The sequence below is a fragment of the Acartia tonsa genome, chromosome 1, assembly GCF_053477335.1.
Source record: "Acartia tonsa isolate MP-2025a chromosome 1, ASM5347733v1, whole genome shotgun sequence".
In the NCBI taxonomy this organism is placed as follows: domain Eukaryota; kingdom Metazoa; phylum Arthropoda; class Copepoda; order Calanoida; family Acartiidae; genus Acartia; species Acartia tonsa.
Window position 1 is genome coordinate 47595524 of NC_137260.1, and position 288358 is coordinate 47883881.

Here is a 288358-nt window from a genome sequence, read left to right on the forward strand (position 1 = left end):
ATACTTTTCTGCTGCACTAAGACCGTCCACGGCTGTTTGTTTTTTAAGATTCTAAATCAAATTGTATTTTAAATATTTTCTTTAATTTTTTTTAAAAACATAATAAATTACAGAAAAATAATAATAATTAATAAGATAAAAATTTTTATATTTTTTTTACATATATAGAATAGGTTATGATTAAGATGCAAAAAGCCGCGGACGGTTTAGATAAATAGCAGACAAATTATTTTAGTAGGGGGGAAGTAATATTTTACAATGAAATTGGGGTGAGTATTCATCCTCTTATCCTTTTTCCTTATGCTGCACTTTCATGTCCCTTCTAATATCCCTAGATACTAGGGACGCAGCCGCTAGTTTAATAAAAAGTAAGATATGTTTCTCTCTCTCTCTCTCTCTCTCTCTCTCTCTCTCTCGCTCGCTTTTTTAATTTATGCTACTATTGTGCTACTTACTACGATATCGATAGCAAACTCGCATGCTACCTTTTGCTTGAAAGACCGATTTTTTAATGTTTATCGCCAAAAAATTAGGTTGTAATTCATAAGGTACCATTTGAGAAATCGAACAACGTAGCATGCTACCTTTTTTTAAGTTTCGCTGGGGATCTACAAATTTCACGTAATACCAGAAATTGATAATTGAATATAAAACTTTAAAAATATGTAAAAACAAAAAAAAAGATTGAGCTGAGGTGGGTTCTTTAAAAACAAGCTATACTAGCTGATAAAAATAAAAGATTTATGTGAAAAATTTTAAAATATAGATATCCATCTGATAGAAGAAAAAATTTGGACAACCCTAATAAATAAGAATTTTATTAAAATATATTTTATTTTTACGAAACGTATAGGATCCGAATAAATTTTTTTGTATTTTACTTTTGAAAAAAATATTCATTACTGAGATTTTTTAAAAGATGGTATTTTTAAAATTGTCACAAAAAAAAGTTGCTAACTCTGTTATCTCCTTTCCCCACTTGCATTTCTTACGGAGGAAGAGAGAAAGAGCTAAAAAGGGGGTAAAGAGCCGGCTGTAAAATAAAAGGGAAAGGCTGTCTGGGACTTACGAGTTTACAAGGTTGCCGCATTGTTTATGGTAAATTTGTCCTTCATAATAATAATTTTTAAAACACCATTAGATAATCAGAAAAATCCGTGAAATTCGCATAAAATAGGGTTTTAAATGATTCAATGCATTTTATGATTTAGTTTTATTTTAACAAATATTTGATATTATTGATATTTTGTGAATAAAATACGGTACCCATGTTCATTACTTTGCATTCATATTCCAACATCATGGCGGCTCCGGGCTCGCTCTCGCCGGTGAAACAACGATCAAACAAATTGTTATTACTTATTAGTACCTAATTAGGGAATATTTTTATTAATTTGTACTTGTATTTACATATTATTTATTTGTTTTTTAATTGTGTTTAGTGAATTTTAAATTTCGATGTGTTGTCATTTCTTAAAAGTATCGAAAATTACTGATTTTAGAACATGTGTGATAAAAAAGTATTTTTTTATCTTTGAAAACTTCGAGGTCCTCGAAATCACTTGAATTTTTAAGACTTTTTCATTAATAATATCTTATTTGTATACTGTTTTCATTTTCTTTGCTCCCTGTCCAGTGTTTTACATTGAAATTATTTAAGAAGTAATTTAGAAGAACAAATTCTAAATGTACTTTACCTTTAGAGAGAGGACAGGTTAAGACTCCGCCCCTTTTATAAAACGCTTGTTTAGTTTGCTTTGGTCATCTTTAAGGGATAGTTATATTTCTTTTTATCTTATGGATATTATCCGGCCAATACACACTGGGACCTGGTAAACATGCACCGTATTGTAATAACATTTTAATAAATTTCAGACTACTTACCTCACCTAACCAACCAAAATGTCCGGAGCTATGCCAACCAACCCCAAGCCCTTCCTCAGCGGGCTTGTGGGCAAAGCTGTCCTTGTCAAGCTCAAGTGGGGTCATGAATACAAAGTAAGATGTTTGGTTATTTTAAAAAACAACAAATAAATTTTAATAAATATTTTTTAGATAGGTATTAATCTTACATAGACCATTAAAAGTAAAACAATACAGTGTAAAGGGGTAGGTAACTGTATGTCTCTTCCCCATGGACTCTTTGCTGTCTTTTAATGGTACTTAGAATATCTATCAGCCAATAGCGTCGTAAATATTAACACAGCCTCCACAAAAGAGCATTAAGCAAATTGGTAGTAGATAATAAAGGACCCTAACACTAGATCTAGGTAGATATCTGGATATTACATTTATACTTGTACATTAATTTATTGACCAAAAATACAGCTTTTTATTTTTTTACCTATACTATTGTGGTTGAATGTCCTCTAAATTTTTGATATCCAGGGATTCTTGGTCGCTTCTGACGGTTACATGAACCTGCAGTTGGCTAGCACAGAGGAATACATTGATGGATCTCTCACTGGCAACCTCGGAGAGGTTCTGGTCAGGTAAGCTAAGGCCACTTAGGAGTATCAATTTATTCTTATGTTTACGTACAAGGGCATCTTCTATGTTCATAATAGAATGAAAAGAAAAGTCTTGCCTAACATACTATGCTTCAATATTAAAAAGACGTCCAAATGAAATTGAATTAACATTTGTATTTGTTTAGCTTGGAATTATTAATCAGGGAACAAGATTTTTCTTTTTTTATGTTTAAAAAAATTCAGTTATTTGTCCAGTACAAGAATTCTATTATCTACCCAATTAAGTATAATCCTATTATTTTTTTTAGATGTAACAACGTGCTGTACATTCGCGCCGCAGAGGACGATGAAATGATGTAAGCTGACCATGACATTGCTTGTACCTGTTTACAATAAACAAACCAACATTCAGCCTTTAAACAACCTTAATCAAAACTGGCATTTTTTGTTTGTCAGTTGCTAAAATTGATTATTATCTAATAACTTATGTTTTGTACAATTTATGATCAAATTTTGTTAAAAAATTATCATTTTGCAAGGTTGAATGTTTCAATATCTGTATATTACAATTGATTTTTTCCATCATGATCTCGTAATTCTATCATGACTCATTTTGTGTGTTTTTTTGCATTACATGTTTTGAATTTCTTTCAGAAGTGTAAACCCAGTAGGATGGGGATACAGGAGTTTCAAAATTTTATCGAAACAGACCCGGAATTGAGTAAGAATGGAGTGAAAGGCGTGGATTTGGTGAAAACAGCATGGAAGCTAAACAAATCTCAGGGCCAGGTACTGCAAGATTTTACCGTATCAATTTATAACAGTTCTTGTCTAGTGCATTTTGTATTTTTGACGATTTTCTGCCAAAGTGTCTTGTCGAATGTCAAACATAGAATTACCGCCCCTTTTCATTTTGAAATATGGGGGGAGTGGTAGTTTTTTTCTTTTATTTATGTATTACTTTATGTGAAGCTAGGTTAGGTTATATTTTATACAGGACAGACCCACAAGGATAGTATTAGTAGTACAGAATAGAATTTATTAACCTCCTCTTGATTTGCAAAAATGAGGGAGTGGGGGGTCTATAGGCTCGCTTTGCACTATAAGGGAGAGCACAGTTTTTTCTTCATAGAGAGAACAATCTTTTGAAGAGAAAGCTGCGTATTCCCTTTTTTAATAGAGAAATTATTAGTGTTAAGTTTTGTCGTAAGGGGAATTGATTTTGTAGGTAATAAATAAATAAAAAAAAAACATTTAAGGTGAGGGGAACTATTAATTTTTAAATGAAGAGGGAAAAATATTAAGTTTTCAGAATATTATATTGTGCCTAGATGTAAAATTCTCAACTAGTTTGTACAGTAATCTAAGCTTGAAACTATTTATAAGTAATGTTGTCCTATATTTTAAGGTTGGAGGAATGCCACCCAACCGCTTGCCACTAGTTGTTGACGCTGAGAATTGTCTAGACAGACTTTACGGAGGATTTTATTCAGGTTACTATCTTCTCTTCAATCTTTTGTAAACAATGAAATGTCAAATATATGTTATATTTGATTCGGATTGCTATCCCTGGGATCTCATAGTGGCGTGCATAGACATATTTTCCTTATCAAATTATTATTTTTCTTTGAGTAAAAACTAAGTATTTCTTGTTCTTTCACGATATCTTTTTTTTAAGCAAGAACTTTAAAATAAATATTTTTCAAGATTATTAAAGAACATCACTATGTTAGGCTCAGTGACTTGCACACTCCCCTTGGCTGTTAAAGGGGGTATAGACCCTTGTCACGGGGGGTGTATCCATCCCTTTAATTTGGCAAGGGGTTGGATACGATCCCTTATGCACGCCTCTGGTAGGCTTATAACTTAAAACTAATATTCTCTAAGTAATAATATTTTTAGATTGGTGTTGTGGTGGAGAATGGAATCACATGTTAGAATTTCTCTCAGTTTTCTTTAGCACTCTTCAACAGGCAAATGTACATATGGCTATCTTTGTTAATGGCGCTCTTGAACCTTCCAGGTAAATATTTGTTCCATTTATGTCATGACAATTTAAAAATATAAATCTGCAAAATAAAAATTCAGCGTTCTCGTCTCATTGGATTATATTTCTTTTTAATCGTTAATTGCATATATCCAGTAATATAATCTGACCATCTCACTCCAAAAAAAATCCACTTATGCTTAAGAAAGTAAATTATTCATAAATAGATAGCAAGCATCTATAAAATAATGGGGGAGAAATAAACCCCATAAAAACAATTAAGGGTGTGGGGGGATGTCTAATTTAAACTGTGAGTGATATTCTATAATGATAAAAATATGTTATTTAGATTTGATGATTGGGTTACTGAACAGATGAAAACTCGTCAGAATGTGAGGAATATTTTGAAGCATTTAAACAAGCGTGGGACTCCGCCTCCCAAGGTTTGGTGGGTCCCGCCTACTGGGGTCAGAAGCGTTCTCAGACTTGCTCTCAGGTATTTAATAGCTGTATTAAAAGATATTTAAACGCAGAGAACGGACATTGGCTGTAAATTACCCCAGGACCCAAAGTTTTTCAACTAATTTCGTTTGCTCAACAAATTAGGATACTTTAATAGAATTTTGATTGGTTCGTTTCAAACATAATGTCAAGGATCTATTCCTTTTCTAATTATCTTATCATATATGATCTCAACATTGCATATTAATTGGCTTAACCTTTTAAATAACTGCTACAATTGAATAAGGAATAAGGTAGGGTTGGGGCGGATTCTTTTTCGGCCGGATACCGGATATCTGGCTGATTTCAAACGCCGGATATCCGGTAACCGGCCGGATATCCGGCAAATATCCGGTTATCCGGCCAAATTACCGGATATTAAAGTAGTAAAAAAAAATTTCTTCAGAAATCTTATATAAATTTACATAAAGTTAAACTTATTCAGAAAAATGTTCTTCTAGCTTCAATTATAAGAAAATTATAGCCATTTAAGATTTTAAAAAGCAGAGATTTTTGGTGTAAAGTATAAAAAATTATAGAGCTGGATATCCGGCCGGATAGTTTCAATATCCGGTATCCGGCCGGATATCCGGCCCAACCCTAGAATAAGGTACCTATAGCAATTAATGGAAATTGATATATAAAAAATATTTGGGGGCAGATAAAAATCCTCTTTACTAATAAAGCATTGCCCCCCCCCCCCAAAAAAAAAAAAGAGAAAAAAAAGCTGCAATAGAATATACCTAATCGTTCTTTTTTTAAGACATTTGAACGTAACTGTAATGAGCAGCATGGAATCTCACAAACAGGAGGTGGTTGGTTTCCTCAGAGAGAATGGATACCTGGGAATTGTGGCTGACAGTGCTGAATATTGTATTTTTGATCCTCCAAGGTATGTTTTTCATTTGGAAGAGTATGCAGATAGTTACTGTGATACTATTTTTGGCAAAATGAGCATCGCCTCCAGCCTCACATTTTTTGCTTGTTAAATCAAAACCAGCATATATGTATCCTATTAAATAAAAATTAAATACTTAAGTTTTTTGTCTGAAGATTAAGATTTCAAAAACTTCCAGGGGTGTATATATTTTTAAATTTGATCCGGCTAAGGGGGGGTAAAAAAAAATAAAAAATATGTGGTTGGGTGAAAAAATGTAGAAATTAAGGTAACTGAAAGCATTTCTTTTCCATTTGTCTCCCCTCTTTGGTAAAAAAAACTGAAAGAATATGTAGGAGGGGGGATAATATGAATAAAAAAAGAGTTTTGAAAATATTTTTCCATTTTATCCCCTTCACTGCTGGAAAAAAACTAGGAGGGGATAAAAAAATTTAAAAATTTGCTGCAGGGGAAAAAAAATTTATCTTGTGCAGTGCAGAATATACACCCCTGAAAACTACTGAACTAATTTTTAGCTCTCCTTTATATGGAAGCTATTAGGCTATTTTTATGTCCATTATCTACCTCTTCGAATACAGATCATCTTGATGCTAGCGGCGCAGCCGCTAGTGTACCTATATACTTTGTGTCACTTTTTCCCATTTAAATACGAATGTCCGTACATCCGTTCTGCATGAATGGAAAGTTAGCTTTTGTCATATCACAAGACATAAGTTTTCAATTTTCATGTAAACTTACCTATCTTGTTTTATGAAGATCTAACCCTCCTAATTGTTTCATATTTCCATATCAAGGAAATAGTTTTTACATTTCCCGTCAATACAAAAAGATATATGCGTACTCGTCATTAACCTATTTTGATGTAGACCTATTTGTTCAGTAAGTTTTCATGAAAATGGATCTTGTTTTAGATATTTTTCTGCCAAATCGTTGAAGTTGACCCTGAAGATGACCGTGGAGTCTAAGGAAATCGTTATGGATGAAGTCGCCAGAACCTTGGATCTCAACCCTAACAGATTTAGGTACAGGTTTTAAATGATTTTTTTCAGATTTTTAATTTTTGAAGCATAATGCATCAAGCTAATTATTTAAAGGGACGTGACAATTGTTTCATGGTTGTTGAATGACAAGCATTATTATATTCTGTACATAAGGTTTATATGACGATTTAAACTTGCAGGATGTACCTAATAACAATTTTAGAATTGTTTTGTGGAATTTTTATAGCTCTTTAACAGGGGTGTATATTCTGCACAAGATTCATTTTTTCCCTGCTGCAAATAATTTTCCTTTCCTGGTTTTTTTTCAAGCAAGCAAGGGGGAAAATGGGGAAAAAATTCAGAACTCTTTATTTTATCATTCTTCCCCCCCCCCCCCCTATTTTATTTTTTTTCACTAAGGAGAAAAGAAAAAATGAACATAAATGTTTTAATTTCTCCTAATTTTCAAAACTTTTTTACCCCCCAATTTAGCAGGGTCAATTTTGCAGAATATGAACCCCTGCTCTCTAAAAATAGACAGCTGGGTTATTTTATTTACGACAAATAGCCCAAGTATCATTTTCTCTTATTGTTGTTTGATATTTTTAGTTTGCTTGCCGCTCTGATTGGAAACCATGTGCTAACAACAGCTGACTTGGCTGCCTTCCACACTAAACTCATTCCCGATCTTGAAACAGACAAGGTAACATTCAAATTGAAGAAGAGAAGGGTACTTTGTGACTTTTATGCTGCTTAGCCAAGGCTCCTACATCGTTAGAACCGATAAAGCCTGGCCTAAAAATAAGAATTTCCAGTAGGTACATTATACATACCTATTAATTGAACCAAACATTGTTCTGAAAATTTAACAAAAAACTTAGTTTTAACACCTTTTTTTTCTTATGTAATATTTTTTGTAGGATGGACGTACTGTCAGAATAATCCGCGCAGTTGTGGACTACGTTCGTTCCTTGCAGACAGTCGATGATATTCCTTCTCTGGGAGCTGATATATTTGGCAACAGGGAGGACCCCAGAGTCAGGAAGCTGAAGGAGGTGGTGGATTATTACAACAGCGGCACAGAGGAGGGGTATCGCAAGTTTATCCCCTCCAGAAGGAAGAAGAGAGAAGGTAGGTTATTAATTTTTAGTGTCTAAGCAACTCTGTAGTTAAACATGTTCCTTTGTCTGTCGGCAAATATTCAATATGGACGACTGATTTTTTGTTAAGAATCTCTATACAGCATTCATTAAATTATTCTCTTACAGTCATTTATGATTTGTGTAAGAGCAGGTATTTGATTATTTTGGCTGCTGCTGTTATAGTTGGACGACTGATTTTTTTCTTTTAGACTAATAAGCATAAGATTTATAGTTAAAATATTTGTTTTATCTAATATATTAACTGCAGAGTCATTGTTTGAACATTTATTTCACTAAATTGTCTGTTATGCACTGTCCACTTTTTCTTCCATTTTCTTGGCGGTTCTTTTATATTTAATAATTTAATGCTAATATTTTTAATTATTCTTAAAAGCACTGTTCTCATTTATTTATTTCAGGTATAAAGTTGGCAAGTGAGACACCAGAACAGGAGGGGGAAAGCAGGCAAGCATACAAAAATCTCATGGCAGAAAAGAGGAAGGCTAAGGTAAAAATTTCTTATATCCATAAGAAAAGAATAAATAGTTTTTTTTTATACATGCTAAAGAGAGTTACTTAAATTATTGAATAATAAGGTACCTTTTTATTTTTCTTACAATATATTTGAATCGAGGCATTTTGGATTTTAGAGTTTGGATATTAAATGCTGCCGTGCCGAGTATCATTTGACATGACCTCTTTTATGGAAGATTCATTTTAGGTTATTGGTGAACCCTCCGAAGACAAGGATACAGACGATGCCACTGATAAACTTGACAGTCTTACCATTGAAGATAAACATGAGGTACTATTAAATATACTAAACCTTTTACAATTTTAGTTCTTAAAATGTGTTAGGATCATTATTTCTATTTTTCACTAAAGATAGATTAAACCTTAACTGAAACTATAAAAAAAAGAGTTCGTTGTAAAACAGAACCACATCGATCTAGCGGTTAAGTGCTTAAAAATGTGTAAGTAAAGTGTAAAAATAATAATTTTAAGTGTAATATATTTAAAATTTTCTCCTATATAATAAATATTTTAGGAGGGGAAAGTATCTCCAGCCCTGGAATCCGGAGACATGATGAAGGACGAGGGCAAGAACAATTCCTCCAGCAAACCTGATGGAGGGTATCCAAGGTCCAAGAATGTGATGAGACCAACCATACCATCACCACATCCAGAGGTAATAATAAAAGTTATTTAAATATACACCTTTCCACGGATAGAAAAAATATAAATTTTAAGATGAAACAAGACGGAATAACTTAATGATTTGTATTTTAATATTCGTAAACACGTCTTCAATACATTATCATAAATAATTTTTCCGAACGAATCGGTTCTAATCCAACTTAAATTGATTGTTATCGAAGCCTTATGGGAAAAAGAAATTTAGATTAACGTTACAACGTGTTTGCTGGTATGATTGTTGACTAGAGTGTTCAAACCATATGTACGATAGGATATTTTGTTTGGTTTTATATCAGATCCACATTTCCAACTGGGAAAAACCTATTATCTAATTTCTTTCTGATAATTGAGTAGAAACCGGCTATTTTGGGAACTAGCCTATTGGTAAATCATATATTAACGACACCGAACTTTTCCGCCATTCTTATTAAGCATTGCTATTATACTGAAATATAAACATACATTTTAAGACCAAAACTTAAACCTCATCTGGAAAGAATAATACAAATGATATAAATGCAGTGTGACATTATCTTATTTTATTATCAGCGGACATATGATCAATATCAAAATAAAACACAAAATAACATGATAACATAATAATCAAATAGCAATATATAAAACGGTGGTGGGAGATAGGTAGGTAATTGATGGTCCCGGACTCGAACCTGCAACATCAAATGTTTAACACTTTCCCTAATATGGCAGGTGTTCTATTTTATACATACCTAACAATTTTATATAACATGGACAGTGGACACAGGGTCAACCGTTTGATAACGTGCTTTAACAAGTAAACTTTCTGAAGTAGTTTTTTAATATAAAAAAAGCATAATTTTTCTTGGTATTTTAATGACTTAGTTTTAATGAATTTAGGTTTTAAAAACCGCATCAGACCGTCACAGACAAGCATGCATGTCACCTGCTCTTTACAGTCTTCTTACTACAGGTATACTTTAACTTACATGTGTAGTTCAGCTATTCAATTACTACAATTTTTCACTCTTCCAATAGTAAATAGTAGGGTTTTACTTCTGAAGCTAAAGTACTCAGGAAATTTCTAGTCTGAATGGGTTGTTCTTTTTAGGTAAGCTTTATATTTGTATTCGAGGGTTAGACTTTTTTCTGAACTCAACCGTCCTGCGTAAGGGCTAGTGGAATGGCACCTAGTTTTTAATAAACAAGATATCTCTAATTCACCTATTTTTCGTTCCGTAAAAATTTTAAAGAATTCTTTTCATTTTTTAGGTGATCTGAAGCTGCCCCAATTGCTGGAGGACGAGACCCACTCTGAGCTGCCCCCCATCCACACTGTGTACAGAGAACTCAGACAGAGGGTGTATGGCATCGTTTTCAACCAGCATCATCTCACATTTACTAAGTAAGTTGAATCATTGAATAAAAAGTTTGTTTTGAAAGTTGATATTTAAAATTCTGAATGTTCTTCTCATTCAATAAGATAAGATCTGAAGGACCAAAAAACTGCTGATTTCATACCTAAATATATTTCTAAGGCGAGATGAAAGTATGGCATGTGTCCTATTTTGACTAAGGAAGCAACTTCCCGCACTGACACAGTAAACACAAAACAGATGAAAACATTTTAAAGTTGTTATTAACGAAATATTGGATAGTTAATGATTCAAATTGATTACCTAATATTTTTATCGCTTAATTTTAATTAAAAGCGAAAGACTGTAAATATTAAATAACTCCTCAGGGGTGTTTATTTTACATAGGAGCCCCTGCTCAGGGGGGGGGGGGAATAAAAAATAAGTGGTTGGAGGGGAAAAAATGTAAAATTAAGAAAACTGAAAACATTTTTCCATTTCCCCCCCCCCCCCCCCCTCCTTGGTGAAAAAAACTTTTAAAAATGTGTGGTAGGAGGGATAAAATAAATAAAATATAGAGTTCTTTAAATATTTTTCCATTTTCCCCCTACTTGGTGAGAAAAAACTAGGGGAAAAAAAAATAATAAATTTTGTAGCAGGGGAAAAAATAAATCTTGTGCAGAATATACACCCCTGTAACTCCTAAATATTTAGGAACAAATATGAAGACGAAGTGAATACCATCAAGAAGAACATCAAGGCTATAAAGACAGCCCAGAAGAAGGCGGGTGGTGGCTCATCTTCCGGCGTCACCCTACACAACGGAGAGCCCAGAAACGAGCTGGAGGTTCTGGAGGAGAAACTGGAAGTTGCCACCAAGAAGTTGGATAACATGGAAAAGAATGCTCCTGATTTAATGGATATTAAGGTACTGTAATAGGTTTTTACGTAGGTAACTTTTATGCAAACCAAAAAAAGGCTTTGAGTAGCTCTACTTTTTTTGATAGTTCTTGCCAAGTGGACCATGACTGACCATTTGTTTTGATTTTGCTTCTCGATCATCTTTCAGGGGTGTATATTTTTCCTCTAAAGATTGGTGAAGGAAATTCAACTAGGGCGGAAAATAAAATTGTACATACAGTACACTCCTGAATAAGTTCATAGTAATTATGATTAATTGAAATCCTTCATTTTAGATTCGTGAATGGGTGCCGTACAACTGCTACGCCACACCTGAGATGGTGTCCCCGAAGACTTGCCAGTGGTCAGTGCCCACAGTGAAGAGGCTCTGGTTCGGCACCAACCTCGAGGATAAACAGAGGCGGCTCAGAGCCTTCTTGTCCTGTCTTAATTCAGGTAAATACTATTTTGATTGAGTACTTATCAGCTATACGAACGGAAGCATTTTTATTTAAATGAATTTAAAACTAGCGTCTACTATTTACTGTTTTCTATCCTATTATATAAAGAAGTAAGCGTTTTTTGTCTGTCCCGAAGGATCTCGCAAAGTGCTAAACCTATATTGTTCTCCTTTACAGTGAAGCTTCTTATAGGTCCTGGGAGGGTTTTAAGCTATTTTTTGAGAGGGTGTCTTCACCCCCCTCCCCCCCAAAAAATATTGTTTTACTCGTTTGAAACTCAAATTTAAAATGGGATGAGGTCAATTTTTCCCTCTCCTACCTTAAGTGCCCCTAGAGGCTTCTAGGGGCGTAGCCGCTAGTAATAAATATTACAATAATTATAATATTTTTGTTTAGATATTCCTCTAATGATGAACACTGGCAATGTTCCCCAACACCTTCTTCTCATGTGCTGCGTTCTCAGGTTGGAAAAAATATATTATAATTTCTTGTAGCTGTTATTAAGGGGGGGGTTTTTAATGCAACCATCTCGTAATCAGTGAGCAAATGACACTTAGAATTCGAATTTTGATCTGAACTTTTGCATGAGTAATCCTTGGTAGGTCTATTTTCCCTAAATTGAACAAAAAGTTGGAAAAGTAACGGCTAGCGGCTCAGCCGTTCAGCCGTTTTTTGCCTATTTTCAGGGTAAATCCATCATCAATTACGTAGGAATCAACATTTTAAAACATATTTTTGGTTTAATTCATGTTAAATGATAGCAATAACCAATTTTAAATCTTTTAGTACCAACAGCTACCGTCTAGAACCGTTTGATAGCGTTGTGGAGTAGAAAAGAGTATTATGTTGAGAGAGGTTTCGTGACTAATTTGCAATATAGATATCAAACAAATGGCAAAACAGATGAGCCGCCAGCCGTTAGCCGTTACTTTTCCAACTTTTGGTTCGATTTAGGGAAAATAGATCTACCAAGGATTACTCATGCAAAATTATAGATGGAAATTCGAATTCTAAGTGCCATTTGCTCACTGATTACGAGATGGTTGCATTAAAAACCCCCCCCTTTTTACTCAACGATTTGACAATTTTTGTAGAAGAACCTTAATCTTGTAATAAAATTCTCATGAGATTATTTATTCAGATACATTATGACCCAGAAAAGTATCCTTCGTAAACCAGAGCTGGATGCTTTCCTTGTCACTGCCTGTTCTTCAGGTAAATTTACTAGTGTTACATATTATTAATAATATCCTGTGTAAACCTGGATATTTTCTTGTCACTGCCTGTTCTTCAGATAAATATACTAGTGTCACCTGTAGATAATATCTTGTTTTTTTATTAAGGGGCAGATAGATTATTAAGGTGAAAGTTTTCATTAAAACTGATGTATTATTTTAGAACTAATGGATGCGGAGAGCTTAAGCAGGATCAAGCTCGACCTTGTAACTGCCAGGGGTGTCCAGCTGGCCACCCTGTTTATGCAGGGAGTTGAGATGGCCCTGCTGGCCAACGACGCGTGCGGCGCCCCTGTTCCCTTCTTGATGTGCGCCCCCTGGCTCTTCTTTGATGGAAAGTTGTTCCATAGTAAGTTGAGACGTGCTGTGGTCGCTCAGAATCTGCTCGAGATGTGTAACCACGATATTCAGATGGTCGTCAAGGTAAAGACAAACTTTTTTTTGAAAATTTATTATTAATTTGAATACCTACTTGCCTTGTCGAACACAGAATCCCCCTCTATTTAAATAAAAAATGAAAATATTGGCTTTGGGATAGTTCTCATTTTGTTTCTTCCTTTAGATGAGGTTAATTTATAACTTAGTTATGTTATGTTTGTCATTGCTGGATAGCCCCACAGGGTTGGTGCTTACTATCTCTAGTAATCCAAATCCATTAAAATAACCAACACAAAAGAATAGGCGCATAGATCAAATTATAAATTATAATCATCTAATAGCCACTTGTATGGTTATTCTTTATTTAGGTAGAACAAATGAGGAAGGCCATCCTTGATGGTCTGGTGCCAGAATTTTCCAATGTTCCCTTCCCAGGCATGCTAGGAGCTCCAGGTGGACAGTTCCCACCTGCCAAACAGAATTATATGCTCCAACAGAACAAGGTACGTTAACATTAATTAAAAAATAAATATTTTTTTTATTTTTGTAAGATTAATAGAAATCCTAGGTATTATATAAAGAAGTAAGATTTTTTCTGTCGCGAGGGATCTAGCTAACCATTGAACTGATATGGGTCTTCTTTACAGTGAAGCCACTTATAGGTCCAGGGAAGGTTTTAAAATATTTTGGGGTGGGTTCCTCAACCCTCCAAATCTCCAATAGAAAAGAATGACTCTTAAAAATTTTTTACTTTTATTTTTAAAAATGAAAATGGGGGTTGGGTGGGGTCGACTTACCTACCTCTCCCCCTCCTATCAATTGCTTCTAGAGACCTCTAGGGATGTAGCCGTCAGTAGATATATGACAAGATACGAAAATTACCAATATGTATTTTTCCTAGGTTAACATGATGATGAACATGGCTGGCAATATGAGCCGTGGGGGAGCCGGGGGACCTCCTTTCATGGGAGGCCCAGGCAGTGGACCACCCCATCCTCAATCAGCCGCAGGCATGATGGCCCGTGGCGGCGGTGGCGGTAAACTTGTAGTGGCCGGTAGCGTGGTGGGCCAGTGGGGCGCTAATTATGGCAACAGAAATGGAAACGGGGCGGGAATAGGACCAGCAGGCGGGGGGAGACCTGGTGGTATGGGTAATGGCATGAGAGGCGGGGGGCCCTCGCCAGGTGGTATCGGAGCTGGTGGTAAACGGTGGTAATCAGTCTTTTTTAAAATCACCCTTACCTTGAAAATACAGCTGTTTTTCAGTACCAAACTAAAAAATAGTTTCAAAGTCAACATTTTAGTACAGGCCTTTTCCTGTTAAGTCTCAAAAATGTTGGTTTTGAAACAAAATGAAAAAAAAAGAGAATGAAACCAGTTGATACTTTTATTATTCGATGATGATGATTTATATATATGATTGTTATTTATTGTTAAAATATTGTCTAGTATGTAAGGAATAATCCTCAGTGCTGTGAATCAAAGTCAGCCACAAGCTGCATAACCATTAGAGCAGAGCATTCTTACAGCTTCCCAAATTTTTTGTTGGCTAGGCAAAATTGCTAGAGTTTAGTCAAAATTAGAGAAAATAATCTTAATATAGGCAAATTTGTATAGATTATATTTTAAAGAAACCAAAAAAAACGCAGCGAAAATATAAAAAAGTCCTATATTTACAAAGCAGTCTGCTGCTTGAAATTCATAACTTAACCTAGCCTAAAGAATACATGTTACAACAGGCCTAAGGAAGCTGTGTAAAAATGCGTGTGTATGGGTTGTACCTTGTGGCTGACTGAACTAACTGTGATGAAAACCCTATTGTATTGTGCTTGCTCTCTAAAAAAACAAAACAAATATGGTGTCCTGGTGGCTGATTAGACACATAAAATGATACAATTTTTACAATAAAACTTTTTTAAAAATTAAAAATTAGAAAGTACTTTTTTGGTTACCTTTGCTAATGCTCTAATCAGACAACAAAATACCTAAAAACTCTATTAGAACAAAAACATCCAGACTTTGTATAAAAAAAAATACTAGAAAACCATGCACAGTTATTATAAAATCTTTAGTCAGAATCAATACCAAATCAAGTCATCAGTAGGTTTCTTACTTTTATACATCTTTTCAAGAAACTTTTGTTGATTCTGTCATCATACAAACAAACAGCACATGTGGGGCCAGACTATCTTGAAAACCAATCCTAAGATAGAAAAGAAACAACACTAAAAAAAAACCAACAACAACATTGAAATATTAAATATATGATTAATATGCCTGGGGGACTAAACAGTTGAATATTATTATTATTATTAGCTTATAATAATCCCGTTTTAATTGTCAATGAAAATTAGTTTTAACTATCTACAGTTGATTAAGCGTATTTGATAGTAAATATAATATTTGAAAATGATAAAAAAAAATTATAAGTTTTACAGCAAATTCTGTTTTAGTTATGCACTAATTAAATTTAATGGCTTAATTTTTAGAAATTTTGCCTTTTTTTAATATCTAGGAACTTTTATGTTTCAAGTAAATTGTAAGTGAAAAGTAAACCTTAATTATTAACTATGTAATGTTTAATTCTTTAGTTGTATTTTATATATGTATACAGTATTTTAACTTTTTGTGGAATTACTTTTCATTACGGCTGCTACAACCTTAAAGCAGCTAAAAAAGATCAAATCAAAAAAGAATGGTTTCATAATTAAGTTATTATACTGTATCGAGATAGGAATTTATTCTAGTTAGTAAAAAAATTTGGTAAATGGCTTGTAATTGAAAATCTTGTGGCGACACTATTGTAGGATAACATTGAGTAGGATTATCTCAATAATTTGAGACAGAGTAGTTAAAGGCTAGGGGCGCAGGACATTTGTCAATATAATATTATACCAGTAAATCCTATTTCGCTCTCTTAATAATTAAATAATAATTAGATGATGTAATATTAATTCTTAATACACACACACATACACACACTAGATATATCCGTTTTAATTTTAAAATAACCTAAAAAAATACAAAAAAAAAATATTTGAATGCATGTCAAAATAATATTAAATTGTGTTGCTAAATATGTAGAATATCAAGATTTTTAGTCTTGGTTATTTGTTTTTTTTAAGCAAAATTAATAAGTAATTTTATGATTTCCAAATAAATATTTGGATTTTTTAATCACCTTTATTAAAGATTGTATTATTGATGATTGCGTAGCTTTTTAACCCTTTAGCTTTTATGATAAAGATTGAAAAAAAATGAGTGAAAATTTCACGTTTTAGTATCTACCTTTATTAACAACAGTTTAATTAATAGTTTTAAGATATGTCTAAATAAAATGTAATAATAAACCTTAGGGTGTATATGGATAAATATATATTAGTATATGGATTTTGTAAGATTAATCATGTTTATTTAAAATATTCATGATTATGAAACATTACTACTACATATAAAACTGTCTGTAAGAATGTCCTTTAATTAAAATTATGCTAAGAATATTATATATGTTAATTGTTTGTATTCTTGAAGGATCAGAGAAAAAAGTCCTGAAATGTCTTATCGCTAAGACATTTCACATTAGGAACAACTATTTTACCGGCAACTTTATTAAAAAAAATCTTTTTTCTCTGATGCTGTAAATCTTTTTTGTATCCTGTTAATGGAGAAACCTAGAGAATTTAAGTGGATTTATTGACTTTTTATTGCGCTAAAGTATTATGATACAAGCAAAGTTAACGTTCCAGGGAATTAAATTGAAGCAACCACGTTGCTATGCAACTTTATGATACAACAGAAACCAGTGAACTATTTTTCAATTTGATTCCCTGTGCCGCCTAGCAATGCTGTGTGTTCATAAATATTTTGAAAATTCCAATTATTGGGGTGTTGGCTGAAAACACACAAATATATCACACACTGTGTCTGGTTTCATGTGCTAATAAATTTTTATTGTTATTCAAAAGTTTTATTTTATTTTAGTTTTAGTTAGATATGTACGAAAAGCTATTTTACATCTGGGTTCAGATAGTTTCATTAAATTTCAATTTTAGGTGATTTAGGAAATCCTTATACTAAAGTAACAAGATGTCTTATCTGTGTGCATGTTTGTACCGAATGACCTCGCTAACAGCTAAACCGATCGCGTTCTCCTTAACAGGGTAACTTCTCACAGGTCCCGGGAAGGTTTATAACTAATTTGGGGGAGGGTACAACCACCCTCCGAGAGAAATCACAAAAAATCGAAAGAAAGAAAAAATTTACTTATCGATTTTAACGAAACAGAAATAATTACATATTTGAAAAATAAAAACATTTCAAGTATCACTACAGGCCTCTAGAGACGTAGCCGCTAGGATAAATATAGTAAGATGTAAAAAATTACTCAGTATTTTGGACTAATAATTACACAGTGAAGGGACAATCTGGCCATATAATTGGTTAGAACGTGGAATACTTTGGTTCGGAAGGGTATTTATAATTTTCATATCATCCATTCATAAGACGACTCAATTACATACATATACAATGATAAACAAAATTAACCCTGCACTCTTATAAGTTTGGAACCAACGAAGTAACCAAAGATTTTAAGCCAACGAATAGGGATAGTATGGTTTTTAACTGTTTTTAAAGCGAAGCTTTTCTATAATTAGGATCGGTCCGTCCGTACGTACGTCTGCAACGGATAGCTTTCTTCGTTAATTTAGGCATGTTAGAATTGTCCTATCGATTTTAAACTTTGCATGGTGATTCTTGTAGTAGTTAGGTACGATTTAGAAAGCGTAGCAACTCTATAATCGTTACTAAAATGTCCGTACGTCCATTTTAAACGTGTTGACTTTCAACTTTTTTAACAACAAAATTTGTATCAGATAAAATTATCTGATTTTTTAATACTGATTCCTAAGACAACAAAGTACAATATTATAAGCGAAGCATCTCTATAATCAAGTCCTAAAAATGTAAGTATGTCCATTAGACCTTTTCTTGAAAATACACTTTTTTGTATTTTAGTCTTCTGCTTACCTAAAAAGTTACTTTAGGGGCCTAGAATTACATGTACAAAATTTCAGCTCTCTATATCTACTGGCGACCTAGCGCCAGGCATGTAAAATATCAACAGATAACGGTAGCTCGGCGGTTTTAACAATATCTCAGCAATGTGCAGGTTTTAAGCTCTTTTGCATATTTCAATTTAAACACATAAGGACAAAGGTATATATTATCCCAAAAATCTTTTGTCAAAGTCTACTCTACACCTAGCGCCAGTCAATTTTCTAAAATCATGCATTTTATACCTGTGAAAATAGAAATCGCCAGCGCTAGGTGTAGAGTAGACTTTGAAAAAAATATTTTTAGGATATTATATCTTTAGCCTTATGTGTTTAAATTGAAATATGCAGAACACCTAAATTCATCTTCCAAGCCATTCTCTAAGCATCTTAATTTTTTTATGAAATAACGGGATTTCGAAACTGCCCTTTGAAAAGGCCTAAAAAATATCTTTATTTGTCACTTTTTTCACTGCTTATAGTTACAACTTATTAAGATATTATGCTCAGTTAAAAAAAATCGGCGCCTCCAGCACCAAAAAACTGACAGTTAAACTTCTGTGCCCCTACTTGCCCCCCTCTTCGGCCAACAGTAGTTATCTCAAGAAGTAAAAGAGATATCACATAGAAAGAAAACTTTTTAAATAAAACTGAACTAAGTAACCATTACAGATTTCATTTTGGGACTTTCCTTCTAGGGGCTTGTGGAGCAAAAGACCCCCCAAAACACTAAAAATATGAGTTCTGAGCTTATTTTTAAAGATTTCAACCTGATTTTTTTTAAAAACTTTGTTAACATATTGGAACTCGGTAACATTTACAGATTTCATTTTTGGACTTTCCTTCTAGGGGCTTGTTTGGCAAAAGACCCCAATAAACACAAAAAATATGAGATCTGAGCTGATATTTAAAGATATCAACCTGATTTTTTTAAAGAAAACTTTTTTAACATAACCAAACTCAGTAACATTTACAGATTTCATTTTGGGACTTTCCTTCTAGGGGCTTGTTTGGCAAAAGAACCCAATAAACACAAACAATATGAGTTCTGAGCTGATCTTTAAAAATACCAACCTAATTTTTTTTGAGCAAACTTTTTTCACATAACCGAACTTAGTAACCTTTACAGATTTCATTTTGGGACTTTCCTTCTAGGGGCTAGTGGAGCTAAAGACCCCCCAAAACACAAAAAATATGAGTTCTGAGCTTTTTTTAAAAGATATCAACCTGATTTTTTTAAAGAAAATTTTTAAATAAAACTGAACTAAGTAACCATTACACATTTCATTTTGGACTTTCCTTTGAGGGGCTTGTGGAGCACAAGACCCCCAAAGACACAAAAAATATGAGTTCTGAGCTTATATTTAAAAATATCAACCTGATTTTTTTACAGAAAACTTTTTTAACATAACCGATTGTTGTGGAGCAAAAGACCCCTCCATATTTTAGTGTTTTGGAGGGTCTTTTGCTCCACAAGCCCCTAGAAGGAAAGTCCCAAAATTAAATATGTAATGGGTACTTAGTACAGTTATGTTCAAAAAGTTTTCATAAAAAATTAGCTCAATATCTCTAAAAATTAGCACAGAACTAATATTTTTTTTGGTTTAGAGGTCTTTTGTCCCACCTGCCCTTAGAAGGAATAAAAGTGTTGGGGGGATCTTTTGCTCCACAAGCCCCTAGAGGGAAAGTTCCAAAATTAAATCTATAATGGTTACTGAGTTCAGTTTTGTTCAAAAAGTTTTCATTAAAAAATCAGCTCAATATCTCTAAAAATAAGCTCAGAACTCATATCTTTATTGTTTTGGGGGTCTTTTGTGATGCTGTGAGTATTGGTGCAAAAAATGGGGACAAATTTCAAATTGTTTTGGCGTGTGACGTCATATCCCCACCTCTTTTCTAGGGGGTTTATTTCCTCCTTCCCTTTTCTTTCCCATCACTTGTGACGTAAATAATCAGCCCCGTCAAATCAATTTAAAATTTGTCCCCATTTTTTGCACCAATACTCACAGCATCTCTTTTGTCCCACTAGCCCCTAGAAGGAAAGTCCAATAATGAAATCTGTAAATGTTACTGAGGTTGTTTATGTTAACAAAATTTTCAACAAAAAAATCAAGTTGATATCTTTAAAAATAAGCTCAGAACTCATATTTTTAGTTTTGGGAGTCTTTTGCCCAACTAGCCCCTAGAAGGAAAGTCCTAAAATGAAATCTGTAAACATAACTGAGTTTGGTTATGTTAAAAAAGTTTTCTTTAAAAAAATCAGGTTGAAATCTTTGTATATCAGCTCAGAACTCATATTTTTTGTGCTTTTGGGGTCTTTTGCTCCACAAGCCCCTCAAAGCAAAATCCCAAAATGAAATGTGTAAACATTACTGAGTTTAGTTTTATTTAAAAAGTTTTCTTTAAAAAAATCAGGTTGATATCTTTAAAAATAAGCTCAGAACTCATATTTTTTGTGTTTTTGGGGGTCTTTTGCTCCACTAGCTCCTGGAAGGAAAGTCCCAAACTGAAATCTGTATAGATTGCTGAGTTTGGTTATGTGAAATAAGTTTTCTCAAAAAAATTAGGTTGATATCTTTAAAAATAAGTCCAGAACTCATATTTTTAGTTTTTGGGGGTCTTTTGCCAAACAAGCCCCTAGAAGGAAAGTCCCAAAATGAAATCTGAAATGGTTACTTAGTTCAGTTTTATTTAAAAAGTTTTCTTTCTGTGTAATATCTCTTTTACTTCTTGAGATAACTACTGTTGGCCGAAGAGGGGGGCAAGTAGGGGCACAGAAGTTTGTTAACAAAGTTTTACAAAAAAAAATCAGGTTGATATCTTTAAAAATAAGCTCAGAACTCATATTTTTAGTGTTTTGGGGGGTCTTTTGCTCCACAAGCCCCTAGAAGGAAAGTCCCAAAATGAAATCTGAAATGGTTACTTAGTTCAGTTTTATTTAAAAAGTTTTCTTTCTGTGTAATATCTCTTTTACTTCTTGAGATAACTACTGTTGGCCGAAGAGGGGGGCAAGTAGGGGCACAGAAGTTTAACTGCCAGTTTTTGCCGGTTTTGGTGCTGGAGGCGCCGATTTTTCTTTAACTGAGCATAATATCTTAATAAGTTGTAACTATAAGCAGTGAAAAAAGTGACAAAAAAAAAATATTTTTTAGGCCTTTTCAAAGGGCAGTTTCAAAATCCCGTTATTTCATAAAAAAAATTTAAATGCTTAGAGAATGGCTTGGAAGATGAATTTAGGTGTTCTGCATATTTCAACTTAAACACATAAGGCCAAAGATATAATATCCCAAAAATCTTTTGTCAAAGTCTACTCTACACCTAGCGCTGGCGATTTATATTTTCACAGGTATAAAATGCATGATTTTAGAAAACTGACTGGCGCTAGGTGTAGAGTAGACTTTGACAAAAGATTTTGGGAATAAAATATCTTTGTCCTTATGTGTTTAAATTGAAATATGCAGAAGAGCTTAAAACCTGCACATTGCTGAGATATTGTTAAAACCGCCGTGCTACCGTTATCTGTTGATATTTTACATGCCTGGCGCTAGGTCGCCAGTAGAGATAGAGAGCTGAAATTTTGTACATGTATTTCTAGGCTCCTAATGTAACTTTTTAGGTTAGCAGAAGACTAAAATTCGAAAAAGTGTATTTTCATGAAAAGGTCTAATGTCCATAAACATTATCGTGTATCTAGCGGTTTTTTAATAAATTTACTTATAATTTTGCTTCGACTCTTATATATTTATATTCTGATTATTCAGTTCTGACACTATACAAGTTTAAATTTCCGTTTGTCCTACCGATTCAGTGCTTAGCTTTTATGGATGTTGTCATCCTTGTTTTATCTGTAAATAAGATGCTGTCAGTGGCGTGCGAACCGAAGGGGGCATTTGGGGCAATCGCCCCACCCTAGCGACCAAAACGCCCCCCCCCCCTGCCCCCCCCTAGCAACCGCCCCCCCTGCCCCCCCCCCCCTAAATGTTAAAAAATGCCTCATTTTGCCCCCCCCTGGTCAACAAAAATGCCCCTTTTTGCCCCCTACCCTACAAAAAGCAAAACTATCCCAGTTTCAAAAAAAAAAGATCAAGAAATACTTCCAAAAAAAAATTTTGGCGCTTCGCGCCAAACAGACAGTAAGTGTTAGTTAAATTTGTGTAGAAATTAGGTTATAATCTTTTTTCACTGAATATAACAAACCAGGTTATAGGAAGTATTTTTTTTTTGTATAATATAAACTTTTTACCAAAGAAATTTTGTACATCCCCAATGATGATACACAAAATTACCCCTTATATAGATTACACTTAGTGGATGAAATGTATGGAAACTCGACTTAATTAACCAACCAATTAAAATTTCATTAAAGTCCCCAAAGTTGTTGAGCCAACAAATAAGAAAATTTTATATGAAATATTGGGGACTAGTGTAATAAATAGCCCAAAAACCCCTCCCTCCCTGCATATTTAAAGAAAAAAATTTGCGCTTCGCGCCCTTCCAAATGGTTTCTGCTATGAAAATTGGGGACTAGTGTAATAAATAGCCCAAAACCCCTCCCTCCCTGCATATTTAAAGAAAAAAATTTGCGCTTCGCGCCCTTCCAAATGGTTTCTGCTATGAAATATTGGGGACTAGTGTAATAAATAGCCCAAAAACCCCTCCCTCCTTGCATATTTGAAGAAAAAAATTTGAGCTTTGCGCCCTTCCAAATGGTTTCTACTATGAAATATTGGGGACTAGTGTAATAAATAGCCCAAAAACCCCTATCTCCCTGCATATTTGAAGAAAATAATTTGCGCTTCGTGCCCTTCCAAATGGTTTCTGCTTTTTATAACAATGAAAGGACAAGTAACTTTTTACATAGTTCATTATATCTTTGGTTTTTATGGTACGATAAATTTTTTTGTGGATTATAATATAAAAAAAATAAAATTTCTCGCTGTTTCGAGCATCCAGTATGTAATTTACTTTGACTGTCATCACACAACATACAGGAAAAAGGATTTGTGACTTTTTCTACCTAAAATATATATTTATTTCAACAGATGCTCTTTAAATCTACTTGTCTGTATTCTTATTAATGATTTTTTGTGCTTTGCTTCTTAAAGATGTTGTCATCCTTGTTGTCATACAATAAAGAAATATTTTATATCATTTTTTCATATTAGGTTAATTTTTGGTAAATTATTTCCAAAATGAGTGTTTTTATCACCCCCCCCCCCAATTTTTTTTTAATGGGGTTATTCATCCTTCCCGCTGAGATTTTATAACATCCCCTTCCACCCATTAAAAATTTTTTGTGGTGGAGGGGGGGGGGGGGAAAGGTTAATTTATCTTCTGTACTATTTTTTCGAAGATGCTTTCTAGCTCCCTTCCCTTCGGTCATTGCAGGGTGGGGAGAAGGGATGGGGGAGAGAGAGATGGGGGGGGAAGAAGTGGGGGATATAAATGGGAAATAGGGATGGGGGAAGGGATGGGGAAGAAGGGATAAGGACTAGGAGGCCCATAATCAAATAATCCCACCCCTTAAAACGCCCTTATTTAAAATTAGTATATATAATCAAAATGCCCCCCCGGGGCACTTTGATTTAGGGGGGGGCAAAATTTTACAAAATCTTCAAAATGCCCCCCCCTAGACAAAGTGCTCCGCACGCCACTGGATGCTGTAATTATTTTTTAGTATTGCTTTAATACAGATAAATATCTTCCGGATTAGAATCTGTTCTCAGCAATACTGTGATATCATGTAAAGCATTGTATTTCAGACAATGTTCCATGAATATTAAAATAAAATTTATACCCGTTATGTTAGCCTGGGCAATTGGCTCCGAGATGCTAACAAAATTGGTTTTAAATCATGTAATTGTGCATTTTTATATCCGTGGAAAGCTGTCTATAATACGATGCTCTAATAACTATTCTCACTTTGAAGTAAAATTTTGAGAACATTCTTTAAGTTAAAATAATTCTTACATTTTGTATTTACAGTCTTCTAATGGACAATGTAAATACTTGAAATAATAACAAACAAAATTAATTTATCTAAATTCGAGTAGAAAAAGCGCAAATTTTGCTGAATGACCTTAACTTAAAAAGTGACCTTCACCCTCAAATTTTAAATGTAGGCAAAAAAGTTTCATTATTCATATAAGAAAAAAATAACCTTGTCAAAACTAACTAAATAACAAGAAAAAAGTTAGGAGCATATTCCGATTATTTCTTCTCTGTAAAGTAGTAAGATGTGTGTGTGTGCTTATGTCCGTAAATGGCTGAACCGATTGTTACACAATTTTCATTGGAAGTCGGGTAATGGTCCACTGAATATTTAGGGGGTATTTCCCACTTGAATTTAATTGTTTAAAATCAAGATGCCTAAGGAAATATTTACATTTCAAGGACATAGATGCCTGGTTATTAAAAAGTACCCTATTTTCCTGGGACTCAACAATTTTAAACATTTGAAAAGATATAAATATATATATGTATATCATATAAAAAGTAAAAAAATAGTTTCTCATATATATTTTATTTATTTCAAATAGCTACATTGAAACCTTATTTTTTACAATAAAGGTTTCAAAGAAATCCTCTAAATAATAAATGTATAACCCAGAAAACTACCTGGTTCCAGTGGTGGGGATTTATTTCGTCTGCTTTCAAATTCCTCTCTGACCATTTGTAGCGACTTGGCTGTGTTAATATTTCCGACACTATTGACAGATATTTAAAGGCCCACTTGAAAGTCGACACAGGGTCCCTACCCCGTGAACCTACAGTTATTTAACACCTGCCCCCTCTATTTACTTTGATCTCTAAATAGCTTGTACAAAAATTTAAAAAGCGTACATTTTATTTTTAATCAACTTTTTCTTTCCTTAACATGTACAGAAATATGAGAAATGTTAAAAGGGAGTATACTAGCCTTGAATTTGAATTTTTAAGTGCATTATAAATTCATGCATGTCCCTTAATTCAATGTTAAAGTATTTTTTTATTAAAATGCTGGACAGTATGACAAGTATGAGTTATTCATGAAAACTATGAAAGCAAAGGGTTTTGAATATACGTGGATATTATGACAAGGGGGAAATGGTTAGTTCGTTCATCCAGTAGTAGGGTATGGGGTTGTTAATTTGGCCCGATTCAAGTTTAACTTTATTAGAGAACATGGAAAGCTGGTATAAGATCCAAGTAGTAATAAATCCATTACAAAAGCTTACTACTGAATCAAGGATGATAAAATATAGTGCGGGAAATAAGATAGATATTCAAGAAATGAGCATTTGCCAAGCCCTGCCCAATACATAACAATACACATAAGATTTTTAAAAGCGAAGCTTTTCTATAATTAGGGTCGGTCCGTCCGTCCGTACGTCCGTCCGTCCGAGATAGATAGCTTTTATTCGTTAATTTAGGCATGTTAGAATTGTCCTATCGATTTCAAACTTTGCATGATGATTCCTGTAGTAGTTGGGTACGATTTAGAAAGCGTAGCAACTCTATAATCATTACCAGAATGTCCGTAAGTCCATTTTAAACATGTTGATTTTTCTACTTTTTTAACAACAAATTTTCAAGTGTTCTAATTATCCGTTTGATCTGATTTTTGGTATATTGATTCCTGGGACAACAAAGAACAATATTATAAGCGAAGCAACTCTATAATCAAGTCCAAAAATGTAAGTACGTCCATAAACATTATCCTGCTTCAAGCAGTTTTTCAACATATTTACTGACAATTTTGCTTCGACTCTTATACTTTTAAATTCTGATTATTCAGTTCAGATACTATACAAGTGTTAATGTCCGTTTGTCCTACCGTTTCAGTGCTTCGCTTTTATGGATGTTGTCATCCTTGTTTATCTTTGACCTAGAACTTCAATAAATAAAACCTTGTTAAAAAAAATACATGCTATGAAGCAGGAAATTTGTTCAAAAAATACTTTTTTAGTGGTGAAATTACTCTATAACTTTAATTTGTGTTTTTTATCAAGATTCTGCTGACTAACGATAATCAACTCTTTTCTCCCTTGGTCCCTAGTTTCTTCCCTATTTTTAGATAATTTATGTTAACTTTATTTAATTGCTGTGGGTCGCTACCTATAGATGTTATCATCCTTGTTCTAAGTTACTCCTTCCTTTGTCACTTTCAAATATGGAATAAATCCTTATAAAATAAAACTTCATTTATATATTGATTTATGGAAAATAGTATAAATTTTTGGACAATACCTGATAAGTGACAAAATGATTCATACATTTTATAAAGAGAGGGGTAGGTTTCTGGTAGAAAGATGTGTGTTTTAAGGCTTAAAAATAGTAGTAGAACGATAATATTCACTAATTATGTGTATTTCTTATTGATATATAGACAAAAAAATTTTAAAAGTTAACTTAAATTTGTATCGTTCTACTACTGTTTTTTACTTATAACACATAATCTTTACGGATTTTACCAGAAACCTACCCCTCTCTTTATTATCCTGTCATTTAATATCGAGAGCCCTCTAGGGGCACTTGAGGGTTGGTGGCGGTTGTTAAACTCTTCACAATTTCAACTTTAGTTTCATAAAAAAGTAAATAAGATTTTTTGTGGGGTGGGGGACTTTTTTAATAGGGGTAAATTTCTCTTTGAATATTGTTAAATAGTTAGGAAACTTCACTGGACCTATGAGAAGCTACATTGTAAAGTAGAACCATATCGGCCCAGCTATTAGCGAATTACTGACAAAAACCCTACTATTTTAATTAACAGATTGTTCTTGTTCATTTATGCTTGCTTTATTTGTGTTTCCGTTGGACAAATAACAATCATTATTTACAGTTTTTGTCGTCTGCTGAAAAATTTGCACAAAAAGCGAAGAATTTTACCATTTTCAAGGTGAAATTTTAATCGCTTATGTCTGATATAGCCGTTTTTAAGCAGGGAGATAGGAGTAGGTCATCCGAAGATTAACGGATTCTAGAAAGGTCTATACGGTTTTTATTCACTTGGGATAAACTCCCTTAAAAGAGCCAAGGTTAAATTAGTTGGAGGGGGAATGATAAAAAAATTGTCATTTAACAACCCAATTAAAGCAGATTTGACGTTATCTTATTTGTTTTTAGTCTTAGGTCTTACAACCTAAGAAACATTCCCCGCCTAATGTCTATACTATACCCCCTCGATTTTGGAATCAAAATTTTTGGGTGCACTGATGGTGCACCTCTATGACAAAACCATGTGCAGTGCACGCAATTGACAGAAACGTACAATTCTTAATCAAAACGGATTTAGAGCCGTATTGGAAATCTTATTATATTAATGCCAAAACATTAACTTATGCCTCTATACCTATTTCGTGAGTATTTGGCATTCACAATAATGCGGATTACATATATTTTAAAGATATCTGTCCCACTATCTATCTGTCTGTCTATTTATCTGTCTCTACAAAGAAAAGTATTTTATTTGAACTTGAGAGTTTGTTGACTTTTGATACACTTTATTATTGAAAGAGAGAGTGATTTATACCGAATTACATCTATTTCATTCAATAACAGAATGTATAAATAATAAGCATTATTAAAAGCAGAAAATCTTTTGTTATTGATTATTTTTTAGTAGTGAAGCTACTGTATGATACATTTTCTCTGTGTATACGTTCGTTTTCAACTCAAAGGGGGGAAGTGTGATTCTTAAGGAAAGACTGCTAATTTTTTGCGTGAAGATCTTTCAAAAGAGCTTCTAGTATAAAAACTTTCTTGGTCCGTCGGTCTGTTTGTTATTCTGCACAAAAGACATTTATGCATACAAATGTTTTGTGATCTTCATAATATATCCTTTTCCCTACTTCTGCTACTCTATAACCCACTTTGTCCGTTTATCCATTCATGATTGTTTGTGTTTTGCTACTTATTAATGTTGTCGCCCTTGTTGAAAGTAGCATAAGAAAAATAAAAGGGGAATTTTATAAATTAAAACAAACACTAAAAATTTCACTTTTTACATACCTATTTTATATACAATATTTTCTTAATATATACTTTTGATATATGTCTACTATTGGCAGCTTCTTCCTTCTGTAAAAATCATAAATTAATACTATCTTTGTAAGCTGGGGCCTTCGGTGTCTCGGGACTAACAAAACTGGCTTTAATCTTATAATTTTTTATTTCAATGTCCGTGGAAACCTGTCTATAACATGATGTGATAAATAAACATTCTTTCATCTCCTAATTTAGGTAAAGTGCCTAGAGAGCTACAAGTTAATAAAAAAAAGTTAAAATTTATTAGTAATGTGTATCAAATTGAAATTCTTTTCAATTAAAGTCTCTTTTTCCTAGCAGACAGAAAAATTAATATGAAATATCAAAGCATTTGGATTTTCCTAGTTAACAAGATTTTTATATGAAACTTGTGTTCTATAAAGCTTATATTTGTCAAGTTAAAAATATATAAAATTTCAGCTTTGAATCTACTTTGTAGTTTCCCTTGTCTGTCTGTAATACAATCTCTAAAACCCCTCCTCTTTAAACTATAATGAACTTTGTCCGTCCGTCCGTCCGTAACGCTATGTGGGAAACGTGATTTTCTCGGCTCTTATTCAAGATAGACAACTGATATTTCTAGTGAAGATTCCTATGACATATGCCCATGAAAAGCTTTGCAATTTCAAATAATTTTTTATTGCCTCATTTGATTTCCGTGTTTTCATAAAAGTGTAAGTTAAAAATAGACCTGTATTGTAAAGGGGCTGAAAAAATATTTTTTTATTTGTTTGTAAATTAAGGTATTATGGAAGTATGCATTCTTGTTGTATTTGTTTTTCTATCCCTTAAATATATTATATTTACGTAATAATATTTTGTATTACATGATTCATCATCTAAATTATCACAGGTAACCTTGAAATGTCCAGTCTAGTCCTAAAAATCAAACAGGGATAAAGTGATATGTGATCTCTAGAAAATATCCAATGATCCAACTTCTTTTACATTTATCCCAATCTTGCCAAATTGATTGTGATTTACTTCATTTTTCGGATCATGGAAAGAAAACGAAGTAGTGGATTTCGTCGTATTTTCACAGTGGCTATAATCCTTTTCAAGCCCCTGAGGGGAATTTTAACAACCCTGCGGAGCCAATTTTCTAAACATGCGGGGCAATCATAAAAAAAATTACCTAACCTATCAAAAACTACTGTAATGATACGACGAAACCCGCTACTTTGTTTTTTTTCCATGATCCCATATTTCTTTATTTGAATTTTCAAGGGAAATAGCCCTAAAAACACTCCTCCCACAATATTTTACATTTCAAAATTCTTCTTCCACCTTTTCCTTATTTAGATTATTTCACATCCCTGGAAATAACAACATTGAATTTTGAAAAGTTGTACAGAAATATTTTATTTCAACTGAAATAAAAAAAATCAAGATTAAGGAAAAATATTAAATCATCAATATATTGAGAAAATTTAATAGATATTTTTGGACCTTAATTTAAAGCATATAAAAGAAAATGTACTCATTGCTATTTGTGTCAAAAAATCTATTAATCTAAACTCTAATGGATTTTAATTTTTGGATAGTTCTTTGTCTTTATAATTAAGTTTTTTTTTTGAATAAATAGTGCTTTCAGATGACAAATAAAACAATTTGTTATTTAATTGCATATTGGTAAATAATATAACTTAGCCATTTTTTACGCTTTAAAAGGAAGCTGAATATGATTTATTTTAATTAAATGATAAAGCATGCATTTACAATTTAGTTTCTTGCAAGTTTTCTTCTAACAATCTAATAGGTTTTTTTATGCTGTTATCTTTATCCTATTTAAAGAAACATGATGTCTAGGTGTATTTGTATCTTAAAATCTTGCTAGTCACTGGACATTCATGATACTCCTTCACAGTAAAGCTTCTTATTAGTCAAGATAAGGTTTATAATTATATAACTACTCTCCCAAGAAATAATGCCCAAATAACCACCCATCACCCCCCCCCCCCCGTCTGTCTGTGTAGCTAAGGATCTCAATAACTACTAAACCAATTTGGTATCCTATCTCTGGGAATCATCTCATAGATCAAGGAAGATTTTAGTTTATAACTCCCTCCCAAGAGAAATCGCCACTAGAAAAAAAGACAACCCCATTATAAAAAATTACTTCTATCTTAAAAATTATATTGAAATTTTAGGGTCGATTCTCTCTCCGCCCCCCCCCCCCTTAATCAAGGGCCCCTAGAGGCCTCTAGAAGAGTAGCCGCTTGTTATGAATAAAGAATTGACGAATATTATATAGGTCAAATAAACTATTATATAAAAAAGGCGCATTTAAAGTTTTATTCATGGTATTTAAGATTGAATTTCTAACATGTACAAGGAGAATGTTCACGCTTCATGGAGTCTTTTCTAAAAGGTTAAGACTTTGTATATATTAAACTACTTTCTTAGACAGCAAAATTCAGTTACTTCAGATTTATCATTGGTATTGGATATTTTACCAATGAATTTTAGACATTGTTTATAGCAACCTTATTAAGAAGATTATACATCTTATGGCATAGTACGAAGATGATTAAAGTCCCTCCACAGATCATGACGTCTTACGATAGAATAGCCAATGAGAGGCCAGCATTAATTTTACCATTGGTCAATTACAGTGTATACTCGCCTCTCATTGGCTATTATATCGTATGACCTCATAATCTGTGGAGGGACTTTAATCATCTTTCATTATACTCATTTGTTTTATAAATCTAAACATGAAATTTCAGCCGTTTTTTTTTCAAATTGCAGCAAAGAAAATAAATTTCATTTCTTATATTAAAAATTTATAGTTTAAAATGATATTTTTTTATTTTCAAGGAATTTTATTTTTCAAGTCTTAGGAAAAAGAACCGTGTTATTAAGTCGCATAATTTTAAAATTGGGTCAATATCATAAAATCTATCCATCAAATTAAATATTGTAAAGAATTCATATGTTGTAAGAAGACCGTATCATATTCGATTAGTCTACAATTAATGAGATACAAGCATGGAATAATATAGAATATAGTTAATGTTTAATTTAAATATGTTTAATTTGAGAAGGGTCGGTGATATATTTGAAAATAGGTAATGCCTTTGAAGCAGCTTAAAGTGCCTAATAGAAATGACGTCATACAATACAAATGACCAATGATAGGCCAGTGCACATTGTAATTGACCATTGGAAAAATTTACACTTACCTATCATTGGTCATTTGGGGTATAGTCCTTTTCGTGGCAACGCACCTTAAGGGGCGATTCTTCGTATTTTTTACAGTAGCTTTTCTCCTATTTCTAGCCACTGCGGGGGGCTCTAACCCTGCGGGGCCAATTGCCTAACCCTGTGGGGCAATTATCTAACCCAATATAACCTAACCCAACCTATAAAAAGCCATTTTAAAAATACGACGGATCGCCCCTTAAGGGACGTTGCCACGAAAGAGACTATTCCCGTCATTTGTATTGTATGTCGTAATTTTTTATTACGCACTACAAGCTGCTTCAATGCCTTTTTAATTTATTTCAGGATGAAATTATTTCCCCTACCCCCTATTTTCGTGACTTTGAAGGTTATTGGGTAATGAAAGAATTGTTTACAATCTTTATTTTTAATTTCGACCCTTATTTGCTAACATTCGCTCCATAAGCTACCTTAATATTCTTCTATTTATTATTCCATTTATGTCAGTCAAATCGAATATTTCTAGGTATCAAAATGTTACAACATTTATAAGAATTTTGAAATTTATAACTTTTTATTCAAGGTTGCCTACTTTTTTGTATATTGGTGTTTAGATGTCGTGAAAAGGACTATACCCCAGGTTTCTTCAATTATTAGCTTTTAGATTTTATTTCACTGAAAATACTGTGTAGAGTGTCAATTATTACAAAATTTTGTGCTCATCTTGATTCTTATCGATGTCCATTAAAGGTAAAAGCATTCCTCAGGAGAAAAAAATTGTATTGTGAAAAATGCAGTTGCAATTAAAAAGTGCTAGGAAAGTTTTTTTTAGCTATCCCGACTTTTATAATACATTGTTAATAGTGAAGCTAACAAATGAAATTCAACCTGTTCTAGTCCCAACATTTTTTTTATAGAAAAACATTGAGTGCCAAAATTAACTTTTATTAATGAGTTGTTTTTTACTCCTAATGTATATAATTAGATTTTTAACTTTAAAGACTGTATTATCTTATACAAAAACTCATGATTAATGATTGGTTTGTATATATATTTGTCTCTTTTCTTTAAGTCCTTAAATAGATATCATAACCTATTCAATTAAGTTTTTTATTATAATGTAGTATGTCCTTATTTAGAATTGTAAATTTGTCCATTTCTTATTTGTTTAGAATTTATTGTTTTACTTTAATATGGATCGAAGAAGTATCTGTTAGGCAGGATGCAAATAAAGGATAAATCTATAAGATTTTGCAAAAATTCAGACAGTCACAATAAGCTTTATACACAGTATTACCTTTAAAAAATCAGCTGAAAATTGTTTTTGAGTATTAGTCACAGTAAAGTAATAAATGATTTACAAGGAAATTTCTTTTATTACATTGCAGTGATTGTTTGTCCATAAATCCATAAATTATAACCATGAAATCCAGATTTACCTAGAAAATTTGAAGGAAATTGTAAAGGGTGTATTAATAAAATTTTGAAAACTATGACATAAAAAAAAAGTTCTAAGAAAAATTGCATTCATTTGATAATTAAATTACCAGAACATCAGACTGACATAACCATTCTGTAATTAATTACTAGGAAATCGTCCCTGGAACCTGTTCAACCCATAGCCCTAAATTTAAGGGTTCTTAGATTCTTTATTACACAAATATCACAATAAAGTTTTTATCTATAATATTATATTTTCTGGAGAAAAAAATTCTTAAAACCAGCCATATCATAGCAAATTAAGTTTATTGGGCGTCTGCTATATTCAAAACTAACTCAGCGAGTTAGCGGCATTTGAGGCGCTAGTACCCAAAGTCAGTCAGAACTTGCTAAATTCTTGCACATTCCCTTTAAGCCAGTACCCAAAGTCTGAGACTCCTAAAATTTGAATATTCGATCCATAGTCCCCTCCCTTACTCCCTGCATAAACTACATAATTTTGTTGGTGATTATATAATAATACTGTTTTCATTAGCACAATGGTTTTTCCAGACTAAAATTTGTGCAGTGCAAATTCAAAATTCCTTTAAAAACTTTATTCTTGTTTTTAACAACCGTAATTTTAAGGACAGCACGACAGCACGACAGCAGATGGTATAAGTTAAAATAAAGTTTAAAATAGTAGACTAATATTTCGTAATAAAGAAACCAAAATTAGCTAAAATTAAATACACTTTGACTTATGAATAGCATTTAACTATCATTATCATTAATTCGTATGATACTTTTGGTTTGCAAAATGACAAAGCCTCATTAGTAACATATATTGTATAGTCTAAACTCCTATCTAATGGAAGTTTGATATCATTGCTATAAAACAAGGATGACAACATTCATAAAAGCGAAGCTCTAAAACGATAGGACAAACAAACATCAACACTTGTATAGTGTCAGAACTGAATAATCATAATATAAATGAATAAAAGTCGAACGAAACAAAATTGTAAGTAAATCTGCTGAAAAACTGTTTAAATTGTTTAAGGACATACTTACATTTTTAGGACTTGATTATAGAGATGCTTCGCTTACAGCAATGTACTTTGTTGTCCTAGGAATCAGTATTCCAAAAATCAGACCAATCGGATAATTTTATCACATAAAAATTTGATGTTAAAAAAGTTAAAAAGCAACATGTTTTAAATGGACATACGGACTTTCTGGTAACGATTATAGAGTTGCTTTGCTTTCTAACTCGGACCTAACTACTACAGGAATCATCATGCAAAGTTTGAAATCGATAGGACAATTCTAACATGCCTAAATTAACGAAAAGAGTTATCCCTTACGTACGGATTGACCCTAATTATAGAAAAGCTTCGCTTTTAAAAATATTAAATTTTATCAAACATGCACAATGCAGGTATATAACACCATTCAAATACTTAACTCATTCTTTCAATAGCTAGAACGAATATGTGCTATAAGTAAGTAGCTTGTCAATTGATCAATTGATTCAAAGAAGGAGAAAATATTGAAAAAGGGTTCAAAAGAATTTAGAAATGTTTGTTCACAATTTGCATTTTTACTTTTTTCTTAATGAAACAGCATAACTTATAATAAATAAGAATAAATTGCAGGAGATACGGTAAGTGTCTTGTGTGACGTCATAAAAGTACGTCCTTTTTAGGGGTTTCCTTTCCCACATCTCCTCTCATCTTTCCTATTTAGACGTTTTATTATGGCGTAAAACATGAAATTGAAAGAAGTTAAAGTCTGACCAAATGACTTGTACGACTTGTAGAGCAGCCTCGCTAAAAAACAAGGATGACAACATCCATAAAAGCGAAGCACTGAAACGGTAGGACAAACGGACATTAACACTTGTATAGTGTTAGAACTTAATTATCATAATATAAATTTATAAGAGTCAAAGCAAAATTGTAAGTAAATTTGTTGTAAAACTGCTTGATACAGGATAATTTTTATGAACATACTTACATTTTTAGGACTTGATTATAGAGTTGCTTCGCTTATTACATTATACTTTGTTGTCCCAGGAATCAAAATACCAAAAATCAGATCAATCCGATGATTTGATCACATAAAAATTTGTTGTTAAAAAAGTAAAAAAATCAACATGTTTAAAATGGACGTACAGACATTTTGGTAATGATTATAGAGCTGTTACGCTTTCTAAATCGTACCTAACTACTAAAGGAATCACCATGCAAAATTTGAAATCGATAGGACAATTCTAACATGCCTAAATTAACGGAAAAAGCTATCCGTTACGGACGGAACGACCCTAATAATAGAAAAGCTTTGCTTTTAAAAATATTGAATTTTATCGAACATGCACAATGCAGGTATATAACACCATTCAAATACTTAACTCATTCTTTCAATAGCTAGAACGAATATGTGCTATAAGTAAGTAGCTTGTCAATTGATCAATTGATTCAAAGAAGGAGAAAATATTGAAAAAGAGTTAAAAAGAATTTAGAAATGTTTTTTCACAATTTGCATTTTTACTTTTTTCTTAATGAAACAGCATAATTTATAATAAATAAGAATAAATTGCAGGAGATACGGTAAGCGTCTTGTGTGACGTCATAAAAGTATGTCCTTTTTAGGGGTTTCCTTTTCCACATCTCCTCTCATCCTTCCTATTTAGAAGTATTTTTATGGCGTAAAACATAAAATTGAAAGAAGTTAAAGTCTGATCAAATGACTTGTGCGACTTGTAAAGCAGCCTCGCTCAAAAAAAAACAATATATATCTCTGTATTGAATTCCTCACTAGTTACAACTGATTATGTAAACCGGAAATTTCCTGTTAAAAATGACCACCGAAAAAAGGTTTCTTCCTTTCAAAGGATTAAAAAATGTATTCATTTCATAAGAATTTTTTTTACAATTTGTAAACTTTTTTGTTATTTTCAAATATTGAGGAATAAGATTTATACACGGACTTTAAAAAGTCATAGTTAATGTTTTGTAGCAAATTCCTAAGTAATTAAATAAAATTTGTCCTAAATAAGATATACATTAATTGCATTTACTTTCTTGTATTTAACATTAAATTCAACGCTAAATTCAAACTCTTTCTGAATTTGATTCACTTAGAAAGAACAATGTTGTATAAAAAAGGATTCCAATATCTTTCATATTAATTTTGAACCTCTTTCTATATCACCCTCTTACGTTTCAAGAGTAAAAAAAGGCTGAAAAAATATATTGTAAGTAAATCTTTAAATATTTATGATAAATGTTTAATGTTAAACAAGCCATACACACCTAAGCAAATTAGGTGTCATGCGTCTTACACAGCAGCAGTAAGAGCCATAATTAACAAAAAATACCTACCATTAAAATCGAAGCTTATGAAAGTGATTACAGAAATAACGTCATACTGGCCTACCATTGGTCAATTAAAATGTATATGGCCAGCTATTGGTAATTCAGTTTGTGTATCGAAGCCTATCATTGCGCACTATAAAGAGCTTCTCAAAATTTTGGTATCTGGTAAGGGGTTGGAAAAAGAGGCCAAACAGACTTGAAAGAACATTTTGTTGTACTAAAGACGGACTAAGTATCATTATGACTCAATTTGGCACCGTCCCAACATTTGTTTTCACTTTTTTTTAAAAAAAAATAGAGAGTGTGGCAATTAAAAGAAACATTTTGGATAAAATTAATTCTAGATTTTCAGATATTTTTTCAGCTAACAATAATACTCAATAAATTTCTTAAAAGAATGAATTAAAAATCAAAATTTACTGTTTATTAAAAGCTGTTATTTTTTGCGCGCCTGCCTTCGAGGCAGTTTTTTTTTGGCGAAATAAGAATGAAAAGATGGGGGAGTGAGTTTCTTTGACCTGCAAAGGGAAGGTCAGGTGAAATTAAAAAGTTGAGGGGGGTGGTGGAAGGGAAGTTAGCGAAGAGTTCAGGCGGCAACACGCACACATTCACACCTACACACATACAAACACTACCACACATACATTAGCGAACTCTCGCATCTACCCCCTAACCCAGGCAACTGAAAGAGATAGGCGGTAGTTTAGGCTAGATCATGATAGACAGCGGTCAAACTAAACAGAATCATTACACAGCTGGTTTACTTTCCCATACACACCACATTCCTAATCTGTATGTAGACTCAGAGACTCTTTACTTTCTATCCTCTTGTCTCTCGGAGTTCTAACTACAATTGGGTCAGTTTATACATTGGATATAAGGCTGCAGTTTTCATAAGTTTTAACATCTGCTCGTACATTACGTTTAACAAACTGAATGTGATTAATTCTATTTAAAGTAGTGATAATTAATAATTTACATAAAATATAGATTTGAAATACTGTGAAGTTAAGAAATTTAACTAAAGTAAAACATTTTAAGAAAAATAATTGTTTAAATACATATTACAGTGAAGATAATCACAAATTCCATCTTATCCTAGTCTAATTGGAGAAGATAGGATTTTTTTATTTTAAAACTTTATTTAATAGATTTTTAATTATTTAATAATTTTAGAAATTTCTATCTTCTTAACCTAGCAATTAAACTTTAATATAAAAACCTATAACTTAGAAAAAAAATACTTTGTTTTATTTTGCCATTAGGATTAAAATTTAAATCATTTATTGTAGAAACTATTTAAAAACTTTCCTAGAAGTTTTTTTTTATAACTTTATGGTCCTGGCATTTACACCAACACGTACTATCTATGTAGCAAGCATTTGAAACAAATTTAAAACTAAAATTTATATTTTTTCAGGAAGAAAAAAAATTGTTAATTTATTTTTGTTGTGTGTGTTTGAAAGTGCTCAAATGTGTATACATCCAATGCAAAAATATGAACGACGTAGGTTGTTTGCTGAAAAATGCTTGTGAAAGAAAAACAATAACCTAAGTATTTAAAGGTGCGAAAAATTTGAACACAGAGCATATTTGTTTTTCCATCTAAAAATTTTAAGCTTTAACCCAACAATAGTTAATACTTTGCCTTTCTAAGACTGCATCAAGTATATAAAGTAGTCAGCTTTTTTGTCTGTAGCGAAGGATCTCGCTAACCGCTGAACTGATAAGGTTCTCTTTTACAGTGAAGCTTATTAAATGTTATGAAATGGTTTTAGACTATTTTATTTTCATAAATAAGTTGGGTATGGTTTTAGGCTATTTTTTGTTTTTTCTTATCCCTTCCCAAGATGCTAGGCACAGTTATTGTATATTGTAACGAATATGCTGTATTATATTTTATTGTTGGTTTACACGCTGTGTCTGTTGTAGAAAAAAATAATACAACTAATTAGTTTTCATTGTTCCAAATCTATCTTGCTGATTGATTTTTAAATATTTCGATGCTTTAACACAAAGTATCGGATGAGAACTGTAAATCCTCCCACTTATTTAAAAACAATAAAAATAAAGGAGAGGGGGGTATTTGTTTTCCCATACTTAGTCCCTAAAGGGTCATTAACCCTACGGTGCTACCAAGCACCCAATATAACCTAATTGTTAGAAGAAAATATTAACAGCTTTGAAAATAATGATCCTAAAAGGTTTTTCAAATTTTTTAAAACTCTTAGGTAAGGCGAAAATTTTTTCTTCTGATTTTTTTTCAATAGAATTTTGACAATTTTTTGTTGTTGTAAAGATTATAAAACAATTTTGCAAAATCTCGAAAATTGATTAAAAAACAGTAGAATCCTTAAAAGCCAACTAAATATCAGCTAATGTACGACTATGCAATCTTGTCTAGCTATTTTCAAAGTACATTGTGTGGATATGGATTTATTTTAAGCATTTAATGTTCTTTTGATTTTAACAAAGCGTTTGTTGTTTCATATTAAACAAAGTTTGTACTATCCTTGTACAATAAAGGCAGAAGAGCAGGGATCTAAAGGGATAAGACAATGGCCGATAAATTAAGTACCTCCTTAATTATAATACAAAAAAATACCTCTTATGCAAATTAAATTAGTGGTTGAAACTTTTGGACACTCAATAAAGCAACCATCAAAATTCAATAAAAGTTCCTAAAGTTTTAAGTAGACGAATAAGAAAGCGGCATTATAAAACTGTGGGGACTAGTGTAATAAACAGCCCAATGTCCCTTCGCTCCCTGCAGAAGAGTTAGATTTACAATTCAAGGTTGACCGACATATATCCTTTTATGATAGTAACAAGATGTTTGTCTGTCTACCTGTATGTTTATCTCTTCTTACTGATAGATCTAATTAACCGCTCTGAACCTATATTGCTCTCCTTTTTAGGGAAGCTCAATACAGGTCAGGAAAGTGCTTTTTATTTGTTTAATATATCCTAATCCTCACCCCTACCCGATAACCCCCCCCCCCCCCCAAAAAAAAGACAATCTACTTCTAAAACGGAAAATAAGGCAGTGATACACTTTTGTATTTCTTACCCTCATTTTTACTTGATTAAAGGGCCAGCAATGTTCTTACATATCTAACAAAACAAATAATGAATGTCCTTTGTATATTAAATAATCATTGAAAAAAACTTCAAAACTTCATCATGCAACATCACTAGAAATGAACATAAATCTATCAACAAAAATCTTTTTGCGATTTTTTTCTTCTGACAATTGACTGTTGTGATTAATTCTTTTCCTTAACATTTCTCACAGTTAATGTCTAATTCGCGGATTTTTATAGTGTTTTGGCTGTTACATAAACCTTACTTTGAAGTCTGATTTTGTTTTTAACTTGTATCCGATTCTGTAATGATGTAATATACGCGGGGGAGAGAGATTTTATATTACACACACTAATCTAATTTAAGACAAACGTTCAGGTTTATTTTAAAAGAATTTAAAATAGTTCCTATTCTTATTTTACCTCTTGCGAGCATTTGATATGAATGTGTGTTAAATTGTTTAGTTATTTTGAACTTAAATAGTTTGAAAATTCAATATTTACCCTTATTTCAGTTATATTCTGATATTAAAAAAAAATTTTAAAGACCATTAGAATTGCAGTGTTCAGTTGTATAAACCAGACAATAAATAAGAACACCTAAAATATAATATGCTTTGATAAAAGCATAATGCTTAACTTTCGGACATTAAGTTTAAGATATTTTATATGATTGATTAAGATTACGGATTATTGGTCTGTTTTATATACTCAAACATAACCAAATTCTATGGTACCCTACAAAATACAAAGACTTTATTACTTATTTATTTTTCAGATTAAAAAACTTTAGAAAATGCTAACAAACGAACAGAGAATAGTAGGAAAGGAGAACAAAAACGAATAACAAATAAACAAAGTGCTCAAAATTATCTTTGCTATCTCCTTCTCATAGGTACTTAGCAGATCAATGAAATTATGTGTATATTTATAGAATTTTTCTTCATGTATAAAAGTTACTTTTAAAATAATTCAATACTATAGACATTAAAAGGTAATTGTCGTGTGTTTATAATTTACTAACAAAAATGTATGAAATTAGTTAGTTACGCTCTAACCTTAAAGCTTTGTTGATATCAAACCCATTTTTAAAAGCAAGACTTTTTTTATAATTAGGATCGTTTGTCCGTTCGTAAGTCTGTAACGGATAGCTCTTATCGCGAATTAAGGTTAGAATTGTCATATCGATTTCAAACTTTGCATGAAGGTTCCTGTAGTAGCTAGGTATGATTTATGAAGCATAACAACCCTATAATCGTTACCAGAAAGTCCATATAGATTATTGATTATAAACATTTTTGAAACGTTTCCTTTCGCATATATGTGTCAATGGCAATTTAAATCAAAGTTCTTTGTCGAGCCCAGAACCCCCACTCCTTAGTTTGATATGAGTTTTAGGCCCCACAGGGTTAGGCATATATGATCTTTTTGGTTATTATCAAATAACACCAGTAGATGAATATTTTCATATTTAAAATCAAATCAAAATGTTACATAAGCAAGTCTCATACTCTAGATATTTCGTACAGGTATTTTTTTTATGCAAAATCTGCGTAAAAATGTCAAAAGTCATTCATCAATTTTCTGCCAATAAATCCTGAATTCTGGCACGCGTGTCAAGCAACAGGTTCTGTGATTGAGTGTACTGTGCGTTTTTAAATTCATGATAAATGTCTTTGCATACATTCCTAACATCCTTCTCTTTTTTCTTTGTCTTTCAATCTACCTATATTTTTTTCTATCTCTCTTATTCTTCTTTTGCTTTTTGCCCTACTAGACAGGGATAAGGGATGGGAAACCTGACCGAAAATTAGGTCTCAGCCTCCTTTTTAAAGTGATGGGGCAACTTTTCTTTTTTGCCTATAAAATCAACTCATTTTCGCCAGTTCATTATTGGCTGTAGGCTAATATCCAATAGCCTGAAACTTGCTTTTAGCATTAACCAATTAATTATTAACCAACGCTTCCCCCAGTTCCTAATTGGCTAAATTAATTCAAGCAAACATAAATTTCTGCTATTAGAAGGACAACAATGGAAATTTTATGCTATCAGAATGACAACAATATATATGATGTTCAATCACATCAACTTATTATTAAATCTACACATTAATAAATGTCCATATAGCAAAACATAAACAGAGAGATCGTTTTTTGAAGACTGCGTAGGATTCAACATTTTATACTTCAGAACAATGTGAAAAACTCATGTCTTTAGACAATTTAAAAGTTATATTTCATGTGGAATTGATAACCCACCTAAATAATTACAAATACAAAACTAGTTCAATATGTAAATAAAAAGTGTACTGTGTTTTGTTAAAAAAAATTTTCATTAATTTTGGTAAAAATTATTGCACACTTAATTAAACTTTTCTGTTAATTTTTAACGAAAAAATTTTTTTTTTTTAATTCTTAATTTATATGTATGCTATGGAACAATTAGTTGATAGAATGTTACCCATGTACTTATTCAATTCTACTTAATTTATTTATTAATGCTGGGGGGCTAAAGCGGTGTTTATTTCTATATACAAATTTTGGGGTGAAGTAGATCCCCCCTTAAAATGTTTGAAAATAAATCAGATTTAACCATCTCAAAAAAAACTTCTTTTTACATGGGGGGGGGGGGGGGGTGGCGAAGTAATGACAATCTTAACGGGATTCTACTTAAACCCACTAACCTATTGGTTCTTTGAAAAGTTTTTATTATATTTTATGCTAGGTGGAATCAACTACCTGAATTCTATTCTATACTTTTTTTCTTTGCATTCATATAATAGCTATTTCATCATTGTTCATAGTTTTCAAATCTAACTACTGCGTCATCCCAAAACTAGTTTTTTAGGCCTAGTTGGAAAATAGGCTTGGAATAATTTTTTCTTACGTTTCCCATCCCTTATCCCTGCTACTAGAGAATGCGCCCGAAAAATCGCTGGTTCGAGGAGGGTGGGGAAATAAAATAAGCTAAAACCATCCAATTACATATTTGAAGGTTCCCAATCCATTAATGGTTAGCAAGATCTTAAGGCACAAACATAAAAACCTTAGTACTTTAGTAGTTTTTTTTCATAATATTTTTCAGTAGTTTCATCTTTGACATTGACATTTTTCGAATTATTTTTCTATCTATCTAAATAATCTTGCACCTTTCTATCTATCCTTCTATCTATCTACTCATTTATAATTTTTACATGAGACGCATAAATTGTTGTCTCTAGGAAATTTTGCACACAGCTTTCTCACCGCGCAAGAGGTGTTTGACAGGGATACAGGGATTAGTCAATTCAAGATAAATTATTATGCCTCCATATTACATACTAGCGGCTATGCCCATAGAAGCTTCTAGGGACACTTAAGGGAGGAGTGGGAAAAGTCGACCTCATCCCATTTTAAATTTGAGTTTTAAAAGAGTAAAAAAATATTTTTTGAGAGGGAGGGGGTGAAGACACCCTCCCCAAAAATAGTTTGAAACCTTCCCAGAACCTATAATAAGCTTCACTGCAAAGGAAAACAATATCGTTTCAGCGGTTAGCGAGATCCTTCGGGACAGACAAAAAACGCTAACTACTTTATATAATAGGATTACTCGATGATGATACACAAATTTTACAATTAGTGGTTGAAATGTTTGGACACTCAACTAAAGAATCCAACCAATCAAAATTAAATAAAAAGTGCCCACGGTTGTTCAGCCAACGAATTATCAAAAGAGTTTGGGGACTATCTTAATAAACAGCCCAATGTTCCCTTCCTCCCTAGATAAATCATATGTTGAGTAGCTTGGAAAAAATTAGATAAGATTGAAAGAAAATAATCTTCAATTTAAGCATCCCTGTAAGCCTAAGTGCTAGTGCATATGTGACGTCAATCTTTGCTATTTTTGAGGGGAAAGATTTTTTTGCAAAATTGGGAGAAATGGGGAAAAGCCTTATAGGGGAAGGGGAGGCAGAAAGACATTGTTTAAGTTTCAATTGTTAGGTGAGAAAGATTAACTTTGGAGCATTTATATACCTATGTATGTATAATGTAGTCAGATACTAAATCCTATTTTGCAATATAACAAATTTGCCATCATTAATATTTACAAATATCAAGAGTCCAGCCAAATATTTGGCAAATGCAATAAATATCAACAAAACTGACTTAGATAATTTAAATAATGCACTTCTGTGTGACCTATATTAACCTCAACAGCTATTTTGTTTAATTCCTTTATAAGCTTTTGCACATTTTATGGAATTTGAAAAAGCCGATAAGATTCATATTAAGGTGAAAAAATGTGAAAATTTACAATATTTGGGCCTAATTGGAGATTTGAATGTAGGTCAAAGATAATAATAAACAAGGACACTCACGTCCAAAACAATTTTGAATTAAAATGTTGTAGTAAATAATTTAATAAGTATATTTTCATTTTAAGTAAATGTAAGAAAATTTTTATATATATATTTTATTGAAAAAGACTTTAAAGTGCTATTTTAAAGTAAAAAATAATATTATAGATATAGGCTTATTCGTTTTCTTTTTTTGAGATGCAAGCCCCTTAAATATGAATTATTTTTGTAGTTCTTTAAGATAAAACAATAAGCAAAGATTTTAGTAATGAAATAGTGTACTTTTATTAATTCAATATAGATTGGAGGAACCTAAGCTTTAAAGAACTTGATTCAATAAGGTTTTAAATAGGCTGAATTGAATATACATATTTGGCTTTTGTAAACATGTATTTCTGTATGTTTATGTACTATGCAGACACTGAACAGTCTACCTAGAGCCATTATTTTTTGCAAATGTATTTTTGTTATTTCAAGGTGACATATCTGAGGCGCAATTACCGTTGTATAATACTGTAAAAAATGATTTTCACATCAAAATTAGGTTTTTAATTCACTTGAATTTGCCTAAAACTTGCAACTTTTATCTTCTATAAATACTGTTTAAAATTGATTCTGAGCTTTTTTAAATTTGCCTCACACCAAATAAAAGTGTATTTATATGTAGAAGAAGAAAAAATGTCATAACTGTTTTGCAGTTTTTAAAAATATACTAAACATACAATTGAGACATAAGTAAATAATTGGAAGTACAAAGAATAAACACAGTTTTTTTAAGTACACATTTTTAAGATTACATACTTAATCAATACACATTTTTAAGTGATACTAAGTGGCAATAACTATTGAACTTGAATGCTGTTTAACGTGATTATTGCTTCAATACAATATTCTATTCTGTAAAATTACCCAAAGTACTTTTTGTCGGATATCTTTAATATTACAAAGAAGTTTCTTGAAATGAATATTATTATACAAATAGCCTTTTTTCTCTCCTCCGCTTTGATCTATTTACAGAAAAAGGTTTTTTTCGTCTCAAATAGTTTGAAACTGAAAGACAGTTATCTAAAATATATTACCTATTTGAATTTACTTAACGGTTTTAATTGTTTCTTTGGATGTAATAAAATGTAAACCTGCAAAGACTTGTATTTAAAATGTTCCCTCTGTCCTGGAATGTTTAAATTCTATATCCTAAACAGGGATGAATGGAGGGCTAAATTGTAATATAAATCTTCCTTTTTAACAAAAATATGAGCTAGCTTATGATTATACTACTTTCTTATATTTTATTTAATCAATTCTAAATTGTGTTTTAATAGATTTTCTTAATTAAGTACTTGGTGGATTTTTAAAACTTTTTACCTGACCTTATATCCCTAATCCTGTTAAACCCCCGTGGACAAACATATTTCAAGTCACCTGGGTTCACATTTATTTGCAAATTTCCAGCCTAAATACCCACAAAATCCGACAATATGTCAATTTAATGAATGAAAAATTATCTTTTGTTTACACAAATAAGGTATATTATAAAAGATTTGTTAAAGTACTTTTTGGGGTAGTAGAAAAAGAGGCCTTTTGGCTGCATTCTTTAAAGCTATTTAATTTTTTGAGGATTTGATGATAGTTTTATGCAAAACCCTTTAAAGTTTAATAAAATTAAATTCTAAAATCTGCGCCTTTATTTTAAAACCCTCTAATATACATGCACAGACTTATGAAATTTGAATTTTTAGACATTTGGTAAAGCCTCTGCTTGCTACATTGAAAGACACAAACAAAGAAACCACAAAGCTGCCCCTGAAGTGTTGAGGTTTGAGCCCTGGTTTTGTTTTTGTTCTCCTACAGCCCTCTGAGTAGAGACAAGGCTCAGTGAAATTACAGAAGTTTGTGACGACTCAGCCACTTATCTCAGCAAGGTTAGTTTTTATATCTAATTTTTTTCTGAAACCCATTTTTTCGGGCTAATCTAATATGAAAATACTATAGGCTGGGCCCCTAGCATCAAAAGGCTCTGTATTCAAGTAAAGAGGGAGCAAAAAAATAGTTTAAAACCATCCTAAGCCTAAAACTATACTAAGATCTATGTGAAGCTTCCCTAATCAGGATAATCCAATCAGTTCTTTAGATATCGAAATCATAAGACAAAGGAAACCTTACTACTTTGTATAATAGGATAAGAATTGAAATCACACAATTAATAATTAAATTCAATGTTAACAATGTTTTACAGATGCCAGCTGGGTGTAGAAATTTATTAGATGAAGTTTATCCTGGCATATTCGTAGGTGACAGGTGAGAAAATCTTACATTCATCAATATGGGCGTGGGTTCGAATCCTTTTTAGAATTTCAATGATAGATCCTACTGCTTCTAGGTAATATAACACAAGGGATAAATGTACAAGTCTCATTTATTGTCAACCAATATTTGGCCCTAAATGTTTCAATCAGTGGCGTGCACAGCGATTTACATAGAGTTGTGAAACCATCATGGGGAGAGAAGGGGGAAGGTAGGCCTTCCCAATATCAATTTTAAGGGGGGGTGGAGACTCCCCTACTAAACGCCGTTGGTTTCATTTTGGAGCTAGGCTTTTAAAACTTTTAGATAGATGCTTTAAATGAAACTGTTTAAAATCCTAAACTTAACCCTTATCTACTTTATTACATTGTTGATTATGCAATAGAAAGTACTGAAAACTTTTATCATAATAAATTTTATTTTAATGAATATACAATGTGTGGACAATCGCGAAAAGTGTAAAGATTTTAACTTTCTTTGTCTAAAATTGAAAAATCCAATGTCTTAATTTTTACCTTAACTTCGCAATTAAGAAAAGAAAAAAAATTTACAATTTAGAAATTCTTAGAATTTTCGGGCAAAAATTTGTCATTTTATGCATGATTCAAGATTGGATTTTTTCTTTTCTGTAAGCAAAGCAAAATAAAAAGTCTTACAAATTAGGTAGTTATTGAATATAGATTAATGGGCAGGTAGCTGTATCTTTGCCATAGCCAACAATCATAAAATATAAGGCAATATTGATAAACATTCTCAATGATGTTGAAAAAATTACCTCCTTTTAGATCAAAATTATTGGTTGATAGTTTGAACACTACTAGTTAGTTACAAACCAATCAAAATTCAATAAATGTACCCAAAGTTTTTTAATGATTTCTAAATTTCAATTAGTACATCTGCCAATTTTCTTTTTCAGAATTAAAATACTTTCCTTAATGACTGTAAAAATATTTGTGAACATATCTGGCCAAAAATTCTTACATTTTGCTAACAAACAAAAAATACAATAAAATAAAATAAATTGAATAAGATATATAGCTTATATTTTTTTCTAATAAATATCTTTATTTCTTAAAAGTTGAATAAATTTTAAAGATAGATTGAAAGAGATGGAATTCGGGATGACCTTGTAATGTAGGGAAAAAAACTTACATGAGCTGAACTATTCTCTAAGGAGAAATTAACCTAATTCTTTCCAAGGGCTTATATATCTTAATAAAGACAAAAAAATCTTCAAAATAGATTAAGTTACGCCCTTTGATTTTATAATTAATGTTAGCGGTTTCCGTAATATACAATATGGACATAAACTTATAAATTATTTTGTATTAAAACGTATTGTTTTATGATTAATCTGGGTTAGGTTAGGTTATATAAGGTATTGAAACCTGTAGAGAGTGATAGAGGGGAAAGTACCGTTTTACCGTATAAATTAGCCGATACGTCCCTAGCCTCTAGGGGCTCTGTATTCCATTAAGCAGAGATGGGCTAACAAATTAACTTTAAACCATCCCAAGATTTCATCTTAAAATATAATGGCCTAAAACCATCACAGGAGCTATGTGAAGCTTACCTTAAAAAGAGAACTCAATCAGTTCAGTAGATTTTTTGATCTTAAACTTCAGATAGAAAATACTTACTACTTTATATAATGAGATAGGATAATGTTATAATGCACTTGTTACTTAATCATATTTACATGTAATACAACCCCTTTAATTCAAGCATCAAATCAAATCCTGTACATTTACGTAAATCTAAATTGCAAAATAAGTTCTTTTAGACTAAACATCCATCAACATGATATGAAATACACGTTTCAGATTAGATTTATGACCTGAACTTTTATTATGAATGATCTTCATTCATAGTTCTTGTTAGTCATAACATATTCGTGATAAATACATACATAGCTCTTTTTGAAAAGAAACAGACTCGAGTCATACTAACAGCGATAGGTAGAGATATTTCGAAAAGAAGAAGAAGAAAAAAAACTTGGAGTATGGTATCCTTAGCCTTTTATAGACATTAAGGAATATGTAATCAGTGTAGGGAATGTCAACATCCGCTTTAAAATTTAAATTGGAAAGGCCTACCTTCCTTTTTTTTCATCCCCTAATTGTTTAACACCCTTCAGGTAAAATCCTGTGCACGCGACTGTTGGTAATACTTAGGAAACCGTAACTACTGGGCTAGCCTAAAAAAATTTAGAATTGAGTTTTGGCCCAATATTAAAAACCACTATTTAAATTCATTAAGCTTAAAACCTACCTTATAAATTCCTTTTCAATTGTATATATTTTATATTAAAATCAAATTAGAATAATCTTTAAAAGTACATATGTACTTGACGTAATCCTTATACTAAAGTAACAGGATGTCTGTGTGTCTGTGTGTCTGTGTATCTGTGTATCTGTGTGTCTGTACCGAAGGATCTCGCTAACCGCTGAACCGATCGGGTTCTCCTTAACAGGGTAGCTTCTCATAGGTCCCGGAAAGGTTTATAACTATTTTTTGGGGGGGTGGGACACCCCAGACCCCCCCAAAAAATGAAAAATCCCCCCCCCCCAAAAAAAAAATTTTAAAACTTTTTTTAACTAAAATTTAAAATGAGGGGGGGTACCCCCCCCCCACAAAAAAAGTATGACTTATCATATTGTCTTTTATATGCAAAACTGAGTACAAAGAGATATATAAGATGTATCCATATAGATTTTCATTTGTTTTTCAGAATACAACACCGTGTACATTTTTCACATAGTTATCTAGAATTTCTGTTTTTATGCTTTGAAATCTAATATTGCCTGAAAAGCATTCAGAAAAAAATTTCTTTATTGAATAAGTTTGTTTTCATAGGAATGACGAATTTTATTTCATATTTTCTTTTAATTTCGATATGAATCACATCTATATATTTATCATACAAAATCATGTGATTTTTTACTGGAAAAAAATTAAAGTTTGATAAAAAAAAAGAATTCATATCGTTTTAAAAAAATTCTACAGGAAAGTGATAATATTTTCACTTAGAATTGATCAATAAATCGATCCTAAGCAGATGCTCTAGCATTACCACGCCATAAAAATATAAGCTCAAATATTTCCACACCGCAATCGAATCGCTGATGTTTACTTCATGCTTGATGTCAAAATAAGCTAGCGACGCAGGAATTTGAGGGATTAGATATCAAGTTGAAAACATCTTAATAATATGATGTCTTACCGTCTGTTTTTAACTACGATATTGGAACTCTCACACAATAAGTAGAGTTAGCCCAGATGGATAAAATAATTTTCTCTTTTAAAAATTTTTCGGGATTTCCCAATGATACCAAATGCAAAGGAGCATTTTTTTCTTTATAAAAAATAATTGATTTCTATCAAGATAACTTTCCCCTGACAATCATGGATAGTGAGACCCTGTGCAGTTACGGGGATATTAAGTTACTAGTCAGACTCGTCATTCAATGTCATTGGACATTGAAAAGCTTTTGCGTAGCTAAACATTTGATTTTATATTTTATTAATTTTAGACAATATAACTGCAAAATGTAAAATTGCGATACATAAATGTCATATAACAACAATTTGCATGTACATGACAATGTTTCCACTACTAAGTATAAACATTGATAATTATTTTTTGTTACAGCAAGGATATCCAAGATCATTCTATTTTTTTAAGATGGGGGAAGGTATATTTTTACTTCTCTCTCATGGCAGCAAACAAATTTCAAATATTTCGGAGGGGGTAACATACCCCAATGTAAATTTATAAAGGCAAGGGGGAGGGGATAAATTTATTTTGGGTGAGTTATGAAATCCCTTCCATAGACGTACATAATTATTAGAATATTTATTATTATTAATTAAAGAATCTATTTAATGAAAGCTATATTTTGCATTTCATTCCTTCTATGATTATAATTTAATCTAGATCTTTCAATTGGTACTTCTTATTCAGAGCTGACATGTTCTTAAATTTTCGATGCATATCTCCCCTCAGATCAGAGCTGACCGCTGATGCACACGCTACCACACACACCACACACACACCAACCTCATAAATACATCTCTCACTGTGCGCCCGAGAAAAATCATAAAAGTAATGAAAGCAGATAAATTTTATTCACCGTTTTGTCTATGTAGCTTTGCAGTTTCTTGTTTTTTTGTTTTTTTTTTGTAGGAAAGCTACTTTTTAACTCGAAATTCTCCCTCAGAAATGTTTTAAATATTTGATTTTTTTGAGCAACTAATTAAAATGCAGTGTTGATCTGTTGGTGGTGCTACTAAAGACTTATATATACATAATATATTAAGGCTTCTTAATTTTCTATTAATTTAGATGTTTCCATTCTAGTTGAAATGCACATCATATGCTGATCAGAGGTTACAGGCAGGGATCTAAAAGGATAAGACAGTGACAAATAAATTGATAACACACAAAATTAGAATAAAATTAGTGATTAGTGACATTTGAATACTAAGCTTAACAAAAAAACCAATCAAAATTCAGTAAAAGTCCCCAATGTTGTTAAGCCAACGAATAAGAAAACTTTATTGTAAAACTATGGGGATAAGTGTAATAAACAAGCCTTTGCCCTCTCTCTCTCTTAGTTACAGGAGAATGATTATAGATTATTTGAAACAAACGATAAACACTCTCTCATATTTAGAATTACATCCAATTGCTTACATCTCATTTTAGGTCAATTCAATGATTTTTAGTAAGTTAGATGATAAGCAAAAACAATTTGCTTCTTACTTATATAGAATTAGACATATTTCTGAACTTGTTTTTATTGAAAAGATAAAATCATTTTTTCATCCCATTTACGTTTTCATGCCTGACGCTATAATAATTGGAGCAAAACAAAATATGTTTTCATGGAATATTAAAGGGTGTAAATTAAAGGGTAAATGCCTAATATTTATGTTTAAGTTGCATCTTCAGATAGAATAAAAATAAAGGGGAAATTCTTAAAATATATTATCTAAAATCATACCTAAAAATGAAAGTATTTTACGGTATCCTGTATTTTTTACAAAAAATGTATGTATAATTTTGTTTAGATTTACAAGTTAATGTTTTGCTTATTAAGTTTTGACACTCAACAAGAGTCATTGCTCGTTTTTCCTTTCTTAGCTTCTGATTTCAGACCTCGCTTTTATGAATGTTGTCATCCTTGTCTGAATGTGCATGGGTTTTGTGACTGTTTAAGGGCCAAAACATTTCCTCAACTTTAACTATAAGTTCCACTTGCCATTGAAGCAGTACCTTTTTCAATGTCTCTAACATGACGCTGTTGCTTTATAAGCCACTTTTGAATTTATATTATTTTCAGGAAGATACTTCTAATTTCGAAAGTTAAAAAAATATTTCAATTAAAATAAAATATTTTGTTTAAAAATGGATTTCCAATCAATGGGTAAAAAGCTAGATACCCAAAATTGCTACGGTATAAGACAATAAACTTTATTTCTCAAGAAAATAATCACTAAACCTCTTGAAATACTTTAACACCACAACCCGTGATATTTTGTGCTTTAGCTTAACAAAAAAAGTAATATTTATTTTACGGGCTGAAAATTATCTTGAAATAACAGCACATATCTTAAATCTGTTTTCCTCTTTATGTAAGCAAAAAAAATAGTTTTTAACAAATGCAACATGATGTTAATTTTATATTTTTAAATGTTTTAAAATGCTTGCTTAAGGTTGATGTTAGGTGGCTGTGTTATGTCCTTTGTATTTTAATATACAAGAACAAATTACAAAATTGAGGTCTAAAAATATTCAAGTTTGCCTAATTTACATTTTGCCAAAGAATCATTAAAAATTACAAAAATATACATTATGAAAAAAAATTTTTACGTCAGGATGATGAAGAGGGAGAGGGGGGGGGAAGAATGGGCTGTTTATTTCAATAGTCCCCAAAGTTTTACAATAAGTTTTCTTTTTCGTTGGCAAAACAACTTTGGGGACTTTTACTGAATTTTAAGTGGTTGATTTATTTAGTTGAGTAATTAAACGTTTCAACCACTAATTTTAATCTACAGAAGGGGAGTAATCATTGAGGATGTTCATGAATTTATCGGCCATTGTCTTATCCCTTTTGATTCCTGGGATGATGAATAAAATAATAAAAATCTTCAAACACATCTAATGTAATCAATGTAATTCTTTTTATATTTCCATGCCTCCAACCTCAATGTAAAATTGGTATTCATTTTTTCCAATACATTTGCAAAGACATATTTGGGGACTCTCAAATCCCTAAAACTCATCTTACTCTAAATAATCAATTATTCAATAATAGTATTCATTTAGCATACAAAGGTAGATTTCTATGCTAATTTAAAGTAAAATAAAAATTACTATGAAAAGACCAATAAGGGAAGTATAAAGTTTATCTAGAGTTATATTAAAAGAATGTAAACTTTTTACATGTTTTTACTAAATGATCAGTTTTTTAAGGGCAAAAGCTATGAATAAAATTCGTGTATTTTTTGAAATGATATGTATAGAAAGAACTTGACCCAAATTCTTTCCATCTTTTGCAATTTTACTAAATGATTTTAGATGCTTAGTTATGCTGTATTATTGACCTGGGCATGTTCTAGGGATACAGGAATAAGTCAATGTGTCACATATTATTTTGAAACCAATTTAATTTTTACTGAAAAATTCTTGAGGTATAGATTTTTCTATTGCAGAAAGAGAGAGATGACAATGGGCTGTTTACACTAGTCCCCGAAGTTTAATAATAACATTTTCTTATTCGTTGGTTTAACAGCTTTAGGACTTAAGTGAATTTGATTGTTGTTTTGATTCATTTAGTTGAGTGCTTAGGAAGGGATTGGACACCTGAATGTTAATTACCGTGGTTTTCAAAGTTTTATATCAATTTTTCCCCCTTTAAGATCTATGGGAAAGCTTAAACTTTTACCATAGGAGTGTCAATTTATCTCTAAGTACCTTACCCTCCTTAAGTTAAGTGTACATTTTATGTCAACTTTTGGCCTGGGAAGAAAAACAATGGACTTATGTACAGCAATTTAAGAAGTTTAACTATTAAATCATCGTCTTATAAACTTCATAATATTTTGTCATCTTAATTTTCACAATGCACGTCTATGAAATTCCTTACTTTTTATTGTTTGTCATTTGATTTTTAAATGTTGCATCCCTAATATTATAGAACTATTATCCATCCTAATGTATGTTTGTCTCGGGCAGACTTTAAGCAGAGAGATTAGACAGTGTCCACCATGGCTTAATTAAAAAGTACATCACTAAGCACATTAAAAACGCAGCTACTCTATAAATGTGTTCTTCCTTTATTCATCAAATAAATTTTAAAGAAAGGTTTGGTGACCTTTTTTTTCAAATATTAACATTTTTTGAGATTATCATTCTTATTGCCTTATTTTTAAACTATTTTAAAAATGAAAGGTATGGAGATGTTTTGTTATCAATGCTTAACAGTTTACTTCGTTTGATAGCGCCGATAATTGAAACATTCTATAAATTGTCCTTTTTTGGACTTTATTTTCCTAGTTTGTAAATGAACCAAATAGTTTTTGGAAAAAAATAGCTAATGAATATTTTCTTATACATTTAAAACGTGAAAATTGTTATGAAATGATCTTTTAATTACTAAACTTGTACTTTTTGCACTTATTATATTATAGTTTTTACTTTTGGAGGTAGGTTAGTTATCTAAAAAAGCAAAGTCAATGGTTTATTGGCCATTTTCGCCTGCCACGGATTTTGGATAGAGTTATTTTCTACTAGATTCTAATACCTACAGTTTTAAATAAGCTTTCAATCCACAGACAATGACCCGTTGATTGGACGATCATTGTGCAAAAATACTTACTGTGCAAATCAAAGAATTGCGCTTTTTAGTAAAAAGTACCAGACTTTCGTTTTAACTTCTCTATTATGAATTGGTATGGTTAAATTCGAACCTGGCATCGACAGAGAAAGCGGCTAAACACTATCTACACTAATTCATTTTACTTCTCTTTTGCGGTTGGCAAAAAAGATTGAAAATAGACCCAATTCTCAAAAAGACTTACTTTTCAGACACGCTGCACAGAAGACCGAATTCCTGAAAAGACTGGGCATTACTCACATCCTGAATGCTGCTGAAGGCACCCGGGCTAGAACTGTCAACACTGGCAAGGTGATTCTTATTCTAGCTTAATCGCAAAATTATTCCTGATTAAAAGTTTAGTTATTTATCGCATCGCATTATAGACAGCTCTCCGTTGATATTAAACTGTAAATTTTAAATTTTAATTATTAGCCGAAGGCTCGGGCTAATAAAACTGGTATTAGTTTTATTTAATTTTTTATTATTCGTGGAAAATTGTCTTTAATACAATGCTATAAACGATTTTTCAGTATTACTTAGAACCAGTTATAATCCAGCGGATATTAATTGGTTTCGAAGCCATACTGGAAATACGATTGCGGATTTTAAAATTTAAACTAAATAATTTATTATAATGTTTCTTGATTAATTTTAAAGGGCATGGCGTGGAAGTCAGAATAACGCCCTAAAATAAAACCTAAATAATGTAAAAAGCTTTCCTAAAAAGTAGAAACTATTCGGACGGACCAGCATTTTCCAAAGTCTTTGCCTTCAGACAAAACACCTTACTACTTTATATCGTTAGATTTATTTATATATGAAACAAATGTTTTGAAAATCACGAAACCTTTTTTAAATTTCCAATTTTCAGGACTACTACACCTCCTCTAACATTGAGTATCTTGGTCTGGAGTTGTTAGATAATGAGAGCGAGGTCATATCAGAATATTTACATCCTGCCATACAGTTCATCTGTAAAGCACTTGACCAAGGTAAACTTCAATTAAAGCTAAAGCTGTAGCTGCAGCCACGCTGCTAAGAAAAGATGAATTTACTCTCAGCCTAAGATATCCTTAGCGGCAGCCAACGCGATATATTAAAGGTGTAACTCCACTAAAATGAGCGGCAAAGACAAAACTGCAGCCGACTTGAGAGCAGTCTTTATATTTAGAAAAACCGTTGTAACCTTCAGGGCGATAAAATAAGTCAAATTCTTTCTTACTATTCATATGCCACCGTCAGCGACAGCCACTCTTCAGCCTTAGCAACCCTCAGTCGCTGTCACAATATTTAAATGCAGCCATCCTTAGCCTTGCTAAACATAAGCCAACCTTTACCGCAGCTACTCTCAGGCGCTCAGATTTAGCAATGAAATTTGATTTCCACTCCAGCTGCGCGACTGGATTTGCGGCTATCGAGACCTAAATATTATGAAACTTTATGAAGAATGTATAAATCCTTTCCATGAACAAAAAGGCTGCGGTTGAAAAACATGCTTTTTATTCATTAGAAAAAAGAAAGATTTGTTTATCAAATAATTCATTTTCTAGCTTCCAAATAAACGATACAATATCAAAAAACTTTTTATTTTAGGAAAAGTTTTGGTTCACTGTGAAATGGGCATTTCTCGTAGCTCCACCTTCGTAATTGCTTACCTCATGTGGAAAGAAAAAATGAACTTGATAGAGGCTGTTAAAAAGGTAATTAAAAAGTTTTATTAAATTTTCAGTTTTTATTCAATTTTCAATAGAAGTTTGCCAATGAAAATTTCTATCCCTATTTATTTTTAACTAGTGATTGCGACCATATCATCTAAGGGCTCCGTATTCGAATAGAAATGTAAAAGCAGAAATATAAACAAAAACCCTGTCAAGACTTGAATCTAAAAATAAAACCATCTCAGGACCCTGTAAAGGAGAACCCGATCGGTTTAGCGGTTAGAGAGATCCTTTGGTACAAACAAACAGACAGACAGACAGCGTTCTACTTTGTATTGTAGATGACAGAAAAAATTATGATACATTTTTAAGAATTAGATAAGTTTCATACATAAAAATCATAAAATATGAACAAATTTACTGACAGTGTTGGTAAGAAATATTTTGACTAATCTAGTTATGCAATGAGAAATATTTTTATGCACAATTTTTGCTTTTACGAAAGTCTAATCTTTGCAAAATTGTTTCATGTTATTATAATTTTTAAAAGTGATTAGCTACGTGTTAGGATTTTTAAAATGATTAAAGTGATTAAAATTAAACCTTATCTAAATCTAAAAAAGATAAAACAAATTTAAGGAATTCCATATTTTGCTTCGAACCCCCCCCCCCCTCCCCTTAAAAAAACTACTTAATAGTAATGTATCGCATCGTATTATAGACAGCTTTCATGGAATATCAAAATAAAAAAAATAAAGGATTAGAACCAGTTTTATTAGCCCTGAGGGTCCGAATGTCCGGACTAACAAACTGGTTTTAATTTTATGATTTATATTTTAATATTCGTGTAAAATTGTTCGTAATACGATGCTATACATGATTTTTTAATATGGCTGATAATAGGTTCTAATTCAGCGTGTATGATAATCATTTATTATGTATTCCTCTTATAAAATCAACAACAGAAATAATTTCTCCTTTAATTTTGTTTTTCTTGAAGCATTCTTAATGTTGCAAAATTTTAACAAATAAACAATTGGCTCCGCGATAAAAGATGGCTTTCTAATGCGCTTCAGTCTAGCTACCTTACTATCTACCTATTGAAATAGCTACACAATCTATCTATCTAGGTATCTTTATGCAATTAAACAGCAAAACGTGTGATAAAAATAGTTATGATATCTAAAGACTTAAAAAAGAAAATTTTAAAGAATTTAAAAAGGTTTGTGAATAAGTCAGCAGTCTAAGTTTTGAACAATTTTAAAAATCAGAGAGACAAACTCTATTTAGATAAAATGTATCATTTTAAGGCTTTCAAAGTCCTAACCAAAAATCACGCGAGATCTTTGATTTCCATTTTATTGCAAAAAAATCTTCCAAAAATTTGAGCAATCAAAATATTTGAGACTTGGAGAGATATAAAAATATTGATTAAATCGTTGCTAGGTAATTTTATTCATTTTGTAAGAATAATTTTTTTGTTGATACTTACAATTTTCAAGTAAAAAAGTGAAACTAGCTTCATTTTGACTGGTAAAGCCCCCCACTCCCTAATGACAGTATTATTTTTAACTAGCATTCCTTCTTTATAATTAGGATGTTGTTCAAACCTATAATTAAATATATGTCCCTCTGTATGTCACCAAAGATATCGAAAACGGCTGGAACGATAGTGTTCTACTATTCAAGAAAGCTTTAAATATTCTAAAAGTGGTATTTTAGGTTACCCACAATCCCCCCCCATCCCACTTCTTCTTTTAATAACAAAATTTTATCAAAAGTTTAAGGGTCTGCATTTTATTTATGCTAATAATTTAGGGACCTCATTGGTCGATAAATTGATGTACATCCCCAATGATGACTCACAAAATTACCACTTATGTAGATTAAACTTCGTTGTTGAAAAGTTTGAAATCTCAACTTATTGAATCAATCAATCAAAATTCACTAAATTCCCCAAAGTTGTTAAGCCAACGAATATGAAAATGTTATTATGACAAGTGTATTAAACAGTCCATTGTCCCCTCTCTCTCTGTTAATTACTTATCTTTATTGTGCCACCTATGTACAAATTGGTCCTTGTACCATCATGAAAGCAACGATTTTTGTACATTTTTTGCTTTTTTCCCTACAAAATTATGAAAGGTTTGAATTAAATAACCAGAAATGTTAAATCTTTGCAACAATTTTTGAATAACTTGACCTTCAACTTTGGGGAAAATATCATTTCATCATTTTTTACAATTTTCCATTTTAAATGGTTTAAGGAAAATCTGAACATTAATAGGTGTTTGACAAAAATTACACTAACTAGGATTGCACGCATTTTCAAAAATAACGATTGCGTATTTTGGTTAGGAAAGTTATTTTGTAGTTAGGTTAGTTTTTGAAGGGATAGGCTCCCTCTATAGTGACAATGGGGCTTTTGGAAGAAGTTGAAATCCCGTCTGGGTGAAAAAAATGTAATCATTGGAAAAATTACACAAAATATAATGTCAATGTTCTATTTGGTCTTGAAAGTAACTAAATGTTTATTACTGAAAGTCTTTTAAAGAATTAAAAATTATACCATTTATGGACCAACAACCCCCTCTCCATCTTATTTTCAATAATGTTTAAAGAAGAAACAAATATTCCTAAAACTTCACCACTCTGAGGGAATCTCCTTAATTAACCTAACCTAAAAAAATAAGAACACAAAAAAGCACTTTTAAAATAACTTTGTTTGTTGTCCATATGCGACAGAGGAAAACCACCGAATATTAAGCTTACTATATCAGGGTTGGGTCAATAGTTTTGTTTTGACGGCCCCTCTTTCCATAATTCTTGTGTAATTCATCCAGCCATGGTACCAGAGATAATGGCTTACTTATAATGACAAAATCATTTAAAATTAGAAAATAAATTCTAACTTAACATTTAAAATAAAAATTAGATTTGTTTGTTTTTGAGGGGATGAGGACTTTTTCATTTCGTTCCATCCGTTTACGTGATCTTTCAGGACACACTTATTGATAACCTTATAAGATTTTTAGAATAATAATTTGTATTCCAATAACATATCTCTCCACCTCTGTAAAGCTATACATCAATGCCTCAGAGCTAAAGTGATTTTGTTGTTGTAATTTATGTAAATTAAAACTTAATTTATTTGATAAAATCTCCCCATTTCGGTCCAAAATTTGAACAAAGAAAATAAATTAAAAACTTAGACATAAGATTTTTCTATTTATAACTTTTTTCTTTAAATTGTTTGTTGAAATATCTTCCAAAAATGGTTTTCATTCTGATTTGACAAAGTTTTTAGAAGTAATGTGTGAGATAACTCATTTTCATTTACTTCTCATCACTTCTCTTTCCTTAACCTCTCTTCCCTTCCCTTCCCCTTTCCTTTCTTATCTTTCATTACTATTTACTTTAAAACATTATAACAAACTATATACATATATCTGTTCTTATAAAAAATCCATATATAGAATATAGATGCATAACCAGTTAACTAATTGAATCCCCCTGTTGGGGACCTTTTTCATCTGCTAGCAAATAGTTTTCTCTTATTTTGTAACGACTTGGCTGTGTTAATAATGCCAACGCTATTGGTTGATTCTCAAAGACCCAATTGAAAGTCGACACAGGGTCCACGGGGTGGGGACATACAGTTATTCAACCCCTTTCCCTCTATTGTTTTAATCTAATGTTTTTACTTAAAGCTCAAGCTTTCAACTTTTGTTAAAATTTTGCTTTTAACTAGCTTCATTTTTTAGGTGCGAGAGAAAAGAGATGTAAGACCCAATAGCGGTTTCCTCAAGCAACTTGTGCTTCTGGAGATGAACCTGAACAAGCTGGGCGGATGCCTGGTGTAAAGAGTAGTTGCGCTACCAAAAAAAACTAATTGCTCCATATATGTCCAAACTCAAGCTCAATACTTACATTTCTAATTAGTTTCATAGTGATAAAAATAATTGCTCAATTTTGTCTATTTTTTATTTGAGTATCTACTTCATAAAAAACTAACCAATTATTTAGAAAAATATTAAAAGGACATTTTAGCAAAAAAAATCTAGCAAAGCTAGCCCTGGTTATCTCATAAGATTTATCTCACATTTATATTTATTGTTTTCAAGTCTATAATCGGAATAAAGATAACTTTAGAATTTTTTGTAAATATTAGTTTTAATTTTGTTTCTACCCGAGGATTAATAAAGACTTGGTCTCAAACATATTCATGATTATATTATTAATTGTTATTAGCTCTGTATTTTTACTATTATGCTTCTTATAAAATTAATATATTGTACATAGATTAGAATAAATAAAAGTATTAAAAATATTTCTCGTATTCATTCGAAATCGATTAATTAAGGTAGATTTGAACCGGTTCTCATCCATACGAAAACTATGTCTAACATTGTATTATATCCATTTTTTACGAATATAAAAATGTACAATCATAAGATTAAAACCAGTTTTTTAGCCCGTGCCTTTGGCAACTCGGGGCTAAAAAAACTGGCTGTAATCTTATAATTGTACATTTTATATTCGCGGAAAGCTTTTTATAATACGATGCGAGAAATAACTATTCTTCCATATTTATTCTGATATTAATGATAACAGTGACAGATAAAGGACTGTAATATATATTGTTCTCCAAAGTTTTATAGACGCACTCTCCCATTCGTTGGATTAAAAAATTGGGGAGGTTTTTTAAACTTGAAAAGGTTGTACAAGTAAGCCATGAACAAACTTTTTCAACAATGAAAACAGCGACAAACAAAGATCAAAAACTGTACTCTGAAACAGTAAAATATTTATTATGCCCTAGCGGCAGCATTTAAAGCCTCTAATGTTATTTACTTGGTTAGAAAAATAATACAACTTACCAAGAAACCAAAGTGAAGAATCGATTCAGTCATTAGTGTTAGTCTCAACAGACAGACAATCGTTATTTTACTACCGGTTGGGCCCCTAGCATTGAAGGATCCTTAATAGAAAGGGTAGAAAATACTTAAATCTAAAAGTAAATTGCCTAAAACCATTCCTGGATGTATGTGAAGCTTCCCTAAAATTGAGAATCTGTTTAGAAATTATGGAAATCTTAAGCTTCAGACACAAAAAAACGTACTACTTTAAATAATAGGATAGACAAATGATCAACGCATTATCTTTTAAATATTACATTTACTGAATACATCAAAAAAATTATTCTTTTAATGTATCGCAGTTTACGCTTATTTATCAAGAAGCCACTGCTGTGTTACTTAAGCAAAAGAATTTCCTTGTTACAGTACAATAAGTTTGAATTTAAAGAACCAAAGTTTTTTTACAGCTTTGGTTTTAAATATAAATACCAAATTTCTAATATTTCCTGAAAGGAAGCGACGTGGTTTTGGTACCTACCAACAAGCAAAATAACCTTTTTGAAATTTTGACTTTCTAGCACCAAAAAAATTAATTTATCAGATTCTTCTTATATAAAATAGATTTGTGAGGTAAAAAATCTATTGTAATTAAAAACTATCATCATAGATTTTTTCCGAATCTACTGCAGTAAAATGTTCCTGGTAACGATTATCTAACAAAATCTATTAAGTTCGAAGACTGCTAGCTGCCTAATGGCTAAACATACTATTACATGCCCGAACACCGTGTTAAGCGATATGAGAAAGCCTATATATAATCTATTGACCAAGATCTAATGATGTACAGGGAGATCTCTACTGAAGAAAAACGCGCATTTATGTGCACCGAGACAGCTGTGCACTATTGAGTAATGACTATTCCAGATAATCGGTCAGTTAAAATTTTGTGCAAGCATAATTTATGCGTTCCATCGTTTAACCCTTAGCAGCCTTTATATTTCTGGAGATATTCGTTACCAGGATAATTTCACCCTAAATTGCACTAGATCCTCTTTTTTTCTTCAAGAAGTATTCTCCTTTTGTACCATATTCTAGAATAGTAAAGAATGTACCGTCGATAATAACCAAAATGCTCACATACACCCATTTAAACATCTTAGTTAATATTCATTATTCACGCAACTAAACACAAATATTACACACACACACACACACACACACACACACAAACAGACCAATGGCATGGAATTGAAGGTCATAGTTCTGTTTTTTTTTGTAGCGAAGATACCCTATAGCACATTTATAGTTCGTCTGTCCGCACATTGTTTATTCGGCTGCTAATAGAGATAGATTGCTGATCTTTGTGTAAATATTCCACTGACAAAACAATGATATTCCACGTAAAACACTTAGTATGTCGGTTAATCTGTAATTTCTTCAATTTGACGGACTGTTTATCGATTAGTTTTGGTCTGTATTATATTTGGATTTTAATAACTAAACTACTCTTCAATAATGTTTAGATGCCTGTCTATCAGGAATGAAAGACTGGAGACAATAGTAATATTGTTCCATTAAATCTTATTATTGCAAGTTTATTTAATATTTTGAAGTAAAAAATGTTATTATTATTTTCATACGCGTAATCTTCACAGAAATTCCGCCATCTATCATAAATGGCAGTCGATAAAATTTTTAAAAATCATGGTAAGACCTTTGGATTTATTAAATCATAGAGAAGATCCTCATAGTTTAGAAGCATACTCACCAAAAAATTGAGCAGAGTACCTAACAGAAGCCGAATATATCACTATTTCCCTAATGACAGATGGACAAAGTGAGTTATCAAGTAGCTTTACTACTAAGAAACAAATATGAAATATTATAAAACTTAGAATTTTGTGTTTGTAAGAAGGAAGAAGGTTAATAGAGGGCAATCATTGACTACAGTTTACCACTAATACCAGTAATTATTAAGGATATAATGAGCTACAGACCTAACATGCTAGATATACCTACAGTTGGGCAGATGGTAAACAGTTGATTTCATACAGGAAAAGGGAACAGTAAAATATTATACATTGTTTAATGGCAATATGTTGAATTTCTGAATATATAACTTTTTATTTAACAATAAAGCTTTTTGAAAAAGAAATTGTTATTTTCTTAATTTAAATCAGCCAGCATTTTATTTATTTAAAAAAATAAGGGTGATTTTTTTTTTATCTGCATTACCTTTAGTCTCACTAAACTTTTTTTTCTCACAAAATAATTACATATTTTTAAATAGGTTTACGTTATTTCAAACTATTAATGTAATATTCATCTGTTTTTAATAATAATCTTAATATTTAGTCTTAAGCGCGAAGCTTTTAGAGTAAACCTTTTTTCAATAAAAAATTATTATGTAAATTATTCTTTAGGAGTGAAGCTACTCTACAAACGTTCGTTTTGTCTCTCTGTCTGTAACGCTATGGTGGCCCCTGAAATTATAAAGATATGTAAAGGAAGGGGAAAATTGCCTGCCTCCTATAAAAGTCTAGTATATTATTAAAAGCAGCACACAAAAACTAGAAAAAATACTTAAACAAGGATGACAACATCCATAAAAGCGAAGCACTGAAACGGTAGGACAAACGGACATTATCACGTGTATAGTGTCAGAACTGAATAATCAGAATATAAATGTATAAGAGTCAAAGCAAAACTATAAGTAAATTTGTTGAAAAACTGCTTGATACAGGATAATGTTTATGGACATACTTACATTTTAAGGACTTGATTATAGAGTTGCTTCGCTTATTACATTATACTTTGATGTCCCAGAAATCAATATACCAAAAATCAGATCAATCGGATGATTAGATCACGTAAAAATTTGTTGTTGAAAAAGTAAAAAAATCAACATGTTTAAGATGGACGTACGGACATTTTGGTAATGATTATAGAGTTGCTACGCTTTCTAAATCGTACCTAACTACTAAAGGAATCACCATGCAAAATTTGAAATCGATAGGACAATTCTAACATGCCTAAATTAACGAAAAAAGCTATCCGTTACGGACGTACGGACGGACCGGCCCTAATTATAGAAAAGTTTCGCTTTTAATAATGGATTTTGCAGATGATATTAATTTCTTTAATTTATAGAATATAAGTTTAAATACTTACTGTATCTTATATTCTTACAAATTTACAAATTTTTAGTTCTTCTGTTTAAGTTACGCTAGCTAGATGTTTATGTACTTGATTATTTTCCAGGTCTTTAAGGTTCAGACAATAGTCGATAAATTGCTGTACATCCCAAATGATGATACACAAAATTATCCCTTTTGTAGATTACAACTAATGGTTGAAACTGTTGGACACTCATTTAAATGAACTAAATGAACCACTAAAAAGTACTCAAGGTTGTTAAACCAACGAATTAGAAAACTCTATTATAATACTCTGGGGACTAGTGTAATAAACAGCGCATTGTCTCCTCCGTCCTTGTTATTTTCGCCAACATAAAGGGCCCTAACAGCAATACCATTTAGTATAATTTATTCATATCTAATTGCTTGTTCAACAAAGGTCCTCAACAATTTAGCGTCAACGCAATTGAATTAAAGATGTAATAAAATGAAATATTGTCCACTCTAACTCACAGAAATAAAGGGATAGTAAAACTATCTAAAACAAGTTAGTTCCAAAAGCTTGAGTTTCCATAGAGATTTATGGTTGGTTGATTGGTAGTCTATGCTTTTCTAACATCCCATCACATCTATTATATTAGGCAATTAATTGTAAGAAATTAGCGCAAAAAGAACATAATATCAAATTAATAGAAAAATCAATGAGATTATTTTTAGGGTAGGTCCGTTCATCCGTCCGTACGTCCGTCCAGAACGGATAGCTTTTTTCGTTAATTTAGGCATGTTAGAATTGTCCCATTTTAAACTTTGCATGGTGATTCCAGTAGTAGTAAGGTACGATTTAGAAATAGTAGCAATAATTATAACTAGAATGTCCGTACATCCATTTTAAACATATTGATTTTTTTACTTTTTTAACAACAAATTTATCTATTTATCCGATTGATCTGAGTTTTGGTATACTGATTCCTGGGACAACAAAGTACAATAATATAAGCGAAGCAACTCTATAGCCAACTCCTAAAATGTAAGTATGTCAATAAACATTATCCTGTATCAAGCAGTTTTTCAACAAATTTACTTACAATTTTGCTTCGACTCTTATACATTTATATTCTGATTATTCAGTTCTGACACTATACAAGTGTTAATGTCCGTTTGTCCTACCGTTTCAGTGCTTCGCTTTTATGGATGTTGTCATCCTTGATTGAATGTTTGTTTGTTCAAGGGGCTTTGATTTATAAATCATTTTAGTACGTTAAATTGTTTTAACTAAATTTACTTGATACAATAATTATTTAGTACAGCTATAAACCTTATATGCCTATATCCATGCGGACAACCTAACCCTGTGGCCCTACCCTTAATTCTCTGTGTAATTTTGTTCAAAGCTATTGCATCAAAGTTTTTCAATTCGAAGAATACAATTATTTACTCTTTAAATTTTTATTTAGTGACGAATTATTTTAGTAAATAGTAGCCTCGCCCCTAGAGGCTTTATCCAAAGTTAAAAGTATAGTTTCCTCTGAAATTAAAACACAAATAACGACTAAACCATAAAACAACTTTCTCATTTATAATAAAAATGGTTATTATTTGAAATTTATGATTTTGACTTTTTAACACTGTTTTAACATTTATTTTATTATTTAGATTAAATTTATATGAAAATCAAACTTATCAGTCTTAAAGGCTTTAAATCTAACAAATATTCTCAAAAATATATATTTAAATCACAACCACTTTGTTTATTTTATCTATAAGGAATGCTAAAAAATTCCTAAAACACTTTTATCAACCCCATATAGTCAGAAATAGTTACAGAAATTCTTTAATTTAAGTTGTAATACTTGTGTCAAGGGATTTTTTACTAATTGGATCTGTTACCAAATTATCATGTACTCTAAGAAAGTGAATCTTGTAGCTGGCTAAAATAACGGTCCCCCCTTGAACCCCTTTACCTCATCTATTTCCCTCCTACTGGATGAACGAACTGTCCAACTAGTCTTGTCCATGCTAGCAACCTATATTTCTGCTGTCAAAATATCCACGTATATTCATTCTCGTCTTATTTTGACGTAACTCTAAACCAAATCTTACAAATGGAGTGCATGATTATGCGGCCAAAACGTTCTATAGATACCAACCTTCAGCTGGAAGTACCGACTGTGCATGAGACTGCGCGTTACGGTAGTTTCGTGCCAAGGCAAGCCCCATACTCTATTCATGTCTCACGTTTGACATAGCACTAGTAGGAATAAATTTTATGTCTTAATTAGTATGCGATATTGGACCGTTATTTCAATCCGACAATGAGCGGTTCTTTTTAAGGGAGCATAATAGCAACAAACCTGCCGTCTAACCCCTTCTTAACCCATTGTTATCAAACTTGACCTAAAGAAATAAACAAACAAACGAAAACCAAACATCTATATTTTCAATTCGAATGGTTAGGAAGGCATAAATTAGGATATCCCCTAATGATTAAACACAAAAAAATATTTCAGTATGATTAAAATTGGTAAATGTTTGTCCCTTTCTCTGCCTATAGTTAACAACCCTTCTACAATATTTATGTTAGATTTATATGGTGTAAAATTTGCCAAATTCCTTTAGATTTTTATTTTGGTACATAGTAACTCTACAAATGTTATATTTTCTCACTGACATGTTGAAATACCTTTTTATTCTTTTTTTCTTTCAGGTACAACAATTATACAGATCATACCAAAAAATTGTACTGGACAAAGTGTCTAAATAAAAAGTGACATCATAAAAATGAGGGAGATAAGAGGAGAAGTGGAAACGAAAACCAGTAAAAAAGAGAAGGAAAAATCACTCATTTTTAGAACGTCACATGGCTAATTTTCGAGACACTTTGTAAAGTTACTAAAAAATTAAGATTTTTACCATTATTACTAAAATCCCTATAATAAAGTAAAAGGATATCTGTCTGTTTATCTGTCTGTGTGTGTGTACCGAAGGATCTCGCTAACAACTGAACTGATATGGTTCTTCTTTATAGGGTAGGTCCTGGGAAGGTTTATAACTATTTTGGGGGAGGATACCACAACCCTCTCAAGTGAAATCGCCCCTGGAAAAAAATAACCTCCCAAAAATTTTGTTTTTAACTTTTTCTTTTTAAAACTACAAATGAAAGTGGAAGGAGTTGACTTCCCTCCAGTTTCAAGGACTCCAGGAGCCTCTAGGGACGTAGTCGCTAGTTACATATAAAGTTGATGAAAATTTTCATTCTTGTATGAAGAAAATGTACTGTAAGAATGCATTTATCTTAATCCTTAAGCATCAAATGAACAAAATAGATTTTTAAGTTTGTCAGAATTTGATCAACGTACTGAAGAAAAGCATTATTGTGAATGATAACTTATCGACTTGCTGTCCGAGTCCAAAACATATTAGAGATGTTAATATGGCATTTTCTGAGTTGGGGGAAGCCTTGGTCAATAAACAGGCGAACTTATTTCCATGCAAACTCAATGTTATAATGAGAATACAAATGTCGCGTTGTCTGTTGAGTGTTACTTTACGTGCAAATGTCATGCAAAATAGCCACCGACCCCCCCCCCCCTAGAATAGGATTTATTATTAATTCAAATAACTAATCAATTGTGTTTTAAAGAAAGTACACCAAAGTAGCTATACAAATCTTTAAATAATTTTGGCGGATTTAAATTTTTACACAACACAAGTATATGATATAGACTGATTGATGATTTATAAACAATACATCTTTAATACGTTATTTCAATGAAACGGTACAATTAGCACTATGCAATTAATCTAATGATTTATTGCAATGTTTTCTTCATAGCTTTCAACTGTCAATTATTAGTAAAGAATTAATAAAAAATTTCGAATTTCAATTATTTAGCAAATTTTCTTTATTTTCTCATTAAAGTCTTGAACCATAATTCAAATAATTTTTTTAGAAGTGGCTTTCTCCCTTTGTTCTTTGGGCGAAGCTTTCAAGATAGGGTTAGGGCATCTCCTCGCTTTGATTTTAATTTACTGGTTAAACAAACAAAACAGATTTTGGAGATTCTAAATTATCTCAGAGCTACTTTTATTTATGGTGGGTTGAGAAATGCTCCAACCCAAATCATACAGCCTGTTCAGTACCAAAACAAAAATTAAATGCAGCCGTTAATGAGATCTTACTAGACATATACACATAGACACACTTTTTATTTTTTAGTATCGGAAAAAGTGGCGTGGACACAGCGATTCATCAGGAGGTGTAAATCCTTTTGAGGATAAAGAGAGAGGGGATGGCAGGACTTCCTAATTTCAAATTTAGAGGGGGAGGGGGGTAGATTTTAATACACCACCCTTTGGCACGATAATAATAAGATATGATTTTCTTTTATGGATTAGCCAATCAATTTGATAACCATTTTCCTACCACTTAGTATGAACTAGAGCAGTAAAAACATAAATCTTTATTATAGTTATAAATCAAAAGAATTAAAATAACATTGAGCTAAATAAATAGTTACATAACATATAAATTAACCTATTTTTAGATTTTTGAATCCATCATTTTGGATAATGTTTTTTAGAAAATAAAATAATGTAAGGCTGAAACCTGCAAAAAAAGTTGCTCTTTCGTAAAAAAAAACTACTGTTTAAAATATTTATGCTAGCAACATCCATAAGTAGCGAAGCACCAAAAAAAAACTACGGTTGGACAAAAAGACAAAGTAAGTTATGTTTTATGTTGGGTTGTCAAATAATAATAATATAAACTAGGCCAAAGGAATTTTTACTAAAAATTGTCTGTCTCTCTTAAAAAACAGCCGATAAAATTATATTTTCCCCATAGCGTTACGGACTGACTGGCGGACAGACAGACATTGTTTCTTATAAGGTAGCTTCGCAACTAAATATGTGTGACTGAACGAGTGGCAAAATGCTTTTGTTGTACACTCATAATATAAATTGATTTATCCCTTTTTATCATGAATAAGGAGATAAGTACATTAGCTTTAGGGTATACTCAAAAAAGACTTTAAAAATACTAGTGGCTGCAAAGATTTTAAAAGGCTTAAATATAAAAACGAAATAGCCTAAAACCACTATAGAAGCTTTTCTAAATTGGATATGTCAGTAGGTTCAGCTCGAAATCTTATGCTGAAGACAATAAAAAACTTAATGCTTTATATTATAGATAGTAATATAAACAAAATCACAATAATTTTTTTCTGTAATATATATCACATAAAAAAAATAAACAAAGAAAACTACTAAAAAAACTGGAGAAATGAACTTAAAAGATGGGACAATACAATTTTGATTTCTATTAAAAATGAAGAAATCAAAAGATTGGAAAGGAGAATTCTTAAATATAGGTAATTTACTTGCTTAATTGCTTTCTTTCTTTCATTCCAATTCAAATTTTGTATATCTGAGAAAATTGCTCGCTTCGAATATTCAGCCAATAAGTTTTTCCCTAAATTCTTGACTTGCACAAAACGCTTTGAAAAATTAACCTTTTTTTGCCACGGCCCCATAGCACGAAGTGACTTGAAATGAATGGTATGTGAAGTTTAATTTTGCTAAATCTATTTTTTCCAATGTGGCCATCTGTTAAAATGTTTTTGTTGTGTTGGGCGACAAAAACTAAGTATGTCCTTATATAGGAAGCAATATATTTTGCGATAAATTTCATGTCATAATTGAGTTTTAGATTCTAGTTCTTATTTTTATGTATCTTCACCAAATTTTTTCTTTTTCTCTATTTACTTAATATTTTTTTTATATTCAAATAATTAGTTATTAGAAATTCTTACCCGTAAATAATGTGATTATAATTGAAGCTGTATATGGATTCTGTAATGGTTTTAGTATTTTTTGATCGTTTTTCCTTTGAGACCAAGAGCGTAGTCGCTCTTTCATGTTGTAAGATTGTTTTGTCCAAAAGAAAATATATTAGAAATGTATGTTTTTCTTTCAGGAGTTCCTCCTCTGTACAGCCCCTCAGGGTAGGGGAGATGTATGTAGTAATTGTCAAATGTTACCTGATTTGGATCGTAAGACAGAATCTGAAACCAAAATGCTGAATCTCATCCGAAGTCAAAGCCACCAAACGTAGCTAGGCTTCCAAAGTCACCCAAAAACCCTCAGCTCTAACCACAGATTTGAAACCAAACAACCGTGTGGCTTTATAAGGTACCCAAAAAGCCTCACTTTCAAACGCAGCCACCATTAGTAATGCGGCTTTTTAGATGCTGTTGCCGAAGCCAATTCATCCATGTAGCTTAGACAAATCCGCAGCAGACCTCTTAAAACAAACTTTTGATCTTACAAACAATTTTTTTTTGCAGACACCCTGCATGTGCATATTTGAATGGACTCTCTCCATCTGTGATAGGGAAAACAAAAAAACCGGCCCTCTATGTATGAAAGCAGATTGACCCAGAGACACCTTTGAAAACACCCAGGGATCAAAGGGATAAGACAATGGCCTGTTAATAATATACATCCCCAATGATGATACACAAACTTACCTCTTTTGTTGAATAAAATTAGCTGTTGAAAAGTTTGAACACTCGACTTAATGAACCTGCTAATTAAAATTCATGAAAGTCCCCAAAGTTGTGGAGCCAACGTTATTAAAATACTTTGGGGACTAGTGTAAGAAACAGCTCCCCTTCATTCCTGGGAAACACCAAACTCTGCAAGATAAACACAAGAAAAATGAATTCCAACACCAAGATTAATTACCCTAAAGGACTGAAAATAAACAATTAGTATTATGGCATGCGATATCATATACTTCTATCTATCAAATTTTATATTTTTTCCTTTCTATCCTTCCTCCCCTTTCTTGAATTGTTTATAAAATCTTTTTATTGCAATCTTTCACCAAAGGCTAAGTAAGGAAAGGCATTCAAATATTCTTACTTTCCATGTTCCACAACTTTCCTTTTTATTGTATTTCTTTTGTTTCAAGTCTTTTCAGAAAATCAAAAGTTCTTAGAATTTAAAACTCAATATCATTGCCGAGCTTAAATCGAAAAAAAACGCCAAATACATACTTTTTAGTATATAATCCTGGCATGAACCCTATCCCTAAAAGTGCACTTTAGGCCTTGTTTTGTTTGGTTTGTATCATCTTCTTTTCTTTCTCTTCTCATTCATGTACACTCGAGTAATCTCTCTCTCTCTCTCTCTCTCTCTCTCTCTCTCTCTCTCTCTCTCTCTCTCTCTCTCTCTCTCTCTCTATCTCTATCTCTCTCTCTCTCTCTCTCTCTCTCTCTCTCTCTCTCTCTTTCTCTCCCTCTTTCTCATCCTCTGTTTCTCTGTGTGTGGCTTTTTAAATACAAGAGGATATGTAAAGTGGATAAAAATTATTTCTGTACAAAAGTTTAAACAAAAACCATGTCTCCTTAAACATCAGTGTTTGAAAAATCCAATCTAATTAAGAATTAATAGTCCAGTATGGCCTCAATACCATTTCATTTCGACTAGATCGAAATCGATTTTGAGCTGAAAAATCGTATTATAGTATCGTATTATAGGCCATTTTCAATGAAAAACATAATAACGTTTAAAGAATTTATCCTTCCACTCCTCGGAGCCAAAAAAGAGAATTAATTACAGAAAAACTGAAAAAAAGATGCTATAAAAAAAATTTTAGACTAGATAATTTCTAACTCTCTACTCAATTTGACATCCCAATGTCAGTCGACGAAGGAAAGAACTCGGTTTTAATTTTATTAACTTAATTTAATGGGTATAATTGTCCCTGTCAAGTATAAAATTTGTACCAATTACCCATCCCTTTATTCATCAGGGCTCTCTAAATCTCTCTTTCTTTGACTCCTTGGTAAGTTTGAATTTTGCATAACAAAATCTGACAGCCAAGTTCTACAATCAAGAAAAAGGGAGTGGAAAAGTGTTGTTCTCATGGAATAATAAATAGATGGAAGGATAGGTAGCTTATTATGCCATGTTTGTTTAGTCGCAGCAATAATACAACCACTAGTCCCCAACGTTTTTTAATAACGTTTTCTTATTCGTTAGCTTAACAACTTTGGGGACTTTAATTGAATTTTAATTGGATGGCTCATTAAGTTGAGTATCCAAACGTTTCAACCACTTATTATAATATATAGAGGGGAAATTTTGTGCATCATCATTAGGAATGTACATCAATTTATCGGCCATTGTGTTATTCCTTTAGATCCCTGGGAGAAATCTGTTTTTCTTTAAATTCTAGGTACAGAGATGCTGTGCTTTTATATTTTACCTAATCATTTCATGAATCTTGATATGTAGGAAAATTATGTGTATTTCTATGAGCCTACAAATGAAACAGTCATATATATAGAAAAGCTTTTTGTGTTTGCTGAAACATTTTTTATTTAATTTTTCGTTTTAACTTAATTTACTAATTTAGTGTTTTTTTCTAAACTTGACTTGAATCCCAGGGAGTGAGTGTACTTTGGGCTGTTTATTACACTAGCCCCCAAAGATTTCTCATTCGTTGGCTTAACAAATCTTAGGACTTTTATTGAATTTTGATTGGTTGGTTCATTAATTTGAGTGTCTAAAACTTCAACCACTAACTGTTATATACTGAAAATGTAATTTTATGCAACATTATTGGGGATTTATATCAATCTATCGGCCATTGACATCTAACTTTAGATCCATTCTTGCTCCTGTCGATTTTACTTTTTTTTAATAAACATATTTTTACAATTTTAATATTTTGTAATTATTCTATGGTTGTTGTTAAGTAACTTTGTTAAGGGCAAAACAAGGGAGTGAGGGAGTGAGTAGTGAAACCAAAAACTTTTAAACCCCTTTTTTTTTAATCCATTGAAGAAATAATATTTAGTAGAGGGGGTGTTTAAAGATGGGTGGGTTGTTTGTTGGGTAACAAGGATGACAACATCCATAAAAGCGAAGCACTGAAACGGAAGGACAAACGGACATTAACATTTGTATAGTGTCTGAAACTGAATAATCAGAATATAAAAGTATCGAATGAGTCGAAGCAAAATTGTAAGTAAATTTGTTGAAAAACTGCTTGATACAGGATAATGTTTATGGACATACTTACATTTTTAGGACTTGATTATAGAGTTGCTTCGTTTATACTATTGTTCCAGGAATCAATATACAAAAAATCAGATCAAACGGAAAATTAGATCACATAAAAATTTGTTTTTAAAAAAGTAAAAGAAATCAACATGTTTAAAATGGACGTACGGACATTCTGGTAATGATTATAGAGTTGCTACGCTTTCTAACTCGTACCTAACTACTACAGGAATCATCATGCAAAGTTTGAAATCGATAGGACAATTCTAACCTGCCTAAATTAACGAATAAAAGCTATCTATCTCGGACGGACGGACGGACGGACGTACGGACCGACCCTAATTATAGAAAAGCTTCGCTTTTAAAAATACTGGGTAGGGCAAAAGGAAAACGTATTGACCATTGCATAACACAGTAACAACAAGGAGAGGTGAAAAAAATATGTAAAAATGCTGAAATGTAAAATTTCAATATTTAAAATGTGAAATAAAAAGAGGGGATGGGTTGAAAAATTGTTGTTGAGGGGGTTGGGGAGGGGAGAAAGGGAATGTGTGAGCAACAGCAAATTGAAGAAGATGTGCTGCGCTCCGCTTAACAATATCATACCAACAACAATTTTAACAACCAGAGAAACAGATTTAAATGAGGGGTGAAATAACAAAAGGGCCGAGGAGAGAGAGAGAGATAGAAACGACACATACAGAGAGAGAGAGAGAGAGAGAAAGAGGGGTGCGGCGCGCCGTAAACTTTGGTTCATTCACGGCTGTTGGAACACAAAAGCCAAGCAGTTGTTGTTACTCAGAGGTTGAAGCAAGATATACACTGTACAAAAATGTTGAGACGACTGGTGAGTTCAAGTGAATAATACCAATAATAATAATAAAAAGACTCACATAGATATATTTATGTAGACATTTAAGGATATGGAAATTGGCTTCTAAATAGTTTTGTCTAAAATTTAAATTTTTTCATAAATAGTGACTTCGTTTATTTAAAAAAAGATATGGGAAAATTTAAGCCAAGATGAAATCAACATTTAACTCATTTTTAAATTTTTCATTACTCCATATTTTCAATAACTCTCTTTCACTGAAAAAAAATCCTAAAAGTGAACCAAAATAACAAAAAAAACATTACATTTTCAAAAAGGATAATATATGTAGTTCATGTTTGAAATTTAAAGAAAAAACGTTCTACATTTATTGGACGAAGGTTCGAACTTGCAGATTAATATAAATAAGTTAAATGTACATAATAATAAACCAAATTAAACCCAAAAAGTTTAACATTAATATCAATGTTATTTAAAAACGCAATTTTACTCGAAAATAATTTCAAATATCTTAAATGTTAAGTGAAGCATATTTGTATAAAGAAAATTTATCAAAAATCTTGGAGGATTTTTAAAATTATTTATATTTTTCTTTATCTGTGCATATGTGTGAGTGTGTGTCTATGTATGTGTGTGTGTGTGTGTGTGTGTGTGTGTGTGTGTGTGTGTGTGGTAATAATTGATGATAAAATACTGAATCTTCAAAACTTCTCTCCTCTCTTTATATCTTTGTCCATTCACATTGTATTATCCCCCCTTGCATAGCTTTGGTGGTAACGGTAAAGAATAAATTTGATTTGGAAAACCAATTCTACAATTATTTTTTTATATATATTATAATAGGATGAGATTACAATTTTAGTAAAATTAATGTTCCATCTTGTTATCTTGGATAACAAAGTATCGTATGTCGTGATTTGGTGATTACTGATTTTATTTAAAATCATAAATTATCTTACCAAGTTACCCAAAAATGATGACAATTTTTTTCATTCATTGAAAGTTGTTATAAAATTTTATTTCATAAATTTCTTTTTAAAGATAAAAATGGAGAAAACTATATTAAGGTTGTTGCCCTCAAAGTGCTTAGACCGAGCACAGAATCCCCCTCCCTTTATTTTAAAGTGAAAATAAAGGGGATAGGGATATCTTTTTTTTATGTGCTTTTGTTTTACTTTAGGTACTATTGGGTACAGGGTAGCTCCGAAGGGTTAGGGCATAGACCACCCGCAGGGGTTAGGTATAAAGAACGCTCCACTTATTTTAAAAATAATTAGGGGGGGGGGGGAGTTCTGTGCGCGCTAGGTATTTGGAAGGAAAGGTCTGACATTATTTAAAATATTAAAATACCAGAAAATTATTTTATATACATGTGTGTGTTTCTGCAAGTACGATAAGTCATACAACAGCTTGCTATTATTGATAATAGGAGTTCAATAAATGCGCCATTAAAAAATCAGCACAAGAGAAACTGTGAGTGAATGTGTGTGTGTACATATGCAAAGTCATACTACAGCCCTAACAAAAAGGACGTTAGCAGACAAACCTTCAGATTTGTAGAATAGCTTCTCAAGTCAGCTAGAACCAAACAAATCTATTGAATAAAAAGTACATTATGGTTAAAATGCAGCTAAAAAATTTCTACACCAATTAAAAAAGGATAATTACTACAATTTTGGTTTAGTAATTTAATAAAATAACAGTAGTCAACCAAAAGTTAGAAGATTAAGCTAGATTTTAAGAAGATTTTTGTGTAATGATGCAAAAAAAGACAAAATTTTAATATAAACTTATACTTGCTTTAAAATAGGAATATTTGTTGACAATTTACATTTTTTGAATATTAGATTAAACCTTGATTTAAAATTCAATAACTATGATAAAATTAAAGTTAAAAGTAAAAAATCAAGACTCTATTAAAGATCTTCTTAAAATTAATATCGCAACTTCTAAGCAATTATCTTTGACCTTCAAGAACCGACTTTACCCATTCATTGTTTCTAAAATGTTTTCATTCATGTTATTATCTAGATTTGCATACCCACATGTTCATAAAAACTAGATTCTAACAAGAACGACAATGTTCTTATCAGCGACAGAAATGTCCCTGAAGTGAACCAAAACTCCTTCCCCTACTTACTCCAGTCATAGCTTTTACCATAAAAAAAATTATCCACTTTTAAAGTTGGGGGAAATTACCTGAAAAGATGGAATTAAATTAAATTTATTAAGATTATCACAAGTTATATGCAAAATGCTTGTATTATTTATATTTATTTGATATACGAATTTGAAAGTTTACGACCTGAAATTTTAGAGAAGCTTTGCTACAAAAAATTTGCACTAAATGGACTAAATGAATCCTTCATACGAGACATTACAAAAGATATAAAGTATAGAGTAACAATAATGGATTTGAAATTAGTTTCGTAGAGCCCTGAAGAACTCATTAAAACAATTAAATAGCATTGGAAAAAATATCTACAAAAAATGCATAAATTTTATTTCTTTTGTATATATGTCTTTTAGGCTAAAATTTTCGCTCTAAATTTTTTGTCTATTTGCATGATGGAAAGTAGTAGTTTGGTAGTGTATGTCTGTTGGATTAAGGTCAAGGCAGTGAATATTTATTTGTTAGGTTGTATGTTTTAAGATCTGTATGACTCTAAGTAACGTCCATCATAAAGAAAGACAGTAAATCTATATCAGTATGGATGTGTGGAAAACATACTCTAGATTATACGTCTATTGTCTAGACGGTCAGTAGTTTTATATAAGGGACATTCAACAATGTTAAGAACCTTTTTTTTCTAAAAAGGCAGCGGTAGATCACTCTAGAATGCATCTAAAGGGTTTGACATAAGTTTTATGTAGTATTAATGAATTTGAAAGGACCTGACTAATCTAAAATGTACGTCTATTGTCAAGACGGTCAGTAGTGGTTTCCAGGAAGGGCCAAAGTTTTATAATAACGAATTCTTATTCGTTGGCTTAACAACTTTGGGGACTGTAAATAATTTCACTTGGTTTGTCATTATTGGTCAAAACATTTTAACCGCTAATTGTAAACTACTGAAGGGGTAATTTGGTGTATCATCAGTGGGGATTTACATCAATTTACCGAACGTTGTCTTATCCCTAAGATCCCTGAGTTGTTTGGTAGTTATGTGTACTACGTGCGTGTAGGACATAAAACATTTAGTCCAATACATTTATTCTGGTTTCCTACAGTCACAATAGTCAAGATTATTTATGTCCGGTTGACATATTTTTAAAAAATTCACTATTAATGTTAAAAGATATAATGTTTTAAAAAATCATTCAAACTATGGATGAAGATTCATTATTATCCATAGAATTTATTGAAATTATTGCCAATAAGTTGCACCTGTTTTTTTCCTACTCTTACTATTAATGTTACGCATATGACACAGCAGCAGTAGGTATTACTTTAAAGGTGATAAGTTATGACGCGGATTTACTAGAAAATCCAGGAGCTGCTATTCAGCCAATTAATTCCAATTAAAAATGCCGCAAAATTGTTTGTCCATGTTAATGAAGGGGAGAAAAAAGGGAAGGAGGTTGTCAGAAAATTTTCCTTTAGAATTGTTTGTCATAATCACATTCCCTTTTCTCTAGCTGAATAAATCTATGTATATATTTAAAGTAACTATAATGTATAATGTGCAACCTAATATTAAAAACCTTGAAGAAATACTTGCATTAGTTGTCCTTACCTCCTCCCTCCAATATAAATACACTGATCCTATCTTTAACAATTGATACAAATTTGGCTACAACTTATATATACTAATCAGGAAGTTAGGGATGGGTTGATATGACTAAAACTTATTATTTCTAAAATTCTAAACATTAAAAAAAAAAAAGAATAAAATATTAAAATATAGTAATATTTTTTTCAGTATTGCAATGAATTGGCATTTTATTTTTTCCTGTAATTTGGTGCGATTTAGGTTATTTTTTTTCTGTTGCTGACCTACCCTTCCTACAAATTAAATAAACCTACCATGGAATGGACCAAATGATTATCTTAAGGACCGACCGATCACGAGATCTTATATGACATAAATATTCACAGAAATATATACATACAGTCATTTTATTTGTTTCAATACTTATTCCTTCATCCCTGATACTAATAAATAAACAAATACACATACACACACACACACACACACACAATAACTTTGGCCAATAATTAGTCAATAGTCAAACAAATCTTTTATTTCCTCTTGAGTCCGGTTTCGGTCAGTGGTTCAGTGATAGGTCAAATTAAGAAAAAGGAATCGTTACCCAATGGAAATTTCTCCCATTAAGCATAAAAAAAAGGAAAAATTGAATAATGGGGAATTATAATTCATACTCATGACCTATTCCTGTAACCCTATAGTTTTTCAGTAATGGTATTATGATCAATCCTTAAAAGGAGAAGGAATTTCAATCTTAAGAAACAAATTGTGTTCGCATACAGGGAAGGATAATACAATGGAAGGTACAATTTATGTACACCTATAATTATATTAAACAAAATCAACCCTTCTTCAGATTAATAATATTGATAAAAAAGTTTGAATACTGCATGTTTTGACCAACCAATTCAGATTTATTGAAAAAACCTAAAGTGTTTAAGCCAACAAATGCAAACTTTAGGAAAAGTTTGAACAATGTTTGTACCAACCAATCAAGGTTTTATAGAAGCCCACGGGTAAGAGAACGTTTTAATGCATTTTTTTCCAATTGTAAGTTACAGTCCAAACCTCTTTCCTCCCTAGTTCGCATATATGTGATTACTAATGGTATGATTTAATAAATGTAAAATACAGAAAACTTTACTAAACAAGGTTTACAATTTATACATTATTTAATATAATGACATTTTTTTCTTCAAAATTCTTTCCAAATAGACAAACGGACATACCATTATTTGGAGACAATAAATTTATTTGGTCTAAGGACAAACGCAGGAATGACAAACGTCAGAGAGGACACTTAACCTAACCTATTTTGAATTATCTTATAGGTTTTTTATACGCGTAACCCCTACTGGGGGCCTATTTTCATATTCACGTCTTAACCTTACCTAACCTGTGTAGAAATACTTAATTGTCAACTTACACGTTTGTCCATTGTAACGTATGTCAATTCCAACGTTTGTCCACTTAAACGTTTGTCACTCCTGCGTTTCTCCTGCGTTTTTTACAAGGAAATGTAACATCTCAATATATGAAAGATAATAAAAGTTTACAAAGATGTTTTGAAGAATGGATATAGAATATACGTGGATATTATTAAAGGGGGAAAATTTAGGTTGCTAACATGCAACTCTTTTATTGGCCAGTTGTTTCACCAAGTAGGAAGGGAGAGGGTGGGGGTTATCGTTATCTTAGCACGCTTTGAGTTTCACTTTATTGAGAACATGAAAATCTGGTGTAAGATCCAAGTAATAATACATCCATTTTTGTAAGTGACCTGAAGCCCAAACTTAATTAACCTTCGCCATGAAAAAATACACAACATAAACTTATTTGGACAAAGTGATTAAGAATCAACAAAAACTAAGCCATACAAAATATGTAAGGGTGTTTATAAAATAATATAAAAGTCTCCAAATCAACTTTAAGTCCTGTTTTTTGAGTGTACTATCACAGAGAGTTTTTAAATAACGCTTTTCTATTTGTTGGCTTTGCAACTTTGGGGACCTTAGTGAATTTTGATTGGTTGGTTTATTAAGTTGAGTATTCAAACGTTCCTACCACTAATTTTACGATACAGAAGGGGAAATTTTGTGTATCATCAGTGGCTATGTACTCCAATTAATTGGCCATTGTCTTATCCCTTTAGATCCATGGTATTATAAGCATCCTAATATTATAAATAAGTTCGCATTTTTTAGTTAAATTCCCGTTACTTCTTAAGAAATCTTTAAAAAATCTGGTATTTTTAAAGGCGCCGCGAACAGTATGCTTTTAATGGTTGTATCAGGAAAACGGGCATCGGTCAATAGACCTTATTTTGTTATAACAACACATTTTGTTAAATTAATTAAGCAAACTCCATCTGTTTTATTTTCATTTTTTATTTGACAAAGAAAAAATATAAAAGGTTTATTCTAAAAAAAAACAGAATTGATACTGAATTTAAAAGAATACATTTAAATACATTAGCCTATCCCTCAACCCCTGAATGATATGGGGCCACACAATCTTAATCCTATTACATACAATAAAATATCTATTATTCAAGAATAAGGGGTTACAGAAAACAATTTTACTCTTGCATTTTTGGTATAGTTTAAAAAACAAGATATCTTGTTTAGTATGAAAGTTATTTAGCTATCTTGGTCTGTTAGTCTGTTTATATTTCTAACTAAAAAAGTTTGGAATAGTTCCTTTCGTAACATCGCCCCATAAAAGGCGATTCGTCGTATTTTTAAAAAGGCTTTTTATAGGTTATTTTAGGTTAGGTTATATTGGGTTAGGTGATTGCCCCACAAGGTTAGGTAATTGGCCCCGCAGGGTTAGAGCCCCCCGCAGGGGCTAGAAATAGAAGAAAAGCTACTGTGAAAAATACGATGAATCGCCCCATAAGGTGCGATGTTACAAAAGGGACTATACCCAAAAAGTTTTCACTGTACATGATATCAACAATGCTGTGTAAAAAGCTTTTTTGTTTTTTAAAACTATTTTCACAGATCCTATATTCCCGAAAACATACATCTAAGTATTCATCAACGACACAAAAGCTTAAGCCATTAAAATAGGGTAGCTTAAAAGTAACTTCAACTTATTGGATTTGTAAGTATAAGGACATAAACGCTTAAAAGGGCACTCAAATTAGTTACAGACTATTCATAAAAAATTATGAAAAGGCTAACTTAATTAAACATGTATGTAACTGATTTTTCCTAGAAAATGAACCAGCAAAATCCAGTAATTTTACATACATACACATACACAAATAAAGAAACTAAACCGGCTTCCTTGAAACTGCCTAAACTGCACAGAACCTCCAATCCTTATTTTGAAACAAATTAAAAATGTGGGTGGGGAGTATTTGGTTTATATATTTATTACTTTAGGTAATGTTCGGTTAGGTTAAATTTGATACTGGGTAGTCCCGCAGGGCTAGGGCCTTCCTCAGGGATAATGCGTAAGGGAAAAATTACCATAAACATTTTGTAAGGAAGTCAGAAAAGTTGTAGCCGCGCAACTGAACATAAAACCTCTAAAAATCAACCAACCACTATGAAAATGACAAATATACTTTTTGTATTATTATATAATATTTTTTTGTTGAACATATATGGTTATTATATAACAATATCCGGCGCGTGTCAAACACATGTCTATTCTGTCTATTCACAAATTAAAATATACATACTACATTAGTTTTACAGACAAAGCTACTTTATAATTCACTGCACAATAATACAAGGTTGATGTGCGTTGGTGAAAAAAATTACTATTTTCATATTTGTTTTTTACTTAAAATTAAGCCAAACCTAGAATAAAAGTTATATTAAAGCAGTGATTTCTAATTATATTTTTTTTCATTTGCAGAACATTTTCAGTAATAATTGAATTTATTAATAGTTGAAATTGATTTTTGATAAAATATACCGGCCACTGTTCATTTATTAAGGTATGCTCCTAATATTTTGTCATCCTTGTTTATTCAATTTTGTCAAACTGTAAAGGTCTTCCCCCGTTAAGTATGTACGTCTAAACATGGATAATGATATCCATAAAAGCAACGCTCATACTAATATTTTTGTAGATGGTTTTTGATTTTGGTTTTAAATTGTTATTTTGATATTATTTTAAAATATTTCAAACATATATTACAATTATAGAAAAGCCTGGCTTAAAATAGGCTTAACAGAATAACATGATGGTTGGCAGATGGATATAAAAATATGACAATAGTCATAAAAAATTATATAATTCTTCATTCGACTATCTTTAACTTATCTTTAACATACAGCAAAAATATAAAAATATGATGGCGGTTACTCTAAAAGTGCCTAGTTTACCACATAAAACCCCTCTTTTCTTTTTAAAAAATTAAAAATAGGGGGTAGGGGTTATTTTTCGTGTATTTATTTAATACTTTAAGTCAGTTTAGGTTAGGTTATGGGTAACCCCGGTTGTGCTTTGTTTCAACAATAAGAATTAGTGGTTCAGTGCTTGACAGATACTTCAAGAGAAATCACCGATTTAATTCAGATATATTTCAATTAATATTTTCTCAAAAATTAAACCTTTACTGCTGGATCTTTACTACAATTGAGAGTAAACTTTTCCAGAAGAAAGTCAGAACAAAAACTATCTGCTATGGCTGTTAATTTCCTCTCCCCCACTATCGATTGCATTTACAGCTAATCATAAATAGATATCACGAGCCTTCAATCAATCAAGAAAAAATTTCAGTTGCAGTTTATTAAGGAAGCGTCTATATAACTATCATTTTCAATTTCGATCAATCCATTTAACTAATGTCAAAAAGTCTACCTTTTTAAAATGTCTAAAATAAAAAATGATTTTTAATACTGTTTAAATACATTGGGGTGCTAAAAGGATGTAGGGAGTTGTATACACCCCCCCCCCCCCCGCCTAAAAAAAATAATGGATCCCACTTGTCAACCATATTTTTAGGTATCTTCTCTATGTACCCAAAAACGAAGATACTGACAAACCTACCTTTAAGACTTATAGAAGGTGCTTCGTTTCAAACTATACAAAATGGGGATATTTTTGGCATCATATTAAAAATAAAATTTTTATTGTGTTCTCATAACAAGCAATTTCCTTTCTTTGTAGTTAAAACTGTCATCAACCTAATTCTAGATTAAACTGTAATTTGATTAAATTTTAAATTGTAAAATATAATTTTTTGTAGCGAAGTTGTTTTCAAAATATAAGTCTGTGCGTAAGTCATAATTAAGAACAATAAATCAAATTAAATTTTGGTAATTTTTTTTCTTGTATTCATTCGAATCCGGTGGATAGGAACCGGTTCTCATCCATACGAATAAACCATGTCTAGCATCGTATTATATCCAGCTTTCTACGAATATAGAAATGTACAATCATAAGATTAAAACTAGTTTTTTTTAGCCGGTGACTTCGTCACCTCGGAGCTAAAAAACTAGTTTTAATCTCATAATTGTACATTCTATATCCGCGGAAAGCCGTTTATAATACGATGCGAGAAATAACTATTCTTTTTGAAATTTTATTTCTAAAGTTTTAACAATACAATAGGTTCAATGTTTTTATATATTTATCCTCTATATACTAAAGTAATTCAGGATATTTTTGATATATTCTTTCTTGTTTTAAATTGACAACGGCATCAAATATTTAGAGATATGATTGTTTAAATCTGTTTCCTTTTTTGTCATGGATATCTTTGCCACTTCAAGTTCAGAACAGATACAGATATTCTGAGATTTTATTTGTTTAAGTCGTGCAAGTTTTCCTTGACTACCCATTTTAGAAACTTAATTGATATTATATATGGTTGATATTATGTTGCTAATATGTCAGCCACGATCACCTTTATTTAATACCTTATAGTCGACATGAATAATATTTAGGAAAAAATCATAGGGAATCATGTGATAATACCTCTTTTATTTTATGCAATTTAGTCGACAAAAAACATCGACAAAATGTCAGAAAATATTTGTAGTAAATGATATAACATGGATTGATATTATTGAAATACTCTTTCTGTTTTAAGCTTTGATCTGCATGTAATAAATCATGATAGAGAGTTTGAAGGTTTTATTTCAAGATATGGTATGGTTTGCTTTCTATTTTTTTTAAAAGGGAAACTTTTCTTTATTAGGAACCTTTGATATTCTAACAATTTCATGAAAGACTTCTGAATAATATTTTAAAGTAATGTAAACAATATCATTCTATATCTTATTGTGTTTATCAAACTGTCTACTTTGTTGTGCTTCGCTTTTATAGATTTGGTCATCCTTGTTAATTGTAAAATTGTTTTCACGGTAAATTTTAGGAACGAGAATATTTCTCTTTTATAGTATGTTTTAAAAGTTTTTCTGTTCAAAATAGTTTCTAATTTTACATTTAAAATCGCATCATAATAAAAGCAAAAAGTGAATAATCTAGAAATGACAAAACGACCATGATAAGAAATGACAACAAAGCATGTTGAAAGGTGCCAATACATGCGTAATAAAACTAATTATATTTCTCATTGATTTGTGCACGCAAGTGTGTCTGAGGGATGGGGCATCTCAAAACAATTAATTTTTCCTCCAATTTATTGGACATAAATCAAATCACAAAAGCCTTTAAACTTAAGTAACAAGATATATCTATTTATCAACAAGTCTAATAAATAAAGATATAATAAATGGAAAAATAAAGCGCTAAATTTTTAGAAAATTTGTTATTAGTTATATGTAAGTTTTAAGATTATAATGAGGGGTTGGAAACTCCAATAAAATTTATATTTTTTATTTGAAACAAATTATTTTATGATATCAAACATCTTGCAAAAAAGGACTGGGTAATTTTATTTTCAGATACACTATCCCTGTGGCTCTCCCGTGGTTTTATAATTATAGATTTCTTGCATTGATAATTTCTTTGTCTGACTGATCTAATTTCACATTATGACAATTTGTCATACTAAAGCTTTTATATATTTAAGTAATGCCTGTCTCTTTGTGCAGTTATACATGGAAAGAAAGCGAAGTAGCGGGTTTCGTCGTATTTTTACAGTAGCTTTTGACAGGTTATTTTAAGTTAGTTTAGGTTAGGTAAATGTTAATGATTACCAAATTGCCCCCGAAGGGTTAGAGCCCTCTGCAGGGGCTATAAATAGGAGAAAGGTTACTGTGAAAATACGACAAAACCCCTTACTTCGTTTTCTTTCCATGATCCAAGTATTGAATTCACTATAATGAACAAATAGTTTTTAATATTGTTTTATAAAATGTTAATGATGTAATTTATATAATCAAAGAATATTAATTTTATACTTGTTATGAAGAAATTAAACATCAACGAATTAACAAACTGCTGTTTATTTTCCTCTAATTAAGCAATGAGAATAATGTGTATGGACGCATGAAACCACATTTCCACAAACATGGTTTGTTTACTCTTCTTAGTTTTATTATCTATAAGAAGTAAAGTCAGTCAATGTCTATTACAAGTGGATCTTTTTAATTTAGTCAATACAATCTATTAAAAATCTTTGACTATAGAGGTTTTTGTCAATATAATTTTCAACGTAAAGAAAACGCCTAACGTAAAATAAATAGTGCCTTAGCGACTAATAAACGGATCAAATTTATTTGTATGTAGTATATTATATTTTACTCTTTTTTATCAATACTTGTGATGTGTTATTTTATGAAACAGTTAATTTCTAACACAGACTATATAATTAAATTCTAATTTCAAAAAGTAAAATTTTATAGCAATTTGAAATATGTTATTTTAAAGAAATTGAAATAAACAAAAACCGTCTAAACTTTATATGTTATAGAAATTTTTTTGAGTTTTTTTTATTTGATATTTTTGTTGTGTACAAAAAAAACAATAAAACGTACTTGATAAAAAAATCTTTTAAAATTCTCCGCTTTTATGTTGCAATACGATGTTCCAGGAATAAAAGGATAGGGCCATAGGAAGTGAATTAGTTTTTACCCCAAAAATTTGTAAAAATGAGACTTATGTTCTTTTAGAGATAGTAGCAAGAATTGTTTATCATTTAAAAAAAGACAAATATTTGATATGAATTTAACTTTATAAAACAAGTACAAGACTTACAATATCCCACCAATCCCTTTATTCGTGCCGCCAATTGTAGTCAAATTAATTTTACCGTAACGTATAATTGAATTTAAGTTCGTGGAATTAAATGAAAAATCTGTGTACGATCGTCTGGGAAAGGCTAATGTTATTTAAACATATCATTTTAAAAATTAAATTTTAGATGCAATGATAAAATAAATTTTAAATTCTTAGTACTTCTTAATAAGGCATTCTGCAAGAAAATTTTATTTGAATTATTTTATCTATTTGATTTTAAACGAAATGTCCTTAAAGTTATTGTTACAATTTAAACTTTCTAAATTTATTATGCTTAAAATATTTCCTAACTTTTGCTGTAAATAAATTCACAAACATAGGCTTGAAGAGTAGCTTTGCATCCTAAATCATCTCCCTCAGTTTAATTAGCATCCTAACTTAATAATATCTTCTATCTTTAAACCGATGTTTAAGTCATGCACAATATCAAATTAGCAGCCATTAAATATGTATACTATGAAATATCATATACTGTAAAGTAACGTCTATTTTAGGCCATGACATTCCCACTGTGTTCTAATCAGGGTTCTAATAATAAATGATGTGCTTAGTGTAGTTCGTGAATCGAAACCATTACCTCCCTAAAGATGAGTGGATTGTTGGAAACATGTATTATTAAAATTATGGGAGTGAGGTGACATTGGGCTGTTTATTACACTAGTTCCCAAAGTTTTATAATAAAGTTTTTGTTGGCTTAACAACTTTTGGGACTTCTTTTTTGAATTTTAATTGGTTAGTTTATTAAGTTGTGTGTCTAAACATTTCAACGAATCGTTGTAATATACAGAAGTCGTAATTTAGGGTATTATCAATGAAGATGTACATCAATTATCGGTTATTGTCTTATCTCTTTAGATCCCTATATTAAAATAGTTTTTTTTTACAGTGAGTGTTTACTTAAATGGCTATTATTAGATAAATATACGTTTTTTAAACAATGACCGGAAATTTTTCCTATGAAAATTAGTTGGCAGTGCAGTCATTATATATATGCATTAATATAGTTGGGAAGCTATAAATATATATCCTTGCTTAAAATATTACTGGTATAGTATGCGCTTTATTTACCCATAACCTATTTACAATTTTTACGCTGCATATTTATAAGTGTAACGTTATATTGCAAATAATGGGCACTAAAAATAAGGGGAAAAAAACAAAGTAATAGAGGAGAACTTTTTTATTTCTCTTAAAAGCTTTTAGCAATTTTGAAAAAAAGCATACAATCGAATAAAAGTTAGAAGCTCTAAAACGTATCTAATTAGGTCATCAAAAAATTTGCTAATATCTATAAAATATTAACATAAAAATAAATTGTTTACTCTTCCATCGAAGCATTGTATTACCAATTTTTCAAAGATTTAAGTATGTTGTGAAAAATCTCTTAAACGGCAGCACCGATCGTTCCACAATATTAAAGACAAGTTTAGAAGTGTTCTATTTTTATCGGGCGGGAGTTATAACCCCCTTCTCCAATTAAAAAACATAACAAATAGAGCCAAGAGCGAAACCTTTAGTAAAGAACTAAAAAATAAATTAAATTGTGTGTATGTAATTTTATTGTAGTATTTCTATAATTTTTCATGGTTACCATAATAATTATAATTATTTGCCTATTTTCCTTGTTTAATAATTATAGATTTAATAGCAATAAAACATACAAAAATAGTTTTAAAGAAAAATACAGGTATCTAAATGGTTATATTATAGTCCAGTGTCTCCCACCTTCCATCCCTGTGTGTTCAATGATAATAAACAAAATTACCCCTTGTTTAGATTAAAAGTGCAAAAACGGCTATAATTTACGATCCAATGTCCTATTTCTGATTTAAAAAATGGAATATTTTAGCAAATACACAATTTCATTACTTTTCAATTTGTCTGACCATCAATCAGTATTGCTAAATTCAAGTCACGAGGTTTTATATTACTTACTTCCAATTTTTATTCTTATTTAAAAGTAACAAGATCTTAGTCTGTCGGTCTGAAATGAAGGATCTCGCTAATCGCTGATCCGATATGGTTTTCCTTTACAGTGTAGTGTTTCTTATAGAACCTGGGAAGGTTCATAGCTCTTTTGGGGTAAGGACTACCACCCCACCAAGATAAATTTGAAATTACAATTAAAAGTGGGAGTTGAGGGTTAACTTAAGGTCCTCTAGGAGTCTTCAGGGTCGTAGCCGCTAGCAACACAATAAACTTGTTTTTAATGTATTAATTTTTTTATTTTATTTTAGGTTGTCGTCTGTACTGTGTTGATATTCTGTTCTCAGATATCTCAAGCTCAGAGGTAATATTTACATATCGTAGCTACTCTATTACTAGGGTCTATACGTCTGTACTGTGTTGATATTCTGTTCTCGGATATCTCAAGCTCAGAGGTAATATTTACATAGCGTAGCCACTCTATAACTAGGGTCTGTACGTCTGTACTGTGTTGATATTCTGTTCTCGGATATCTCAAGCTCAGAGGTAATATTTACATAGCGTAGCCACGCTATAACTAGGGTCTGTACGTCTGTACTGTGTTGATATTCTGTTCTCAGATATCTCAAGCTCAGAGGTAATATTTACATAGCGTAGCCACTCTATAACTAGGGTCTGTACGTCTGTACTGTGTTGATAATCTGTTCTCAGATATCTCAAGCTCAGAGGTAATATTTACATAGTGTAGTTACGCTATAACTAGGGTCTGTACGTCCTTACTGTTTCGATATTCTGTTCTTTTTCTTTTAAATCCCGAGCTCAAATATAATTTTCAGAGGTTTATTATCAAATGTTAAAATTCAAAGGAAACAATCTGAAAAAAACGATGGCTTTTTAGTGTTCGTTAAAGTCACTTTTGTTATAGCCTTTACTTTACTTTAAATTGCAAACCGCCGTTCTTATTTAAAACAAAAATAAGCTATTATTATGATTAATTCTTTTTCAATTATGGCTTCGAAACCGATTAATATCTGCAGGATTAGAACCGGTTCTCCACCACCCTAAAAATCATGTATGTCATCGCATTACAGACGAATATTAAAATGTAAAATCATTAAATTAATAACAGTTTTAATATATTTCATTTTAATATTCGAGGAAAGCTGTTTATTATACAATAACTATTCCAAAAAGATCTGGATTTAGTCACCCTTGAAATGAACTAATGACCTGGCCACACTGTAACTTGAGATATACATATCCCTGTATCCCTGATAAAACCTGATGACCTGGCCACACTGTAACTTGAGATATACATATCCCTGTATCCCTGATAAAACCTGATGACCTGGCCACACTGTAACTTGAGATATACATATCCCTGTATCCCTGATATGACCTGATGACCTGGCCACACTGTAACTTGAGATATACATATCGCTGTATCCCTGATATGACCTGATGACCTGGCCACACTGTAACTTGAGATATACATATCCCTGTATCCCTGATATGACCTGGCCACACTGTAACTTGAGATATACATATCCCTGTATCCCTGATATGACCTGGCCACACTGTAACTTGAGATATACATATCCCTGTATCCCTGATATGACCTGATGACCTGGCCACACTGTAACTTGACATTGAATTCCCACCCTACAACGTTTTTACCCATCTACTGAAAATAAATTAGTAACTTCTTTCACTTTTAAATACTTGTATAAAGTTAACATACCGGATACGGTCATAGCGTACATAATAAGACTTACAAACAGACAGAAATACTTGTGAGTGTTGAAAATTAAAAAAAAACATATAATAACAATAACTCTTTCAGCTGCTTATATTTCAAACTGTTTTAAAGAAACATGAAAAAAGCACATTTAATTCTATAATCTCAACTCTCCCGTTTCACAATAGGTTTAATTGTGCATTATTCCTAAAAAACATTATTTGATTTTTCTAAAAAAGATTTCATTTAAGTGTAAATGAAATAGTTGTTTTGAGTAAAATGTAACATTTAAAGTTTTTTTCATCATAAAAATATACTACATACATATATTGTGAAAAATATTGTTTAAAGCTTTTTAACCTATTACAGATAATTGTGAATATTTTGTTCAATTGTCATTTCAAATTTGAGGAGTGGAAAAAACAAGCACGCTAGGTTTTTACATTTCACAAAAAAATGAGTCTCAAACACTTAGAGGGTTTTTAAAAGTGTTTTTTAGTAGCGAAGCTACTCTGTCTGTTTGTCAATCCATGATTTTGTTTTGTTTCGGTATAAATTATGACCTTCTTTGTTTTAACATTTTTGAACTTTTGCTCATCATAAAACAGTGTTTAAGTGGTTTTAGGAAAATTTCTTAAGTTGTTTAACTGAAGAAGTCTCTAAGATGAAATCATTTGTCCATCAATTTATCTTTCTATATATCCTTTCTATTATCTGTTTTTCTATCTCACCCTAACCTTCTGCCCAGTTTTCTTTGTCTAATAGACATTGGGTATAGTCACTTTCGTGGCAACTCACCTTTAGGGGCTATTCTTATTTTTTTTTTACAGTAGCTTTTCTCCTATTTATAGCCCCTGCGGGGGGCTCTAACTCTGCGGGACCAATTGTCAAACCCTGTGGGGCAATCACCTAACCCAATATAACCTAAAATAACCTATCAAGAGCCATTTTAAAAATACGACGAATCGCCCCTTTAGGGGCGTTGCCACGAAAGGGACTATACCCGACATTTTCAAAATAAAAATATGTAAAATAAGATGCCTTAAGTTTTAAAAGGTTTGGTCATGTTTAGATGAGTAGAATTCTAAAAGTATTCGCTTCTCTTACTGACTGACTCACTCCTTCCAGGGTTTTATTTTTATAGTCCAGTACAATTATTTTCTATTCTACCTTGTCCTTTTGACTTTGACTTTAAGTTTTAAAAAAATCTTTTTAATTACTAAAATTTGCAAATCAAAGAGCTTTTTATAACTTTGAGTTAATTTATCTTGTTACTTTTACATATTAAATGTTTACAGTACAAATTATACAAACAGCTATAAAAGTTGTAAAACAGTATGAATAAATATAAACATAACAATAGAAACAAAAAAGGCTACAAACATTCGCAGAAATGTATTAAAATAACAGGGATCTTAAGGGATAAGATAAAATGACATACAAACCCAATGATGAAAAACAAATTTCCCCTTCTGAAGGTTAGAATTATTGGTTAAAAAGGGAGGACACTGATAATTTGGTAAAAGTACCCAAAGTTGTTGAGCCAACGAATAGGATTAAGTGTTTATAAAACTATGGATAACAGTGTCAATTAAAGTCCCCTATCCCCTTCCTCCCTGTAAAAAAACCTGAGCTAATATTGAAATGAGGGGCCTGGTAATTCAGAGATCTATAAGGATAGGACAATGGCCGATAAATTGATATACATCCCAAATGATGATACACAATATTAACCCTTGTATAGAGTACAATTAGTGGTTTAAAGCAATCAAAAAAAGTCCCTAAAGTTGTTAAGCCAACATATAAGAAAAGTTATAATAAAACTTAGTGTATTAGTCTAATAAACAGCCCAATGTCCCCTCACTCCCTACTGGTAATTAGTAGTTGCCCAATTTGGTGTATTTTATATGCAGAGCTCGTAATATCATTGGTTGATGGTATAGCTAATTATAACCTTAGTTATTATTTGGTTATTTGTACTTTGCTTTACATAATGGATATATTATTAATTTGATCTTACATAAAATTTTTTATTCTCTAATGAAGTGAAAGTTGCAGCGGGCAAAAAGAACCACCCTCTTTAACCAATACCCTTCCCTCCTACTGATGTACGAATTGACCAATAAACGAGTTCCATGTTATAAACCTAAATTGAATTTGTCATAAGTTTATAAAGGCAATAAAAACTTTTCTATCAGAAACAGATGCATATATTTGAAATGCCTTGAGTCAAATAACCACTCACAGACGTTGATAACTAATTATAACAGTTAATTCTTCTTTAATTATCAAATTAGATTTGCCTAAAAATAACTGCTTTTTCAAAAAAAAATTTAAAATAAATTGACCAATAAACGAGTTCCATGTTATAAACCTAAATTGAATTTGTCATAAGTTTATAAAGGCAATAAAAACTTTTCTATCAGAAACAGATGAATGTATTTGAAATGACCTGAGTCAAATAACCACTCACAGGCGTTGATAACTAATTATAACAGTTATTTTTTCTTTAATTAGCAAATTCGATATGCCTAAAAATAACTGCTTTTTCAAAAAAAAATTAAAATAAAGACTTGAATATTTGAATTTCATGTAAAGTGAAGGTTTAGAGCAGGGGCAAGAAATAGTAGAAAAAAATACTGTCAAAATACGACGATTAACGCCTCTTAAGAAGCGATGTCACGAGAGAGACCCTACCCAAACTTAACATGGAATCAAAAAATTATTGACTTTTTTTATTTTAGAAATAGACAGAATGGAAGAACGAGAAACAACAGACAGAGTCCGTTCAGAGCCAATGGAGTTACTAGGTAGGCATTTTAGAGTAATCACAAACAATAGACAGAGCTCGTTCAGAGCCAATGAAGTTACTAGGTAGGCATTATAGATTAATCAGAAACATCAGACAAAGTCCGTTCAGAGCCAATGGAGTTACTAGGTAGGCATTTTAGAGTAATCAGAAACAACTGACAAAGCCCGTTCAGAGCCAATGAAGTTACTAGGTAGGCATTTTAGCGTAATCATAAACAACAGACAGAGACCATTCAAATCCAATGGAGTTACAAGGTAGGCATTTTAGAGTAATCAGAAACAACTGACAAAGCCCGTTCAGAGCCAATGGAGTTAAAAGGTAGGCATTTTAGAGTAATCAGAAATCACTGACAAAATCCCGTTCAAAGCCAATGGAGTTACTAGGTAGGCATTTTAGAGTAATCAGGAACAATAGACAGAGCTCGTTCAGAGCCAATGGAGTTACTAGGTAGGCATTTTAGAGTAATCAGACAGAGCCCACCGTTAAGCATTGATAACCCAACCCTCTTTTTATAAATAAATTAAAAATTACGAGGAAAATATAGTTTTTTACTCTCGTTCACCTATTCCCTAAAGGGAAGCTTATATCGGCGGGAACCTAACCCAGCGGGGCTACCTAGTATTTAGTATAACCTAACCCAGCGGGGCTACCTAGTATTTAGTATAACCTAACCTAACATGACATTAAGTAATAAAAGAAACAAACAAAAAAGTACCCTCCATTATGTTACATTTATTTTAAAAATAATGGGGAGTGTATAATCTTAAACCAACAAACTTTCTTAAAAGTACAAATTACAAAATCAAATTACCTAATTCATTCATTGGAAAAATTATAACGTTTCTGAACAGAAAATTTAGAACGTGTCGACAGCAAATTTAACCCCTTGTTCTAAATGCGTGTTCACACACACACACACACACACACACACACACACACACACTTGCCTCTTTCAGTTGGATCGCTGAATAATAGTATCTTCTCTTTAAAAATGTCTATGTTAAAAGTTTTTCCAGTATGGCTTCGAAACCGATTAATATCCGGTGGATTAGAACCGGTTCTCAGTCATACTGAAAAATATGTATAGCAACGAATTAGAAACAATTTTCCACGAATATTCAAATAAAAATCATAAAATTAAGACCCTTTGGAACTCGGGGTTAATAAAACTGGATTTAAGCTAATTATTTTTCATTTTAATATCCGCGGAAATCTGTCTATAATACGATGCAATAAATAATTATTCCATCCAAAAAATAATAGTTTAAATAGAGGTGTATTTATGATATCCTTTGTAAGAGTCCTCTTTCCTCACTGACTGACTGTCTCCTTCACTGCTTCACTCAGAAAATTAGTGTAAATACTTTTTATATCCCCCCCCCCTTGATTTCTTAAGTTGTTCTAGCTCATTGTTTCCTTTTTAATTAGTTTCTGTGGCAAAAATTTTTTTTCGTATGATCTTCAGACAGGATACAGTAATCAAAATTCTAAAGTTTTAAATGTAGTTTCAACATTTTTAAAAGTAAAGAGAAACATATTCAATCTTCAAAATTAAATATACTAAATTTTTGCATCGTCGAATGCGCAAAACTCCATGTAATGAATGCAATAATATATGCATGAGTAATTAAAGACTAAAGAACAAATCTGCACATTAATTAGCTCATGTCTTATGCTTATACCACCCCCTTACCCCCTCCATGGGAGATTCTTCGCTTCTTAAATTAAAATGGATATGGTATTTAAGGCAAAGTTTTTTTTGAAAATATCTTTTAAAAAGACAAACCTAGAATGTTTTAATAAAAAACTTGGCTTCGCACCTAGCATCTATGGGTTAGGGAGGTTATAGAAAAAAAACTTTAGAGTTTAGACCAACCCAAAACTTCGAGTAAAAATTAAATAGTCTTAAAATAGAGAACTCAATCTGTAATGTGATTGTTGAGGTCCTAACGGACAAACAAAACCTTACTGCTTTGTACAATTGGATAAATGAAAGCCCTTGAATTTTTTTCGTCCATGGAATTTAAAGCCAACAATAACTTTTTAACTAGAAATCCTTTTTATTCGTGATAATATGCTCCAGTTATAGCTGTACTTTTTCTCTTTTCTGTGAATAAAATGATTAATTGTAAGGAGAGGAGCAATTTTTATTTGAACAAGGCATAATTTATAATTTCTACTTTGTTTGTGCTTCATATTTGAATACGGTTAACCTTATTATATTTTACTCAAGATGCATATTTAAATTTAGATTTACTACAATTATTTTTCAAATTTTTTTCTTTTCTTCAGTTTTTTATGATATTATATAGTAATATCTAAGATTAGATTATCAATAGCAATTCTTTTCTATATTAGTGTAAGTTAGGCATATCAGAATTGCCCTATCGATTTAAAACTTTACGTGATAATGATGCCAAAGTTAGAAACAAATTAGAAAGCATAGCTACTCCATAATCATTAGCGGAAAGTCCAGTCTGTATCACCATTTTTAACATGAATATTTTTTTTTCTTTATTAAAACAATATTTTTTACATTCATGCTAGTTATTAAAATGTATCATGTACTGTATTTTTGCATTTTTGAATAGATTTTCGGAATCTTTGTGCAGACTTATAAATAAAGTTTAATACCAAATGCGTTGTTAGTGTTCCTATATTTCCAGAACCTATGAAAAGCTACACTGTAAAGGAGATCCCGATTGGTTCAGCGGTTAGCGAGATCCTTCGGTACAGACAGTCAAATAGACAGACAAACACCCTGTTACTTTATTATAAGGATTTTTATGTTCTCTTTTATGAATGTTATCCTTGTTATTTTGATATTAATGAATAAATTGTGAGGTATATGGCTGGATAATGTAATATTTTTGTTTGTTCAGGAACGGTTCTCGAGATCAGAAAGGAACAGAGGTTTACCCCGGCTGTGATGGAAAGGTTTGCCTGCCAGAGGCTCAGCTTTGTGCCACCAGAAAGGAGAAGGTAGCATATTATGTTTTAGGATATTCCTATTTTAATTTGAAAAAAAGTGTTTACTATTTTTATTCTACAAGCGGTTGCGTCTTTGGACTTTGTCTTCAGCAAGATAGGGGCAGAAAAAAATAGCTTTAAACCATCAGGATACCGCAGGCTTAAATCTAAAAATAAAATATTCTATAATCTTCCTAATAACTATTAGAAGCTTACCTAAAAGGGAGAACTCAATCAGTTTTGTAGTTATCGAAATCCTAAGCTTCAGACAAAAAAGGATTATAGTATATGATTTGCTCAGGTTGGAGAGAGAGAATTCCAAGGGAAGTCGTACTGGTTCTCTTGGGACAGCGATGAGGCCGTCCTCAGGAATGCCAGATGGAATTGGTTCACCGCCAGAAACTACTGCAGGTACCAATAATTGATTCATTGATTAGTTATTTAGTGTTTAGACCTTTAATAAAGAGTAGGTTGTGACACTTTCGTATAGCCAGCCTAAGCTCAACGTTTCAACACAGTATAACTTGACCTGCTATCTCATGAAAGCTCCAATATTATTACCTCGCCCTCGCCAAAGTTAGAACTGCTATATTATGCTGCTATACTAAATACAGTAATTTTTCATCTAAAGAAAAGACTTTTTCGACTACAACTAAATCATCAAATGTTTTGCTTAGCCACTAGGGCCAGCTAAAACTCCACGCTTTCACACAGAATAACTTGACCGGCTATATCATGAGACTTTCAAATTAATACCTCACTCTTGGCAAATTAGAACTAATTCTTTGTACTTTTTCGACTTAAACTTTCTGGATCAAAGAGTGACGGTTTCACAAACATATTCTATTTTTTTTTTTACTAAATTTCTTAAAATCAATGCATTTTTTTCTTATTTATAATTCATCTATTTTACATAGTTTAGTAACAAAAACAATTTGCTGTTAATAATTTGTAAACGATATTTTAAGATGAAAAGTAACTAAATGTATTAAAATCTTATTTAAAGAAGAACGCAAATAAATAAACAATTAAGCTTTAGATTTCTTGGTTTTGTAAATTACTATTTTAGTACCTCCTTACTATGTGGTTTAGTCATTACTCTTAACAATACTTTTGGATAGCCTGATATCTAGTTGCCGAATGTGTACGCAGTTTCCTGGGTGTTTCCTCATCCTCGCTCAATATTTACTACTAGCTACAAATCTTCAAACTTCCCTTAAAAAAATCAAAATTTGAATGTGTAAACGATTTATACAATATACATTATAAATTTGAATTTTTTAAATTTTGATTTTTTTTTTTTGAAGTTTGAAGCTTTTTTAGCTAGTAGTAAATATTGAGCTAGGATGAGGAAACACTCAGGAAACTGCGTACACATTCGGCAACTAGATATCAGGCTATCTACTTTTGTATTTATTTCATAGCGTATCTACTATAAAATTTACAAATAAACAATCGACTTACATTATTTTGTGTGAAAAGAAATAAGTAAATTTGTGCAGTGCTATTTGAATTTATTCACCCTTAATAAGCTATATTTATACTGTTTAAGTGCTATGCAACTCGGCAACGTAATTATACTTGTTAAATTTTATGTTTCCAAACTTATTAGTAAATTTGTTGAATTATTTTAGGAAATATTTAACAATTTTGTTAATTATGCAAAGCTATTATCAGTTATCACATTGAATTTAGACTTACTTCCTTCATTTTTAGAAAATAATAAGAAACTTTTGAAATGTTTACTTCTATAATACTCAGTAACTTTTGATTTGAGTTATTTTTAACCTACTAAGTTGTAGACTTGAAGTTTCTGAACTAAGCCACTTTATGGACGTATTAAGCAACTCTGAATCAAAATAGTTAGATAACAGGGCTAGCTTTGCTACGAAAAATACCTAACATACTCAGACATAAAAAAAATAACTGCTCATTCATTCCCCTAACTGGTAAATTCCAGAATCTTTGTATCAAACGAATGCTGAATTATGATAACTTAAAGGATATTAACAAAGATAGACCCTAAGCTAGTTCTAAAAGCTGTCTGATAACTTTCATTTACAGCAGAATTTTTGCTTTGTTTGGCAGACTTTCTGCTGTTATAGTATATTTTTCTTGAAAACAACATAAGTTATGACAAGTCAACTATTCTGGGCATATTTAATAGATACCTAATAGACAAATTAGATCAATATTGACCATCAATTACTAGCTTGTAATGTTTCTCTGTTAGTTAAGGTTGTCACTTGCTCACTAAATATCATTAACAGTTTTGGCACTTTAAATTAATTTAGAGGTTTTCATAACGTTTTGTAGGTTTTCTATTATATAAAGTAGTCTATTGCTTAAGATTTTAATAACTAATGAACCGATTAAGTTCTCCATTTTAGGCAAGCTTCACACAAGTCCTGGGATGGTTTAGGGCTGTTTTATGTTTAGATATAAGTTTTAGGCTATCATTTACCAATCCTTTCCCAACGAATTCGGAGCCGCTAGATGCTAGGGTCGCAGCCACTAGTTCTTCATGATGTAGAAGAATAACATTTGAGATTTTGGATGATTTATTTTTTAGTTTGTTATATGTTAGCTCTAATGGAGGGTTATAAGAGCTACCATGGGCATATTAACATATATTACAATAGACATCATAGTTTTCTTAAATTTTGAAACATATGAAATTTTAAAAGATTTTTTTATGTGTAAAGAATTCTACACTTTTTTATTTGAAAAGCTTTGTGATCAATTATATGAAAAAGTTATCTTGGTGATTGCCTTTTCTTACAAAGTTACTATTCCTTTTTGTAACCAGCCATCTATCTAAATTCGGCTGTCAGTTTATCTATTTTTAAATGTAATGTCTTGTGTTATAGTAAAGAGATAATCGCTGAACATAACTAAGAAATAACCATCAGATAAGATTTTAGGCAAACAACAATAATTCAAGTATGACTAAAACCGATTAATATTCTCTGGATTAGAACCGGTATAGGCCATACAATAAATCATGTTTCTTATCATATTACAGAAATGTTCTACCTTCCTCGGAGCAAATAAAACTGGAATTATTCTTATATTTTTTCAGTTGCTATTCGCAGAAAGCTGTCTATAATACGATGCGATAAACAACTATTATTTTGCTTGATAAAGCAATAATTTGTAATATGTATAAATGGGGTTGATTCTAGGTAGTCTATTGGTATGGCCTAAAGCTACACATATAGTCAATGGAGTTACACAAACCGTAGGTCAGGGGGAAAGAGACAAGTATATGGAGAAGAAGAAAAATTTTGCATTAATTTTCGTTTACTCATTGCTTGAATTAAAACTAAAAAAGTATTCTATTATATTTTTAAAACAAAATTTGATATTATAATAATTTTTGCTTTGAAACTAAACATAGGTATTAGGTATCTCTTATAATGGAAGTAGACTTATTTTTTATTTAAAAAATTAAATTCATATCATTCACAGAGTTTTGAACATATTTATTGATATAGTTTTGACGCTAAAAATAAAATCTAACCTTCAAAAATATGTAATGTAGTGCTCTTCATATTTTAGGCTGTTATATGCATTTATTGCTTTAATTTTGTCTTTCCCTTGAACTCAAGTTTGAAAGGACCCTGAATCCAATTACCATCTTTTTTCTTCCATAATAATCAATGTTTTTGGTAGCTATTATGGGGGTGTCAATACATTATAACCAACTTATTTTGGTAGCTATTATGGGGGTGTCAATGCATTATAACCAACTTATTTTGGTAGCTATTATGAGGGTGTCATTCAACTAGCTAGACAAAAACTAATTCAAGTTTTGTCTCACAGGCGATTGACTACAATTGTAGCAAAGTTTATTGATAAAAATCTTTAAGAATTAACAATGAAAAAAAGAAGTTTTTAAAGAAAAATTTGATAAAGTTTTTTCAATTAACAAAAATATCCAGAGTTGCTTTGCTGGTTAAAAATACGAAATAGCAAACATTTATTACTAAAAAAAACTACTATTGACATTATTTGCATGTTTGTTAAGACAACCTGTTTAGGTAGTTCTCATGCTTGTATGTTGGTTTTATATATATCATGACACCCCTAATATATTGTGGTCTTTTAACCTTATCTGAATACACCAAAAGAATATTTAGCGGTTTTTTCATTTTGTTTCCTATTTCATTCATAAAGAATCATTGAAACTCTATTTTTAAATCCATTTACACTTTAAAGATAGAATATTTTTCAACCTAATTTTCATAAAATCGCAATATTGTAAGACTTGAAGATATATTTTTATTTTAACTATCAATTTGAATTATTTTTGTGTCTTGTAGAAGTGAAATAAGCAATATTATCATTGTAAATCAACCCTCCCCCTTTTCATCTAAAAAAGTTATACGATTCTAAAATACTATCAGCATACCTAACACAATTAAATCACAGTCTGTCAAAATAAAAATCGTATCTGCTTCTTTGATTTTTTTCTGTTTGCTCTAACTAAATAATTTGGTTCAGAAAACGTTGCATGGACCTTATCAGTGTGGAGAGCAGCGCCGAGCAGGACTTTATTGGCAGAGAGATGAAGAGAGCCGGTGTCAGGGAGATCTGGACCAGTGGCAGGCTCTGTGACAAGGAGGTAACATCCACTTTAATATATAAATTTCTTGGCGACAGGTAAATTCAGTGTCTGAATTTGTACATACTCATACAAATATATCTATCGCCGTAGTCTTATATTTAAAGTGTACCTCTTTCTTAAGTCAAATGAAGGGTTTGCAAAAATTAAACTTAAAAAAGATCTGTCAATTTAATCACAAGATTTCTTATAACAATTTAAATTGTGTACTTTTTGGTCAAAATCATGAAAAGTCCTGGTCTATTACTTTAAGTGTAGTATTATTTAGAAATTAAATAGACAAAACAAAGTATATTAAAATTATAGAAAAAAATATGTTCAAAGTCGACCACTGCACTGAGATGATTACAAAGTTTAGTTAAATAATAGAAGTTAGGGGTTATATATTAATGAACCGAAAAGAGTTCAGATTTTTGTTTTTAACTTGGGCTTACCTTTTTAATATAAAGATTATCATAGAAATATGAAAACTATGAAAGAGTATAAGAAATACTGGTGATAAAAGCGAGTATAATATTTCATCATTTAACGCTATTTAATCAAATTTGACCCATTGTTCAAAATTGTTAAGGGGCTTGGCCATGCTTTGTACACAAAAATATTTAAATCAAACAGTTCAAACAAAAAAAGATGAAAAAGGCATAAAAATAAGAAATTTGATTATCTAAACTCTTTAGAAAAGTTTGTACAACATATTGAGAATAATAACCATTCAAACTGATAAAAAAGTTAAAGTTATTAAATTATTTAAGTAATATAGTTTCCTTTTTACTTAATTTCAAACCATTGTTTGACTGCTAAACAACACAGACAAGGATTTAAAAATACTGTTGTACTGTTTGTACAGTACATGCTAGACAAATACTAAATATAAATCCTGACTGTTAAAATCTGCTCATCTTCACCAACTTTTTTTCCAGGAACAAGTTTTAAATTATAATTTTGAGGAAAATGTCATTATATCAGAAGTTGGACTTTTTACCATGAAATTTTGAATATTGGCAACACCAGTTTTCATTTCACCAACACGGGCTCATGCAAAATTTTGGCGGTTTCCTTCATAGTGCCTGTTTAGCACTTACCCCCCCCCCCCCACTTTTTTGAAAATTTGAAATAAGGTTTCATTTGTTTATTACTTTTAGGCAAGTTAGGTTATAATGTGTACTAGGTAGCTCTGCAGTTAAGGGCCCCCGCAGGAAGCTTTTATGTGCCTATAAAAAATGATGTCATACTGGCCTACCATTGGTCAATTTGGCCTGCATTGGTAATTTGGTCTGTGTATTGGCCTATAATTTGTATTGTATGACGTCATTTTTATAGGCAATATAAATAGCTTCCCCCGCAGGAGTTAGACCTACAAAAATAACTCCTCTTTGTCATTTTCAATTCATTTTAAAAATGAGGAGGGGGGTTGTGGGGGGTTGAGTGTCCAACAGGCACTTTAAAGGAAAACATGTAAATTTTTATGCTAATCTTGTTTTAATAATTTTCATGCAAAAAATTGACATGAAATTTAGTTTCTTGACAACAAATTTTCTATAATTTTTTGCGCCTTTTTGAAAATGCCTTCAAGCAATATTTCTTCCCTTTCCGATATTTTACTCCTTTTAATAATTTCAAGTTTTTTGTATTTAATAACCTAGCAACAAATCAAATATAAAATTTTGAAAAATTTTTCTTCATTTTTTTTTATTTTAAACGTTTGAGTAAAATGCTTCATAGAAATTTCTATAGATATATAGATTTTTTTTAACAAATTGATAGGTAGTTTGAGATTAGTTTTAAAAAACATTGTATGACAAAAAATTTTACCTTAGTTACATACGTTTCTTAAAATAAAATTAGATGCTTAAGAACGGTTATAATTTATTACAAACAGCTAAAAATAATTCAAAACTTTACTAACATGATATAAAAATCAATTCTTTCTTCTGAACATTGCATTTGTTACGGATTATGAATTTGCAATATCATTAGTTACCAAAGTTGTTAAGATATTTCAAACTTATCTAATTTTAATTAACAAATATTTTCTTAGCTGAAGATCAAACCATTTTCTTTAAAACTCTGACTTAAAAAAAGTTTTAATTTATATTTGATGGAAATTTTCTGAAATTAAAACAGAATTCAGAATTGTAATTTTGTATGATCTTTTTTAACTTGACATACCCCTTGGATGTCTGAGGGTGTGTGTCCGAAAGTTGTACCCCCCCCCCCCCTTTATTTTGTCAGGGAGGTGGAAACGCTCCCCTACACCTTGCTTGAACTTTACTGAAAAAAGCCCTTCCGATTGAAGGATTACTTACTAAAGATGTCAGAAAATAGAACCCACGAAATGATGTTATAATATAAATGATGTTTATTTAACAAATTGATATTATTCTAAGCATTTTTTCTAGTTGCTTTTCTCCCAATCAGTTTGCAATGCATCCATAAAGTCGATCAACCCTTAAAATAAGGAAACAAAAAAGCAGGATTCACCAGCCGCCTCCAAAACGCCAAACAGCCACCTAAAAAACACCAAAGTATCTGCTAAATAGCTGCTATAAGACATAAACTTGAGTTGAGTTAAACTAAAACATTATTTTATCGTTATTTGTTGCGGCTTGTTATCGACTTTACTGCGGTTATAATACCTTGCAAAAATCAATAATTTTTGCATTCTTATGATGGATTTATGGTAGCATTTTAAATTTTACAAAGAGAACATTAAGTTGGTGTTTTTGTGCTTTATATTTAATTCATAGAAAATGAAGTATTATTTACTTTTAAATATTTCATACAGTAGTACTTGTTTCAATTATACTTTTAAAATATTTTTGTTAGAAAGTTTTTGCTTTAAAGCTTTTTAGAATTCTTTATGGATAACTTTATCTAAATTTTTTTTATAGTTTACTTAACTCTGAAAGTAAACATTTAGGGGTGTCTTGTACTAAATGACACATTTAATGACAAACAGCCTCTGGAAAATGACAAGGATCTTAAGTGATAAGACAATTGATACATATAATTCCTCAATAATGATAAAATTAATTTTTAAATTTAGGCTTAAATTATTTGTTTAAAAGGACACTTTCAGTTTGAACCGCCCAATCATGATTTAATAAAAGTCCCTAAACTTTTTAATCTAACGAATGAGGGAACAAGTTCATATTACTTTGGGTACCCGTATAGTTTGGAGTCAAAAGTCTTCCCTCTATGGTATATTAATAGTAAAATAATCATAGGGTAGCAATGCTATTAAGAAAAAAACTGTTGATTGCCTTGAATGAATTGAAACGTGTAATAATGTTGCAAATGATAACATGAATTATCTCAATAAGTACGAGGAACAGGATCATGTATTTACAGATTTTATTCACATGTTTTTTTTGTTTATTTACAGATTGTTTATTTACAGATTTAGGTTTTTAGTTTTTAACAAAATAGCCTATGCCTAAGTGGGGAGTGGGGTGGGCGATTTCTCTTGGGAAAGTGAAATAGATAAAACCATCACTGTAAGCGGTTAGCGAGATCTTTTGATAAACACACAAAGGCACACACACAACCTGGCTCTTTTGAATAAGTTGTCATTGTCATTTTAAAGGGATTTTAATATACACTATAAATAAGATAATCTACATTTTATTTTCCACAAAACTTAAATAATAAAATGAATACATATCAATGTCACTGCTATATAAATGTACATAAATCATACATTTACTTAATTCCATAGATGATTCTTTATATGCTTCGAAGATTTTTCATGAAAAAAATTTAGGAAATTTTAATTAAAAGTATAATTGAAGACCACAAACATTTTGCTTGCACGACACTTAGTAAAATCTAAGGGTGCTTGGTATAGTTAAGTCCACTTAATGGCTAAATCATCTACATTTAAAATATTAAGGTACCTGACCAAGCAGCAGCAGTTATTATTTCATATAACTTGTATATAATATCGATCATAGGAACCTATTTTAAAAAAATAAGGGAGGTGGGTGTTCCCTAAAAGGAAGTCCTTAATCCTTTAGGGTTTCCCTGTACCCAGTATGACCCTAAGTAAAACACAAAATTACCCTCCCCACCCCCCCTTTAAAAAAATTATTTTGAAACTAGAAGAAAGGGGAGTTCCTGTGTACTTGGAGCGAAATTGTGTACCTAGATTTAGTAAAATTTGAAATGCCAATTCTTAATGTATTTCATTTTTAGGTTGATGGATGTGAGCAGGCAAGATTCCAGCCCTACAACATCAACGGATGGTTCTGGGCCGCCACTCTCCAGAGCATGGGACAGACAAACGTTTTCAACGGTAGAAAGGTAAGAAACACAACACCATCTTACGGTCATAAAGTGAACTAACATTATTAGCTAGTGTAAAGGATTGACCATTTATTTCTTTTGCAAGAGAAAATCTAAAAAATTGTATGTGTTATTGTCGTACAATTTAGGGCATAACCATCTAATGTATTTGATATTGAGTGAAAAATAGACTAATGCGGTCTAAAATCATTGTTTTCATTTATTAAAAGAGTATTTTTTGGGCTTAATGTTAACATCTATTGATAAAATTTTATTCCTATGAATAGATTAGATATCGGTGAAAAGATTACAGACAAAAATCCAGTTAAAATTAGTTAACAGTATAAAAGCAACCCCGACTGAGCTTTAGAAGAAAATAATACTTTTTGGATTTCTTTGTAGTTTAAAAAAAGAATGAGTAACTTTTAATTCTTTTTGTGTATAAACCTGCTATGTCTAGAAATAGAAACCCTTTATTTGAAAAAACAGTTATTGAACACAATAATGTTTCACTTGATTAACATTATGTAACATAATTTTCATCATTACATGGATTTATCATTCATATAAACAACTATAAAGTCAATAAAAAAAATGTATTGACAATTTACTTTGATTAACTATCATATATTATCAAAAAGTATTATTTTTCATTTATAAAAAAGGCATGTAAAACAAAATTATTATCAGATGTAAATTTTGGCTAAATTTTTTAATTTGTCCTCATGGTGGTATATAAATAACTTACATAAAACTATTTATAAAAAAAAGAAGGGATTGTAGAATAGCATTGCACATTAAAAAAGATTTAGTAGATCTAGATGGTCAATCTGGCACAATAATCCGTCAAACTTAAAAAAGGATTCTAATCAGACGCGACGGACACTTTTGTTTATTTACAATACCTATAATACGAGCGACGAAATAGTTCGATGATGTAATTAATGAAAGCTAGCTTTATCTTAAGAAATTCAACTTTTTATAGGTGACTTATTATATATGATTTTTCATATGCCTCACATTTATACAAGAGTGAAGAAATATTTATTTGATATAATTTATTATATCTTCCCTTCTTAGTAAAATCTGTACGTTTTTTAGCCAATAATGTGGCCGGATTGACTCTTTTATGTTTTTCAAATGACAGATTGAGAGATTAAGTATCTAGATTACATAAAATATCACAAAAAAAAACATCCCTGACAGCCAAAAATGTGCAAACGAGATAATCGATTGGAGAAAATAAAATCCTTACGCTCAGTGAATCTAAACAAAACCTAAATGAAATCTTTGTTCATGATATCTCATCTTTGCATTTCGAACACAGTAATAGTGTCTGACTGATTATGACGTAACAAAAAAAAATTAGCCAATGAGAGGCCACTATAAATTTTACCTGCATTGGTCAATAACGGCCTCTCATTGGCTAATTTTTTTTTGTTACGTCATAATCAGTCAGACACTATTACTGTGTTCTTGCATTTCTATAGTTATCTACAGGGATGGAGGAGACATTGGGCTAATTATTAAACTAGTCACCAAAGTTTTTAAATAATGTTTTCGTATCCGTTTGGCTTAACAACTTTGGGGGCATTAAATTTTGATTGCTTGGAACATTAAGTTAAGTGTCAAAACGTCTCAACCACTAATTGGAATCTACAAAATGGTCATTTTGTGTATCATCATTGGGGATGCACATTAATTTATAGGCCATTGTCTTATCCCTTTAGATCCCTGAGTTATCTATCATATCAAATTTTATCAATTTCCTTTATTATCTCTTTTTTTCAAACAACATAATTCGACCCCACCCCAAACACAAGAACAATTACTGTTGCTTTAAAGGTAAAAAGAAGATAACTATAATATAAATATGAAACCTTCTTACAATATTATTTGATACTTTATATTGATTAAATTAGCAATAAGAATATTGCCGACAATCGTTGGACCAATTAGCATTTAAAACAAGGTGCATTATTTGCCAAATGTACCACTTTTCTGCACTACCTCTCCGATTTTGTTAATACTCTATATTTTGGTCCGTTGGGTCATTCAAGGATGCTGGATGGCCAAAAAAAAGTTTCAGAGTCCCTGGATGTCTAGATATCTAGCTATCTATGAAGGTAGGTAACAAAAATGTAAAAAACACCCATTTTTTCACAATTTTAAAAATTAATTTTTTCATCAATCTTACATCCAATCTATACATTTTATACACCAAAATGATCGTTTATTCATGTAAAAAGCGCACATAATGCTATTTTGGCCAAAACTCTAATTTTACAGGGTGTCCAACAAAAAGTGTATTTTGGATATCTAGCGTAATACCCAAAATACCTGTCCGAAAAAAATCATTTTTTTTGGCTTAAATCCTGTGTTTTATCTGTGTGCATATGTGGTATATAACGGTTCGGACCACCCGGGACTATAAGGTTGTCAAATTTCACTTTGGGACACCCTGTAAATGTGATTTTTGCGTCTGTAGAGCTAAAACTTGGTCCAAATTGGCTATTTTTTTCAAATTACTCTAATATGAGTCTTAGTATGTTTGGCCATAGTGTTTTCTGACCAGATCAATATTTTCAGATTTTTTTGGACACCCTGTATTTTCAAAAAAAGAGAAAAAATTTTTTTGTTTTTTTTTAAATTTTTTTTCTATTTTTAAGTTACTTAAAACTGTCATATAGATACAGATTTTGACTAATAACAATAATATTTGCCTATTTTACAATTTTTTACACTTTTGGGACACCCTGTGCATGTTTTTGAAAAATGATGGTTTTTGCCCATTTTTGGGGGGAAGGAGTCGTTTTAGGGCCATAGACTATTTCTTCATTTTTGTAGAACTTTTCAAGACACATCATTTGTTATTTATGCAAAAACCGCAAAAACCGAACCGTTTTGCCGTTATTCACCGCCAAAGGCAGAATTTTTTACGTTTTTTGCCGTTCCCGAGGTTGTAATGGGCATTTGTGGTAAGAAGACGTTGATTTATCAAGATAACTGTGAAATACTTTTATTTAGGCATTTTAATTTACTAAATTTCATGTGAAGTAAATTTTTTTGTATATCCAACCGATTTTTGTCAAAAGGAATTTCAAATGCACATGATTTATGTTTCTTTAATCACTTATGTTATAGCAATTATTTATGTTATATTCACTTAATTTTCTTGTTTTAACAATTGAAATCCATCTTGACGAAAAACGGTTAGCTGCACAAAAAATTTTACTTAATATGAAATTTAGTAAATTAAATTACCTAAATAAAAGTATTTCAAAGGGATTTTGATAAATCAACGTTTTCTTACCACAAATGCCCATTACAACCTCCGGAACGGCAAAAACGTAAAAAAATTCCGCCTTTAGCGGTGAATAACGGCAAAACGGTTCGGTTTTTGCGGTTTTTGCATAAATAACAAATGATGTGTCTTGAAAAGTTCTACAAAAATGAAGAAATAGTCTATGGCCCTAAAACGACTCCTTCCCCCCAAAAATGGGCAAAAACCATCATTTTTCAAAAACATGCACAGGGTGTCCCAAAAGTGTAAAAAATTGTAAAATAGGCAAATATTATTGTTATTAGTCAAAATCTGTATCTATATGACAGTTTTAAGTAACTTAAAAATAGAAAAAAAATTTAAAAAAAAACAAAAAAATTTTTTCTCTTTTTTTGAAAATACAGGGTGTCCAAAAAATCTGAAAATATTGATCTGGTCAGAAAACACTATGGCCAAACATACTAAGACTCATATTAGAGTAATTTGAAAAAAATAGCCAATTTGGACCAAGTTTTAGCTCTACAGACGCAAAAATAACATTTACAGGGTGTCCCAAAGTGAAATTTGACAACCTTATAGTCCCGGGTGGTCCGAACCGTTATATACCACATATGCACACAGATAAAACACAGGATTTAAGCCAAAAAAAATGATTTTTTTCGGACAGGTATTTTGGGTATTACGCTAGATATCCAAAATACACTTTTTGTTGGACACCCTGTAAAATTAGAGTTTTGGCCAAAATAGCATTATGTGCGCTTTTTACATGAATAAACGATCATTTTGGTGTATAAAATGTATAGATTGGATGTAAGATTGATGAAAAAATTAATTTTTAAAATTGTGAAAAAATGGGTGTTTTTTACATTTTTGTTACCTACCTTCATAGATAGCTAGATATCTAGACATCCAGGGACTCTGAAACTTTTTTTTGGCCATCCAGCATCCTTGAATGACCCAACGGACCAAAATATAGAGTATTAACAAAATCGGAGAGGTAGTGCAGAAAAGTGGTACATTTGGCAAATAATGCACCACAAGGAAGAGAACAGTCGTAAGTAGCGAAGCCCATAAATTTAAAACAATTTGCTAAAGTAACAGGGAAATAAACAGACATATGGACAAAGAGAGTAATTGAGTAAGTGTCCAATAGTCAGCAGATTTAGCATTAATATTCAGCCAATTAATTTTTATAATATCCGAGCAAATTTATGTTACAGATATACCGTCAGACAAAGTAAAACTATAAAATAGATGGTCAAAATTATACGACTATGAAACAGTCGAGTGAATTACATTTTTTCTTTTGTGTATTAATACTATTTAGAGCATGACCGACGGACCAACAGATTAATTGGGTTGTAAACTGGGTGCGCATTTGTGAAGTGGAATCCGCAAACAAAAATTCAGCCGCGTATCTAGATATATCTTAAATAGCAATCGAGTAAATCACATATCCCAAATGACTTTACGGATTGACAGCCTGACGGACTAACTAACAGATTGAATTATAGAGTAGCTTAATCAAGAGGGCAAGGGAATAAATGACACAGCCAAGCCAAATTTTGAAGGATTCCAAAATTTCATCTATAACATTATCTAATGTATATCAATTCATCTTATTTTTGTTATTTGTTTGTTTATGCTGATCATTACAATTAGTTACGCTTTCTTTAACATTATTCAGTTAGGGAGTTGAATCCATTTTTATAGAAGCAGAAATATAATCTATGATTATGGTTTGGACCCTCTAAAACTGTAATCTACCTTTCCACTTTCCCCTCTCTTGGTGAAGATATCTTCAACGCCGATACGATTTTTGAAATATAAGATTCCACTTTCCCCTCTCTTGGTGAAGATATCTTCAACGCCGATACGATTTTTGAAATGTAAGATTCCACTTTCCCCTCTCTTGGTGAAGATATCTTCAACGCCGATACGATTTTTGAAATGTAAGATTCCACTTTCCCCTCTCTTGGTGAAGATATCTTCAACGCCGATACGATTTTTGAAATTTAAGATTCCACTTTTGCCTCTCTTGGTGAAGATATCTTCAACAAGAGAGACAAAAGTGGAATCTTATATTTCAAAAATCGTATCGGCGTTGAAGATATCTTTACCAAGAGAGGGGAAAGTGGAAGGGTAGATTACAGTTTTAGAGGGTCCAAACCATAATCATAGATTATATTTCTGCTTCTATAAAAATGGATTCAACTCCCTAACTGTTATTATTGTAAATAATACAAATTATATTTAGTATAAATAATGATGATGATTAAAGTCTCTCAACAGATTATGACGTCATACGATAGAATAGCCAATGAGAGGCCAGTATACACTGTAATTGACCAATGGTAAAATTTATGCTGGCCTCTCATTAGTTATTTTAACGTATGACGTCATAATCTGTTGAGGGACTTTAATCATCTTCTAAATAATTCATTGCAAATAGGGACAATAAAATGCTGTTCTTAAATATAATTTTATAATTTGTCTATTTCGAAGAATTTCCTTTCAGTGAGACCAATGAATTTTTTTTGTTAGTAAGTCCGTCCTATAGTTCGTAAAGCTGTTGATTATAAGAGAGAAGACTGGATAGTTTTTAAGATTCCCTATTCCAATTAGCTTATATTTTGCTTAAGACGTCTGTCTGTTTTCATTCTACAAATATCTTTATTTTCATTAAAACATTAAAAAAAACATATACAAGATTTCCTGATTATTTTCTATAGCATAATTCTTTATTTTTACTTAATAGCCATCTGCTCTTTCCATCTAAAAATTTGTTTGTGCTTTTTATTCTTTTTTTTCAAACGTTGAAAGTTTACTTATCATTTATTCTAAAAATGATTATAATAATGCATGTTAGTAAACCACAAAAACATGTCTTTTTGTGCATCAATTATAACAATGAAAACTTTGCAAAATTTATTATCAATGATAATTTGAAATTTTTTATTATGCTTATTTGATTCAATTTATAAAAGTAATCAATGATTGGTATCTAGTCCTATTCTCTTTATGAGAGTTATTTTGTTGTTGAAATTAAAATTTATAACCAAATCACATCAACATCAAGTATTTTTAAACAAAATTAAAGGCTTTCTCATCATTTGTAATGCCCAAGGGCATTAAAGCTTTAGAAAATTATTTCTAGTCGTTCTATGCAATAATTGGATGTATATCTGTCAAAGTAGTAGTATATATGAGAGTCTGTCTGTCAGTATAAAACTTTACGTACCTTGGCCATTTTTTTCGGATCATACAATTTTTCATCTTACAGAATCAGAAAATATTTTTAAAACTTTTTATGGAGTTTTTTTCTTTACAAGAAAGGGCAAACATTTTTTTAGATTTCACAAAGGCATAAACTAATTTTGTTAGAAATTACATTAAATATAATAAACTAATCAATCTATTTTGCAATTGTTGCTAGGTTAGGCTTTTTGTATCCTAAAATTAATGTTGTCGTTTTTCAGTTCAACGGGTGGTCTGGCACTGGACCTATCGGCAAGTCTCAACCTGACGGTCTCCTGAAGGCTGATGGCTTCGGCGAGCAGGCCTGCATGGCTCTCCTTGACAACTTCTTCGGAGATGGTCTGTCTTGGCACGACACCAAGTGTAATGACAGACGCCTAATTGTCTGCGAGGATCTGCCAGCCGGAAATATCAACTTTGTCCGTCAAAATAATCCTGGAATCAGAATTCCTTAAGTTAGGAAACATACATAAGAATATATATTATATTTAGATTATTCTTAAAAACGGTTTAGAAGTTTATTAAAATTATTTTTAAGCTGACAAAACTGCCATTAATATCTATTCTGCCGTTAATTATTATTTAGAAATGGTGCTTTTTAAGCAATTATTATTATCTAATAAGTTAAGATGTATTTTTGTCAATAAATTATATAACATATAGTCAAAATTATGCGACTAGTCAACGTGTCATTGATAATATTATTATAATTCTAAATGTAATAATATACATTTTTATTTTTTCTGTTCCTTGATAGTTCAATTTTACTGAATATTGTATATTTTTATACAAACTACTCCATATCATTATAATAATTATATTTCATATTTGTGCATTAAATGTCACATTTTATATTCTCTAATTCAATAATATACATACAAGGAATAATTGTGTTTGTAATTTTTAAATTACCCTAGGATACCGTAAAGAGAGAAGGGTAGGATCGTCAACTTACATTTTAATTTGAAAAAATGGGAGGAGGAGGTAACAAGGGGGGATTTCTTACTGAACAAAATGAAATTAAAAAACATTCCCTGGACATGTAAGAAACCGTTAGTTAAAGTCCAGAGTTGAGCGAGATCTTTTGGTACAAACAAACACCAGAAAGGCAGGTAAACAGACAGGCATCCTTCCATTATGATACAAAACAATGCTATAAAAAAACAAAAATTCAAATGATGACTCTAATTTTATTCAACTCCTGAATTATTAGGAAAGTTACAGAGTAGCCTTGCTATTTAAAAAAGACATTCTGTTTTCGTAGAGCTAATGGAATTTAGATTAAATCTTAGATGGCAGACAACCTAACTTACAAAGCAAAATACAGTTATTCTTAAAAATTAATGCTTTTTTATTTTGAGCCAGTTTATATCTTATAACAAGGGCAATTATGGTCAAAAGTAGCGCAGCATAAACTGCTAACAATATTATTGATTTAAGAAGAACAGTAGGGAAAAAAGGACATTTTTCTCCTTTTTCTACAGTTATTGTTAGTTAGTATGATATTTTCTTACTAGCGGCTACGCCCCTAGAGGCCTCTAGTGGCACTTTTTTTTGTTTGTTAACGTCTCTACGATAATTCTTTATGCTACGGATACCTCTTTATGTTACGTTGAAGTCTCCCAGATTTTTTTAAAAATTTAAATTTTTTTGTCATTTCTCTTGGGAGGGTGGTGGTACCCTCCCCCAAAATAGTTATAAACCTTCCCAAACAAACATCCTGTTACTTTAGTATAAGGATTATATTTTTAAAAGCCTTTCTGTAAGAAAAAAAACACCGTTTTTAATGGGACTTTAATGTTTACTTAACCTAGTTATAAAGTATTCGCGGTATAATTATACCACAAAAAAAAAACAATACTGAGTATGAATAATTTGGTCAATGACATGTGTAAAGATAATTATAATTATGGTATCAATCATTATATTTTGTTTTAATGTTGTAACCTACTGTTGCTAATTACATGATTTCCAGTCATAGTCTGGTCATGGTGTTTTGAAAAAATCAGTAAATATTACGTTGTCGATAATATTTCTATTTTATTTTATTTTCTATCCTATAATATGAAGTAATACAGTTTTTTGTCTGTTGCTTATAATTTCGATAATTGCTGAACCGATTGGGCTCTCCATTTCCGGGAAGATCTTTTGGGTGGTTTTAGACTACTACTTTTTTAGGTTTACATCATGGTTTATGTTATTTTTATCCCCTTTCTCTATCCCTTCCAATACAAACTCTCTAGATGCCAGTTTTTGTTTATATGAAAACAAATTTTAGAAGAGTAGAAGCTTCTATACTTGTAATATTGTGGTAAATAAAAGAATCTTCTATACTTGTAATATTGTGGTAAATAAAAGAATCTTCTATACTTGTAATATTGTGGTAAATAAAAGAACCATATAAAAAAGTCAAAAGATGTACGATCTATTTCAAGTCGAAGAGGATAAGGAATGTATTTAAAAGTAGCACAACTTTAGCATAAAGCTTTTGAAATATTTATTACTACATTTAACAATCTCTTAATAATACATAAAAATAATTTAACTGAACTAATTTTAATCATTTTTTGATGATTTACAGACAAAATTTAATTTTGGTAAATTTGGCAACACTCAAAATGAAAACCTGTGCACAAAGAAATCTTCAAATGCCAAATAAAATTTGCAAAAAAAAATGGCGCAAAGTTAAAAAGAAGCTCTGTTCAAAAATGATTTGCAAGTTTTATGCATTTTCACAACTTAAGTTTTATTCTTGTTTTTGCATATTGTTTGGGTTTACTAATTACTCATAAAGTTCAGCAAAAAGTTTTTTCGTTTGCATTTTTCAAGAATATGTTTTATGAAGAAACTTCAGTTGTCAAAAGAGATGCTTTTTTACTAGTAATAAGGTATAGCCAACAAGCGGAAGAAATCTAAAACAATATTTGAGGGGCAGATAAAAAGGTAGTAAATTCTAATAAATGTTGACCCCCAATGACAGCTGAAAATCACATATAGGTTTCGTGATTATTTCGAATTAATTTCATTTCTGGTATAAAGCTGCTATTTTACACTTAAGAGTCTATCTTTGAATAAGAAAAACTAGTCATTGAAAGCGAGAAAAGAAAGGATAAATATTTTTCATGATATAAATGAAAAGTCCTTCTTTTATGGTTGGACGTCATCGTATTTGTTTCCAATAATTTTTTCAAACACTCTTTTTAATGACATGCATAACCGATTACGTGGACATGACATAGTCCACAAAAATAATATGTCATTAAGTTGCTAAAATGATCCCTAGTACGTAATTGTATATTGACCATTTGTACAAGTGACGACGCCCCCAGCATATATGAATTTCCCTCTTTTTTTTCTTTTCATTGAAGAAAACTTTTGGGGTTGGGTGTCCCACACCCTGCAACACCTACAGGACCATTAGGCATATTCCCTAAGAAGCATAACATTGTCGGTTCAGCTGTTACCGATATCTTAATCTTAAGACAGACATCTTATTACTTTGTATTATACACTAGAGGCAAAGGGGCTAAAAAAATAGCATTATACCATCCAAAGACCTAAATTTTAAGATAAATAGCCTAAAACCATCACAGGACCTAAGTGAAGCTTACCTAAAATAGAGAACCCAATTGGTTCAGTAGATAATGAGATCTTAAGCTTCAAACAAAAAACCTTACTACTTTATATTATAGGATATGAAAAAAGGGTTCCGAAAATATAAGCGAAGCTTATCTATAAATGTTTGTTTCTACTTGTCGGTTAACAAATTTTATATACTCAACTATCCAATCTTATTTTAGCTGCAAAAGACAAATCACTCAAATTAAGCAAAGAAGACTGTATTTCAAATTGGAATAAAAACAACCTGCATGCCCATACAATTCTCCTAACCCAATTTTCCTTCAAACTGTTACAAAATGCAGGGCAAGAAACTAATTTTATCTCTGATTTTCTTGAGTTTTTAATAACACAGTGATTCCTGTTTTTCTGATTAATTTCTAGCTACTAAGCTATGTTGATGTAAATAAAAGTCTCGTACTATAATATGTAATTCTGTATGTATATGTCTTTTCTTTATGAAATACATATCTTTAAAACAAAAACAAATTTGTGTGCAGATAATTCACTTTCCCTTCTTCCCTTTCCATAATTGGCGGTTCCTCTCTTATTGCACCTAGACCAGAAACCATTTCTTTGATAATGATTTATCTTTTATGCTTACTTAAGGTTAGGTTAGGGTACGTATTGAGTTCGAGCCCCATGCTAGGGGGTAGAAATTAGTTTTTTTTTCAAAAATAGAAAAGGTAGGGGTTCATTCAGAGGTCAATGAACAGATGTGAGTGAAATTAGAGGATAAAATACGGGATTTAAAGGGATAAGACAATGGCCGATAAGTTTATGTACACACTATAGATGATAAACAACATATCCCTCCTATAAATTATAATTAGTGGTTGAAACCAGGTATAGGGAATAAATCTTAAATAATTTTATTGGGGGGGGGGGGGTACAAATGGAGTGATCGTCAATTTTACTTTATGCCCCCCCCCCCTCAACGACAGCTGAAAACCACGTATAGGTTTCGTGATTTTTTCCCGACTGAATTTCATTATTAGTACAATCTGGTGAAACGTTTCTACACTCTACAGAAAAAATCAACCAATCAAATATGAATAAAAGTCTCCAAAGTTGTTATGCCAACGTGAACGAATAAGAAATCGGTATTATAAAATTTTTGGGGACTATTGTAATAAACAGCCCAATGTTCCCTACCTCCCTAGGATGGACTTTACATACAAACTAACTCTCACAAAAGACTGCAAAATAGCTTTGCTAATAAATAAATAACAAGTATAATATGATCAAGGTAAACTTTGTACTTTCATACAATAATAATAATCAATCATCATAAAATTAGGAAAAATTAACAAATTTTAACAATTTATAGTAAAAATTATAAATAATTATACATATTTTACTTACAATAATGACTAAATTTAAACAAGGAAGACAGCATGCCAAGATGCAAGACGAATTTGAATTGTGCAAAAAAATTTAATAAAAAATCTACAAAAACATGCTACAAATTCATGCAAATGTGTTTTGTTTATTTTTTTATATATGTCATTTAATTTTCAAAACCTACTACTATTTCATTCAACAGAGCTGGATTCTTAAAAAAAGTTTTAGATCGCTAAATCGGCGAGGGTCGCCAGATCACCAAAATTGTTTTTGCAAAAAAAAATCCTCCAAAATCAGACAAAAAATCTACAAAAATTAAATAAAATATTATTTATGATAATAACCTACTATGATTTTAAACACTTTTCTTTAAATTTAAGGATAAATGTGTACAAAATAAAATTTTGTGATCTGGCAACCCTCGCCGATTTATCCTAATTTTCTTTTAAGAATCCACCTCAGTTCTATAAAAATCTTAACTATGTAAGCTAATGATAACATTTGAATTGCATAAATGTGAATATTATTACAAAAAGATTAGATTAAAAAATTAAACTTGACATAAATTACATAATTACCCTCGAACCCCTTTCAACAACAAAAAAAGTACAGTCAAGTAGATTAAAAATTTCCATTATATCTAATAAATTATACATCTATTCTGATAGTTTTTACTTTGAATTTCAAATGTTTTTGGTACTATTCTACATGTTTGTTAACTTGTTTTTATATATAGTTTAATTTCTCTTTTAAATTAAACAAGTCATAATGTGTCTCATCTTAAAAAAGTACGAAACTCGAAACTATTCATGTCGGCCATTTAATTAATTACAAGGGAATCTTCAAAAAAAAATCTCACAAAAACAGATCTGCTATTTAATAATCAACATTAAAGTGAAAGAGTCAGGAGGTTGAAAATATTTCTCTTCACTTAAAAAGGCTACAATATACTTTTTTTTAAATATGAAGTAGAAAGATGGTTGTACATCTATTGGAAAGTAAAAGAAAAAAAAACCCAATATAGTACATTCTATTTTGTCTCATATTATCCTTATACTAAAGTAACAGGATGTTTGTTTGTGTGTCTGTGTGTCTGTACCGAAGGATCTCGCTAACCGCTGAACCGATCGGGTTCTCCTTAACAGGGTATATTCTCATGAGTCTCGGGAAGGTTTATAACTATTTTGGGGGAGGGTACCACCACCCTCCCAAGAGAAATGCGAAAAAATCGAAATTTTTAAAAATATATGGGAGACTTCAACGTAAAATAAAGAGGTATGGTACGTAAAGAATTATCGTATAGACTTTAACAAACAAAAACATTTAAAGTGCCACTAGAGGCCTCTCGGGGGCGTAGCCGCTAGTATCACATATGGGACTATTACAATTCGTGCTATTTTCTGTATGGAAAATCTACGAAAATCTTGTTAAGAGAGTACATATATTTCAACCACCTGACTGGAAAATAAATCTATATGTTGCTGGTATAAAATTACAAAATTTTGCTTTGTTTCATTTTCATACCGTAATGGTATGTTTGCGTAAAATAAAGTAAACAATAGATACAAAATTGCCAGATGTTAAAATTTAACAAACAAACAGTTTTTGGGCTTGCTGTTAATTAAGTAAAATTAAGTAACAAACACGTTCACAAAAGATAAAAATTATACAAATAATAAAGAAATATGAAGGGTCGGGGAGGGTTTGCATTTTACTTAAACATACAAAATATTTTAAATCAATTTTAAACTTGACAATGAATAATTTAAAGTTAAAGTAGAATTAAAGATTTAAAATATCTAAAAAGAAAGCCAAAGCGATTAAATGTCATTTTAAAAATTCTAAAAAAATTAAGTTTGAAAAAATATAAACATCAACAAAATTAAGAAATTGTCTATGATAAAAGAGCAAATTCAAAGAGTATGACAAAAGATAAATTTATATTTGTTTTAACTTTAGCTAGTTAAGTAAGTCCAGTCTAATGGGCTAAGACAATTGCCGATAAATTTATTACATCCCCAATGATTATACACTAAAACAATCCCTTCTATAGATTTCAATTAGTTGTTGAAACGTTTGGACACTCAACTTAATAAACCAACCATTCAAAATATAATAAAAGTGCCCAAAGTTGTTAAACCAACGAATAAATACGTTATTATAAAACTTTGGGGACGTCTATAAAAAACAGCCCATTGTCCCCTTTCACTCTGTAGATAGGTCACTCTTCTAACCTAAATAATAAGTAGCTGGTCATCGATAAAAAATAAAGAGGCGAAGAGAAAAGAAATTTAGATTCATAGTAAATCCAAAATACATAGATAACACATGTATATCTTCGCTACTTTTCAACATAATAGTCCTTGTTTTCTCTTTTGTAACACTCTTTCATCGCTTGAACATACCTTACTAAATTTGAATCTTAACAGCAATATAACTTGAATCTAACAACTCGTTAAATATGGTTTCCAGTTGATCTGAAAGTTTGGACACAATTCTTCAATGTCTAAACACTTTTTTATGTTTTTCTAAATAGAAAACTTTTTGGTCAGAGTTTAAAAAAATTTCTTTCGTAGATTTTTCGTTTGGAGTAATTTCTAAGATTTAGATGAAAGGTCTATACTTAAGTTGTTCTACATTATTATTGGTTTATAACTATCAAAAAGGTGGTCCAATAGTAGCAATAGCTGATTTTTTAGATTGAAGAATATTTGTAAAAAAAAGATTATTTGGTCATACCAATGTCTTCACCCCTAACCTCTATGGGCTTTGAGTTATTTAATTTTTTGTTTATAAAAAGGAGCACAAATTTATTGGGGTGGGTTTCAGCCAAATAACTTTTAACCTGCCTGGACTATTAAAAAGTTTGAGAACGGCTGGTCCAGTCGTTTAACAGGGTCTTAATGAACATATATACAAACAGACACACGCACATTTCGATGCTTCGATATTCCATACTTTAGTATTTGTTTGATTAATGGGGTAAAATTGAATTACTTTCAATTACAGTGATTCTTTTACATCATTTTGAATTAACTCCTAAAATTGTATCTTGTATCGTATTATATGCAACACAGACCGACATACAAAACTTTTCGAGTAGCGTCACTACCAAAAATGCTCTTATGAATAAATTTTGTTCAGCTCAAAAGAAATTGAAAAAGGGAAAGGGGGGTGGGAGATTTAATTGATTAACCCAGGGGTAAGATTGAGTAATTATCTAACTTATATCAGCTGAGCAGGTAAAAAAGTTCTATATTCTTAAAACTATTAATCTTAAAATGTCATCGCCTATTATTTAATTTTGTTCTTTAAACTCATATAAAGAATTGAATAAATGATTTTGTTCCATGTATTAAATCTGCTAAGAATAAAAATGTAATGCAGTATTGCCTGTTTAAGGATACAAAATATTTTTAGCTGCACAACTACTTATTGAACTAGCTTCTAAAAGTTCATTTTTTAAGTTTGGACCAACATCACTTTAGTATTATGCACTAAAAAATCATAAATCTTTTTTTATAATTGATTTTTCAGCTTCGAGTGTTGCTTTATGTTGGTTGCTTTTTGGTGCAAAGAAAAAAATTTTAGCTTGTGTGATATAAAAAAGGCATTAGGATTAGCCAGGAATCGGGTATAAGGTATAACCAACAATTGAAATAAATCTTTAATAATATTTGTGGGGGAAATGGAGATGTCGTCAATTTTACTATATGTTGCCCCTCAACAACAGCTAAAACCACGTATAGATTTTGTGATTTTTTCCGAATTAATTTCGTTATTGGTATAAGCTGGCCAGGAATAAAAGGAGGGGTCAATGACGATTAGTTAATCTTCCCCAATAATGCTAGACAAATGTCTCTATTGATAAATAAAAAACACTAGGAAGTTTTGTAATATATAGCTCTTTCCCCCCTCATCAAATTTGAGCTTTCCAAGGCAGAGGCTGGTTTAAAGGAGATAATATAAGATAACACCCAAATATACATTCACAAATTGATAAAATCATTCAGACATATTTTTTCGTTAATTCAATAATCTGTGCCAAATAATAGGAGTGGGGACAAAACACCTAATTTAAAAATACCTAATTGAAAAATGCCTAATTTTATAAATGTCTAATGTGACAAAACACCTAATTTATAAATACCTAATTTAAAAATGTCTAATTTAAAAATACCTAATTCTAAAAATGCCTAATGTGACAAAACACCTAATTTTAAAAATGCCTAATTTTATAAACACCTAACTATAAATACCTAAGTTTAAAAATACCTAATTTTAAAATACCTAATTTAAAAAAACCTAATTTTAAGCATATCTTAAAACTGTTGTTGAATATATTATACTGGCGGCTTCGCCCCCTAGAGTCCTTAAGGGGTGATTGCAGTGCGAAGGGGAATTTAATTAGTCTGGGGGGGGGGGGGGTTACGACCCCCCTCCAAAATTTCAAAATATATTTTGAAATAGAAAAATTAAGTAGAAAATTCTATTAGGAAGGTGGTGTTAATCTTTCCAAAAATAGTTATAAACCTTACCAAGACCTATGATCTTTCAAAGTTATACATTATTAGTTAGGTAATAAGTGTCCTTTTTTTATCATTAATTAATCATTAAGTTTCTTTACATATTAAAATAAAAAAAGAGAGTTCTTTATATCATTTATTGTCATAGACAAAAAATTTGACAATAATTACATTTTATTTTATGTTTTAAATATTTAATAAATGTACTATCAGATATAACTACATCTCTTTCAATGTTTACGCTGACTAAAAGGAATAAATAGTGATTATAAAACAAGTTTGACAACATCCATAAAAGCGTAGCACTGAAACGGTAGGACAAAATGGACATTAACACTTGTATAGTGTCTGAACTGAATAATCAGAATATTTTATGTTTTAAATATTTACTAAATGTACTATCAGATATAACTACATCTCTTTCAATGTTTACAGGGACTAAAAGGAATAAAGAGTGATTATAAAACAAGTTTGACAACATCCATAAAAGCGTAGCACTGAAATGGTAGGACAAATGGACATTTACACTTGTATAGTGTCTGAACTGAATAATCAGAATATAGAAGTATAAGAGTCGAAGCAAAATTGTAAGTAAATTTGTTGAACAACTGATGAATAAAGGATAATGTTTATGGACATACTTACATTTTTAGGACTTGATTATAAAGTTGCTTTGCTTATAATATTGTTCTTTGTTGTCCCAGGAATCAATATACCAAAAATCAGATCAAATGGATAATAAGGTCATATAAAAATTTGTTGTTAAAAAAGTAGAAAAATCAACATGTTTAAAATGGACGTATGGACATTCTGGTAATATTATAGATTTGCTACGCTTTCTAAATCGTACCTTACTATTACAGGAATCATCATGCAAAGTTTAGAATCGATGGGACAATTCTAACATGCCTAAATTAACAAATAAAAGCTATCTATCTCGGACGGACGTACAGATGGACTGACCCTAATTATAGAAAAGCTTTGCTTTTAAAAATATATAATTTTATCTTTCAAAGGGCGATTTCTCATTGGAAGGTGCTGGTAACCTCCCCAAAAGCGTTATAAACCTTCCCATGAACTACGGGAAGCTTCATTGTAAAGATGAACAATATTGGTTCATCGACTAGCGAGATCCTTCAGCAAGAACAATCAGCCAATTGGATTAATGTTATCAAAATTTTAAGTATTTTAGTGAAAAAATAAATATTTTAGAATTAGGCATTGTTAAATTAGGCGTTTAGATAGTTTAGAATTAGGTATTTTTGGATTAGGTGTTTTTAAAATTAGACATTTTTAAAATTAGGTATTTTTAGTTAGGCATTTTTAGTTAGGCGTTTTTAAATTAGGCATTTATAAATTAGGTATTTATAAATTAGGTGTTTTTAACGTAGGTGTTTTTAACATTAGGTATTTTTAAACTTAGGTGTTTTTAGTTAGGCATTTTTAGTTAGGCATTTTTAAATTAGGTGTTTTGTCCCCACTCCAAATAATAGACAGTTATCTTAAAGGTGGTTAATTTTGTTTTCCTATGAATAAAAATAAGAATATGAAAAATTGCGACCAAAACCTGACACTAGGACGTGTTTGTGCATTGAAGAATGTTTGTATCAGACTCTGGCAATGATACCTGTGTTGCTGGTTGGTGGGGGGTACAGGTGGGCTGGCAGCACGTCGGGGATTTCATGACCTTTCAACTGAAAAAGAAAATATTTATATTTTTTTTGTATTAAGCTCAAGGACTGGAACCCTCTACCGCCCTTATTTTTAGAAAAAAATAAGGGGGGTGGGGTAATTTTCTAGTTAATTTTTAAAATATTTGTAAGTATTTATTTCTACTTATTAAATTTTTAAATGATTGTAATTCTATTTTACCTTAATATTGATCAAATGCATGGCCAAGGCAAATTCATTTCTAGTTAACATTCCATCCTCATCTATATCTGATAATTTCCAGATCTAAATAAAACAGAAATTAATTCTAATTTGTGATGTCAATAGACTATTAGACATATTTGGGACCTTATAATAGCAAATAAGCAATCAGGGCTCAGCAGCTGGTGCAGAGCTTAGCAGTAACTACTGTAAGCCACTGTCAGAACGCAACAGCATTTAGGATCCTGAAAAGCCAAAGCCACCAAGTTTGCAGCCATAACCAGTAGATGCGACTTAGTTTAAGCATCAGCGGTGCAAATTAAGTCACAGCTGTGGAGCCTTTATGTTATTTTCATAATGTTTTCTCTAATTGAACCTAAAATTCTTATTATACAACCTATTTGCAAAAAAAGCGTATTATAAACACTAAAAGTTTTATTACAAAGGTTTGGTGATTATTTAGTAAAATAAATAAGTTACCATTTAAATCTTGAAGATGCTTTACCTTTGCTAAACTTGAGTTAGGAAGATTTGATTTTACCATTTCTCTCTTTGCTTCTGCCCCTGTGATTTTATCCTGCATAAACAAAACAAACAATATTTAGAATATAACAAATTAATTATGAAGTTGTATTTTTTTCAACTTTAGCTTTTTGCATTTACAGTTGAACAAGAAGAGAACATCAATAAACGATAAAGTAATCTTTTCCAATTTTGATTAACAAAAATTTAAATCCATATTTGTGTTTTGCTGTATTTTTATGATAATAAAAAATTGTTTTCATAAAATCTTTAATTAAACTGTAAATCACATTGTTCTCTCATTTTTTGGCTTGATTGGTTGGTATAAATCTAAAAGTCTAAATAGTGTACATAGCTAGGTATAGTTGTCTATGAGTTTAATATATTATATTATTTTTAAACATAAATAAAAGACCTGATGGGGATTTAAAGAATCAAAAATTTTGTCCCATTTTGGTCTTTCTTTAGACACTATCCATCCGGGCTCTCCGTTTCCATAATCTGTGCCTAAAATTAATTTGATAATTTCTAGAGGTTTCGTGAAGTTTCTTCATATATGGCTGGATAATTTCATAATGAAAAGCATTCAAGTCTTTATCTTCCCCCCCCCCCCCAATCATTCCTCACCTCCACTGCACTGTAAGCATATTTTGTTTTTAATAGACAGTATATAATTTTTTATTAATTTGTTTTTATTAAAGTATCATGTCTTTTATTTATAAACCAACTGAAGATTGTTTTAAAATGAAACACTGTGTATTGGACGACTTATCAAATAAAAATAACATGTTTAATTAAACTGTGTTTTACTCTGAAGCTTAAGATCTTTATAACAACTGAATCGATTGAGTTCTCTTGCTAAGCTAGCTAAGCCTGTGCTGGTTTTAGGCTATTATTATCAGATTTAAGACTTGGAATGGTTTTGTGCTATTCTCTGCCCCTTTGAATTAAGGGGCTAGAGGCTTTGTATGAGGGATAAAGAGGGAACCATTTTTTGTAGTCTTGCAACTATTTCTACACTCCAATAAGGGCCTAAAAAGACCACATGAAAAAGCCTTCCAAAAATCAAACTTCGTCAAGCCCTTTATATAATAAAGAAATGAAGAAATTATTCTATTTCTTCTATTTATAACATATGTATATAGATTAAAATACATTAAATTTGAAAATGAGGAAACAGGAAGTATAGTAATCATGTAAACTCATAATGAACACATGAAATATATTCAAATTAATATATCAACACTTTATCTTAACACACAGGAAAGGAAGGGAAATAACATCGGCTGAAAAAATATTTTTTCATGAATTAGGTTGTATAAACAGTGTTAAAATTTGTCTCAATAACTTTTTCCCGTAGTTAATGGGGAATTTGATAAATATAAATTAAGGTATACACTTTACATTCATCGTCCATTTTCTTATCGTTTCTTATTCATTTCTGAATATAATTATGTTCATTATTGAGGACCAATGGACTTATTTAACGCCTATTTTCATAACCCTGTATAATTAGTATCCAACATTTAGAAGAAACGTAATATTTTAATTCTGATATTGTAATGTCAGACCTAACATTGAGCTCTTTATTACACTAGTGATATACTGGTGCTATGTATTATAATAACGTTTTCTTATTCGTTGGCTTAACAACTATAGGGGCTTATATTAAATTTTATTAGTTGATTTTTTAAGTTCCAACAACTTATTGTAATCAACAGAAAGGGTAAATTTGTAAATCATCATGGGGATTGTCTTATCCCTTTAAATTTCTGCGTCAAACTAACTTTCTTTAAATCTATCCCTCACCTAAGTACCTTTATCCCTGAGTAAAACTCCGCCTACCTTCACATCTCTGATAGCCGAAGGGTGTGTTTTGATCCTGGGTGTTCTTGAACACGCCCCCCTTCACACATAATTCGTCGTCGGAGTTCGGCAGAACGTTCATCAGCTGTGAGATATCGTTGTCTAACATTTTGTTTACCTAGAAAAACTATGTTACAAAAATCTTAAAACTGCGATAAAGATATTAGTTTTGATTGATACAGTTAAAGTTTAAAGTATTTTTAGGTTAGGTAATTAAAGAGAACCCCGTGACTGGCTCTCATGAGGGTTCTCTGATGGTTGTTTTGGGCATTTTGAAATCGCTCTTTCGATTTAAAACTTTGTATGATAATTCCTGTAACAATTTAGAAACCGTAGTACTTATTTTTATTGCTTTTGCAATAGTGAAACATTAAACAAAGTATTGTAGGCAAAGCTGTAATTAAGCAAGTGATAAAATGTTAGCATTTCCATATAAGGCATTCAGTCATTTACATCAAAGTCTGTATTAAATTTTTGTTCAAAGTTCAAAATAATATTCCTTTTCTTGGCTTTAAAAGCGCATTTTCTCTATATTTCTTAATGTTCGTTTGTCTGTATTATCTTATTAGCTTATCGCTTAGTTTTAAGGACTTTTTATTTATGTTTAGTTTTTATTTTCTTAATAAATAAAATTATAATTATGTTTTTTTTCTACATCTTTTATGAAAATTTAAATAAAACTATTTTATACTAGCTTCGTATATATGTCTGCTTAAAAAAAAAGATTTTTTGTTCAACTTTTGAAATGTTAAATGCGTTAATTACAGAAAAAAGAAAAACAAACATCAGGTTATATATTACACCGAAAAGAATTTGAGATTATTATTTTTTTGAATTTAAGATTATTATTTTTTTTGAATTTGAGATTATTATTTTTTTTGAATTTGAGATTATTATTTTTTTGAATTTGAGATTAGTATTTTTTTTTTTATATTTTCGATGGAAATTAAGCTTTACAAAGAAAAACCTTCCTTCTATTAATTGCAAATGTCTTTGTCTTTTTTTTAAAAATATTTAGATATCTAAAAGGTTTCATAATTTTGCTGTAGGAATGGTCTATAATTAGCAGACATAAAAAACTTCCAAGACAATTTTACGTGATATTTTTAATTGTTAACTTTAATTCAGGTTATTTTTTGACATTTCACATCTAAATTGTGGGGTTTACCCTCCACCCCCCTCCACTCCCCTAGAAAAAAAGGGGTAATTCATTTAGCCCCAGGTTTAATTATAGAGTAGTAGGAATGTAATTCGGTGCGCTTCGCCTTCCAAAATAAATTAATTACTTAACCCTATGAAAAGTCATGTAACGAATCGGCACAACGGGGCAAAAAAAATGGTACTAATCTCACAATTTTTTCACAGTATCTGCAGAAAGCTGTCTTTAAAAAAAATACGATAAATAACTACTAACAAAATATACCTGGTTTAATAATTTCTCATTTAATTTAGGAAACTTTCTAAAATTTGCAGTCTTTAGTTTGTCCTGCATCCTGTTGACCTCAGGTAAATCCAGGAGGGTCAGCTTGTGTTTAGTCTGCAGATCTTCTATGATACTTGGAAGATTTTTAATTAGTCTAGCTTTCTGTTTTTCCTTGTTGAATAATTTTGGCATTTGGTCGCGTAGCGTGGTGATTAGGAAGGAGTGTAGCTTTGCCATTCTGCAGTTTTTAAGGTTAACTTTTTATTTAATGTTTTAACTAATTTTGTACACATACATATGAATGACAATTTCGAATAGAAAACTAGGAGATACGGAAAGTGTCATGTGTGACTTCATAAAAAGGAAGGATGAAAGAAGAAGTAGGAAAGGAAACCCCTTAAATAGATGGATTTAGACGTATTTTTATGACGTCATACATGACACTTGCCGTATCTCCAGAAAATTCTAGTCAAATGAAGAAAATAATATTTATGATTGATTTCTGTTAGGGGTAAGTTAACTAAGCCCTTTTAAACATAGTTAACATTTTGAGTTGCTACATTTGTAACATCTTGCTAAAAATTAAGATTACAAATATGAATTCTAATTCTTATGATTATAGCGCTCATAGACGTCAAAGGGGGGGGGGTTAATGGGGCGATTACCCCCCCCCCCAAACGAATTTGGGGGTGCCGTATGCTCCCCCCAAAAATTTTTCATTTTACCCCCCCCCCCCATTTAAAATTTACCCCTACCATGGGGGTGCCGTAGGCACCCCCAACCATTTAGGAGGGGGTATTTACCCCCCCCCCAAAATAAAAAATCTCTAACAAATTTTTTTGGGGGGGGAGTAACAAATTTTACCCCTGCCAACAGATTTCAGGGGGGGTAATTACCCCCCCCCCCCCAAGCAAATTTTACCCCCGGGGTAAACATTTTTTGGGGGGGGTAAAAAAAACTCGCGGCGCCATTTTACCCCCCCCCCAAAACCGAATTACCCCCCCCTTAAAAAAATTTAACCCCTCCCCCAAAAAAAAAGCTTGGACGCCCCTGATAGCGCTAATAAGTTTATTCAAAATATTACATATATACATACATTTAAATGTTTTTATTATAATCTCCATAGGTAAAAAGATGTTGATTACAGTAAAACATTATCAGATACTTAAAAACGAATCAAACTAATTGTTTATTTGTAAGATAATGAAGACAAAAAGAAAATCTAGACTTAGAAAAATGCTGAGAACGTTTTTCATTCAAAATAGATTAATGATTAGACAAATTTAGTCAAATAAAGTAAATACATAAAGTTAAAGCATAAAAAAAAACATTTAATGATTATCAGATTAACTTTCAAATCTATCAACAAAACTAAAGACGGTCATAGATGCATGTATTTAGATTCTATTTGAGATTTGACTCTAAGGACACTCTAATACTGGATGAACTTACTGACCAATAAATGGTGTCCATGTTAGCAACCTAAATTGACGACAATTTTTCCCCTGTCATAATATCCACGGATATTCTATATCCATTCATATTGCAACAATTTCACAGTCCTACTCCAAGATTACTTAGAAATCCAAACACTAAGAAACTATGGCTACACACACACATTCGTTTATTCGTAAAAAGTTATATTTTACTTCTAAAACAAACCTTGAACAATGATACAATAAAAGTTTACACTATTCCTTGCGCGCTTGATAAAATCATTTAATTTTCTAAGGGCGGCGTTTCTGGGCAAATCTTGGAGATCATCAAACAGTTTCTACAGTTCATAATAATCCCTCATTTTAATCTGTTTGAAAGCGAAGCTTTTATGTAATTAGGGTCGGTCCGTTAATATGTCCATAACATATTGTTCTTATCGTGAATATTAGATAGTTAGAATTGTTCTATCCATTCGCATGAGGATTTCTGTAACAGCCAGAAACGATTTAGAAAGCGTAGCAAGTCTATAATTGTTACCAGAAAGTTGGAGAGTCCACATGATGATTTTTAACAATGTAAATATGAATAATGATTCCTAGGACAACAATGTAAAATATCAAAGCACCTCTATAATTAAGTCATAAAAATGCAGCACCTTTAGCAGAACCCAGTATCTAAGCAAATTTGCAACAAAATACACAATTTTGTAAATTAATAATATTCTTATTTCGTTCTGACACTCTACAAAGGTTAATTTAACAGTATAATTTAAAGCTTCGCTATTATAGATGATGTACTCCTAGTTGAATATAAATCTCCCTCTAAAAATATAACCTAAAGATAATTACAAAAATTAATTAAGAATGCCTTGTGAAACAGATAACAGAATACAATTTAGACAAATGCTTTTTTCAATGATAAAATTTGGGCTTAAGGGTTATAATTGCAGTACACTAACAAAATTAGAGATTATGCCTTTAATTCTTCTTCAAACAGCCCCCTGTACATGTCATACTTGAGGGGCTGGTCATGGAAAGTTCCTGTGTACACCTTCGGACATTCTGGTACGTTGATCACCTGAAGTTAGTAATTTTTGTAAAAAGAATTTTTTTTCTTCTCTTGAGCAAAATTAAAAAGAGGCCTTTTAAGGTAAAGGCGAAACCGGTAGTGCTTGTATTGCTCTTTAACACAGACATATATTTTATAAAGACCACATAAGAGCTCCATAAACACTCATTAGTTCTTAATAATTATTTATATATTGCTACACACACATACAGACACCCTAATATTGTAAATCAAATATTTCACCTTTGATATAGACCACATAAGAGCTCCATAACACTCATTAGTACTTGTTTATTATTTAGTAAGCGCTACACACACATACAGACACCCTAATACTGGATATCCAATATTTCACCTTTGATATAGACCACATAAGAGCTCCATAAACCCTCATTAGTTCTTGATTGTTTACTTGATCTGCTTTGTTTAAAACTATTCGAACCTGGAAAAGAAAATGGTGATTATCAAACGTTTTGGTAAAGTCTGAAAGACATAAACATGAACTCTGAATATAAACTCTAATTATTTTTTTTAGATTAGGCCACGAGTTTTACAACTTACTTTTTTTCAACTAATTAAATTTTGATTTTATATAGTATGTTAGTATGTGATTAAGTATATTTTTTAGACAATTCATTACAGAACAAGAATAACAACATCCAAAAGTAGTAATATACACAAAATAAAGAAGAACAAACAGACAAAGTGAGTCAAAAAGCAAACAAATTGAATTAATTAAATGTCATAATATAGAATGTTCCACTATTTATTATACAAAACAACTTATTACTCACTAGCCGCTTCGCCCCTAACCTCTAGGGGCTTTGTCCCAAGAGGTAATTCAAAATAAAATAAGTGCCTCGGGAGCTGCCACCACTACTTTTTAATAATTAACTGCCAAAAAAAATGAGAGAGGATTCTTTTGTTTATTGGGGGGGGGGGGTGTCCCACCCCCCAAGAAAATAGCCTTAAACCACCACAGAACCTGTGGGTATATTCCCTAAAGAGTAGAATCCAATCGGTTCAGTTGTTACCGAGATCTTAAGAGACGGACGGACGGACAGACAGAAAGACAGACATCAAGCTACTTTGTATTATAGATAATGAGAACCGAGTGAATGCAAGAGATAAAAGCAATCTGTGTCAATTATTATGAAAAGTTTACCTTATCTTCATACCCATGAATAGCCTTGATAGCTCTCCTAAACTCATCAGAAATATCCAACTTATTCGCATCAAACAGCAGGATAATCATGTCCGACCTCTCAGCAAACCATTGGAGCACACCGATAAAGTCGTATCCGCGGTCAATCCTCTGTTTCTCTCCCGCCAGGATACCCGGGGTATCCACTAGGGTCACGTACTTCAGTACCTCGTTTCTCATCACCGCTGCCTGCTTGAATTCAGTTGTTTTAATGGAATTTACTTATTTGCAAATTGGTTGAAATAGAAATAATACCATTAACATCATCATATAATATTAACAGGATGTCTGTGTAATTTTGTGTAACGAAGGATCTCTCTAACTGCTTGACCGATATTGTTCTCCTTTTTAGTGAAATTCTCATAGATTCTGGTATGGTTCAATATGTATGTTAGAGGAGGGTACAAGAGATATTGCCCGGCCCTAGAAAACCCAAATCTCCAAAAATTCTACTTTTTCTTTTTTTTAGAGTCGACTTCACACTGACCTATGGATGAAAAGACGATGGATATTTGGAATACTAGAGTTGATTTGCTATTAGCTAAATATGAATTAATCTATATGCTGTATAGGCAATTTAAGACAAACGTAATGCATAGAAATGAAAAATGATATTTACTAGATTTGAAATTTAATCTAATAATGACGAAAGATTGAAATTAGAAACTATCAATTAGATTAGATATACAATTTCTAAAATGCTAAAAGTCTCTACAAGTCCTCAATGTTCGTTTGTCAAAAAATAAACTACAAAACAATTTTTTAATATGCAACAATGGATAAAGAATATACGTGGATAATATGTCAGTTGCTAACATGGACATAACATATCGGTCACATTGTTCATTTAGTAGGAGGGGACGAGATGGTGTAAATGGTGGATGGGGGTTATTTTAGCCAGCTACAAGTTTCAATTTATTAGAGTAAATAATAATATGGTGTAAGATCCAATTAAGAATTAATCCATTCCTGCAAATGTAACACATAGCGAATTTAAGTTTTGTCAGGAAGGGGGGAGGGGTAATGGGTTTGAATTTTAGCCCAACACTATGTAATAACTAAAGAAGTTAAAAATAGTTACTATAGCTGCTTGTGATGCAAGACAAAAATAAATACAGGGGTAATGCCTCGGCCCATGAGAGGCGTATCTAATCACTATGCACAGTTGGGCTTCCAGAAAAAGGTAGGCCGTGCAATAAAAACACTTCATTAGCAAGATTTAGTTCAGAGAAAAAAAAGACATAATGGTGTAACCTATCTTCTAAAGGTTATTCAGATTTGCTTTAATCATATCAATAGAATATCATTATTGTATACGGTAGAAATATAAAGGATTCTAAATTTGACAAACAAAACAATGACAAAACTTGCTTACTATGAACTACTCATCTAAAATTTTACCAAAATAAGGGTCTTCAATTATTTCCAGCCTTCAAAAATATTTTATTGTATTACTACCAGTTTCGTCCGTAGTATCCTGGGAAGAGAGCAGTAGAGTAGGCTAAAACCAGACTTAGATTTAATAATAGAATATAAAAATCTATAACAGGACCTTTGTAAAGCTTCCCTAAAATGTAGAACTCAATCGGTCCAAACAATTAACAACTTTATTACTAAAATATCATAGGATTTAAAACAAGACAATTTTCTGAAAAAATAAAGAAAGTTAAATTAGCGAAAAATATTTGAGAAACACATAATGAGCAAAACTTAAATTTGTTAATTGTGTTTAAAAATTGGCTACATTTTTGTTGTTAATAAGTTGTAAGGTATTTCAATTTGTAAAATATTTATTAAAACAGTTTTTCTGTAAATTCATAAATTACGTTTTGACCGAAAATATAAAAATAAACAATAAAGTTGACAAATTTGATGCCCTATAAATGTAAATACATAAATTTTCGGATTATGGAAAGAAAACGAAGTAGCGGGGTTTGTCATATTTTAGGTAATTGTTAATGATTGCACTGCAGGATTAGGAAATTGGCCCCGCAGGTTTGCTGCTGGAAGTAAGAGAAAATAGTCCTACTTGTTAGCAAACATTTGTTTTCCCTGGCAATTGTATAACGATCGGTTCAGCCGTTTGCGACATATTTTGGGACAAACATAAACTCAAACGCAAGCAACTTTATACTTTATGAATAGAATGTGACCGCTATCACTGCCTGGTAAGTTCAGACGATAGACTCCAAAATCCATTCAACCTTTCAATACAAAATGTTAAACAAGGAGCCTATCTAAAGACAATGTGACGCCGTGGCTGTCAACAGTGCATCTTATTGTAGTTGCATCCAAAATTTCAAACAACCGTGAAAACTTAATATATATATAAAAAACATAATTTAAGATAGCTTGTTCTCGTGGGGTTATGGACGCAGCCAATAGTAATTTGTGATTTATCATATAAACAACTCAATCCTGAAATCTGTTCAGAAATGCGCCGCCAAAATCTGACAGCGGCTTGAACTGCCGATTTCTGTCGATCGTCAGCGCGTTTCCAGGTATAATCTGATTCTGTTCGCCGTGCATGATGACCGTGAAGGAATCCGTGGTGGGCTCCGGACCAATCCGCATGCCAGGATAGTCCTGCTCCAGCAGGTACCGGATAAAGGTTGTCTTTCCCGTCGAGTACTGGCCCAGCATCAGCACCATCGGCTTCGAGTCAAAGTCGGCATCGCTAAGGGCAGGCGAGACAAATCCGTGAAATTCATACTCTTTCTCCAGCGGAATTAGGTTAGATTTATACATGGACTTTAGACCCTCGGATATGGTGGCATAATAATGCGAGTCTGATTCGCATTTTTGCCTAAAGAATTTCTTCATTATTTATCACTTTAACAATAACTGTATAAAAAAACTTTCCTTTTTTTCTCAAAAAACTGATCCCTCTCTCACTAATGTTATTAAAGGTAAGTTGCACTAACTAATATGAACACATAACATTGGGAAAGCTCTCACAAAATAAGATAAAATGTCCTATCACCTCTAACATAGCCGCACACTGACTGTGGCCCATATCTGTGTAGTTTGTGTGTATGTGTGTGTGTGTGTGTGTGTGTGTGTGTGTGTGTGTGTGTGTCTGTGTTACTTTCTGACCGGCGCGCTTTGGCCCACAGATGAGCGTTTGTGCATTTTGTAGGTGTAGGTGTGTTTTTTAAAAGTAAGGCTTTTCTACAATCACTGATTTTTGTCGATATTATAGACATACTTTTGTCAATATATTAAAAATATATCATTGATTTTATTTGGTTTTGGGTGTTTTTGACAATGAGTAACACCATAATATTTTAAGCATAGCTTCAAATGTCAAATGTCAATGGTTATTTTCATCCTTGTGTGAGAGAGAGAATATATATGTGTGTGAGTGTGTGTGAAATATATATGTGTTTGTGTGTGTGTGTATGTACTATTTCAGTGTATTTTTGTGTATTTATGTTATGATCTGCACATATATTAAAATGTGTGTGAATGTGTATGTGAGTGTGTGTGTGTGTGTGCGGGTGTAGGTGGGTGTATGTGTGGGTGTGAAAAGGGAATACATAAATATGTGTAATATGCATTTGACACATCGAATAAAATTTCTAAATTCTGTCCTTTCTTGCGCAAGATACATCAAATTCAAATGTTATTTCGAATCTAAATCAGTTTAAGATTGATTGATTTGTCTGATTAAAATGTATAAAACGGCAAATTTATTATCTTATACTTAAATCTTCGCCAATAGACTTGATGGCCTTTGCTTCTTTAATTGGTGGAAGGAAGGGGATTAGGATGAATAATGGCTTGAAACCATCCAAGATAAATATGATTAACTTATATCCTAAATGCAAAGTAGTAGGACTAAGGTTGTTAAGTCTAAAGCTTATGATCTCGGAAATTACTGGTCCCTATTTGTTGTACTTTTCAGGTAAGCTTTATTGTTATCTTGGGGCGGTTTTAACCTATTTTCTTGACCTCCCCCTTCCTCCTCTAGAGACTAGACCCTAAAGTAATGTCTCAATAAGTAGTTTGCGCCAATTGATTTTGTGGATTTTGACACCCTTGTGTAAAATTGTTTTTATTGCAAATCAAAGAGAAGTATTGCATTGTCAAAAACATGTATAAATTGCAAGGTTAATATCTTTTTCAGACAATGGCTCCAAATCAACTGTATAAGATATCATACGATAACTGTACATTACTTTATTTCGTTGATAAAGTAAAGTAAAGTAATAAAAATATTATTTTATATTTTAAAGTGGATAAAAAGCTTCGTTGCGAATGCATTGTTTTTTTTTACCTGTAAGTAATTACCTAAAGATATAATCCATAATATAGACAAGTAATGTATTTTAACACCCTAAATTATGTTGAACATAGAACTCAATCGAATCAGTGGAGAGCGAGATCTTAACGAACAAACAAAAACCCGTACGACTTTAATATAATAGGATTTATAGTTATTGTTTTTGTCTCTAGTATAGTGGATTGGGAACAATGATGACTTCAACAACACATAACACATGAGACGGACAAAACTAGTTGCTAAATAAGGTAGATGCACAAGAAGCTTCAGAAGCAACTCTCATGTAAATCTTTATAATTAAAGGAAAGACAAAGTAAATTATAAAGTAGATGCCCCTGTGTGAAAAGTATTTTAGCCATAATAGCCGGAAATATAACTTTATCCCAATATCTGATAATGATTATAATGTAGATTTGCTACAAATTATATGGTGACAATAAATATTGTTTTTAAATCCTGATTTTTTTATTTTACTATTCTAGTGATCTTAGAGGGAAAAGTGCAAAGTTATCTATAAATATGTCAATAAAAGCTATTTAATAACTAAATTCCCCCTCCGGAAATGATATATGTAATGTGTTCGGGGTATTTGGGGTTAATAGAAAAATAACAAAAACAAGAATATTACGCCAAGTTACTGTAAAGCTTTATGAATTAAGACTTATTTTAAAGACTTTTTAAACCCAGTATTTTGTATTACAAAAAAATTCTATTGATTATTATTTTAGATTTAAAACGTCTCCTAAGATCGTAATTTTAGCCAGCTCAAATGTAAGATCGAAGTGATAATAATCCATTTATAGATATAAACTGATAAAAATTAAGCTTAATGAAGGGATTCTAAGCTGCCAAGAACATAATTGAGTAAAAGATATATAAACAAAATTATGAAATAAGTAGTTGTTAAATGTTAAACAGTGCAGATAATGTGTGAAATACAATAAGAGTTTTGTTTTCTTAACCTTTTCAAATTTACACCAAAGATAAGATTTGCAATAAACAGGGATCTATATGGAAAAGGCAATGGCCTATACATTGATGTACATCTTAAAAGATGCACTAATCCTTCTGTAGATTAATATTATTAATTGAAACGCTTGATTCAATAAAAGTCCCCAAAGTTGTTAACCCAACGAATAAGTAAACTTTTACGTACGCAGTCTTTTTATGTCGAATCCTCAATCAGCTGCCTAATATACAGCGTTTAAAACCCATGCCGCAAGCATTCATTATTAGATTGGTCAATGCAATGTTTTGACTTAGCTGCTATTGTAATTAATCTATCCGAGCCGAAAGTTTTTATTAACAGACAGTTTTTGAGCAAGGCTTAAATATTTTCTTTTGTCTATATTAGGTGCTGATTATATTTTAAAGGTCGTCCTGCTCTAATTCTGTACTTTAGAAATATTTTTATTAATATAAAATATATTCTATATATATGTGGATATTATGACAGGGGTAAAATTTTCGTCAATTTAGGTTTCTAACATGGACATAACTTATTTGTCAGTTAATTTATCTTGTATGAGGGGAGGAAATTAGGTAAAGGTGTTGATGGGAGGGATCGTTATTTTAGCCAGCTACATGCTTTTATTTTTATTATAGTACATGATAATCTGGTGTAAGATCCAAGTAATAATAAATCCCTTTATAGTCCATATAAAGCTATTTCTTTATTAAAGTCTTGTAATGGGTTTGGGATATTTTTTGTCGCTTTATGTTCCCACTGAAAATTAAGCTCCTAGAGATAGGGTCAAAGTCACTAATTTAGTACATATTCTATTAGAGTCAAAGTACTCAAAAGTACGTGATATTATCAATTACTCTATAACTTTTCCCCCTATATTATAAATCGATTTTGACTGGGGTAATGGTAGGACATTAACCAGTTACCAGAGACTCTATAGACTTATATTTGTTCTACATTAATTACAAAAAAAATTGAAAGAATAGGTGAATGAGTTTGAAAAAAGAATGCAGTATAATGTATTTTAAAATCCTATTAGCATAGATTCTCTTCAAGTGTCAATGTGTAACGTCAGTCAAGAGTATTCTTGAGATGATAAAAGAAAGATAAAGTTTATAATCTGAGCTATTATTACATGCTACGAGGGTAGTTTCTCTTAAAATGCATAGCAAGCATAGAACCTACCCCCTTGTAATGAAAAAGAAAATTAGGGGAGCGCTGAGGTTGGTTCCGCAGGGTAGGGCTCCCCGCAGGTGTTAGGCAAAAAAAAACATTCCACTTATTTTCAATTTGGTTAATAAATAAAGGGAGGATGGGTTTCTGTGCTCGCTAATGAAAGCACTGAACAAATTTCAAACATTTTTTGGTTTATACAGCATGACCCTCGAAAAAGTATTTTTAAGCATCTGCAGCCTATATTTCTCAATAAAATATTAAAAGATTCATATGTACTTGTTCTCTATAATTTTCTACATCAAAGGATATCAAAATATTTTTTTTACATCAATTAACAGCCGAGATTTTTAAAGCCAAAGTTTGGAAAAAGTGCTTGAGAAACTGGATATTGCTAAATATTTTTTAGTTTTTTTATTAGTATATTACTTTTTATCAACCAGTTAAAAAACAAATAAGAAAGAAGAGCAAGTTTACAATTGATACATTTTTTATTGCATTAAAAAACGTTACTTTAACATATAAAAAACTACTTTTCAAATTTTACTGAATACATTTTTCTTATAACCATTTTCCCTCAAATCTTATAATATCTCCCACTTATTAATATGACCTTAAATAAACCCCTCCCCAATTTATGCTCATTACCGGAAGTATTAGCGCAACCTTTACCAATAAATTCACGCCCACTCATCAAATTAATCTAAGACACATAAAAATCATTTAAATTGTTAAATGTTCAATAAAAGTTTGTAGCTGTAACTTTTTGTTTTTTTTAACTTATTTTGATAAAATAAAAAGTGTTTGATTTCTGTTTATGTAAACTTTCAATTTGCTACTATTTTTTATAGGATTTCTTTCTGTAAGGGTGTTTTTGCAATTTGCACTAATCTAAAAATGCCTTTTAGAGCAAGTGAAAAAAAGTGCTTTCAGCATGAAATAAATTTCTTGGAAACATCTTTATATAAGTTTTATAAAAAGTATTGAAATAATGAGGAAAACACGTCATTTCACTTTAAAATAACATTTTTCTTGAAAAGTTACATTTTCCTCAGCCACTTTTTCAAAACTTTGGCTCTAAAAATCTCAGCTGTTAATTGATGTAAAAAAAATATTTTCATATCTACTTATGTGGAAATCTACAGAGAACAAGGACATATACATTTTTTGATAATTCATTGAGAAATATGGGCTGCAGATGCTTAAAAATACTTTTTCGAGGGTCATGCTGTATATATTGGAAGAAAATTTATTCATTTTTTATAATTGTATGAAATATATTATTATTAACTTAACTATTTCTTTGTCCATGTAAATATTACCAATGTTCAATATAAAGAGCGCTGAACATTGAACAATTATGTATAAATTACATACACATATATACCTAGATATTAATGAGTATTAAACATTAGTTAGTTAAACACTGTTCGGTTTGCTGAGAACATATCAACAAATGAAGGTTTGGACAGATGATTGGTTTTGGGTAATTTTTTTTTGTAAGGATGATAACATCCTAAAGTGAAGCTAAATTATTGAGAAAAAGCAATTGAAACAAAAATTTAAAGTCTTAGGAAGGCAGAACATTTGTATTTCTATATTCAAAAAGTTCATCTATTAATGTATGAATTTTAAAAAATACAAGATATTTCTAAAAAGTATACTTATGATCCAATTTTAGAAATTCCACGCTTTAAACATTGAGCTTAATCATCATAAGAATCACCAATTGAAAAATTGAGCAAATAGTATCTTTTCAACAACGGTAGGTTTAAAAATGACACACAGAAAACTGTCCCGAATTTGTATTAATTTTGAGGAACAAGACTCCAGTTACGTCATATTTTTCTTTCCCGAAAAATGGAAGGGGGAAAGAAAAAAAAGGGAAGAGGGGAAGAAAAAAGAGATGGGAGGAAAGGGGGTTTTCCCCATCTCTTTTGAAGAGATTTTCTTCCCCCCTTCCCTTTTTCGGGGAAGAAAAATATGACGTCACTGGAGTCTTGTTCCTCAAAATTAATACAAATTCGGGACAGTTTTCTGTGTGTCTTTAAAAATGTAAGAGTTAACTAGTTGATACAGATTGGACTGGCTTAATTTGATATTGACTATGGAGTTCCTATGCTTGCAAAATCATACAATTTTCCTGTAAGGTTTTAAATCAATAATAAAAATTCTAAAATTCTTAAATAACCAATAAGAGGAATCATTTTTATTTTGAAGTTTTTCATCATTAAATATTTTACTTAAGTCATAATTACTTTTTCTGTAATAATAATTCATATTTGTAAAATTAATAAATACATACTTAAATATATATCACCTTTTACCTCATGAAGGCAAAGTGATCTTTAATTTCAAGCGATCGTCTAAGGACCTTAGGCTTAAGTTCAATAATCAACATCCAACGTTTTGATTGAGCGACCTTTTTTTTGTGCAAATAAACGAGTTGCGATTGTTTATGCGTCAAGGCTTTCCTCTTTACTTTAACTATTAGTGTCACTTGTCGGACATAAACAGCAGTTGGTGCATTTTTAAAATCTCTAGTACTATACAGTTTGGTCCAGACCAAAACCCGACAACGCTACACGCCTCTATTTACGCTAATGCCACAGTTGAAACCTCAAGTATTGAAATCAAAACACTTTTTACAAATCTAATTACTATAATAATAATATAATACATGTCCCAACTACTACTAACCCCAGAAAAAAACTCAAGCTACTTCATTTTTATATTGAATATTTATCTATACTGACTATACATCTTTAGTCATCCAGGCATTGAAATATTTTAACACGATCTCACAACAACAACAAAAATTAATTTTTATATTGCAGTGCATGTCTACACATTGTCAAAATATTAACAAACTCAAACAAACAAATCTAATTACCAAAGTTAATCATATTTTAGCTCTGCTTCTTCTGCTTCTTTATAGTTTATTGGCCAAATATTTTTTCCATATACTTTTGAAATATATACATTGAAATTATGTGCTAAAAAGAAATTGTAATTTTAAGGTAAAGTCCCTTTCGTGGCAACGCTCCTTAAGGGGCGAGTCTTCGTTTTTTTTACAGTAGCTTTTCTCCTATTTCTAGCACCTGCGGGGGGCTCTAACCCTGCGGGGCCAATTGCCTAACCCTGTGGGACAATCACCTAACCCAATATAACCTAAAATAACCTATCAAAAGCCATTCTAAAAATACGACGAATCGCCCCTTAAGGGGCATTGCCACGAAAGGGACCTATTAAGGTTATTGATAAATAGTATATGTATAATTATAGTCTAATTACCTTTGGTCAATGTGTTCTTTTTTATGAGCAATACACAAGGATGAAAATATTCTAAAGTAGAAAGTTAAAACAACATTCTGCAGGTTAATACAACAAATTAATAAATTCATTAAAGTAAAATATGTAATTTATATATTTAAAGGATAAATGCATTTTGTCTTCATAAGCCTAAAATAACTTTTTAAAAGTATTTAGATAGCCTACTTCTACATAAATCTAATTTTCTTAAACTATTCCTTTTCCCTTAAGAAAGGACAGACAAACGGACGGTATTATTTATAGAAAAGCATCTGCCAATGAAAAACTGCCAAAAATTATTATTAATGAGCAAACGGCAAAGGTTAGACATTTTAAATAATTATTAAAAGCGAAGCTTTTCTATAATTAGGGTCGGTCCGTCCCTCCGTCCCTCCGTACGTCCGTCCGTAACGGATAGCTTTTTCGCTAATTTAGGCATGTTAGAATTGTCCTATTGATTTCAAACTTTGCATGGTGATTCCTGTAGTAGTTAGGTACGATTTAGAAAGCGTAGCAACTCTATAATCATTACCAGAATGTCCATACGTCCATTTTAAACATGTTGATTTTTTACTTTTTTAACAACAATTTTTTATGTGATTAAATCATCCGATTGATCTGATTTTTTGATTACTGATTCCTATTACTATAAGGTACAATATTATGAGCGAAGCATCTCTATAATCAAGTATTAAAAATGTCAGTATGTCCTTAAACAGAATTCTGTATTTAAGAAGTTTTGCAACAAATTTACGTATAATTTTGTCAAACCTTATATTTTCATATTTTGTATATTCAGTTCTGACACTCAACAAAAGTTAATGTTCGTCTGTCATATCTTTTTAGAGCTTCGCTTTTATGGATGTTGTCATCCTTGTTAAAAAGTATTTAGATAGCCTACTTCTACATAAATATAATTTTCTTAAACTATTCCTTTTCCCTCAAGAAAGGACAGACAAACGGACGGTATTATTTATAGAAAAGCATCTGCCAATGAAAAACTGCCAAAAAAAATATTATTAATGAGCAAAGGGCAAAGGTTAGACATTTTAAATAATTATTAGCAGATCATTAATTTTTAATGTGTATATGGATTTATCGTAGTTAGTAGTTAGAACTACTCATTGTTCTGGCTTTTTCGTTTATTTGTTTATTTATTTTTTATAAACAAATAAAATAAAATGTGACAAACAAATTTAAATTCAAAGAATTCAGCGCACGCCTTATTGTGAAAGTAAAAAGATGTTTTATGCAAATTGTTTAAGAAGCGCAGAGCTAGTCAATTGTTGTTTATTGCCACATATGCTATCATCATCAAAATTTGATTGTTTCAAAATCAAACTTGTTGTTTCTTTGTGATTTGAATATTGGACAATGAAGGTTCGGCGAATTAAAGTTACAAGTCTAAGAAAGGTAAGGATCTGTTTTTAATTACAAAAAATTATTTGGTTAAGTTTTCAAATGTCAATTATTCTGCTGGTTAGGTTTTTAAAAGGGGTGGCGGCTGCAGTTTCGGTAATTGCTACTTGCAGATCAATCAGCCGCGGCAAAAGATTTTCAAAATTAATGCTGCGCGGTTAATCCAACATAAAACTTTATAAGATTTTAGATATTTTGATTATGTGTTATGATAAATTAGATTGCAATAACAAAAAAATTGGGATCATGGAAAGAAAACGAAGTAGCGGGTTTTGTCGTATTTTCACAGAAGCTTTTCTCCTACTTCTGCGGGGGGCTCTAATCCTGCAGGACAATCATTAACATTTAATACACCTAACCTAAAATAACATATCAAAAGCTACTGTGAAAATATTACGAAACACTCTACTTCGTTTTCAATTTCTATGATCCAAAATTTGCAACAAATGCCTAATAAAATTAGAGAGATAATGCTAATCCTTAATCAAAATGTAATATTAAATATAAACTCGATTTGTTAATTATCATATTAGTCAAATTTAAACTATAGAGATGAGATTAGAGACAAAGGTGAAAATTTTGAAGTTTCTATGTGAGATTTTATAAAATTCATATTAAAATGATTTTACTGACTTATAACACATGTATTTTTTAATAAAATTATTGTACAACATTAATCCTCTAAATATCCGTTCTTAGAAAAATCAGGAATAGTCCCTTTCGTAACATCGCCCCATAAGGGGCGTTTCGTCGTATTTTTAAAATGGCTTTTTATAGGTTATTTTAGGTTATATTTGGTTAGGTTATTGCCCCACAGGGTTAGGTATTGGCCCCGCAGGGGCTAGAAATAGGAGAAAAGCTACTGTGAAAAATACGAAGAATCGCCCCATAAGGTGCGATGTTACGAAAGGGACTATACCCGAAAAATCTTTGATTTATAACAACATTTAATTTACATTAATTAATTACTTAAATCTTTTAAATGATACGCAGTAGATAAAAAATATACTTTTAATATGAAGATCTTTATGCTTTGTCAGATGCATAGTGTCTAATTTTTGGAAGGTTATTATTTTAAATTATCTTTCATATTTTAATTTCATTATTTTCTTGCACCCGGTCCATATAGTGCATTTGCTCGTGGGTGAGGGTTAAGAATCTTGGCCCTACTTCGCGTCATAACTTAAGACGTTAACAATGGTTTTCTGAAGCTGCTATGTTAGATTCACCATATAAATTATCAGATTTTTGGGAAATGCAAAAAGTAACCATTGACTGTTTTTTTACTAATGAAAAGGGCCTAATTTATAGCTCCGCCAACTAAACGTACTAAAGATGCCGCTAAAAGGACTCCGATATCGAAAACAAAATTTGTTTGTTCTAAGAAAATTTGTTCAATGCAAGGATATTATACTTAAAGTTTGAAAACTCAACAATTTTTAGAAAACTAATCCGAAACCCGTATTTAGCTCCCCTAAAAAGCACAAATTAAGTAGTTGGCGCTTCTACTCAAATTTATTTCTTAACCACCGCTCCCCCCTGCCTCCATTTTTTTCTAATTTAAAAGAAAACAATATTTCTAGTCACGTCACTGTGAGGGGGGCTCTAATATTCGACTAATAACTCTGCAGGGCTATTCTAACCTAACATAATCTTTCCATGTAATTTAAGGATCCCACCTATAAACCCAAAACACAAAAATAAACTAAAAATTAACTAACATTTGTTTCTACCTATTTATTCATATTGAGCAGTGTGCAAGAGTTTGCTTAACATTTTTCTTGCCAGCACTAATTATTTGTTTTATACCTCTTTAATTACTTCTTATGAAAAATAGTTATTAATTCTAAGGTTTTTAATAAAAAATAATTAATTAATTTATGTAAATGTTTACTTAACAAGAAATTAGAACTAAAAACTGGTAAAGAATTAATGGTCATCATAGATTTGCTTAAAAGAGAAGCTAAATTCTAATTACTTTTTAAAGCAAGGATGATAACATTCATAAGTAGCGAAACACACACAAAAAAAACCTGGGAATGGACATTAGGGAAAATATTCAGTTGTCATAACAAAGAAAATAAAAAGCAAGATATTCTAAAACTCTAAGAAAATCACAAAACCTTTAAAAATAAGATTTATGTCGTTTGACGCATAACCGACAAACAGAAAAACAAGGTATATACTAGTTGCGTACATGTCATAGGAATCTTCAATAAAATTTTATTTGCCAAAAAAATCCAAATTTTTCAATAGCGTTACAGACTGACTGACTGACGGACAGACAAAGTTATTTGTAGAGTAACTTCACTACTAAACTAATCCTCTTTAGTAATGTCTTTGATGTCTTTAGTAATGTGTATTTGATTGTTGCAAATACAAAATTTTGATACCATATTGTTACCATGGCGCTTTGGTATTTTGCACAAGGTGCTTATTTAAAACTACCAAAATAAATATTCTAGAAATCAAATATAGTATCACATAAAAATGGCCACGACTGAAATGTAATTTTTATTCTTGATACCAAGCTTGTCGACTATTTGGTATTATAGAAAGAAGTTTTGATACATTATCTGCATAATAATATTTTAGTGTCATTATGACTGCTTTTGTTGATATAATTACTACACGAAACTTTGTCAGATAATGTTCAAAAATACGTCATCTAAACTAATACAGACTGACTGACAAGGTTACTTTTAGAAAATAGCTTATAGTAAACAAATAAGATTTTTTGTGCAATTATTCAATATAAATAAATTTTGCAAAATTGTATGAAGCACTGTACAAATTATTTAGAATAATTCCTACAATATTTTATGCTCTGATCAAGCGTTTATAAATTCCAAAAAAAATCAGCATTGTCCCTTAAATCTAACTATGGAGCAATCATAACCCCCTCGACAGTGTCTGTCCGTAACGCTATGGGGAAATTTTCTCAGCTGTTATTTAAGTTATACAGCTGAATATTTTCTCTCTGTTTTTATGACAACCACGATTTTTGTGAATTTTTTTCTTCATGTTTTAATAAAATGTACGTATGGTTACATGTGGTCTACTAAATATCTGATGATTTTTGCAAAGTATTCTAGACTATTCATTAACGGAATGTCTGTACATTCTTAGCTAAAAAATTCTAAGTGTGTTTAGCTTAAAGCTTTTGGATTTAGGATAAATAACAAAATGTGCCTCCCAAACAGATCTACTGTCTTAACCTCTTTTCGAGGAAGCTTTGTGTTTATCAAGTTCGAAATTAATTCCTTACCATTGTCCTAAAACTAAGCGCAAATGTCGTCTTTTTTGACTTTCCCTTCATAAAGTGACGCAGCATGGATTGTTTATATGCGCCCACGTTTTTCACTTTTGAATGAGACATGAGTGTGTGAAGATTTCGGAGAACAAAATTGGGCCTATCATTGGTCTCATAGTGTGTGAACGACCCTAGTATATCAGGGATTTGAAACCATAAGAGCTTCAGGTAGAATTTGTTAATTTGATTAAGAAGAATGGTGTATAGGATGATTATATGTAGTTTTAAAAAGGCTTTAGCCAGCTAAGCATGAAACTTAATTATGTTTAATATATGTTTTAGTAATTTTTATGTGCCTTATTGTTGCATTTAACAATGATTTATTAAACCAAATAATTTTCCTTTAAAGCCAAAGTTTCCAAAGATTTTTACCGTAGAGAAAAATGATTTTTAAAAAGCAAATAAGATTACGTGGTTATAAATAACTGGAATTATGAACTAATTGATATTGTAATTTCAGGTCTTTGAAATAATTTCATCAATAAATCTATATTCAAACCTGCTGTTGAAACTTGATGGTTCCTGGTATTGGGGGTTTGTATGTTCGCCAACTGATCTCGTGAACTTCCCGCTAATTCGGAAGTCAAGCTCAACCAAAGTGTCATGGTTGAGACAATTTCAAAGTATCTGATGAATAGGCGTTAGCATTCATCAAGAGATCAATAGCATCTAGATTATTGATGCAAAAAAGAAAGAGCTGCACAAGCAATTTCAAATGATTGGAGTTTGAAGGAGCTGCACAAGCGAATTTCAAAGAAGTGAAGGTTGAAGTTTAGGCATTAGCAAATTTCAAATAACCTGATGGTTGAAGGAGCTGCACAAGCAACTTCAAATGGTTCTGAAGAATAGGCATTAGCATTCTTCAAAGAATCTGAAGAATAGGCGTTAGCATTCTTCAATAAATCAATAGCATATAGTGTATTGATGCAAAAAAACATTGACAATTTTTCTGTGAAATAATTACCTAGTGAATCAATATGGTGCTCACTAAAAAGCAGAAAATTGAGCGAGCTATCGCTATTGGCAATGAAAGGCTAGAGGTGTTTGACGAACAGATAAAAGTGTTTTATGAAAATCTAAAAGCCTGCCAAAGTTTTAGTTCATGTGAAAATGTGAATTTAAAATCAATTCGTGACATTTTTAGTGAGGTCAAGGACCAATCTGACCTAATAAAAAGTCTAAAATCTGCCGTGGAGACTAGTGAGATGCGCAAGTTCAAGCGTGATTTGGATGAAGCTAGTGAACAGAAAACTGTTGCAGATAAAGTTTATGCGTCGTTGGAACAGTGTACGAAAATTCTGCACTGGCTTGACAATGATTCAGACGACGTGAGGTCGAGCACTGTCGCCAGGAACCTCGATGTCGTTGAGAAGGTGAGGATGGACATGGGAGTGCTTAAAATTTCCATGGAGTTGCGCCAAGAAGTACGTGATATTTACCGAAGGCTTAGAGAGATGGAACGTCGTTCATCTAACTCGGATAAGCTTGGTGTCTGTGGCACCAATTATTACGACAGTTATCATAGTCGTATGTTGCATGAGGCTAGTGCTAGTGTGAATACAGTCTACAAATCAAGTTCTGCGCCTAGCACATGTACCTTCCTGCTGCAAATAGTTCCAGTTGTAGCACCTGGCGGCGGCGCCTGCCATGCCGCCGTCAGGTTTGATTCTGGTGCAAATCTATCACTTGTGTCTGAGAAGTTGTCCAGCAAGTTGAAGCTGAAATCTACCGGCAGATATACAAACATTTCTGTTGCTGACGGTAGTGAATCATCCTGCCGCAATGTGGTGTTCTATCTGAAGGACAGGGATGGTAACTTGAGAGAATTTGAGGCAGCTGTTATGCCTAACCTCGGAGGTGGCAACGAGATGTGCTCGGTCCATCCGGAAACCGCCGCCGAAATATTTAAGATGCCGCCAGAAAGATTTACATATATTAGTGGAGGCTTAGATATCATCATTGGAAATACACATCCTGACGTGTTTCCATCAACCTACCAGAAAGTGGGCCAGTCTATGTTGTGGCGAACCATTTTTGGTAGTGGTTTTATCTGTACAAGTGCTGATTATGGAGCTGGTCAGCAGAAATCTGCGTATAAAGCTGCCGTAGCTGTTGATGAGAGTGCATGGCCGGTTGGTACTGCCGTAGCTGTTGATAATGAGCCGGTTGGTACTGCCGTAGCTGTTGATAATGAACCGGTTGGTACTGCCGTAGCTGTTGATAATGAGCCGGTTGGTACTGCCGTAGCTGTTGATAATGAACCGGTTGGTACTGCCGTAGCTGTTGATAATGAGCCGGTTGGTACTGCCGTAGCTGTTGATAATGAGCCGGTTGGTACTGCCGTAGCTGTTGATAATGAACCGGTTGGTACTGCCGTAGCTGTTGATAATGAGCCGGTTGGTACTGCCGTAGCTGTTGATAATGAACCGGTTGGTACTGCCGTAGCTGTTGATAATGAGCCGGTTGGTACTGCCGTAGCTGTTGATAATGAACCGGTTGGTACTGCCGTAGCTGTTGATAATGAGCCGGTTGGTACTGCCGTAGCTGTTGATAAAGAACCGGTTGGGTCTGCCGTAGCTGTTAATGATGAACCTGTTGGTTCTGATTGTGATGCTGTTGTTGATAAACCTGTTATTTCTGCAGTTGACGCTGTTGGTTGTGTTGCAGTCAATTCTGATGTTAAAGATACTGCCATAGCTGTTGATAACATTGCTACGGCAGGTGAGGCTGTAGCCGTTCACAATGATGATGCTAAAATTGGTTGTGTTGCAGCCGGTTCTGATAATGAGGTTGGTGCTGTTGTGAATCAAGAATCGACCTGGCTGCTGCCAATCTGGCCGCCCGACACAGGGTAAAGGGCCTGCAATATGGCGGGTGTTTCCGCCAGAAAGTTATTGAAAGTCTACCAACCCCACAAATCTAATTTACAACATAAACTATTTATGTGTGAAAATGATCTTTTAAAGAAAAGATAATACAAGTTATATATTAAGCTTGTGAAGGGAACCTAAAAAGGTTCTGTAAAGAATAAGTATTCATTATTCAACTAATTTTATTGTTCATATTTAAGCACAAAAATTCTACAAAATTGTTTAGACTTTTAAAGCAGATTTTAAAAGATTTTGTTTCTTTAAGTATGACTTCGAAAAGCAAAAGTTGTGTGTATTAACTACCAAATGATTTGCAGATTTTTTTAGATTGAGAAAAATAGATTTTTTAAAATTGTTTTTCGAGGTATTTTTCATGGTTCACGTCTGCTTAAAAAATGTTATTTCTCAGATTCTCGTATGAGATAATGCATTAAAGTAAAGAACACAACATGTAAAATTATTATGATAATGTTTAAAATATTTCTTATTATTATTTTAAAAAGATTATCGCAAAAAATCAAGATATTTGTTTTAATTTGTAAGCAAATAAAGTTTTTTCTTTCACTCCGGAGGCAAGGATTCCTAATAATCCACGCGTAAAGATTTTCTTCATTCCGAGAGCAGAGATTCGTAGTAATATATGTACCTAGCGATTTCGGACAGGGCAATTTTAAACCTTGAGAAAGTATTTTATAGCAATTATTTCCTAGGTACATATATTTTCGTTCATGTTTAAAAATGTAAATTCTATTTTCTATGAGATAAGCATTTATAATAATGAGCACGATGTATGATATTATTAAAATATTGATTATTATTTATATGAATATCGCAGAATTAATTTAAGATAAACTATGCATATTTAAATTAACCTTTCCTTCATTTTTATCGCAGATATTAAAATAAAAGCGGTTATTAAAAATTATGATTAATAATTGATTCTTATTTTATGAAAACTAAGAACATTTTTTTAGTAAAAAGCTACATTTTCATATGCCTATTTTTATGCCTAAAATAAGAATCAAATGAAATGCGATAAAATTTTATTCTATTTCATATGCTCAAATTTAATTTCATTGAGTTTAATTTCTTTTCAAAAGTACAATTCATTATAAAACTTACCTGAAAAGTTTAACAAAAAGGAATAAATGTGTCGAGGTTGCGTGATTCGATATTTATTCCAAGAAAAAATCAAGTATTTTTTAGCAGATTTTTTAAAATATATATGAATTTCAATCAAGTAAAACATTTTTTATTCAGATCAAGGAATGATTGAAAATTCATATTTAAAGTCTCATATTTTTTACAAAGAAAAATTGGTATTTTTTTCACAATTTCAATGAAAATTCTAACGAAGATAGTATTCTTTTGCTATTCTTTAAGTATTAAAAAGTTTATTGTTGATTAAGATAGTACAGTTCTTATTCATTCGGTTTGAAAAACTTTCTGCCCAAGGATTTTGAAAAAATTTTTCTTACTACTCTTTTTGATGCTTAACAAATTTAGTTTTAAGTACCTATAAATCTTAATTTTCTTGTCTAAGATTTATTTCGTTTTATTTTACCATTATTGTTTACATTTACATTTCAACCTGATTTCGTAGGTACTTATTGATTTATTAATAATGATTTATTACCTATTGATTATGAAATGATTATTATTTAGTATAGTTGTTATATTTACAACATCATGATTAATAGGATTATCTATTTTAGGATTTGTGTATGTGATCTTGTGATTGTCATGTGCATGGAATGTTGTATGGTACAAACCAATCCCCATCCTTCTATCCTAAAATGTGAGGTATTATGAGTCCTAGTGAGGAGTATAATATTGTGTATGCATTTCACGGGGTTTCATTTAGTTAGGAGCAAAAATTGTCACGTTTTTGGGATGTGGCCATTCTCTTGTGATTATGGTGAGTTGAGTTTAGTGAGAAATGTTGCTAGTGCTCAGCGCAAAAAACCTTGAATCTCGTTAAGGAAGTTAATTTGACTTTCAAACGGGGGGTGTGTCTTAACCTCTTTTCGAGGAAGCTTTGTGTTTATCAAGTTCGAAATTAATTCCTTACCATTGTCCTAAAACTAAGCGCAAATGTCGTCTTTTTTGACTTTCCCTTCATAAAGTGACGCAGCATGGATTGTTTATATGCGCCCACGTTTTTCACTTTTGAATGAGACATGAGTGTGTGAAGATTTCGGAGAACAAAATTGGGCCTATCATTGGTCTCATAGTGTGTGAACGACCCTAGTATATCAGGGATTTGAAACCATAAGAGCTTCAGGTAGAATTTGTTAATTTGATTAAGAAGAATGGTGTATAGGATGATTATATGTAGTTTTAAAAAGGCTTTAGCCAGCTAAGCATGAAACTTAATTATGTTTAATATATGTTTTAGTAATTTTTATGTGCCTTATTGTTGCATTTAACAATGATTTATTAAACCAAATAATTTTCCTTTAAAGCCAAAGTTTCCAAAGATTTTTACCGTAGAGAAAAATGATTTTTAAAAAGCAAATAAGATTACGTGGTTATAAATAACTGGAATTATGAACTAATTGATATTGTAATTTCAGGTCTTTGAAATAATTTCATCAATAAATCTATATTCAAACCTGCTGTTGAAACTTGATGGTTCCTGGTATTGGGGGTTTGTATGTTCGCCAACTGATCTCGTGAACTTCCCGCTAATTCGGAAGTCAAGCTCAACCAAAGTGTCATGGTTGAGACATCTACAGTATAGATGTATATACAGACAATTACCTCCATTCCTTTCTCAACGACCTTCTTCGTCTGCTTCTAAATATTTTTTTTTCTATTTGGCTGTGTTAATACAAGCGCGCTATTGGATGATTTTCAATGACCCAATAGAAAAGTTGCACAAGGTGGTTGCGATGGGAAGATACAGTTATTTAACCCTTTCTTCCTCTGGTGTTTTACTCTAATCCCTCCCCCACCCCCACCTTCCCCTTATCTTCCTTTCATTTAAGAAATCAGTGCTCATGTGTGAAAGAGATTTTATAAAATAACACATAAACCTCAAAGCATAAGCTCTTCAAAACATAATCTATCATTTTTTTCTGAGGAAAGATTTTGATAAGAAAACTCAGGGATAATACGATCAGTTATTTAAATAAAAATTAATATTCAAACTAACATTACAGTACACAGTAAAATTTGGTGCTGAAAGAGGTAAAAATATATTATATTTTTTAATAGACATTCTAGTAATAATATTTGAGTTGCTACGCTTTCCAGATTATACAACTGGTGTAAGGTTTAAAATTAATACTTTACTTTTAATTACTTTTATTTTATTGCTTAAGTTAACAAATACACTTTTTTTCATGACACAAATAAAGAAATCTGGTGAAATCTGATACACTTACGGACAGTTTTTTTCAGCCCTGTCATGTTGTTTTAGGGGAAATCATTTTAAAGCCTAGCTATATTGCTTAGAATATCATGTACATGTCATTTATTTGAATTTATTCTATTAATATTATTTACTAGCGGCACGCTCCTAGAGGCCCTTAAAGGGGTGGGAAAAGTCGATCCCCTCCACTTAAAATTTTGGGTTTCAAAAAAAGAAGAAAACAAATTGGGGGGACTTTTATTCTGGGGGCGATTTCTCTAGAGAGGGTGGTGGTAACCTTCCACAAAATAGTTATAAACTTTCAAGACCTATAAGAACCTACACTGTAAAGTAGAACCATGTCGGATAAGCGTTTAGCATGATCCTTCGGTACAAACAAACAGAAAGAAAGACAAACATCCTGTTACTTTATTATAAGGTTTCTCACAGACCATTTTATTCTTATAATTCAACTTGAAGCATTGAAACTACAACATAATAGGTTCAACTACTTTACATATTAAATATCTGTAAGCTTCATTTAATTGTAATTTCTAAAAATTTCTGAAAGTGCGAATTTTTATTAATATGAAAGTTTTATTTCTAAATATTTAACTTACTTTTAGGAGTAAAGCAATCGTTTTAATTAGAAAAGAGAAAGGTAATTGAATAAATTAAATATAGATTTAATTGCAAAGCAAATTATTCTTATGCCTTTGATGATAAAATATGGATAACAGAAAAAGAAAGAGAAAAATTTAAAATTTCAGTCTGTCCTATATTTTTTGGTTTCTGTTGGTTTCTGTGTGTAAGTGTGTATGTGTGTGTGGGTGTGAGTGTGTGTGTGTATTTGAGTGGGATTGTGTGGGTGTGTGATGGGGTAATTGTGTACACCGAACTGGGATTACGAGAGTATGTATAGTGGGGCGTGGATGTTCTCCGCGTGTGTGCATGTGTGTATGTGTAATATTAGTAGTAGTTGTAGTAGTGTGTGTGTGTGGGTGTGTGTGCATGACTATGCTTGGATCAGCTGATCAATATAAACAAAACTTTAGTTTGATCAAATCTATTGGGAAATACTATGTGTCATCCAGTGATAATTCACTTTAGTTGATTCTTATAATAAAATACACTATTTTATCTTCATCTTAAAGTTGTTTCTTTTTATTTTATTGCTTATTAAACGTTAAAGCTGAATCAAAAATTTAATTGGAGATTAACCTAAGTCACAAATCAAATTTAGGTTAAAAGTTTTTATATTTCAAAGCTTCAAATATAAAACATATTTATTCAAAAGTTTGAATGAATATTGAGTCTTGAGCATTTATTTAAACATGTAGATTATTTCATTGTATAAATTGTGACTTTGAATATCTTTTTAAAATTATCAACACATGTATGACGCTTTTAGTGAGTACAAATTTTTCTAAACTAGGTTAAATGATAGAATGAGTGAGAGTAGTTATAAGTTAATAGAAATGTCCGACATTGAAGATAATAGAGCAGGGATAATTAATTGAATTATTAACTAAAAAGATAAATAACCACAGTTCTATGTTAATTTCCAATATGTTTCATGGCATTAGCTGTGCATATTACAACAGGGGGAAAATTGTCGTAAATTTAGGTTGCTATTTTCCCTGTCATAGAATAGTAAAAGTATGGGGCATGAGCGAGATCGTTATTTCAGCCCGCTTCTAGCTTCACTTTATTAGAGATTGTGTTAATCTGATGTAAGAAGATTTTATTAATTTCATGATGGTTTATTACTTAATATTATAAACCATGGAATTAAATCTGAATATCTAACCTTCCCTCGGCCAACCACACCCCTCCGATTGACTATAAATGCAAAATATATTTTCGCAACTCTCACGGAAAATATAATGTTTCTATACATCAATATTAAATGATTATCCCTGCTGTATTAGAAGAAGAAGAAAAGGAAGAGGATATTGATGATGAAATAGTAAGTGGAATACAAACAGATAAAGACATAGATGGAGAAGCTGCGCTTTTATATTTTATAAATTATTAAATAGAAAAAATATATCAATGCCATATTGATTAGAATATAATTATAAAACTATTCCAATTCTAAGTTTTTGATATGAAATATCTTAAAATTCAAATAATTAAGGTATGACTTACTTAGGGTAATGTGCAGAGTACCGGCTTAAACCAATTGAGCATTTGATTTAGATGTTTGAGTTATGCTACCTTAAACCAACAATAAATCACCAAAATGCTTTAGTATAATTACTGGTTTTTTCATCATAGTGCCTTGTAGAGCAAAGAACCCCCCCTCTTATTTTAAAACAAATTGAAAATAGGAAGGGTGGTTTTTTATTTGTTACTAAATCACTTTGGGTCTAATCAGGTTAGGTTATATTTGAAACTTGGTAGCCTCGCAGGGTTACAGCCATACAGCATATAAGTTATAGGCGCCGCAGGATAAGGCATATCTTTAAAAATCCCACCCCATTATTTTCATTTTTTTTAAATAAGGGGTATATGAGACCATTTTGAGGGAAAGCACCGCTTTTTTAACAAGAATGAATTTGTTCAGACTGGTGCAGCTGCGCCTGGAGATGTAGACTTGAAATTACCACTAGAAGACCCAACCTCACCCTCTATACTTGCCAGCCCTTCCAAATCTTCAGTTTATCAGGTGATACAATTTTTTTGTGGTAATCATTTTATGAAAGAACAGGATGTCTGTTGGTCTGTGTGTATGCCTGTAGCTCAAGATCTCGACCCGACAATGAAGCTCCTTATTGGTTTATAACTATTTGGGGGAATGCATTTAAACCCTCTTAAGAGAAAAACTTTGCAGAATAATAAATATATTTTTTTTAAATTTCTAATCTCAAGTGCCCCTAAAAGCCTCTAGGGTCGTAACCTTAAACTAGTATAGTTAAATATTACAAACCCTTCAGACTTCTAATCCATACTTGCATGAACTTTGTGCCTGTTCTTGGGTCAAAGCATATTTATAATTTGATTTTTAAAGTTGGTTAATGTTGCTACCATCAATCTTGTCATTCTCCCAGAAGTCTCAGCAGCTGTAGACCTGCAGGATCATCAACATGGCTTCAGAAAGCACAGATCAACAGTGAGCGCTCTTCAGGAAGTTAACCACCACATCGCAAGCAACCTCAACAGGAAGAAACCCTGTCACCGCACCATCCTTGTTGCCATTGACCTCTCCAAAGCATTTGACACTGTTGATCTCGAGCTTCTTCTGAAAGATATCCTGCACCTCGAGTTGTCCGACACCCTCATCAAGTTTCTCTGCAGCTACCTCCGAGGCAGACAGCAATATACTGTCTTCCGCAACTGCAAGAGTAAATACAGGGTTGTCAGACAAGGTGTACCTCAGGGAGGAGTACTGTCACCACTCCTTTTCAACCTCTACATGAGAACCCTACCAGCACCACCCGGTAACATCAAACTAATATCCTATGCTGATGACTGCCAGGTACTCAACTCGGGGCCGACTATTGACAAAATTTGTCATAAAATCAACCCCTACCTTGACCAACTAGTCAACTGGTTCAAGGAACGCAGTCTGGAAATCTCCCCAGAGAAATCCACGGCAACCATCTTCACAACCTTCAGCAATGAAGTAAGCACGACCCTACCCATCATCATCAAGGGCAAAGATGTGCCGACTGTCAAGCACCCTAAGATCCTTGGAGTCACCTTCGACCCGATGCTCAACTTCGGGCAGCACGCCATCGCCACCAAGAAGAATGTGACCCAGCGCAACAACGTGCTGAAGTGCTTGTCAGGGACTGACTGGGGTAAGTCAAAGGAGACGATTGTAAACACTTACAAGGCCATAGGAAGATCAGTTCTAAACTATGGGGCACCGGTTTGGACACCATCTCTGAGCGCAACGAATTGGAGCGAGTTGCAAAGAGCACAGAACAATGCTCTGAGAGTAGCAACTGGTTGCATCAAGCTGACTCAGGTCAGCCACCTTCACCAAGAAACTAATCTTCTCCCGGTGAAGGAACACAATGAAATGCTTACCAACCAGTACCTACTCTCCATGCACCGCCCAATTCATTCCAATCACCACCTGCTGCATAAACCATCCATGCCCAGGAACATGAGGAACACCATCATCAACCACCTCCCTCATGTGGAACCCTACCTCAGAGATGGTCCACCGGTCGAACAGAACTACAAGAAGAGACTAAAGAAGATCCATGACGATGCTCACAGAGACTGCAGAAATAAGTACCCTGTAAATAAAGTTTTAAATACACGACCCCCTGCAATTAATATTCAGGAAGAAAAAACACTTTCAAGACAGACGAGGAGCACACTAGCCCAATTAAGATCAGGATACAGCACTTTTCTGCAGTCAACAATTTCAAGATTCGACACTTCAAAGAGTATACGATGCCCAGATTGTAACATAGCGGACCACACAACTGAGCATCTTTTTAACTGTACTTTCAAACCCACTATTTTATCACCAACTGACCTCTGGACGCAGCCCAAAAAGAGCGCAGAATTTCTTGGAATATTGTAACTAAATTTATCTGCTTCCTGACCTGGCTACAAACAACAACAACAACATCTTGTCATTCTTGTTATTTGCCAAGAATTTTTGATAAAAATTTACACTAAAATTATATTTGTTTGTTTACATTTTAAATACTAATCATTGTTTGTTTAATATTATTTATAAAAAAAACCCAAATATTATCATTACCTTTAGGATTTCAACTTTAAAATTAAATTACTTCCAAATTAAAAATGGATATATTTACTATACATTTATCTCAAACCGTTTTTGTACATTAAGTGATAGTTTTGTTTCACATAAAAGTATTTAATTACCAATTGAAACAATCAAATCAAAATGACCATATACAGAAATGTTTATACATAAATTAAATATGCTTGAGGGGGCAAAATGGGTTCAAGCGATTATTTTGTCATCCAGATTTTTTAATAGTTTTTAAAAGCGTCCGAGATAGATAATTTTTTTTAGTTAATTTAGGCATGTTAGAATTGTCCTATCGATTTCAAACTTTGCATGGTCATTTCTGTAGTAATTTGGTACGATTTAGAAAGCGTAGCAACTCTATAATCATTACCAGAATGTCCGTACGTCCATTTTAAACATGTTGATTTTTCTACTTTTTTAACAACAAATTTCTATGTGATCTAATCATCCGTTTGATCTGATTTTTGGTATATAGATTCCTGGGACAACAAAGTACAATATCATAAGCGAAGCAACTTTATAATCAAGCCCTAAAAATGTAAGTATGTCCATAAACATTATCCTGTATCAAGCAGTTTTTCAACAAATTTACTTATAATTTTGCTTCGACTCTTATACCTTTATATTCGATTATTCAGTTCTGACACTATACAAATGTTAATGTCCGTTTGTCCTACCGTTTAAGTGCTTCGCTTTTATGGATGTTTTCATCCTTGTTTTAAAGATGTTACTCATCTGCAAGTTTTTAACTATGTTTATGATTATTAACAGTATTTTTACATTATTATAATAAAAGTCTAATTTTTAATTGGAATAAATAATCCCTCTTTAATTTACATAATTTTGAATACTGAAAATTTTTTATTTATAATATCCTTAGTGTTTTCTCTTAATATCTCTGTCTTATCTACTTAGAAAGCATTTGCTCAAAACACATTCTCCACTTTGTGTTATTTTTACCGCAGTGTATGTTTGTTATCATTAAGTGATAGGTGATAGGAATTTGTGATAAGTTTATGCATGTATTAATTAATTAATACTATTTATCACAATGGCCAGTTTCTGGAAAGTAAGTTAGTTTATTGCTGGACAAGGTGACCTCTTAATTAAAAGTTCAAAGTTTAAAAAATTTTATTTAGGATTTTTAAAATTTTAATTAAATGAATTCAATCAGTCGGAAAATGACTACAACTAATTACCCCTACCCATATAAATTACTGCCCTCAAAAAAGCTCCCTGAATTTACTGTTACAGACCTTTGGCAGGTATATGTCAATAAATATTACATTTTAATTTAATAAGGATAAATTAAGTCCCAATAATAAAAAGATTATTTTTGGGTTGCCTAAACTTCACTATTCTTTTTGTCATTGTGAAACAAGGAAATATGAATCCCTAATTTACTCTAATATATGAGCAGCTTCGATGCTAAAAAAGGTTAGGTGGGGGACTTAGGATATTTACAGGGAAGGAGGGGTCATTGGGCTGTTTATTACACTAGTCCCAAAAGTTTTAAAATAACGTTTTCTTATTCGTTGGCCTCACAACTTTGGGGACTTTTAACGCATTTTTATTGGTTGATTAATTAAGTTGAATGTCCAAACGTTTTAACCACTTATTGTAATCTACAGAAGGGGTAATTTTGTGTATCATTAAATTGAATTATCATACATTAATTAATCGGCCATTGTCTTATCCCTTCAGATCCATGGGTTATTTCAAATTCCAACCGAAAGGAGAAAACTTATGTGTGTAAAGACTATTTCAGAGCATTTATTTATTTACATTTTAGCTGTCTCGCGAGGGGGAGTATGATAGTTTAGAGAAGCTACTACAGAACAAAAAATCCCAGTTTCGAATTAATCATCTGGATGAGAGACAATGTACACCCCTGCACTACGCCGCCAGGTAACAATTTATAATATTCTGGTAGAACCAGAGAGAGAGAGAGAGAGAGAGAGGACTATGGGCTGTTAATTACATTAGTTCCCAATTTCTTATTCGTTGGATTAGCAACTTTGGGGAAATTAATGTTTTTTGATTGGTTGGTTAATTAGGTCCAAACGTTTCAACAACAAATTCTAATTTACAGAAGGGGTACTTATATGTATCATCATTATGGTTAAGGTTGTACATTGATTTATTGGCCATTGTCTTATCCCTTTAGATCATTGGGTAGAACAAGGATGACAACATCCAGTGATGATCAGGGCTCGACAGCTGCTTGTCAGCTGCCTGACAACCGCCTGGATACGGGGAATTAGACGTATTATAACTGTTAAAATTAGCTGAGATTTTGATTCTGATGGTGATTTGCCAATCCGTATGTTTATTATTTTAAGCTCACAAACAGGTTTCATAAATTACGGCTTATACAAGGATTCTAGCTCTAACATTTTATTTTTAACTTGCCAGCTTCGCTAGTTTTAAATGTTTTCTTCCTTGTTCACATATTTTGATATTTAGGTACTCCCACGTGAATATAGTAAAATTGTTGTTAACCAATGGAGCCAGGGTGGACAAGCGGGGCTCAGATGGGATGACACCTTTCCATTATGCCTGCAGGTTGGTTTCCAGTTTTCTTTAAAGCGAAACCCAATTTCGTCTTTAATTGTATTTTTGTTGTAATTTTAATGTTGGTCAAGGAATTAATTTACTGATTAGGTTAGGAAGATTGCTGTAGTTTGTGACCCACCAAAACAAGGACATGCTTTACACAATTTCAATTCTATATCCTATGTTTTAATTAAAATTTCTTTAATCAGATATGGAAAGGTTGGCAAGTTAGGTTCTCCTACCTCCAAAGGAAGCAATTCAGGTGCGTAATATTTTTTTCCTTAAATTTGGATCTGTTGATCTATACATAAGGAACTCTTGGCCTGTTTAAAAATGATTCAGGTTTTATTATATACATTTCTTTAATATTTTAGACATCTTTTTAATCTTCTATTCATAAACAATGGTCTAGAAGCGGTTTTACATTATTAAAAGCATTACAATAAGAAGTTACAGCGCTGTAATTTTGTTTGGCAGTTGCTGCAGTAGAAGTAGAACAATGTGGAACTATGAATAAATTGCTGCGTAAACATCGTTGCTTACAAAGAAAGATATGGCTATAATTGTAAATAAATGAAGGTTGAAAATGGAAAGTGCCTTTTTGTCTGAAAAGATCCACGTTGTTTTAAAGCAACTGTAACGCAAAGTGACAATGTTGTAACCCTTTTTGACCGGCTCTAAAAGTGACCTCTAACATATTGTCCATTTAATTATAAATAAAATTAATTCTTTTCTGAAGATTTATCTGGACAGAACATAGAAGTATTAGACCTGTTGTTAGAGCCTAAACCTTTCACCAAACCATATGATATCAGAGATAAAGATTCTTATGGACTGACCGGCCTTCACCATGCATGCATGAGGGGAAATCTTCAGGTATTATTAGTAGCACAGCTACTCTTTAAGTGTTTGTGTTTGTTTAAAAGTCCTACTGTTTATCTGTAACTATATGCTTGTTCATTTATATGTATAATATTATCCAGGGAGTAAGGGAGGGGACAATGGGCAATTAATTCAATATAAGAGTTATCAAAGAAAGGGCATGAAATCCAGTTTAATCCAATAAATTTGTAGGAAATTATAAAGAGATTGTTAATTGAATAATAGATTTCCATAGCGTCATGTAAAGTGAAATCACAACTTGTTTTTGATGAAATATATTGAGGTTTTATGGTTTGATTTTTATATTTCAAGATTATTGGACCCGGCCAGCTGCTAGCAAGAATATGACTGCCCCTTTTTATTCTGTTTATTTCCCTTGCCCCCACCTCCCTTCTCCCCGTCTGCTACATTTCAAACTAACACAACGAGTAGTTATTTCCCTTGCCCCCACTTCCCTTATCCCTTCTCCCCGTCTGCAATATTCAAAACATACACAACGAGTAGCGGCATTTCATGCGCAAGTCCCCAAACTCAGTCAGATACTGCTAAATTCTTGCACATTCCCTTTAAGCCAGTACCCAAAGTCTGAGACTCCTAAAAATTGAATATTCGATCCATTGTCCCCTCCCTTACTCCCTGAATATTATCAGTACTTTTGTTATCCAAGCTTTTTTTGAGAAGGGTAAAAATCTCAATTGGGAGGATCAGGGTATCTCTTTTTGAGGGGAGTATTTACCATCCGTAAAATATGTTGAGGGGGTAAATTTTTGTGGGGTTAATTTAATTATTTTATAAAAATTGTCGTGTACCTTATAATGAAATTTGAATGTATCCTTTATATAAAGTAGCAAGGGGTTTTAAGTAGTATAGGTTTTTTTGAGGGGGGTATTTGGATAATATTTACAAAAATATTTTTTTACAATTTATAGGTTGTGAAATATTTGGTGCAAAAACGAGACAAGGTGCTGCTTCATGAATACGATTTACAGGTATATTTCAAGGATAGGCCAATGAAAGAAAAATAACAACGAAGTTCTTTCCTTTATTCTTTTCTAAAAAAATATCATATTGACCTGGATCATTAGAATCAATTGTGAAATGTAAATTAGTCATAACACTTCCCAGGACCAATGAGAACATAGGCGTCCAAGGGGGGGGGGTAATGGGCCATTTGGCACCCCCAAACGATTTTGGGGGTGCCGTAGGCACCCCCAAAATTTTGTGAACAATACCCCCCCCAAAAAAAAATTACCCCTACCTTGGGGGTGCCGTAGGCACCCCCAACGATTTTTGGGGGGGTATTTACCCCCCCCAAACCATTTTGGGGGGGTAAATACTCCCCCCAAAATAGAAAATCTCTAACAAAAAAAATTTTTGCGCGCTTCGCGCGCATTTTTACTACTAATTTATTTATAAAATTTAAATAACCCCCCTCAAAAATTTTACCCCGGGGGTAAATTTTGGGGGGGGTAAACAAATTTTACCCCTGCCAACAGATTTCAGGGGGGGTAATTACCCCCCCCAAGCAAATTTTACCCCCGGGGTAAAAATTTTGGGGGGGGTAAAAAAAATTTGCGGCGCGCTTCGCGCGCCATTTTACCCCCCCCAAAACCAAATTACCCCCCCCTTAAAAAAATTTTACCCCCCCCAAAATAAAAAGCTTGGACGCCCCTGAATGAGAAGCTATGCTTTAAAACAGAACCATATTGGTTCAGTGGTTAGCGAGATACTTAGGTACAGACAGACACACACAGATCCTGCTACTTTTATTTAATAATTATTATTCTATTTAGAGAAGCACCACACTGCACTGCATATAGCTGCCACATATGGACACATAGATATATAATTATATATTATTATTATTCTATTCAGAGAAGTACTACTCTGCATATAGCTGTCACATATGGACACACAGAGATATAATTATATATTATTATTATTCTATTCAGAGAAGTACTCCTCTGCATATAGCTGCCACATATGGACATACAGAGATATAATTATATATTATTATTCTATTCAGAGAAGTACTCCTCTGCATATAGCTGCCACATATGGACACACAGAGATATAATTATATATTATTATTATTCTATTCAGAGAAGTACTCCTCTGCATATAGCTGCCACATATGGACGCTCAGAGATATAATTATATATTATTATTATTCTATTCAGAGAAGTACTCCTCTGCATATAGCTGCCACATATGGACACACAGAGATATAATTATATATTATTATTCTATTCAGAGAAGTACTCCTCTGCATATAGCTGCCACATATGGACACACAAAGATATAATTATATATTATTATTCTATTCAGAGAATTACTCCTCTGCATATAGCTGCCACATATGGACACACAGAGATATAATTATATATTATTATTATTCTATTCAGAGAAGTACTCCTCTGCATATAGCTGCCACATATGGACACACAGAGATATAATTATATATTATTATTATTCTATTCAGAGAAGTACTACTCTGCATATAGCTGCCACATATGGACACACAGAGATATAATTATATATTATTATTATTCTATTCAGAGAAGTACTCCTCTGCATATAGCTGCCACATATGGAAACACAGAGATATAATTATATATTATTATTCTATTCAGAGAAGTACTCCTCTGCATATAGCTGCCACATATGGACACACAGAGATATAATTATATATTATTATTATTCTATTGAGAGAAGTACTCTTCTGCATATAGCTGCCACATATGGACACACAGAGATATAATTATATATTATTATTATTCTATTCAGAGAAGTACTCCTCTGCATATAGCTGCCACATATGGACACACAGAGATATAATTATATATTATTATTATTCTATTCAGAGAAGTACTCCTCTGCATATAGCTGCCACATATGGACACACAGAGATATAATTATATATTATTATTATTCTATTCAGAGAAGTACTCCTCTGCATATAGCTGCCACATATGGACACACAGAGATATAATTATATATTATTATTCTATTTAGAGAAGTACTCCTCTGCATATAGCTGCCACATATGGACACACAGAGATATAATTATATATTATTATTCTATTCAGAGAAGTACTCCTCTGCATATAGCTGCCACATATGGACACACAGAGATATAATTATATATTATTCTATTCAGAGAAGTACTCCTCTGCATATAGCTGCCACATATGGACACACAGAGATATAATTATATATTATTATTCTATTCAGAGAAGTACTCCTCTGCATATAGCTGCCACATATGGACACACAGAGATATAATTATATATTATTATTCTATTCAGAGAAGTACTCCTCTGCATATAGCTGCCACATATGGACACACAGAGATTGTACAAACTCTTATAGATGCTGGTGCCAAAGTCGAGTAAGTACAAAATTGTATTTATTTATCCCTCAGGGAATGGTGGGACTTATTTTTACATCCTCCTTGGCTAGTTGGGACCCCTAGGGGGTAGTATCCATCCCCAATAATTTTTCCAGCCCTTTGGCTATCCGCTATTAGGACAAGCAAACCAATGCGCACATGAAATTGTTGACAGTGACAAAATTTCTCGAGACCATGTTAAAAATTAAGGTCTAATGATCAATTTTAATATTGAACACCATTTATAGAATTTTAATGTTAATTAAATTTAGACTGTTATGCAGTGAAATGCAGAATATTCTTCATAGAGCTGCTGAAGGTGGTCAACTTGAGGTAGGGTTTATTCTATATTTTTTTTTGGGAGGGGGGGAGTGGGGTAACACTTAAGTTTTGAAGGATTTTTTTTGCTTATCTCACCTCTTGAAAACCCCATCCTCGCCACTGTTATGGTTTGACGAAGACCAAACTGCATTTCTTTTGTGTCACTTTTGATTCCTGTGATTCATATAATTAGGAAGATGAGAGGAGAAGTGGGAAAGAAAACCCCTAAAAAAGATATGGAGAATATGACGTCAAAAGTGGTGCAAAAGTATGCAGTTTGGTATTCTTCTTATGGTTTGATCATTACCTTAAAAACTTTTTATAATGAATACCAAGGGGAGGACTTCAGGTTCTGTAATTAGAAAGAAGATCAGCTGAGCATACAAAATTAAATTTTTAATAATTCGCCATCCTGGACCCTAACCTTCAAAACATGTAAATTGTTGTTTTAAGCTTATCTTTAATCAATATGTCTGTCTGTCTGTTTGTATGTAAATGTAAATTATATATGTTAAACCAGGTTCATATCTCAATTTGTTTTTATAAATGTGTTTATTTTTGTATTCTATACAAATATAAACCAACCCTCTCCTAGCTTATCCCCGTGCACGCCCCTTCTCCTAATATATTTTCACCTTTTACAAATAAAATTCAGGCTTATCTTTTTTTCATAAACTTGACATTAAAGTTTATCTAACTAATTATATTTTTATTATCTTTTAAGAATACCTAATGTTTATTTATTCATTTAATTATTCATTGTTGGCGTTAAGATTCTTATAATATAGCAGCTACTGTTTGATTAGGATCTTTCGCACGTCCTTTCAAATAGGAACTTCTAAGTAATTTACATTTAATGCATATTATAAATACATTAGGGTTGCACTGGTTTGGGACAAAATCTTTATCCTACGTATGTTTAAGAGATATGTTATCGAAGTTAAATAAAATTTTCTGGTCATGGAAAGAAAACGAAGCTCTAACAATATAGGGGCTATTTTCAATCCTGAGGGAAATCATTGACATTTACCTAGCCTAAAATATCCTATCAAAAGCTACTTTGAAAATACGACGACACCCGTTAGTTCGTTTACTTTCTATGATCCAAATTTGCTTAAGGTGATCAGAGTGATATTAAACCTGGATGAATTTGATGTTTTGGCTCAGCAACAGGATGGCAGGGGAATGACTCCGCTGTTCCTGGCAGTTGGTAGGTTGTTGTTAGACGGCTATTATTATTGCCTATAAAAAAGGGGATATATTTAAAACTTTTGGTCAAAGTTTTTTGAATGACTTCATAATACAATTGTCCATTATTTTAAAATGACGTCATCCGGTATTTTTCGGCTAAAAGTTTTAAATTTATCCTCTTTTTATAGACACTATAAAGAGCTTCGTACTAGAACTTTGCTGTGATACCCCAATAACTGTGACGTAACAAATTGCGCAGTCGATCGTTTCAGGGCCCAAATCTTCGCCTAAAGTCGCGGACGTTAAAATTGTTCCAAAACATTTGAAAATGAGCGGTTTGAATAGTTCACTAATAAGGAATTGGCCTAGAATTAGGCGCATCTCTTTATCATGCTTTTTAGACAAATATCGAGCAATCAAATGGTTGATTGTCTCATGGATGTTTGGCCTTCTTAATTATTAAGATTAGATTCAGAGAAATACTAAAATAATATGCAATGTTGTTTTCTTGTGGTTATCCACGTTAAGAACAGGTCATGACACCAATGTATAACTTTCAAAGTAGCTCTAATATATTTTAAAATTTATTAAATGCTTTACATTATGTGTATTAATAGATGGTGGCTGTGTTGATATAGTTAAACTGTTGCTTGAACGAGGCCTAGAAAATCAGGTAGGAAATTAATTGCCATTTTGTCTTTTAGTCTGTTTGTCTTATTTTTATTTCCAGCCCTAAAAAATTGTTTGCTTCTTTCTATCTTTTTGTTTCCTCTCTATTTTGTATATTACTAAACAAACAAAAATTAATATGCAAAATTTATGTTCTAATGTTTGAACTAAAAATTTTTTTTCTTTTATTTGCAATACTTTTCTTCCTGTTTTCTCTTTCTTCTTGCTTCAAACCTCTTAATGTTTAGGGGTATATTTTGCTTTGCTTCTATTGGACGTTAATGTTTTTAGAATGATCTAAATAATGCCTTTTTAACTCCTTATTTCAGGTGAATCAGGCGAATAATGAACCTGAGACCCCGCTTCACAGCGCGGCCAGAACTGGACAAACCAATGTTGTACAACTTCTACTTGAATATGGAGCTAATATAGGAAACAATCATATTAATAGATTAATTACAAGAATCTCCTTCTTACTGGGGATAAAATACTTAATATTGAGAGAAAAGAACAAACTTAGGTAATGATTCTCAAAAATAGTAATTAGTATGGGAATTTACGAAGCATCTTATAGCGCTAAATAAAAAAAACGTTATACAATCCAAATGACCAATAATAGGTCAGTACGCATTGTAATTGGAATTTTTGTTCAATCGTACAAAGAAACCTACAAACCCATTTATTCATTCTCATTTTGTAGGACGTATTTTAGTGGTTATTTGCTCTTATACTTTCTGTGTGTGTGTGTGTAGCCATTTCATCGGTCTGGTTTAGGGTTGTCATCTAGCTGTAGAAATCTTGCTACTTTTCTCGGTTTTTTCCAAAGGTCGATAGGATTCAGATCTGTAGGGTTGGAGTTGCAGTTGAAAAGGTGGGGGACATCATGAGGGGAAACTTGACAAGCTGGGCATTTGTTGTCAATTTCTTCGTTGATACGGTGATTGTAGTCATTTACTTTAGTGCTAAAACCAGATCTGAGTTGGGATAGAGAACAGCGGGCCTTTCTAGTTAGTGTGTTCTCTGATTTACTAATTTCTGGGGGTTTGAAGTTGAGGACTCTGTTGTTCTTATATTTGCTTTTAACAGTTGCAACGGTTTTTGTGTGCAGAGATTTAAGGCCTCTTTTTAACTCTGGTTTATTTGTAATAGGAGTAATGCGTCTAATTTCGTTTCTATATTGGAGGGCAGTTTTTTTCATCTGTCTTGGGTCTGGGGGGCGATCCAGGTGCTTCTGTCCAGGGTGGCCAGGTAAGTGTGAAGCGAGCAGGAATTGTTTGGTAATAAGCTGAGCATGGGGTTGTAGGGGTAGAACCTTTGTTTCTTGATGGAGATGATCTATGCTGGACATTTTCAAGCAGCCAGTAGCTATCCTAAGAGCTTGATTTTGGATAGTTTGTAAATTTTGCCATTGACTAGGGCTAATTATAGAGCTCCAGATGGGACACCCATATTCTAAGACACTTCTGCCAATAGATTTATAGGTGTTGACTAGGGTTTCTTTATCCTGTCCCCAGTCTGATCCAGCCAGGCATTTCAGGATATTAATCCTTGGTTTAGCATTATTAATGGAAGACTGAGTGTGATGACAAAATTTATGGAGCGAGTCAAATACTACTCCTAATAACTTTGGCTTGTTTTCAAGGGAGATTAAATTATTTCTAAGAAAGACTTGAGGGTGTATTTTGTAATCTTTGGTATCGGGTGAGAAAAGAGTGACTGTAGATTTTTCTGGAGAAACCAGGAGTTCTCTTTCATCCAGAAAATCAAGTAGTTTATCCAGGTATGCATTTATCTTGATGGTTAAAGCCTGGATATCAACGCCAGAAGTGTATATGGAGATATAATCTTTATATTGGATAATAAAGATATCTTCTGGTGGGTCAGGAATATTTGCAAGGTAAAAGCAAAAAAGAAGGGGGGAGGTAACTGCCCCTTGAGGTACACCTGTGCGGACATTCCTGGATGTTGATAGTTTATTTCTAAACTGTACTTTAGTTTGTCTACCTCTCAGGTAACAATTTAACCATCTTTTAAGGTGTGGTGGAAGGTCAGAATCATTAAGTCCTTTCAAAAGCTTATCGTGATTTACCATATCAAATGCTTTTGAAAGGTCAAGTTGCACGAGCAGAGTTCTGTCAGGGGGTAGATTCTGATTAAAACCTTTACATACATGTTCGTTGAAATCATGTAGAGCTGTGATGGTAGAGTGGTTTTTCCGAAAACCATGTTGAAAAGTTGGAACTTTAAGATGGTGATCCAAGGTTGGAAGCACAAGGCGCTCAAGTATCTTGATTGCAGGACAGAGGATGGACACAGGTCTGTAGGATTTAGAGTCAGAAGGATCTTTGCCAGGTTTTAAAAGTGGGAAGATTATTGATTGTTTCCAAATTGCTGGTATTTTGCTGGAATTTAAGGAAAGGTTGAATATTTTGGTTAGAAAAGAAATACCTTTATTTCCCAGGTGTTTAAGGTGTAAATTGGTGATGTTATCAGGACCTATGGCTTTTGATACTTTACTTTTCTTTATAGCTTCTTTAGTTTCGTCATCAGTGTGAGCATGTTGGTTATCAAGGTTGTTTTTCCTGATGTTATCTGTGATGATTCTGCTTTCTCTGGAACTTTTATGATGAACTACAGCTGAATATTGTTTGTTGAAATTATTTGCAATTTTTACAGGACAGGAAATATATTTGCCTTTAAATTTGATTGGTCTATTGCCAGTGCTAGCAGATTTGCCGTTTAATCTTTTGATTAGTTTGAAAAGTTTGGAAGAGCTAGGCCTAATTTCTTCCACAGTTTTTCGCCATTATACTCTCTAGACGTAAGTACATTCTCTGAGTTTTCTGTACCTATTATCGTCAATTCAATAAACTTTTTCATTCTTTTATTTTTTCACATTGCCACAAATATGACTGGCGGTCATTTATATGACTGACAGTGCTCAGTATTTTTTGACAGACAAGTTGCACTTTTAGAACAGATTCTCAAAAAAGTAAGAGTTCAATTTATGATTGTGTTTTACTGAAATAGATGCCAAAAATAATATGAACCAGACGGCGCTGCATATTGCAGCTGAAAACGGACATCTGGAGATTGCAAAGTTATTAATTGATAAGTAAGTTATTTTAAAAACTTCAAAGTTTTAAGAATCAAATATTTCATATGTAAGTAATGACCTTTCAAGAATTAAAAAATTCCTATAAGTAAATTATTTAGGGTGATTTGCATTTTCAAAAATTCTAATTCTTTTCAGCAAAGCAGACCATACAGCTCGAGACCAGGACACATTAACTCCAGTCATGATTGCTGCTCTTGAGGGAAATTTAGAAGTAAGTTATTTTTTCGGTGAAAATTTCTTCTACTGATTAATAGGCTAATGATCTGTTAAAAACACTTGGCTGTGTTAATATTCCCAACACTATTGGTTGATTTCCAAAGACAGTCACACAGTCGGCACAAGGTCATTGGAAAAGGGAAATACAATTATTTAACCCCTTCCCCCTCTAGTGTTTTACTCTAATGTTTTTACTCAGAATATACTCCGATATCCTTATAATAAAGTAACAGGATGTGTGTTTGTTTGTTTTTACCGAAGGATCTCGCTAACCGCTGAACCTATTGGGTTCTCCCTCAAAGGGTTGCTTCTCAGAGGTCCCGGGAAGGTTTATAACTATTTTTAGGGAGGGTACCACCACCCTCCCGAGAGAAATCACAAAAAATCTCTTTTTTTTGGCTCATAGAGAATGAATGCAACATAGATATGTATCGTAGAGACTTGAACGCAACATAGATAGGTATCGTAGAGACTTAAACCAATTAACTAAACATTTAAAGTTCCACTAGAGGCGCAGCCGCTAGTTCCTAATATAGTACTGAAATATTTTAGTTGATGAATGTATTAATTGAATATGGTGCTAGCCTAACAGAGGTTGATAAAAATGACCACAATATTCTTCACCTTCTCTGTGATGTTGGAAACAGTGAAATTTTAAAGGTATGATTTTGTTGTCAAAGCTTTTTTACAATTCTCTCTTGTAAATAAGTTGGACATTAAAAACACAGTAACAAGCCGTTTTCACTCCACAGGGGGAGCAGCATAGGCCGTAGACAATTTGTCAATGTTTCTATAACAATGTGGCTTTTTCATGGATATGGGATAAGGTTGTCAGCCATAAGCCCTATAATTGCTGTGTAAAGCATCCATTTGCCCAATAGTTTCTCGTAATTAAAATGAAATAGAGGATTCAACATGAATTTTTTAATGAAAATTTAGAAGTATATTCTTTAATTTGGTATTATTGAAATCATTTCTTCTTGCAGTTTAATATGATTTAGGAGCTCCTACAGAATGAAGTTTGTCTACCTCTTATTAATGAAAATGATCAGTTTGATGAAATTCCTCTACATATTGCAGCCAAAAAGGTAAAAATATATAATTATATTCAAATAAGAACATATATAAAAGTAGTTCTCCAAAGTTCTCAAAGGATAAGAAACCTCACCCAACACCCTTATTTTGAAATAAATAAAAAATAACGAGGGGTATTCATTGGTGTATTTTTATTTATTTTAGGTCAGGATAGAGTCAGGACATCCCATGTAAATGTCTTGCAGAGTTAATAAATCCCACATGTGTAAGGCATAAAGAAAAAATCCCTCTCCTCATATTATGAATTTATTTTTAAAGTTAATAAGTGGGGACTCTGCTATCTAGGTACTTCAAGTGAAAAGGCCTATTTTATAGTAGGTGGATTTATCATTACCATAAAATTGTTGATGAAGAATACATAGTAAATTCAAAGCTCTAAAAAATGACGTTATTCAATACAAATTTGACCAAAGAAATGCCAATACACAAACCAAATTACTAATGCTGCAGGCCTGTATACATTTTAATTGATTAATGGTAGGCTCGTATGACGTCATTTTTTATAGGCACTATAAAAAGCTTCAGTAAATACACATATGTTTATATTTAGGGTCATGCTGAGTGTGTTAGAATACTTTTAGAACATGATGCTGACATTGACAATAAGGTAAACTTTATTATCTTTTTTCTAAACTTTCAAAACTATACTAAGAAAATTATAATTTATATTCAAAAGAAAGAAAAATCAATCTAATAATGTAATTCCATTTTAATTGTTTTATTACTGTTTTTTGATAATATTTATATTTTTTATAATAGAATGAAGACGAACAATCTCCTATTCATCTAGCAGCCAAGTAAGATTTTCATTATCTCATAATAGCCCAAATCATAAATTACCCTATTATATAAAGTAGTAAGCTTTTTTTCTGTCTGTGGCGAAGAATCTATCTCCTGGTTCTTCTGTACAGGGAATCTTTTTTAAAATGTACATTAACTGTATTGGAGGAGGGTATCTTTACCCTCCCATTAGAAAAAATGTCATATTTGATCACATTAAAAAAACTATATAAATGTTTTATAAAACCTTTAATTAGCTTAAATGGTTAATGATATTAACTTTAGGAATGGTCATACTGAAGTTATAGAAGCTATCATAGAGAAAGATAAGGTTTCTGTCAAGGATAAAGACGAAGATGATAATACACCTTTACACTTAGGTAAACTTTGTGAAAAAAATTTTATTTATTTTGTAACTAATGACACAAATTTTTTTATTTCTCCAAGATAAAGTTTTTTTCATAGTTCTTAATTTTCTTAATTAGTAAAAGAAATGAACTAGGTACTTTTGTTATTTATTTTTCAAAAAATTATATAAAAACTTTACCTGTTTTTAGCTGCCTCATTCGGAAGAATTGGATGTGTCCAACTTTTATTAGACAATAATTCTAAGGTATGTCCTTTAAATAAATTTAAATAATATGCCATTGGCATTAAATATCATCTAAATTCAAATTCTATAGATATACCTTATAAATCCGGATCTTGGAAAGAAAACGAAGTAGTAGATTACGTCGTATTTTCGCTGTAACTTTTGATAGGTTATTTTAGGTTGGGTGTTAGTTTAGGTAAATGATAATGATCGTCATGCTAGGTTAGGAGAAAGGTCCCGCAGGATTAGAGCTCCCAGAAGGGGAAAAAATAGGAGAAAAGCTACTGTGAAAATACGATGAAACCCACTACTTCGTTTTCTTTCCATGATCCAAAAATCCTTTTTATAATTTTGTATATTACTGTTTTAGACAACAGATCAGAATAACAAGTTTTGGACTCCTTTGGATTGTGCCGCAGCTGCTGGTTGCTATGGGTAGGTTTATTCTTATTTTTATCAGGGGCTGTGATTCATTGATTATTTTACAAGTAAGAAATTCCAATCTTTTATATTGATGAGTGGAGAGTTTTAGGCAAACTAAAAGCTTTTCTTCAGTTTTAATTCTCTTCTAGCTACGTGCATGTTCAATGTTAGAATACAATAGCGGCTAAGCCCCTAGGTGCCTCTATAGGCACTTAAGGGGGGGGGGGAGTTGAATTCGATAACATAATTTTTTCTAGGGGCTATTTCTCTAGGGAGGGTGGTTGTAAATGTCCCCAGAGACTTTGAAAAGCTACACTATAAAGGAGAACCATATAGGTAAAAACAGACAGACAAAGATCCTGTTACTTTATTATAAAGATTGATGCAGAGGCGTGCAGAATGTGTGTGTAGAGGGGTCTATACACCCCTCCCCTGACAAAATATTTTGCACACCACTTGCATTGATGATTATATTAATTAATCCAATCAACCCAAATAGTTTGTATTTACTAACATATCTTTTATTAAAAGATGTGCAGAGACCTTGTTGGAATATGGTAGCCCTGTGGATCCTCTTGATAGGAAGCATACAACCCCTCTACATGTTGCTGCTGAATATGGACATCATCATGTTAGTATATGAAGTGAACCAGCATTTTAAATCGTCTTCATACCTCTTACGGGCGAGGCTGCTGTCCATGACACTCTAAATCATATGCAACAACCAAGGATAACTAATGAGAGCAAAATATCTCCTTTTTATCCAAACACCCGGGGTCGGGGTAACCCCCCAACAGACAACCAACTCTTTGATTACATGACCTTTGTCTGCATGGAAGTCTTAACTGTATATGGTAAAGAGTTTCGTCTATTTTTGGCCGATGCCTTCACCCTTCTCTAACTATTAATGTCGTCCACCTGACATGGCAGCAGTAGGGACCATTTTTACTTCTTTAGTTATGACGCGGTGTTAAGCGGATGCGCTACGCGTTGATCCACGATCGCGAGTATCTCAAATCGTCAAATAAATCCAACTTACTTTTTGAAAGATTTTCTACATACTAAAAAATTAAACGCCTTCGTTTTTAACATCTTTTAATTTCAGATTATTGAGTTGCTGTTAGAACATGGTGCTGATATATCAATTCTAGACACTGAAAATTGTAATGCTCTTGAAATCGCTATTCAGAAAGGAAAAAGGTACTTCAAATTTTATTAAATGTAAAGATGTTCTTTTTGTAATATTTCAGATTACTTATACAGACGGCCACTTAAATTCAGTATACACATACACACAGACAGACATCCAGTTACTTTTATATAAGAGTACATATTTTAGATCCTGTGCCGAGGTGATTTTAAACAGCAGTGTTTGGAAAGAGGCTCTTAGATCAACCTCACAGTATACTGATCAAAGGTAGTGTCTTTTTATTAATAACAACTGCTTTGTCAAAGTCAAATTGACATTAATTTATTTAAAATGTATGTCAAAATGTCCAGGGATCTCAAGAGAATAGACAATGGCTGATAAATTGATCTACATCCCCAATGATGATACACCTTCTGTAGATTACAACCAGTTGTTGAAACGTTTGAACACTAAACTTACCAATCAAAATTCAATAAAAGTTCCTAAAGTTATTCAGCCAACGAATAAAGAAAACGTTATTATAAAACTTTGGGGACTAGTGTAACAAACAGCCCATTGTCCCCTTCCTAGTTGAAAATATCGAAAAATATTAATCGGTTTGTATGATTGGGGAGATTTTAGTGGCGTGCAAAGGGATTAACCAGGGGTTGAGGGGAGGAGGTTGAAAAAAGGGGATTGAAATTGTTCCTACATCTTCTTCCTATTTTCGCTGTAACCCGTGAATGTGGCATGCAAAGTACAAGCTCTAAATAGATAAGTAGAGTAAGAGGAATGCCTTGGATCCAAAACAGGCTCAGCTTTCTTGGATATAATTGTCCTTGCTAATCAGAAACTATATTTAGGAGGGAGACTGTGCCAAATACGCCGATGAGAATGCTCATCAGAACATTTCCCGATCTGGCTGAGATTGTGTTTGATAGATGTATCAAAATTAGCAAAGAGTATGTTTTATTTAAAAACAAGGATGCCAACATCTATGAGTAGCACATCACAAAAAAATAGGGATTCAAACAAAGTTATCTAAAAAAAAGATGTTCAGTGGTCATAAATTAAGAATTTTGATTTTTTTTTTAGAAAATTCACGAAACATTTCACATGTGTTTAATATTTATATTTTGTAGCGTGACTGACGGTACAACGAATCAAGTAAATCATATAAAGTAGGGAATCCTCACATAAACAATTTCAGCCGTATATCTTTAAAAACAATTGAGAAAAGAAGTTAGTTTTACAATTTAAAGAAAACTTTTGGAGAAAGTATTAATTACAGTGATTTCTAAAATTCTCAATGAAGCAAGGGTGAGGTAAAAAAGAAAGAAAGAAAAAAGTAATTATATTTCTGTTTAATAGTAATATTTTTCAGCAAATTCTAAACAGATAGATATTAGTATTACATATACATATATCAATACATATATTCACATAATTTTATGCAAGGTCTAGTACTTCCATAACCTTTGTTGGTCGTTACAAAAGCTAAAAATACAAATTAATTGTAATCTTTTTCAGCAAGAAACGTGGACTGGATATAATGACAATTGATGTTGAATTTGTTGACGATGCTTACAACTATTCTATGGTAAGACATACGTTTTTTTGAAAATATGGAGGTATGGGTTGATGTAGTACAATTGTCGTTCCATGAGGGTAATATAGCATTGAAACTTTTATGATTTAAGAACAATTTTTTGAAAATTTGAAATGAATTTTGTGACACTGATATTAATTGATAGGATAATGGAGGATACAGATATGCTGAAATAGATGAAGAAGACTTAATAAATCCTTTTAATGAACCTTACCATCAAAATGCTGCTGTTAGGTAGGATTTTTATTACACAAAAACACTGTCTCACACAAAAAATCTCTGTTTTAAAGAATTAAAAGAGTTAAAGGAGATCTTTGTGGATGTTTAATACATACATGACTTAGCCCATACAAACACACATCATACCATAATACCAATATACATAATACATATTAACATAATGAGAAGAAATGAGCGTTAACTTAAGAATAAGGTGTGAATCAAAAAGAATAATAAAAAGATTCTAGCAATTGAAGCGAAAATACATTTCTTAACAAACAAAGAAAAAAATCAACTACATGTATTTATTGCTTTAATATCAACTAGCAGATACGTCCCTAGAGGCCTCTAGGGTAACTTAAGAGTAAGGGAGAGGAAGTTTCCCCCCTCCCACACTTTCAATTTTAGTATTTAGAATAATATTTAAAATTGTTTTTGAAGGGGGGAATTTTTAGAGTCTATTTTTCTTTGTAGGTTAGTGTTACCCTCCCCCAAAATAGTCATAAACCTTACCAGGACCTATGAGAAGCTACCCTGTTAAGGAGAACCAAATCTAGATTAGCGAGATCCTTCGATACACACAGACACATACAGATCCTGTTACGTTATTATAAGGTGATTTAAATTATTTTGTTTAGAATGATGAACCATCCTCTGATGATAATGGTGAGAGACAAGCAATACAACTTACTCAGACATCCTCTTAGTATTGCTCTTATCAGGTTAGTTAAACCATCCTCTGATGATAATGGTGAGAGACAAGCAATACAACTTACTCAGACATCCTCTTAGTATTGCTCTTATCAGGTAAGTTAAACCATCCTCTGATGATAATGGTGAGGGACAAGCAATACAACTTACTCAGACATCCTCTTAGTATTGCTCTTATCAGGGTAAGTTAAACCATCCTCTGATGATAATATTGAGAGACAAGCAATACAACTTACTCAGACATCCTCTTAGTATTGCTCTTATCGGGTAAGTTTGGATAGAATTAAATTTTGCAATAGATTTATTATCCTAGATGGGCTCTCAGACACAATAATCTGTCCAATTTAAAAAAAAAAAGAATTTATAGCAGGCGAAGATTTTTTATATTTAGTGACATTAATGCGAGAATTTTTTTGGATGAAATGTACATGTTTTAACTTAACTTTACTCCTGAATGATTGTTGGAATAATTCAAACTCTGTTTCTTTGTATAATCCATTCAGGATTTAACCAAAGTCCCTAAAGTTTTAAAGCTTAGAAGAGTGCAATAAAAATATTAGAAATGGAACAAATTTTTTTTCAGGCAAAAATGGAAATTTGTTGGCCGATATGTTTTCTATACCCAGGTAAACAATCTTTTATTAAATTTAACTAACTCTGTGCAGGACTCAATTATATTTTGTTTACAAAATAAGCTTTTTAAGATAATTTGGGTATAGTCCTTTCCACGACATCCCTCCATAAGGAGTGATTCTTCGTATTTTTCACAGTAGCTTTTCTCCTATTTCTAGTCCCTGTGGGGGGCTCTAACCCTGCGGGGCCAATTACCTAACCCTGTGGGGCAATCACCTAACACAATATAACCTAACTTAACCTAAAATAACCTATAAAAAGCCATTTTAAAAATACGAAGAATCGCTCCTTATGGAGGGATGTCGTGGAAAGGACTATACCCGATAATTTTTTCTCGTAGCTTAATCTCCAAAACGCCTCTAACCTAAAAATTTTGGAATTTTCGATCCTGCCGTTTTACTAGACGAATTAATTTACATCACGTTTCTTCATTATTTAAGTTAATTAAATCTGTTAAATATGTGTTTGGCAAACTTCATAATCTATATAAAAGTGATTGTAAGCTTAAAGTAAGCTAGACACCGAGAAACAATTTCATTACTGATATATTTACCAACCAATCAACCAGTTTTGAAGATTATTTGGTTGCAGATTATACCAACAACGAAATTGATTCGGGAAAAAATCACGAAACCTATTCGTGCTTTTCAATTGTCGTTTGGGGGGGCAATGCTTTATAGAATTGACTAACTTTTTATATGCCCCCCAAATATTATTATAGATTTTTTTCGCTTGTTGGCTATACCTTATTCCTAATTTAGTAAACTTCTTACTATAGTTGTTATATTTTGTTTTTAGTTGATAATGTACCTGCTGTACCTTGCATCAATCACCTCCTACTCACTACTTACACTCATTGAAACTTATATTTTAGTTGATAATGTATCTACTGTACCTGGCTTCAATCACCTCCTACTCACTACTTACACTTGTATTTTGGTTGATAATGTACCTGCTGTACCTGGCATCAATCACCTCTTACTCACTACTTACACTCAATGAAACTTGTATTTTAGTTGATAATGTACCTGCTGTACCTGGCATCAATCACCTCTTACTCACTACTTACACTCAATCAAACTTATATTTTGGTTGATAATGTACCTGCTGTACCTGGCATCAATCACCTCTTACTCACTACTTACACTCAATGCAACTTGTATTTTAGTTGATAATGTACCTGCTGTACCTGGCATCAATCACCTCTTACTCACTACTTACACTCAATGCAACTTGTATTTTAGTTGATAATGTACCTGCTGTACCTGGCATCAATCACCTCTTACTCACTACTTACACTCAATCAAACTTGTATTTTGGTTGATAATGTACCTGCTGTACCTGGCATCAATCACCTCTTACTCACTACTTACACTCAATGCAACTTGTATTTTAGTTGATAATGTACCTGCTGTACCTGGCATCAATCACCTCATACTCCCTACTAACACTCAATGAAACTTGTATTTTAGTTGATAATGTACCTGCTGTACCTGGCTTCCATCACCTCCTACTCACTACTTACACTCAATGAAACTTGTATTTTAGTTGATAATGTACCTGCTGTACCTGGCATCAATCACCTCATATTCATTACTTACACTCAATGAAACGGTAAACATAATCCTGCTTTATAAAATAGTAAGGTTTTTTTGTCTGATGCTTAAGATCTCAATATCTACGAAAACAATTTTGATCTTTTGCCTTTTTTATATAAAATTTTTATTGAAATAGTTTTCCCTTTAACTTTATTTTCGAAATAGCGAATCCTAGTACGATTAGAAATAATGTTTAAAGTATAGCATCACAAACTTTATCAGACATGCTTAAATTGACCAATTCCTCCACCAAATTATCTTTTTAAAATTTTTAAAATCATTATGTTTTTAGACTTATGCTAGAATGAATTTAAATTCAAGCTCAACCAATGTTACAGATGTTCTGTAAGTACTTTCTTATAGTATCTATAATCAAATATCGGTCTATCAATATGAAAAAAAAAACATGGATGACAACATCAATAAGTAGCAAAGAACAAAAAATCATAGATTGACAAATGGACGAAGAGCAGATGTCCAGTGGTTACAAACAATAAAAATAGGAAATCAGGATAGCTTTATATATCGATATTTAGTATTGACTTTTATAGCATGACCGATAGACCAACGTTCTAAGTAAATTATACATTAAATGATTACTGTTATTATAGAAATATTTTGAATTATAGAGTAAATTCGCTTCTTAAGGAATAGTAAAATTATTTATTAAGGATTTTCTTTTATAGTAACATAGCTGAAAATAATTACTTTAAATTTTCTTCATTGGTGTTTTAAAACTCTGGATCATGGAAAGAAAACGAAGAAGCGGGTTTCGTCGAATTTTCTCAATAGATTTTGATGTATTATTTTAGGTTAGGCAAATGTTAATGATTACCCCACAGGGTTAGGGATTATTCCCGCCTGGGTTAGAGCCCCCTGCAGGGGCTAGAAATAGGAGTAAAGCTATTGGGAGAATACGACGAAACCTAAAACTTCGTGTTCTTCCCATGATTTAAAAATTTCATCATTCTTGATTTTAGTTATGATTCTGGAGTTCAGGAAGTTAGATGGGTAATGAGAATTCTAGTTTTGATATTTGCTGGGTTTGGAATTCTTTTTGAAATTCAACAGATTTTTAGGGTAAGCTTGCATTATCAAATGCTTTGTTAACGTCAATAGTAAATATATTTATTCATCTTTTTACATTTTTGGAAAGTTGTCATAAAATACTTTAAAACAAGCTACAGTGTATCTTCATGCAAATACAATGGTTTATTTCGAACAAAAGGCTGTAATTAATTAAAGATGATTATGGATGAATTAAATCCTCACAGTCTATTATTCAAACTATATCATTGACCATTATTTACTCAGACAATATTATTAAGTGATCTTGGCTGACATATTATCGAATTCTTATAGCTATAAATCACCTATATAAATTTCTTTTTAATGAAGACTAATGGCTGCGCCCCTGGTATTTAGGGGAACAGTATTTAAAAGGGTTATAGAATGTGTAGAAAATAGCTTAGAATCATTAAAAGAATTTAATCTAAAAACGGTATAGCCTAAAACCATCCTGGGATCTAAGTGAAGCTACTCGAAAAAGGAGAACTCTATCAGTCAAGCATTATTAAATTATTTCGATATTAAGCTTTGGACAAAAACCTTACTACTTTTTATATACTTTTATAACCATTTTTAGATGAGGAGTAGATACCTGTCCTTGAGTAATCTTGTGGATTGGACTGTGTATGTAGTTGCTATCGGTTTTGTTTGGGATATTCCGCTCAAAATTAACTTTGAAACATGCCAATCCGATCAGGTACATTTTTTAAAAATATTTTTTTTTTCAAAGTTGGCAATTTTCCTCAAAGTACCGTGTCAAGCACAGAACGTCCTTGCCTTAATTTGAAATCAATTTAACTGAGAAGAGGGGTATTTTTTTGTTAGTTCGTTTATTTCCTCAGGGCAGGCATGGTTATGTTTTATTGGATTCTGAGTAGCCTCTTTTTTTCTATTTATTAAAAAAATAAGGGGGGGGGGGTGTCTAGTACTTCATAGGAACTTTGAGGAAAAGCACCAGCAAAGTTACTCTACAAGTCTTGATTAGTATTGTTAACTCAAAAGAAACCTACACTTTAACGTTTTTAAAGCTAAATGACTGCCACAATTAGATCCAATACCCCAAATTTAAAACCTTCAGCTTCAATAGCAAAAAGTTATTGGCATTTAAAATTGACAATTTGTGGCACTCTTTCAGCAGTTAGAGCGGTGTATTTCTTACAGAAAGTTTAATCATAATATTAAATATTTATTTAGTGTTGGCATTGGCCTGCTGGTGCTTTTCTTCTTGTCATATCCTGGCTCAATATTCTTGGATATCTCAAGTATGTATATTTTAATTTTGTAATTATAAAGCTCGTATCTAGGGTAGCGAAGCTACTCTATAATTCACTTTGTCCGTCAGTTCGTCAGTCAGTCAGTCCGTAACGCCATGGGGGGAAATGGGATTTACTCAGCTCTTATAAATGATAAAAGGCTGAAACTTTTTGACAACATTTTTCTCCATATCTTTGGTGTTTATGATCCGATTTTCAAATTTTTTTCAGATATAGATATCAAAATTAAATTTACCGTCGATTAAAGGAAACAACCATGACAGTCCAACTGCCTTTTGCAGGTTTTAGGCTAGTTTTATATTTTTCAGATTTTTCTCCATATCTTTGGTGTTTATGGTCCGATTTTCAAGATTGATTTTTTCAGTTATAGATATCAAAATTAAATTTCCGGTAGTTTTAAATAGTAACAATCGTGGCGGTCAAACTGCCTTTTATCAGGTTTTTGGCTATTTTTATATGTTTTACATATTTCCCCATATCTTTGTTGTATTTGGTCCAATTTTAAAACTCTCAAACCAGTATCAAAATAATTTTTCTCATTATTATGAGCATCTTTTATGTAATTTACTTTGACTGTCGTCATCATAAAAAGAAACCTAGGTTTTGTGTTTTCTCCAATAAATCTATTCTTAAATCTTAAAAAATTCACTTTAAATCTACTTGTATACGATTTTTGTGCTTCGCTACTTATGGATGTTGTCATTCTTGTTTTCATATCTCTATGTTAACTTTGCCATTAGAAAACAAAGTTATACAATTGAAAGCAAAGCTTTCCTTTAATTAGGGTCGGTACGTCCGTCTGGTATTTTAATCTAGACATTTTAGTTGTCATATCTATTTCAAACTTTGTATTATGATTCCGGTAATGCTTAGGAACGATTTAGAAAGCGTAGCTACTCTATAATTATTACCAGAAAGACCGTACGTACATTTTTAACATGTTGATTTTTTATTTTTTTAACAACAAATTTTTATGTGATCTAATTATCCGATAGTTCTGATTTTTGGTATACTGGTTCCTGGGACAACAAAGTACAATATCATAAGCAAAGCAATTCTATAATCAAGTCCTAAAAATGTAAGTATGTCGATAACATTATCCTGTGTCGAGAAGTTTTTCAACAAATTTACTCACAATTTTGCTTTGACTCTTATTAATTTATATTCTGATTATTCAGTTCTATCACTATACAAGTGTTAATGTCCGTTTGTCCTACCGTTTCAGAGCTTCGCTGTTATGGATGTTGTCATCCTTGTTTATAACAAAGTTATAGAATTAAAAGCAAAGCTTTTCAATTATTGGGGTCGGTACGTCCGTCTGGTATTTTAATCTTGACATGTTAGTTGTCCTATATATTTCAAACTTTGTATTATGATTCTTGTAATGCTTAGGAACGATTTAGAAAGCGTAGCAACTCTATAATTTTTACTAAAACTTCCGTACATATATTAAAAACAAGCTGATTTTTGGCAACAATTTTGTGTATGACATTATCTTTTTCTTGTGATTTTTGGAATGGTGATCCCTTGAACAACAAAGTAGAATGTTATAAACGAAGCATCTCTAATCAAATTCTAAAAATTTGATTAAACCTCCAAACGGTATTCTGTTTTTTTTTCAATTTTACAACGAATTTATATACAATTTCGTTAAGAATTCTACAATATTTTTTGCTTATTTAGTTCTTATACTCTACTACCATTAAATTAGAGATCTACGCTTTTATTTTCATGGGTTTTTCCATCTTCAGATTTTAATTAAGGAAACAAAGACCTTATATTGTGTTAAATTATTTGGGTTGTTAAGAACTTTTTCATTTAGGTTTTTCCCTTTCTTTGGAATTTTCGTGATAATGTTCTTTGATATCTTCAAGACGGTGGTGAAAGTGAGCGTGCTAATAGCTCTATTCATTGCTGCTTTCAGTCTTGGCTTTAATATTCTACTCATTGAACAGGTGCGAGTTTTTTTATACACCAAACAAGAATTTAACTTAACCATTAATTTAGCATTTGTTAGAAAGGCTCAAACGTGAAAATTTTATTGCTATCGATTGTCTCCAAGCTTTAAAAATAAAAAAAATCCAATCAATATAAATAAGTCTACTATGAATTTTGCTATGAAGATTGTCTTATTTAATCAATGTTATTTGAATTAATATCCAAATTTTATTTTCAGGAAGCCTTTGATACTTTTGGATGGGCCTACTTGAAGACTTTTGTCATGACCACGGGTGAATATGAATATGAAGGAATATTCAGAGAAAATAAGGTAGAATAATATTATATTGTCATGACCACGGGTGAATATGAATATGAAGGAATATTCAGAGAAAATAAGGTAAGATAATATTATATTGTCATGACCACTGGTGAATATGAATGAATTATTATTTGTAAGCATATTTATTTAATGGGTTGGTTTATTGAACAATCCTAATCAAGGTCTTTATAGTGTCTATCAAAAAAGACGACATGCAATACAAATGACCAATGAAAGGATAATGCACAGACTAAATTACCATTGGCAGGCCAGTATACATTTTAATTGACTATTGGTAGGCGAGTATGGCGTAATTTTTTATAGGCACTATAAATAGCGTCAATCAGTAAATAGTGAAAAACAAAGCCGCCGAAATCCCCTTCAAAAATACTGAATTCTTTAATATATTTTAGCTGCCTTTTCCGGCTGCGACCGTAATCCTGTTCGTTGCCTTCATAACTGTGATGGGAATCATCTTGATGAACTTGATGGTCGGTCTAGCTGTTGATGACATAAAAGAGGTTCAGGATAATGCTGAACTTAAGAAACTTTCTGCTCAGGTTTGGCTTGTAATATTTTTTTGAATTCTCATAAACACTTGTGTATTTTGATGAAATTTAAAGCCTTTCTTCTCAGGGAGGAGGGGCCATTGGGCTGTTTATTACACTAGTCCCCAATTTTTATAATAATGTTTTCTTATTCGTTAGCCTAATAACTTTGGGAACTCTTGTTGAATTTAGATTGGTTGGTTCAAACATTTCAACTACAGAAGGGTTAATTTTGTGTATCACCATTGGGGATAACATAATTATATCCCTTTAGATCCCTGCTTTCTTCTACAAAATTTATATGATAATTGTATTTAGGTTGAGTTAGTCCTAGAAATGGAGAAATCTTTCCCACGTAGTTCCAAGCAGAACCTCAAAATTGAACTGGATTCCTCTCCTCCTGCGTAAGTTTATCATTCTTGTTCTTGTTACCCCACTTTCTTTGCTTAATTTGTTTACAGCCAACGGCTAATTTTAGACAGAGCGAGAGAGGGGACAACGGGATGTTTATTACACTAGTCCCCAAAGTTTTATAATAGGGTTTTTTTATTCGTTAGCGTAATAACTGTTGGGACTTTAGTAAATTTTGATTAGTTCGTTTAATAAGTTGAGGGTTTAAAGGTTTCAACCACTAAATTTAATCTACAAAAGGGGTAATTTTTTGTATCATGGGTATGTACACCAATTTATCCCCCATTGTCTTATCCCTTTAGATCCCTGAACTTTAGAAGATTAAGTTTTAACTGAGTTTATTTTAGTAATTGGTATGCTATTAAATTTAAAAGGTAAACGAAATAAAGGTTTAGCAAATATCATGCTTCGATTTTATAAAAGACTAATAACAAAACAAAACCGCTCGTGAAAAAAGTGCTTATTAAAACTAATGTTTTTAGTAGCTTTCCTTTAGCTATGGCTTATCCTTTTATTGGTATATGGCAGTTTCTTTTTTGTTGTTTGTTTATTACTTCAGGTTAGGTTAGGTCAGGTTATATTAGATACTGGATAGCCCCGCAGGGTTAGTGGATCACTGATATTGGGTTCACAGGGTTTTGGGAAACCTCCAGGAGTTAGGCATAGGGAAAAAGTAACTCCTCCCCCTGTCTTGAGATATTATGGGTTACTACTTAAACTTATATAATGTAAAAAAATGTGTGTTTTTTAATAATTTTGATATATTCTATTGTCTTAGTTTCTGGCGGGTGAAGGAGGTGATGAGCAAGGCGTACATCTGGGAGCTGCAGGACGAGAAGGCAGACAAGGAGAACAGCGAGGACAGCCTGACCAACCTAAAGGTCGAGGTGGCCAGCATGGCCGAGCAGATCAAGATGCTCAGATTAGAGTTGTTGCAGATGAAACAAGAAACCTTGAAACAGAATGCGGCCTCAGATGAATAAAGTATTTCCTTTTTTAGTATAATAAACAAAAGAATAGTTATTTATTGCATCGTATTATAGACAGATTTCCGCAGATATTAATTAAAAAATTATAAGATTGAAAGCAAATTTGCATGCCCTGAGTGGCAGAAGGCCCGGGCTAACAAAACTGGTTCTAATATTATTATTTTAATAAATCTGGAAAATAGTCTGTAATACGAAGTTATACATGATTTTTTAGTATGGCTGAGAACCGGTTCTAATCCTGCGGATATTCATCGGATTTGAAGCCATACTGGAAATTGGATTATTCCATATTTTCTTGTATTTTCTTTTTTTCTTCTTAAAAGTAAATTTATACTTTTAATCTATGTATATGTTTATCAATTTATATTTGTATTTTTTAGTAGCGAAGCTACTCTATAATTCGAAATGTCCGTCCGTCTGTCTGAGACAAAGAAGGGGAAACGTAATTTTCTCGGCTCCTATTAAAGATAGACAGCTGAAATTTTTAGTGAAGATTCCCATGATATATGCGCATCTAATCTATACATTGTTTTGTCCATATGTTTGTTAATTAGGGTGCTAGATCGATTCCTAGATTGTTTGTTTCCGTAATGGTAATTTTATCGACTCCTTTTCAGACTACTGAAATTTTCAGGGATTAAGTAAATTTGCATCCTACATATTTTACTAAGTTTCATTAAGATTTGTATATTGATTGAGATCGATTTCTAGTTTTTCAAGTTTTCATGATTATCTCAACTCCTGTTCAAGATAAACTTTTGGAATTTTTATGGATTAATTAAGTCAACATTCTACACATTTCTATAAAGTTTTTTTTAAGATAAGATAATTGGTTGGGGTGCTAGATCGATTCCTAGTTTTTCAAGTTTTCATGATTTTTGACTCCTGTTCAAGATAAACAGCTGTAATTTTTAGGGATTAATTAATTCAACATTATACATATTTCACCAAGTTTAATAAAGACTTGCTATTGGTTGGGGTGCTAGAACGATTCCTAGATTTTACGCTCTTCTTCTTAGCTTAATGCTTCAAAAGATATTTTACATTTTTAAAAGGTTTCGTGATTTATTTCATTTATGTCTTTTCAACATAATCAAAAGATTATTTTTTCCTGATGTCTATCAATGAATTTTGAGCTTTGCTACTTATGGATGTTGTCATCCTTGTTTATGATGTTATTTGAATAAAACTGTATTAATGTAAATTAGGTAAAATGAATGATACATTTTATTATTCATTTTTGCAATTTTGGTACTTTTTTGTTTTAAAATTTGTACTTAATATTATTTTTATAGATATTTTGTTATCGAAATTTTTTTACCTCAAATTATCGAAAAAGACAATTAAAGTACAATGATAATGATATTAGATTTAAATTAATATATATTCTAAAAATTTATATATTTGCCTATTTTTGTATATTTTTCTTAAAATCTAGCCAAAATAGTTACCATTTTTATGTGAATAATTTTTATGAATTATCTAATGAAACTTTGTATAATAAATGATATTCATAAATATATTTAATTCTTTTATATGTTTTGTTTTATTGCTTGCAGTAAAAAGCATTCTAATAATATTTTCTGTTGTTTGAAATTTAATACCCTTATATAAAAAGTAATCAGGTTTTTTGTAGTTGAAGATCTCGGAAAATACTGAAAATACTGGTCAGAATAGGTTTTACTTTTCAACGCAGCTTTATAATTGTATTCTGAGCTTACCCGCAATAACCAAGAAGCTAGGGGCCTTGCAACTAGGATAAACATATAATGTAATTTAAATATAAAACTAGCAATAAAAACGATAAAATTCAGGCCAATCCGAGTAAGCACTCAAATAAATCAATCTGTTTTCAATAGCTAGACTATAGTTTAAATATCTTTAAAACATCATGAGCAATGTGCATACGATTTCGGCGGGGCTTAGGGAGGAGGGAGGCTATTATTAACCCTACCCCACCAAAGTGAACAACCTACTTGGTGTTCAAACACCCTCTGAATGATTTTCATTGTGCATAGGTAGAGGAATAACGCATCGCGGTAGCATGAAGCACCTAAAATTTAGATCTACTCTGATCCTCCTCTATGGTCTAACCTAAATAGTCAAAGGGGCTCAAAAATCCCCACACCATGTACACGCCTTTGTAAAAACGAAATTGAAAAGGCACATCCACTTTTGGTCTGGATAGAACGAAGCGACTATTTTTTTATAGTGGTAGAAGTGACAGCCCCCCCCTCCATTGACTTAAGTTATAGAGTAGATTTTCTTCTAATAAAGAGCAAAACCAAGGGTAAACATAAAAAGATATTTAATATTTTGCAGAGCATTAATATTTTAAATATTGAGAAAGTCATTATTATTATAGCAACCAAAAGTTCTACCTGTCAACAAAACTACATGTAGTATAATATCTCTTGATATACTGTGTTGCATACAGTTAACTTTAGTTAGAGAAAGCAACCATATTACATGAATATTGTGCTTTTGTGTTCAATTAATTTATCATTATTTTAAAATATCATTAAAAAATTTCTGTTTAAATTATCTGTCTAGATTTAAATTAAATCAAAAATCATGTAAAAATGATTATAAAAATTATATATTATAAATCTTGATTTGAATCTTAATTCTAGATACTCATTTTTTATTGCTAACCTGCAAGTTACCTTAGAATATGTATATACAAATGTTATTAATGACAATCAAATATTATCATTTATTTTAATTTTTAAAAAGTACTTAAAAGCGAAGCTCTAAAATCAGAAGGAGGGACAAATGTATATAAATCACAGGACCTATGTAAGGCTTACCAATTATTGAGATCTCAAGTTACAGACTAAAAATCTTTACTAATTTATATTAGGATACATATATGTATAGTCAATTTTTAAAAGCGAAGCTTTTCTATAATTAGGGCCGGTCCGTCCGTCCGTCCGTAACGGATAGCTTTTTTCGCTAATTTAGGCATGTTAGAATTGTCCTATTGATTTCAAACTTTGCATGGTGATTCCTGTAGTAGTTAGGTACGATTTAGAAAGCATAGCAACTCTATAATCATTACCAGAATGTCCGTACGTCCATTTGAAACATGTTGATTTTTTTTACTTTTTTAACAGCAAATTTTTATGTGATCTAATAATCCGATTGATCTGATTTTTGGTATAATAATTCCTGGGACAACAAAGTACAATATTATAAGCGAAGCAACTCTATAATCAAGTCCTAAAAATGTAAGTATGTCCATAAACATTATTCTGTATCAAGCAGTTTTTCAACAATTTTACTTACAATTTTGCTTCGACATTTATACATTTATATTCTGATTATTCAGTTCTGACACTATAAAAGTGTTAGTGTCCGTTTGTCCTACCGTTTCAGTGCTTAGCTTTTATGGATGTTGTCATACTTGTTTAATTAAATCAGAATAATATACAAATAAAAAATGTCTGAAAGGACACTTCCTTTTCTGTTGGTAAACTTGGGCGGGGAGATGTTGTATGTTCTGGATCAAAGGTTGAAAACTCAGGTAATGATTTAACTTATGTATTGACGTCCAAGGTGATTGTCCAACTCAAACCCTATGAAACCCGTTAAAAAAATGCCATTTCCCTCCACCAAAAACAAACAAACTTATATTACCCTCCCTATGGAGAATTTTTATCAAAAAAAGCTTAGACTTTTGAACTACCAGGATATGATAAAGTTTAAAGTTTGATTTTAAAAAAAAGAAAACTGAAAACTAATAGCAGATAATTTCTTTTATCAAGTAGGTCAACCACTCTGCACAAAAAGCCTCACAGACAGACACACGGAAACCTCTTTTTTTATTCAAATATGTGACATGATTATAGGAGATTATAAAATAATTAAAATTTAGGGTATAAACAGTGAGAAGACAGAGAAGGTGATGAATGATATAATGTCCACCATGTTCAACAAAAGGTTTATAGAAGAAATTTTCACAAAGCATCAACCAATCCACTCCAGGTAAAAATATTGTCTTAATTTTTAAGTGCTTATGCGAAGCTGCTCTATAATTCCAAATATAAAGCTGTTTAGAGTGTCTATAAAAATGACGTCATTCTATCCTACCATTGGTCAATTAAAATGTATACTGGCCTGCCATCGGTAATTTAGTCTGTGTATTGGCCTATCATTGGTGATTTGTATTGTATGACGTCATTTTTAATATTCTCGGCTTGTTTCAAAGATGAACAACAATATTTGTTGTAAAGATAAATTCGTCGGTAATGCAAGAGCACAATAGTGTACTATTGTACAACTGTGATCTAAATTTAAACGGCTTTATCCACTTTGTTCGTCAGTCTGTATATAATATGCTAAAATTAGATTTAACTTCAGTGAGGAAAATGTAATTTTCTCGGCTGCTGTGTGAAATTGGCATCAAAATTAAGTCCTGTCCACTATTTTTGTATTTTAGGAAAGTAATGAGAACCATGTTTGAGAAGTTAGCCCATGCTTCCATCATGAGACTCAGCAATGAAAGCATGAACAAATTATATGATCTTATGATCATGGCTGTAAAGCATCAGGTATCATCTATCTATCGATCTATCTATCTATCAATCTATCTATCTATCTATCTATTTATCTGTCTGTCTATCTATTATCTGTCTGTCTGTCTGTTTGTTTGCCTGCCTGCCCGTCTGTCTGTCTGTCTTTTTTTCTGTCTTTCTTTCTTTCTGTTTGTCTGTCTGCCTGTCTGTTTGTCTGTCTCTATATTTATCTATCTGTTTGTCTATCTATCTGTCTGTCTGTCTGTCTGTCTGTAGCTCTGAATCATTTGGACACCATCTCTCCTCTATCTATCTGTCAATCTATAAATCTATCTATATATTCAGATAATGATGTGTAGATACCCTTGCCATATTATTTCTGTAACTCTGAACCATTTGGACACCATCTCCCAGTTCCCACTTTCTCCCCAGGTAAAAAGGAAAAAACAGGTGCTTTCCCTTAAAGTACCTAAAGATCACTGAAACAACACCCATCTTATTTTTTAATAATAAATATAAATAAAAAGAATTTGGGTTACTTTTTTCTTATGCCTAGTCCCTACGGCAGGCCCTAACCCTGTGCCTATACCTGCGGTGCGCTAATCCTGCGGGGCTACCCTATACCCAATATAATCTAAAGTAGCTAATGAACAAACAAACAAAAAACTATCTCCCCCCCCACTCCCTTATTTTAGTTCTTTTGCAAAAAAAAATTGGGAGGGTTCAGATAAAATAACAATCATTTATTTGTAGTTTACCTTCAGTCAAAAGGACATCTTTCAGGTTAGAGAAAGTTTGGAGTCAGCATTCAACTACATTGTGAAAAACTACGGCAAAATGACTTTCTTTGAGCTACAAGCTATTAGGTATGAATTTATATTGAGTTGAGATCTTAAGGGAGAAGCCAGTTGCTGATAAATAAGCGTTTACCCCAAGGATGATAAACAAAATTACTTTTTCTGTAGATATGAATTATTGGTTAAATGAGAAGGACAGTATCAGTTTCAATTAACCAAACACGATTTAAAACTGATACCTTAAAGTTTTAAGACAACGAATGAGAGTTTATAAAACTTTGGTTACTATAAGAATTTCCTACCTGTTTATAAAACAATTGTTTTTACATTTGATAATTTTTATTTAAGGTATGAAATGCTCGGTTTCTTTCAAGACTTCCATGTTAGAGTGTCTGTGTTTCTGAATGAACAAGTCCAGAGAAATAATGGCAGGTATTAACAATTACATAATACAAAAGAATTTATGTAATAATTAGTATATATTATATTGATATTTTTTTCAAATTTCATTAATAATATATTTCTTGTCTGAATTATATAAAATAACTGATTTTTTATTCTTATTATGGTTTGTAGATATATATTGCACCTCCGTAATATCTTTTCTAGTACTGCCCCACTGCCTAGTACGGCCCCACGGGAATAACAATGCTGGTTTTAATTTTTCATTTTAATAAACGCGGAAAACTGTCTATAAAACGATGCGATAAATTTTTATCATTGCGTATAATTTTTAGGTTTATCCTTCATCCCTGTACTAGTGTTTATCCAGGAATGGAAGCTCCAGGCGAAATAAGGTATATAGATATTAATGGATGTATATTCCAGTTAACTACCTCCCAAAAATAGCAAGAACCTTTAATTTCATCAAACTTTGCTTTCTGAGTAAAGCTGTTAAAAGCTTCTGTGTGTAATTTTTCATTAAAATGTCCTAATGCGTTATAGTCAGTTTTATTAGATTTAAAAGTAATTTTGCCAATTGTTCTCTTGCATTGACCTGAAAATGTTATGTTTCCAAAAACTTTTATTTACCTGCTATCAGCTGATTTTCAAAGACCCATTACAAAATGAGGACATGCCCTCTCTATTCTTTTACTTTAATGGTATATCTAGCATTTAATATATACATAGAATTTTTAAAAATTTATTTTTGTTTAATAATCACTTTAAATATTTATGACATGATTCTAAAACTTATTTAATTAAAACTTGAAAAGAATTAATAAATCTATAAGTGGAATTTTTAAATATTTTAATTTGCCATTTCTTATTTTTTAGGTTTATGGACAATTGTGAAGTTGTCAAAGAAACTAAGAAGTTCTTTGCTGGTGAAAAGTAAGAATTTAATAACTTAAAAAATAATTTTAAATTATGATGTTTTTGCAACTTAAGCTTTTATTCCAAACCTTCCAACTCAATACTTTTATCACATTTTTTAGTTGCGAAGGTACACTAACAAATACGTTGACCATCTATCCGTCCTAAGGAAAACTGAGAATTACTCGGCTGCTATTAAAATAGAAAGAAAATAATTTTTGGTGAAGATTTTGATGACAAATTCACATCAATTATGTGAATAACTCTAGACGTCGGTCTGTGAATTGCTGTAATAGATTATTTTTTTTTGGAAAAAGGAAATATGTGCTCTTTGCATCTGTTATCAAAACTAGATTGCTAAAAATGAAAATGCATATGACCACTTAGCATCTACTATACAACTCATTGTGTTCACCTGTCTGTCTGATATGCTGTGTTATAGATGGATATTCTATATTCTTTTGGCTGAAATATTTTTGTTTTCAAATATCAAATACATGTTTCTAATTTGGTTTTAATTTTATCCAGGTTTATAAGTATGGATGGAGAGCTAGGACTGAAGATGGGTAGTGTGAGAACAATCATCCTAGGGAATAATATGTATGCTGGAAAAGCTAATCCTTTAGATACGGAGGTAAACATAATAAATTAGTTTTCCAATATGGCTTTGACAGGGGCGTCCAAGCTTTTTATTTTGGGGGGGGTAAAATTTTTTTAAGGGGTGGGTAATTCGGTTTTGAGGGGGGGGGTAAAATGGCGCCGCAAATTTTTTTTACCCCCCCCAAATTTTTTACCCCGGGGGTAAAATTTGCTTGGGGGGGGAATTACCCCCCCTGAAATCTGTTGGCAAGGGTAAAATTTGTTTACCCCCCCCAAAATTTACCCCCGGGGTAAAATTTTGGGGGGGGGTAATTTAAATTTTATTAAAAATTTAGTATTAAAAATGCGCGCGAAGCGCGCAAACATTTCTTTTGTTACAGAAATGTGTGGGGGGGGTAAATACCCCCTCCTAAATGGTTGGGGGTGCTTACGGCACCCCCAAGGTAGGGGTAAATTTTAAATAGGAGGGGTAAAATGAAAAAATAATTTGGGGGGGTAATCGCCCCATTACCCTCCCCTTGGACGTCTATGGGCTTTGAAACCAGTTCTCAGGAATTACAGACAATTTTCCACGAATATTAAAATCATGAAATTGAAACCAGTTTTTTAGCCCGAGCCTTCGGACCCATCGGGATTGATTCAAATCTTATAATTTTTCATTTTACTGTCTGCGGAAAGCTGTCTATAATACGATGCGAAAAATAACTATTCCTTATTGGATTCTTTGTTTTAATTCTTCTTTTCCCATTAATTGAACGAATGTACAAAGATTTATAATAACAACTAACCGAGAGGAAGCTACTTTTGGGGGTCAAATTTAATCTATATTAAGGTGTGCAAAGTATAAATTTTTAAACATTTCAACCAATAATATTGATCGAAAACATTAAAGTTAACAAATACTACAGGTTTTAACATCAGCCAGTAAAGATCTTTCTCAGCCAACCGAGTCTCTGAGCAATGTTCTGGCAGCCTCCAGTTTTGATGCTGGTACACCTCCTGGTGGTCACAGGTAACCTTCATAATGTTCTGGCAGCCTCCAGCTTTGATGCTGTTACACCTTCTGGTGGTCACAGGTAACCTTCATAATGTTCTGGCAGCCTCCAGCTTTGATGCTGAAACACCTCTTGGCGGTCACAGGTAAACCTAATAATTTACAAATTAACCGGCCTAAATTATAAAAAGCTATTAATAAATGATAACCCGCGACCGTGGCTCAACATGTACCATATCGGTCGAATCTCAGTTTAACAACGTGTCCTAACTAAAAATGGTTCCTACTGCTGCTATCTTAGGTGCGTGACATAAACATGGCCATAAACATGCGCAACTTATTACCATGCACAGTTATGACTTCTAAGAAAAATGGTTGGTTATGTAGGGCGAATTGACGCTCTAGAGTCTACACCGCAATTAAGACGCGGAAGAATGTTTCAAGGTACGTGGTAAAATCAAGAACCCACAAGAGTTCAAACATTTATAAATGATATTTTTTAGAAAACAAGAAATTCATTATTAAAAAAAAAAAATAGAAAACCCTGCAATTGATGAAAGATAAGATTTAAGGAGTATTTTTATAATTTTTTTTGGTAGGTTTTCCACTCATCCGAAGGATGGAAGTATGGACGAAGAGACTTCTTTGGCCGCGGAGGAGCTAAATCTACTTGCCAAGCTTATAGGGGCTAATCAAACAAATATGAAGGTAGATTCATTTTCTGGAATTTTTAAAAGTTGATTACAATTTTTAGAAGTATTCTACCACTTGTGTATTTTAATTTAAAAACAAAAATGACAACTTCCATTAAAGCGAAGCTCTAAAATCAGAAGGAAGAACAAACGATCAATAACTTGTAAATTGTTCATATTTTTGTTGCAAAATGGGTAAATACAGGATAATGTTTTAAATAGACGTACGGACTTTCTGTTAACGATTATTTTGTTGCTACTCTTTCTAAATCGTAATAGGAATCATCATGCAAAACTTAAATCGATAGGAAAAATCTAACATGTCTAAATGAATGAAAAGAACTTTACGGACTGACAGACCTACCCTAATAATAGAAAAACCTCGCTTTTAAAAACTTGATCTTATTTTAGGAGTTTAAACTTCAGTTAGTTGATGATAAAGAAGATAAAGATTCTGTAGAAAATGTAAGTAACCTTTTTATCTAATCATCTGTTCGTTAGTCCGTAATTATATGGGAGAAATGTTATTTTCTCGGCTGATAATTAAGATTAACTACCAATCTTATTTGTCTAGTCGATATTTTTTTTCCAGTGGTGGCTTCGAAACCGATTAATATCCGCTAGATTGATTCTCAGTTATGTATAGCCTTCGGTCCCTTGGGACTTACAATTCTGGATTTAATCTTATAATTTTTCATTTTAATATCCGCGGAAAGCTGTCTATAAGTATACGATGCGATAAATAATTATTCTTCTGTAAGTTGTATAGTACCAAAGATTGATTGATTTTATTAGCAATGATTTAAACATGATCAAATATTTGATTTTTAGATATGTTTATTGTTTAAAGCTCTGCTACTTATTGATGTTGATAACTTTTATGGTTTCGAAACGATGAATAACCTCTGAGTTGAAACCGGTTCTCAGCCATACTGAAAATCATATATAGCCTTCGGTCCCTCGGGGCTTACAAAACATGTTTTAATCTTATAATTTTTCATTTATATATGAAGCTGTCTATTATACGATGTGAAAAGTAACCATTCTTCTTTAAGTTGTATAATACCTCAGATGGATTGATTTTATTAGCACTGATTGAAACATTATGATTGAAAATTTGAATTTTAGGAAAGCTTAGAGGGAAGAGAAGTAGAAAATGAAACAATTGACTTGAAATACTCAAATAGATCTGGTAAATTATAGATTAAACAAGGATGGCAATATCTATAAAAGCGAAGCTCTAGAATTAGAGGGAAGGGCAAACGAACAATAACTCATGTAGAGTGTAAGAACTGAATATACAGAACATTAATTTTTAAGTCTAAACAAAATTACACATAAATTTGTTGCAAAAGTGAGTAAATATAGGATAAAGAAATCGAAGGACAATATTAACATGTCTAAATTAAATGATAGAGATAACTGTTTAGGACGGACGGACCGACCCTAATTATAGAAAAGCTTCGCTTTTAAGCAGTTAAGAAGGATATTCTTGTAGTGGTAAAGGTACTCTATAAATGTTTGTTTCGGTCTGTCTGTCAGTCTTGGACAATATAATATTGAACTTTAAATAGGGAGTTAATTCTACACTTAGAGAGGGGGTGCAAATGTCCACAATTCCTCTGCAATCGCCTGCCACAGTCCTTGTTTAATATTTATTGAATATACAATACTATAAACGATTTTGTAGGTGCCATTGAGAAAATCATGGAGGAAATGACTGTAGAGGTAAGCTTTTTGATAAAGTTGGAGACAGAAAAACGAATTGGGTAAGTCCAAAAATAAGAAAATGTTAAATATTTTAACTTTCAGAACTTTTTTTTTGACAATTATTTACCAAAGCTATTTAGGTCTATAAGGACGAAGCCAAATCTGTCCCACTGTGAGAAAGACGATTTCTTTATGACGTCATATAAAGGGAAAAGAAAAAGGGAAGGGGGGAAGAAAATCTCTTCAAAAGAGATTGGAGAAAAGGGAATCGTCTTTCTCATCAGTGGGACAGATTGGGCTTCGTCTCTATAACACTTACTTTGTCTGTCCTTCTGTCAGTCAATAACGCTGCTATATGGATATATAATTTACAAGGGTGCTATTTAAGATAAACAGCTGATTTTTAAAATAAAATGTCTTACCAGTGAGCTTCTACAAATTCTGTCGGTTCAAAAATTGTGGTGTTGTAAAATTGGATTTAATCCTAGAAAAAGGTACCTATTCTACTGAACCTATACTACTGATATTTGATGACATAGGCTTCTGATATTTAGTGTAAAGATTTACATTACATAATATACTCAATTTGTTTGCCCTTCAATAAATTTATTAGATTATAATTGAAAAACTTATTATGGATATTGTCTTCCTTGTTAAAGTATTCAGTAAAAAATAACCTATCAATAAATTTAAGTTTACTTATTTTTCAGGATGAAGGAAAAACTCCTACAGTTGAAGACGACCTTTTAGACCTCATGGATTCTACTCAAAATTAAATCTCCACCAATTTAATGTTAAAATTTATGTCTCCAATTAAAAAACTATCAAATATTTATACATATCACTTTATTCAAGACACATACAGCATTTGTAACAAAGCACAAAAAATCATATATGTAGATAGACAGACGGACAACATTGAGTTAGAAACCAGATGTTAAGCGGTAATAAAAAAAAGAGAGAGAAAAGAATAAGAAAATAATAGAAAATAACGAAACCAATACATATCAAATATTGGATAAGTGTATCATGATCGACAGACTGACAGCTACCAAGTATACTCAATAGCAGTCGAGAAAATCACCCATAGCGTAAGGGACAAACAAAGTAAATTACAGAGTAAAAAGTCAAAATATAATATAAAATTATTTTTTGATTTGATATTGTCATTTATGTTTTTTTGTGTATAATTCTATTTACCGTGATATATGAAACAGTATTAGAAAATAATAAAATTGAAAATTGAAATAACACAAAATTTTATTTTCTATGTCCAGTTCTAGGTTAAGTATGTTGTAGTAAGATATATCTATTTTGAGTTAGGAACATTTTAGTAAAGAATGGTTTACAAAACATATCTATAGTATGCCTCCCTTTTACAAGGACCTTTTTAGTCTGCTAGCAAATTGTTTTCTGATACTTGGTTGTGTTAATATTCCCAATACTATTGGTTGATATTAAAAGACACAATTGAGAGTCGGCACAAGGTCCTTGGGATGGGGGACATATACATTTTTAACCCATTCCCCCTCTAGTGTTTTACTCTGATGTTTATCATACAATGTTTTATGTGATTTTGGCCATTGTAATAATATAAATGTAAAAAAAACATCATCATAGAATATTTATTGCAATAAATGTTGTGGAAAATTAACCTTGGAATTACTTACAAAGAACAAGAAAGACAAAATCTATAAAAGCGAAGCTTATCAAATCATCACTTGATAAGACAAAATCGACAAAATCGACAGGATGCATCATGTGACTATACTTGGGTTATGAAAAGCCTCGTTTATAACATTTACCTTATTGTCCTTGAAATCACCATTTTATACAATAAAAAAAAAGATTTGTAAAAGTACGTCGTAAAAAAACAATAAAGGATTATGATATTAAACTACTTCTGTCCATTATTGTTGAAGAATTTTACAAGGCTTGAAATTGTAGGGCAAATTTAAAAATGACCAATGCAATGGTCAAAGATATTCATCATCGACGTACAGACCTACCCTAATTTCAGAAAAGTAAAAGTTGAATTAGCAGCAGCCAAGGGCCGGGCGTGCACAAATTTCTACCCACCCCGTATGTAGATCGATATATGCAATGGCCCAGTAACATGTTTTTGAAAAATGTCACAACTTTTTACGATGTTAACGTTTGTGACATGTCACAATGTCACACGCCTAAACTTGTGACCGGTCACACACTTTATATAGTGAGTTTGTCATCAAAAATGTGACATGTCACAAGATTTTTGAGTGAAATGTCACAAAGTATTTTGTGACTTGTCACAAAGAATGTGTGTGACTTGTCACATAGAATGTATGAATGTCTCATAATATGTGACTTGTCACAAAGAATGTTTGTGACTTGTCACATTGAATGTATGAATGTCTCCGAATATGTGACTTGTCACAAAGTATTGTGTGACTTGTCACAAAGAATGTTTGTGACTTGTCACATTGAATGTATGAATGTCTCCGAATATGTGACTTGTCACAAAGTATTGTGTGACTTGTCACTAAGTATGTGTGTGACTTGTCACAATTTTTTATTAACATGAATTATAAGTGACACGTCACAAGTGACATGTCACAATGGTACTACAGAAATAAAAAGTTAATAAAAAAATAGATTTATTTATAAATATTAACTTCTTAATAATCACACCATTTGACAAAACTTAATAATCACAGCATTTGATAATAGTTATTTCTCGCATCATATTATAAACAGCTTTCCGCGCATATAGAATATACAATTATAAGATTAAAACCAGTTTTTTTAGCCCCGAGGTACTGAAGGCACGGGCTAAAAAAACTGTTTTAATCTCATGATTGTACATTTTTATATTCGTAGAAAGCTGGATATAATTCGATGCTAGACATAGTTTTTTGGTATGGATGAGAACCGGTTCCTATCCACCGGATTCGAATGAATACGAGAATAGTTATTTCTCGTATCGTATTATATACGGCTTTCCGCGGATATAGAATGTACAATTATAAGATTAAAACTAGTTTTTTTAGCCCCGGAGTGCCGGAGGCACCAGCTAAAAAAACTGGTTTTTATCTTATGATTGTACATTTTCATATTCGTAGAAAGCTGGATATAATACGGTGCTAGACATAGTTTTTTCGTATGGATGAGAACCGGTTCCTATCCACCGGATTCGAATGAATACGAGAAAACATATTTAAAGTTTAATACTATAGAAAGAAGTTTTCCCGTCTAATGCTTGCCGATTAAACAAACTATTTTGATACTTATTTTAAGTGAATTTATGTTAAGTTAATTAAGGATTAAAGACCCCCCCCCCCCCCCTCAATACTTTTGTTGTTTTAATTTGTGGTTGGTTTGTCGCCAAGCATTATAGTGAAAACCACTGCAATTTATTTATGTTAATAAGTTCAACTCTTGCAAAACAAAAAGTTCTAATGCTAAAAATTACTCTGCCAAAAAAAGGAATGCAGGATATATGTTAATTAGTCAGTTACAATAAGGCTTCGAAATCAACGGCATACTTTCTTCTACAGTATCCCTGAAAAAGAAAACTTTATTATTAAGATTACTCTTAACATTCAAGTATTATTATGACCATAATACACGAATTTATGTTTATTCTTATGATTATTCAACATGATATTAGTTAATTTTAAAGCAAAATTACTCTATAATTTGAATGCCAGTATGTCGTAAACCTTGTACATATTTTTTTAAAACATCTTAGCTGCTATTAAAGATACAGATATAGAATTACCTGTTCTTTTGCATTGAAAAAAGTCCTTGGTGATTCAGTTTTCTTTGAAATTATGTGGAATATTGGATCTTATTCTTTTATACAGGTTTCAAATCCCTATTATTTTTTTATGAATTCATAAAATAAACATTCTTAGGTTATTTCCTTTGTTCGACATGCTAGGTATTAATTCAACATTACATATTGTCATGTATCTAACATAGCAAACATAGGAAACTTTTTTTAGTTAAGTTAGAATAAGTCAAGACTCAAACAAGGGGGGGGGGGGGTGAAGACTTCAATAGGATGTGTCTTCTATCATAGGTTTTTTTTATATTTGCCTTTCTATATTTTAATTGCTTTTGAGACTTAAAAAACAATAATTTGGTATGAATTCTTTCCTTAGCATACAAAGCAGCCTGTGCGCTGATATATGACTGTTACCATCCAGCTTCAGATGCTGGAAGTTTGCCCCCAGCAGTTACGACATCCTTAATGAAAATATATTATTAACTTTACTATTAAAACGAAACTACTGTATAAAAGGTCTGTTCGTCTCGTAGAAGTATTATGAAGAAGAAATCCACTTGTAGATTATCTAAATTATCTATTATCAATTTTATCTAATTGTATAAACATCAGTATTAAAAAGAAATTTATTTTCAAGAAAAGAGCAAACAGTTTCAGAAGGACGGAAGTACGGACAGACCTGCCCTAATACTAGAAAAGCTTTGTTTTTTAAAAATTATTGATTATCAAGGATCCTAAATTAGATCTATATAGGCTATACTCCATTCTCAATTGTGTGACACACAGACAGACATCCTGGAACTTTTACACTAGGACTTTTTTCTGGGGTGTAATGATTGTTCATGTGGGAATGTGAATCTTACCTTAAGGAGCGTAAGGACAGACAAGACAATGGTGAAACTAAGCACCAAATCTGTTAAACTAAAATCAACAGAGAAATAAGGTTTACATAATATCTGGCATCTTAAGTTAAAAGTCAACAAAAACAATAAATGTATAGGTATACATCTCCTAATAAATAAAATTAAAGAACATTTCGACACTATTAGTGTATCTACATTTTATAGCCAACGAATATCAGAAACTAAAAAGCGTTCGTAAAACTTTGGTAGTTAGTGCAATGTACAGTCAAATGTCCCCTCCCTCCCTGATTACGACTATTTTCAGGAGACTAGGTAAAACATGCTTTTTAAAGTTTCTAGGATGTTTTTCTAAATTATTTTTATAGGAACGTCTACCTATTAGTTATTAGAGATACATTTAATACATGTATAATTTAGGTTTTAAATAGGTTGTCAAATCAATTAAGCATAAAACCTTATTCCTTGAGCTAGCACTAAAGTCCACAGCAGTTAATTTCGATTTCACTTTTACTCTTGTTGCCCACCTTAACATAAAACAAGAATTTGACTTTGGTATGTGCGTATCTTTAGGTTTTAAGTTACTCTATCGTACTGCGAATAAAACAACTGTTAGTTCAATAGCAAAAAATTTTCAGGGATTTTAGGGGATAAGACTTTGGAAAAAAATAATTTACGACTTTTGTTAGTGGGTGGACTGTCTACTATTAACAGGGATAAGACAATGGAGATAAATTGTTATACATCCCCAATAATCATGAACAAAATATAATTATTTGTTAAAAACTTCAAAATACTACCTACTAGTTTTAAACCAACCAATAAAATTCAATATTAGTACCAACCCAAAGTATTTGATCCAACGAACATGATTATAAAACTTTGGGTACAAATAGTATGTATCCCTCTCCTCTGTGAGGTATTTGATTAAAGAGTACATATAAACAATGTTACTTTTTTATACCTAAGCAAGTTGAAGTCATATTTTTTATAGATTTATAATTTTATACTATGAAGATTTTTATATTATTACTTTATTTATTTAAAAAGAGAAAGATACCTAAAGTCTCATCCTTAATCATAAGATCGATTTATAAATTTCAAAAACATAATTTTTTTCTTTTAAATGACCACGGAGTTACTTTAATCTTTTTATTCAAAATGTCATGATAAGTGATTTATTGACAAAATTTTAAGAAAAATAACTTGCCTATTTATTTATACAAATGATTGTTTATTCGCATTTTCAACGCTTCAACTCTGGAGTGACTACTGCTGTCAACAAACTGAAAAGGCTTTTGTAAAACTGCCATACAACCCAGATTTATATATAAGCTTCAAACTCTGATATAACTCCTGCATTCTTGATTCTGAAATTTACAGATCAATTAATTAATTATAGGTTGAATTATTAAAAAGTTAATAATTATTCTTTTATAAAGTTTTAAATTTAGAAAAATATTTACTTTAAAAGAAAAGCAGCTTGTTTTGCTTTACTTTAACGAAAAAAAAACAATATTTATAAAATTAATTATGTAAAAGATGTAAAAAATAACTAAAAAATACCACAAACTTATAACTTTTATTGTTAAATTAACGTAATTTAAAATTTAACACAAATTAATTTTGCAATTTCATTTAAATTTGAATCCAGGTGCGCAAGAGAATGCCGCGGAACATGTTACAACAGAGTTCCCGCATTTTCAATTATTTAAATCACCACATTTAAATAAAACTTTATTGTTAACCACTACATTCGACGCAAAGTTTATTTTTTTCTGATTATATGAATTCTAATACAAAGCTTTGATTCATAAAAAAAAAGCTTTGATGATAAAAATTAAATAAATATTTAGAAATCACTCAATTTTATTATCAATTCAGGGTTACCGCATAATATGTTTTTATATTTGAAATATTTGGTATGGATAACTTTTTTTGTGAAATGTCACAAAAATTCTAAAATTATAAAACTAGTGACATGACACACATAACTTTTTATGAGGGAATCATTTTTTGTGAAATGTCACAAATAATATTTTTGGAGGAAATTATTTTTTTGTGAATTGCTATGGATAATTTTTTTTGTGAAATGTCACAAAAATTCTAAATTTATAAAACTAATGACATGTCACAAATATTTTTTTTGGAGGGAATCATTTTTTGTGAAATGTCACAAAAAATTCTAAAATTGTAAAACTAGTGACATGTCACAAATAATATTTTTGGAGCAAATAATTGTTTTGTGAAATGTCACAAAAATTATAAAATTGTAAAAACTAGTGACATGTCACAAATAATATTTTTGGAGGGAATCATTTTTTTGTGAATTGGTATGGATATTTTTTTTGTGAAATGTCACAAAAATTCTAAAATTATAAAACTAGTGACATATCAAAAATAATTTTTTTTGAGGGAATCATTTTTTTGTGAAATGTCACAAAAAAAACTTAAAATTGAAAAAACTAGTGACATGTCACAAATAATATTTTTGGAGCAAATCATTTTTTGTGTGAAATGTCACAAAAAAATTCTAAAATTGGAAAAGCTAGTGACATGTCACAAATAATATTTTTGGAGGGAATCATTTTTTGTGAAATGTCACAAAAAAATCATAAAATTGTAAAAATTAGTGACATGTCACAAATAATATTGTCACAATTATTGTGACATGTGACCAACATTTTACTGGGGGTAACTTTACCCCCCCCCCCCTTCATTATTTGCTCGTTGGTTTAAAGTGATTGAGAATCTAATTCATAACTTAACAGTGGTTTAGAAGGGGTTAATATAAGCAGCATCGAAAGGCATTTTTTTAGTTTAGCCTCTTAATTTGATTTTTATGAAAAAAATATAAAATTTTTTTTTTGACTATTTCTCTTTAATTTTTTTTGACAGTAAAATAACGGGAAAAATTTAAGATAATTACTTTTAAACAAAAAATCAAGAAAACTTATGTACTAGACGCTATTGGAAAACAAACCTTGGAGATTACTCTACAAAACTACGTAAGAAACTCAAAGAAATATATGATAAAGCAGTAGAGAATGACAAAAAATATAAAGAGGAAATGAGGAAGAAAGGAGGACGTACAGCTGATTTCACTGAGGGAAGCTTTATTCTTGCATTAAACAAAACTCCAGCAGTGAATGAAAAGCTCAAGCTACGACCCAAATACTACGGACCATTTATTGTCCGAACTAACTTGGAAAGTGTTGTAATTGCAGAATCTGTACTCAATGGCAAAACAACCTACATTCACAAACAATTCATAAGGTTAATACCTCAGAAGAGTCTAACAAAGTATAGAGACATGCCTCTATATGCTAAGAGAATATTTGGAGGCGGGATAGATTGGCAACACTGGGAAGATCTTCACAAAGAAGACACTCTAAAAGAGGTTTTAAGGTTGAGAAACACCGAGAAAATAGAATATGGTGTCGAAAATCCTACGGTCATAGATGAATTCAGACCTATTTTGGAAGCACCAGAGGAACCGGTAGAAGATAACGAACAAACAAATCAACCTGTAGAAAGTTCTAGTGAAGAAGATCAAACTAACGAACAGACCATACAAGATCAAGATCAAGAGAATGATAGACCAACCGAACGTAGAGTTAGATTTGAAACCCCAGAAACTCAAGAACGTCCCAAACGCCAAATTAAAGCACCATCAAAGTTAAACTTGTAAATAATTAACATTAATGTGTATATATTTGTTTATATAACTCAAATTATTACATATAATATTGTAACCAGTATAAATTAATATGTTTATATATGTTTTTCTAATATTGATTTAATAAATTTGAGCCTCATATATAAATATGTCGCAGAGTGATTAACATCCTCAAAAAGTAACAATATAATAATGTTGTTCTTTATTTCATTATAAACTTACACACTAATATATAGCGAACAAAATTTATTACAAAGCTCATATCATAAATCTTATCTTTATTTTCAGAAGCAATATAAAATGATAGTTGTAATATTTATATTACAGCTTGTTACCAATACAAAGCCATGGACACAAGTAACAGATCAAACACCTGATGAAAACCACTTCATGAAAACTAGCAATCCAACTGTCATCTGTGAAACACAAAATGTTACTTCAACGAAAGTAGAAATTGTGAAAGAACTCAATGACCTAGAGGAAGAAATAAACAAAACTATTGAAAAAATAACAACTTTCTCAGACTCAACAACAAAAACTTTTATAGCAAAGAAGAAATTCTCAACATTAGGAGGAATACGCTTGAGAATGGGAACAACTCCACAGGGTTATAAAGCAGCAGTACTTGATTGTGAGTCAGATGATTCTGTACTAATGGAAGTAACCAATGATAACTTTAACGCAGTCAAAACTATGATTAGTACACTGGCACCAAATTTGCCTAAAAACGTTTGGCTACCGGTTACCCCATTCAAACAACCAAGGTATGAAGATAAAACCAAAATCCCAACTGAAATATGTAATGAAGCAAAAACAATAAATCTGGATAATTTATTGCTACCTGGAAAATGTGCATATCTAAACATAGATACGCTAACCTTCACCACAGATGATTGCACTACAAATAAACAATACTTGTGCAAATCAAAGATTCAACCTAGTGACATTGCCAAACTTATACTACAATCTGAAAACTTCAAGTCACTAAAGGTACAATACAAAACAAGAAGTGAAAACTTAAACAGACTAATTAAAACCTTACCCAATTCACATGAAATCCCAACAATACAAAAGAACTTCATCAAATTAGAAAACATTGAAATATTAGACGGCATAAACAAAATGAAAAACTTTCAAGATGCAGTGACCACTCTTTCAGAATTCATCAAGAACAAGATAAAGAGCATAGAGTTATACACAGAATTCCTTGAAAGAAAAGATATGAACCTTATATACTATACTACATTCCAAAAAGTTGTTACAACAACCACAACAACAACAACGACAACTTCTACCTCACCCAGCTCTACAACAACCACCACAACAACAACCACGACAACAACTCCTGAAACAACCACAACAATTTCACCAAAAACGAAGAACGTCGATGAAGAACCATATTATCAAATTGATAAAGCTGCAAAAGATAACCAAACTCTTATTTTGACATACCGAACCCTAACAAAGTGCTCAAAACACAAAGTACATGAAATACTACCAATTTATAACAGTAGAAATAATCTACACAAAAATGTAACATTCTTCCGAAACTTGTGTTATGTAGTAGAGGAAACCTGCCAAAACAAGCCATGCCATATTAACCAATATCAATTCAACCCATGTTGTTCGAACATATTCAACAAAACTACACACAACTGCAACCCTGAAAATAAATTTCCTAACTTCTATTCAACTAATACAACCAATATTATTTTTTCAGGTACTATGACCTGGATAAATAGTACATGTGGAACTAATGTGCTAACTCATACAGGGAAATTGGATCTGACAGAAAACAAGTGCAAGATAAGTTCTGACCTTCCATTCCTAACGCACCCATTAACAGCAAACTTCTCAAAATTTCAGGGGGTGGATCCTAGCAAAACTGATACTGAAAAATTTTCATCCTCCCCACCCTCAGAAACATTGACTATTCACAAAATATTACCCTACGCGTCAACACTTGCAAGTGTATTTAGCGGCATTATGCTTATAATAAGTATATTCATTTGCCTTAAATACAGAAGCAAACAAAATACATTACACACATCAAATGAACTTACAAGAAAAGATTCAGGAACGACAAACTCTTGGTGGTGTTGTTGTTGTAACAAACATCAAGCAAATCAACAACCACAAGGAAACCAAACACCTCAAGAGATACAACTACAATTAAGAAAACCATGCCTAAAAAAGAACAAAAGAATTGAAGAAGAAATATCATTTCATTCTTCAGATGATAGCGAATAAAAATTAATTCTGATTCAAACATAAAAGCTCATTGTTTACAACAGTCAAAACTTAATAAAACTCAATATTGACACTTTTATTTTATTTTCAGATCTAAAAAATATAAAACCTCAATCATTGGTTACACCAAACATCTTTTAAGGTAAATTTTAATTATAAAGTAGAATAATTTCTCTCATAGATTTATTTTAAATTATAACTTAGGCTAGCCGCAAGGCCAAGTCTAGATTAATTTTTATCTCTATTATACTATATTTTACTTTAAATTATAACTTAGGCTAGCCGCAAGGCCAAGTCTAGATTAATTTTTATCTCTATTATACTATATTTTACTTTTAATTATACCTTAGGCTAGCCGCAAGGCCAAGTCTAGATTAATCTTAACCTTTATTGTACCTTATATATCAAGTTCACTAACTCCATAGGTCGGCTTCACAGCCATGCCTAGAAAAACAATACACTTTACTAACCACACAATAATATAATTCACGTATGCATTTTCATAAACATATTAAAAGTTAAACTATATTTTTTTATTTTAGATGGAAGAATCAGAAATGGACGAGATTCCCCCGGAGGTAATCCATCTAACAAACAACACTGAGAAGATTACAAATAAATTTTCAGTATCCTTTGACGAAAACTTTTCATTCAATACTCTCCATCCAAACTTTTCAACTGATGAAAATGGCAATCTGTTTTATAATGAGGATACCCTAGTAATCAACAAGAGTGAATTGAAAAGAATCTATCAGACTAATAAAGACAAAGAGATTAAAACATTCCCTCAAACCTTAAAGCTATGTAAAGCATGCCATTGTTATTACTACAATAACAACTCGCATAGAGATGAAAAACATAGGATTAACTCAAAATACCTAAGTGATCTGTCTCACACGAAAAAGAAACTAACTACAGACGTAAAATTAGAAGTGTTACACCCCATAACCAACCATACCGAATATGCATATTATCAAGAAAATAAGCTGATAATACATTCAGAAGGAAAAGAACCAAGACAAGTTCGAATGAAACTCAAAAATTGTACTAGTAAAACAATTGGGATCAACAAAGCTATTGCAGACAATTCAAGAAATGGATACATCCACTGGGCAGGAGGACTACAACAGGCAAACCTACAAATCTACGAGTTCAATGAAGAAATTGCACCAGAAACAACCTCTACTCAAACAATTCTAATAAATCTCCCTGGAGAAATAGAAGCATCAAAAGATTTAACTATTAAAATCAAAACGATGTCGAATGAATTTCATGATCTAGATATTGTTGTGTTCAACAACTATTTAGAAAATGATACTGAAATTCAATTAGAAAAAAGACTCAACAGCCAATGGAAATATGAGAAGGATAAAGAAAACTTCAAAGAAGACCTGAATACTAAAGAGTCTTATCGCCCCATTAACAATCTCTTTGAATCACTGAGTATATATACAACTCTTCAAAACAGATACAAAGACATGTCTAACAAACCACTGCATTTGATTCTATCAAACTTACCTACAGATATTCGTAGGATTGTTCAAATTCTCTCAGAAGATGTTACAAGAGAAAATTACAGAGAAAGATTTACCCATTTCATTAAAATTGAATTAGTTCACTACTTAAGTGAGTTAGGTACCATTAAAACTGTAATTGTTACTATCTCAATTGTAGGCTTAAAAACAAACCTAACTTTGGATTTAAGTTTACAAAGCTTAAATCAGTTGAACATAAAGATGAATGAGATTATCCTGATAAAAACTAATAATGAAATATATGAAGGCAGAGTGACATTATCAGAAATCCACCAAACTACAGTAGAAGTTAATGCTATCCTAAACTTATCACCCAAAACATCTGTCCAAATAACTTCACCTATTCGTATTACCCCCTTCACTCACATGATGTCCGCAATTGAAGCCACTAAGGACCTGAGCGTTGGACTTGCTACAAAAAATTATATGTTTCCTAATGTAATTAGGACTAAACCCTGCAACGTGCAAGTCAAAGTTGAAGATACCACTCTAGATGAATGTCAAGTAGAAGCAGTTAACAAAATTGCTAACTTAGCCCCAGGAGATGTCTTTACCCTTCAAGGACCCCCTGGAACAGGAAAAAGCAGAACCATCGTGGAAGTGATAAATCAAGCTTGCAAACGTGGTGAAAGCACACTCCTAGTGTGTCAAACCAACCTCTCCGTTAGCGACATGTTCGCCAGGTTAAAGAAATCACTGAAAGATGTAAAAATAACTAAGATACTAAGCACCTCTGCCAAGGTAGAAAAAGTGTGTGAACGATTTTGTTCAGAAAACCTTAGAGATGGAGATATGAGACATGCCCTGCCAAAATCAGAAGATGTATACAACAGCCAAATTGTGATCTGCACCACTACAAACTCCCACAGAATAAATAATCTAAAAGGATTCAATGACCAAACTTCTGAAGGATTTAACAAAACTTTTCAGAATATATTGATCGATGAAGCCGCCTATGCTTCTGAACCAAATCTTATGATCCCAATAGTTAGGAACATCACTGGTGGAGAATCTAACTTTAAGCTAATTCTTGTGGGCGACCCATTACAACTGAACCAAAACCCACGTAGTGCTATATTCAGAGACATAAAACAAACAGATATCATGACAAGAGTCAATGTGTTCCTTAAGAAATATAGTACAAATCATCACACACTTACTAATAACTATCGAAACTCTGTCGTTATTTGTGACTTACTTAACAAATTATTTTACAATGATAAGCTAATCTGCAAAAATCAAGAGAGAGGCACCATAACCCTAGTTCATGCAGAAACTTCAAAAAGTGCTATGAACAGCCAGAGTAAGGTTAGCACACCTGAAGCCAGTGCAACTATGAGATTTGTCAAACTAAGAGGAAAGGAAAATTTCAAGATACTGAGCTATTACTCAGCACAACGAGTGAAAATTATGGAACAAGCAAAGAAACAATCATGCAGAAATATCAATGTAACGACTGTGGAAGCAGTGCAAGGGTTAGAAGGAGAAAATATCATTATAAACACCACAATACCTGCATTGAACAACCCGTGGCAATGCAGTGAGAAGCGTTTGAATGTAATAATAAGTAGATCCCAGAAGAACCTCATAGTTGTTGGGAATATCATGGATCTATGCAGCCACTCCCTCTACAAGAAAATTGTCGAAGTTTCAAATGAAATATATGCTCCTGATTCAATCAAGAAAATGTTAGTGTACAACAATTTTGACAAGAAATATAAAGCTAAGAAAAAAAGAAAGGTAATATAAAAGTGATTTTATAACCCCTTATGAATTATAAGAAAGTAGAAAATTTTGCTATATTTCTGAATTTTTTATGTAAAATTTTAACAATTCTTTTGATAAGAAAATCTATAATTTTATTTCTGTACATTAAAATATTTTTTTTGTTATTTAGTTTTAAATTATTAAGATACAGTCTCTTTAGAAACATAACAAATTTCTGTCGTATCCGTTACTAATTTTACAAAACAACATTATAATATAGTTATGTTTTCTCTGCTCACGTAATTAATAAATTAATTCAAATTTTATTTTATTTTTCAGACCCAATAAAACCGCGTCATTAAACTACTGCTATACTAAGCAGAAAAGCTATTTTAAATTTTGGTTTCAACAAAGTTTGTCTTTTACATAGCTAACTTACAAATAGTGTTCATGTGTCTGATTGCATAAAATATGTAATATACATATAGTTTTTGATCATACAATTTAACTTCTTTCAACATAAACTAAAATTTTGTTGGCCTTAATTAAAACTTAAAACCATATATATATGAAGAAAAACTCGATTAAGCAGAAAAACTCAAAATGCTTCTTTTTATTATTAATTGTGACAGAGTTACCTAATAATTTTAATTATATGTCTGTATTTCTATTTGAATGTTGGTAATTCTACAAATGAAGTAAGTAAAATAAACAGGATTTTATGATTTTCACGTATTGTTGATAACCACTGAATACCTGCTCTATAATTCGTCTCGTTCGTTCGTCCGTTTTAGCTTATGTTTAACCTGACATCCCTTAATATTTAGATTACATGATTTCACTTCACAAATCTATTCACTAAAATATATTCTCCTTTCTCAAACAAAAATCATACCAAGTTTAATTTATGTCATATATTTTTCTTATTTTACCCTTGATAAAGAAAGTATGTCTGAAGCTAAACTATCAAATTTGGTAAATTTATGACTATATCAGTTATTCGTATTTCAGCTTTAGGTGAGCACTGAAGGAGGAAGTGGCCTAAAACATCTTTAACTTATGTTTACTAATTTAGATATCATACAGTTTGGAGAACTTACAGTAATATATAACTTTATCTTTTATCTAGAGTTAGTATTGGTAAACTGATGTTGAAGCCAGATTTTATTCTAATAAAATTTTATTTACTCTAGGTATTAGAAGACGACATAATATAATTTTAGGAGGACATTTGTAGAACATAAATTTATGCTTCAATCTTATATTATTTGTTTACTAATTTTGTTATTATAAAGGAGTAAACTGAGATACCTAGACCCGGCCCCACAAAATAGTACTGAAACAAATTTCCATTCATTGCCAAGAGCCTTCATGGTAATAAATTTAACATTAAACATCACTTCCTCCCCTCAAGAGTAATTAATTGGAATTATAGTAAGATTTATATTAACAACTTTTAATAGCTAATGGTTTTTATACTTTCAAAATTTTTATCTATTTATAAACTTTCTGAGAAAAATGAAAGTAGTGTTTACTTTTTATTCTTATTTTTCTTAACTGAGACAATCTTTTTAAAAAAATTTTAACTCGATTTCTATGTTTACTATGTAGGTGCATAGTATGTCTTAAAATTTACTATTCATTATCCATACCAACTCGCTTTTCATGGAATGAATAATCCTTGGTGGAGAATAAAAGAAAAGGTCCGACTAATTTTTCTCTTTACTTTTTACTTTTACTTTCCCCCTCCCTAAAATTTTTCTTTTAAGAAAAACCTTAACATCGACAAATATGTATTAGTATTATTGTAGCTACTATATAATTTACTTTGATCCCAAGAAAAATTAAGTGTTATTGTTTTGAGATAAAGAAAAGTATTGGATTTTCTTTCTAATTTAAGTAACTTATTTTAAAGCAATGACATGTAATTTCTATTTTTGTCTTGAAGGAAAATGGGTTGTTTTGTATTTTTGATTACCGCGCAGAGTGTTGCATCCCTTGACCGTTAGGGATATGGCGCTATATGTCTTTGAAAGTAACATTTCAGATTCATAGTTATTATAGGTAAAAACACAGGTATGAGCCGAAAGAAAATCTTTTTTAAATCTGGGTGACTGTTACATCACCAAATATAAATCTCTCTATAAAACAGAAGCTCAAGCCTATGTGTTATACCTATCCATAATATCAGAGAATTTAATATAAAAATAGACACCTGATAATTTAATTATAATTCTATGCCTATATTTCAGCAAGATAATACACTCAAACCTACCACACCATCACACACAAATACGGCCATACCATGTTGAAAGCACCAGTTCTCGTCTGATATGATCAACAAAACTGCAAATACAGAACAACCAAACTTGTATATAAAAAATGCTTTTATAAATAATATTTTTGTTTTGAATAAGAAAAAGAAGTAATATGTATATATGTTAAATGTTAATATTGAATTTATGCATAATGTTTGTAATTGTAAATATTGCTGGAAACAAGGAATACCACACTACTATTCACTGAAACCAATGGTTTTAAGCGGGGAGTCAAGAAACAACAGTGAACCAGTGAAGGTGTCCCCCCTTTCCTTGTACTTATAATAAAAATTTAATTTAACTTGTAATCAGTAGGAATACATAGGTTACAGAGTACTTAACTTTTTAAAAAAAAAAATAATAAAATAATAAATTTTCAGATCTAGATCCTTTAATTTTTATCTTTTAACATTCTTTACTTTTCTTATGGTCCTATAATGGTTGCAAGAATTGAGTATTTTAAAAGTCTTCGTAAAAAGTAGTTAAGGAAATTAAAAGAATCAAAAGATACAAAAACTAGACATCACAATATTTTTCATTTTTAGTAAATAATCAAAATCAATAGAAGTAGAAGAAAAAGATTTTTCACATTCACAATAATATGGGCTTTCTTTTGAAATTGAAATAATGCGATAATATCAAAATCTTGCAAAAGAGATAGTTTTTTAGCATGTCTTTATTGCACTAAATTTTATATTGAATGAGGGGTTAAAGGAAAATGCTCTTTTTTATTACAAAATGGTGATTCTGACTTTTTCTAGTGGTTCAGTCGTATTAAAAATTAATATTATAATGTCATCTTTTTATATAAAAGTAATTTTATATAATTATACGACGTAAATTAGTTATTTTTCTGTTATCTAAATTGCGAAAAAAAATGTTTTAGCTAAAATAATCGAGTTCCTATTGGCTAGCCAATAGAATTTGAGGATTGGAGGGGGAGGGGGGTAAAAGGAGAATGGGATAAATAATTTTCATCATGGTTTCCAAAATTACTTTTTATTGTTTTTAAAAATATGATAAGTACTCTAACTATATTATTTTTATTTAATTTAACTCCCGCCTTTCACTATAAATTTTTAAATAAAAATGAAAATAAAATATTTTTTTTTTAATTCAAAAGTTGGCCGCTATGATTTGATCAGTTTTTCTGTTGTTCGCTGAATTTTTTTCTCTAAACAATAAACAGAGTTGTCAAATTATCTGAGTTTAAGATTAAATTACATTTTAATTTTTACACGTAAAAAATAATTTTAAAAAAAAATTTTTCAATAACGACATTGATTAATAGCATTGTTTTATTTTATTTTATAATTAATTGGTAAATCTGGCAACTATGGTGTCAGCTGATATTATGCCTATGATAATATCATAATTGTCTGCTACAGGCTACAGGCTAAAGCTATGAATGACGTTTCTGAAAACAATATATTATTATTCACATTATTTTGTTAATTATTACAAGGAGCGTTGCGGAAGCGTTTAATTTTGGTGCGGCTCCGGCTCCAACCTAACATCAAGAAAAACTCGACATATTTTTTTCTCACGTCTACTTTTGACTTTTGAAGGTTCTAAAAGTAAAATTTTTGATAAAAATGGACTTGAAAAACTGAAAATTATAATTTTAAAAAAATCTCTTTATTTATCTAGTCCGGAGCCGTCTTTTAACTAAAATTACGGCTCCAGCTCCAGCAAAATTTGGCGGCTCCGCAACACTTATTATAAGCAAAATTTGAACGGTTATATCTGTCCATATTCGACAGCTCTTTTTTTTGTGAGAGATGTCAAAATGTTCAACAGCTAGCGAGACATACAGATAGATTAACTTTTACTTTATTATAAGGAATGGCGGCCCTTGGGTTCGTTTGGAGGGGGGGGGGGGGGAGTGAAGTCGAACTCACTCCTCACTCTCAATTGTGTAGCATCTATTGAGAGCAACTCAATCAGTTTATTACTTATTGGAATCGTAAGATTTACACAATTAAATAAACCTTTAATATAATGTTGAATTTTAGATAAAATTTGTAAACAGGATTTTTTTTTTATTTCAGAAGAATAAATGTAACTCAAAAGTAAAAACAACCAACCAACATTTTTATAGAAAAATAAAGGTAATTAATTCCATTTGTATTATTGGAATTTATAAACTTTTTAGTTCTGGACTGCTCTATAACTTCAAGGAACCGCCAAATTATTATAATTGAACATTATATTAGAATTATTTTAACTTTACAATCCATGGACAGAGTGCGTGGCACGAAAGAAAGCAAGTATTGTTAAGCACCTTTAAAGAATCAGCATTTTTAATTTACATGAAATATAGGATAAAGAAAAGGACATTCTTTTATAGTTGCCTCGCTCATAATACTTTACCTGTTCTAAGAATCATTATTCTAAAAAAAAGTTGTTAAAATGCAAAAAGAAATCAGCAAAGATGTATGGACTTTTTGGTAACGAATATAGAGTTGCAACGCTTTCTAAATCGTATCTAACTGTCATAGGAATCACCATGCAAAGTTTGAAATCGATAGGATAATTCTAACATGTCTATTCTAATAACTATATTATACAAAAGTTTGTCAAAAAGATTAAAAATAAGCTATAAGCATGTTAAAAATGGACGTACAGTCTTTCTGGTAACAGTTATAGAGTTGCAATGCTTTCTAAACATCATGTTCGAAATTGATTGGACAATTCTAAATGTGTAATAAAATGAAAATAACCATTACGGACAGACGGACCGACCCTAATTTTAGAAAACTTCGCTTTTAAAAATGATAGGATTTTACCAGCTCTGTTAGCCAAACCCTGTAACTAACTCAATTGGTTTTAATCTAATATGTTTTCAATTTGATACCTGCAGAAAGGTGTCTTTAATACGATGCGATAAATAACGAATATAGATTAAATTAAACTTTAGAATTAGATTATACCTACAAAACAAATATCTATCTATCTACATCGTAAAAAACTTATGTGTATTTTTAACTTAAATATAATTTAGGTTTGACGATGGAGCTAGAGATGTAAGAGAACTACGCAAGAACAATCAGTTGGATGGTTTTGATTCCAGAGGAAATATTGATGTGAGTGGTCATTTTATATGCTTTTTTTATACACAAACTAGCAGATATGCTGATATATACCTACCTAATTCAAGTATTTTTCCTTTTTTGTTAGAGTAAATATTGAATTGAGGTACCCATCTAGTTATTAAGTTGATACTTATAAATTAATGGAGGAAGGGGTCATCGTACTCCCAAGTTACACTGGTATCCAAATTTTAAAAAACCACATTATCTCGTTCGTTAGCTTAAAAACTTTTGATCCTATTTTTAATTGTGATCGTTTGGTGTCTAAACTTTTCAACTTTTTCATCAATTTATTGTACATTGTGTTATCTCTTAAGATCCCTGATACTTATTTATGTTAAGATTTTTGGTTAGCCTTAATGGTTTTATCTTGAAAATAAATATTAAGCCAAATTGTTAATATATTTATGTAAAGTGGGAGGCGGGTGTGGCACTACAGGGTGCACCACATAAATCCGGATTTTTTTTTAAACGGCCCGGCCATAGCGCAAAACTACTTGACCAATCAGGATGTTTGACCCCACTATAAAAAGCTTAGGTACTAGGTAATGACCTTTTTGCCCATGAAAATCTTTGAACTATGTAGGACGTGTACGCCGTGCTGGCCGTGCATATGTTCAACAAGGCAGATTCGAATTGCGCAGATAAATTACCATTGATTTACTTGCTGGATATACTATCAGATACCTAGTGAAAACTCTAGAAAAGACTAGAGCTCTCTAATTCTATCCAAGCTGACTTGGCTGTAGTACTCCGACAAAGTGGATCGTGGTAGATTTTAAGATGTCAAAAACGTCAAAAATCTCGGTTCTTGACTTCAGGGGCCCATATGGAACCTTGAAACTCGTTTCAGACTATGTATTGCACTGTATTGAAAAAGGTATAAACTGTTGTTCTAGCTTAATTGTGGCCCAAATGAGAGCTGCCGTGTCAAAAGGTAGCTTTAAAGATAGGTTAATTTGGATCTTGCTGTTACTCACTCCTTAAGGAGATGTGGCCTCTCAGCAGCCCCGATCTTAATCCAATGGACTTTTGGGCCTCGAGCGCCATTAAAGCATGAACCAATACACGCGCCCATACCAAAAAGACCTCTCTTATTGCTTCTATCATGGAGAACTTTTCCTGTTTGAACAGGGACATGGTGACCAGGGTCGGCGGGCGGTTCAGGGGGCGGGTAGAGGCAGTGATTGAGGCTGGCGGCGATTTCATTAGATAATCTAATAGTCATATACCTAGGTTGCTTCCCAGTTTTTAAAATTCAATAAAATCTTTAAAATTGACGATTTTATGTTTATTTGTTTAAAAATAAGAAAAAGTCCGGATTTATGTGGTGCACCCTGTATTTAAAACCAAAACTAAAAGTCTAATGAACTCAACTAAAAAATAGTTAAAGCACTGAAATTTTGCATGGCAGTTGATTTAAAGAGGTACACTGTGGATTCGTGGAACTGTAAAGGAATGTCAACGGAACCGCGGTTTTCACCAAAAACCGCTGTTTCCCGCCATAAATATTTTTTGTCTTTTATTGCCAAATCAGACAATTTTGAATGATCTGAGATAAACTTTTTTTTCATAAAAATTTCACAAGTGTCATGGGAAGCGGCGGTTTTGCCGCCGTTTCTTCATAGTTTTACAATGTAGGTACCTAATTAAAGCGACTGTCCTGCAAAATTTTAGTCCAAGTTGATTTCTTTTAATATTAAGATTTGGATTTTATAAGTGTCACATCCGCCCCCTCCCTTTTCATAATGTAATACATATATTTATAGGTACAAGCCAATTTATTTATCTGCTCGTTATATTTTTCATTCAGAGGAAGTGCAAGGGCAGCTATTGCTTGAATAAAAAAAAATGTGAAGATAACTTGCCCATCAAAACTTTATTCAGCCAATTACAAATACACAATACTCTTAATTTTCACAAAATTCATTATCCCAGGTATTGGAGGTAACAAACAGGCCAGACACCCTGGAATCCTGACCTTATGAGACCTGGTTGTTTGGAACGTAAGGTCAAATTTTCCCTACCTGACCTGAATGGACGTTACAACATAATCAAGATCCACACAAGAGCTATGTCTGTGGAAAGAGATATTAGGTAGGTTTTAAGTTGCACTTTTGATTTTGTTTCTAATAGCACATAATTAGCAGAGTTGGAGTATAAATTAATATGGTAACCTAATTTTAATAACACTACCTACTCTTATTTCTGGCTTAACTTTTAGTACTAATATTCAGGGAGTAAGGGAGGGGACTCCAATTCAATATTCAATTTTCAAGAGTCTCAGACTATGGGTACTGGCGTAAAGGGAATGTGCACGAATTCAGCAGTTTCTGACTGACTTTGAGGCAATGCCCCGCTAACTAGCTGAGTTAGTTTTGAATATTGCAGACAGAAAAATTTGTTATTCATGGCTGGTTTTAACAAATATTTTTTCCCAAGAAAATGTCATTTCATGTATAGAAACTTTACTGTGATATTTATGTATTTAAAATCTAAGAACCCCTTGAATTTAGGTAGCAGTTAAAAATATATGAGAAGGGTTGACAAATTTCTAAACAAGATTTTTCTAGTGATTAATTACAGAATGTTTACTACATTGTGATCTATTGGCAATTTAATTTTCAAGTAAATGATTTTTTTTAGAACTAATTTTGTTTTAATAGTTATTTCTTTTTCGTATTATAAACGGCTTTCCGCGGATATATAATGTACAATTATAAGATTATAACCAGTTTTTTTTAGCCCCGAGGTGCCGAAGGCACGGGCTAAAAAAACTGGTTTTAATTTTATGATTGTACATTTTATATTCGTAGGAAGCTGGATATAATACGATGCTAGACATAGTTTTTTTGTATGGATGAGAACCGGTTCCTATCCACCGGATTCGAATGAATACGAGAATAGTTATTTCTCGTATCGTATTATAAACGGCTTTCCGCGGATGTAGAATGTACAATTATAAGATTAAAACTAGTTTTAATCTTATGATTGTACATTTCTATATTCGTAGAAAACTGGATATAATACGATGCTAGACATAGTTTTTTTCGTATTCATGAGAACCGGTTCCTAACCACACTGGATTCAAATGAATACAAGAATAGTTATTTCTCGCATCGTATTTTAAACAGCTTTCCACGGATATAAATGTACAATTATAATATTAAAACCAGTTTTTTTAGCCCCGAGGTGCCGAAGGCGCGGGCTAAAAAAACTGGTTTTAATCTTATGATTGTACATTTTTATATTCGTAGAAAGCTGGATATAATACGATGCTAGACATAGTTTTTTCGTATGGATGAGAACCGGTTCCTATCCACCGGATTTGAATAAATACGAGAAAATATATTACCATGATCCCTTACAATTACAATTTTGGTCATATTTTCTGGATAAATCTGGTTTTCATTGCTTTTCAGCGAAAACTCTTAAATTGAATTAATTGCCCATTGTCCCCTCCCTTACTCCCTGACTTTTATTACTTTGAGTTATTAACACGTAACAAGTTTTTTTTTTATACAAAGTACTTTGTGTGGAAGAATCACTGTGGCAATTTTGCAAAAAAAATAACACTTTTTGGTATGAACTATTTTAATTTTTAGGTGATTTTTAGAGATGTTAGCTCGTCTGTGTGTGCAAACACAATAGGAGGTGAAATCCAAAGTTGTAAAGTTGTGTAAAGAAGATGGCATGTTTGACATTAGATCCATTCGGCATCTCGAGGCTAAAAAAATTGTATTAATCTTATTATTTACAGTTTTATATCCGCAGACAGCTGTTTATAATACAATATGATGAATTATTTTAATATTTGCATTTAAATTTTAGTTTTGTCTCAGATGATTCGAAATTGTCTATTTTGACGAGAAAAGGTAAATAAAAATTCGGCGGGAAATGACGTTTTCGATCTTAGTTGTAGATTCAATTTTTTGTGATATATCTAACATTGTATGTGATAATATACCTCAAAATAGAAATTTGTACCATTTGTCAATGAGATTTAAAAGCTGTAAAAATTCATTGTTCTATAATTTGATCATTATTACCTATAGTATTTTTTTTATTTACCTATGTACCTCAGTCCGATTTTTTTTAACAGAAATAAATATTTTTAAAACTTAACAGATTTTTTTCATTAAATATTTGTCTTTTTTTAAAGCTTGGCTACACTATACCTAATTCACTTTGTCTGTAGGTAGGTAATTAGGTTTCGTGATTTTCTTTGAGTTTATGCAAATTCTCTTTTCTTTTGTTATGTGAACTGAACATTTCCATTATAACATACTTCTTCCATCCTATGATTTGACTTCGCTACTTGTAGATGTTGATAATGTAGTTTTTATTACTTTTAGTTTTAATTAGGGTCCGAACCGTCCGTCCGTATGTAATATGTATACCCAGAAAGTTAGCTCTTCACACTTATTCAATTGTCGTATCGATTTAGGAAGCGTAACAAACAACTATATGTATAATCTTTACCAGAAAGACTGTACATCCATTAAAACATAGGGATTTTTACTATTTATAACTCCCTTTGATTCCAATTACGATAAGGTACAATGTTATAAGCAAAGCAGCTCTATATATAAGTCCTAAAAATGTAAATATGTCTATAAGCAGGTTTGCAACAAAGGTGGGGGGGATGATGACTCGTGCCACAACATACCAACTATTTTATTTTGGGTGCTTCTCCCTTAGTTTTAGAGATAATTGGGTAAAATCTTTTTAGTTGTGTCACTAATTAACCCAAGTTTTGGTATCTTTAATAAAACCGCCGCTCCTGCTGTCCCGCTAAAAAATAACAAGGTTTCAAATGATTCCAAATTACCTGATTCGGCGAGAAATGCAATAACAAATTTTTTTGGCGGCGGCGGAAAACTGCGGTAAATGGCAGGAGCGGCGGTACCGCCGCAGTTATTTATAAAAATATATTTTACTGACCAACCCAAAAAGATTTTGTTTCAATATCTTTAAAAGTACAATAAAAGCACTGAATTTAAGATCTACCTTGATAAAGGAGAATTTGAAAAAAATGACTGAAGTCCCAGGGTTACTTGCAATGGGAAATTTTTAAAAATAACATGGTCGCAAATGATTCCAAATTGCCTAATACAGCGAGAAATGCAATAAAAAAAAAATTGGGGCGGCGGCGAATGGTGGTCCAGTCACCGTTTTTTTTTAAAGATACCAAAACTTGGGGTTACACAACCAAAAAGATTTTACCCAATTATCTCTAAAACTAAGGGAGTAGCACCCAAAATAAAATTGCTGGCATGTCGTGGCACGAGTCACCATATTTACTTGCTATTTTACTTAGACTTATACATTTATATTATGTTTGTTCAGTTCTGATGCAAGTGTTAATGATTGCTTGTCCTACCATTTCAGATTTTGCTTTATGGATTTTGTTATCTTTGTTGTATTTAGACAAGAAGTGATGGAAGAAAGGACTTTAATTTTAAATGTTATTTCGATATGTTATAGTAATGATTTTGCACGTAAAACGCACGCCTGAAAAGAAATATTTAAGGGCTTGCGATGTTGCTGTTCGGATTATATTTAGGACAAATAAAAATGTTAATGATTGCTTAAAGGTTTTCGAAGTAGAAATCAAAAAGTGGTATTATCCTCTCAGGATTTTTACTTTCAATTTTGAATTGATTTGAAGACATTTTTATCAAGAAAATTTCTTATTCCTTAAATCATATTTCTTGAGACACAACCTATTTTTAAGAGATATTATTATCGGAATGCTGATGTAATTTTATCAAATTATACCTAATATACCTATGTTAATTTTATTTCTTTTCCCAATGGTGAAATTGTCGTCCAAGATCGGGGAATTGTACCTATGCAATCTTTGGTAAATAAATTCGATCTTAGACAAAGTAAATTTTAGAGTAATTTATAAATTATCATTGCTAAAAAAAACTAAATTAAAAAGTAATTCTTAACAGACTTACTGAGATATTAGGATTGTAGAGTCGCCACGCTTTAATTAAAATAGTACTTTCTAAATGGTGTATTTATTTCAATCAATAAGTGTATTACATAACAAATATATAACAATTTAGAATTTAATACACAGCTTTCTAGATATTAAAGTGAGGGGCTGAAGGTATCGGCAAGCAAAACTGGTTTTAATTCTATGATTTTTATCTTAATAGTCGCTGAATATTGTGTGTAATACTATGTTATACATGGTCTTCAGTATTACAGTTTGATAATCCTTATACTAAAGTAACAGGGTGTTTGTGTGTCTTTACCAAGGATCTCGCTAACTGCTGAACCGATCGGGTTCTCCTTTACAGGGTAGCTTCTCATAGGTCTCGGGAAGGTTTATAACTACTTCTTGGGGGGTGGGACACCCCAAACCCCCAAAAATGAAAAATCCCCCCCCGGAAAAAAAAATTGTTTGAATTTTGTTTAATTAAAATTAAAAATTTCGCCCCCCCCCCCAATTTTTTTTTACCTTTTCTTTTAAAATCTAAAAAAAGAAATTTCAAATTGGGTTATTAAATTCGACTCTCTCCTTCTCAAGTGCCCCTAGAGGCCTCTAGGGGCGTAACCGCTAGTCCTTATAATAAAGTAAAAGGATCTTAGTCTGTGTGTCTGTTTGTTTGTCTGTTTATTTGTACCAAAGGATCTCGCTAAATGCTAAACTGATCGGGTTCTCCTTAACAGGGTAGCTTCTCATAGGTCCCAGGAAGATTTATAACTTTTCTTGGGGGGTGGAACACCCCTAACCCTCCCCCCCCCAAAAAAATGAAAAATACCCCCTCCAAAAAAAAAAATTTCCACCTTCAAAATTTTTTTTAATAGGTAGGTACTTTCTCTTAAAATCTAAAATAAGAAATTGGGTTATCAAATTCGACTCCTCCCTCCTCAAGTGCCCTAGGGGCCTCTAGGGGCGTAGCCGCTAGTATATTATATATATGAAGTAGCTGTGCAACTAAATAAAAAATTCAACAAAAAAACTATCACGAGAGCATTACATAATTGAACATGAATTCACAGGAATAAAGGATTAAGACAATATAAAGAATTAAAGAAAGAGCTCAAATTAAGGGGGGGGGGGGGGTTGATGCAACCATTTTGTAATCAATGCACATATGTCGCTTAGAATTCGAATTTTGTTATGAAACTTGGCATGCGTAATCTTTGGTAGATCTATTTTCCCTAATTTAAACAAAAAGTTGTAGAAGTAACCGATTGTGGCTTCGTGTTTAATGATGCCAATTACCATTTTTTTTTCAATTTCTAGTAGCAGTCGCTACCGGCTAGAACAAGATGTAAACGGCTAGGAGAGGCCAAGAGTATGATGTTTAGATAGGGCTTGTGACATTTTTATGGGAAAATAGCCGAAAAACGGCCTAACGGCTGAGCCGACAGTCTTTACTTTTGCAACTTTTTGTTCAATTTAGTGAAAAGAGACCTACATAGGATTTTCATAACGAAATTCGGATTCTAAGTGCCATTTGCAAATTAATTACGAAATGGTTGCATTTAAAATCCCCCCTTTACACACCTTTACTTCCCATAAAAATTATTATCCACTTTAAGGTGGGTAAGATTAGATTAATATTAATTGTACTTAAAAAAAAAAAAATTTGGGAACCTAATAGAATCTTAATTGAATTTTACAAACCATAGGTGTCAAAACTTAATTTAAATCTACAAAGGAGCAATTTTGTATATTGAAATTGTGGTTGTACATAAATTTTTCGTCGATTGTCCTAACCCGTAATATACCTGGGTACTTTTATTAAAATATTTTTTAAAATCACAATGAAAGATTGATCTACAACCTAATGTATTTGTCTACTCAAAAGGAAAAAGTAAAGAATAACATCAGTGGTTTCCCCTAAAAGCGCCTAGTCAAGCACAGATTATCACCAACCCCTCTTCCCCTACTTTGAAGTAAATTGGAAAAAAGGGGGGTTGATTTTTTGTTTGTTTAGGTCAGGTTAAGTTAATTGGATACTGTATTCCCGTAGTAGAGTAAGGCCTTGGGAATACATGCAGGCACTTTTAGGGAAAGCACTGATAAAGCAATTGACATTAATCAAGGAAAGCAAGGAAGAAACGATAAGGGGTAGTTGCACAAAGTGCATTTAAACTTGAATTTATTGAACTGCATATTTTTTTCTGTTCAATAGTTTAAACTACCTACATCTTTATGATCTATAGGTATTTGAAAGAATTTCAATTTTCTACAAGGTAGTTTTAAAAATATCAAGACTTGAAAATCATATTTTTTGGATTTTTGCATTTTAAATGGCTGTCCTGTATTCACAAAAACATTCTGATGACTATTTTGATGGTGTCTAATTGATTGCTATTTATTGTAATAAAAAATTAATTATGTTAGATGATATTCTTGTAATTTTTGCTTGCAATCAATCGTGTCAAATGCACTTCATGCAAGTATCCCTTCAATGGAAATATACAAACGTCAAATGATTTAAATCAGTTTTTAGCGAAAAGAAAAAAGAACATTTTAACAAATAACTACTGCTTTGGGTAGGTGTTCGTCCCGGTGTCCCCGCATTTGGTCCCATTTGCCTGTGTAGTCAGCACATTCTTGCCAAAGTTTTTCTAGATTGGTGTGCAGGTGAATGACGAGTAGGGTTATCCTATTGACATTCCTGAAAGTAAAGATATTGATCAGGTTGTACAAACTATCAGTGTATAAAAAAAGCAGACTAGACCATAAAAAATGCATTTAAATCTTAATTGATCGAGTTAGATTTAAGTGCAATAATTTGAAAAGAATTTTCACTTGTTTTAAGTTCAAAAATTGGTTTTAAATACCTAACAACTTATTATTTGAAATTACTCTTAATAATATTGATTAGGTACTTTATCTGACCCCTGACTATAAATCCAAGCTACTTACATCTATTTTTTCATTCTTTTAAATTGACCAAAAATCTCTACTCTATCATTTGTCCATTCATTCGGTGTCTACCGTTTTTAGCTATAATGCCGCCCGTCTATCTATCTATCTAAAAACTTACTTAACAGCCCCATTGACAAGTCCCACACAGAGTCTCAACACCTCGCTCTTGTCTCCTCTGGCGGCTTGACCGCCGACTACAGCTGTACCTCATTCGGACCTTTGCCACCGCCTTAAGGTTGTTCATTGTCAACAACATCAGCCTAAAAAACACAGAAAAAATAAGTTTAGTATCTTTGGTAAAGGGAAAGTTGCATGAAGTGCATTTCAAAAAAATGATTTCGAGCAGAAGTTACGAGTATACCATGAAACATATATAACTTTGTATTACAATAAATTAGGGTTGGCAATCCAATCCGGAATCTGTTCAATTTATGGAAATATTTGAATCCGTTATTTTAATAGCGGATTCGGATTGTTAATTGTTAAGCTAAAATCAGCATCTTGAGTTTTTTTTGTCTAAATATATATTTCAATTTTTAACAAAGTTAGGTTAGGTTGAGTAAGGGTTAGCAAATGGGCGATGTAGGGTCTAGAAATAGGAGAAAAGCTTTTGTGAAAGTATGAAAAAACGCTGCTTTAGATTCTTCCCAGCACCCGATAAGATTTAATTCTCTAATTTATTTTAAAAAGGGCCTTTTAAAATATTGCTAGAATCCGAGATCTGAAGATCTGGAATCCGTCAAAAAAAAAAAGAATCCGGAATCCACGGATTGATCTGTTTCATTTTTGGGCGGATTTTTGTAAGCATCCGAATCCAAATCAGGTCCAAACATTGGACGGATTGCCAACCCTACAATAAATACCAAACAATAAGATATCACAAAAATAGTCAATGTGCTGTTTTGTGAAAATAAGCCAACTATATCCATTGTATATATCACGAGAATACGAATTTCATTTCTTGATATTATTAAAACTACATGGTAGAAATTGAAATGTAGTTCAAACCATTAAAAAGGGAAAAATTAGCAGTTCACTAAATTTAAGTTTAAATGCATTTCGTGCAACTACCCCTTTAGTTATTTTAATAGGTGTTTTTTTTTGTTTTAAATAAAGACTTTGCAAGACCTTTTTTCTTTTGAAATGAATTTATTAGTCCTAGTGTAGTATTTATATATTATTATATACAAGTAATAGGGTGTGAGTCTGTATGTATGTATCTTGATAAATACTGGACAGAGAAGGTTTTTCTGTACAGAAAATTTTATCATAGGTCCAGGTAAGGTTTAAGGTTTGTAACTTTGTTAAAGCAAATAACCCAAAAAAAGAGTTAAAGCACTAAAAATAGGCATAGCATTTGCTTTTTCCGTGGGGAGACGGCGGCAGAACTGCTGTTTTTGCCGAAAACCGCCGTAAATTTTTGTCTTATTTCAAAAACTGCTATTTAGATCATTTTTAACCTTCTGAGAGAAACTTTTTTTGTTCAGTTCCAAATTCTTTAAAACAACAGCCATGCCAAAGGGATCTATCCACGAACAAGAGCAAGTGATTCTAAGCACCTTCCAGCATTGATCCATAGTATTTTTTTAGTGAATATACTAGGTCTAAGTTTACTATTTGGTTTATCGACTAAAAAGTTAGGTATCACCATGGTTTTATATAGGGTTGGCAATCCGTATCTGAATCTGGGATCCGGAATCCGCCTAATTTTTTGGCCAATTTTGGAATTTGAATCCGGAAACCGTTTTTAAATAGCAGATTCGGATTCTTAATCCTTATACTAAAGTAACAGGATGTCTGTTTGTCTGTGTGTTTGTACCGAAGGATCTCAATAACCGCTGAACCGGTCGGGTTCTCCATAACAGGGTAGCTTCTCATAGGTCCAGGGAAGGTTTATAACTATTTTGGGGGAGGGTACCACCACCCTCCCAAGAGAAATTGCCCCTAGAAAAAAATAACCCTCCCAAAAAAGAAACTTGAACGAAGCATAAACCAATTATTTCTCTAATTAGATATTTCAAATAAAAAAAAAACATTCAAAGTGCCACTAGAGGCCTCTAGGGGCGTAGCCGCTAGTTGGTAGACTAAAATTAGAGCCTAGAGTTTATTAATACTTGTCATTATCATCATCTATAACACAAAGTAGAATGATGTCTGTCCGTCTGCCTGTGTGTCTGTCTGTCCATCCCTTAAGATCTTGGTAACCACTGAACCGATCGGATTCTACTTTTCAGGGTATATACCTATCGGTCCTGTGGTGGTTTTAAGCTATTTTCTTGGAGGATGGTTCACCCCCAACCCCCCCCCCTCTCCCCAAAAAATTTTTTTTTGTTTATTGGGGAAGTTGGTTCACAGCTCCTAGAGGCTGGGGGCGAAGCCGCTAGGTATATATAACATCTTTTAAAATCTCGGAAGTGAATTATAGAAAACACCAAGAACGTTAATTTTTAGGACATATGTAGCACTTAAATTTTCAATTTTTTAAAAAGCCTTTTAAAATATTGCTAGAATCTGGAATCCGCGAGAATCCGCTATTTTTTTGGACGGATTCTTGTAAGAATCCGAATCTGGTCCAAAATTTGACGGATTGCCATCCCTAGTTTTATATGAAAAAAATTAAAAGCAAAGCATTTTTGGTGCAATATTATCTAATGTTTTGATGTTTCAAACTGCTTTTTAAAGCTTTGACACAAAAGTATATTATTTTGATTAAAAATGTTTATTTAGAAAAAGGGTTGGTACCATGTAATATTATAAACAGTTTAATTTAAGTACTTTTGCAATTTACAGCATTTAATGCTTTTCTGCCGTGTTATTTTATTTTGTTCTTTGAACTCAAAAAGCATTTGATGATATTGGATCAAAAAACGATTTACATTTTAAAGTTTTTTTCATATAAAACCATGGTAAAACCAAACTTTTTAGTTGATAACTAGTATATTCACTAAAAAAAAACTAAGGATCAATGCTGGAAAGTGCTTAGAATCACTTGCTCCCATGTGGATAGTTCCCTTTCATTGATGTAAACCTTTTTTAAAGTTGAGTTGTCGTTTAGTTTCAAAAAGTACACGACCGCCCCCTCCCATTTAAAAAAAATTAGGTATACCTATCTTGCCAAATTTCATTACATAATTTTCATTCTAAGTGCTATTTCCCTTATGTTTCCACCAAAATTGGAATATTTGGAACTAAAAATTAAATAGGTATATTTAATATTTCATTCATACTAATAGCGGTATACAACATTTCTTATGAAAAAATTAAATTAAGCAAAACTACAATTTACTTTATTACTAACTAGAGGCGAAGCCCCTAGAACTTCTAGGGATACTTAAGGTTAGAGGGGAAATTCGACCCGGCTACCTCCATCTTTCAATTTGAGTTTTAAAAAGAAAATACCTAGTTTATTTAATTGGGAGGGTGAAGATACACTCCCCAATTATAGGTAAAAACCTTCCCTGGACCTGTAACAAAATTTATTGTAAAGGAGAACAATATCAGTTCAGCAGTTAGCAAGATCCTTCGCTAAAGACAAAAAAATACTTTATATAATAGGATTACTACGCAAGCATCCAAAAACAGTACCTGCATCTGGATGTGCATCTTCTGGGCGCTGTACTATGCCTGGCTTTCTGACTGGGTCAGCTAAATAGAAAGAAAAGTATGGCTACATTTAGTAAATTTAGTGAATTAATGCATTGGTAGCAAGTTTAATAGATGAACCATTCATGTATCCTATATCAAAAAAAAAATCAATGACCCATTGGAGAAAAAAAGCACGAAGTGCATTTAAAGAGTTAAGGTACTTTGAGTAGTGTACTTTAATATGCCTTAGTAGAATATATTAGGCATTGTTTAGATATGATTATGTGTAAAAGAATTTTTAACTTTGACCTGACTAAACTTTTTTTATTTGACAATAATTCACAAGAGTTATATAAAAATGAACCGAGGTTTCCTTAGGGCAAGTTCTCTAAAGTTAAAGAACATAAAAAATAACATCCGGTTCTTCATAGGACAGTTTTTCTATGGATAGGTACTTTTAAAAAATAAAGAAAACCATCTGGTTTCCTGACGATATACACATTATCTCCACAAACTAACTAACCATACAATATAAACATATTTATATATATACTCTGTACTACGACCCACTAGTTAGAGATGTAGCAGTGCGGCAGGTGTCCCAGAATGAACAACTGCCATTAAAACAATCAATGAAGCTTTCAATACTCGTTTATTCAGGTAGAATACAGCGGTTTTAAACAACCTAAAATAAAATCACAGAATTAGGTTGTTATAAATGAACAACAAATAAAACAGTAAAGTATAATACAGAATTAAAATACTAAAATTTGCATTACTTTGTTAGTTTCTTTTTAAAGTCTTTTATTTTGATTTCGGGCTTTTCAGAATAGTGCATTTCAATAAAACAATCCAATGGTTCATTAGTCAAAGAATGTAAAACTTACTTCTCGAATCCAGCTCTTTCCACTTAATAATTTCCAGAACTACAGGCTTATCAGATCATCTCATCAACATAACCACCAGCAAATATCCACAGCAGCAATCAATACAGAACAATTCAACGGCAGTCAGGGACTTAATATTCAGACCACAAGCCAGATTTGAGGATAACTCCATATGAATCGGTGTTACAGTGGCAGAATTTCAGTCTAAAAACATCAATCATATATTTTATGTTAGAAGGAGCACCATTTATAGAATAATCAAGGGTAACTCTGTGTTTTTTAAGCTTTGACTTTGAGGCTTTCTAATTAATTTGAAGGAATTATTATAAAGGTGAGTATTCTGTACCTTAATTTTAGCGAAGGATCTCCTTTTTCGCTATTGGTTCCAAGTTCTTTGCTCCACTTGGTGAATCCTGTAACGAAAAACCATAATTAGGTGATATTTGGATAGGCAGCAATCTACACTATAACTTTGATTCCAAATTTCATTAGGTAGTTATTCAATCAACAACATTTTACCTATGGTTCTTTGTGCTCAAGCTTTCCCTCTGATCCGTCACGAGGGGCACCAACAAGCTTCTCCACTAGAGATAAAGAGGGCGGATCCACTCTCAACAGGCTCAGCTAATTCCAGGCCTTAATAATATCAAATTAAGCCCAAACTTTTAATGGACTACAATGCTTTTAAAGTTACTTGGAGGCCGTTACGGTACTCATTTATTGGTTCTTTACAATTAAATAGGAACGGTGAATTCAATGGAATTATATCTTCAACTTTGGTTTAAATGAAATCTTTGCATATACGGCTTCGCTGGGTGAATGAATTGACTATTTTTAATATTTGTTTTACCTTGTATCTCAGCAGAGACAATTTAATATTACATTTTGAGAACTTTTTCACTCGTTAGCACTTTCTGAAATGGATTAGCCCATATTATTTGATGTAGATATAGGTTTCTTTATCACTTTTTACATATATATATAATACAATTTTAACGATAGTTAATTTAACCAATTTTTGCTTAAAAGAAACAAAATAAGTTGTTAAAAACTAATAAACTTGGAAGTAAAAAGCTCAAATTAATTTTATAAATGCTTTGAATTGATTTAAATGTGTATTTTGTACCAAAAAATAACAATTTTCTTTAAACTTTTAGATAGACTATTTTTCCTTGCTTATATTAAGATGGCTGACGTTAGACTGATACAACGAATATAGAGATTTGAACGCTTGCGCGTCATAGATTAATCACATACATAGATTGGATAATATTTCATATTATTATTTACAAAATTAAACATTCTTTGCTAAAAATGAATTTGAAAATAAAAATGGCTTTTGCGTTAAACAATTACAATTTAATATAAATTTAAGTTTTGTAAGTAATTAGCATTATTTCCGATACATATTTTTTGCTCTATGGTGAAGAAATAGGTTGCGTGAATTTACTTTAACATATTTTAAATTACTAAACTTTGGCCTTGTTATGGAAGCCTTCTCTCAGTCTTCGTGGGGTGATTTGACTGGATTCCTTCTAAATATAAAACACTCCCCCAGGCAAAAAATCCACGAAAATCATCCCAGGTGTCTTCAGTTCCGGCCCTTACGGAGCTCACAGAACCAATTTGAACTTTGAACTTTGAACTTTGACAAATATTATTTGAACTTTTACTTTGAACTTTGACAGAAATAAATCTTTGAACTTTTACTTTGAACTTTGACAGAAATAAATCTTTGAACTTTTACTTTGAACTGTAGTTTTAGCTTTGAACTTTTAACTTTGACAGAAAATAAAATTTTTGAACTTTTACTTTGAACTATAGTTTTAACTTTGAACTTTGAACTTTGACAGAAAATAAAATTTGAACTTTTACTTTGAGCTATAGTTTTAATTGAACATTACATAATTTTAAAATCAGGTAAAACTTTGTACTTTACTAAAACTTTGATAAAATTTGGCATTGTTTAATTAATAACACAGAGCAATTGTCTTATGTTTTACTTTGGTCACGGAGCACTTGTCGCGTGATTTTACAATTTAATAGATTGATAAATTGATAGATTGAGAGTTTGAAAATTTGAAAACATGATAAATTGAAAGATTGAGAGAAAGGATAGAACTATGTGCTGTACTTACGGACCCATTGGAGATGGACTGCCTCAACATCTGCCTCCGCCAGCTGTCCTCCAAGCTCTAACTCGTGCTCCTGGTGCACCACCGCCAGGCCTCTCACCGCTCGCTTGGTTGTCCTCATATCCTTCTCCCCGTGGTTTCTATACTCTATCGTCACCTCTCGTACGTGCCCATCCCTAGATATGTGCACTTCTCTGGCTCTGCCAATCCTCCATATACACGTACCTAGGGGGCTACTGCCATCTCTACGGAACAGGACTATGTCTCCTGCCCCAACCTCTCCAACATTTTTACTCCACTTCTTGGGCTTTGGTACATACTCACCAACTTTCAACTCTTTCCACGCTTCCCACCAGGATCTTTCCACATCCTCCATGGCTTCCAACATCTTGCCAGGCCTTTCCACCGTTAACTGGCCCCCAGGTGCTCTGTTATTATTCCTGCCCAACAATAACCTGGATGGAGTTATCAAATCCAGTTGATCAATGTTCTGATACCTCGATCCTAAACACAAAGGCATCGAGTTCAAATCGTTACAACAGAACGACAACGCTGTCTCAAACTCCAACGGCGTGAACTTCAGCCCCTTGAACGCCACATTGAGAATCTCCTTGATGGACCGTATCGACCTCTCTACCACTCCTTGGTAATTCGAACTCTTAACGGGAGCAAGCTCAACCGTTAATTTGGCGCCCTTCTCCTGGTTCAACAGGTTCTGCACACTGGCTACACATATGTCAGCTGTCTCGAAAGCTCTCACTAGCTGGGTGCCATTATCTATCTTGACTAGACATGGGATGCCATACCGATTAATGTGGCGGGTAAGGGTTAACAAAAAACTCTCTGTGTCATACCCAGTCATACTATACGCCGCCACAGCCAGCGTCGCCGGACACTTGTACACCGCCGCCCACAATTTCATCGGAAATCTATGTGTGCCATAACTGCATCTTCCTTCTACAGGCCCAAACAAGTCAATCATACAAGTTGTGTATGCCGGCGCTATCTTCAACCGGCACGGGTCTACAGCACCAAACTCTCTCTCTATCTCCTTGGCCTTGTATCGCCGACAAAAGAAACAGTTCTTTTTTACCTCAATCGCCAAAGAGTTGCCCTCTAAGATAAAGGCGTGTTCTCTGCTCCTTCTCAATGTTGCAATGGATCCTCCATGGTGCGTCACATTCTCATGGCAGTGACGCATGATACTGTACGCCACCGGACTGTACCTGTCCAGCACAGGCTTGGCAAAGGCCAACTTCTCTAGATCCAGCATATTTTCCGCCAATGCATCGTTGCCTCCCGGTAAGATCCTCCCATGGTGGTACATAATGCCATCCTTAACTGTGCCAATGCTTTTTAACTTGTCTCGACTGTTGAATTTAGTTACCTCTGCCGTAGTCTTGCTAAAAACATATTTTTCCGCTCTCTTCAAAACATGCTCATCAACATCCACCAACACAGTGCCAGACACAACACTAAACTTGTTGCTGCTCCTCCGCCGCCAAATATCAACAATCTTCAAACATACAGCAATCAGCCGGACATACCTATCCCACGGGACCTTACTCGGGTTAACCAAGTAATGTGAAAACTCGTACCTCTCAACCATCCTCGCCGAAAAATTAGCCAGCACCAGCCCACGGCTTTCTTTGTTCCTCATCTCCTTCAGCGCCGCAACTTTCGTGTCCTGGTCAAGGGTAATCTCATCAATACTTCTCGTTGGCCACTCTGACTCTGGCCTGCTCATCCAAGCCTTTCCATCCTGCCACTCCGATCCAGGCCCAATCTCTGGGGATCCATCAGGTCTAGTCAATATATCAGCTATGTTCTGTGCTGACTCAACGTGGCGCCAACTCGTCACGTCACAGAATCGCCTTACCTCAATCGCCAGGTTGCGGATGCCAGTCTGCAGTGGTCGTGTATCACAGTGGATCCAGTATAGCGCAACCATTGAATCTGTAACATAGGTGATCTTCTTGACATAATTCTCAAAATTAAGTTTAACTAGGTGAGCCAATACACATCCCATGGCACATGCTGTCATCTCAGCTTTGGGGATGGTTAGTTTGGTGGTCAGCTTTGACTTGGACGCCACCATTCTGGTTACAAACCCGCCTGACAACAACTTCATTCTTGCGTGGACGACGCTACCAGCTAGCACCTGACTTGCATCTGTAGACACAATCAATTCAACCCCATGCTCTACATCCACAGGGTTACAGAACACACTACGTGTGAATCGTATGTTTCTTAGTTGCTGGACCATCATCAAATTTTCCACCCAAGTGTCTAGGTAGTTGTCCGGCAGGATCTCGTCCCACTCTGTCCCCAGTGAACAGATGGAACACATGTCAATTTTTAGTTTATTGGACCTCGGTGACACTAACCCGAGAGGGTCCCAGCACTCCATGGTTTTGCCCAACAGAATCCTTTTTGTGAACATGACCCGCAGCGCTTCCTTCAGGTCACCGGTCACTTCTTCTGGCACTTTACCTCGCTTCTTTTTGCCCAGGAACAAAGGTTTCACCTCGAGGGATATTGTGTCTTCCTTCGGCCGCCAACAATACCCAACGAGCCCAACACTTTCTCCATCTACAGACACTTGTTCATCCGGGTCGTGACCACTCCTCGTGACCGCTTTGACCGACTGCTGGCCCATTTCTAATACCTTTACCAGCTGCTCTCCTGCTAAGTCGCGTGTCTTCTCATCACGGTGGGCAGAAACAATATCATCCATGTAGGCTTTCTTTCGGATCACAGCTGCTCCAATCCGAAGCTCTGGTTGTTTGGCTTCAGCTATGTCCGCAACCATCTTAAAACCGTGGATGGTTTGGTTTCCTGAACTCTTGATCCCATAAATAATTGTTCTGACCACGTAAACAATGACTGCTCCAAGCAGGGACAATCCATCAATCCACAGGAACTTGTGATATCTATAATGCTGCGGCTGCAAGAACACGGAATTGTATGCCATCCGGATGTCGGCGCTAAGGGCAGCCCCTCCGCATCTGAATCCAATCAACAAGTGCAACAAATTAGCCAGCTGGTTACTTCCCTTACATAATATGTCATTTAAGCTCTTGCCTGTCTTGGTCTTGGAGCTGCCGTCAAACACAAGCCGAACCGGGGTAGATATACTGTGGCTGTTATGGACAATGCGCCACGGAATCACATATCCAGCTTTTCTGGCCTCCACCTGTTCCTCTGGCGGCAGCGCCGCTAATGGTGCTACAAACCCATTATCCGCCAACTTGTTAAAACTCCGCAGGATCTCCTCTCTGGCAACTTCACTCTTGTTGGCTAACTTGACCTGAGTGCCCAATATCTTTTCGGCAACGTAGGTATTATCTGCCAAAGCTGATTCAGGATTCTCAGTAAATGGCAGGTAAGCAAATAACCTCCTCTGCTCGGCATCATAGCTGACACTTTGCTCTATATCATGTTGTTCACGTTCTTCCAACAATGATTCTTTCTCCACTCGCTCACCTTTCTTGCACTCGGAACAGACGCGGCACTTGACACAACGGTATGACATATCTGCACCTATCTGGTCTATCATCTGGTATTCCTTGAGCATCTTACTTGGTCCGGCGGCAAAAACGTGGTGGACAAACACATCATCCTCATCCATTAAGGGGTTCTCGGCTCCAGCATAATGCGAACATACCTCATGATGGTGATCAATGGTTGTGGCACTTTCATGAATCATCCCATTGTTGGAAAACAAACAGTCTCTCTGATATCTATATGCTTTAAACTCTGCAGTTAAAAATGCAGCAGGTCCCATCAGATGAGCGCGGCTCATAACATCTTTCCAAACTTCATGTGGTCCAGCTAATATCCCGTTGTGGCCTCCATATCCAGCCAACCTGGATTTCATAATGCAGAGTCCACCTGGTAAGGTAAGTACCACCTGTGGGTAATATAAGTTGTATTGAATGCCAATCATGATATCAACCGGCTGTCCTCCAATTTCAGGTTCAGTTGTCGGCATCTTTGCGGCAGGATGGCTCTTAGTAAAGACGGCATTAAGTTCTTCCCATACCTGTTTCAGCGGCCACTCTGGGAAACGTGTGCTAACTTTGTCCATTTGCAGGCCTTCAATGGTCGCAACCCGTCTTTTACCATCTTCACTTACCATCGGCAGCCAGAAACGCTCAATGCCATAGGGGATCTCAACCCTCTGGCCGCCAGCTACCTCAAGGGCGGTGGGGCCAGGCCGCTGCGTCTCTGTATCCAACGACGCACATGCCCGTGTGCTCAGGCAGGCTCCATAGCAACCGTTGTCGTAAAACAGGAGCAGCTTCTCACCGTTGGTTCCTTTTACATATTGCAACATGTATATGGGCTGGTTCTGTATACTTGGCTCCACTATGACGTCGTCAACTTTACCTCGGCCGCCGCTGGCGGCGAAACTCGCGTATACATCTCTGTCACCTTTGTCGGGCAAAGCATGATAACTGGCAAAGAAAAACCTGACATCGGTTGGTAGCAGCTTCTCGTCCAGGGAACGTTTAAATTCTGCCTCCTTCTCCATGTTGGCTTCCAGGTGATAGGTGCAGATGGCGATATGGTTCTTCCACACATCTGGCTTGTCCTTACAGGTTCCTTCATTGCAGATCCACTTGCTGTCACAGTACGGTTCGTGTTCTTTGAACCAGGCCTCCCTATTCTTCATGTCAAACTTGGCATCTAATCTCAGACATCTGTAGCATGCCTCTGCTTTCACCGTCCTACCGAACCTTCTCTTGACACGAGTTTCTTGGAACACTTCACAATACGCCAGGGATGTATGTGAACCTGGGCACAATCTACACTTAACTTGTTTCGCCTGTCTGCTTTTGTTCATCATAATGGCGGCAGCAGCATCTCCACTTGTCTTCTTGTCTTTATCTTTAGCCTTCTTCTTTTCCTTGTTGTTGGCGTGGGACACGGACCCGTTGTTGGCCGCAGCCGGATCGGCACCAGCTGAACTTGCTTCAGCGGTAACGTAGCTTTTTGCGGAACCGGCGGAACTTTCAATAGCTTGGGCGGCCGTATTAACAACTCCTTCTCCATCACTGCTCAACTCACAATCTGCTGGCATCACACTGTACTTGGATGTGACTTGTTTCCTTGACTTGCTGCTGTCATAGTAACGTGTGCCAGACGTCACCATGATATCTATTTTAGCCGTGACCTCCCACAACATGGTCTGCAGAAATTGTGTCAGGGTCTTGATCATCATAGACTTGGTCTGTCTGGTACCAGGGTCAGTTCTTTTCTCAGCCAACAGAATCTTGTGAAATTCAATGAGGTCATCTTTCAACAACGCACCTGACAGGACAGCCAATACCGGTGACGACTCATACATATCCAGGATCTTATGTTGTGTAGCTAGCTTGGTGAGTGCTACAAGCTTCTGCTCAACTTTTATCAGCCAGCTGCGTTTTTCAAACAAGTTATCCGGGCAGGATCCACAGGCTTTGATTTCGCTTGATTTCGCGGAAAATAACAGTTCAGGCTTGCCGTACACTACCTTCAGGTGATCCATGGCTTCCTTGTACGTCTCTAGGTTGAGGATACAGTCCTTTGCGATACCAACCACGCATTCAAATTTAAGCTTTAGGTATTTCTCGTGCTCGTTGAATCCACCCATTGTTTCAAAGAATAGCTCCATCTGTGTTTGGAAGCTATAAAAGTCGAGGTTGCCGTGACCCGACTCGCCACTAAAAGTGGGAGGTTTGAGCTTGACCTTGTTGACACCAGCATCGTTAGTTCCAGGCGCAAGTCCAGCTTCGTCATACAGCACATCAAGGTGGGCTCTGGCCATTCGTTGGGCATTTATGCAGCTCTGCTCAGCTTCGTCCAACATCTCTACGGCACTGCAATCTCCGCAACTCGTTGCACACTTCAACAGGTCACTTATCTTCTTTTGGAAGTCTCTGTGTTGCTCCGAAGCCTGCTTGAACAAGGTTTCCCCTCCTTTGATCTCATTGGTGGCCCTCGTCTTTAACTTCATCAGCTGTTTGTATGCGCTGGTCACATACATAGTGTTGTCACTCAAATTCTTCAAACCATAATCTAAGCGTTGCCGGTGTACAGAGGACGCCTGATTTCCCGCGGCGGCACTCTCAGATGGCGGCGGCGGCTGGGGCGGCTGTATCCTTGCATCCTCCTTCCTCCTTAACTCCTGGGCTTCCCACAGTTGCTTCCTGAGGCCGTTTAAGTGTGCCAGACATTCGCTTGAATTGATACTGTCATCCTCGGTGAACTCATCACAAGGGTTGCTTTTGAAGAACACTACAGCATTTGATAACTCATTCACTAATGTATGAACTTCACTGTTTATTGTTTCAGCCTGGGCTGTTGGGACATGAGCTGGGTTTATAAACACCAGATTATTGTCCCAGGTGAAAGTCACTCTTTCAATAACATCAATATGTTTCTTTATTTGAGCCTTTGCCATTTTACTGCGGCGTTTATCACTGGCTTTCGGCGGCGGCTGTTGCTGCTCCGGCGGCGGCAAAGGTTGCAGGCCTGCCTGCAGCTGTACCGGCGGTGGTGGCTCTCTAGCTGGCGATGTCGGCACTCTAACCGGCGGTGTCGGCACTCTTGGCGGCGGGGTTGGCGTCCTTGGTGGCACCAACGGCTGTGTTGGGTCACACGCCGCTACAACAGTTGCTTGACTTATACGTGACTCCGGCCGTTCCTCGTCACCAGTCGCAAACACCTCGCAGTCACAGGCTTGTCCTGGCGGGCACTGGCATTCGCTGGTTCTTCGAAGGTTGTGGTGCTGACTAAACACCGTTGCCAAACTGTCGTTTCTAAACACTGATTGCTCTGTGGAAGTTCGCAGCTGTTGAATACCAGCCACACTCAGGTCTCCATAACTCCAATTCGTGTCTCTATCAACATCGTTCTGGTGGCGTTGGTCAGTATATGATCTTCTGTCCCTGATCCCGTTGATCAAATCGTTTACTCTGGAGTCTGTCTCCTCGTACACTCCCTCAGCTCGTGCTATACTCGAACTGCGGTAACCATGGAATTCCGGCGGCGATGAGGAGGCTTCTCTGGGGCTCGTGTAGCTCATAGGTTGCTCTGGGTAGCGAACTCTTGTTTAAAACTGTACTACGACCCACTAGTTAGAGATGTAGCAGTGCGGCAGGTGTCCCAGAATGAACAACTGCCATTAAAACAATCAATGAAGCTTTCAATACTCGTTTATTCAGGTAGAATACAGCGGTTTTAAACAACCTAAAATAAAATCACAGAATTAGGTTGTTATAAATGAACAACAAATAAAACAGTAAAGTATAATACAGAATTAAAATACTAAAATTTGCATTACTTTGTTAGTTTCTTTTTAAAGTCTTTTATTTTGATTTCGGGCTTTTCAGAATAGTGCATTTCAATAAAACAATCCAATGGTTCATTAGTCAAAGAATGTAAAACTTACTTCTCGAATCCAGCTCTTTCCACTTAATAATTTCCAGAACTACAGGCTTATCAGATCATCTCATCAACATAACCACCAGCAAATATCCACAGCAGCAATCAATACAGAACAATTCAACGGCAGTCAGGGACTTAATACTTCAGACCACAAGCCAGATTTGAGGATAACTCCATATGAATCGGTGTTACAGTGGCAGAATTTCAGTCTAAAAACATCAATCATATATTTTATGTTAGAAGGAGCACCATTTATAGAATAATCAAGGGTAACTCTGTGTTTTTTAAGCTTTGACTTTGAGGCTTTCTAATTAATTTGAAGGAATTATTATAAAGGTGAGTATTCTGTACCTTAATTTTAGCGAAGGATCTCCTTTTTCGCTATTGGTTCCAAGTTCTTTGCTCCACTTGGTGAATCCTGTAACGAAAAACCATAATTAGGTGATATTTGGATAGGCAGCAATCTACACTATAACTTTGATTCCAAATTTCATTAGGTAGTTATTCAATCAACAACATTTTACCTATGGTTCTTTGTGCTCAAGCTTTCCCTCTGATCCGTCACGAGGGGCACCAACAAGCTTCTCCACTAGAGATAAAGAGGGCGGATCCACTCTCAACAGGCTCAGCTAATTCCAGGCCTTAATAATATCAAATTAAGCCCAAACTTTTAATGGACTACAATGCTTTTAAAGTTACTTGGAGGCCGTTACGGTACTCATTTATTGGTTCTTTACAATTAAATAGGAACGGTGAATTCAATGGAATTATATCTTCAACTTTGGTTTAAATGAAATCTTTGCATATACGGCTTCGCTGGGTGAATGAATTGACTATTTTTAATATTTGTTTTACCTTGTATCTCAGCAGAGACAATTTAATATTACATTTTGAGAACTTTTTCACTCGTTAGCACTTTCTGAAATGGATTAGCCCATATTATTTGATGTAGATATAGGTTTCTTTATCACTTTTTACATATATATATAATACAATTTTAACGATAGTTAATTTAACCAATTTTTGCTTAAAAGAAACAAAATAAGTTGTTAAAAACTAATAAACTTGGAAGTAAAAAGCTCAAATTAATTTTATAAATGCTTTGAATTGATTTAAATGTGTATTTTGTACCAAAAAATAACAATTTTCTTTAAACTTTTAGATAGACTATTTTTCCTTGCTTATATTAAGATGGCTGACGTTAGACTGATACAACGAATATAGAGATTTGAACGCTTGCGCGTCATAGATTAATCACATACATAGATTGGATAATATTTCATATTATTATTTACAAAATTAAACATTCTTTGCTAAAAATGAATTTGAAAATAAAAATGGCTTTTGCGTTAAACAATTACAATTTAATATAAATTTAAGTTTTGTAAGTAATTAGCATTATTTCCGATACATATTTTTTGCTCTATGGTGAAGAAATAGGTTGCGTGAATTTACTTTAACATATTTTAAATTACTAAACTTTGGCCTTGTTATGGAAGCCTTCTCTCAGTCTTCGTGGGGTGATTTGACTGGATTCCTTCTAAATATAAAACATACTCCTTTGTAAGTTTTACATCAATATTACAAAAAAATACATATCATAGAATACTCTTGTACCTAATTATTTTGTTGTATAAAAAGTTAAAAGCTCTAGGTATTAAGGGGGGGGGGGCGTAATGACATAAGCTCTTAAACCGTGAGCAAAATGGTCTAAATATTGAGCTAGACCCTTCAAACTTGGTATATTAGCTTAGTCCTATAGGTATTACATCTAAATGGCAAAAAAATCCAAAAATTTTTATTTTTAGGTTAAGTTAGGTAAGAAAAACCCTGCGGAAATAGGGTTTTTAGGCTTTTTTTGGTCTATTTTGATGTGGAAACTTGCCTTAAATTGTTTTTTCTTAGGGTTTTAACTTAAATACACTGTATCTATTCATATGGACATTATTTAAGATGATTCAGCAAGTCGGGGACCGACCCCAGGGGGCTAGGTGGGTGGCCCGCAGGGGTTAAGTTCATTTTTCCCAATATATTTGTTGTGATACATCAAATAATAGGTTTTTTAGGTCAAGGAACTCAAATTCAGAGCTAAAATAAGCATTAGACTAATCTGAAGCTAGCCCCAGCGGGCTAGGTTGGTGGCCCGCAGGGGTTAAGTGCATTTTTTCTAATATATATCTTGTTATATATCAAACTATAGGTTTTTTAGGTCAAGAAACTCAAATTCTGAGCGAAAATTAGCATTAGACTGACCTGAAGCTAACCCCCCCGGGCTAGGTTGATTTTCTGCAGGTTTAAAGAGCATTTACCTAACCTAACCTAGAAACTTACTTATATTTTCACAGGTTTTTTTCTTGAATAATCTGTGTCTATTAATGAGGACTTTATTTAAGATGATCCAGCAAGTCGGGGACCGACCCCAGCGGGCTAGGTGGGTGGCCCGCAGGGGTTAAGTGCATTTTCCCAATATATATGTTGCGATACATTAAATTATAGGTTTTTTAGGTCAGTTAACTCAAATTCAGAGCTAGAATTAGCATAAGACTAATCTGAAACTAGCCCCAGCGGGCTAGGTTGGTGGCCCGCAGGGGTTAAATGCATTATTTCCAATATAGATCTTGTTGCAAGTTAGGGACCGACCCCAGCGGGCTAGGTGGGTGGCCCACAGGGGTGTAGTGTAGTGTGTTGTCATACATCAAATTATAGGTTTTTTATGTCAAGAAACTCAAATTCAGAGCTATTTTAAGCATTAGACTGACCTAAGGCTAACCCCTGCGGATTAGGTGGGTGGCCTGCAGAGGTTAATTTTCCAAATTATGTGTTGTTATACATCAAACTATAGGTTTTTTAAGTCAATTTGGAGCTAAAAAAACACAATAGAAACCTGATGCTAGTTTTTTCGTGGTATGTGGTATACATTAAATTAAAAAATTGTATCCTATTAGCACATTAAATTCTTCCACCACTAACATTGTACTATCAAAATTGAAATTCTTTCAAATATATGTATATAAATGTAGTTTAACCAATTAATCAGGAAAAAATATGCAGTTCACTAAATTAAGTTCAAATGCATTTCGTGAAACTACCCCTTTGAATTTCTGGACCTAAAAAACCTATAATTTTATGTATGACAACTAAAAATGCACCTAGCCTGCTGGGGTCTTAAATCTTAAATAATGTTCTAATAAATAGACACAGTTTATTCCAGAAAAAAACCATAAAAAAAGTAAGGTTCTAGGTTAGGTTAGGTAAATGCACTTAAGACTTGCAGGCAACCCACCTAGCCCGCTGGGGCTAGCTTCAGATTAGTCTGATGCTTTTATTAGCTGTAAATTTGAGCTTCTTCACCTTAAAAACCTATAGTTGGATGTATGACAACACATACTTTTTAAAAAAAGTGCATTTAACCCCTGAGGGACACCCACCTAGCCCGCTGGGGTCGGTCTTCGACTTGCTGGATCATCTGAAATAAGGTCCTCATGAATGGACAGTTTATTTGAAAAAAAACATAAAAAAAATTTTAAATGTAAGTTTCTAGGTTAGGTTAGGTAAAATGCACTTAAGCCCTGTGGGCTACCTATCTAGCCCGCTTGGGTTAGCTTCAGATTAGTCTAATGCTTATTTCAGCTCTGAATTTGAGTTCTTTGACCTAAAAAATATATAATTGGATTTATCACAACATATATATTGGGAAAAATGCACTTAACCCATGCAGGCCACCCACCTAGCCCGCTGGGGTCGGTCTTCGACTTGCTGAATCATCTGAAATAAGGTCCTCATGGAATGGACAGTTTATTCTAGAAAAAAAACCTAAAAAAATAATAAATGTAAGTTTCTAGGTATCTTAGGTAAAATGCACTTAAGCCCTGTGGGCAACCCAGCTAGCCCGCTGGGGTTAGCTTTAGATTATTCTAATGCTTTTTTTAGCTCTGAATTTGAGTTCTTTGACCTAAAAAACATATCATTTGATGTATCACATCATATATATTGGGGAAAATGCATTTAACCCCTGTGGGCCACCCACCTAGCCTGCTGGGGTCGGTCCCCGACTTGCTGGATCATCTTAAATAAAGTCTTCATTAATAGACACAGTTTATTCAAGAAAAAAACCTGTAAAAATATGAGTAAGTTTCTAGGTTAGTTTAGGTAAATGCTCTTAAGCCCTGCAGAAAACCAACCTAGCCCGGGGGAGAGTTTCTTGACCTAAAAAACCTATAGTTTGATATATAACAAAATATATATTAGAAAAAATGCACTTAACCCCTGCGGGCCACCAACCTAGCCCGCTGGGGCTAGCTTCAGATTAGTCTAATGCTTATTTTAGCTCTGAATTTGAGTTTCTTGACCTAAAAAACCTATTATTTGATGTATCACAACAAATATATTGGGAAAAATGAACTTAACCCCTGCGGGCCACCCACCTAGCCCCCCGGGGTTGGTCCCCGACTTGCTGAATCATCTTTAAAAATGTCCATATGAATAGATACAGTGTATTTAAGTTAAAACCCTAAGAAAAAACAATTTAAGGCAAGTTTTCACATCAAAATAGACCAAAAAAAGCCTAAAAACCCTATTTCCGCAGGGTTTTTCTTACCTAACCTAACCTAAAAATAAAATTTTTTGGATTTTTTTGCCATTTAGATGTAATACCTATAGGACTAGGCTTATATACCAAGTTTGAAGGGTCTAGCTCAATATTTAGACCATTTTGCTCACGGTTTAAGAGCTTATGTCATTACGCCCCCCCCCCCCCTTAGTAAATGCGATCAAAAGTTGTATTTTTGACAAAAAAGATTTTGCCATAGGTAGGTATATAACATGTAAAAAGTTTGAAAATAAAAATGAAAAAGTCATTTTTTTAGGAAAATCCCTGGCCAAATCTTTTATTTTAATCAATAACTTTATATTATGCATTACTATATTATTTTAAAAAGAAAAAAATTAACAATATTTTTTAAAATGCACTTCATGCAACTATCCCTTTAAAAAAAACGATGATTATGTTTTATTACTAATACTGCATATAGGCATTAATTAGGGCATACATTGACTTTACATAAGGGGAGGGGTGGTAAACGGTGCCGTTTATTCGTAATCTGTGAGTAAAATGGACAAAATATGGAGGTAGATTTTGAAACTTGGTACATAAGTCTTGTGCAATACGTACTAATTGTAAATAAAAAAATTCTTTATATTAGGTTAGGCAGGGTGTCGGAGCCGTTTAATTTTGATGCGGCTCCGGCTCCTACCTTAAAATTAATATATCAATTTTTTTTCATTATTGAATTTGATAAAATAAAATAAATAATATAAAATATTTTGCTTTTATTTGATTAAAGCTATATAAAAGTAGAAGGATGTGTGTCTATTTTTTAAGTAACAATAGTTTTTCAGTTTATTATATGGAAATAGACCGTTGCCAAATTATATTATTACTTTAAAAAAACACTTTTAGCTAATCTTGAGCCGGAGCCGTTTTTAACAAAAAATACGTCTCCGGATCCGGCTCCACCAAATATGTTGCTGCTCCCGGCTCCGGCTCTGGCTACGAAACACTTTAGAAAAAAAAACACTTAACCCCTGTAGGCATCTCCCTTATCCCTATGGGGTTGGCCTCCGATTTGCCAAATTATTTTAATTAATGTCCTTAAGAATAGACACAGTGTTTTCGAGAAGAAAAAAAAAACAATTAAAGTAGGTAAGTCTCTACACAAAAATAGACCAAAAAGCCTAGAAAACCCATTTCCGCAGGGTTCTTCTTACCAAACCTAACCTAAAAAATGGACTTTTTTTAATTTAGATCTAGTACCTAATAGACTAGGCATATGCACCAAGTTACAAGAATCTAGCTCAATATTTAGCCCATTTTGATCACGGTTTCCGAACAGAATGAACGTAGTAACCCCTCCACCCCCCTTAAATATTACTTTCAGACAAATAAATGAGAAATTGACATGATACACAATTGTTTAGGAGTTTTGTTTAACAATAACAATATTTAAAACAAGCGTCCTTATTTAATACAACTAGCGGTTACGCCCCTAGAAGACTCTAGGGGCACTACACTGGTAGGAGAAGGAAAAGTCGACCTCATCCTATTATAAATTTGAGTTTCCAAAGAGTTATAAAAATTATTTTGGGGGGAGAGGGGGGTTAAGACACTCGAAAAATAGTTTAAAACCTTCCCAGGACCTATAAGAAGCTTCTCTGTAAAGGAGAACAATATCGGTTCAGCGGTTAGCGAGATCCTTCGGGACAGACAAAAAACGCTTACTACTTTATATAATAGGAAAATAGGAGAAACAGATATGTAGATGGAATGAAAGAGTAGAATAGCAACATAAAAGTAACATTTTCGAATACTATTTTTTTAATATTATTAAAATCTAGAGAACCACAGAGTCCAGAAACTCGTGGTACCCCTGATTATTTTTATATATGGGCACCTAAGAACTAATAGAGTAGCCATTAAGTTACTAAGTATACAAAGCTATTAGCTTTTGATGTTAGATTAAAATACAAATATCTTGTTTATCTATCAAAATTTCCTTGAATTTAAAAAGACAAGAAATGGTAGGTAAATAAAGTTATGAAACCTAGAATTAAACAGTAACCCTTTAATCTTCTTTAAATGCGTGCGACAATTTTACAATAGTATTGACTTACTGCCGGGTTTCATAGTTTAGAGCTAAAAGTTTAGTTCTAATATTGTCTTGATATAAAAATTTGAAGAAGTGTGAAAAGTTAAAATAGTAATTATGCAATATATTTAGTTACAAAAGTATTCATTTTCGATAAGAAATGTATATTTAGCAAAAGGAGTAAATTGTAATAATGTAAACAGTTTGATTAATGTACTTCTGCATTTAACAGCATTTGATGTAATAAAAAACAAAAAGTACTTCAATTAGCAGCTGGAATCACTTTAGAGCTTATTCGTGCATTGTCTCCTTTTTTATCAGCCTATATACCTACAATAACTGACGAATTAGATTCATCTAAATCTAATTTAAAAGAGTTTTTTGTTGATTGCAAAATATGCTAATTGAAAGAGTAGGTATTTTATCTAATAATTACTTACATCTATAAGGGTTCAAAGAAGCAAACGCGTCGTAATCCATTTTTACTTTCTGAAAAAAAAGTATCAATCAAACCTTATAAATTTTAAAATATCATTCAGTAGGTAAAATATTGCAAATGTCTTGACATATTTCAATAACCAAATCATAAACAATTCACTATATGCTATTTGAATGAAAAAAAATAAAAAAAATTCACAACCAAACTATGTATATCAAAAGCAACGTCAACAAGCATACGAACAGTTGTTTATTTACATTTTACATATTTACCGGGCAATCAGCTGTCTTTGTGAATGTGTGTGTGTGCGTGTGTGTGTGCGTGTGTTTAGACAGGCCAATACGGACGGAATCAGAGATGTGTAGATATGTGAAATATGCGTTATAAGCGGTTTGAATAGCTTGGTCTGTATTGAAGACCAAAAAAATTTAGAATTTTTTGGCTTCATTTTTTTTCAAAAACTATATTCCTGTTATGCTAAAATTTATAATTTAAGCATAAATCTGTAGACATTTGTATTGTTTATAGGTTCTGTTAAATCTTTTTTTTATTTTTCTTCCCAAAAACGAGAAAATTATGTTTTAAAAATCATCTATTAGGGCAAGAAGTCTATAAGCAAAGTAAGAATATTAAAAATCTATCTCCTATATACCTAATAAAGGAAACTGAATATAAATTGCACTTTTAAATAGCCGTTTTATTGCTGCACAGTCTCTATTACCTCGATTTTTAATTTTCATCCTATATCAAGAAAATTATTTTTTAAACAACGCTTCCTTAACCACCATTTTTTGATCAAGAATATTGGTGCTAAAAATGAAATCTATTAATTTTTCTTTAAAAAAACTTATGGGATTACAAAAATGTAAGTGGTCAATGTTATTGTATTAAGCTAAAGCTTCTACATGGGTTCTACAAGAACCATATTAGCTACCTATACCCTTTAAACAATAGAATTATTAGACTACTGTTTAAACAATTGCATTGTCAATTGTAATTATAGAAGTGTGTATGGGAAGGACACCCATCCATCCCCCTCAATTTTGCCGGGGGGGGGGGGGGCAGATCTGCACGCTTCTGATCGGGTTTAGTGTTTTTTTAAAAAGCTGCGGCTCTTCTGCTGGCTGAAATAATAAAAACTGCTGCAGACGCAGTTATGGTTGTAAAATAATTTCTCTAAAATGTCGGCTGGTCCGTGTGCAATGCGGCTGTCGAGCCAAATAAAAACTAAAAATATATCTATATCTTAATATTGTGTTTTTCTTGTCAGGTGTTTTTTTTGTATCTGATATTGAAATTAGAAATTACATTTAAAAGAAAACGTTTAATTGTTTAATCTTAAAAATATTTCCAGCTTGTTTATCAAAAGGAATGTCTATGAAAACGTGATTTTCTTTCCAGAATAAAATAAAATTTTCTAGAAAATTGTTATCATGACATTGTCGGATCATTTTCCTATTGGCTGAGTCTAAAGTTCGCCGGGCTTCTCGCTTCCTATTGGTCCAAATTACACACAATTACATGTTGTTGTGGCCTTTGAATTCTTGCACTAGTTAGGAGTGTGGCACGTATATAGCATAAATTATAAACTTATTGTAAAGTACACAAAATCTTTTAATCTTTTTCATATTTCATTTTGCTATATTTGAATAAATTGCATAGAATATTTAGTTGGATTAAATTTTTTTTTACAAATTAAGTACCCGATTTTCCTAAACAGTAAATAGATATAAGTTTTTTTCTTCGTAATTTTTTTGTGTTCTTTTAGTTGATTTAAATATTGAAACATATTTATATTTTCTAAGAGCAATAGCACATGAATACTTTAATATTCCTTGTGATTGCCTCGGAAAATTTTGAAACAATCTCCCTTAAAATTTTTAACATGTTAAAAATAAGGATTTTGTCACGATTGCAGAACCTTTCATTGTTTTTAAGATTTTTAGAATGTCTTCTTCTATGAAAATAAAATTAATATGTTATTTAAAACATTAATTTAATTACAGCTGCTTCAAAAAAAAATAACGCTTCTTTTATCTTCCTTTTAAGTTTCTATGATATGTTGTAAATAAGCCACACCACAAAGCTATGCAGATGCAAGGAAGCACAAGCCTTTACATTTCTTCTAGAACATTCAAACGGTATTTTTTCTAAAACGTATATTTCTTCAGAAAAAGCTAGCTTTATAGTGAATATTAACGATTATCTATTTTTTTTATATAAAAATATATTAAATTTACTGTAAATTTTTAGTTTACATTTTTAAAATAAAAAGTTCTTCAATATTAAAGCTAGCTCTTAGCGAAAAATTCCCAAAAATGTAAAATTTTGCTTTCTAACGCATGCCCACACTGTAAGTTTCTATAGTAAAGCTGCGTCACTTCCGTAGATTCTTCTCGAACATTCTAGAACATTCTGAGCCTATTTAAGTCCCGGTGTCTTTCCGCTTTCAGAATTAGTTAAAATTAGCAGACATTTGCGGTAGCTAACAAATTATATTCATCTAAATATATTTAATTAACACAGAAATGGCAGAGGAAGCTGAAACCTTCGCTTTTCAGGTGAGATTTATATTACATTTATTAAGGTTATCTTAATATTTCGTAATATTTTAATGATTTAAAGCTAAATACAATGTATTTATGTTTAAATATTTAGATTTTATATGAAATTTTGCCGTTTCATTTCAAGCTAAATTTTGTTGAATTTAAACAACTAAAATGTTGATAATTTTATTGTCTCTTTTTGTAGAACAAAATAACTTCGTTATTATATTATAAAATTTTTAAACGATAATACTATAATTAACGGTTGCGCCCCTACCGTAATCTCACAAAATATATTTTGAATGGGGTTAGAGAAGGCAGAAAAAAACTAAAATATTTTTATTTTACGTTTGTAACTAAGTAATTTTCTGGTGTGAAGCTAGTTTGCAATTTTAGTATCCATTTCATTATAAAAAACCAAGCGTTGTAACTAATTTTACATATTTCTAGGCTGAGATTGCTCAGTTGATGAGCTTGATCATTAACACATTCTACAGCAACAAGGAAATCTTCCTCAGAGAGTTGATCTCCAACTCCAGTGATGCCCTGGATAAAATTAGGTAAGAAAAATAATCCTGTTGAAACCATACTTTAATCTGTTTTCTCATTCGTTGGCGTAAAAACTTTGGGTACCTACTTATTTTTAATTTGTAGTGTTTTATACCTATAGGATGGGTATTATTATCTTACTAGGGCGTCTTTACCGACCATTGTCTTCTCTATTAAGATTTTTGGATATTTTAAATACACGTCTAGTCTTAACCTTGAAATGAATTTTGAGGATGTGTAATAATTTTTGTATTAATACCATTTTATATATGCTTTTGTTGTACTTTTTTTTTCTATAGTTAACGACGGGAGGACATATGATATTTCATTCATGCAATTTCCAAGTTTCTTTGATCTGATGGCTCTAAAATTATTCAATTTTTTCAGGTATGAGTCCCTCACAGACGCCTCCAAGCTGGAGTCAGCCAAGGAGCTGCAGATCAATATCATTCCCGACCTGGAGGCCAAGACCCTGACCATCATTGATACCGGTATCGGTATGACCAAGGCTGATATGATCAACAACCTGGGTACCATCGCCAAGTCTGGAACTAAGGCTTTCATGGAGGCCCTTCAGGTATAGAGCTCATTTTCATTTCTATTGCAATTATGCTTAAAATTCATTATTTTTTAAATACTTACATTTAAAATTGTCATTTTATCATTGATTAATTTTCTTATTTCCTTTCCTCCCTGTAAAATTTGTATGGCTTTATCATTAACCTAGATGAGTACCTAATGTATCAAATTTGTCAATAATCGTAAAATCAATATTTGTCATAATTATGTTTCATGCAATATTGATTAAATTATAATGTTTTCCTATATTTTATTTGATCATCCATATGTTATAGTTTTTTTTCTGGACACAAATTAAGGTTGTATTTTTGTTTAGGCTGGTGCTGACATTTCTATGATTGGTCAGTTCGGTGTGGGTTTCTACTCCGCCTACCTTGTCGCCGACAAGGTTGTCGTCACATCCAAGCACAACGATGACGAACAGTACATCTGGGAGTCCTCCGCCGGTGGTAGCTTCACCATCAAGCCTGACCACGGCGAGTCTCTGGGCAGAGGTACTAAGATTGTTCTGCACATGAAGGAAGATCAGGCTGAGTATATTGAGGAGAAGAAGATTAAGGAGATTGTCAAGAAGCACTCTCAGTTCATTGGCTATCCCATCAAGCTGCTTGTACAGAAGGAGCGCGAGAAGGAGGTGAGCGATGATGAGGCTGAGCCCGCTGAGTCCGAAGCCAAGGAGGGCGATGAGCCCAAGATTGAGGATGTTGGAGAGGATGAGGATGCTGACAAGAAGACTGACGAGAAGAAGAAAAAGAAGATCAAGGAGAAGTACAGCGAGGATGAGGAGCTGAACAAGACTAAGCCCATCTGGACCAGATCTCCTGATGATATCTCTAACGAGGAATACGGAGAGTTCTACAAGAGCTTGACCAACGATTGGGAGGATCATCTGGCTGTCAAGCACTTCTCTGTTGAGGGTCAGCTTGAGTTCAGAGCCCTGCTTTTTGTCCCCAAGAGAGCTCCCTTTGATTTGTTTGAGAACAAGAAGCAGAAGAACAACATCAAGCTGTATGTCAGACGTGTGTTCATCATGGACAACTGTGAGGAGATCATCCCTGAGTATCTCAACTTTATCAAGGGTGTTGTCGACTCTGAGGATCTTCCTCTTAACATCTCCAGAGAAATGCTCCAGCAGAACAAGATCCTCAAGGTTATCCGTAAGAACATTGTCAAGAAAGTCATGGAGGCTATTGAAGAGATTGCCGAGGATAAGGACAACTACAAGAAGTTCTACGAGCAGTTCGGCAAGAACATCAAACTTGGCATCCACGAGGACAGCACCAACAGAAAGAAGCTGGCTGGTTTGCTTAGATTCTACACCTCTGCCAGCGGAGAGGAGATGTGCTCTCTAAACGACTATGTCTCCAGGATGAAGGAGAACCAGAAAGACATTTACATCATCACCGGTGAGTCCAAGGAGGTTGTTTCCACCAGCTCTTTCGTTGAGAGACTGAAGAAGCGTGGTCTTGAGGTTGTGTACATGACTGAGCCCATTGATGAATATGTCGTTCAGCAGCTGAAGGAATTCGAGGGCAAGAACCTTGTCTCCGTTACCAAGGAAGGTCTTGAGCTCCCTGAGGATGAGGAAGAGAAGAAGAAGCGCGAGGAGGATGTCAAGAAGTTCGAGACTCTGTGTAAGGTCATGAAGGACATCCTTGACAAGAAGGTTGAGAAGGTCACCGTCTCCTCTAGACTTGTGTCCTCCCCCTGCTGCATTGTCACATCCCAGTATGGTTGGACCGCCAACATGGAGCGTATTATGAAGGCTCAGGCTCTCCGTGACACCTCCACCATGGGCTACATGGCTGCCAAGAAGCACTTGGAAATCAACCCCGACCATCCCATCGTTGAAAACCTTCGCACTCGTGCTGAGGCCGATAAGAACGACAAATCCGTAAAGGATCTTGTCATGCTGCTCTTCGAGACCAGCTTGCTGTCATCTGGCTTCAGCCTGGAGGATCCCATGGTCCATGCTCAGAGAATCCACAGGATGATCAAGCTTGGTCTGGGTATTGATGAGGATGAGGCCGAAGCTGAGGCTGCTGATGATATGGATATGCCTCCTCTTGAGGGCGATGCCGAGGACGCCAGCAGAATGGAGGAGGTCGATTAAGCGGAGATCTTAAACTCATAAATATCACTGTTTGTTAACTCATGAAAAGCATAATTTAAATTTTTACAATCCTAGTTGATAGCATCAAAACTCAAGGCAGCAGTGTATTTAAACTAAGTCAGAACTAAATTTTTACTGATCTCTGTTCAATGTTATTACAACTATTAAAATTTTTACAAATATTAATTTATACCAATTTAGAAATTTTAATATTTGTGGTGGGCATATTTATTTTTTATGTATTGTACCAAAGAAAGCATTCATTCTGAATATGTGGTTTTGTTTTTATGTTAAATAAATACATTTACAAAATAATTTTGTTTTTCTTTGTATATTTGGTTTCATCTTAATATGCAAGATTCTAGGGGAATATAGTAGTAGCATTATTAATATTTGTGTAACATATTCTCGATACATCATGCATACCTGAAATTAAAAATAGATAGGTATATAGAAAGTAGGAAAGCTTCTATATTTATTAGGAGATCATATAATCCCCCAAGTTAAAATAGATTTGCTTATTGAATAAAAATAACTTTCCTTTGAATACTAATTCATTTAATAATAAAACCAATGTACTTTTCCGCTAAAGATGTAAATTGTATTTGTAAACCTAATTTTATTTTTACTTTAACCTTGATTTTACGCTGGTGGTTAGTCGTAAATATTTAATTTTAAAACCTATCACTAATGCAAATCTATTATATTGCATCTTACTACTAGATAAACCTATTTAGTTAGCTTTGCTACTCTGACAATGGATGTAGAATATACGTGGATATTAAGACAAGAGAAAAATTGTTTATTTTTGTTGCAATTTACCCTTGCTTTTAGTGATCGTGCTGTTAATCTAGTAGAATGGGAGGAGATGGGATAAAGGAGGGGATGGGGGAGATTGTTATTCTAGCCTGCTGCAAGTTTAATTAACTTTGAAAACTTGAAAATCTGGTGTAAGGTCGAAGTAATGATACATCCATTAATCTTTACTAGATTAATCTGTTGGGTTAATACTGCGAATTCGCCAAATTTAAGTTATTGCCGGTCTTATTTTAGTTCAGGATGAAAAATGTAGGCTAAGGTGAAAAAGAAAGTAAAGGCTTGACATAAATATATACTGCAATACCTACAGCTTTCTATGATCTTGAAATATCTTTAAATCTACCCTCACCACATATCTGGAACTTAAAATTAAGAATAGATTTAATGGAGAAAATAAACATATATTTTGTATAATGAAGACGGTCAAAGTAAATTACATAAAAGATGCTCATAACAATGCAATGGGAAAAATTATTTTGATAATGATATCCCAAAAAAGTTTAGAAATTGGACCAAAAACACCAAAGATATGAGAAAATATGTAAAACATATAAAAAATTAAAAATTTGGAAAATCGGACTATATACATAGAGATATGGAAAAATAAGGGAAAATTTAAAAATAGCTTAAAACCTGCAAAAAGGCAGTCTGACCGGCAAGGTTGTTTTCTTTAACCGACAGGATATTTAAATTTGATATCTAACTGAAAAAATCGGACCATAAATACCAAAGGTATGGAGAAAAATACAAAATAGCCCAAAACCTGCTTAAAGGCAGTTTGACCGTCATAGTTTTATTTAAACGACAGGGAATTTAATTTTGATAACTAACTGAAAAATTTTTGAAAATCGGACCACAAACACCAAAGATATGGAGAAAAATGTGAAAAATACAAGAATAGCCTAAAACCTGCTAAAAAGCGGTCCGACCGCTATTGATGTTGTAAGGTTTATTGAGCTTCTTAATAGTGGGAATGTTGTCAAAAAAATTCAGCCTTTTATCTTTTATAGGAGCCGAGAATATCATATTTCCCTCAAATTAAGACATACGGACATTTCAAATTATATAGTATCTTCGCTACTAACAAAACGCACAATTGCAGATTGTTCATACTTAGTAAGCAGAATATTAATTAAAAATAAACAAGGATGACAACATCCTTAAGTAGCGAAGCTAAAATATTATGAATGGATATTGGAATAAATTTACTATAGAGCAGTGTCATTCAATATATTTATGAAATGAAAACTTCAAAATCACTCAACATTTAAAACACGAAAAATTAAAAATCTAGGAATCGATCTAGCACTACAATTAAAAGACAAAACTCAGTGAAACATGATGAAAATATGTAGAATATGAGCATTTTCAATCCCTGATGATTTCAGTCGTCAATCCTGAATAGGAATAGAGAAAACCACGAAAACTTAAAAATCTAGAAATCGACCTAGCACCCCAATTAATAGACAAATCTTAATGAAACTTGGTGAAAATATGTAAAATGTAAATTAGATTAATCCCTGAAAATTTCAGCCCTCTATCTTGAAAAAGTATTGAGAAAATCACGAAAACTTGAAAATCAAGGAATCGATCTAGCACCCCAAACAACAGACAGACAAAACAATGTATACATTATTAGATGGGCATATGTCATAGGAATCTACACTAAAAATTTCAGCTATCTATCTTGAATATGAGTCGAGAAAATCACGTTTCCCCCAAAACGTCTCTTACGGACAGACGGACATTTCAAATTATAGATTAGCTTCGCTACCAAAAATTATAGACTAGCTTCGCTATCAAAAAAATGTATATAAACTTTATTTAAATATGAAAAAACGTTTCTGTTATAGGATATTGTTTGTAGATCTTATTTATATATATAGATTCTTCAATTAAAATATTTAATTATTTGCCTTGTTCAAAAAATCACATGAATATCATATGAAATTGTTGTACCATGAAGGTACCATGTATAAAATAGCTAGTCCCTATAATAAAGTAATAGAATGTTTGTCTGTACCGAAGGATCTCGTTAACCACTGAACCGGTATGGTTCTACTTTACAGGGTAGCTTCTTTTAGGTCCGGGTAGGTTAACAACTACTTTGGGGGAGGGTGACACCACCCTCCCATATGAAAACAACCCTAGAAATAAATAACCCCTCCAAAAAAAAAAAATTTTAACTAAAACTGAAAATGGGAGGGGGTGGGGGGTTGATTTCACATTTCCTTTGTAAAATTTCTACTTTTTCCAGAGCATTACCGACGCGACAGTTCAAGATTTGATGCCAAGTGAGTTAAATACTAGAATCTATTTAAATTAAATTGAGTTCAAATAAGCTGTTGACAACATCGACAAATTCCAATAAATAATGGCTGGACAAACGTAGATAGTCAGTTATAGAGCAGAGCAGATCTTCAGTGTCATAAAAATATATTAAAAATAGAAATATACAGAAAGTAAAAAATCATTAAACATTTTTATTGACAGGTAAGTTTCGTGATTTTAAATAAATTGATACTAAAAACAAGGATGACAACATCCATAAGTAGCGAAGCACAAAAATCATAGATGGGAATACGTACAAGTAGATTTAAAGGGTATTTATTAAAATCAAGAATAGATTTATTGGATAAAATAAACACAAAACCTTGTTTTATTTTTTATGATAACGATGGTCAAAGTAAATTACATTAAAGATGCACATAACAATGGGGAAAATTATTTTGATCCTGATATCCCAAAAAAATTGGATAAAAAAACAAAGATATGAGGAAATATGTAAAACATATAAAAATAGCCAAAAACCTGATAAAAGGCAATCTGGCCGCTATGGTTGTTTTCTTAAAACGACAGAAAATTAAATTTTTATATCCTTAACTTAAAAAATTTGGAAAATCGGACCATATACAATGAAGATATGGAGAAAATGTGAAAAATATAAAAATAGCCTAAAACCTGCTAAAAAGGCAGTCTGGCCGTCATTGTTATTTTCTTTAAAAGACGGGAAATTTAATTTTGATATCAATAATTGAAAAAATTTTGAAAATCGGACCATAAACACTGAAAATATGGAGAAAAATGTGAAAAATATAAAAATAGCCTAAAACCTGCTAAAAAGGCAGTCTGGCCTTCATCGTTGTTTTCTTTAAACGACGGGAAATTTAATTTTGATATCTGTAACTCAAAAAATTTTGAAAATCGGACCATAAACACTGAAGATATGGAGAAAAATGTGTAAAATATAAAAATAGCCTAAAACCTGCTAAAAAGCGGTCCGACCGCCAATGATGTTTTATAGTCAATCGTGCTCCTTAATGATGGGAATGTTGTCAAAAAATTTCAGCATTCTATCTTTTATAGGAGCTGAGTAAATCCCATTTCCCCCATAGCGTTACGGACTGACGGACGGACTGACGGACTGACGGACTGACGGACGGACTGACGGACGGACATAGTGAATTATAGAGTAGCTTCGCTACTAAAAATTGATACTAAAAACAAATATGAAAAAAATTAACAAAAAAACAAATTAATGAGAGAGAAAAATGTTGATAAGATAAAGCTATGTTTTCTTGTGCAAATATAAGATCTTTCAACAATTCATTTTTTTTGTATCTGGATTGTTATTCGATGGGCATGCAGTCGACTATGATGCCGTTTTTTGCCATGAAGGAGGTGTGAGCTATACGAAAATGAATGCCAGATTCGGAATCACCAACTCCAAATTGTCTGTAAAAATGTTGTTTACATTTTTCTTTAGCCCCTATAGAAAGAATTACGGATATTATCATTTTTATTTTGAGTTGTTGGCAGGAATAAGGTATAACCAACAAGCGAAATAAATCTAATATAATATTTGGGGGGCAAAGGAAGAGGTCGTCAATTTTACGATGTGTTGCCTCCCAACGATGTGATTTTTTCCAAATTAATTCCATTGTTGGTAGAAGCTGCAGTTGTTTTCTGTTAGCTAATTAGCGAAACAGATTTTTTCTCAATAAAAAGATATATCGTAGATATAATAGAAAAGAGGCCCTTACCCTCTCATTGTACATAAATCCACCAAAAAGATATCCTACGCCCTTGTGTAAAGCTCATAATAACCTTAATGGGGGTATTATCTCTGTGGGGGATATACGAGAGGGTGCTTGTTGCTTTCTCTCGGAAGAAATTAAAATTTCCCCTCTACCCAACTTCGCCCTCTCTCACCCTATAGTTGTTTTCTTTTAAAAATCCCATTCCATTTTCGACCCCCCCCCCCGAAGGATTGTTATTTTTCCCTCTTTTCTGAGCTGACTTTTTATCTGATAAGAAATCTTGAAACAATGCAAGAACAAAACAGTGCTTTAATAATCTAGATTCTTTGTCTTTGTTGAAATTTTTCTCATCAAAAAGAGGTGACTCTGATGAAAGTAAAAAAATACGGAAAATTGTAAAACAGCTGATCACAAAGTAATCAATGACGTACAGACAAGTCACACCCAATCAATTTAATCTTTTTTATCATAGTGAAAATTAACAATGTTATTGTAATTTAATAATTTTAATTATAACATGAGCCCTCTTAATTCTTAATTTATACTTTAAAGTATAGAAAATAATGTCTAAAAATACGTAGAAGGGAGTAAAATTAAATATATAATTGTTTTGTGAAGAAAAATAATTTCATTTTAAATTAAAGATAAGTGATAAAAAAGAAGAGATAGTGAATTAATACTAATAAATTGACATTTTTTTCAACTTATATCATATATTTTTCTTTTAAATATTTCTACATATAAATTACTAAAATTTAAATGTTTTTAAACAAATCTTAAAATAGCGTATTAGTCATAAAAAGTTCCTTGAATACACACTCGACTCACTATGTACATTACAAATATTAAAAAGGTTTAGTAATCAAAAAGTTGCCAAGGTGTAAACTTGTATGCATTAAAAGTGTTTAAATTGTTAAATCATTTGATTAAGATGTGTTTTTGATTATATATTGTGCAGTGTTTTGACGTGAAAATAGTTTTTGTCTGATCTTCTTTCATGACGTTTTAGGTTTTAATTTTAGTTTACCCCTATTAATAACTTTGGTTACATTCATATGGTGAGGATAAAATAAGACACATGTCGTATTTTAGCCTGGTTTTTGCTCGTGTAATGCGTGACTGATATATGAAATCAGGACATGGTAGCTTATACCATATACATTCCTGATTAACATGTACCACATAAATAGTTTTATCTATAGACCAATATAAATAACCCAATTTTCTTAAAGTTTATTTCAAATTTGAATGGCTCTGAACAAGAAAACGGACCTCTCCCTCCTAAGATATCAAGGCGAAAGCAACAGCATGCTAATGGACAACATACCAACTGTCACAATTGTCGGGGGTACCCCACCAACCTCCCCCAGCACGGGGGGTTCATCAAACAGCTCAACCGCGATAAGTGCTAAATCCAAATCGAAAAAGTTCCTAGGTTGGTCTATAAGTAAAAAGTCTGTAGAAAATGGTGAGACTAAAGAAATGTCGATTGGTAACCCAGAAGCAGTCCAGCATCATATTAAGGTTCAGGTGAGAGAAAAATATTCAACACCTATTAAATTTAAGTATAGAACATGATTAATTTATTTTTTTTTCAAATTAAATATTCAAAACGATTAACAACTTAAAGGAGGAATACACTTCATCATTAAACTTCTGTCTTAAGTAGTATTTAGTTTTTAGTAGTAATCTGTTTTTCAAAGTCTTAACTATTTTACCTTATTTATAACTGCGTATTTAATTAGTATTGGTTTTGTTAGTTACAAAAATATATTTTAATATTTATCTTGGTATCAATAGTACCTACACTTAAATGCCAAAAGTTCATCTGATTTGAAAAACTAAGGGCATTGAGTTTGAATCATTGCTAATTTTTTTAAACTAGGATTTTAGTACCCATCTATGATAGAATCCTTGCCCTTGAATTATACAGAACACCAAGAACATTAATTTTTAGGACAAATGTAGCACATAAATTTTCTTATTTTTAAAAGAAGCCTTTTAAAATATTGCTAGAATCCGGAATCCGCGGGAAACCGCCATTTTTTGGACGGATTCTTGTAAGAATCCGAATACGGGCCAAAAATTTGACGGATTGCCATCCCTAATTAAAACTTTACAATTACTACCTACCTTTTATTTCTATTTTAAGAGATCTTCGGATGGAACTATTACTGGGTTACCCAAAGAATGGGAGAAAAATATAGGTACTTACATCTTTTCTTCAGTCAAAATATATCCTTCACAATAAATCAGAAAATCTAACTTGATAATGTCATAATTTATATTATTTACGTTTTTTTTATCCCAAATTCTTTAAATTATTTTAGATCCTAAGTTTGGATCTATTAAACTCAATTTGAACAAAGAGTTGATTGGCCTAAAAGAAAGAGGAAGTGGACAGGTAACAATAACATTGTGATTTGAACAAGAATTTAGACTAATTAATTTATTTACAAATAATAAAGAAACTTTCAAACACAGAAACTCATGGAAGCAAAAACAATTGAAATATTATATTAATTTTAACAATATAATCTTATATACACGAGGAACACAGGTAGTTAAAGACTAGATGCTTATTAGTGAGAGGAATTACATAAGAATTATTAATGCCTGTATATTATGTTTGTTGCAAATTGGAACATAAAGTTGATAAAGTTTACTGCATTGTTTAGAACTGCCTAAATTAAATACCTACCATATCTATAGAGTATCTAATAATAATGTATTTAGGATAATTTCTATGAAATGTTACTGAAGGGAAATTTGTTGAAAGGTTTATTTCTCTTAGAATTAAATTGCTTTATCAAATGCTTATCAGGAAAACTTATAACAATAACACATACAAAAGGGATAGATTTTAAGGGGGGGGGGGGGGGAGTTCTGACACATTTGCGTAAACAGTGAGTATATGCTTTATCTTTGGACTGAGAAGATAGGTTATTAGGGATAAAATCATTCTTATATGATGAATTTCCCCCAGATTTAAGATTTTTTGGATAGGCCTCCAGGTTCCGGAGCTCCAGGCCTCCAGGTTCCGGAGCTCCAGGCCTCCAGGTGGTCTCTGTAAGGTAAAAATTAAAAATGAGATTTTTTTTGAAGAGTAATGTAATTGAAGGTAAAAATGAAAAAAAAAATTTTTTAATGAGTTAGAGGTCAACTTATAAAACAAAATATGCTTCTTCTTGATTGTTATTCACATATATGAAAAAAAAACATACATATTTTGTCTCATAAGCTGACATCTCACTCTTAAATTTTTTTTTATTTTTACCTGTACAGAGACCACCTGGAGGCCTGCAGCTTCGGAACCTGGAGGCCTATCCAAAAAATCTTAAATCTGGGGATTATTCATCATATAAGAATGATTTTATCCCTAATAACCTATCCTCTCAGTCTAAAGATAAAGCCTATACTCACTGTTTACGCAAATGTGTCAGAACTCCCCCACCCCTTAATTTGAATCATAATATAGCCTTTAGAATACTCTAGCTGTATTATAGTAAATTTTGATAACTCATACAACTCGTTTTAGTTATCCTTTTCCATTTTACAAAACCTCCATAACACAAACATAAGGGATTAACTGAAATCAATTAAAATCACAAAAACATTTTCTCGTCATGAACATTTGTTTGATGAAAGTACTAATTTACTGTAGGGAAACAATCCAAGAAGCGCATGAGCATGAGCATCGGCACTCCCTACAATTTCCAGGAAAATTATATGCAAATTATTAAATAATAAACATATACGACAAGAAAAAAATTAAAATTATACATTATTTTCTCGTTTTCATTCGTACTATTAAGCAAAGACAAAATAACCAGGGATCTAAAGGGATAAGGCAATGGCCGATAAATTGATGTACATTCCTAATGTTGATACACAAAATTACACCTTCTAGTTCTGTAGATTAAAATTAGTGGTAGAAACGTTTGGTCACTCAACTTAATGAATCAACCAATCACAATTCAGCATCAGTCTAGTCCCCAAAGTTGTGAAGCCAACGAATAAAAAAAAGTTACCTATTATAAAACTTTGGGGACTAGTGTAATTAACAGCCCATTGTCCCCCCCCCCCTTCAAAGCAATGCATATATTATTTTATGCGTCAAATTAGGTGAACTGGAAAGCAAAGATTGAGAATGGACAGATTACAGGTTTTTTAAAAATTATCATTTTTAATGCCTGCATTACTGCATTGGCTTTGAAAACTTCTTTAATAGAAGAATAGTTATTTCTCGTATCGTATTATAAACTGCTTTCCGCGGATAAAGAATGTACAATTATAAGATTAAAACTAGTTTTTTTAGCTTTGAGGTGCCGAAGGCCCCGGCTAAAAAAACTGGTTTAAATCTTATGATTGAACATTTCTATATTCGTAGAAAACTGGATATAATACGATGCTAGACATTGATTTTTCGTATGGATGAGAACCGGTTCCTATCCACCGGATTCGAATCAATACGAGAAATTTTATTCTTGTTACCAATTAGAGAACATTTTAAAGTGATGTTTAAACCCTTTGTTCGGTAAGGCCCAATAAATATGTAACTAAGGATGAAAATCTTAATGTATTAGCAACGCTTCCTTAAATAGCACAGCTACGACGATTATGTGATGATCATTATTTTTTAAATCCAAGATAATTTTGATTTTCTAAAAATCATTTTCGAGACAGAATATATGTGCAAAAGAAATCCTGAAGTGTTTGTAAATTATCAGGTATCCCAGCCGAACTACAGAATGACTTTGAGAAGGTAATGAAAGAGCTGAACCTCGACAAGAATGATGAGAATGTGGAGAAGGCCGTCAATGTTGCACAGACCAACTACAAGCTCAGGAATAAGAAGGAGGAGGGCAAGAACATGAAGTTAGACAAGGCAGAGTACATCAGTTTAACTTTCATTTGATATCCTCGTTTTTATAAAAATAGTTGGCGCCTGCCGAGTCCTGAACCCCCTCCCATTTTTTTTAGATAAACTTAAAATAAAAGCAGGGAGGGGGGGGGGTGGAGGTAGGTTTTTTTTCCCTATCCCTAACCCTTGCGGTGGTTCCTAGCTCAGTGGGGCCTATATCTGCGGTACCTAACCTGACTCAAAACTACAATCAAACAATTAAACGAATTTTTTTTCAAATAAGGGAGCTTTTGTGCTTATGTCGCAATATATTAACAAACACAGTTACAGTTTTACTTTAAGTATATTGAATTAAACACACAATTAAATTGTTTATAAAATAGGTACAGATTTACTAGATTTTAAGGTTAATATAATTAAATCACTAAAAAAGTTTAAACCAATGGTTAAGTGTCCAATCACATAGAAAAATAGATCCTTCTACATGAACAATGACACAAAAACTCAACTCTCTTAAACATACATTATCATTTGACAACTTGCTGAATCAGAAGTGTTACCATATTTCCACACTTACAAGACACTTTGAGGGAAAACGCCAACTTAAAATCCTTCTCTGATTAAAAATAATCATTAACATGATGACCAATATTATTTGTAAAGGGCAACAAGTTGTTGCAAGGAATGGATTTTAAATCTCTAACACTTGAACAAATAATGCTAAGACTCAAAGAACTATCAAAACCTGGCAATGTTGAAGATTATTATAAAATGGTAAATAATTCCATGTGTTGTTTTTCTTTTATTGTTTTCACTATAGCTTCATATCTATACTTTGTCCTTGTTGTGTTTTACTTATGATTTTTGTCAGAGTTTTTACCTATATTAAAAACTATTGGCTGTGCCCTTAGCATCTAAGGGCTCTGTCAAAGGTATATGGAAGGGTAAAAAATAGCCTAAAACCATACCCATACTTATTTATAAAGATAAAATTGCCTAAACCCCTCTACAGACAAAAAAGCTTATTACTTAATATAATAGGATTACTTAGTGTACTTTCAATAGGAGTTCAAGAATCAACACGAAATTCCTAAACTTTCTTCTATTCAAAGTGTTTCAGTTTATAAATGAATAACATTTTAACAAATAACGAAAAATTGCATTATTTTATCAGTCAAAAATTAGATTGTCATATTTATGGCAGTATGGCAGGTGTCCCAAATTAAGTCACCGTAAAGAATGACGCTCTCCACAGAGGAGCTTGGGTAAGGGTTTCACTGATATTATGTACGAGACTGTTGGGTATCACTATCCAAACTACCCAATTGTCGCCCTTCCTACACAACCAAGGGGAAGTTGCGTGAATTAATTGCGAGAAATTCGAGTTACCACATGGGGACTTGAAATCGAACTCGCACCACCGTAACTCAGTGCGTTACCATTGAGTTACGACGCCCCTTTGTTTAAGCTCCAAGTTCATTTATGTAGAAAATATCTAAAAAACATTATGAGAACTGTGTTCTAAAGATCTGTGTATGGCAGGTGTCATTCTTCTTTCCCCCATATTGTTAAGGCGTTTTGGCTATTTATAATTGCATCCTTCATTATAATTCACAAAACTAGACAAAAACATCCTACTATTGAATAACAAAACGGATTAGGAACTGGCTAAGATGTGAAGGTAAGTTTTGTAGTATTGCTTTATTTAATAGCCTGCTTTGTTTATCAATACTTTTCTAATTTCAGATGAATATGTAGATAAATGTTGGGTACTGCCCGTACCCGCTTATTTACACCCTCACTCACACACAAACATACAAAACAAAACAACAGTGCCATAACAATTTCTAGTCAACAATAATATTGTGTGTTTAAAAAAATAAGCAAAATGTCGTCGGTGTTGAAGTTTTTCAAATCAGATAAGAAGAAGAAGGGAGGACAATATTTGGAGATCTCAGAGATAGGCATGCCAACTCAGGTGTGTATTTTATGCCTCCGTGAAAAAAGGCTTTTACTTTGTACCTTTTCCACCAATTAAATCAATAATCGTCATTAGTATGGCTCCAATACAGTGGTCTAAAAAAGTTCTTTTTTTTCATTTAAAAAAGGCATCAAATTTCATGAAAACTGATCTTGTCTAAATACATTTAAATTATTTTTTCTCATTTAGTCTGAATTATGGTAAGTATTTGTAAAATATCCAAAAAAAATTGTTCTGAAATTCTACTCATTAAAAAATATAGGTACGTTATAAGCTTAAAGAACTTTAATTTCAAAATAACCTCTTTAATGAATTTTAAAAAATATTATGTATCATCATAATCTTAAAAATTCCACTGTTAAGTAAAATCAGTTTTATTGGATGCAATATGATATGTCTTCTGTTTTCTTAGGTATCCCACAACTTTTCTGGAAGAGTAAACCCAGACGGCAGTATCGCCGGAATCCCAGAGCCATGGCGCAAACGGCTACAGCTCATGATCACCGCCGAGGAGGCGGAAAACCCCGCCAACGCCGAGAAGGCCAAACAGATTCTTAAATGGATCGACACCCGCCAAAAGAATGAGAGTCATACGTTCATGCGGATGAATTCTTCACCAGGGATGGATACTTAAAAACTTTTTTTTGCCCAATCCTTAAACATAATACCTATACTCAATTGAAGTAACGGAAACATTTTTGATAATAATGTATCAGTTTTTTTTTACTTAAGAATTATAACGCTTTCTGGTGCACCTTATTAGGAATATTTACCTCTGGGGTCTGTTTATTTCCCAACCAAGTTGAATTTCGTTTTCAAATTTATAGCATAAAAATAGGTTGGTAATATATCCAACCCTGAATTTACATCCATTATTTCCCTTTCTCTTCGAAAAAAGACTTGTGCATTTATTTCAAGCCATGTTTTCATGAAGATGAAAACAAGTGTACTCGACAGACCAATCAAGAATATTTCTAAATATCCTAAAACAGGAGGCAGTGCAGTTCTCTCTTCAAATTCTTCCCACACATCTGATGAGGGGTTTGCCAGTATATCTGATGGACTTGATGACAGGAATATTCATATTTTGATCATTAGTAGGGACACCTTGCGTACTAAAAGTACGTTAGGGTAATCTCTTAAATAATAGTGCTGCTCTTTTTCCCAATAAAATATTTTATGTTGTTGCATACACACCTTGTTAGCACCTCTGGGTATGATTTATAACAATCTAGAGCCGGTCAACGGACCTTAATAAATCCCAAGGCTCTTGCTGACTACAAACCCTTTGATTGCAAGACCTGCTTCTCACTGTGAATAGTAGTGAGTTGTGTCCGGTTTGAGCTAAGGCATTCCCCCGATTTTCATGCTGCGCATCTGTCATAACAGCAATAGGTAAACCTTTTAATGTCTTTAGTTATGACGCGATTTCTGCCGAGATTTAAACGCATTACCTGACCGCGTGGCGACGAGCGGATGCGCATCGTTTTACGCTATAGTCGCTAAAATTTAAACATTTTATAATGTTAACTACTAACTAGCCTTTATTACATTAATTTTATGCCCGACTCTCACAAAAAGCCATCTGTTACTAATTTTAGTAGAGCGTCACTAAAATCACTACAAATTGTCTCACACATTTGATTAAAACTTGCAAGGTTAAAATGTAAATGATATCCATCAAAGCATTATTAGATACTTTTTGAATTCATTTCTATCCTATCCAATATTTTTAAACTTGTGCTCAGAATTGGACTGCTTTTCAAAAAAATAATTCTTTAATAAATTTACTAGGTAAGCAGTAGTATTGGTACATTGTAACGCCTAAAAAGTAGGTAATATTAAAACTAGGGTTGGGCCGGATATCCGGTGTGGCCGGATATCCGGCCATTTTCAATATCCGGCCGGATACCGGATATTGAAACTATCCGGCCGGATATCCGGCTATAACTTTTTTTTTTTATTTTACACCAAAAATCTCTGCTTTTTAAAATTTTAAATGGCTATAATTTTCTTATTATTGAAGCTAGAAGAACATTTTTTGAATATGTTTATCTTTATGTAAATTTTATATATGAAATCTCAAAAGTTTATTAATAAATTTTTTTTGCTACTTTAATATCTGGTAATTTAGCCGGTTATCCGGCCGGATATCCGGTAATTTGGCCGGATAACCGGATATTTGCCGGATATCCGGCGTTGGCCGGATATCCGACCGGATACCGGATATCCGGCATTTAAAATCAGCCGGATATCCGGTATCCGGCCAAAAAAGTATCCGGCCCAACCCTAATTAAAACATGATTCAAAGCACCAAATTTCTTAAACAATTTACCTAATTAATATCATCCTTGTCTGTATTATTAAATTTCTTGTTTTACAAATAGGTACCTATCCTTGTAATGTTGTATGTTTCATTAATTTGCTTGACATTGACAACATTGCATAAATGTTTTTGCAAATATGTGACAACTAGAATTTACCAACAGTTTGTTTGAATTAGGTGCATACAGGGGGGTGAAATAAGGGGTTTAAAGGGGTAATATCTTCTAATGTATTTTTTAAACTTTGAGGAGGGGGGGGGGGGGGTAAAATGAGGGGTTTTAAAGTTTGAGATGGGGGAGGGGTAAACACCAATTTATCCCTACCCTTGGACGTCTATACTAAAGAGATATTCAAGGAGGGATACCACATCTCACAGAAAGTATGCTGCTTGTGTGTTTACTTTAATTAGAAATGTAGGTATCTTATTAATATTTTCATAACTATGATTTTTTTTATCAACATTAAACACATTTTAGTATCTAATCAATTTTTGTCTGCTTTATCAAAGTACTTAACGTGCATTTTAAATGCTTGTTTGAATTTTTTTTTTTTTTTTTAAGTAAAGATAGTTTAGTAATTAGGAAAGGAGGAAATATATCTTTGAATTGTCGCATGTTAAAAAAAACCTAAGTATGATTAGATCTAAAAAAAGCGAAACTAAGCAGCATACTAGAACAGGTTCAAATTTATACAATTTTTTATATGACCTCAAGAAATATTTTTAATTTCTAAATTAGATTTTTATTGATACAATTTTCAAACCTTTCTCCTAAAGCCTTTAATAGCTATCCATTAATGGATGATGTAATAGCCTAGCTGTAGAAAGGATTTTCTTTAAAAAATGTTTACCTACGCAATAGATTACCGATTACCTGTAACTTGTAAGCTCCTGAATTAATAGATTAAATGCAAAATACACAATTTCTCAGGGTTCTTATAGAACCCCCATCAATTTTAGAATTTGCAAGATGAATTGTGGAGGCTTAGAAAATTGTTAAATAATAATGGATATTTCTTACTTTTTTTCATGTTCAAATATAAAGTTTGGAAAAAAAGGTGAAAGAGAACCTGAACATAGCAAAGATTGGCATGACTTGTTTAGAAGGTTCACTGGTAAATTTACAATCTGTTTATTCATGGCTAAGGGATAATATATTTGGGACATATTAAAAGATGATCAATGCAATACTACTACTATAGATTACAAATATTGATTGAATTGTTTGGGTACTGCTAGATTGGATCCAATCAAAATTCAAAGTACTCTAAGGTTTTTTTTAGCCAAAGGATAAGATATCATGGTCATGTAACTTAAGGCTTACAGGACATTGTCATCTCCCTCCCTGAGTTTAATAGTATTTTCTGATTAAAATATTCCAAAATGGTGGGTACAAGCGAATGCAGAAATGCAAGGAAATTTCCTTAGGTATGCGCTGCAATACGTTTTCAATTTCAGTTTTACTACATCTGTCCTCCAAGAGGGTTCTTCGCTTGTGAGTTTTTACCATAGCTTACCCAAGTATTTTTTTTATCCAGATAAACAGTTTTATTTTTAAAAATATTAGGTTTTTTGCTTTGTTTTATTCTACAGAAGTTACCTAGCTTTTGATTTTTTTTGGATTGGCATCAAACGGTAAATACATTTTTAAATGTTATTAGCAAGTCTTAAAATTCTTTTTAATATTTTCCCTTACTTGTAAGTTACCTATGGTTCATGGTTTTTTTACCTTTAGAAATTTCACTGTAGACTTGCAACTTATTCCATTTGGAATTTAAAAATATGAATATAATTGTGTAGTGAGCTGTGTAATACCACAAGTGAAAGTTCAGATTTTGCTCAAGACGAGATCACCTCAATAACATCAACAAATTCAAGTAGCACAACAACTACAACCACAACCTCAAACAACACATCAACAACAAATCATAGAACAAGAACTAACAAAAACGACAACAGTCAGCCAGGCAGTGAATATTTTAGTTGTACATTGGACCATAATAACACAGACACCGATCACGTGATACAATCAGCTGCTGATCAGCTGACGCGCGAAAAACAACAGCTGATCGACCAAAATCAGCTGACGCGACAGCTAGATAAATTAGATTTAGCAGAGAGCGCGCCAAAAAAGCAACATCAACAGGTGACAAAAGTACAAAGTGAAAAAGGGGAGGCATCAGCACAAGGTTTAAAGGCTGAAGAGGAAGAGAGTGGGGAGGTTCCCACGCTGCGTAGGAAGGAGAAGAAGGCTGTGAAAGGGGGGCCTCGTGTGACTCGCAACATCACGGACGACGAGGTGCTCTCGCGGTTGTCGAAGCTATGCACCCCAGGGTTACCATGGAACAAATATCGCAAGGTAAATATTTATGTACAGGTTTTATTTAGAGTCCTTTGAACCAACAAGCAAAGAGTAAAAAATACCTCCACCAAAATGAATTATGTTTAAATTAGAAAATCACTAGTTTGGTATGCCGAATACTAATAAAGAGATTAATTTAATTAAATGATCAATATATTTTAGGATTGGAGTTAAGAAAAAGAAGACGTTTTTTTTATATAGCTTATTTTGTCATAGCTTTTGTACTTGTTTCTGTTGTGTCCTCGATATAAGTGAAAGTTATTCTTATATTTTCAATTTATTTTCTGAGGATTATACATGTTCTATCGATTACAAATTACAAAGGAGGGGAATTTTTTTGGGACTATTTTTTTCCAGTAATAATCCTATATGAATTGATGTCTACCTTTACTTGATAAAATAGAATCCAATCTGACAAGAGATTTTTGAGATCTTTTAATATAGCTACACACTTACATATCTTACACATCTTACACATCTTACCTCTATCAAATAAGGATTTCATCTTATGTATAATAAATCATTGTTCTATTTATCTCAATAAAATAAATAATATTATAGGAGAAGAAACTCGGAGCTGGAGCTTCTGGCGAGGTTTACCTGGCCACCAGTGTTGAGACTGGGGAGAAGGTGGCCGTCAAGGACATCAACCTTGACAAACAGAATAAGAAGTATCTCATTCTCATGGAAATACAAGTTATGAAGGAGCTCAACCATCCAAACCTGGTGAATTTTATTGAGGTAAAGATTTTGTTTCAAATATTGTTTGGTACTTGATTGATTGATTAGCCATAGTCTCTTAGGGTTTGGACCTAAGTAGTCATGGAGTACTTGCAAGGGTTTTTAACCGAGAGAAAAGATATAATATTATATATATATTATATTGTACTAGCGGCTCCCCCCCCCCCCCCCCCCCCAGAAGCCTCTAGGGGCACTTAAGGTGGGAGGGGAAAATTCGACCTCCCCATTTTCAATTTGAAATTTTTAATACTTTACATAATAGGAGGATTAGTTTTTAGTGGAGAAATTGCAAACAATTTAATGATAATATTGTTAAAAAAGGAAATAAAACTTTAAATGTTAAAAATAGTTTTGTTGACCTAAGCTTTAGTTTGAGAGTGAAAGATTAGTAATAAAAATACCATATGACTCACTGGACGTAAAAAATATTCTATTGAATGTAAGATATAAAATTACAGCTACATTTACTTTTTTGATAGCATACCTACTACACAATGTCAGATCAGCGGTTGGTCTATTTTCATTTGATATAAAAAGCTGTTTGAATGGATTTATTATTACTTTTATTTTACACCAGATTACCATGATTAAGGGAAACCAATAACTCTCCCCCTCCCCTCTTCTGGATTAATAAACAGACCATTAAATGATGTTCAATTTAGCAAGCCAAATTAACGACAATTTTTCATCTGTCTTAATATCCACGTATATTCTACATCTATCGCTGTTTAGTATCAATAAATGCTATAGCTTAGTACCAAAAGAACAGAAATAATAGGTACACACACCACACTAGAAGTATAAAAACACTGCTTTGTGGGGTAAATAACAGAAAAAGTATGATTTAGGTATTTTGTAATTTTTACTTAATCTTACTTGTTAAAACATAATACTTAGTTACATAAAAATGAATCATGTAAACTATATGATATCATAAGATATATGTTTATTTACATACAAATCAATTTTTATCTAGTAATGTTTTTTTACGTGCATAGCATCTCTATAAGTATCCGCTTCTATAAGTGATTCACTTACTAAGAAATGTAGTTTTTCGTTATTAGAGTTAATAGAATTATTTTACAGTGCCCTTAGAGTCAAAGCTATTAAAGTAATTTTAGTTTATAAGTAGAATAAAATCCCTTAAAATTTTTTTTCTGTCAAATATTTCCCATTTGGTGGGGCTGATATTACCTACTATTTTGTACAAAATGTAATGTGAAAAAAATATAAAAATACGCGAGAAAGGTATCGTGAGTTTTTTCTCCAACTTTATTCTTAAAAAACTATTCAGCTATAAAACTTTCTCAATCCAATTTAAAAGAAGAAAGTCTACTTCATCAAGTTTATTCTTGACTTTACAAATGCTCTTTAAATCTCCTTGTCCTTATCTTTTTCATGTTTTTTTTGTGCTTCGCTACTCATGGATGTTATCATCCTTGTTATTTTACCTTCTTTAGATTAGAAATAGTTTTGTTTATATTAACTCAAATAATTTATATTATAAAAGAGTACAAACAAGAGTATTTTATACATAATTACCAAAAGTAACTATATTATTAATTAAGGAAATCTTATGACATACACAGTAAATGTAATAATATAGGTAAATAATGAGAAACTGTTATGAAACTTCAATCATAATGGTTAATAAATATTAGTTATTAAGTAGATGAGCAATTAAAATATTAATTAATGGTCTTTTAGCTATTTTGTTGCTGTAAATAATTTAAGAATTTATTTTTAGGCATTTTTAGTAGACATGCATCTATTTGTTGTGATGGAGTATATGGCTGGTGGCGCCCTGACTGACGTAGTCATGGAGACAGTTATGAAGGAGAATTATATGGCTACTGTGCTCCTACATGTTCTGAGGGGTATTAGCTATCTGCACTCCAAAGGAATTCTTCATAGAGATATAAAGGTATATTTATTACCTAGAGTTTTATATTTGTAGGCCGTTTTATTCAAGCTAATAAAAATTTACAGCCAAATATTTGTGATTAAGATTATTAGTTAGTTTGATTTCCAGTCGTATAATGGGATTTTTGATGTTTTTTTTTTATAAATAGAAATTTAGCTTCTATCGTTTTTTTTGGTAATAGAATTAAAAACTTATGGCATACTTTTTTACGCTTAAAATCTACCTACATAGTAAACTAATTCTTTTTTTCAGTCTGATAATATTTTGTTGGATATGAACGGTCGTGTGAAAATAACTGACTTTGGATTCTGTGCCACGGATGAAAATAGGAATACAGTATTAGGAACTCCTTACTGGATGGCTCCAGAGGTACGTAGAAAAATTGATAGATGGCCAGGTAGATAGCGCTAGACAGATAGACATTCAAAATAGATAGTCAGATTGGTGGATATAAATATGCAAATTAAATAAGCTAAATAAAAACCAGAAACATAGGCATTTAAGACACTAAATGTGATTTCTATTAAGAACTTTAAAAATCACGAAGAAGAAAAACTTTAACTAGTACAAAAAGTCATTTCATTCCATTTTTGTAGATGACTAACATTGTAATGTCCAATTCAGGTTGTGAATCAAAAGCAGTATGGCAAGAAGGTTGACATTTGGAGCTTGGGCATCATGGCCATAGAGATGATTGACGGGGAGCCACCCTACATGTCAGAGTCGCCCCTTCGGGCCCTCTGGCTGATTGCTCAGAATGGGAAGCCAACCATAGCCTCATTGGATAAGATTAGTCCAACGTACAAGGATTTCATAGATCATTGTCTAGAGGTAAGATATAATTTAAAGAAATTTTAAGAGTTTTTTTTTATTTCTTCAAAAGATTAAAAGAAAGGGAAAAAAAGAAAAAAAATAGCCTTGCCTCGCCTCCTATTGAAACTCTTTACTTCAGTAAAGAGAATTTTTACAATCGACTATATAATAGTGAACAGCACTATTATAGACTGTAGTATGGATTGAAAAACATGAACACTTTATAAGTTTATAGAGTAGCTTTGCTACTAATAGATTTGACATTTGATTTATTTTTCTTTATAATTACCAGGTTGATGTTGAAGAGAGGTGGACAGCCGAGCAGCTGTTAAAACATCCCTTCCTGGAGGTGACCGTAGACCCTATGAAGCTGGTGCCTTGCATTGAAGCTGCCAAAGCTGTGCTAGAGAAGGAAAAAGCCAAGATGCAAGATCAGTTACTATAAATTAGGGATGATGTGGGTATTAGGCAACTGAATTTTATGATACTTTCCCCCCTTCCAAGGCCTACTTTTTCAAATACTGGGGAAGAAAATATTTATTATTATAAAGTTGATATATCCTAATTTCCCTGCAATATGTCAACACACAATAAAAAGACATTTGATGTCGAAAAAATTTGTTTACTATAAATTACACATGTAATATACATTTACATTACTTTTAATATACTAGAGCTGAAATATTCTTCCTTTATTCAGGGGTTTATATTTTACTAAAAATTGTAATGTGATGTTAAACTAAGTTTTCCTTATTATCTTTGGATAAATATAAACCCCTGATTTTTAATATGTTTTACATTCATATTAATGATTGAAATATGAAGAGCTTAAACGAGATTATTAAGTGCTGATATGTTAAAAAAGCACAAAAATTAAACATTATAAATGTGACCTTAACAAAATTAGATAAGAAAAAAAGTTAATTTCAGCTTTGATAAAAATTGCCATATTGATATAATTTTCTGGTTTTCAACGAATAGTACAAACCAAATTTTTTCTTTAGTTTTATTTTGCTTTAGATTAATCCATGACTTGAACATAAAAACAAATATAAGCCCAACCTATCATGACTAAGACTGAGATTATCTTACCCCTAGAAATTTAGTTTTAACATACTTTATGAAAAGTGCTTTTTTAGAAAGGTTTAAATTTTCAGTGCTAAAAATAGTTTTAAAAATCCTTTTTTAAATTGCGCAACACTTATAGGGAAATAAGCAAGGTTTTAAGAATTTTTATTCAGTGATGTTTGTCAAAACAGAAATACTCAAGGAAAACTATTTAGGAAAATTCCTTAAATCTTTTATTTGATTTTAATAAAATTTTAGCAATCCAATAAAAATTATGTTTTGTGTTAAGTTGTGTTCTTTTGTGTTTGTAGTGTTTTTTAAATTTTTTTTTCAAAGTATTCAAATTAATTTACATAACAAAGTAAAGACGATTTCAGTATCTGTTATTTTTAGAATTTAAAGTATTAGAGAATAAAAGGTTAGTTAAAATAAAAGGGGACAGTATGCACGAACGAGACCAAGTGATCTTTAACACCTTCCAGCAAAGAACCTGATTTTTTTAGTGAATATACTAGGCCTATGTTTAATATAGTTATATCGACTAAGAAAGTTATTTTTTTTGGCGCAATATCATTAAAGATTTGTTGAGTTCGTGCATTGTCCGCTGTTGTAATGTTAAACAATGTTAATAAGATAACTATTTCCCTATTTTTGTTCATATTGAATAATAGCAAAAACATTGAAAGAATACTTGCATTAATTTTTAACCAGTTTAAAAGATCCTAGTCTAATTTAAAATAAACATTTTAAGATGAAAATTCATGCTTTAAGTTAGATAAAACTACTTAAGTTAGATATTTATTTTTGGGGAGTAATGTTAGATTTATGATTAAACTTATTAGTAATTTTAATTTTTTTTTTTAAATAGGCAAACTGTCTTATGTCTTTAAAAAGTAATTCTTAGATACTTAGTTAAAACAAAATTTGAAACATTGATGTGAAGTGCTTAACAAAGCTTTATTATGGACCAAAATATATAAAAATAAAACCAAGTCCTATTCCTAAAATGATTTTGTATTATTGCATTTTTCTAGCTTGTTATTTATACTGTTTTTTTCTACATATATAGAAATTGTGAAGCCAAAATCATGCCAAATTTGTATGATATTGATATGCTTGATATAAAACAATTGATATTATAGTAAATATCAGGGACTAGAAGATGGATTCTAAAAAACAAGACAAAATTTCATTAGATTAAATTCTGCTTGAACCTAGATCTTTACTGATTAAATTGACTTATAATGTCCACGAGGAAGAATTCATTATTGTAGATTTATCGTTATTATGGTATAAAGGACATCACAGAGAGGAGAAAAAATTGCATTTTATCATTTAACGCGTTGATGAACAAAAAAATCAATACCTATTTTAAAGTGTCACTTATTTATTGTTTTAGAGATACTAACAATGATTACCCCTCCCGATTTGTTATTTTGAGACATTTTTTGTATGTTTTGTAGATTCCATCTTCGGTCGTCACTGAAAATGATCCTTTGCATGAATATTGTGATTTTTGTTGCATTTTTGTACAACTATTCAATTCAATCAGTCCTTGAACACACACAAAAAAAGATTAATGGAATTGCTGTCTCGTGCTTTAAAAAAAATGAAATTTCATATCAAAATTGTATTTAATACTGAAATATATCTCACCAGGACAAACATGTCTAATTTAATGATTAATTAGAATTGTTCTTTTAGATTAATTGAAAATGTTTTGAATGAAAAAATGCTAGAGAAAGGTAAGTAAATGTGATTTGGTTACTTACTTATCAGATGAATATTATAATATATATTTTTCACTATTTTGATTTTCTTTGCTCTACATACCCAAAAACAAATTGCATTAAGAAATAGGCACTGGCAGTACCAAGCAAGAAGCGGCAAGGCCGCTTAAGGAATTGGCACTGGCAGTAACAAGCAAGCAGCGGCAAGGCCGCAAATTAAGTGTTGTTTTAGCTGCTTAAAATGATTGTATAGTTTATTAAAAATTAGATAGTATTGCAGTTTGTTTATAGCTTTCGGCTGCTGCTGAAAATCTATTATTGTAAAATTCTAATATTTTCAAATGTGACCATTTTAAGTAGTATAATAATATGTCCAAAGGCAATGTAATTAATGTTCAGTTAACAATATCTTTTTTCTTACGATTCTTCATGATAAGGATAAAAACAGTCTCAAACAGTTTCTGATTTTTTATATTACTAGGTATGTGTTTAGTGTTGGTTAAACAATTTTTTTTATACAATTCTAGGGTTTTAAAAAATCTCAATATTGTTTATTATTGAATTATAAAATTAATCCTTTAAAGGATGTCTTTGGTCGGGTATAGCAATAAGAAGAAGCAGTCTCAGCTGACAGCGCTAGATCACACATTAGCAGGTTTCAGTTTTTTTTTTTATGTTAGCGAAGCCAATAATCCTATAGGTAATATGAAGTAGCATTTTTTTGTCTTTAGCGAAGGATCTCGCTAACCACTTGATAGATATCATATGGTTCTCCCTTAAAGAGGAGCTACTTAAAGTTCTCGAGGACGGTACCTCCACCATCCAAAAATAAAAAAATCGTTATTAGGAAAAATACCCCCCCCCCCTTCATTTTTTGCTTAAAAAAGAAAAGAAAAAAGGGATATTCAGATTAACCCCTATTACACTATTTAAAATTATGAAATATTTTATTTACTATTAATTAGAAATTTAAATTAAACCATATTATATTATTCTAAATTAAGGTGGTCTTAGTGGTGGAATAGGAAGATTAATACTGCAACCTTTGGATGTGGCGAAAATTCGCATGCAACTTCAGGCATTTTTGCATTTCAATATTTCCAAAAACCGAAGTACTGTAAAAGAATAGTAATTATGATCTATTTAACCACTGCTAAACCACTGAAGCTGATTGAAATCCAGCAGAAAATCCGGTTATCCTGAATTGTGTTCAAAAACAAAATATATTACCTACCTACCTTTTTCAATTACTTGATACGGGCTGTACATGACACTCTAACGTCAGGTCCAACAACCCAGGATAACTAAAGGGCGCCAAATCTCTTTTTCCATCCAAACACTCTTTAATTGCACGACCTTTGCCTGGAAGTCCTAAATATGCATGGTTATGAGTTGGGCCGAGACATCCACACCTACTCTAACTATTAATGTCGCGCACCTGACATAGGATGCGCTGCGTGTTGAGTCACGGTCGCGGGTAACAATATAAATACTTGCGGAGCAAAGTTTTATAGGCAAGAATGCAATTATGTGTAACAGGTAGAAACAAGAACATCCAGAAAATATAATGGGCTGTTTAACCTTATTGTACAGATGGCCAGAGAAGAAGGGGTTAAATCTTTGTGGAAAGGTGAGTTTTGTTGTTGTTATGTTGACAATATTGTTTTCATAATGGAATTATTACCCTAAGATGGTCAATTGGACACATTAATAAATCCAACTTAAAAGGATGCAGAGTAGATTTTTGTTTATACTTACCTAGTTACATATAAAATCATACTATGTTAGACCTACTTTCATAAAAACTATTCCAAACCTCTTCCAACCTTTACCTAATTCTTAAACAGAATTTCGCTTTCATAACAAACTTTTCATTATTTTTAATGTTTTTAAAAAGTAATTTTTCTTGTTTAATAAATTATAAATAACATCAAATGTTTTGTTTAGGTCACGTGTCAGCTCAGCTGTTAAGTATTAGTTATGGAATCTCAAGTTTTGGTGCCTTTGAAGTGCTAACAAAATTTACCTACCAAAAACGTCTTCTATGGACAAATGGTGGAGAGTCGAAGTTTAAACCACTGGAACATTTTCTCTGTGGAAGTTTGGGCGGATGTGTAGGAACGTCAGATAATTATAAATGAAGGGGCAGTTACAATATGAGATTTAATATTTATCAATCCCTGTGTCAATGATTTTAATCATAATTAAGATATTGTTCGTTTTTTAATGTTTTAGTAATGTTAAGTTGATGAGTTAAATGTTCAAACTTTAAAAAAGTTACTTAATTGTCAATAGATTTTATTTTCTAGGTAATTCTTTCACCAATTAACATTTAAATAGATTACTATCTTGTAATAATATTAAATTCAGTATGTAATTCTTTCGCCAATTAACACTAATAAAGGCCAGGAATAAGCTAACTGCTCCCTTATCTATAATATTCTATGGCAGGAACACTGACATCGTTGCCTTTTGATGTGATACGGACGCGCATGGTAGCGCAACCGGAGACTGATAAGATGTATTTATCTGTGCGAGATGCCGCACTAAAACTTAAATCTGAAGGAGGCATTAGAGCCTTTTATAAAGGTAAGAACATTTCTTTTTTTTTGAAAGGCCAGGTTAAGGCTTTATAAGAAAAGTAACTTTATTCTGATTTTGGTAGATCACCAAACAAGAAAGCCAAATAAGTTTTTTAGATAAAGTAAATGACAGTAAGGTTTGATAAAATAATACACTATCAAGAATCTTTAAAAGGAATAGAGGCTTCTAAAGGAAGAATTTTCAGAAATTAGCTTTAAATTCATATATATTCCAAAACTAGGTAACATTTGTATTAAAAAAAACTTTAAAAACTTGCATTTTTAGGCTTAGTACCAACCCTAGCAGCTATCGGTCCCCAGACAGGACTCCAATTCGGGTTCTACTCCTTGTTTACAGAGATGCTACGCACCGTGGTGACTGCACATGATGAACTACTCAATCACGAGGTTATGACGGTTCTTGGCAGCCTGTCTTGTGGGGCACTTGCAGGTTTTACTTTTTTAAAAAAAAATGGTGGTTTCTCTCTTATTGCAATCTAGCCATATTATTGGTTAGAACTTGTACATATTTTGGTATGAAAGGGCAGTTATTTTTTATTTATCCATCTTAGGATAAATTTTATTGTCGGAAAATTACATTGTTCATGAATTTCGTCGCTCGTATTATTCATATTGAAATAAATCAATATGAATAAATGTGACAAAAAATATTCGTCTGCTAGCAATTTCTTTTTAAGTTGGATTGAATATTGTGTCAGACAGCCTGCTTAGGGCAACCCTATATCATAAAGTAGTAAGGCTTTAGTCTATGGCTTAAAATTTCGATAACTACTGAACCAATTATGTTCTTAAATTTAGGGAAGCTTTATATAGTCCCCGGGATGGAATTGGGCTATTTAATTTTTAAATTTAAGCATTAGGATACAGGGATAAGGGATGGGAAACGTAAGAAAATATTATTCCAGGCCTATTTTCCAACAAGGCCTAAAAAACTAGTTTCGGGATGACGCAGTAGTTAGATTTGAAAACTATGAACAATGATGAAATAGCTATTATATGAATGCAAAGAAAAAAAGTATAGAATAGAATTCAGGTAGTTGATTTCACCAATCATAAAATATAATAAAAACTTTCCAAAGAACCAATATGTTAGTGGCTTTAAGTAGAATCCCGTTATTACTTCGCCAACCCCCCCCCCCCCCCCCCCATTTAAAAATAAGTTTTTTTTGAGATGGTTAAATCTGATTTATTTTCAAACATTTTAAGGGGGTATCTACTTCACCCCAAAATTTGTATTTAGAAATAAACACCGCTTTAGCCCCCAGCTTTAATAAATAAATCAAGTAGATTTGAATAAGTACATGGGTAACATTCTATCAACTAATTGTTCCATAGCATACATATAAATTAAGAATTTTAAAAAAAAATTTATTTTACGTTAAATATTAACAGAAAAGTTCAATTAAGTGTGCAATAATTTTTACCAAAATTAATGAAAATTTTTTTTTAACAAAACACAGTACACTTTTATTTACATATTGAACTAGTTTTGTATTTGTAATCATTTAGGTGGGTTATCAATTCCACATGAAATGTAACTTTTAAATTGTCTAAAGACAATGAGTTTTTCACATTGTTCTAGAGTATAAAATGTTGAATCCTACTCAGTCTTCAAAAAACGATCTCTCAATTTATGTTTTGCTATATGGACATTTATTAATGTGTAGATTTAATAATAAGTTGATGTGATTGAACGTCATATATATTGTTGTCCTTCTGATAGCAGAAACTTTCCACTGTTGTCTTTCTAATAGCAGAAATTTATGTTTGCTTGAATTAATTTAGCCAATAATGAACTGGGGGACGCGTTTGTTATTAATAATTGGTTAATGCTAAAAGCAAGTTTCAGGCTATTGGATATTGGCCTACAGCCAATGAGGAACTGGGGGAAATTAGTTGATTTTATAGGCAAAAAAGAAAAGTTGCCCCATCACTTTTAAAAGGAGGCTGAGACCTAATTTTCGGCCAGGTTTCCCATCCCTTATCCCTGTTAGGATAGTTGAAGACCACTTTTCTGCCTCCTTCGAACTCCTTTGAAGATAGATTCCCTAGATGGTTGGGGCACGCCACTAGCAAATCTATAATGCATCACACGTAATCTAATTAGCACTAACATCACAACATCCTACTATTTTATTTTATATTTTTAGGTTTATGCAGTAAGATGAGTGTTTATCCATTGGACACATTAAAGAAAAGGCTACAGATATCTGGATGGGAGGGGAGAAAAGGACTCGGAAATACTTTAACCTATCAAGGAACTCTACATTGTCTTAAGGAATTTAATGTTTTCATTTATTTTGAAAATTAATTCTTAAAAATAATCCTATATTAATAGGTTACTGTTCGTAATTTTGGCATTGTATGATTGTTTTTAAACTTTGGATTGAAATTCTATCATAGATTTGATATTTTGAGCAAATGTACTTTATGACCAACTATAGAGTGATTGTCGAGAATATGCCCCCCCCCCCCCCCCCCCCCCTATTAATGCCCATGCCCAAACTCTGTGGGAGCCCTAACCCTGCAAGGTCTAGACCTACGGTGCACTAACACTGGGGGGGGGGGGGGGGGTCTACCTATTAAACAATATAACCTAACCTAACCTGAACTAATGCACTAAATAAATAAAACTAACCCCCATATTTTCTATTTATTTAACAAATAAGGGAGGGAAACGTTTTTGTGCTCCACAGAGCACTTTGAGAGAAAATGTCATTATAAGCAAAAGCATAGTAATTCCTAGTTGCCAATAGAAACTCATAAAAATAAAGAAAACATGAAACATAAAAATCAGGATATAATAAAACGAGAAGGAACTGTAGGTCTGTACAAAGGAATGGGACCAGCCTTAATTAAAGCAGCTGTAGCCTCTAGTCTTAATTTTTGGCTCTATGAGCATATTTGTTATATACTTGCTCTTAGGTTTACAAACACATGATATTTTAATTGTTAATAACAATTTTTTTCCTAAGCATTAGTAATTAGTAAGCATTAAATAAGAGTTAAAAGGTGATTTTTTACATTACAAATAAAACAAAGTCATAAAAATCATTTCATGTCGTAAATTTTCTCTTTTGGGCATTAATTTTGAATCCCTTGTTTTGAGAATGTTTGTTCTTGTTTTGCTGTACACAGATAGTATTCATTCAGACTGTAGTATTAATTGTAGTTATTTGTTGAATATTTCAATTTAGTTAATGTTAATGATTTTGTCTTATTTATGAAAAGATTATAAGATAGTGTAACAGGTTATAAATTAATCTAAAATTGGTACATCCATAGCGTTCTCTCTCTCCTTATTTTCATACAATCCAGTTCCAGGAATCTCAAGGGATAGGACAATGGCCGATTTATTGATGTACATACCCTATGATGATACACAAAATTACCCCTTCAGTAGATTAAAATTTGATGTCGAAACTTTTGAACACTCAATTTAATAATCCAACCAATCAAAATTCACTAGAGTCGCCAAAGTCCTTAAGCCAACAAATAAGAAAGCGTTATTATAAAACTTTGGGGTATAGTCCTTTCCTCGTCATCCCTCCATAAGGAGCGATTCTTCGTATTTTTAAAATGGCTTTTTATAGGTTATTTTAGGTTAGGTTAGGTTATATTGTGTTAGGTGATTGCCCCACAGGGTTAGGTAATTGGCCCCGCAGGGGCTAGAAATAGGAGAAAAGCTACTGTGAAAAATAAGAAGAATAGCTTCTTATGGAGGGATGTCGTGGAAAGGACTATACCCAAACTTTGTAGACTAGTGCAATAAACAGCCCATTGTCGCCTCTTTCTCTGACCTAGTTCTCATCCCAACGCAGTATTCCCTACCCCGTTTACAGCTAGCCAATTTAAGAAGGGGTGAATTTGTTCATCATTATTTGGGATGTATTATCTTATCCCTAACGATCCCTTTTTAAATCTTCATTTATTTTAAATTATCAATCTTCTAAGAATTCACTTACGTCTCCTAAATAAATGCTCACAATTACAACGAATAAATATATCTATTGTGATTTGCGGTTACAAATTAAATAATATGATTGTAAATTGTTTTATTCTGTTATTGTTATGGATAATTATTAATGATACAACAATTGGACTTGTTAAAATGTAGGAAATATATACAATTATTAGAACTCTGTTGTATTAAAATGATAATTTTATTGTTGCAGATCAAAATAAGAAATGATAAAATGTTTTTTTCTTCACATTTTGATTTTGACAAAGCATTTGACTCGATAATGATTGAAATGTTGCTATAAAGCCAAGAGAGGAATATTAAACGTTTTAGAAGAACTGGGCAAAAAACTTCGCCAAGTTTGTCTTATGAAAAATCATAATTGTAAAAAGGGGTTGGGTAGTTACGTTAGAAATGAGCTAGAATTTCATAAATTTATAGAAGGGCATCTTTTATTTGCCTACCTACTTCACAAACCTTTTTTAAACTTAATTTTTGCAAAAAAAATTGTCTAAAGAAAAGACGACATTTGATTTTATAGTACATTTTGCCGCGTAAGATATTTTTGTACGAATAGTACACATAAGTCAATAGTTGCAGTTTTAATTGGTTGCGGTACGGATCAAACTAGTTTTTATTTATTCTTCTAAATACCTGTAAGATTTGAAAGCATGAATAAAGGTGAAAAGGTATACGGTTTCGGTTAGTTAATAGTTTATATTTCTGTGAAAGAAATACATGTTGTCAGTCGGTGAGTGAACTAAAATATTTTATATTTATCGACGGATTTTTATTGTATTGGATAGATTACGAAACTTGTAAATTCTAACGTACAATTTGCATTAAAGATTAGATTTACTGTTTAAAATGTATCCTTAAATAAAAGAAACTGGTTTTCTGTCTGTCTGTGTACCAAAGTTTATCTCTAACTGCTGAACCGATATGTTTCTTTCAGGGTGGGGAAAAACCCAGGGTTTTTTTAAAAAGCCCAACCCAACCCATAAATACCCTTAAAACCCTGGGTTTTTAAGGGTTTTTTTGAGGGGTTTTATTGTTTTTTTTGGGTGGGTTTTTTGTATGCCCACCCTGGTTTCTTCACAGTGAATCTTAGTATAGGTCCTGGTAATGTTTAAAACTATTTTGGGTAAATTTACCATCACCCTTTCAAGAAAAATTGCCCCGAGAAAAAATTACATCTCCCTCCCCCAAAAAATTAAGTCGAGGGTCGCCTTCCACATTCCTTACTTTGCTCCTAGAGGCCTCTTCGGGGGCGTAGCCGCTAGTAATATTTATGATGCATAAATTGTGACTAGTTCTGTAAAGAGCAAAATTGTTTGATCAATTCTTATTTATATAATCAGACACTTTTTATGCAGTAGATTTAGTTGCTAACCAAATTATTTTGTGTAAATATTATTTGTTTAATTCAATACCTTTTTGGTTTAAAGTTATTTCAAGTTAATTTTAGGTATTAGCATACATGCAGTACTTTTCAGCTCCTCAGTTCCACTAGGTGGCCCGGCCCCTCTCCTCCTTATAGAAAAGTATCCTCTTATAGGTCTGCATTTAGGTGTTAAAAAATTTTTTTGGCGCTACGCGCCAAAAAATCACTAAAATCAATTTTTGGCGCTTTGCGCCATAGTAACACTAATACAATGGTAATTTATTTTTATTAGAATTAGATATTATGCTGAAGACAGTCAAAGAATCCCCTTCTTAACAATCTTAAAGCAATTTTATAGTTTTTTGTGAAAAAGAAATATTTCCATTTTTTTTTTAAAACTGAATTTTGATCAATTTGATTGGTTAATTAAAATGATTGATATTTTTTACTTATTATTACTTAGGTAGTTATTTTTTAGACTTCAAGAAATATTTTTGTATAATGAATATTAAAGGGGGGCGTAACTGAAGCTTTTTTGATGCAGGGGGGGGGGGGGTTTCTCAGGAACCACTAGATGAACCGTGTAAATTTTTTGGACTCAAGCTTTTATGGGTATGAACATCTTATGGTTTCAAAGTTAAAGAAATCATCTCTATTGGTCAAATGGTTTCTGAGAAAATAAAGGTTAGGTTCATTTTTAGGGTTTTTTTTGAGTCCCTTAGGGATAGGGGTTGGCGGCATGGGAGTAACTTTTAAACTAGAAGTTAGTTTATAACCATAAGAGCTTAAGTTTAAGAAATCATCTCTATTGGTCGAATGGTTTCTGAGAAAAATAAGGTTAGGTCAATTTCTAGGGTTTTTTGAGCTCCGGAGGGCAAGGGGTTGGCGCAGGTGGGGTGACTTCTATACTAAAAGTTAGTTTATAAGCATAAAAGCTTAAGTTTAAGAAATCCTCTCTATTGATTAAATGGTTTCTGAGAAAATAAAGGTTAGGTTCATTTTTATGGGTTTTTTTGATCCCGGGAGGCCTAGTGGTTGGCGGCAGGGGGGTGACTACAAAACTAGAAGAAGACTGAAACCATAAGATGATCATACCCATAAAAGCTTAAGTCCAAAAAATTTACACGGTTCATCAAGTGGTTCCTGAGAACCCCCCCCCCCCCCTGCATCAAAAAAGCTTACTCATACTAGCAACTATTGAAGCTTCATGAAGAAATATGTAAAAAAAAAATCGTTAAAAGTTAGGGTAACGCGGGGTAATTCCGGTCAATTTTTTTCTTCAACTTAAAAAAAAACATACTTCCCAAAAACTTTTTCCGGTTTTTAAGAGTGCAAATGAACGATATGGCAATAACGAAGAAGCCTGTCTTGGTCCCATTAAGATCTCGCAACTAGAAGTCGGTCAAAAATCGGTTTAAAGGGCGGCGGTTGGCCTATACCGGAATAGCCCCACCGGTGGGGCTATTTCGGTCAGTTGACTTTGGGGGGGTGGAACACCCCCTTAAAGTATTTTTTTTTTAATTTTAAACTATGAGTAGAAAGCTGAGGTCATTAGCTTTCTAACAGTACTAGTCGCATGCAGATCAGACAATTTTTTGACAACATTTTCCCCATTTTAAAAAAGTCGGTAAAATCGCAAAAAAAAACATCAATTTTTTTCATGCAAACTTTTAAAAAAAAATCATACTTTTTATTATATGATTAGGTTTTTTTAAGCTTTATACATAAATTAGAGGCAATTTCTGATTCGCAGGTCTTGGAATTTCTTGAAAAAAGTGATTTTTTCCAAAAAAAATTTTAATTTTAAAAATCCTGCCAGTTTTGACAGCAGTTTTTGATACAATTTTTCTTGTCTCAAATTGGCTAGGATTGACCTACAAGGGTGGTTAAGGTGTCTAAAGATGCAAAATTACATGCCTGACAATTAACTCGAAATGATATGGGGTCTAACTCTAATATTTCAACACATTTTATGCAACAGGAATTTTGAAAATGCAAAATTTTGAATATGTACTCTAAATCTTGGAGATAGAACCCATATCCTGGGGAGTTTTTGTTAGGACATGCAAAGAGCTTTCTATAGACACCTTAAACACCTTTCTAGCTTAATCCTAGCCGATTTGACATAAAAAATCCAAACCGCGCAAAAATCGCGAACACCCTCTTATACGAAAAAGATGTAAGAGTTTCATATGGAATTTAAAATCTTCTAGCGGTCTTTCTATTAGACATACCCCTTCTTACATGAGCAAATGCAGCTGATACATCTTCAGGCAAATATTTAAGGCGTTCCTTTGGGTGATATACTCTTCCCATTACTATAAAAATGTGTCTGAAAAATTTTAAATGTCTTTACAATTTGAAAAGCTTAGGCAACAAAACATGACATAATACAAGCAGTAAAATGACTAATAATGTTCATCTAACAACAGGCAAGGGAAGGTTAAAGCCTTTGTCATGCATTGAGGTTGTTCATGCTTCCAGATCACCTGAAAAAAAAGTTAGGGTATTATAAATTTATAAATACAGTAATAAAAAAAAAGTAAAAAAAGTGACCGGAATAGACCATATTTTTGAGACGAAAAAAAAATTATGAAAAAATCAAGTTAGAACAACGCCTCCAATTGCAAACGATAAATCAATGCCATATCTTTCATTTTACAAAAACCCGCGGGTCAATAGGACTTACCATTTTTTCACAATTTTAGGTTGAACATGGCCTATTTTGAAATTTTTTTTTTGCAAATTTTTTGCAACTTTTTGAGGGCAAAAAAATCATAGAAGGAGTGATCTGACAAAAATTTGCTGAAGTAAGAAATGAAAGTATAGGCAATAAACTACAACTTTGCTTTTCTGAAGATCTCTCGCAAACGTTTAGAACACCGTTAAAAAACGGTTTTAAAAAAGTTAGTCGAGTGACCGGAATTAGACCCCCCTACCGCATTTACCCCGCGTTACCCTAGCTTTTTTGTGTAACACAAGAGAAATAAATTGTTAAAAGTTAGCTTTTTTTGTTTAACACAAGAGAGAAAAAATACATGATGTCAAGTTCTTATTTCTGTATACAAACTTTAAATGAAGATAGCTAGACTTTGAATAAAGGTAATAACACAAAATCAAAAGTTTTTTTTTTTTAAATTAGGTTATTGTTGTTTATATCTGTAAAAAAGGGGGGAGGCGGATGTGCCACTTTTTGAAACCAAAAGTAAAACATGCATGATCTCAGCCCATAAAAGAGTTACAGCTCTAAAATTCAGCTCAGCAGTTGCTTTTGTGGAGAACAATATTGAATTGTGAAGAAACGGCGGCAGAACCGCCGCTCCCGCCGATTTTTTTTGCATTTTTTCGCCAAATTAGACAGTTCTCAATCATCTGAGATAAACTTTTTTCTCATAAAGTGTAAAATCTTATAAGTGTCAAGGCAAAAGAAATTTCGGCGGGAAACAGCGTCGGAGGGAGCGGCTGTTCTGCCGCCGTTTCTTCACAGTTCCATTTTGTTCTCCACAAAAGCAACTGCTGTGCTGAATTTTAGAGCTGTAACTTTTTTATGGGCTGAGATAATGCACGTTTTACTTATGGTTTCAAAAAGTGTCACATCTGCCTCCCCCCTTTAAAACATGCATTTTAAGTGTCCTATTTTACTTATACTAGGCCTACATAAAAATACCGGGACTCGAACTGGGCGCACCTGACGCTATATTCTTTAACACAAACTTTGTTTGCATATAAGAAATATTTACATAGACGTTGATTTTGCTAAAATATTCCTATCCTAACTAAAATTATGATAATTTATAGATTTTTTAAAAATAGGGTAGGTAGCTTCGCTCCTCCAAAACAGCCAGACGTGCTTACCAAATGCACATTAGAAGTTAAGGGCGAATATAGGTTCGATATGATATGAGCTTATATCAAAGGTGCCATTACATACTTTTAGAATATCTATACCAAATTTAAAAATTCAAAAAATCCTAAGGTAGATTTTGCAATTTTCTGTTTCAATTGAACATATAATAAATGAGATTGCCGACAAAATCGTTTATTTTAGCCCTTTACAAGACTTTTTTTTGACTATTTTGCTTAAGTTTAATTGACTATTACATTGGCTGCACCTTAAAAGATAATTTAAATGTTTATTATTTTTGATTATATACTAGTTTATTTAATTTTTTAAAAAGCATAAAAATAATTTGCGTAGAAGGGCGTCAGGAGTATTGACAGGGTAAATAATACGTCTTAAAGTTTATTTTCTGTACAGAGATCTTTGATTAATTCATGATGATATAAACAACCCTTGTGTACGCATTTTCAACACACACACACACGGCCACAAAAAAACAGGGATTTGAAATCATTCTTCCTCCAAGAAAATTGTATCAATTATTTTTTTTTACTTTTTACATTATTTGATGTTTTTGTTAACTTTTAAATAATTTACTTTATGAAGGTAGAAGGAGGGTATATTTACCCCTGATTAATTGGTTTCCACATTATTACGACTATCTTTTAACGAAAGCTTTTTAATTCAACCTTGCCATGAAGCCTTGTGTGATGCTAGGGTGTTTGAGTTCTTAGGGAACCACACTAATTACAAAATATTTTCTTTGAGATTGATGGGTTTTAAGCTATAAACAGACTTATACAATTGAATATGTCATATTTATAATCTATGGAATTGCACCTTTGATATAAGCTCATATCATATCGAACCTATATTCGCCCTTTAACAGAAGCAAATTTAAGTTTTTTCCGAGCTTAAGCAAAAAAATTACATTATTTCTTCAAATACAAGCCTAGATATTGAAGTTTACTTTTGTCTAAAGATCGCAATGTGTAGTATAGAGAACTAAAATCAAAGAGGTTGCTCCTCTTTTTTGGAGGTTGGCCCCTCCTTTTTAATGTGGTGGCCCCTCCTTTTCAAGGTTATAACACCTTAAAATAGAACATAATTCTAATCTATAATACAAATTAGAACAATGTCTGTCTGTTTGTCTGTCTGTCTGTTTGTTTGTAGAGAAGGATCTCGCTAACCGCTGAACCGATCGGGTATTCCTTTACAGGGTAGCTTCTCATAGGTCCCGGGAAGGTTTATAACTATTTTCTTGGGGGTAGGACACCCCCAACCCCCCAAAAAATAGTGGGGTCGACTACCCCCTCAAAAAAAAAGTCTCCCCCCCCAAAAAAAAATTTTTTTTTTAAATTTCCTTTAAATCTAAAATACGAAAAATTAGTTTGATCTAACCGCTTGGGGCAAAGCCCCTAGAGGCTAGGGGCGAAGCCGCTAGTTATTTAATAAAGAATCATAATATAAAGAACTAAAATAAGAGGTTGCTCCTCTTTTTTAGAGGTTGGCCCCTCATTTTAGGAGGGTGGCCCCTCCTTTTTAATGGAGTGGCCCCACCTTTTCAGGGTTAAAACACCTCAAAATAGAACATAATTCTGATTATTTAATAAAGAATCATAATATAAAGAACTAAAATAAGAGGTTGCTCCTCTTTTTTAGAGGTTGGCCCCTCATTTTAGGGGAGTGGCCCCTCCTTTTTAGGGGATTGCCCCACCTTTTTAGGGGGGCTGCCCCTCTTTTTTAATGAGGTGGCCCCTCGTTTTCAGGGTTATGACACCTTAAAATAGAACATAATTCTGATTATTTAATTAGGAATCATAAAAGAACTAAAATAAGAGGTTGCTCCTCTTTTTTAGAGGCTGGGCCCTCATTTTAGGGGGGTGGCCCCTCCTTTTTAGGGGATGGCCCCTCTTTTTTTGGGGGGTGGCCCCTCCTTTTTGGGGTTGGCCCCTCCTTGCGAGGAGGTTGGCCCCTCCTTTTACTAGGGTGGCCCTTCATAAGGAGGAGAAAAGTTGGGTTCCAAGAACCCAACTACTGCATGTATGGATTAGTTTAGTCAAATCTAGTTTGAAGGTTAAAGTAAAGTTTGTTAGTTTTATTACAGATTGATATAAACAATACCAGGCCTTTTTTTACCTTAATGTGTTTTTAAAAGCGAAGCTTTTCTATAATTAGGGTCGGTCCGTACGTCCGTCCGTCCGTCCGTCCGAGATAGATAGCTTTTATTCGCTAATTTAGACATGTTAGAATTGTCCTATCGATTTCAAACTTTGCATGATGATTCCTGTAGTAGTTGGGTACGATTTAGAAAGCGTAGCAACTCTATAATCATTACCAGAATGTCCGTACGTCCATTTTAAACATGTTGATTTTTCTACTTTTTTAACAACAAATTTTCAAGTGTTCTAATTATCCGTTTGATCTGATTTGTGGTATATTGATTCCAGGGACAACAAAGAACAATATTATAAGCGAAGCAACTCTATAATCAAGTCCAAAAATGTAAGTATGTCCATAAACATTATCCTGCTTCAAGCAGTTTTTCAACATATTTACTTACAATTTTGCTTCGACTCTTATACTTTTAAATTCTGATTATTCAGTTCAGATACTATACAAGTGTTAATGTCCGTTTGTCCTACCGTTTCAGTGCTTCGCTTTTATGGATGTTGTCATCCTTGTTTTTTATTGAAACCTTACTTTTCTCCAACTTTCAAATACACCTTAACGTTGGTATCATTAGAATCTCCGCTGTTATATTATAAGTAGCGAAGCTACTCTTTAATTTGACAGTCCGTCAGTTTGTAACGCTATGGGGGAAATGTGATTTTCTCGGAATCTATGTAAGATAGATCGACAGCTAATTTATACTGTTTTGTCCGTCTATCTGTCGGTCATACTATAAAAGATGTAAACGTTATTCTGTTTAGGTTTCTTGGATATTTTGCATATTATCTCTCATTTTTCTTTGTCATGAGAACTGGACATCGGTTCTTTAATTTACTTTGTTTGATCATTCCATGATTTTATTGTTCTTCGCTACTTATTTATCATATGTTTTCATCCTTAAAATTATAAACTGAATTAGTTAGTTATGATAAGAATGTAAAGATACCCTAGTAAAACCAAAATCAATAGCAGAACAAATGATTATGTGATATAATAATTATTTCAAATATTTCTTAATTCTAGCCACACACACACACACACACACGTGGTGGTTAGTTCATTTTCCTTTATGACTTTAATCGTTTTGTATTTTAGACACCTTCATTTATGAATACTGAATGTAGATGCGAATCGTTTTTATTAATAGGAATTTCTTATTAATTTATGGTCGATTTCCAGATTTTAGACTATTGAAAGCAAATTAATGAAAAGGGCAAAAGGCAGTTTCTTATGTGAGAAATGAAATAAGACAGCAAGTATGCATTTCTTTAGTTTGTATTATTTAGTAAAGATCTATTGATTCTTGAATTTTTAGCTAATTAAAGTACTAGATTTAAGAGTAGGCAAAGTTAGAAATTATAAAAAGGGGTATAAAACATCCATTAACTTAAGTGGGAAATTGTGTTAAAGTAAAAAGTGTAACTGTGAATAAAATCTGACAGAATAGTTTGTGTTCAATTGGTTGGAACAAAGATATTTAATATAATCGGGGATAAAGGATTTGTAACTTGATTGGATATATTGTTTTTGTTTAGTAATATTATACCTACAATACTCGCATTATTATCACAAATCTATATTGAATGAATCATTATGCTCCGAGGAAGATTAATTATGTATCTTATCAACTTTTTGGAAAATGGCAGATTTTTCGGAAGCTGGAGGGGATGGTTGCTCAAAGTCATTTTAGGACTTGTACGTATATGTATAGTTGGCTAGATTTTAGGAGACAGATATACGTTAAATTTTAGTCATTTTGACACCCCTACCTTAAACTAAAATCTAGGGTTTTTTTTTGCTGTTTAAAGGGGTTTATAAAGGGAGTGAATACCCCTTTATCTGCGCTCCTCTATTTCTATTGCATGTATCTGTCTTGTTTATGCAGTGACACTTTTTAAAATACTAGCGGCTTCGCCCCTAGCCTGTAGGGGCTTTGCCCCAAGAGGTGATAAAAAAAATTAAGGTGAAATTCGTTAACCAACCAAGGAAATCTCCTGCAAAAAAAAAAAAATAAAGGACCAAGGAAATCTTCTGCAATAATAATAATAAAAAAAAATGAGGGGAGATTTTTTGTTTTTGGGGGGTTGGGGGTGTCCAACCCCCCTATAAAATAGCTTAAAACCATCACAGGACCAGTAGGTATAATCCCTGAAAAGTAGAGCCCAATCGTTTCAGCAGTTACTGAGATCTTAAGCTTCAGACGGACAGACAGACAGACGGACAGACATCGTTCTACTTTGTATTATAGATATAATAGTTATTTCTCGCATCTTATTATAAACGGCTTTCCGCGGATATAGAATGTACAATTATGAGATTAAAACTAGTTTTTTTTTAGCCCCGAGGTGCCGAGAAAACAAATTAATAGTTCATTTACTTTTCTCTATTATATCCATCTATTACATATATTTACCATGTTCTCTATAATTTGCAATTTAATGTTAGTTTTTATAATTTTAACCAATATTTTTAATTACTATTACCATACTTGTAACTACCAGAAACATTAATTATGTTTGAAAACCAAAGACTTATTATTATGTGTAAAATTGTTGTTATTTTATTGTAATTTAAAGACGTTATAAATTACTAGTGACTTTGCTCTAGCATCTAGGGGCTTCGTATTCATAGTTGAAGAGTTGGGCAGAAAAAAGCTGATTTTAATCCAAAGAAGAAAATAGCCTAAAACTACCCCGGGACCCATGTAAAGCTTCCCTCAGATAGGAAACTCAATCGGGTCATTGGTTATCGAAATCTTAAGCTACTTACAAAAAACCTTAGTAATATACGATAGAATTAAACAAGAATTAGACTATCTATCATGGTTCATTAAATTAAATTCTGGTACATTTGGACGTTATCTTCCTTGTTTGTGACTCTTGCAAAGCTGTACTTTATCTTTTAGTATGTGGGAGGAATATGGAACATTCTTATTTTTATTTTTATTGAAAATTTCGCCAATTTATAAAAGTCCTATAGTAGCATTTCTTATTCGTTGGCTTATTAACGTTTGGGACTTTAGTGATTTTCAGGTTGGTTGATTAAGCTGAGTGTTCAAACGTTTCAACCACTAATTTTAATCTACAGAAGAGGTAATTTTGTGTATCATTAGGCAAGCACAATAATATGTCAGCCATTGCCTTATCCCTTAAGATCCCTGAACCCAACCCCCTTAGATGTTCTTAGAATAGACAAAAAAGTATTAGTTCGATAATTTCATTCATAATATCATGAATGTGTTCAAGAAAATATCACGTACATGCAATATACATAATGGTTTAAGATAAGCATCTGGCTTTAACAAAGGGCGACATGGTTATTGTATCTTTCTCGCAATCCAAGCATCAAATATAGGAGAGGGCACTAACAATGGAACTCCTCACGAAATAGTTATAGCATTTAACTTTTAAGAAAGGCAGTAAAACTAATTTTCAGCTGTGATTTTTTCTACTATTATCAAAAGACTATTTTTTGGCGGTAGCGGTTGTTAGTAGTCATGCCGCCATTCTTCATAGTTACATTTATACTACATTTATGCAACTGCTAGGATAAATCATGTTGATGTATTTCTGTTTGAGAAACTTTGCATGTTGAATATGGCACATCCA

The 288358-nt window shown here is 32.3% G+C and overlaps 13 protein-coding genes and 3 long non-coding RNA genes across 51 annotated transcripts; 12 read left to right on the forward strand and 4 right to left on the reverse strand.

Moving 5' to 3' along the window:
- Positions 1–1286: 1286 nt before the first annotated feature.
- SmF (small ribonucleoprotein particle protein SmF) lies at positions 1287–3127 on the forward strand. The gene is made up of 3 exons (XM_080164169.1): positions 1287–1998; positions 2389–2492; positions 2780–3127. The coding sequence occupies exons 1-3, from the start codon at positions 1903–1905 to the stop codon at positions 2829–2831; spliced, it is 252 nt and encodes an 83-aa protein (XP_080020295.1). The 5' UTR covers positions 1287–1902; the 3' UTR covers positions 2832–3127.
- LOC145322232 (constitutive coactivator of PPAR-gamma-like protein 1 homolog) lies at positions 3075–17445 on the forward strand. 19 transcript variants are annotated; one of them, XR_013880575.1, is made up of 21 exons: positions 3075–3260; positions 3880–3964; positions 4374–4494; positions 4808–4954; positions 5723–5851; positions 6769–6879; positions 7447–7540; positions 7758–7968; positions 8399–8487; positions 8701–8784; positions 9028–9168; positions 10053–10125; positions 10425–10557; positions 11222–11435; positions 11704–11863; positions 12265–12331; positions 13010–13083; positions 13267–13526; positions 13850–13984; positions 14383–16547; positions 16797–17445. XR_013880575.1 is itself a non-coding variant. In XM_080164098.1 (20 exons), the coding sequence occupies exons 1-20, from the start codon at positions 3075–3077 to the stop codon at positions 14695–14697; spliced, it is 2829 nt and encodes a 942-aa protein (XP_080020224.1). In that variant the 3' UTR covers positions 14698–17445. The 19 variants fall into 19 exon arrangements, 1 of the variants encoding a protein (XP_080020224.1); XR_013880576.1 differs by having other exon boundaries at positions 14383–15347; positions 15455–17445; XR_013880582.1 differs by having other exon boundaries at positions 14383–15347; positions 15483–17445.
- A 22938-nt stretch (positions 17446–40383) lies between these two features.
- Positions 40384–60120, forward strand: LOC145322287 (dual specificity phosphatase 29-like). Of its 2 annotated transcripts, none has more exons than XM_080164184.1 (7): positions 40384–40503; positions 45685–45867; positions 46182–46243; positions 54342–54441; positions 55004–55124; positions 55726–55832; positions 59555–60120. In XM_080164184.1, the coding sequence occupies exons 3-7, from the start codon at positions 46182–46184 to the stop codon at positions 59651–59653; spliced, it is 489 nt and encodes a 162-aa protein (XP_080020310.1). In that variant the 5' UTR covers positions 40384–40503; positions 45685–45867; the 3' UTR covers positions 59654–60120. The 2 variants fall into 2 exon arrangements, with proteins under 2 accessions (XP_080020310.1, XP_080020306.1); XM_080164180.1 differs by having other exon boundaries at positions 40385–40427; positions 45804–45867.
- A 13366-nt stretch (positions 60121–73486) lies between these two features.
- Positions 73487–111355, forward strand: LOC145322297 (uncharacterized). Its single transcript, XM_080164199.1, has 8 exons — positions 73487–73705; positions 87807–87859; positions 91978–92043; positions 94928–95027; positions 95317–95426; positions 99522–99642; positions 103837–103944; positions 110689–111355. Exons 1-8 carry the CDS (start codon positions 73691–73693, stop codon positions 110920–110922), a joined length of 807 nt encoding a protein of 268 aa, XP_080020325.1. The 5' UTR covers positions 73487–73690; the 3' UTR covers positions 110923–111355.
- A 6353-nt stretch (positions 111356–117708) lies between these two features.
- On the reverse strand, positions 117709–132307 carry LOC145322298 (EH domain-containing protein 3-like). The gene is given in 12 exon segments (XM_080164215.1): positions 117709–117906; positions 121583–121649; positions 121828–121911; positions 122333–122404; positions 122765–122856; positions 124195–124333; positions 125639–125895; positions 127331–127412; positions 128051–128152; positions 128499–128585; positions 129309–129536; positions 131760–132307. Coding segments are annotated over 12 exon segments (1689 nt in total). The 5' UTR covers positions 132171–132307; the 3' UTR covers positions 117709–117838.
- Positions 132308–137214: 4907 nt separating this feature from the next.
- LOC145322299 (uncharacterized) lies at positions 137215–184006 on the forward strand. Of its 3 annotated transcripts, XM_080164231.1 has the most exons (40): positions 151205–151545; positions 151971–152010; positions 152611–152712; positions 156581–156696; positions 157255–157353; positions 157554–157606; positions 158084–158220; positions 159156–159215; positions 161535–161617; positions 161890–161950; positions 163058–163148; positions 163747–163802; positions 164128–164226; positions 166825–166913; positions 167052–167127; positions 167685–167792; positions 168134–168220; positions 168778–168834; positions 168987–169024; positions 169293–169387; positions 169565–169620; positions 169970–170034; positions 170554–170653; positions 171128–171222; positions 171362–171439; positions 172015–172113; positions 172682–172751; positions 172906–172994; positions 173618–173701; positions 174274–174316; positions 175872–175937; positions 176214–176266; positions 176902–177001; positions 177567–177686; positions 178184–178251; positions 180086–180218; positions 180440–180532; positions 180937–181083; positions 181390–181475; positions 182261–184006. In XM_080164231.1, exons 1-40 carry the CDS (start codon positions 151490–151492, stop codon positions 182463–182465), a joined length of 3453 nt encoding a protein of 1150 aa, XP_080020357.1. In that variant the 5' UTR covers positions 151205–151489; the 3' UTR covers positions 182466–184006. The 3 variants fall into 3 exon arrangements, with proteins under 3 accessions (XP_080020367.1, XP_080020357.1, XP_080020377.1); XM_080164241.1 differs by lacking the exons at positions 151205–151545; positions 151971–152010 and adding an exon at positions 137215–137258; XM_080164251.1 differs by lacking the exons at positions 151205–151545; positions 151971–152010; positions 152611–152712 and adding an exon at positions 155752–155857.
- A 1886-nt stretch (positions 184007–185892) lies between these two features.
- Positions 185893–194752, forward strand: OSCP1 (Organic solute carrier partner 1). The gene is made up of 15 exons (XM_080149641.1): positions 185893–185997; positions 186349–186458; positions 186913–187024; positions 187334–187420; positions 187772–187854; positions 188134–188217; positions 188523–188582; positions 189064–189120; positions 189631–189736; positions 190611–190714; positions 191296–191404; positions 191800–191853; positions 192517–192580; positions 193079–193116; positions 193809–194752. The coding sequence occupies exons 1-15, from the start codon at positions 185914–185916 to the stop codon at positions 193872–193874; spliced, it is 1218 nt and encodes a 405-aa protein (XP_080005767.1). The 5' UTR covers positions 185893–185913; the 3' UTR covers positions 193875–194752.
- A 969-nt stretch (positions 194753–195721) lies between these two features.
- LOC145322310 (uncharacterized) lies at positions 195722–196956 on the reverse strand. Of its 2 annotated transcripts, XR_013880625.1 has the most exons (3): positions 196859–196956; positions 196217–196639; positions 195722–196054 (listed from the first exon to the last, which is right to left on the reverse strand). It is a non-coding gene; the product is annotated as an uncharacterized LOC145322310 (long non-coding RNA). The 2 variants fall into 2 exon arrangements; XR_013880624.1 differs by having other exon boundaries at positions 195722–196639.
- Positions 196957–197237: 281 nt separating this feature from the next.
- On the reverse strand, positions 197238–199553 carry LOC145322316 (uncharacterized). Its single transcript, XR_013880627.1, has 4 exons — positions 198938–199553; positions 198185–198254; positions 197731–197788; positions 197238–197328 (listed from the first exon to the last, which is right to left on the reverse strand). It is a non-coding gene; the product is annotated as an uncharacterized LOC145322316 (long non-coding RNA).
- A 4645-nt stretch (positions 199554–204198) lies between these two features.
- Positions 204199–209795, forward strand: LOC145322321 (putative helicase mov-10-B.1). The gene is made up of 2 exons (XM_080164281.1): positions 204199–208272; positions 209151–209795. Exon 1 carries the CDS (start codon positions 204199–204201, stop codon positions 206938–206940), a length of 2742 nt encoding a protein of 913 aa, XP_080020407.1. The 3' UTR covers positions 206941–208272; positions 209151–209795.
- Positions 209796–211237: 1442 nt separating this feature from the next.
- LOC145322330 (uncharacterized) lies at positions 211238–216433 on the forward strand. Its single transcript, XR_013880628.1, has 4 exons — positions 211238–211327; positions 212221–212302; positions 214247–214405; positions 215914–216433. It is a non-coding gene; the product is annotated as an uncharacterized LOC145322330 (long non-coding RNA).
- A 1888-nt stretch (positions 216434–218321) lies between these two features.
- On the reverse strand, positions 218322–242384 carry LOC145322334 (uncharacterized). 8 transcript variants are annotated; one of them, XR_013880634.1, is made up of 12 exons: positions 236110–236810; positions 235779–235895; positions 235606–235672; positions 235259–235463; positions 226536–226599; positions 226205–226321; positions 226032–226098; positions 225686–225889; positions 225447–225483; positions 224799–224858; positions 221332–221473; positions 218322–220959 (listed from the first exon to the last, which is right to left on the reverse strand). XR_013880634.1 is itself a non-coding variant. In XM_080164302.1 (5 exons), exon 5 carries the CDS (start codon positions 234890–234892, stop codon positions 227807–227809), a length of 7086 nt encoding a protein of 2361 aa, XP_080020428.1. In that variant the 5' UTR covers positions 234893–235056; positions 235259–235463; positions 235606–235672; positions 235779–235895; positions 236110–236810; the 3' UTR covers positions 226610–227806. The 8 variants fall into 8 exon arrangements, 2 of the variants coding, with proteins under 2 accessions (XP_080020428.1, XP_080020436.1); XR_013880631.1 differs by having other exon boundaries at positions 225369–225483; XR_013880629.1 differs by having other exon boundaries at positions 225352–225483.
- A 2273-nt stretch (positions 242385–244657) lies between these two features.
- On the forward strand, positions 244658–248439 carry LOC145322362 (heat shock protein 83-like). The gene is made up of 4 exons (XM_080164346.1): positions 244658–244898; positions 245334–245443; positions 245820–246009; positions 246328–248439. The coding sequence occupies exons 1-4, from the start codon at positions 244866–244868 to the stop codon at positions 248122–248124; spliced, it is 2130 nt and encodes a 709-aa protein (XP_080020472.1). The 5' UTR covers positions 244658–244865; the 3' UTR covers positions 248125–248439.
- Positions 248440–253511: 5072 nt separating this feature from the next.
- Positions 253512–258005, forward strand: LOC145322369 (uncharacterized). Its single transcript, XM_080164356.1, has 7 exons — positions 253512–254513; positions 255136–255190; positions 255314–255387; positions 255720–255762; positions 256648–256701; positions 257107–257148; positions 257714–258005. Exons 1-7 carry the CDS (start codon positions 254232–254234, stop codon positions 257899–257901), a joined length of 738 nt encoding a protein of 245 aa, XP_080020482.1. The 5' UTR covers positions 253512–254231; the 3' UTR covers positions 257902–258005.
- A 1566-nt stretch (positions 258006–259571) lies between these two features.
- Positions 259572–270764, forward strand: LOC145322379 (serine/threonine-protein kinase pak-1-like). Of its 6 annotated transcripts, none has more exons than XR_013880654.1 (11): positions 259572–259825; positions 260241–260445; positions 260818–260900; positions 263950–264510; positions 265075–265254; positions 267002–267178; positions 267431–267547; positions 267803–268009; positions 268284–268631; positions 269453–269520; positions 269649–270764. XR_013880654.1 is itself a non-coding variant. In XM_080164367.1 (9 exons), exons 1-9 carry the CDS (start codon positions 259736–259738, stop codon positions 268434–268436), a joined length of 1773 nt encoding a protein of 590 aa, XP_080020493.1. In that variant the 5' UTR covers positions 259572–259735; the 3' UTR covers positions 268437–270764. The 6 variants fall into 6 exon arrangements, 1 of the variants encoding a protein (XP_080020493.1); XR_013880655.1 differs by having other exon boundaries at positions 269453–269477; XR_013880649.1 differs by having other exon boundaries at positions 268284–269520.
- On the forward strand, positions 270757–277581 carry LOC145322401 (mitochondrial thiamine pyrophosphate carrier-like). 2 transcript variants are annotated; one of them, XR_013880658.1, is made up of 10 exons: positions 270757–270804; positions 271374–271444; positions 271794–271867; positions 272329–272419; positions 272737–272905; positions 273239–273378; positions 273658–273822; positions 275543–275668; positions 276188–276643; positions 277347–277581. XR_013880658.1 is itself a non-coding variant. In XM_080164393.1 (9 exons), exons 2-9 carry the CDS (start codon positions 271375–271377, stop codon positions 276331–276333), a joined length of 981 nt encoding a protein of 326 aa, XP_080020519.1. In that variant the 5' UTR covers positions 270757–270804; position 271374; the 3' UTR covers positions 276334–277581. The 2 variants fall into 2 exon arrangements, 1 of the variants encoding a protein (XP_080020519.1); XM_080164393.1 differs by having other exon boundaries at positions 276188–277581.
- Positions 277582–288358: the final 10777 nt, after the last annotated feature.

Excerpts from the sequence above, each read along its gene's own strand:
- SmF (XM_080164169.1), top strand. The coding sequence starts at position 1,903 with ATGTCCGGAGCTATGCCAACCAACCCCAAGCCCTTCCTCAGCGGGCTT. Across the intron at positions 1,999-2,388 it reads AGTGGGGTCATGAATACAAA|GGATTCTTGGTCGCTTCTGA; the intron begins GTAAGATGTTTG and ends TTTGATATCCAG. Across the intron at positions 2,493-2,779 it reads CTCGGAGAGGTTCTGGTCAG|ATGTAACAACGTGCTGTACA; the intron begins GTAAGCTAAGGC and ends TATTTTTTTTAG.
- LOC145322232 (XM_080164098.1), top strand. The coding sequence starts at position 3,075 with ATGACTCATTTTGTGTGTTTTTTTGCATTACATGTTTTGAATTTCTTT. Across the intron at positions 5,852-6,768 it reads TGTATTTTTGATCCTCCAAG|ATATTTTTCTGCCAAATCGT; the intron begins GTATGTTTTTCA and ends ATCTTGTTTTAG. Across the intron at positions 9,169-10,052 it reads TACCATCACCACATCCAGAG|GTTTTAAAAACCGCATCAGA; the intron begins GTAATAATAAAA and ends TAATGAATTTAG.
- LOC145322287 (XM_080164180.1), top strand. The coding sequence starts at position 40,405 with ATGCTAACAAACGAACAGAGAAT. Across the intron at positions 54,442-55,003 it reads GAACTGTCAACACTGGCAAG|GACTACTACACCTCCTCTAA; the intron begins GTGATTCTTATT and ends TCCAATTTTCAG. Across the intron at positions 55,125-55,725 it reads CTGTAAAGCACTTGACCAAG|GAAAAGTTTTGGTTCACTGT; the intron begins GTAAACTTCAAT and ends TTTTTATTTTAG.
- LOC145322297 (XM_080164199.1), top strand. Across the intron at positions 87,860-91,977 it reads CAGATATCTCAAGCTCAGAG|AAATAGACAGAATGGAAGAA; the intron begins GTAATATTTACA and ends TTTTTATTTTAG. Across the intron at positions 103,945-110,688 it reads ACGTTTTCAACGGTAGAAAG|TTCAACGGGTGGTCTGGCAC; the intron begins GTAAGAAACACA and ends GTCGTTTTTCAG.
- LOC145322299 (XM_080164231.1), top strand. The coding sequence starts at position 151,490 with ATGAGTGAGAGTAGTTATAAGTTAATAGAAATGTCCGACATTGAAGAT. Across the intron at positions 158,221-159,155 it reads GCATGAGGGGAAATCTTCAG|GTTGTGAAATATTTGGTGCA; the intron begins GTATTATTAGTA and ends TACAATTTATAG. Across the intron at positions 180,533-180,936 it reads GAATATTCAGAGAAAATAAG|CTGCCTTTTCCGGCTGCGAC; the intron begins GTAGAATAATAT and ends AATATATTTTAG.
- OSCP1 (XM_080149641.1), top strand. The coding sequence starts at position 185,914 with ATGTCTGAAAGGACACTTCCTTTTCTGTTGGTAAACTTGGGCGGGGAG. Across the intron at positions 187,855-188,133 it reads TTTGAGCTACAAGCTATTAG|GTATGAAATGCTCGGTTTCT; the intron begins GTATGAATTTAT and ends TTTTTATTTAAG. Across the intron at positions 191,405-191,799 it reads CTAATCAAACAAATATGAAG|GAGTTTAAACTTCAGTTAGT; the intron begins GTAGATTCATTT and ends ATCTTATTTTAG.
- LOC145322321 (XM_080164281.1), top strand. The coding sequence starts at position 204,199 with ATGGAAGAATCAGAAATGGACGAGATTCCCCCGGAGGTAATCCATCTA.
- LOC145322334 (XM_080164302.1), bottom strand. The coding sequence starts at position 234,892 with ATGAGCTACACGAGCCCCAGAGAAGCCTCCTCATCGCCGCCGGAATTC.
- LOC145322362 (XM_080164346.1), top strand. The coding sequence starts at position 244,866 with ATGGCAGAGGAAGCTGAAACCTTCGCTTTTCAG. Across the intron at positions 245,444-245,819 it reads GATGCCCTGGATAAAATTAG|GTATGAGTCCCTCACAGACG; the intron begins GTAAGAAAAATA and ends CAATTTTTTCAG. Across the intron at positions 246,010-246,327 it reads CTTTCATGGAGGCCCTTCAG|GCTGGTGCTGACATTTCTAT; the intron begins GTATAGAGCTCA and ends ATTTTTGTTTAG.
- LOC145322369 (XM_080164356.1), top strand. The coding sequence starts at position 254,232 with ATGGCTCTGAACAAGAAAACGGACCTCTCCCTCCTAAGATATCAAGGC. Across the intron at positions 254,514-255,135 it reads AGCATCATATTAAGGTTCAG|AGATCTTCGGATGGAACTAT; the intron begins GTGAGAGAAAAA and ends TTCTATTTTAAG. Across the intron at positions 256,702-257,106 it reads CGGCACTCCCTACAATTTCC|AGGTGAACTGGAAAGCAAAG; the intron begins AGGAAAATTATA and ends ATGCGTCAAATT.
- LOC145322379 (XM_080164367.1), top strand. The coding sequence starts at position 259,736 with ATGTCGTCGGTGTTGAAGTTTTTCAAATCAGATAAGAAGAAGAAGGGA. Across the intron at positions 260,446-260,817 it reads CATGCGGATGAATTCTTCAC|CAGGAGGCAGTGCAGTTCTC; the intron begins CAGGGATGGATA and ends AATATCCTAAAA. Across the intron at positions 260,901-263,949 it reads TATCTGATGGACTTGATGAC|AGTGAGCTGTGTAATACCAC; the intron begins AGGAATATTCAT and ends ATATAATTGTGT.
- LOC145322401 (XM_080164393.1), top strand. The coding sequence starts at position 271,375 with ATGTCTTTGGTCGGGTATAGCAATAAGAAGAAGCAGTCTCAGCTGACA. Across the intron at positions 272,906-273,238 it reads GGAAGTTTGGGCGGATGTGT|AGGAACACTGACATCGTTGC; the intron begins AGGAACGTCAGA and ends ATATTCTATGGC. Across the intron at positions 275,669-276,187 it reads AGGAACTCTACATTGTCTTA|AGGATATAATAAAACGAGAA; the intron begins AGGAATTTAATG and ends AACATAAAAATC.